This window comes from Lithobates pipiens, unplaced genomic scaffold (assembly GCF_037356315.1).
Source record: "Lithobates pipiens isolate NorthernLeopardFrog02 unplaced genomic scaffold, aLitPip1_a1.2 Scaffold_19, whole genome shotgun sequence".
Lineage (NCBI taxonomy): Eukaryota > Metazoa > Chordata > Amphibia > Anura > Ranidae > Lithobates > Lithobates pipiens.
In genome coordinates, this window is record NW_027507764.1 from 446516380 (window position 1) to 446804737 (window position 288358).

The 288358-nt window shown below is 43.0% G+C and overlaps 1 protein-coding gene across 1 annotated transcript; it reads right to left on the bottom strand.

The window, feature by feature from the left end:
- Positions 1–39217: 39217 nt before the first annotated feature.
- Positions 39218–172995, bottom strand: OPRK1 (opioid receptor kappa 1). The gene is made up of 4 exons (XM_077492692.1): positions 172701–172995; positions 87886–88205; positions 61239–61591; positions 39218–41099 (listed from the first exon to the last, which is right to left on the bottom strand). Exons 2-4 carry the CDS (start codon positions 88188–88190, stop codon positions 40576–40578), a joined length of 1182 nt encoding a protein of 393 aa, XP_077348818.1. The 5' UTR covers positions 88191–88205; positions 172701–172995; the 3' UTR covers positions 39218–40575.
- Positions 172996–288358: the final 115363 nt, after the last annotated feature.

Genomic DNA, 288358 nt, shown 5'->3' on the forward strand with positions numbered 1-288358 from the left:
CACTATAAATCACTAGTGGACTTCTATTCTCTTCCTTGTCAATTGTCAATACCATTTTACTGCTTCAAGTTCTGCTCGTTGAGCTGAAAAATGTCCTGGCAACATGTATTGTATCTCAAAATTACTCTCTGGATACCAAATTGAATACCCACTGTAATAATTAGCTGACATATAGTATCTTGAACCATCAACAAATACAGGTTCATTAATTTTCTCTGCCTCTCTACAGAAGAGAGGAGAGTGGGTCTCATGGACTTCACACAAACATTCATGTTCTATCCCATTGTATTCCATCAACTGAAGAAGGATATACTTGCATTGTGTTCAACCTGTATTTGCTTAGGTGACAGAGCCAACCGCCATTGATAAAATCTTTGATTAGAGACTCCAGGAACATTTTTCTCAAAAAGGAACTTCAGGGTACTATGTGGGGGTCTGTAAAATGAATTTGTTAAAACCTACAATATGCTCTGTTGCTTTTACCACAAAATATACACCCACTAATTGCCGGACACATTTGTCAAACCCCTTTTCCACAGGAGTAATCAGACAAGAAAAATACCCAATAATTCTCCAATCTTATCCCTGTTTCTGAAGAAAAACAGCTGAGATGGTCATTTCTGAAGCATGCCCTTGCAAGGAAAATTGTGCTTGTTTATCCACAGTAGCTAGTGCAGGGGCTGACTGCAAATAATTTTTCAACATTCCAAAAGCTTTTTGCTGGACTTCTGTCCAAGGACCAAATTCATTCTCCTCTTTATGTTTTAAGAACTCATATAGCAGTTTTGCCTTCTCTGCTAATGACACGATAAAATCTCTGGAGAAATGTACCAAATCCAGAAACTTTCTCAGTGCTTTGAATGTTGTTGGTACAGGTAGAGAAGCAATAGCCTCAATACGTTTCTGTAAAGGCTGCCTCTTCCCTGAACCAATCAAAACTCCTAGAAATTTTTCTTCACTTTTCCTGAGCTGGACTTTGCGTTTATTCAGCTTGAGACCTTCTTCTTGCAGAAGTGTCAAAAGTTTTGCCAGAAGAGTCAAGTGCTCCTCCTGATTTTTACTTGAAAGAAGAATGTCATCTACATACTGAATTAAGTAATCTGGTCTAGAGAATTTTGATAAAACATTTGCCAACGCCTGATGAAATATAGGCAGCGAACTATGAAAGCCTTGTGGAAGACGATTAAAAACATTTTGCATAAATTTATGGATGAAGCTGAGTTTATATTGACCGCTTTTGGCCAGAGTAATGCTAAAAATCTGTTTGAAATGTCTAGTACAGAAAACACTTTTGCGTTAGCGTTTAATTGTGACATGATTTCTGGTGTTTCCACTACAATAGGAGAACAACATGGTATGCATTTGTTCAGCATTCTTAAGTCAATTAAGAGGCTGTATGCACTAGGGTCATTTCATTTAGCCACTACCCATAATAGATTATTTGTCACAGAATTAGCTTTCCCGATGATTCCCTGTTCCAAAAATTCTTGAATAATTATTGAAACTGGTTCATCAGACTGATGGTAATTTGTGTGACTTGACAAAAGGGTGATTTTTACCTTGAATGTTAACCTTAATACCTTTAAATAAACCAACCTCGTTCTTTTTCTGACTCCAAAGTTTTTTGTGTGACTGTACCACTTGTTTTAGCTTCAAATTATCTCCTGTATCAGGTCATTTGTAATCAGTGTCAACTGCTTCTGTCAAACAAATGCTTCTGAATTCTGAATAATCTGCTGGGTCAATTACCACAGGCTTATGATTAGCTAAACATTTCAAAATCACTCATTTGCCTAAATCAATTGTTCACCCTCTTTGAGACAAAATATCTGAACAGATTATATTTTCTGTGCCCTGGCAAAACCACATGTCTGTTTCAGTTTGCAAACAACCTGGGATTTCAAAAGAAACATTTTTACCCATTTTAGCCTGAGAATCAGCTGTTCCATTAAACCCAACAATTGTACAAATTGCTGTATCTGATAAAACAGGCCATTTCAAACCAGTGACACTGATCTGGGCTCATGTAGCCAATAACATTCTCACCTTTTGACCATTAATTTTCGCTTTTTAAAATATCCACTCTTGTCTAGAAATATGGAAGCTACATAATCTAGATTGTGAGATACTAATTATTTTTCTTCTATTTGTGATGGGGAAGCCAATCATGGCTGCCTCCCTTTGATTTCACTGGTTGAATGTACATTCATATTCATACCAATTTCTCTTAGCTCTTAGGATTGTCTTAGGACTGTAAGGAGAAAAAGTCTTGACTTCTTCTGCTAAAGGTGGGGCAGAAGGTTGAATGGATATCAGTCCATTTTCTTTCCCAATGTTTTTCAACTTAATTTCTCTTAAATATTTCCTACACTGTGATTTATAATGACCTACTCATTGGCAATAGAAACAAGTAAGTGGCTTTTTATGATCGAACTGTCTTACCCTGTCATTCCTAAAGGGGGCAACATCACCTGCTTTAAACCTAGTCTGGGTGTCTCTTTTAAAATTGCTATTCTGAATGACAGATATCTTGGCTTTTAAATTACTTTGTTTTAATTGTCTTCTTACAATATCTATAACTGAAGCTGCCTCATCTAAATCTTCTTTTTGACTAGCCAACACCATTGACGCAGGATCAAACAATGTAAATTTTTGAACATATGCCCTTATTAAAGCCAAATTCTTGTCTTCCAACGCATATACCATCTTGAAGGCCTTAGCAAATTTCTCTCTAAAATGAAAAGGGTCATCGTGTATTGTTACGGAGTCCAATATTTTAGCCGTCAATATTTCCTCCCTGTAATAACTAGTGCAATCTCTCAGATGCGTCACTTTCATCTTCAATTCCAGTTGAATTGTGAATTGATTAAACGCTGTGCCATAAAATTAGGGACCCATAAACAGAAAATGATATTCCTTTGATCATCACTCAAGTTGAAACGATCACAAAAACTTTCAATGATATCCCCATTGTGAAACGAATTTGCTCTTAAATCTTAGTGCAGGATATCTTTCAAAATTGTCATCAACTGATCATGTATTTGCAACTTAACCACTTAAGGACTAGCCTTGTTTTGAGATTTTGGTGTTTACAAATTTAAAACAATTTTTTTTGCTAGAAAATTACTTAGAACCCCCAAATATTATATATTTTTTTGTATAACACCCTAGAGACACCCTAGAGAATAAAATGGCGGTCATTGCAATACTTTTTTTCACACCGTATTTGCACAGCAGTTTTACAAGCACACTTTTTTTGGAAAAAAATCACTTTTTTGAATAAAAAAATAAGACAACAGTAAATTGATACACAACATGTCACGCTTCAAAATTGCGCCAGCTCGTGGAATGGCGTCAAACTTTTAACCTTAAAAATCTCCATAGGCAACGTTTAAAAAATTCTACAGGTTGCATGTTTTCAGTTACAGAGGACATCTAGTGCTATAATTATTGCTCTCACTCTAACAATTGCGACGATACCTCACATGTGTGGTTGGACCACCGTTTTCATATCCGGGCACTACTCATGTATGCATTTGCTTCTGCGAGCGAGCTCGTCGGGACAGGGCACTTTAAAAAAAAATATTTTTTTCTTATTTATTTTACTTGATTTTATTTTTCACAGTTAAAAAAAAAATTTGAGTCACTTTTTTCCTATTACAAGGAATTTAAACATCCCTTGTAATAGAAAAAAGCATGACAGGTCCTCTTAAATATGGGGTCAAAAATTCCTCTGATCTCCTGTTTGGACTAATGCAATAAAAAATAAATAAAATTTTGTCATTTGAAAAAATTACATTGAAAAAATGGCCCTTTAAGACGTATGGGTGGAAGTGACGTTATGACGTCACTTCCGCCCTGCTCTGGTATGGAGATGGGTGAGGGCCATTTTCCCCTCACTCATCTCCATACCGGCCATGGAAAGGTCCCGATCACCTCCTCTGCTGCTGATGGCTCCAGGGGCGTGGGAGAGCGGCGGGAGGGCAGCCCCAATAACGACGATCTCACTGTGAATCCACCACAGACACAAACACGACCGGCTCCTGAAGAGATGAATACCTCAGTTGTGGCAGCAGATGCTGCCGTTACCCAGATTTCCATCTTAAAAGTGCCGACGTATATGTACAGGAGGCGGTCGGTAAGTTTAAGCTTAGCAGCTCTATCTAATAACTTTTGCTTGTGTACTTCTGCTTCTGTCGCATCTTCTAATTCCAAAGGAGAATTTGGTATATAAGAGGTCTTAGCCATTTCTCACTGGGTTTTGATATTCCTCGTCGTAACCACCAAGATATGTTTGCTTTTTGAAATTGTAACATCCTTTTTCATTTTACTCTCCAAATGCTCAATATAGTTACAAAAAAAGTTACAGTTTAAACAACTATGTTCAATAGATAAATTCTTATGCGTTTGTGTCATTTCTGAAACATTTTCACCTCCTGATTTGAGGAGCTGGATATCGGCAGACTTTGATCTCAAGGCGAATTACCCCTGCAGGGGTGCATTCTTCTGGTGAGTGGGGTACCTTGTGGGGGAACACAGAAGTCACGTTGAAGATTGCACAAGAAGCACTAAAGTCACTTTTGAACTTTTTTTTGCACTATTGAAGATTTTTTTGGATAATTGGACACTATTTTTGCATTTTTATTTTTATTTGTATTTTTATTTTTATTTTTATTTTTGTTTTATTTTTGTTTGCTTTTTATATATTTTTTATTTTTATCTTTTATTTATAGTTTTTCATTATGGATTGTTTATTTAATTTGTTGGCTAATTGATTTTTTGGCTTTTTCACCCGCACTTTTTGATGCACTTTTTATATATATATAATATATTTTTTATATATATGTTTATACTAGCATGTTGCACTTATAGCTTGTATATTTAAGATTTGAACTATAATTTCACAAGCACATTTATATACGCCTCTTACTGGGAATTTGCCTATTTAAATATATCTTGGCGATAATGCGATTTTAGGCAATATTGCACTTAGCAACAGATACACATATACAATTTTTGTCTTTTGTTTGTTGTTGTTTGGTTTTTGGTTCTCTCCTTTCTCCTTCATTTATTGGATCTACCTGTCAATCTCAGGAATTAATTTCCAGTAGGAATATTGCTGCTTTTTGGGACATTTGAGTAGCTTGTAACTTGGAAAATCGCATAATAGCAGCATTTTTTTGGCATATACCCCTTTTTTATTATATATATATTTTTTAGGATGAACACATGATCTATTCGGGATTATATATTTTATATATACCGACCTTACTCTGTAGGGTGTGGCTGATACACATTAGACCATCTTTATGATTGTAATAGATTCTAGTAGGAACTGTTTCTGTTGCCATTTTTCTTGATCCTAATAGCTACAATTAGGACCTTATAGGATTTGAGGAATCCCGGTAGAAGGATTTTTCTTCACTCTATTTGTAAGGAGTTTTATTTGTAGGTAGCGCCAATTACCCCGGTTACCATATTGTTTTATTTTTTGGAGGAAACCCCAATTGGAGTTTCTCTCCTTGTGGGTGGCAGCAACCTAGTGATACAATTAGTATTTGTCTGTAGCCATTGTTATCACTATCCTTTTTGATTTCCAACCCCCACCGTTGTTTAGCGCGGTTTTCTTCATTTTTATATTTATCACCTCTTGATTTGTTCACTACACAATTCATATGTTTTTCTGACACATCATAAACCATTGAATTAAATACTGTAACTAGCTTCATTACATTACGTTATTTTTTTTGTTTTAGCTAATGGAAATCTAGCCTTATCAATTTCAACATTTGCCTATAAACATTGTTCATACATTAATTTCCACAAAATAGTGGCAGACACATGATTTCACTAAACCTTTAAATTCCAATTTGCTTTCAGACATTCAACACAATCCATGATTTCTACTCGCCGAATATAGGACTTTTTCTTTTATGCACTGATCTCAAATGACCATCTTTCAAGACTTCTGATTTCCACACAAAATTTTCATTCTTTGTTTTAAAAATATAAGTTCAAGACATGTGCTTAAGATGGCTGAAATTTCCTTTGTCCTGAGAGTAGCTGTCTGTCTGCAGATTTCTGTATATATGCTAGAATTGAAGAGAAGAAGAAGAAGAAGAGAGCCTTCCAGCATTCAGCTCTTGACTTAAAGGGGTTGTAAAGGTAAATGTTTTTTCACCTTAATGCATTCTATGCATTAAGGTGAAAAAACATCTGACAGTGCCGACGCCCCCAGCCCCCCCCCCCCGTTTTACTTACCTGACCTCTCAAAAGTCCCGCGATCGTCCCCCAATGTCCTCTTTGCCACTCAGCCTGGTCGCTGATTGGCTGGAGTGGATGGATTGAAAGCAGCGCAGCCATTGGCTCGCGCTGCTTTCAATCACATCCAATGACGCGACGCGCCGGGGGCGGGGCCATGTGATACAGCGAGCGGCTATAGCTGCCGACTGTATCACGGGAGCGCGCCCGCAGGTGCTTCTCACCATGCAAGGGAGCTCGCATGAACGTGAGAAGTACTTGCGGGAGGAAGCAGAGACAGCAGCCGAGGGACCCCAGAAGAGCAGGTTAGGGGCCACTCTGTGCAAAACGAGCTGCACAGTGGAGGTAAGTATAACATGTTTGTTATTTTTAAAAAATAAAAAAAATACCTTTACAATCCCTTTAAATAACCCTGATCTCTTTGTTAAATGTTGTGGCAAACTAACCACTCCCATGTTACTCCCATTATCACCTCCCATCCACTCCCCACAAGGGTGGGGGCAAGGAGTAAGAATTCCATTTGACCAGCATGTCTAATTAACATCAGACACAGGAAGTGGGGGATGATAATCGGCCTGCCACAGAATGAATATACACATAGTTTCTTAAACAGAATATCAGTAACATATGAATTTCTTTTAAGAAAATGTAACCAGAGATATCAATCAAAATGTCTAGACAGCTTCTTGAGATTGAGAACTCAGTTCAGATGTCAACATCTGTAAGTCGCTAGCTCAAAAGACCTTCCATCAACACATAATTACAGGGGATTTCATAACCTCAGCTATATACTTATAGGACAGAATTAAAATTTAGATATTAAGAATATAACAGTAAGTTCACCATTGTTTAGGATTACATAGTTACATATAGGGATGAGCTTCGTGTTCGAGTCGAACGTACGTTCGACTCGAACATTGGCTGTTCGTCCGTTCGGCGAAGTCCGAACATTTTGGTCCGTTCGCGCCAAATTCGTGTGGCGCTCACGGCCCACAATGCACTGCGATGGCGCAGTGCATTGCTGGCTCATGATTGGCCAAGCATGCACTGTGACCCCGCATGCTTGGCCAATCGCAGCGCAAGCAGCGAGGAGAGCCATGATTGTCACCGTTTGAGGAGGCCACAAGGATGGTGAACAGTGACAGTGCATGCATCAGTGACACTGTACCTCTTGTCCACCTCTTGGAGCATACGCTGCATGGAATAATGGACAGGGCACTTGAGGCAAAACAGAGGCAGGAAGAGGAGGACTTCCTTGCCTCTCAAGGCCCCCTTTATCCAGACAGTGTTCCTGCTGTGCCACCCATCACACAGGAAGAGGATGAGGCGGAGGAAGAGGAGGAGGAGGATGATTGTGTCAGCATAGAGGTGGAGGCTGGCACTCAGCATCAGCAGCAGCAGCCTTGTAGGGATGATTTACAGTCCCAAGAAACTTGTACGTGGCTGGGAGGAGGTAGCTGCGGGTCATGTTGTCCTTAGTGACCCAGAGGACTCCGGACCGAATGCCTCAGCTAACCTACGCTGCATGGCCTCCCTGATCCTGCAAAGCCTGTGGAAGGATCCTCGTATTCTTCGGATCAAGGAGAGGGACCATTACTGGCTGGCCACTCTCCTTGATCCAGGGTACAAGGGTAAGGTTGCTGACCTTATCTTGCCATCGCAGAGGGAGCAGAGGATGAGACATCTCCGGGAGGCCTTGCAGAAAGGTCTGTGCAACGCGTTCCCAGAGACTGGGAGGTTACAAACTCCTGGTCCTGGACAACGTGTTGCTGAGGCATCGGTCAGAAGGAGCGGTGGAGAAGGTGGCCATCTGACTGATGCTTTCAGACAATTTTTTAGTCCGCAGCCCCAAGGTATGATCGGTTCCAGCACCCATCGCCAGCGTCTGATTTACATGGTGCAGGAATACCTAGGGGCAAGGTCAGACTTGGACACCTTTCCCACCGAAAATCCTCTGGCTTACTGGGTCTTGAGGATGGATCACTGGCCAGAGCTTGCACAGTATGCAATTGAGCTACTGGCCTGTCCTGCATCCAGCGTTCTTTCGGAACGCACCTTCAGTGCTGCTGGTGGCTTTGTTACCGATCACAGGGTGCGCCTGTCCACCGAGTCAGTTGATCGACTGACCTTCATCAAGATGAATCAGTCTTGGATCGCCCACAGCTACCAAGCACCTGAAGCTGATGTAACAGAATAATTTTTTTTGAAATATCACATCCCTTCAAGACTGCCTATGCTGATGTTGAGTGACTGTCCTGTTATGTTGATTGTCTATCCTCTTCCTCCTCCGCTGATATGTTGGAAGAACATTTCTGGTTCTGGTTGATGACATCAGCCCAATTTTTCTGCCCCTGTTTAACAGGGGCGTTTAAGTACAATTTTTGATGCAATGCTTTGCAGCAGGGCTAATTCCTGCAATCAAACAAGAGTATATGGGAGAGGTTGCAGTGTGGTGGCACCAGCACCAGTGCCTAAGGCCCAATTTTTCTGCCCCTGTTTAACAGGGGCGTTTAATTACAATTTTTGATGCAATGCTTTGCAGCAGGGCTAATTCCTGCAATAAAACTAGAGTATATGGCAGAGGTTGCAGTGTGGTGGCACCAGCACCAGTGCCTAAGGCCCAATTTTCCTGCCCCTGTTTAACAGGGGCGTTTAATTACAATTTTTGATGCAATTCTTTGCAGCAGGGCTAATTCCTGCAATAAAACTAGAGTATATGGAAGAGGTTGCAGTGTGGTGGCACCAGCAGCAGTGCCTAAGGCCAAATTTTTCTGCCCCTGTTTAACAGGGGCGTTTAATTACAATTTTTGATGCAATGCTTTGCAGCAGGGCTAATTCCTGCAATAAAACTAGAGTATATGGAAGAGGTTGCAGTGTGGTGGCACCAGCAGCAGTGCCTAAGGCCAAATTTTTCTGCCCCTGTGTAACAGGGGCGTTTAATTACAATGTTTGATGCAATGCTTTGCAGCAGGGCTAATTCCTGCAATAAAACTAGAGTATATGGCAGAGGTTGCAGTGTGGTGGCACCAGCACCAGTGCCTAAGGCCCAATTTTTCTGCCCCTGTTTAACAGGGGCGTTTAATTACAATTTTTGATGCAATGCTTTGCAGCAGGGCTAATTCCTGCAATAAAACTAGAGTATATGGCAGAGGTTGCAGTGTGGTGGCACCAGCACCAGTGCCTAAGGCCCTATTTTTCTGCCCCTGTTTAACAGGGGCGTTTAAGTACAATTTTTGATGCAATGCTTTGCAGCAGGGCCAATTCCTGCATTAAAACTAGAGTATATGGAAGAGGTTGCAGTGTGGTGGCACCAGCAGCAGTGCCTAAGGCCAAATTTTTCTGCCCCTGTTTAACAGGGACATGTAATTACAATTCTTGATATAATATTTCACAGGAGGGCCCCTTCCTGTGCCCACCCAGAGTAACGGTGAGGACTTATAGTGTTGTGGCACCAGCACCACAACCACCAAAGGTCAATTTTTCTACCACTGTTCAACAATGGCATGTAATTACAATTCTTGATATAATCGTTCACAGCAGGGCGCTCCAGCGCCCACCAAGAGTCACTTTGAGGGCTTACAATGTTGTGGCAAAACCAACACCTTGTTCCGCCATTTCTGCAGAGCATATAGGGCAGGCCCCTACTTTCAAACATCCAACTTACAAACATCTCCTACTTGCAAACGGAAGGAGACAACAGCAAGTGAGATGAAAAAAGATGGACGACAAAACAAATTATACAGGGGTGATAACCCTTCCCTATGTTTTCCAAAAAGCTTAAAAATAGTTTTTTGGACTGGAGCTACACTTTAAAAATGTACCAGTTGAAAATTACAAACAGATTCAACTTAAAACAACAAACCTACACAGTCCCTGTCTTGTTTGCACCGCCTGTATACTGCTCTTCTGAGTATATAGGGCCTGGGGGCCACACGCATTTCCTTTTTTTAATATGGGTACAAGGTTTCCCTTAATATGCGTACAAGACCCAAATAGGCTGGTAATGGGCAGGGAGGGCTACCCATGCCATTTTTCTCAATGATTTTCAACCATATTGCAGGAACCAGATATAACATTAAAACCGCAAGCAGTTTTAAATGGTGTTATTTCCGTTTAATGTCATTTTGTGCAGGGACTGTTCTAAACACGGGAAACACGTGGCACTTCACAGGCATACTAGAGACACCCCCCAGGCACCATATTTAAAGGAATATTTCATTTTTTTTTTCACTTTAATCGTCATTAAAATCAGTGCTCCCACCAAAACGGCCATTTTTAAAAACATTTTAGGCATTGACCCATGTCCCCTGGGGCAGGAGCCAGGTCCCCAAACCCTTTTCAGGACAGTATCTTGCATATTAGCCGTTAAAATTAGCACTTTTCATTTCCAACGTTCGAGTCCCATAGACTTCAATGGGGTTCTAACGTTCGTACGAATTTGGGGTCCGTTCGAAAGTTCTGGTGCGAACCGAACCGAGGGGTGTTCGGCTCATCCCTAGTTACATAGTAGGTGAGGTTGAAAAAAGACACAAGTCCATCAAGTCCAACCTATGTGTGTGATTATATGACAGTATTACATGGTATATGCCGGTATGCCTGTGTGTTGCGGTCGTTCAGGTGCTTATCTAATAGTTTCTTGAAACTATTAATGCCCCCCCGAGACCATCGCCTATGGAAGGGAATTCCACATCCTTGCCTCTCTTACAGTAAAGAATCAGGGATATACAATTAGCGGACCTCCCGCTGTTGCAGAACTACAATTTCCATGAGGCATAGCAAGACTCTGACAGCCACAAGCATGACACCCAGAGGCAGAGGCATGGTGGGACTTGTAGTTTTGAAACAGCTGGAGGTCCGCCAATTGCATATCCTTGCTCTAGTTTAAGGTTAAACCTCTCTTCTTCTAATTTTAAGGAGTGGCCACGAATCTTGTTAAGTTTTATCCCTATTGTGGGGTCACCAGTATGGTATTTGTATATTGAAATCATATCCCCTCTCAAGTGTCTCTTCTCCAGAGAGAAGACGTTCAGTGCTCGCAACCTTCCCTCCATTCTCCAGACCATTTATTAGCTTTGTTGCCCTTCTTTGTACTCGCTCCATTTCCAGTACATCCTTCCTGAGGACTTGTTTCCCAGAACTGGATAGCATACTCTAGGAGCCAGAGTCTTGTAGAGCGGGAGAATTATCGTTTTATCTGTGGAGTTGATCGCCTTTTTAATACATGCCAATATTCTGTTTACTTTGTTAGCAGCAGCTTGGCATTGCATGCCATTGCTGAGCCTATCATCTAGTAGAACCCACAGGTCTTTTTCCATCCTAGATTCCCCCAGAGGTTCCCCCCCAGTGTATAGATTGCATTCATATTTTTGCCACCCAAATGCATTATTTTTCTACATTGAACCTTATTAGCCATGTAGTTGCCCACCCCATTAATTTGTTCAGATCTTTTTGCAAGGTTTCCACATCCTGCAGAAAAGTTATTGCCCTGCTTAGCTTAGTATTGTCCGCAAATACAGAGATTGAACTGTTTACCCCATCCTCCAGGTCGTTTATGAACAAATTAAATACGATTGGTCCCAGCACAGAATCATGTGTGACCCCACTACCAACCCCTGACCATTCCGAGTACTCCCCATTTATCACCACACCACATCCTCTGAGCTTGCCCTTGTAGGCAGTTTTCAATCCATGTACATTTATGGGGAACTGTCAAATGCTTTTGCAAAATCCAGATATACCACGTCTGTGGGCCTTCCTTTATCTAGATGGCAACTCACCTCCCCATAGAAGGTTAACCACTTCAGGACCGCCGTATTGCCAATGTACGTCAACACAATGGCACAGGCAGGCACAATCACGTAGATGTACGTGCCTGCCTTCCAGCGGGTGGGGGGTCCGATCGGACCCCCTCCCGCTGGTTACGGCGGTCCGGTTCGCTCCAGGAGCGCTCCGTGATGAGGGGATGGCCGTTGGTTTTCGGCCACCCCCTCTGGATCGCTCCTGGCCAATGAGAAGCTTCCTCCCACTGTGTATTGTTTACACAGGAAGGAGGAAGTGATGTCATTCTCCTCGGGGCGGTCTTTTTGACCGGACTACGAGGAGAAGACTAATAGTAAGTGTGCACCAACACTACACTGACATGTAGGTACACACAGGCACACAAACCCCCCCGATCCCCCCCCCCGATCGCCCCCGATCCCCCCCGCCCCCCCTCCCCCCCCAGTCACAGTGTCACTGATTGCATTGATCATTTCTTTACTGATCAATGCATTCAGTGTCAGTTGTGACAGTAAAAACTGTCAGGACAGTTAGTGTTAGGTCCAGGGTAGCCCCCTATCACCCCCCAATAAAGATTTAACCCCCTGATTGCCCCTAGAGTTAACCCTTTCACCCCCTTTTGCCAGTGTCACTAAGCGATCATTTTTCTGATCGCTGCATGTGTCGCTAGGTAGCTAGTTATTTTTTTAGGTTCACCGCCAGGTTTTTATATCGCTAGGTACCCCGATATACTACCCAATAATGGTTTTAACCCCCTGATTGCCGCTAGTTAACCCTTTCACCCCCTTTTGCCAGTGTCACTAAGCGATCGTTTTTCTGATTGCTGCATTAGTGTCGCTACAGTCGCTAGGTAGCTAGTTATTTTTTTAGGTTCACCGCCAGGTTTTTATAGCGCTAGGTACCCCGATATACTACCCAATAATGGTTTTAACCCCCTGATTTCCGCTAGTTAACCCTTTCACCCCCTTTTGCCAGTGTCACTAAGCGATCATTTTTCTGATCGCTGCATGTGTCGCTAGGTAGCTAGTTATTTTTTTAGGTTCACCGCCAGGTTTTTATATCGCTAGGTACCCCGATATACTACCCAATAATGGTTTTAACCCCCTGATTGCCGCTAGTTAACCCTTTCACCCCCTTTTGCCAGTGTCACTAAGCGATCGTTTTTCTGATCGCTGCATTAGTGTCGCTACAGTCGCTAGGTAGCTAGTTATTTTTTTAGGTTCACCGCCAGGTTTTTATAGCGCTAGGTACCCCGATATACTACCCAATAATGGTTTTAACCCCCTGATTTCCGCTAGTTAACCCTTTCACCCCCTTTTGCCAGTGTCACTAAGCGATAATTTTTCTGAACGCTGCATCAGTGTCGCTAGTGTCGCTAGGTAGCTAGTTATTTTTTTAGGTTCACCGCCAGGTTTTTATAGCGCTAGGTACCCCGATATACTACCCAATAATGGTTTTAACCCCCTGATTGCTGCTAGTTAACCCTTTCACCCCCTTTCACCAGCGATCACAGTATAAGTGTCACTGGTGACGCTGGTTAGCCAGTTAGTTATTTAGGTTCCCCGTCAGGTTTTTATATAGCGCCAGGGACCCCCATATACTACCTAATAAAAATTTGAACCCCCTGATTGCCCCTAGTTAACTCTTTCACCACTGATCACCGTATAAGTGTTACGGGTGACTCTGGTTAGTTTGTTTTTTATAGCATCAGGGCACCCACCATTTATTACCCAATAAAGGTTTAACCCCCTGATCACCCGGCGGGTGATATCAATTAGGTTTTAGGGTCAGGGTCTGCGTCGCCCCAGGCAGCGCTAGGTTAGTGCCAGTACAGCTAACACCCACACGCAAAGCATACACCTCCCGTAGTGGTATAGAATCTGAACAGATCAATATCTGATCTGATCAGATCTATACTAGCGTCCCCAGCAGTTTAGGGTTCCAAAAAAACGCATTGTTAGCGGGATCAGCCCAAATACCTGCTAGCACCTGCGTTTTGCCCCTCTGCCCAGCCCACCCAAGTGCAGTATCGATCGATCACTGTCACTTACAAAACACTAAACACATAACTGCAGCGATCGCAGAGTCAGGCCTGATCCCTGCCATCGCTAACAGGTTTTTTGGTAGCATTTTATATTCAAATCCGGAAGGCAGTGCTTGGTTTTCGGGGTCCCGTACGTGGCTAGGCTCCCAAAAAGTCCCCCACATGTGGTATCCCCGTACTCGGGAGAAGCAGCAGAATTTATTTTGGGGTGTAATTTGACTTCTGCCCATAGCATGTGTGAGCAATATATCATTTAGTGACAACTTTGTGCAAAAAAAAAAAAAGTTTGTAATATTCCCGCAACTTTTGGCAAAATATAAAATATTCCATGGACTCAACATGCCTCTCAGTAAATAGCTTGGGGTGTCTACTTTCCAAAATGGGGTCATTTGGGGGGGTTTTGTGCTATTTTGGCATTTTATGGCCTTCGAAACTGTGATAGGTAGTGAGGAGTTAAATCAAAAATTTGCACCCTTAGAAATCCTGAAGGTGGTGATTGGTTTTCGGGGTGCCGTGCGCGACTAGACTCCCAAAAAGTCCCACACATGTGGTATCCCCGTACTCAGGAGAAGCAGCAGAATGTATTTTGGGGTGTCATTTCACATATGCCCATAGCATGTGTGAGCAATATATCATTTAGTGACAACTTGGTGCAAAAAAAAAAAAGTTTGTAATATTCCCGCAACTTGTGGCAAAATATAAAATATTCCATGGACTCAACATGCCTCTCAGTAAATAGCTTGGGGTGTCTACTTTCCAAAATGGGGTCATTTTGGGGGGTTTTGTGCTATTTTGGCATTTTATGGCCTTCGAAACTGTGATAGGTAGTGAGGAGTTAAATCAAAAATTTGCACCCTTAGAAATCCTGAAGGTGGTGATTGGTTTTCGGGGTGCCGTGCGCGACTAGACTCCCAAAAAGTCCCACACATGTGGTATCCCCATACTCGGGAGAAGTAGCGGAATATATTTTGGTGTGCAATTCCACATATAACCATGGCATGTGTGAGCAATATATCATTTAGTGACAACTTTTTGTAAAAAAATTTTTATTTTTTTTTTGTCATTATTCAATCCCTTAGGACAAAAAAAATTTATATTCAATGGGCTCAACATACCCATCAGCAATTTCCTTGGGGTGTCTACTTTCCAAAATGGGGTCATTTGGGGGGGATTTGTACTGCCCTGCCATTTTAGCACCTCAAGAAATGAGATCGGCAGTCATAAATTAAAAGCTGTGTAAATTCCAGAAAATGTACTCTAGTTTGTAGACGCTATAACTTTTGCGCAAACCAAAAAATATACGCTTATTGACATTTTTTTTACTAAAGACATGTGGCTGAATAAATTTTGCCCTCAATGTATGACTAAAATTTAGTTTATTCGATTTTTCTTATAACAAAAAGAAGAAAATATCTTTTTTTTTCAAAATTTTCGCTCTTTTTCCATTTATATCGCAAAAAAAAAAAATCGCAGAGGCAATCAAATACCATCAAAAGAAAGCTCTATTTGTGGGAAGAAAAGGATGCAAATTTCGTTTGTGTGCAATATTGCATGACCGCGCAATTACCAGTTAAAGCAGCGCAGTGCGAAATTGCAAAAAGACCTCTGGTCCTTAAGGTGTTTATTGGTCCGGAGCTGAAGTGGTTAATAGATTGGTTTGGCAAGAACAGTTCTTCATGAATCCATGCTGATTACCAGGGATGAGCCAAACACCCCCCCCAGTTTGGTTCGCACCAGAACCTGCGAACAGACCAAAAATTCGAACGAACTTTAGAACCCCTTTAAAGTCTATGGGACTCGAACGTTAGAGTGCTAATTTTAAAGGCTAATATGCAAGTTATTGTCCTAAAAAGGGTTTGGGGCTCCTGCCACAGGGGACATGTATCAATGCAAAAAAAGCTGCAGTTTTTTCTGGAGCACTGATTTTAATGACGCTTAAAGTGAAAAAAAAGTGAAATATTCCCTTAAATATCATGCCTGGGGAGTGTCTATAGTTTGCCTGTGAAGTGGGACACGTTTCCCGTGTTTAGAACAATCCCTCCACAGAATGAAATTTCTAATGGAAAAGAAGTCATTTAAAACTGCTTGCGGTTTTAATGTAATGTCTGGTTCCAGCAATACGGATGAAAATCATTGAGAAAAATGGCATGGGTAGCCCCCCTGCACATTAACAGCCCCTTTGGGTCTTGTATGGATATTAACCGGTTCCCGACCAGCGCACGCCAATGTATGTCGGCTGAATGGCACGGGCAGGCATATTGGTGTACAGGTAGTCCAATCTTTAATGCCGCCCTGCCATCGCGAGCACGCCACCGACGTGCCGGTCGGGACCCCCGTGAGTCCAGTCGCGGGTCCCGCAGACTCGATCGCCGTGGGCATACCCGCGATCGTCTCACAGGGTGGCTGAATGGAGAAATGCCGTTGTAAACAGCATTTCTCCATTCTGCCTAGCAACTAGTGACACTGATCTCTGCTGCATAAGATTGGAGCAGAGATCAGTGTTCATTAATGAAAGCCCAGCCCCCCACAGTTAGTAACACACCCCTAGGAACACTTAACCCCTACACTGCCACCCACTGGTTAACCCCTTCACTGCTAGTGCCATTTACACAGGAATCACTGCATTTATATAGCAGTGATTGCTGTATAAATGACAATGGTCCCAAAAATGTGTCAAAAATGTCCGATGTGTCCATCATAATGTTGCAGTCACAATAAAAATTGCTGATCGCCGCCATTACTAGTAAAAAAAAAATGATTAATAAAAATGCCATAAAACTATCCCTATTTTGTAAACGCTATAACTTTTGCGCAAACCAATCAATAATCGCTTATTGTGATTTTTTTATCAAAAATATGTAGAAGAATACGTATCGGCCTAAACTGAGGGAAAAAAATGTTTTTTTATATATTTTTGGGGGATATTATAATATTATATTATAACAAAAAGTTAAAAAAAAAATTTTTTTCAAAATTGTCGCTCTATTTTTGTTTATAGCACAAAAAATAAAAACCGCAGGGGTGATCAAATACCACCAAAAGAAAGCTCTATTTGTGGGAAAAAAAGGATGTAAATTTTGTTTGGGAGCCACGTCGCATGACCGTGCAATTGTCAGTTAAAGCGACGCAGTGCCGAATCGCAAAAAGTGGTCTGGTCCATTTTGCTGGTCAAAGACCAGACCACTTTTTGCGATTCGGCACTGTCCCTGTCTTGTTTGCACCGCCTATATACTGCTGTTCTGAGTATAAAGGGCCTTTTCTTTTTCTAATTTGGGTACAGGGTTCCGCTTAACCACTTAAGTACCCAAATTAGAAAAAGAAAAGGCCCTATATACTCAGAACAGCAGTATACAGGCGGTGCAAACAAGACAGGGACTGTGTAGGTTTGTTTTGTTAAAGTGGAGGGCCACCCTGAAAAAAAAAATACATAACATTTTTTTAAAAAATCAGGCAAAAATGTTTTTGTTTTTTTTTAAACTTACCAGAAATGCTTGGTGCTAGGCACATCATCCTAATCTGCCTCTTCCTCCTCCACGGAGATCTTCTGGTCTTATCTTCTCCGTGCGGCGTCTTTTGGGTAATTCACAAAGCGCTGCGCGACTCACGCATGCACAAGGCTCCACTGCCTGTTTCCCTTAGCCAAAATGGCGGTGCCGGGACCCGAGACCGAGGGACGGGTCAGCCTCGGGCGGCCGTCATCGCGGGCGTCCTGGACAGGTAAGTGTGCTTATTAAAAGTCAGCAGCTACATTGTTTGCAGCTGCTGACTTTTAAATATATATTTTTTTTAATCGGCCCTCCTCTTTAAGTAGAATCTGTTTGTAATTTTGAACTGGTACATTTTTAAAGTGTAGCTCCAGTCCAAAAATCTATTTTTAAGCTTTTTGGAAAACATGGGGAGGGGTTATCACCCCTGTATAATTTTTTTGGCCGTCCGTCTTTTTTCATCTCACTTCCTGTTGTCTCCTTCCGTTTGAAAGTAGGAAACATTTATAAGTTGGATGTCCGTCTTTTTTCATCGGACTTCCTGTTGTCTCCTTCCGTTTGGAAGTAGCAGACATTTGTAAGTTGGATGTTTGAAAGTAGGGGCCTGCCCTAAATGCTCTGCAGAAATTTGGGCCTAAGGTGTTGGTGTTGCCACAACACTGTAAGCCGTTACAGTTACTCTTGGTGGGCGCTGGAATGTCCTGCTGTAAACTATTATATCAAGAATTGTAATTACATGCCATTGTTGAGCAGTGGTAGAAAAATTGGGCCTTTGGTGGTGGTGGTGGTGGTGCTGGTGCCACAACACTGTAAGTTCTCACAGTTACTCTCGGGCGCTGGAATGGGCCCTGCTGTGAAATATTAGATCAAGAATTGTAATTACATGTACCTGTTAAAAAGGGGCTGAAAAATTGGGCCTTAGGCACTGGTGCCACAACACTGCAACACTTCCCAGAAACTCTAGTTGGAGAGCAGGAAGGAGCCCTGCTGCAAAGTATTGCATCAAAAAATTTAATTACAAGCCCCTGTTAAACAGGGGCTGAAAAATTGGGCCTTAGGCACTGGCGCTGGTGCCACAACACTGAAACCCCTCACAGATACTCTAGTTTGAGTGCAGGAATAAGCCCTGCTGCAAAGTATTGCATCAAAAATTGTAATTACATGCCCCTGTTAAACAGGGGCTGAAAAATGTTCTTCTAAGCTATCAGCAGGATCATTGAGGAAGAAGAGGATAGCCAGTCAGCATAACAGGATAGTCACTTAGCATCAGCATAGGCAGTCTTGAAGGGATGTGACATTTCAAAAAAAAAAAATTAATCGGTTACATCAGCTTCAGGTGCTTGGTAGCTGGTGGTGATCCAAGACTGATTCATTTTTATGAAAGTCAGTAGATCAACCAAGTCAGTGGACAGGTGCACCCTGTGATCGGTTGCAAATCCTCCAGCAGTACTTATTGTGCGCTCCGAAAGAACGCTGGATGCAGGACAGGCCAGTAGCTCAATTGCATACTGTACAAGCTCTGGCCAGTGATCCATCCTCAAGACCCAGTAACCCAGAGGATTTTCGGTGGGAAAGATGTCCAAGTATGACCTTGCCCCTAGGTATTCCTGCACCATGTAAATCAGATGCTGATGATGGTTGCTGGAACCGATCATACCTCGGGGCTGCAGACTAAAAAATTGTCTGGACGCATTGGTCAGGTGGCCACCTTCTCTACCGCTCCTTCTGTGACTAACTGAAGTCTCAGCAACACGTTGTCCAGGACCAGGTATTTGTAACCTCCCAGTCTCTGGGAAAGCATTGCACAGACCATTCTGCAAGGCCTCCCGGAGATGTCTCATCCTCTGCTCCCTCTGTGACGGCAAGATAAGGTCTGCAACCTTACCCTTGTATCGTGGATCAAGGAGAGTTGTCAGCCAGTAATGATCCCTCTCCTTGATCCGCTGAATACGAGGATCCTTCTGCAGGCTTTGCAGGATCAGGGAAGCCACGCAGCTTAGGTTAGCTGGGGCATTCGGTCCGGAGTCCTCTGGGTCACTAAGGACGACATGATGCACAGCCACCTCCTCTCAGTCTCCTACGAGTCCATGGGTTTCTTCGGACTGTAAATCATCCCTAAAAGACTGCTGCTGATGCTGAGTGCCAGGCTACAGCTCCATGCTGACAGAATCCTCCTCCTTCTCCTCATCCTCTTCCTGTGTGATTGGTGGGACAGCAGGAACAGTGTCTGGATAAAGGGGGCTTTGAGAGGCAAGGAAGTCCTTCTCTCTGCCTCAAATGCCCTGTCCATTATTCCACGCAGCGTGTGCTCCAACAGGTGGACAAGAGGTACACTGTCACTGATGCATGCACTGTCACCATCCTCGTGGCCTCCTCAAATGGTGACAGGACAGTGCATGCATCCCTGATCATGTCCCACTGGCGTGGGGAAAAAACCGAGCTCCCCCAACACGGTCCTGGTGCCGTAGTCACACAGGTACTCATTGATGGCCCTCTGCTGTGTGTGCAGCCACTGCAGCATGGCCAAAGTTGTGTTCCACCTGGTGGGCATGTCACATATAAGGCGGTTCTTGGGTAGGTTCAATTCCTTTTGGAGCTCAGCCAGCTGAGCACTGGCATTATATGGCCAGCGGAAATGAACGCAGACTTTCCTGGCACGAGAGCCAGACAGGGCACATGGGTCAGTTGTCCCTGTCGGAGAGCGGAGAGGAGGTTGGTGCCATTGTCGCAAACCACCATTCCTGGCTTAAGCTGGCATGGCGTCAACCACTTCTCAGCCTGCCCCTGCAGAGCTGACAGTGTGGCTCCTGGTTGGTGCCATTGTCACAAACCACCATTCCTGGCTTAAGCTGGCATGGCGTCAACCACTTCCAACCCTTGCGTAGCCCCTTAAACGCCTATGGAGCACCGCTGGTTCCGAGGACAAAGCACAGGAAGAGGCTATGGAGGAATAAGAAGAAGTGGAGGGGGTGAAGGAGAAAGGTGTGTCACAACCAGTAGTAGAATTTTGGAGGCGTGGTGGCGGAACAACCTCCAACACTACTGCACCTTGTCCTGCATCCTTCCCAGCTGCCAGAAGAGTCACCCAATGCGCTGTGAAAGATAGGTAACGTCCCTGTCCATGCCTGCTGGACCATGATTCAGCGGTAATATGCACCTTACCGCTGACTGATCTGTCCAGCGAGGCATGGACATTGTCATCCACAAGCTGGTACAGAGCCGAAATCGCCTTCCGTGAGAAAAAGTGGCGTTTGGGAACTTGCCACTGAGGAACTGCACAACTGCCGAGTCTACCAACTGAAAAGGCAGCAGTTGAAGTGCTAGCAATTTATCCAACCTAGCATTCAACCGCTGGGCATGTGGATGGCTGGGTGTGAACTTCTTTTGGCAATCCAGCAGCTGGGGCAGGGAAATTTGCCTGCTACAATCGGACGTTGGTGTACTGCTAGCAGAGTGCCTGCAAGTAATTGGCTGTGACACACCTAATTCTACACCTTCATTCCTCTCAGTGCAGGTTTCAGAGAGAACTGAAGGTATGGTGGGGTTTGAGATCCCAGCTGATGAGGAGCAAGGTGAGATCTGCTTTGTTCTTTGGTGTGGGTCTTTAAGGCACGCTTGCCAACTAACTAAATGGCAGGTCAACATATGTCGCTTGAGACATATGTTACAAATAGCAGCGGTGCGATCTGATGCACTCGTCCCAGAAAAGGCCAACACCAATGAACTTTTGGAATAACATACAGAGGCACTGCCCTGCACAGGCGGAGCTCTGCGGTGTGATTCAGTCGGTGTGCTGCCCTTAAGCTGGCCCCTGGAGGGCATCCTGCCTCGTTGGAGATGTGCCTCATGTGATCTCATCATCCCTTCCCTCCTCATCACTGGAGCAAACCTGGCAGTATGCTGCAGCTGGTGGAACATGACTGCCAGATTTCTGTCCTTCTTGGGCTTCCCCTCTCTCTGGGCTCGCGCTACTGCCTTCCTCTAGCTGGGTATCATCATCAGAGCCTTCAAAACGCTGGGCATCCTCCTGGAGCATGTACCCAACACCGTGCTCAAACAGTTCGGGGGTCTCCTCAGGAGGACATGGAGGGTCTAGGGATGGAGTGACTGATGCCATTGAGATGAGGGAAGAGGCTGCGTTGGCAGCTGCTTTGCCAGTACCATGAGCCTGGGTGAGAGAGGATGAGGAGGATGAGGAGGGCTTGGTCATCCACTTTATCAAGTCTTCGGCATGTTGCATCTCAACACATCCAGCTGCTGAAAATAAGGACAAGCGTGTCCTATGGCCACGTGCTGATGACGATGCACCGCGTCCACGACCAGCACTGTTGCCTCTAGACACAGAGCCTGCTTGCCCTCTTTTATTGGCTCCTGACTATCTGCCTCTCCTTGTTGGCCTTCCAGACATACTAATGGCCTGCAGGGAGATGAGAACACCAGCAATTGGGATAGCTTTAGGTGCATACTGAGCAGATGACACAGTATACCGTCTGTAATTGCTGCAGCTGCCAGCCTGTGGTATAGGATCTGAAGAACATAAGCAATTGGGGTAGCTTCAGGTGTACACTGTGTAGTGGGCACAATACACCGACTGTAACTGCTACAGCTGCCTGTGGTAAAGGACTAGTACACCACTAGAAATTGGGATAGCTTCAGGTGTACACTGTGCAGGTGGCACAATACACCGACTGCAACTGCTGCAGCTGCCTGTGGTATAGGACCAGAACAACACCAGCAATTGGGATAGCTTCAAGTAAACACTGTATAGGGAGCACAATACACCGACTGTAACTGCTACAGCTGTCCGGGGGTATAGGACTAGAACAACACCAGCAATTGGGGTAGCTTCAGGTGTACACTGTGCAGGGGGCACAATACACCGACTGTAACTGCTGCAGCTGCCTGTGGTATAGGACCAGAACAACACCAGCAATCGGGGCAGCTTCAGGTGTACACTGTGCAGGGGGCACAATACACTGAATGTAATTGCACTATGTTCAAATGAAGACACTGTCTCTGCATCTGCATCTGTCTCTGTGAGGCGCCGCAACCCACTATGCAAGGCCGCAGCGCAGGTTGCCTTATATAGTGTGGGGCGTGTACTAAACCCACTGAGCTATAATTGGACACAGGCATCCTGTCTGTGGCCAATTATGGCTCTCCTTGCTGCCGGCTCTGTGATTGGCCAAGCACGCGGGTCATAGTGCATGCTTGGCCAATCATCAGCAAGCAATGCACTGCGATGCCACAGTGCATTGTGGGCCATGAGCGCCACACCAGAAATTGGGGTAACTTCAGGTTTACACTCTGCAGGGGGCACAATACACTGACTGTAATTGCACTAGGTTCAAATAAAGACACTGTCTCTGCGTCTGTCTCTATGAGCTGCCGCAACACGCTACACTAGGCTTCCACGCAGGCGGCCTTATATAGTGTGGGGGCGTGTACTAAACCCCCTGAGCTGTAATTGGCCACAGGCATCCTGCCTGTGGCCAATTATGGCTCTACTCACTGCCGGCACTGCGATTGGCCAAGCATGCGGGTCATAGTGCATGCTTGGCTAATCATCAGCCATGCAAAGCCTCAGTGCATTGAGGGCCGTGAGCGCCACACGAATATAGTGCGAACGGCCCATAAAGTTCTGGCTTCACCAAACAGTCGAACACCCAGCTCATCCCTACTGATTACTACTAATGATACCATTTTCATTACTAAAATCTGGCATATAGTCCCTTATCATCCCCTCCAAGAGTTTACACACTATTGATATTAGGCTAACTGGTCTGTAATTCCCAGGGATGTATATTGGGCCCTTTTTAAATATTGGTGCTACATTGGCTTTTCTACTATCAGCTGGTACCATTCCAGTCAATAGACTGTCAGAAAAAATTAGGAACAATGGTCTAGCGGTTACTTGACTGAGTTCCCTAAGTACCCTCGGGTGCAAGGCATCCAGTCCCTGTGATTTATTAATGTTACATTTCTCAAGTCTAATTTTAATTCTGTCCTCTATTAACCATGGAGGTGCTTCCTATGATGTGTCATGAGGATAAACACTGTAGTTTTGGTTACTGAAGCCCCCCGATTCCCTTGTGAAGACTGAGAAGAAGAATACATTCAATACCTTCGCCATCTCCCCATCCTTTGTAACCAGATGTTCTTCCTCATTCTTTATGTGGCCAATATGGTTTGTCCCTCCTTTTTTACTGTTTACATACGTAAAGAATTTCTTGGGTTTTTTTTGCTCTCCTCCGCTATGTGCCTTTCATGTTCTATCTATCTAGTCGTCCTTTTTGCACCCTTACATTTCTTGTTGCATTCTTTATAAAGATTGAATGCTGATGATGATCCTTCAACCTTGTATTTTTTTTGAAGGCCTTCTACTTTGCTTTTATATGCATTTTTACATTGGAGTTAAGCCATCCAGGACTTTTGTTTGCTCTTTTAAATTTATTACCCAATGGGATGCATTGGCTAATGCCCTTATTTAATATGCTCTTAAAGCAAACCCATCTCTCCCCCTGTGTTCTTTGTTCCTAAGATTTGTCTGTAGTTTGGGGAAGTTGGCTCTTTTGTAATTCAGTGTCTTTGTATTCCCCTCATGTTGCCTATTTGTGTGATTTATACTGAAGCCAATTGATCTGTGATAGCTGTTACCTAAATTGCCCCCTTTTTCCACATCAGGTCTGTATTGTTGGTAATCAGTAGATCCAGGAATGCTTTATTTCTAGTTGGTGCGTCTACCACCTGACTCATAAAATTGTCCTGCAAGACATTTAGGAACTGGCAAGCCTTAGATGAATGCCCCTTTCCCTCCACCCAGTCTATGTCTGGATAGTTAAAATTCCCCATTATGATAACACCTCCACCTCCATGGGAGACTCCCACTAAGTGATGCTTCTTCTTGGTGACAGCTCTTACATAGCTGAGGGTGGGGCCACTTGGTGACGTAAACGGGTGACTCCGCCTTCCTCTGACAACACGAGGCATCATAGGAGGTCACCTGTTTATATCACATGGGGACAAGGTGCTTTGGGGGCTACTCTAAAGCACCCACCCCATGTTGAGGGCATGTGGCCTGGTACGGTTCAGGAGGGGGAAGCTCTCTTGCCCCCCTCTTTTCCTGCGGCCTGCCAGGTTACGTGCTTGGATAAGAGTGGTATGGATTTTGGGAGGAACCCTACACCATATTTTTAAACCTTTTGGTGCAGGATTCCCCTCAAAATCCATACCAGATCCTTTGTCTGGTATGCTTTTTGGGGGTGAACCCCTAAGCCATTTTTTTAAATTTGGTGCAGGGTTCAACTTAATTTCCATATCAGACCTGAAGGGCCTGGTATGGATTTTGGGTGGACCCCATACATTTTTTTTTTTATATTTTGGTTCAGGGTTCCCCTTAATATTCATACCAGACCCAAAGGGCTTGGTAATGGGACCCATGCCCTTTTTTTCAATGAGTCTTCTCGATATTTCCAAGAACCGACAATTCATTACGGCCATGATCAATTTAGAGCAGCACATTACAGCACCGGTTTAAATGTTTTTTTTTTTCCTTTAGAAGTGTCATTTTGCTGTGGTACTGTTCTAAACATGAGAAAACTGTGCCACTTTACAGGCATCCTATAGAAACCCCCCAGGCACAATATTTAAAGGAATATTTCATTTGTATTGTTTCACTTTAAGCATTATTACAATTGCTGCTTCTTTTTATGACAATAACTTGCATATAAGCCTTTAAAACAAGCACTTTTGATTTTTCATGTTTGTGTCTTTAACGGTGTTCGTTTGTTAGTCCAAATTTTTTGCTTGTTCAGATGTTCTGGTGCGAACCAAACCGGGGGTGTTTGGCTCATCCCTAGTTCCCACTCAGGTGCAGATTAGCATAAGAAAGGGCACAGCATGTGCCCAATGCAACAACCTGTACCTGGAAGGAGTTGGCACCACCAAAACTAAACGCGTTTTTTTTTTACTAAAACTAGTAAGTGCAAAATTAGTCACACTTCTGCAGCGAAACAAAATATTATAAATAAACCGATCATAGGTCCATTGGTCCTGACTTCTTTGTCAGAGTACAGAATAAATTGACCTAAGGCCTTTATTATGAGGTATGCTGTATATATATATATATATATATATATATATATATATATATATATATATATATATATATATATATATATATACACTAGACTGCCTGCACTGTATAAAAATTTAGTACACCCCTAACATTTTTGTAAATGTTTTATTATATATTTTCATGTGACAACACTTTGCTACAATAAAAAGTAATGAGTGTACAGCTTGTATAACAGTGTCAATTTGCTGTCCCCTCAAAATAGCTCAACACACAAACATTGTTTAACCACTTGCTTACTGGGCACTTAAACCCCCCTCATGCCCAGACCAATTTTCAGCTTTCAGCGCTGATGCACTTTGAATGACAATTGCGCGGGCATACAACACTGTACCCAAATGAAATTTTTATCATTTTTTCCCCACAAATAGAGCTTTCTTTTGGTGGTATTTAATCACAGCTGGGAGTTTTATTTTTTGCTAAACAAACAAAAAAAGATGCAAAAAAAATAAAAATAAATCCTTAATAGTTTGTTATAAAATTTTGCAAACAGGTCATTTTTCTCCTTCATTGAAGTGCGCTGATGAGGCGGCACTGATAGGCTGCACTGGTGGGCACTGATAGGCTGCACTGGTGGGCACTGATAGGCTGCACTGGTGGGCACTGATAGGCTGCACTGGTGGGCACTGATAGGCATAGTTAAGGCGGCACTAATAGGCACAGATAAGGCGGCACCGATGGGCACAGATAAGGCGGCACTGATGGGCAAAGACGGGCACAGATAAGATGGCACGGATGGGTGGCACAGATGGGTGGCACGGATGGGTGGCACTAAGGGGCACTGATAGGTACCACTGATAGATGGGACTGCTGGGCACTGATAGGTGGCTCTGATAGGTGGCACTGCTGGGCACTGATGGGCGGCACTGCTGGGCACTGATGGGTGGCACTGCTGGGCACGGATATTTGGCACTAGGGTGCAGCACCTTTGTTTAGTCAGACTGTGGGCACTGCTGGGTGGCACTGTGGGCACTGCTGGGTGGTACCGCTGGGTGGCACTGTGGGCACTGCTGGGTGGCACTATGGGCACTACTGGGTGGCACTGACAGGGGGGACACATTGTTTATTTAGGCAGGCAAAGCAGGGGGCAGGTGGGCACTGGCAGGGGGCAGGTGGGCACTGGCAGGGCTGGCCGTGATCGGGACTGATGTCCCGATCATGGCCGCCGGTGATCGGCTTTTTTTTTTTCTCCTCGCGCTGTCAGTGCGAGGAGGAATAATAGCCAATTACCGGCTCCGTTATATCACATGATCAGCTGTCATTGGCTGACAGCTGATCACGTGATAAGGGGTCGGGATCGACCCCTTGCATGGATCGATGATCAGGCGAGTCTCGTAGACCATCCGATCACAGAGCGCGCTGCGCGCGCCCCTCAGGGGGCACGCAGGGCGCTCATGCACGGGACTACGTCTATTGACGTCATCCCGGAGAAGGAGATCCGCGCTGTAGCCGTCATTTGGCTATAGCGCGGATCTCAAGTGGTTAAACTGCTGGCAACAAAATGCCCAAATTGAGCCAATATTTTGTGTGGCCACCATTATTTTCCAACACTGCCTTAAATAAGCCTTTTGGGCATGAAGTTCACCAGGGCTTCACACGTTGCTACTGGAGCCCTCTTCCACTCCTATAGGACAACATCACAGAGCTGGTTGATGTTAGAGACCTTGCACTCCTCCACCTTCTGTTTGAGGATGCGCCACAGATGCTCAATAGGGTTTAGGTCTGGAGACATGCTTGGCCAGTCCATCACCTTTACCCTCAGCTTCTTTAGCAAGGCAGTGGCTGCCTTTAGGTGTGTTCAGGGTCATTATCATGTTGGAATACTGCCCTACGGCCCATTCTCCCAATGAACTGTAACTCTCCAGTGCTGGCAGCAATCATGAAGCCCAAAACTATGACACTCCCACCACCATGCTTGACTGTAGGCAAGATGCACTTGTCTTTGTACTCCCCACCTGGTTGCCGCCACACACACTTGACACCATCTGAACCAAATAGGTTTATCTTGGTCTCATCAGACCACAGGACGTGGTTCCAGTAATCCATGTCCTTAGTCTGCTTGTCTTCAGCAAACATTTTGAAGGCTTTCTTGTGCATCATCTTTAGAAGTGGTTTCCTTCTGGGTCAACAGCCATACAGACCAATTTGATGCAGTGTGCGGGGTATGGTCTGAGCACTGACAGGCTAACCCCTCTTCAACCTCTGCAGCGATGCTGGCAGCACTCATACGTCTATTTCCCAAAGACAACGTCTGGATATGACACTGAACATGTGCACTCAACTCCTTTGATCAACCATGGAGAGGCCTGTTCTGAGTGGAACCTGTCCTGTTAAACCGATGTATTAACTTACCCACCATTCTGCAGCTCAGTTTCAGGGTCTTGGCAATCTTCTTATAGCCTGGGCCATCTTTATATAGATCAACAATTCTTTTTTTCATATCCTCAGAGAGTTCTTTGCCATGATGTGCCATGTTGAACTTCTAGTAACAAGTATGCAAGAGTGAGAGCGATAACAACAAGTTTACACACTTGCTCCCTCATTCACACCTGATACCTTGTAACACTGATGAGCCACATGACACCAGGGAGGGAAAATGGCTAATTGTCCCAATTTGGACATTTTCACCAATTTGGTGTTCTCACTTTTGTTGCCAGCGGTTTAGACATTAATGTATGTGTGTTGTGTTATTTTGAGGGAAAAGCAAATTTACACTGTTATACAAGCTGTAAACTCACTACTTTACATTGTAGCAGTGTCATTTCTTCAGTGTTGTCACAAAGATAGAATAAATTATTTACAAAAATGTGAGGGATGTACACACTTTTGTGAGATACCGTATATATATATATATATATATATATATATATATATATATATATATATTGTGGTAGTGTGGTACCCCACCAGTGTATGTACCCAGAATTTTCAACCGGATGGGTTGAGGGGCTCCAGGGAGCTTGCAACCTTAGGAGAAAACTGACTTTTCAGTTTCCTCATTACTTACTAAAATCTGTTTTAGGATCTGGAGCCCGGGGATTTTGTAGCAATCCGGGTGGGATGAAATCCCCAGTCCTGTGTCCAGATTTTGGGACTCACAAGCACACTGACTGGTCAGATGTGTGTTGGACTGTTTATAGACACCTGACCATGGTTCTGGTCTCCACCCTCCCAAGGAGTCCAGGCAAGCAAGGGAGAAGTGTGTATGTCCGCACAGTTCTGTTTGTCAGAGCAGACAGAGGGTCTAAGCCTGTGGGCTGGAACAGCAAGGGAGCTGGGAAAGAGTGCTGAGGTACAGTAATTCCGTTATAAAGTCAAGAGGGCTGAAGTAAAGCCTGAGCAGCAGAGCTGACCATAAAGCCAGGTGGCTTGTTATTTTTTGTTTATTACTGCTGTGAAATTAAAACCCCTGCATGGGAATTCTCTATGGACATTTTCTTTCTTTAATAAAAGTGGGTCAAAAAGCCCTGAAATTGAATTTTTCTTGTGGATTGGTCTCGCTAGTGGGTTATATATATATATATATATATATATATATATATATATATATATATATATATATATACTAAATGTATAGCTATATATACATACTAAACTGCCTGCATGCCACTAACTAACCTGCCTAATCTAGCTCAAGTTCTCCTCATTATCTCCACATTATCACACTATACACGGCCGTCGTGTAAGCAGCCTTATATAGTGTGGGGTGTAGACCCCCCTGAGCCATGATTGGCCAAAGGCACCCTGCCTTTGGCCAATTATGGCTCTTATAGCAGATCACGCTGTGATTGGCCAAATCACGCAGGTCAGATGCATCCTTTGGCCAATCAGCAGCCGTCAATGCACTGCGATCTCGCAGTGCATTATGGGGCACTCTGCATCACTCGAATTTGCCACGAACATCACATATGTTCTGTTTGTTTGCGAACAAACACCCGATGTTGGAGACAAACTTATGTTCAATTTAAACATTGTGACCATCCCTAGCTATGATCAAGGCTCTTGCAGAAAAGGGGTTAGGATCTTTCTTTTATTGCCACTATTTTGTAGCCAATACATTTGCAATAACGGATTACAGAGTTGCCGGCTCCATATTTTTGTTTAATCTGTTTGAGGTGCGGGAGGACACATTGAGCCTATGCACCGGTCCGAGGATCTTACATCAAGTCTAAAGAATTCCCCATAGTGAGCGCTGCACCTGTACTTTCATTCATCAGACCTCATTATTGTCACAAATTATTAAAAAGTATGTCTTACAAAAAGAAAAACTCATGACATCTATGCATTACAAGCACACCTTCTCATGTTCCAAAACCCCAAAAATGCAGCAAATACAGAGATATACCTGTTGATACACCTGAAAGCCAAAAAATTCCTAACCTCACACAGTGGCAAAATGGAGTTCAGACCGCCAAACTTGGGGGTAGTAACAGTGTGGCTTTCTTTTGCAACTCCAGGTGGCAGCTGATGTCTATGATGTCTACTACCATCTATAACTGCAATGTACAATATTTTTTGCTACTCTTTCTCAAATAATGCACTCCAACTTCTATTTCACGTTAAAACATGTATAATTTATCCTTCTTAAGCTGGTTATACATGATACAATTTTCTTGTTCAATTTACTTTAGATTTACCTTTAACCATAGTGCAAGGGCCTGTCTGATTGCATACAAAGTGTAAAGTGTTTAGGTTTGACCTCATATTATATGGTTTTGGTAAAGCTAAAGGAAAATTGTACAAGAAAATTGTATAATGTGTAGCCAGCTTTAGACTGTGGCCTAATTAAGCTGCCTATATACTGATACTGTCCAACCACTGAACAAAATAATACACTTTCTTTGAAAGATAAAACCAGATTTACCTATTTCTATTTGCTGCCTCAGTTCTCTTATATAGTCATGCTAGCCAATTTCTACCAAATACCTGGAGTCTCTATTTCAAATTTGGGGGGGGGGGGGGGGTGGGATGGAGTGTGGCAAATGTGGTATTGTGTTTTTTTTTTTATGTTCTCTGTCTTGTCGGTTTATTAAGACAATAAAGTGTGGTACTGCAAAAAAAAGCTTAGAAATGATACTACTAAACTGTTGTGGCAATGGGCAATTTGTACATAGCTGAGGGCTTTAGCTTTTTAACAGCAATCTTTACAACAAGTTTTAGATCTTTTGGAGGTGCTATGTTAACCATGCAATTCAGGCTTATTACCACTGGATAAAACAAAACAAAACAAAAAAACAGATCCTGCAGTCAAAGCTTCCTAAATTCCTTTTTTAAGGTTGTATTGATATCGATTAGGTGCTGCTGATGTTTATAAGCTCAGATAGAAGTAAAAGTTTAAAAATGAACAGTTAAAGCGTAACTCCACTTTTGTTGAGGAAAACACATTGCCCCTGTACATTGCAAGGATTATAACAACCTTTGTTGCAGATTCCTACCTTTTGTTATTCTGAAGAAATCCATGTGTGTTTGTCTGTGCCTTTGGGCTGAGTGGGTCTAATGGAAGTGGTTTCATAATTATGAGTCAGCTGTAGCAGCTGCAGGGCACTAATGAGGAATGCTGCTGGGAATGCATCCCTTTAGACATGCCTGAAATCTGACTTGTAGCTTAGGCAGACTTCTGGGAAAATTGGTGAGTCAATCACACAAGCAGGAAATTATGTTTCTGGGGAGTGGTCAGTACACATTCTGTATACAGAACAACTCCATGTAGCCATATTGCTTTGCATTTATAGAAAATTACAGTGGCTGCAGATTGTAAAGGAAAGGTAATCTTTAATAGCATTCAATTACAATATGACTTGTATCACAATTGTACACACTATATTATTTTTTCTTTATTTGCTATTTTTTTCCCCACGAAAGTGGAGTTAACCTTTAAAAAATCAATTACACATGCAAAATACATTATATCAGAATACAGGGTAGCTATAACTCTTTCATAGTACTTCATAGAGCTTAAAGGCATCTCCCAAGCATGTATTTGAAAGGTTGGTTGGTAATGGGTAACATAATGAATCAGATTGGGTACTGCTGTTGTTTATAAGCCCAGATAGAAGTAAAAGTTTCAAAAGTAAAAGTTTAAAAACCAATTAGACATACAAAATACGTAACACCAGAATACGGTGTAGCTGATGACATCTGTGAAGATTTTATTGTTCCGTAATACTTCATAGAACATAGAGCTGAATCTCCCAAGCATGAAATTGAAAGGATGAGTTGGTAATGGGATAGAAAGAATGGATTTTTTCCCATTTCACATAAAAAATTCAAGGCTACTAGGCAAGGGATTTTCAGGAAAGGGCATGTAGAGCTGGGCTGTACCATGAGGGACATTTAACAAAGCTAAACTCTTTTTCTTGATCATACATCACGGGACACAGGAGCTTCATTACATAGTGGGTTATATAGGCACCTCTGGTGATTGGACACTGGTTGACCCAATTAAAGAGAATTCCTCCCCTATATAACCCCTCCCATTTGGGAGGCACCTCAGTTTTTTCGCCAGTGTCTGGTCGATGGTCACGTAAAACTTAGCTCTATGCGGGTCCCGGCGAGGGCCGAAGGGCTACATCAAACCGGATCCATACCTCGGGCCGATATTTGACTCCCAAGATGGTATGGTACCCGGGCTTCGTCTGCCGAAGAAACGAGGTTCTGCCTGTAAGTCCTCTCCATTGGAAGACTGGGCTCTGGGACAACCAGACTTGGGGTACTGTTGACTCAGGGCGCCCGTAAGTTTCTGGCAGAGCTTTTTACATGGCCCAGGTAGGAGGATCTTTTCGTAAGAACCCCAGATACGCCTGAAGGTTGGCTAACAATACCCGCCGTGATGGGTGAAGGCTGGAATTGGTCTGAGATCAGCAATTCCTGCGGCGGGGACAGGTAAGGGAAGTCATCCTATATATTTTTAATATATGAATGGATTTCTTCATTGTGAGTAGTTGTATGTCTTACCTGGTTTCCACCACTAGATGGAGTAAGAGCAGCCTGATGCATACTTACATGCCTTTCAATACAAACACGCTCAGTGAATGCCTGGTTCTCCAGCTACTCACGTCTCCCTTACAGTTCCTGCCACAAGTTAAGATAAAAAAGGGGTCCCATGCAAGTCCAGGGGTCCCACGTTGCTCCCTTTTGGGTTCTCCTTCCCCCCGGATCCCGCGGTCCCCGTGCACGCGCGCGGGCGCGTGTACGCGCGCCGGGCGCGCTCCCGGCTTAATGGAGGAGGGGGGGGTGTGGTTGCCAGCTGTGCACGATTAGTGTGCTCAATGCTATAGTGCAGGCGCCAAACGGCCGTTTTAAAAAGCCCAGAGCGTCAGGGGACTGTAACTGGAGACACAGGAGCTGTGGGCTGTAAGCATCCGTGGGAATTGGATCCAGGCAAACCTTAAGACACCTACTCAGCATCAGGTTGTGCGGTTAAGCATATATTGATTTATTGTGAGACTTAAAGCACAAACAGGTGATTGCATTTGTACTAGTACCTCTGCTTTGTAGCTCAGTACTATGTCTCCTCGTAAGAGGGTTTCAGGGGCAGTTAATAAAAGCACTGGAAAGCCAGGGGTTCCAAAAGTGCATGCAAATTACCATCCCCCTCTGCAAGAGTGGAGCCTGCATCTCAAGACGAGTCAGTGCCCCTTTCAGGCTTTGCAGCCTCTCCTAATGTCGCAGCCCCGGTCTATGTCACTGAGGACTCCCTTAGGGCTACATTGGAGGGTTTTGAAGGGAGGATAATGAATTTTATTTCTGCCTCCCTAAAAGATAGCAAGAAAAGGGGTAGATCCCCTCCCTCTGCTGAAATCCCTCTCTCGGACAGTTGTTCTGAAAGTGAGGAGAGATCCCTATCTTTGGATAGGGATCATGAGCAGTCGGATGAGTCAGAGGAAGAGGAGTCAGTCCCCTCCTCCCAGGCACTCAGAAAGCAGGTGCAGTATTATACTGAATTTGTGCGTACCACATTCAGAATGCCGGCTGCTGAAGTCGCTACATCCTCTGTCTCTTCCCTGGGAGTCAGGAAAGCCCCACAGACTGCTTGTTCCTTCCCAATTCATCCTTTAATGGGTGACTTGATGTATGAGGACTGGGGACATCCCGATAAACTGTTTACTCCTCCCAAGAGGTTTTCCATGCATTATCCTATGGAGGAAAGTTTCACCAAGAAATGGGGGGCCCCATCTGTCGATGCGGCTATCTCTTGTGTGAATAAAAACCTAACTTGTCCTTTGGACAATGCGCAGGTATTTAAGGATCCAGCTGACAAAAGGCTGAAAACCTTGTTAAAAGCCTCCTTTTCCATGGCCGGCGCTGTGGTGCAACCTACAGTCGCAGCCGTGGGGTTGTGTCAGTTCCTTAAGGAACAGGTTAAACAAATGTTTGAACTCCTCCCCAGTGAGGAAGTAGAGAAATATGCAGAGATGCCTCACATCTTATGTTTCATAATTGATTCGATTTTGGATTCTGTCCAACAAGCATCACGTTTATCCCTCATGTTGGTACACATGCGTAGGGCTCTATGGCTAAAAAATTGGGCTGCTGAAATGTCATGCAAGAAGCATTTGGCTGGGTTCCCGTTTAAAGGAGAACGTTTGTTTGGAGAGGAATTAGATAAATTCGTCCAAAAGATTTCGGGAGGTAAATCTACACTCCTTCCAGTCAAAAAGAGTAAACGTCCTTCATTCAGGCGTACTCTCTCTCCCGAGGCATCAAGCTCTAAACAGTGGCGACGGCCTTCCCAGCCCTCCTCGGCTAGAAAGCCTCAGGACCGAGCCCAGGGACAGAAAAAGACTTGGGGGCGGAAGGCTGCCAAGCAGACCTCCAAAACCTCCTTGTGAAGGGGCGCCCCCGCTCGGCCGAGTGGGGGGAAGGCTCCTGCAGAGGAGATTCAGGACAAATGGGTGATCTCTTTGGTATCTCTGGGCTACAGGCTAGAGTTTCAGGAGATTCCACCTTCTCGTTTTCTAAGGTCAAGGATCCCCAAAGATCCGATAAAGCAGAAACCGCTATTTCTGGCCTTAGATCAGTTACTATCCCAGGGTGTGATAGTAGAAGTGAGCCCGAAAGATCAGGGTTCAGGTTTTTATTCGAATCTCTTCACCGTTCCAAAACCAAACGGAAGTGTCAGACCTATCTTGGATCTGAGAGACTTAAACCGGTTTCTACACATCCAGACCTTCCGGATGCAGTCAATACGCACTGTGGTCTCCTCCCTGCAGGGAGGAGAATTCCTGGCATCAATAGATATCAAAGATGCATATCTCCATGTGCCAATATTTCCCGCGCACCAGAAGTTTCTAAGGTTCGCGGTAGAGCAGCGCCATTTTCAATTTGTGGCCCTGCCGTTCGGCCTAGCCACGGCCCCCCGAGTCTTCACGAAGATTCTAGACCCTCTCTTAGCAATCTTAAGAGTTCAGGGCATAGCCGTCATGGCTTACCTAGACGACTTGCTTCTCGTAGAGAGAACTACAACGTGCCTAAGTCGCAGCGTCACCAAAACGCTAGAACATCTGGGCCGCCTAGGTTGGATTATAAACCTAGAAAAGTCGTCTTTGCAACCGACCACCAGGTTGGATTACCTGGGTCTGATTATCGACACCGCTCAGGGCAGGGTGTTCCTTCCAGGGCCAAAGGCCTTGGCCATTGGAGATCTAGTGCGCCTGATTCTGGGCAGAAGATCTTCCTCTATTCGCCTATGTATGAGGCTGTTGGGAAAGATGGTCGCCTCATTCGAGGCCGTCCCATTCGCCCAGTTCCACTCAAGGCCCCTGCAAAAATGCATCCTTGCGATTTGGAACAGGAAGCCCCAATCCCTGGATCTTCCTATGCGTTTATCCCCCGGGACACGCAAAAGTCTTGTCTGGTGGTTACAGACCAAAAATTTGCTGAAAGGCAAAACTTTTCTTCCCCTCTCATGGAAGATTGTCACAACGGATGCCAGCCTGACAGGCAGGGGAGCCGTGTTGCAGGGAACATGCTCGCAGGGAAAATGGTCTGCGACCGAAAGTCTGCTGCCCATAAATATCTTGGAGATTCGGGCAGTTTACATGGCACTCAGAGAGTGGTCTCACAGACTGCGAGGTTTCCCAGTTCGGATTCAGTCCGACAATGCCACCGCAGTGGCTTATATCAATCACCAGGGCGGTACCAGAAGTCTGGTGGCCCAAAAGGAGGTGAATCGCATACTTGTCTGGGCAGAAGAGCATGTTCCGTGCCTCTCTGCAGTCTTCATCCCAGGAGTGGAGAATTGGCAGGCGGATTATCTCAGCCGCCAGCAGTTGTGCCCAGGAGAATGGGCTCTGCACCCCAATGTGTTTCAAGACATATGTTACAAGTGGGGCACTCCAGACGTGGATCTGTTTGCGTCCAGATTCAACAGGAAACTGGACAACTTTGTATCAAGGACAAGAGATGCACTTGCTCAGGGGTCAGATGCTCTGACGGTTCCCTGGGATCAGTACAATCTGATCTATGCCTTCCCCCCGAGCCCGCTGCTATCGCGGTTCCTGGGAAGGGTCAAGAGGGAGGCGAAGTCGGTCCTTCTAGTGGCCTCAGCTTGGCCCAGGCAACCATGGTTCGCAGAAATCATGAAGTTGGCAGTGGGCAGGCCATGGACCCTCCCTCTGCGGCCAGATCTGCTCTCACAGGGTCCAATTTACCATCCTGCTTTACGCAGTCTGAATTTGACGGTCTGGCTGCTGAGACCCACATTTTGAGAGGCCGTGGTCTTTCGGGGCCAGTCCTTTCCACTCTGGTCAATGCCAGAAAGCCAGCCTCCAGGCGTATCTATTACAAGATCTGGAGGACATATGTTTCCTGGTGTGAACCCAGGAGATGGCATCCTAGAAGGTATGTCATTAGCAGAATCTTGGCCTTTCTCCAATCAGGCCTTGAAATGAATTTGGCCATAAGCACCATCAAGGTGCAGATTTCGGCCCTATCGGTCTTTTTTCAAAGACCGCTTGCATCACATTCCCTAGTACGGGCTTTTATCCAGGGGGCTATGCGGATAAAACCGCCAGTCAAACCTCCGGTATGCCCTTGGGATCTGAATTTGGTTCTCTCGACCTTAGAAGCCCAACCATTTGAACCTCTGCATCTGGCTTCTTTAGCTCTCTTGACAAAGAAGCTGGTTTTCCTAGTAGCCATATCCACGGCTAGAAGGGTATCAGAATTGGCAGCTCTTTCCTGTAAAGAGCCCTATTTAATTATCCATAAGGACCGAGTGGTTATGCGTCCCAACAGGTCCTTTCTACCTAAGGTGGTTTCAGGTTTCCACCTGAATCAGGATATAATCCTACCATCCTTTTTTCCAAATCCTCAGTCCACAGAGGAAGAATCCTTACACACTTTAGATGTGGTTAGAGCAATCAGTCTTTATCTTCAAGCTACTGCTCAGATAAGAAAAACTGACTGTTTATTTATTCTGCCAGAAGGCCCTGGAAGGGGGTCAGGCAGCGTCAAAGTCCACTCTCTCAAGGTGGATCAGACAGGTTATTTCTCAGGCCTATGACTTAAAGGGGAAGATTCCTCCTTTTCAGGTGAAAGCGCACTCTACTAGGGCTGTAAGTGCTTCTTGGGCAGTGCATCACCAGGCCTCCCTGGCTCAGATCTGTAAGGCTGCGACTTGGTCATCAGTCCACACATTCACCAGATTCTATCAGGTGGATATCAGAGGACAAGAGGATATCGCCTTCGGGCGCAGTGTACTGCAGGCTGCAGTTTAGGTCCTCAGGTCCCTGGCGGTCTAGATTTATGATCTGTGTCTCCCTCCCCTCAACCTGAGCATTGCTATGGGACATCCCACTATGTAATGAAGCTCCTGTGTCCCGTGATGTATGATCAAGAAAATGGGATTTTTATATACAGCTTACCTGTAAAATCCTTTTCTTGAGAGTACATCACGGGACACAGGGCTCCCGCCCCTCTTGGGTTTTACGTGGTTTCTTATTGCTTTGCTACAAAACTGAGGTGCCTCCCAAATGGGAGGGGTTATATAGGGGAGGAATTCTCTTTAATTGGGTCAACCAGTGTCCAATCACCAGAGGTGCCTATATAACCCACTATGTAATGAAGCTCCTGTGTCCCGCGATGTACTCTCAAGAAAAGGATTTTACAGGTAAGCTGTATATAAAAATCCAATTTTTAAATGTCTGGAGAATGGACAAGCTCCTTCCCAGCCAGTACTCACAGCAGCAAGCACAGAACTACGCTTCCTAGCAGCCTAAGTGTCTCATATACATACCATGGGTGACAGTAATAGTGACTCCGAATGTTGTCAACTGATTGGTTGATTTAGAAATTCAAAAAACATGCATTTTTATAAAGCAGTGAATCTGACATTCATCACATATTAACTGCAAGTGAAACTTCCGATTGCACATATTTTAAATGACAATGATGGATTCACCACCAGAGTATGAGGAAGTAACATTCACTGCTTTGTAAACAACCCCAAAATGGGCATATTTATAAAGAAGTAATTGTGACATTCACAAACATACAGTGTACTGTAGGTGAATCAATTACTGAACATTAAAATGCATGCGCCAGGAAGAATGTTTGGTGTATGTCATATTTACTGCTTTTTAAATGTACCATTTTTTATTTGGTATTTGTTTTGTTTATTGTGTTCAAAACTAAAAATTTAACTTTTCCATTTTTTTTTACTTTTAGGCCGCGTACACACGGGCGGACTGTTCGCCCAACTTTGTCCGCTGAACAGTGTTTGGGCGGACAGTCCGCTCGTGTGTGGGCTTTCAGCGGACAGTTTCAGCGGACAGTTTGACGGACAAGGTTTTTCGGAATTTCCGAAAAACTGTCCACTGAAACCTTGTTTCAGCGAACAGTCCGCTCGTGTGTAGGCTTGTTCGTCAAACAAAGTTGCGCGCATGCTCAGAAAGGATTTTCACGCCGAAAGCTATAATGCAGTGTATAGGACGTCGTATTTTTCGTCCCGTCGTACGTGCCGTTCACGTCATCGCGCACGGTTTCAGCAAACTGTTCGTCCGTCGTGTGTGGCCATGTCCGTCCATGCTAAGTTTGAGCGGACTGTTTGCCGAAACTGTTTGACGGACAAAGTTGGGCGAACAGTCCCCGCGTGTGTACGCGGCCTTAGCCAAGAGATGATGCAGTCAAGTCTCTTCTCAACCCATTTGCTTTGCTGGTTACGACTTTGATCTTAAAAAGCTATCATTTGATCTGTTATGTAGAACACAGATAAATGACATGAGAAAGAGACAATCCTCACTCCATCACTTTGATCTTTGACTCAATACAAGTTTTTATTTAATCACAGATAGTCTGGTATTGAGCAGCACTTGCTGTATCATGGAAGAACTATGTATTGAGTGTAATTTGTTAAAAAGAATTTATAAAAGGGTATAAACATATTAATATAAAGAACCATTTTAGAAACATAAAAAGAAGTAGAATTGACAGGAACATTTTGGTTTCCCTTTAAAAAGTAGATACATTTTGCTAAAATAATTTTATGATGTTCTTATAGTTATCACACTTATTTTTATATTATTATAAATATATATTCATATTTTCACGCTATATAAACATTTTATTTTGATATAGACTTTATTTATTTATATTTGAACATATCAAACATTGGACAAGATTAAGTATAACTGAGCTGCACACCAAAGCACTATGAACTGCATACAGCATACAAATTACGAGTGAAAACAAAAATATCATCTGATAACACTTCAATACCACGTGTTAATTCATAGCATTTACAATAGTTATAAAAACTACATAAGTTTACTTTTATATTGGTTTAACAGCGTAATTTTATCTTATTTATGTTCAATATTTATACTGTGATTATACTGTATGAATATATTTCATCTGTATTTTACATATATGTACCAATCTCTTATATTACATTAAGCTTTATCATGACCCTATTTGCACCACTGGACCTTAAAGGTCGATGAACTTTGGTACCTTGAAATGACTAGCTGAAAGAACTGAAACCAGCAGCACCCTGTAAAAGTTTATGGTGGACAGTGTAGTAAAGCTTCATTCTTGCAGAACTATGACTACCACTTCTATCCAAATCTTCCAGCTATGTAAGATAGATTACCCCTCTTTCGTGCTTTGGTTATTCACACTGACCCCTACATAGCACTGATGTAAAGTTGACAAGATAAACCACAATGCACAGCATGACACTTTCAGATGTTTTGGATAGCGGGATCCATGCCGCATGCTGTAGGTCCTCCCATTGACCCCTACTGACTGTGCCCTGTAGTGACATAGACGTTAGCAGGAAGAACCACAACATGCATACGTGGACATGCTGGCCAACACAACCAAAAGTGATACTTGCAGCAGTAGCTGTAGCTCTGCAACAAAGCATATAGACTGGTCTCACCATCCCCTGGAAAAGGTAGGTATTTAGTTCTCTCTTTAATGCATGCTGCTGGTCTGGTGCTTTTTAGCTAATACCAAAGTTACTTTAGGGCCCAGTTCTCCCAAAATATGCAGCACTTTCACAATCAAAAATGCTAGCTCTACTTTGCTAGCCCTGCTACAGCACAAAACATTGAAAGATTTGTAAATAACTTTATGTGAATTTTTTTGCCTATGTTTTTTTGCTGATGAAATAATAAAGTTTGATGTACCCACTCTGTGGGTGATGATGACTTCTCTTAACACGTGCGCCTAGTCCAAGTTCAATTGACCTTTGGTGCACTGAAGTATCCATGACTATGCATCCATTAAATGTCTAAAAGCAGTTCAAAAAAATTGTTGCCTATAAATATTACTACAGTTGGTTAAACGGCAGATGTTATCTGTGTTAGTCCTAGTTCATGAGTTGTACCACTTCCTTGTGGTGTATAGGAAGTCATTTCCACTGCTAGTCATACTGGCTTGCTAGTCCGGTCACCTTCCCTTGTGTAAGCTGGATCGTGTACTGTGTTCCCAACTTTGCTGTTTCCTTGGCGATCCAACCGAAGTTTTGATGGAAAGCAGAAGTCTTTAAAACACCTTTTAAAATTTTCATCCAAGAATGCATACAAGATTGGATTTAAACTGCTGTTAGTATAACCCAATGCAATGCAAAAATAATAGATTGAGCTTACTGCTATACCCTGTGGGACATCCACAAGGGTTTCAACAAGCACAAAAATATGAATGGGGGTCCAGCATATAATAAACACTGCAACAACAACCAGCACCAATCTTGTTATGCGTCGGAGATTTCTGTCTTTTTCACGAGATCCAGATAAGAGACGCACACTTTTCAGCCGCAGGATCATTAAAGTGTAGCAAATCGTTATAATAAATACAGGAATAACGAATGCAAAGACGAAAACACAAATTTTCATTACTGTGTCCCAATACCAGTAGGGAGATGGAAATTGAAGGGCACATTCTGTGACACCTAAAGCAATAAAAAAGGAAAATGCATTATTTTTCAAAACAAAGAAAGTGTAGTTTATTAATTGATTAACATTGATGAGTTTGATTTTATGATCAGCCTTTGGGAAGAGGATGAACTCAAGCTAGCACTGGCCAATATTTCCAGAAGGTATAAACTTTTCCAAATCAATTTTTTTTCTTACGTTTGTATTATTTATAGTACACACTTGTCTGTTTTTCTTCCAGTTGTCTTCCCGTGTAAACTTTATAAATGTCCACAAATATATGTTTGCAACATTTTTTTTCTACAACGAAAACTTGTCTTGTGTAATAGGTACATGCTATTGTATTCATATAATATATCCTTGAAGCAAAATCCTTTAACCAATTAACAGCACACATTATTTTATGTGCTGCAACACACAGGCTTCCTGCAATAGAATACTGTGAACATCCACCCCACCGGTGGGCAGCAAATCTGAACTCTGTCTTCCAGTGCTTCAGCCTTCCAGAACTGTCGAATGCTTGTGACTCCTTCATCAAATCCATATTACTAATCACAGAGATCAACACAATAGTACACAGCAAATGGCATGAATCAAAGCTATTCATTGTGTACAATTGTCATGTAACCTGTTGTGATTGGACACAGCGATCACAGGGTATTGGCAGTGGACCAGTACAGTGATCTGTCATCCCCTGTGTCTGGTGGACACAACAGGTGACAGGATGTGCTGGAGCACAGTGCAATTCTGGGAGTACGTCATATGACATCTACCCAGGATAATAGGGCTCCCACCTGGCTGTTATTTTACAATAACCCAGAGTGGTAATCAATTAAGTCTCATTACATCACTATAAAGTAAGGAACACAATACAAATTATGATGTGATTCATTGCTTTATTACTGGATTTTTACTAGTGTTGCTGCCAGTGTAATAGCATGCAAAGCTTAAAATGGCCATAAAAATATAATTCTGCAAAAGAAAGGTAAGTGTTAATAATAATGTACAATGTCTCTAATAATACAAATAATTCATCAATCAACCTTTTGTGGACACCAGGGGGCTAACTGCATTGTTTGGCTTAGCAGCCTCTTAAATACTTGCCATCAGCATTTAGTTTGGATAGCAGCTGTTGTGTACCATGCCAACGCTTTTGAATCTATAACGAGCTGTAACAATGATTTAGACATTTCCCTTCTAAAATACAAGTGACCCAGATGGCGCACAAATGATGATTAGGAATTCTTTCTTTCTTCTTATATTGTAAAGCTTTTCACTCCATTTCAGTTACTTTTATCCTTCAATGCTATTTGGGACTAGGTGGTACTGTACTGCCTTCCAAGTCTAAGCATCGGAGGTGTGATCTCTGTAACTTACAAAGTTGCAGGGGGATAACATACAATCACAGAAGTGTTGGTAGACAGTTGTCTTGATGAGAATGACAACAATTCCATAAATATATCCCATAGTTTGTAGACACTATAACATAAGCATAGTACACAAAATAGTCTGTCTTTTTTTTTGTTTATAGTGCAAAAAAAATTAAAAACAGAGTGGTGATCAAATACCACCAAAGGAATGCTCTATTTGTGGGGAAAAAAATACAAAAATTTTATTTGGGTAGTGTGTTGCATGACCACGCAATTTTCAATTAGAGGTCAAGTGGTTAATGTATATACAAAAAACACTCTAATCCAAAACATGGAAATGTAGAAGAGTCTTGGTAGAAAAAGACCAAGGTTAATTGACTTAGGGGGCAGAACATCAATCTATCTACTGAAAGTGCCTCAGCAGTTAACAATGGCATTCCCATTAAATTGTTTTTTGGGTGGTGCCTAACTCTTGAGGGGGAGTTTATCTCTGAAAATAAGCCTCTAAAAGAGCATGCCAAAGGACTCCTCAGGGGCACAGAAGAGGGTTTTCAGGTTATTACAGTCATTTTATGTATTTATTCTCTTTTGCTTAATTTTTGCCTAAACACCATCAATAACATGGTTATCTGTTGCAGAAACATCTATACTTACATTTGTGATAACAGTTTTATCATTGATTTAAATGCATTAAATGGATGTGTGATTGTGAAAGGCAATCAATAACCTGCGCATTCCAGTGAAAAGCCCATACATCCTGTGACAGATCACACAACAGATACAGTCTATTGAATTTAGAAGACATTTTCTACTTGAGTATAATAGAATAGTTGTCGTACAATAGAGTGATTATGCATACTATATTCACCTTGGTCACTGCCACGACCAAGGACATATTTATAGTTAGACTATTTAATGAGTTTTCAAGGTTTGATCTTATGTTGGAAATAAAATAGCATAATTCCTGCAATGGTAAGAAAGAGCTATTCAGTGTGAAGGACAGCAATCAGTTGAAAATGCTGGCTTGTAGCAAAATCCTCTAAGTAACCTGTTTACTTATAGAACAAGCTGAAAAATGTCATCTTGAGGAGCATGAATTAAATTTGAGAAATTATCAGAAAGTTAATCAGTTCATATTTATAGGAATTGCTGTGCAGCAATATTCTTGAAACACTAAGCTTTCTTTTTAATAACTAATGGGCCTATTCAATAAATTCTCAGAAATCCAGTACACAACTCTGTGAGCCACTGTTAAATCCCGAATACAGTAAAAGCAATGAGTTGACTTTATCTGCCTATATTCAGTACATATTACTGTAATAGAATGAAGACTGCATTACTTTGCCACAAATAGGCAAAGTGACAGAGTCTCAGTAAACTTCCCATTAACACTTATTGAATATCCCTGCACACACAAGATTTTTGAAAGCTCACCCCCATCCATTTATACTTACCTCCTCTATGGTCCATTAGAGCACTCCATTCTGTGTCAAGATTTCATGCCCTCTCTTAAGCAGTAGCAAATGGTATTTCATAAGGTCTCCTACAAAGCAACAGAACAGAAGGGAAGTTTGGAGAGGGCGAGTCTAAAAGTTGTTTGTGGTGGGGGCTTCAAAAATGCTGGCCCTTTTTTTGGATGGTTAATCTGGCCCTGCCTTTGAGTCTTGCTACTGCATAGAAGATTCAGTTTGAGCCTGGCTCTCAAAACATGTTAATGGTCTGATAAGGCTATTAAGGAACTTTACATGACATATTAAAGGGACAGTGGTGATGTTTTTATTAACAATTCACATACTCCAAGTGGAGAACAGGAGAAACATCAGAGGTACCAAGTGTAGTTTAAAGCTCCCCTATTGCTTACCTGAGTCCCATCTCAATCCAGCAATGTGCAAGAGAGCAGAAGCTCTCCCCGGTCTCTTCCTCCTCATTGGCTGAGACAGCACTACTGTCAATTACATCCAGTGAGCCAATGAGGAGGGAGTGGGTGCACGGCTGAGCCGTGCTCTATGTGTGAATGGACACACAGAGCAATGGCTCAGGAGCGAGGGCCAAAAGCTTCGGCAGGGGGAAGGGGCCAGAAGCTCTGGCAGGGGTCCCAAGAAGAGAACGATCAGAGCTGCTCTGTGTAAAGCAATTGCACAAAGCAGGTAAGTATGGCATGTTTGTTATTAAAAAAAAAATATTCCTTTAATATCACTTTAAGTCTGAATGCATGATTGACATTTTATTACTTTTTAATCTAGGTATTGTTTAAAGGGTCTTTTATTTGTTTAGGTCCGATGTTTAAGGCTATTGGTATGCTAGTATTTCTATTAAAACTAGCTAAAATGCCTTTGTTAATAAGTAACCATATGTTACCAATAAATCCTATTTCTAAGGGACATCACTGCCTTAAAACAAATATATAATATGGCTTGAGTAGGTTTGGATAAGCCAATTTAAAGTTTAAAATCATTGTAGCTGCATTAGTGCATACGCAACAATAAAGTTGAGTATATTCAATTATACTTTTTTTTTTTATTTGTACATTGTGTCATTAGTTCATTTTTCAGGATAATCTTTCAGTGGTCTACCCTCTACCTCTAGGTCCAAGCACTACTAATACACAGAGGTTTAGCAAAATGAACAGACATTTTTGCTCAATCTCTGTGTATCAGTAGTGTTTGGACCTCTAAGGAGGGGGACGACTCCTAAAGTTTGTCCTGAAAAAAATACTGTTATGCCTTGTACACACGGTCGGAATTTCCGACGGAAAATGTGCTATCGGATCATGGTGTCAGAAAATCTGATCGTATGGGGGCTCCATCTGACTTTTTCCGTCTGCATTTTTGAAGCACAAAGTTTGAGAGCTGGATCTTAAATTTTCCGACAAGATGGTCCGATCACATCAATTCTGATTGTGTGTAGCCTAGTCCGACACACAAAGTATCACGCATGCTCAGAATAAATTATGAGACGGAAGCGCTTGGTCAGGTAAAACTAGCGTTCGTAATGGATATAGCACATTCATCACGCTGCAATGTTAAAAATTGTTTAATGCAGCACATTCTCTTTTTCTTTATAATGCTAGAAGAATGAAGATGGTTTGCTGCTCATATCCACGCAGACTTCTCCAAAACGTATTTCTTTATTCTTTTTCCTGTTTTCATGAATAGAAGATTTTTATTCGTCATCTCCCGAATCATTTTCGATTTTTAACTTTAACTTTTTTTTATTTTTTGGTTGCTTTTTTAATCAAGATCTTCTTTTTTGTAAAATTTTGGTCATCTTCGTAATTTTTTTTGTGTGTTTTGTGTGTACCATTATTATCTTTTTATTTTATTGCTTTATTTTTTAATCTCGAGGAGGTTGGTTGGTGTTGGCGCCCCTTGTTAATTTGACTTTGTACCTGCCTACTCACAAATAAACTGTAATCTTTGAAGTAAAACACATAGGAAAGTATTTCTTTAACCAAAAAAACCTTTATTAGGTGTCATAATCAAATAAACAGGAAGGCAGTGCTGCAGAAACTGGTCAATTTGGCAAATTATTTAAATGCAAAATTGGTGGCCTGAGGAGTCCATATCTAAGGGAGAACAGTCTGGTCCAGAAGTCTCAAGAGATCAGGAAGAGCAAATGACATCTATGTCCCCAGGCTGTGGTCATACAAGAGCCTGCATCTTCTGTCAGACCAGACTGAACCCAGGTCATCAGTCTCTGGTCTTCCTTAGACACTTCCCTCCAGGCTTCCTTCCAGGCTGTGGCTCTGCTGTAGTAGTTGTGGCAGGAGGTGGAGGTGGAGGAAGGTGATGGTAGACCTCCCGGCTGCCACTTGCCACAGCCTCCTTCCGTCTGAGGTCTTCCTGTGTATGTAAATGGGACATAGTTTTAGTTTTTTGTTCATCAATCACATAATTGTCAGCTCATGACTGTTTCAAATTGAATGATAACAAATTACAGAACAGACTATCATTCTGACCCCAGCATTTTTAATTCTTGTCCCAATAATTTTTGGTCACTACTGTCTATTGATATGTAAAACACTTTGTTAAATCAGAACTTATCGATCAATAATAACATCTAGTTAGTATCATTAAATGCACGACAAGAAATATGTTGAACAATGCTATACCTGACTCAAGCTGGGCTTCTCCACATGTTGCTGCCTGGAGGGCCTAGGTTGGACATCGGAAGCCTCAGCTGGGGGGAAAGGAAGTCTTGAAGGAAGACTGTAGAGTGCTGGCCTGGGTTCCCTCTGGTGTGCCAGAAAATGCAGCCTGTCATAGTACAACATCCTGGGGACATAAATGTCATCTGCATCTCCTGATCTCAGGGAATCCTTGACCTTCATGCGCACCCTCAGATATGTGCTCCTCAGGCCACCAATTTTGGCCTTCACATAGGTGATGTCTGCCGTGGGGACCATCGTCTTCACCAAAAGCAAGCAGTTTCTCCAGCGCTGCCTTCCTCTTTCTTAGGTCCTTAAAAAATGGGTGGTTCACCTGCCACAGGCAGGGCAGCTCCCTGAGCATATCAATGAATATGGCAAGAAAATGTGAGTTCTTGAAGGGATCCATATTCTCTGCAAGACAAACTCTAATGTCAGGCTAAACTCTTCTAATCTTGTCCTAATATAAGCCTCAATCTAGAAGCAGTATAGGCCAGAGATGTACCAAGTTAAAATTGTACCTTCATTCGAACATGGCGGCGATACAGCTGCTAATTATTCCAGTAACGAGGAGGACGAGGAAAGCCTGGAGCTAGAAACATCCTGACACCGGAGGAGAGTTAAGGCCTCAAATATGTCTTTTGTAGAGATGTTGGAGATGATGGACATATTGAAGAGGAACGACTATGATGGGAAGTATGGACCTTACCCAAACCCAAATGTCAGAAAGGCCAAGATCATGACTAAAGTTGTGAAGAGTCTGCAGAAGAATTTTGGGGTACGACGATCCAAGGATCAACTGAGGAAACGCTGGTCAGAGGGAGCGCGATCAGTACAGAAGGATCAAGCGAGTTCTTCAAAAAAATTAAGTAGTTATCGTGTGTTCATATTATTATTATTGTTTGCACACTGCTCCATGTGCTTTTCTTTAGTGTTATACAGTTTAAAATGGCCACTTTCATGTTCATGGGTTAAACAATCGTTCGTAGTAAACATCATTCATTCACCCACTTCAAAGAAGATGTTTTGGAAAGTTGCAGTTAACTACATTTGTTCATGCCTACTTCTAGTCAAAGGAAGTTTGTTGTCTAGAGGGGTTTGTAACTAGAATGAAATGCAAACTTTATTCAGTGTAAAGGAGAGGACACTCAGTAGCTGTTTACACATCTGGACTCAGGAGCACTAGTGTGGGACAGCAGAACACCCTTTTTATTAGGATGTCCCACACACGTGCTCCAGTGGATACTATAAGGGTGTCTCCATCTGTCAAACATTCACAAAACGGGTAAGTATCCCAGCTTTAGAAAGTCTCAAAAATAATGTTTTCAGCTTTGAACAAAAGACAATTATACGACACTTCCAAGCAATGTTTCATATTCCTATTTCTGCCCTCAAATATCAGTGTGCTAAGTATTCCTTTTTTACATTCTCATAGGGGAGAGAAGGCTCGGGATGTCTGAGGACACCAGGGACTCCACACCTCACAAAGAAGGGGAAATCCAAAAACCAGAAGCAGAGGATGTGGAGGAAGGAGAGGTTGTTGAAATTGGCAAAATTGGCACCACAAAAGGTGAGTTTCTGAGACCACAGCTTCAGGTAAAAATTTATTCATTTTTATAATACATGGTGTGTTTTTTGGTTTATTTTTAGGTGATGTGGATGTTGTGGAAGAAGAATCGCATTTTACCAGTGAAAGTGCCCAGATCCTCATCGGGGAGATAATGGGGTGCAATCGCGATTTAGAAAATCTCAAGAAAAACATCAATGATGTTCAACAAAAAAAGAAGAACATCATTGATGTTTTAGGGAGAATCTGAAACATCCAAAACTAGCTAGCATCAATTTTATATTTGAAAAAAACTGTTTTATATTTTAACAAAAGCCAAATTTGGAAGATGCACACAGTGCGTCAACATGTGCTATCTCCCATCATGGGGCATCAATGTACGTGTTTTGTGGGTGAAACCCATTCCTCGCTATTAAAGTGGCTGAGATGAAGGGGTTGCACCCCCAAAACACGTACATTGATCCCCCATGATGGGAGATAGCACATGTTGACATTAGGCATGGGATCAGAAGGAAAATGCCCAGTTTTAATCAAAATTTGTGTGCGTCTTCCAAATTTGGCTTTTGCAGGGATGACACCCCATGTGATGAAGGCAATATCAACACAGTTTGGACATACTCATGATATTGTCTTCACTTTTCAAAGTTGAACTTTTTAAGTTCCTCAGTTCTGTATGTTATGCTTTGATACATGCCTGTTTCCTCAAAAACGGCAAGTTATATTAATGTTACCCAAAATAATGTTATATACACCAAATATGTTTGTTGTAAAACCCTTTTATAAACGCACATGTGAATGTGCTTTGAGAAAAAAGTTTAATTATCAACAATGTGTGGCTTCCTTTTTCAATGCGCAAAAGCAGTATTTGTAGTAAAGTTGTTGTTTTCTGTGCCAATGGGTGTTATTTACTAAAGGCAAATCCACTTTGCCCTCCAAGTGCAGTTTCAGGTGCACTTTTGCTGTGCACTTGTAGTGCATAGTGGATTTGCCTTTAGTAAATAACACCCACAGTGCTTTTGAGTTTGCCCCAATCACTACATTTTCATGACTCCACATATTTCTGCCATGGTGCTGAAAATGAGGAATATTTTTGTCAGTAATGCACTACATACATTAACAACCAAAACAAGGTGTGTGTAGCAGACCCACAACATAATAATATTATCTGAAGAAGAGACTGTCACCTCATCTTGCCCAGACATTTCTTTTGCACTGTTGAAGAAAAAGGCCCAAAAAATAAACAAAAAAAAAAAAAGCTAGGAGACACCTAAAACAAACCCAAGCAGAAAATGAAAACAAATATTTCAGTTTGAAAGAGAAATTTATAAAAAAAATGCCTCTCAGACATTGTCTGGCATATCAATGGCCCCCCTACCCACAAAGTACTCCATGTATTGGTTTCTGACCTCGGGGGGTGCTTTGGGGGGGCAAGCCAGGACGGCCAGCTTCAAGTGCCGTCAGGTTGGCAAGTTCAGGAAAGTCTGCCTCAGGCCCAACTGAGGCCACATATCTTGGAGAAAACTATTTTTTTTAAATTGTGCAGAATGCAGCAGGAAAGCACTATATGGTTCAGTTTATATTCTGCCATGTGGATGGGTGTAAAAATAGGCGGAACCGGCTGGCCATTATCCCAAAAGTGTTCTCCACCACTCTTCTGGCTCTGGCCAGCAGGTAATTAAAAACCCTCTGGTCCGGGGTGAGGGTCCTTATCGGGAATGCCTGCATAAGATGGTCCCCCAGCGCAAACGCTTCATCCGCATCCTTCCACATTCTCCTCTGGAGGAGGCAAGCCCAAACTGCCACTCTAGAGATGGAAGTCTGCACGATCACTCCACCATCAGACGTCGGGCCATTTTTCCCCACAGGTAGCTGACACCACCGCCAACATCACAATACTATTATACCCCTTGTAATTATAATAGTAGGACCCCGAGTTGGGGAGTGGGACGATGCGGACGTGTTTCCCATCAATTGCACCTCCACAATTGGGTAAGTCCCAACGGGTGGCAAAGTGGGAGGCCACAGTCTGCCTTTCTTGTGGCGTTGAAGGAAACTGGAGTCAAACAAGAAAAGAAAATAGTCATTTTGCACATCAACATTGCAAGCAGATTAGACACAAACATTTTTGGCCAAGATCAGTATAAGATTTTTGGAAATTAGTATTTAAAGCCAAAAGTATAAGGTCCCCTTATCAGATTCCTCACCCCATCTGATGGCCCTCTCCACTTCATTGAGAGCTGAATGCATAAATAACGTGTGATACTTTGGCCAGCCCCTCCTTACTTACACTATTGGCAGCCCACTGGACAGGTAAGAAGTGTCATAACTCAAAAAAAAAAAACAATGAACAAATGGAAGCACATTTTTACATTCTGCTATTACCTATAAAGATAATAATAGGATAACAAAAACTTTAAACAGTAGCATTTGAAAGTATTAAGGCAGGCTCTTGCACTACATGCTTTGGTGAATTCATCCATAAATCTGACCACAAAAGAGGTAGGTATAGTGTGTATGGGTTTGGCAAAGTCAGCAGATAGAGAATTGGTATCAGATGACTTAGCAGTTGGGGGAGGGGGGTTTCTAATGAGTTTGGCCCACCAAAAAAAAGCCTCTGGCTCTCTGCATGAATTTAAGGACACACATAACATTTGTACACATTTTAGGGGGTGTTTAGGGGAAAACACTATTATGGAGCTGACAAAATACATTGCTAACTGACTAGGCTAGAGGTGTTTATGGGCCCAGAAGAGCATGTTGGGGAGGTTAGTGAAGGCAAATATGCATGAAGGACAAAAAAGGAAGTTTAAAAGCTTTCAGCATGCATGAGGACAAAGGGGCACAGCATATTACAGCATATTGCAATCATGCTAATTAGGGAATGATGAAAGAAATACAATACATTAGCAAACATTAAATACATAGAATGTGATGTTAAAGGAGAAATCTTACCTTAATATAGTCCTTCTGCAGGACCTGAATGATGGCAGAACAGGTCTCTGGAATAATGATCCCCAGAGCCTGGGAGGAGATGCCTGTCGAGAACTTGAGGTCCTGAAGACTTCTCCCTGTCGCCAGGTACCGCAACGTGGCAATTAGCCTCTGCTCCGGAGTGATGGCTTGCTGCAGGTAACCTGCCTGCTGATATAAGGGGTCAGCAAAGCCAACAGATGGTGAAAAACGGGATCTGTTATCCTGAGATAATTCCTGAAATCATCAGGATTATTCTCTCGGATCTCACGAAGCAAAGGCATTTGCGAGAATTGGTCACGCTGGAGCAACCAATTCTTGGTCCATGAACTCCTCCTCGCCCTGTTCTTGGACTGGGCTTGTGTCAAAGCTAAAAGCCCAACACCAAGCCCCTGCACAGCACAAACTCTACGACAAGTACGTAAATGCAACATGGCTTCAAAACAGTCGGCTGGTCAGAACAGACTAACAGAAAGCACCGATAAACAGCAAGGCCTGAAAGAACGAACTGAAAACCAGAAACTAGCAGACAATAAGCACTGAAAATCAAAGAGCACTATATAAATATAGGCCGCAATGACAAACAAATGACTACATGCACTGATAAGCAGATACGCACCGACAAGCACAAACTGTAGAGCAGTAACGATCTGAAGCACAAGTCTGAAAAGCGCAAATCGTCTCTAACCAAACTTCTACTAACATGCGATAAACCCAAGATCAGTAGAAGGAGCCCAAAGGGTGCCACACGTGGCGCTGAACTTCCCTTTTATAGTCCCATCGTACGCAGTTTATGTCACCACATTCTTGACGATCGGAAATTCCGACAACTTTGTCCGACCATATGTATGCAACACAAGTTTCGAACAAAATCCGTCGGAAAAAATCTGACGGATTTTGTGGCCGGAATGTCTGACCGTGTGTACAAGGCATTACTGCTAATTTAAAACGTTTAATCGACAGTACTCGACTGTGGAGATATACAGGCAAACAAAAAAATACACAACTCAAATAAAAATAAATATACTGCTTTACCTGCCAACAGACTTGTAATATATTGGCAGCCATTTCTTTAATACACTCACCTCTGATTTATTAGTCAGTGCTTAGTGGAAGGGTGAAATGCTACTATGTCATCTTCTAACTGTGTTCTGTGCAAGAGCAACATAAATATATTTCAACATTTCCCAGACCACAATTCTGCTTACTAAAAGAGTATGTGAACCTAAAATCAAAATTGCATAGGTTGTTGTTCAGGCACTTTTACATTGTAATAGCCTATTTTTTGATGATTCATTCTGTGATTCCATCTTTCTATTCTTGAGTGACAACTCTTATCTATTGACTTACAATACAGCAGGGACATTGTCACCCTTCTGTGTACACCTCTGCTGTGAGACTACAGACAGTTGTAAGGTTCTGCATTATTGCATGGATTGCCCTCTAACAGATAATGTAATTTCCCCTGTGAATGATGTCCATGACAACAGAAATAATTCCTGTGCAATTATTCAGCATAGTGTGTCTATGCACTTCACACTGCTGTATATTAAGAGGAGGGAGCACAGATGTAAGCCAACCCTTGCTTTCACCTGCAGTAGTAGAAAACTGCACATAGATATTGGGGTCTTAAAGAGTAAAAGCAAGCAGCTGCATTACTGGAAGTGCCAAAACTGTACATTCTTGGAACCTTTTGCCATGGCCTAGACATAGAAATGCATCAAAAATGGTATTCAATATATATTTTTTTAAATATCTAACAACTGCTTGCTATTTCCCTATACCTGAACTTCATCTTTACAATTTTATAAATCGTTCATCTACATCTAGTTTAAACCCCTTTAATAATGTTCCCCAACATGATACCGTCTGATGGAAGTATGGTAATAGGAATCCTCCCTCTACTTGGCAGCTTACATTATGTTCAGCTGCTGGCTCTCAATCTCAGAAAAGAGAGTAAATGAACCAACACAAGAAACAAAATAAGCAGAGAAAAAACATACACAGCATACAATATACAATGAGACCCTGTGGATAATAAAATCGGGCACATGAACAATGGGATAAGTTAACTAAACTGTGATTAGAGGGCAGGGAGGAATAAAAGTCCATAAGCTCATTGATTGGTAAAAGATAAAATAAAGGTGGCGGCCATCCTCAGGGAAAAGCCAGAATCTGTGGATCAAATGTAGAAAGAAAACAGGAAGCGCCGACTGAAGTGTAGTATTTAGGTGTACAATTTATTCACAAGATTAAGAACACTCACAGAAGCATGGTGTATAATATGCTCATCTGGTGCTTGGGGGAGCCTATCCCATTCATCTTACGGACATTGAGCTGCTAGCAGGGAACACAGGTATAGATGTTGTTTGGTGTGGTTGGAATGGCATCCCAGGAACCAGCAAGAACCAGGTAGAATCAGTAAGAACCAGCGTGGACTGCAGGAGTGGATATAACATCTTAGAAAGGCCTTCAGAAGGAGCTGAAGCTCTGAGTGCATAGCCTGTGTATTCTAACCAGCCCATCTCTTCCAGTCCTTTCTGTCCATCAACTCCCTTCCTGTGACATCATATCCACTCTTGCAGTCCACGCTGGTTCTGCCTGGTTCTTGAGATACCATTCCAACCACACCAAACAACATCTACACCCATGGACCCCGCAAGCAGTGCGATGTCCATGAGATGAATGGGATATGCTCCCCCAAGCACCAGCTGAGCATATTATATACCTTGCTTCTCTGAGTGTTTCTAATCTTGTGAATTAATTGTACATCTTAATACTACGATTAGGTTGGCGCTTCCTGTTTTCTTTCTACATTTGGCTCTCAATCTCAGCCTGCAGCTCGGCTGGCTGGGTTTGGCAGGTCAGGTCCCAACTGAATATCAGAGATGAATCATAGTGATTCCCAGAGCCTGGAGGCTTCATTGAAAAAAACAGGTCCTAAAGTAGTTCTTCACCCTGTTAAAATAAATAAAATGTCCGCAGCTACAAATAATAAAAGAACATTTACCTGTTCAGGGATCCAGCATTATCCGCACCCAGACTGCAAGCCATGTGGCATTTTATAAATGGCTCTCCAGACTTCTGGGAACTATGACATGTCCCAGAAGGCAGGGACGTGCAGTCAGGGGAGGCACATGAGGCAGAGCCATGAACATAAAAGAAAAAAACAAAAAAAAAAAGGTTCAAGCTTCGACGGTCGTAGTTCGTTCACCTGGCCAAAGTCCTACCCCACCACTGGGGGTAGATACCGGACTCCTTACGCAGCCTGTCAGAAGCTACATACAGCATGGCCAGTTTAAATACAAGCTGGCACACTCTGTTTTCAGCAGACTGAGAGGATGAGCTCACAGTGCCTCTGACTTCTTGTCAGAGCCACTGAACAAAATTGACAGCTTGGATCATTGGACCAATGGTAAAGTACCATTGTTTCAAGTTGTCCAATAAAATGCTTCAGTAGAGGTTCTCCTCTCACTGCAGCATCATAGAAGGGGCATGTGTCTTAAAGACAAATGCTCCCTTCCAGCCCAGCCCTCTTAACTAGAAGGAAAAAACATATACGATTTACCCATAATCCCATGTTTTTCTCACACAGTTAAGAGGGAGAATGAGAATCTGCTGCTGGTAAAGGTACTGTTTTACCACTTGATGACCAGCCACCATCGTGATATGGCGGCAGGTCGGCTCTCCTGCGCAAATCGCTGTAGCTGTACGGTGGCGCAGGAGCATGCCCGTGGGTCAGGCTGACTCAGTGTTACCGTCAACCCATGATATACAGAGACAGAATGGGGATCTGCATATGTAAACAAGGCGGATCCCCATTCTGACATGAGACATGACAGAGATCTACTGTTCCCATTGATAACGAACAGTGATCTCTGTCATGTCCCTGCTAGCCCATCCCCCTTACAGTTAGAACACATTTAACCCCTTGATTGCCCCTACTATTAACCCCTTCCCTGCCAGTGTCCTTTTTTACAGATAGCCACCATTATCAGTAAAAACAATAAAAAAAAAAATAAAAGTCCCTAAATCTATCCCATAGTTTGCAGACGCGAAAAGTTTAGTGCAAACCAATCAATATACGCCTATTGAGATTTTTTTAACCAAAAATATGTAGACGAATATATATCAGCCTAAACAGCCTAAACGTTTTGGATATGTATTTTAGCAAAAAGTAAAAAAAAAAAAAAAAAAAAAAACTTCAGAGGTGATCCAATACCACCAAAAGAAACTCTATTTGTGGGTAAAAAAAGACGTCAATTTTGTTTGGGTACAGCGTCGCATGACTGCGCAATTGTCAGTTAAAGCGACGCAGAACCGTATCGCAAAAAATGGTCTGGTCATTAAGGGGGCAAATCCTTTTGGGACTGAAGTGCTGAAGTGGTTAATCAAGCTAAATCATATATTATGCTATATGTTATAACATAATTTATTATTTATCTATTTACTGTGAAATTACTGGTTTGTAGTTATAACTTTAAATTTCAGTAATTCTTTGTACAGTTTTTGGAAATATAGTATATCATATATAACAATTATTTGTATATTACTTACTTATGGTAATTAACTACTTGCTACCCAGGCCAATTCTGGCACTTCCAATCTACATGCAAAAATCATAATTTTTTTGCTAGAAAATACTCACAGCCCCCTAACATGATATATATTGTTTTAGCAGACATCCTAGGGAATAAAATGGTGATCATTGCAACTTTTTATGTCACACAGTATTTGCGCAGACATTTTTCAAACGCTTTTTTTTCCAACTGTTTCATGAAAAAATAAAAATAAAAAAAATAAGGTTAGCCCTATTTTTTTGTATAATGTGAAAGATGATGTCACACCGAGTAAATAAATACCTAACATGTCACACATTAAAATTGCGCACACTTGTGGATTGGTGCCAAACTTCACTACTTAAAAATCTCCATAGATTTTTACAGGTTACATGTTTAGAGTTACAGAGGAGGTCTAGTGCTAGAATTATTGCTCTTGCTCTAACGTTTGTGGTGTATGTAACCCGTGTGTATCTAGCTCTGATACTAGCCAGTGCCTCACCAGCCACTGATCTCACCGCACGTCCCTGCCAGGAGGTTGCGGGCAGAGGATGCAGAGGGCGGGGGGACTTATGGTGGAATTGCCTAGGAAATCTGACTGTAAGTGGGAACATGTACTCGTCAAAACCATTTACCTGCTCACCCCCCAAAAAAAGTTCCAAAAGATGAAGGGGAGAGAGGGAGAAACTTCACCTTTAAGGTGAAGATTCACTTTAAGCATAGAGATGAACACTGTCAGAGGGACCTGCAGTGCCATTGATTTAATAATATAATTGTCATATACAATCATAGTATTAAAAATAATAATACTTTAACAAAAATATATATTTTCAATTTTTTTCACATTCAATCTAAAAAAAACTTAAATGAAAATTGACTTTCCCCTTTCATTTAGCATTTACAATTTAGATTTAACAGTTTATGGATTTTTAAAAAAGATCACTGTACAAAAGGTAACATGCAGAGCACTAACATTTTTAATGACCATAAATTATCACATATTGATTAACTGCAACTAAATAAAAGAACATAAAAAAGCTAATTACAGAAAAAAGCTAAAAAAAGCTAAATCAATGCTGATATGTGGAAAAATACTAAATGGTATCCCATATGCATATGGGAAATTTCAATAACGTGCAAAACAAGAATTGCTGTGGAAAACGATGAAGTGAATTATTCAATTGATTTATAGGCCATTATAATTAATTCATTCACAGGAGATACTCACCCTTGATTACACTTTGGCTATTGCATTTTCTTTACAAATAATATATATATATATATATATATATATATATATATATATATATATATAATACATACAGTGGGGGTTATTTACGGAAGGCAAATCCACAGCAGTCACTCTAAATCTAAGGGGTAGATCTGAAATGAGTGGAAGCTCTGGTGATTTTATCATCCAATCATGTACAAGCTAAAAGGCTGTTTCTTATTTTCCTTGCATGTCCCCCTCGGATCTACAGCGACTTTACTTCCAAGTGCATTTTCAGTGCACTTTCAAGTGCACTTGCAGTGCAAAGTGGATTTTCCTTTAATAAATAACCCCCAGTATATCTCCTTTTGTGGACTAAAATATGGTTTTGTAAGGAAGTACTGCTGTAACAACAAATAATTATTGTACAGCTGTTTTATTATTCTGCTCAAACACTAAGCAATTGATATACTTACACATGCTGCATACCTGCACCCATTTGTGGTTTAAATGACTGAAGATAAAGGACTCTTTCACTGTAAATGTGATTTTACACAGAGAGTGTAGTTAGAGATGTACAAGCATAATCCAATTACCCACAGGCATCTCTTCTGACACGTCACTTTGACAAAATGGGTCCCAAGGACTGTTCATATTTAGCTTATAGAATAGTGTGGAGGATACTGTGAAGCATAATAAAAACATTTCTTGTGCCTGTTAAGTATGAGCATGAGTGCATCATAGACAAAGGGCAGTCAACCAGTCTAGCTAAAAAATGCTTAGATACAGAGATTATCATTCAATGTCTATCAACATTTGGATGCGACTGTATCACATAAACAAAATATATATATTTTAAAAAAAGCTTGCAAAAGAAGACAGTTTATACTTAATTGCTGTGGTTCCATCTACCAGTCCCTACATCACTATGGGACACATTAGGGATGGTGAATAGAACCACAGTGCATGGCAAGAAAACCAAGGACACCTGACCAAAAGTGTCTTGGATGTGAAGATTCTGCTGGCAAAAAATAAATGTTCTTCTTTTTCACAGTAGCTTTTATTTTATTTATTTTTTACATCAAATGAGAGTATTTAATTTATGTAATATTATAACGTATCACATTATAATGAATAAGAAAGGAATGTTGAATCTGATCAACAAACGTAATGTCCAAAGCATTTACCACTGATCTACACTTTGATAAGAAGCAGCAAACATGCATACAATTGTCAATGACAACACACCTAAGAAAAAGAGGCTTAGATTTAGAGCAATACAAAAAATATGAAAACCAGCAACCAAAGGGATTATGTGAACAAGGAGTCAACTGCATAAAATAAAAATGACAAGCACTGAGTAGATAGGCTGGACCATCTCAGTGACATTCAACTCTAATAAATACACTGGACCATATATATATATATATATATATATATATATATATATATATATATATAAAACACTTTGTTTACAGGAAATTATGTTTACAAGCATGCAAGTATAGAGAATATAGCTTTATTCATTTCGGTTTTCTTTAGGTACGTGTATTTTCTCCTGCAATATGATGGGTAATTAATTGTAGTGTATATGTATGTGTTTGCTCTGCTACACAAATTAGATTTGATGCAGAGTTTATTGTGCATAAATAAAATCCTGTAATTAGAGTGAAACACAATAATGATATGCAGTTATGAACAGATCTTTCATGTCTCTGCATATATGCAGTTATTTTCATGAATAGGACGTACAAAGTAGAAGGTATTTTATTAATAAACATCATTCCGAGAAGGAAAATTGTAACAGAGGTAAACACTGTACTTGGTTCTTTCAGTGATTAAGGTATTTCTGTATTTCTAAGTCTGCCATTGAAAGCAGATCTATGAGTAGAAATTTAAGCATTTTACCATAACGCCAACCCACTTAGCAGAATTACAGCAAGAAAAAAAAGTCATTGCACAGCACTTATAAATAATAAAAAACATCTTCCCTGGTGCCCACTCACTTGATGATATCTACTATGTCTTTCAGGTACATCATAGATTAGGCATGTCATCAGGGAAAGTCTACAACAGGAATGCAGACAGCCCTACAAAGCAAGCTGGAATTTTAGCCTTTTCCTACTATCCTATAAAAAAAAAATCGTTATTTCTGTTTGTTTTGCCCCTGGAAAGCTCACCTCAATTCCTGTCTGGCAAGTAGGACAGAAAGTGAGGGGAATTAATAGAGCCCCAGATAGCAGTAAAATACGGAAGATGTTGTAATATTTTCCTACTCCATTCAAAACATTAAAGAAATACAGCCAAAGCTCATTTGGCTGTACTTCTGTGGTATACAGGAGTGCAGTCCCTTCTGCACTTCTTTGACCTGTTTTCAGCTGACAGCGGGCTGGAGCCTGCTGTCAGCTAACATCACAGAGCCAGTACAGGCTGGGGAAAGATCGTGACCATATGGTCGGGATCCACCCATGAGCCTGGATGGTACCCAGCTCGGCCTTTTAGCAAGCTGAGCCTGCAGCTCCCGCCTCCGCCATAGCCCATGGCTTCAGTGAGCATTGGGGTGGGGGGCAAAGCAGACAGTGGTGACTAACAGTCATCAGCCCTCTGCTCACAGGAGAACTGAGCGATCAGTGGTCTTTTTTTTTTTAAACCACATCATTTTTTATCACGTTTTTTCATTATAAAACAGCGATTCTTGATTGCTCAGTTCTCGGTCTTAGAGCCGCCAGGGGACAGATGCAGCATTGGAATCATGATGCATCCACCTAGGTATGTATGATTTATGAGAAGAAAAAAAACATACTTCTCTTTTAAAACAAAATGTTGGCTGGGCATTCACTGTGTTTTGTTCATGCAGAGCTAAACAGTAGGTTTACATTAATGCTGACCCCTGCAGCTATTAACACTTGCCTTCCCTTCATTCCCTATGGAAGCATAGGTACATACATGAAACTTCCACACACTTCTCTTCATGGTGAGCTTTCTGGTTTTATGTATTCGGCATCTCAGGAATCCAGAGCTGCCGCACAAAGGTCAGGAGAGACTCCTTGTGTAGACTCCAAGTCGTGACTTTTTACACAGGGTATTATTTTCTCCACTCCTGGTGGCCAGGAGGCAAGGTAAGTATGAGGCACGGGGGAACCAAAACAAAAATTTTGCTTTGCCTGCATGGGCAAACCATAAGTTCATTTTATTATGGTTGTAAGTAGTTGTTTGGTAAATCTGAAAGTGCATTTTCAGCTCAAAGTTATAAAACTTGTAATAAAATGCAATCAACTGGAGGCTCAATATTTACCTTTAAATATCTTCAAGTTCCCTGGGAGTCTTAAAGCCTAAAGGTTTCTATGTAATTAAGCTCATCACGTTACAAGAGGTAGGACCAAACTGGTACAGATATAGGTTTATATCACCCTTCAAAAGTTACCATCATAAAGAAAGAGCTAACTTCACACCATAAATCCACCATAACTTCCTCTCTTAGCCCTTGTACACACGGTCGGACATTCCGACGGAAAATGTCCGAATGGACCGTGTTGTCAGATAATCCGACTGTGTGTGGGCTCCATCGGACTGTTTCCATCAGAATATCCGACGGACAAAGTTTTAGAGCTGGGCTATAAAACTTTCCGACAACATGATCCGATCGGACTTTGTCCAATTGTGTGTAGAGAATTCTGATTGAACAAAGTGCCACGCAGGCTCAGATCAAATTCCTAGACCAAAGCTATTGGCTACTAGCCTGAACGTAGTCCCGTCGTAACGAAATAACGTCATCACGTTACATACAATCGGATTTTCCGACAACTTTGTCCGACCGTGTGTATGCAACACAAGTTTCGGACAAAATCCGTCGGACAAAATCCGTCGGACAAAATCCGACGGATTTTGTTGTTGGAATGTTCGACCATGTGTACAGGGGCTTAGACTTTGTAGTTTTGTCTGGAAATCTACAGATTTTATTCATGGAAATATTGTGATATACATAACACAGGAATTGTTATGTGAGAGAAAAACATCAGAAACTAGATTTTATTAGCCTAAATCTAACAAGTTACAAATATCAAAGAGACTGATGGCAAAGGACAATTCTTTTTCCTGCATTGCACATTTAAGAATCTTCTCAGATACTAGAATTTATGTGCAAATGAATTCAGTCTGCCATGGGTCATGGAGTAAGTGTAAATAATGAAAAATATGATAATCCATCCTTATCACTGCTCTAAGAGCAACTCATTTATTGTAGACGAGAAATATGTTATCATTTACATCCAGATTGTGTGTCTTCACAAAGAGACTTGTAGGAATATTCAATGTAAATGGAAAATATACTCACCATCACTTATTTTAGTGCCTCCAAGTACAATGGCTGATAACCCAACAGAGGAGGAGAGCATCCAAATACACACATTGATGAATTTAGCTTTCAGTGGTGTTCGGAAATCCAGGGCTTTTACTGGGTGGCACACGGCAATATATCGGTCAACACTCATCATGGTAAGGGTGAATATACTGGTAAACATATTATAGTAGTCAATGGACATGACTATTTTACAGAGAATGTCCCCAAAAGGCCAAGAACTCATTAAAAATTCTGTGCTCTGAAAAGGCATGGTAGTGGTCACTAGAGCATCAGCCAAAGCTAAGTTAAATATATAAATGTTGGTTGCAGTCTTCATTTTTGTGTATCTGTTAAAGACAAAGGGTAAAGGTGAAAATCACAAAGTAATTAAATAATTAATACATTTTTAAAACGGGAGTGATATAGAATGTATAAGTGTTATAAAAGCCAAAGACCCTGACTCTGTTATATAGAAATTGCAGCAGTTTCAATCATGTCCCATGCTTGAATGGGGCCCAGAGGACACAAATGGCAACTTTAATTTTTTTACATTAAATTGATTGTAAAGTCTTCTTTTTAAAAAAAAGCAAATATGTTATGCTTACCTTCTCTGTGCATGGGTTTTGCACAGAACAACCCTGATCCTCCTTTTCTCGGGTCCCTCTTCGCTGCTCCAGGCCACTTCCTTCTGTAAAGTGCCTCCACAGCAAGAAGCTTGCTATGGGGGCACCCGGACTGAGCTGCAGCTCTGTGTGTCCATTCACCCTCTCTCTCCTGATTGGCTAACTGATTTTGATTGACAGCCATGGGAGCCAATGGTGCCACTTCTGTGACTCAGCCAATCAGGAGGGAGAGTCCTGGATGGACTAGCGGACGTCGCTGGACAGAAATGGGGCTCAGGTAAGTATTAGAGGGGGGGTTGGGGATGCTGCTACACACAGAATAATACAGTATTCAAACAGTAGTAAAGATGCTTTAAACAACAAAGTGACACATTTGGTTTTAGCAGTTTGCACTTCTGCCACGCAATACTGGGGTTATTTATTTTAAATTCCAGTTAGAACCCTACTTGCATGGAATTTCCATATTCTCCTTGTGCTTGCATGGGTTTCCTCCCATGTTCCAAATACATGCTGGTAGTTTAACTGGCTTTTGTCTAAATTGGTCCCAGTATGTATATGCATGTGAAGTATGGACCATAGATTGTAAGTTCTTTAAGGGCACGGACTAATGTAAATGTACAATATGTATATGCACTTTGTAAATTGTTGGCAATATATAAATAACTCTAATAAATACATATGTTTCCATTTCATGACACAAATCTAGTAAAAGAGGACCTCTGGTTTACACCATGCTTATTGCCTTCTGATATAAGCCCAACAGATTTTTCTTAGTATGGCTTTATATGATGACTTGATTCAACACAATAATATAAGCTTGAATACAGTTTACAGTGTGCCTGGTTTCTTTATTTTTCCTTTCTGTCTCAACTGTTAGCTCTATATTAAATTGATATATTGAACTTGCCTTTTTAAAGTTGTGCTGTTGATACTCTACCATTTATTAATTTGATGTTTCAATGTATTTTGCCACTTGAAGTAATCTTTTATGTATATTTTTTTCCAAGAAAATTGGAGTAGACAGCTAATGCCCTATACTTGTAATATGGCGTTGTTACTTTACAGGCTGCTTATATTTATGTATCTTTTATGTTATCTGTCTGAAAGATCTGTCAGCACTTTAGGAAATTGCCTGCGATTTCCATTTTGGCTACAAGCAGTATGCTGGCCAGCTGGTGACTTTGTTTAAGCTCAGATTTCATTGCCTTATGGAGTCGTAAAAAGAATCATTACTTTTGGATGAAATAGATAAAACACTCAATATTGACAGTGCTCAGACATTCTAATTGGAAAGACTAACTGGTACAAAATGAAGCTGTTGTCCATTGTTATCATTTTCATTCTTAAAGAGCAGTTCCACCCAAAAGTGGAACCTCCACTTTTTTGCTTCCTCCCTCTCTCTTTTGCCACATTTGGCACCTTTCAGGGGGAGGGGGGAATGGGGACCTTTTTTTACAGGTCCCCATCCCCACTTCCGGGACAATGTGCCACAGCGCAATCCCACCAATGTTCAACCCCCCCTCCTCCTTCATCCGCCGCCAGGTCAGTTAGAAAATGAAGCGCACATGTGCAGTATGGAGTCGGCTGTGAAGCCAAAAGGCTTCACTGTCGGTTTTCCTTACCTGAGATGGCGATGGCAGCACCCAACAGCCGATCTGAAAATCAGCTGGGGTGCCGACATTGCAGGCTCCCTGCACAGGTAAGTGTCAATATATTAAAAGTCACTAGCTACAGTATTTACATTTTTTTCCCTAGGCCGAACTCCTCTTTAAATTGTACACAAAGCTAAAACATTTTTAGTTTAGACAAATTAGGAAAGGGCTAAAGCCCTGTCAGGTTACCTTTTACTGCTCATGTCTGGAGAGATTTCCCTTCACTTCCTGTTCTAGAGGAGCAATAGGAAATAAAGGACATTTCCCCAAAGTGAATGAGGTTCCTAATTTAGATTGTTGTCAAAGGGATAGATATCTCCATTTAAGAATTGCTTTCCCCAACTTTTGCTCTTATTATGACTATAACATTTTTGATTTATTCTAATTTTCTATCTCAAATAGTGAGAGTGAATCTCCCAGCACACAAATGCTTAACAACTTGCCGCCAAATCACGTACATGTACATGATTGATTTTAAGTGGTTATACTGGGGTTATGGCTGCAGTTGAATGCTTCTTTCATCTAAAAGCGAGCTTAGCAGCTGATTTGTCCCCATCCCACTGCCCAGATGTGCTTCTCCAGGCTTTCCTGTGCGTTCAGGAACCCGGTATCTGATTCGGCAGTGCCATCATGTTATCATAGAGCTGGTTAAGGACCAGAAGGACCTCGGCCATCTCTATGGTCAAGGAGACCAGAAAACAATGTCATTACGTCACTTCTGGTTAGAGCTGATGTAATCACTGCCATTTTATTTTTGGAAAAACATGAGATCAATGTTTTTCTTTTTTTATCTTATGCAGGGTAGAGGACAGAACTGGGGTCTTATCCCCAGATGTCTTAAAAAGAGGACCTGTTTTGCCTTATTTCTATCAAAGGAATGTTTACATTTCTTGTGATAGGAATAAAAGTGATAAGAAAGATTAAATGTATAGTGTAAAAAAAAAAGGTAATTACCTTTTTTTTAAAGCCCCCTCATCCCTCCATGCACGCAAGCAGAAGCAAAAGCATACGTAGACCATGCAAGCGTATATAAATGGTGTGCGTACCAATCATGTGAGGTATCACCATGAACATTATAGCGAAAGCAATAATTCTAGTGCTAGATCTCCTCTATAACTCTAAACTGGTAACCTGTAAAAATTTTTAAAATGTTGCCTGTGGAGATTTTTGAATATTGTAGTTTGTTGCCAATTCACGAGCGTGAGCAATTTTAGTATCTCTACTCAGTGTAATATCAGCTTTTATACTTTACAAAAAATGGGTTATGTATTGTGTTTTTTTGTATTAAAATTCAATAAAGTATATTTTAGCCAAAATTAAATCGCATTTGAAAAACCACTGCACAAATACCGTGTGACATAAAAAATTGCAGAGGCTAAAAAAAACATGTATAATGATTTGGGGTTCTAAGTATTTTTCCACCAAAAAAATGCTGAATTTCACTTGTTAACAAGTGTCAGAATAGGCCTGGTCTTCAAGTAGTTAAACTTCACACATTTTCTATCCTTTCCCTATTCTATTTAAAGCAAAAAAAAAGTTTTTCCTTTGGATATAGAATACTTACATTTTAGAGTGCTCTGGATGAGAGAGGGTGGCAGATAAAGAGGTACAGTTTATGTGGAAGGACATACATCCTCATTATTTACTGCTCACAATGATCAGCTTTTATTTATTTATGAAAAACCTTTATCCCAAAAGGGACAAAACTGTTGCTATAGCTGCTTATAAAGTGTAATCTAGGATTTAGCTTCAGTTTGTTTCGTGTATCTAGATAATATAGTCTAATGCTCACCTCCCCTAAGACTGACAATGCTGCTGTCCAAAGGTGTCTCGGTTGCTCCTTCTTCCAGAGTGTAGGCATTTTAATAAGGGAAGGGTGTTACTGACCAAATCACCAGGTGAAAAAAAGTGATGAAAAGGCCCAAAAATTAAAATGAATGCAGCCACCAGATCTAATGATTGGTAAGCTGCAATATTTTACATTTTTTCGTTTTTTGGGTTTAATGCCACCTTAATCAGGAAGGGACTTCCTGAAAATTACATTGATGATAATCAGCCTTTACAAGAGTGTAGTTAATACTGGTATATAATTATTGTTAAAAAGAAATAGTGATCATAATCATTTGTGAGCTGATATTCTATATCTTTTATTGCACTATATGTTCACAGTCTTCATTTTGCTTCTTTCAGGCAGCAGATTGCAGAGCTGCAGGAATTCAGTGCTACCCAGTAAGAGAAAGTTGCATAGTTTGCCGCAGAGTGGATGCTTTGTTGCTGAGTACACAACTGAATTCTGACGTGGGATCTCAGATACCACTTGGAACCCAGCAGTGTAAAAGAGTCAATTCCACCAAGAGCGCCTCTAAACAGGTTAAAGCTAAGCTTGTCAAAGTAGAGATTCCTAATGATCTTGCAGCTTTCCTATAATTATGTATCCAAACTGTTTAGAGACTTACGGAAAGGAGGAAGAAGAGACTAGGAATGTTTGGAAGTAATGGTGGCATGTGTTTTTCTGCTAGTCATTTGTTCAGAAGGGTCCAAACATTTATCCAAATTCTAATATTCCAAACCTATGCAGGTTGATGCATTTAAGAGATCCATTTCTACTCAGGAGAAAGAAAGAAGACATTTGGAGAATTTTTGTCTATATTGTGGGGACTCTGGTCATTATGCAGTTAATTGTCCCAACAAAGTTAGAAGAACAATTGTTGTAACTGATGTTATAGTGCCTGAACAAAAAAAGCAATTATCTAGTCTATTTCCCCATTGATCCAATAAGGAAATTAGGCAAATTCTTTAGGGTCTCAATTTGTCATCCCTATTAAACTTATCACCAAGGACCATGAAATTCCTTGCTGTGCTATGATAGACTCCGTGACTGGAGGAAACTTTATGGACATAGAATTATTTGTCCAAAGCAATCAATCTGCCCCTATTGATATGGAGACATATAAGGTTCCTCTGGTACTCCGATTTGAGGCTGACCATCATGAGACTCATTAGCTGATTAAGTCACCAAAATGTCCTGTCATCCTGGGCATTCCTTGATTTTTTTACCCTTAATCCCTCCATCAACTAGGGAGCAGGGGCCATACATTTTTCATCCCTCCATTGTGAGGAACATTGTAGAGAACCTTGTTGAACAAATTCTATACCTATTAAGGTGTCACAAGTAATTGTGATAATAACCCAGTCATATGACAACCCGCTTCCACAATAACATGTGATGTCTATGATTAAAAGAATGAAGATCGATTACCTTCTCATCGCCCGTATGATTGTTCCATTGAACTGCTTCCAGGTTGTCTTTTCAGTCTATTAAAACCTGAATTAAAGGTGCTCAGAGAATGGCTTGATGAGAATTTAGAGAAGGGTTTTATCAGACTTGATGTCTTCTGCAGGAGCAGCACTGTTCTTTGTTGTATAACCTTGTCCGCATTTGCAACAAATGAAAAACTGCCTTTAGAAACAGATATGAGCATTTTGAGCCCATGGTTATGTATTTTGGCCTTTGTAATGCTCCTGCAAATTTGCAACATTTCATCAATTATGTTTTTTGTGATTTGCTGGACCATGTTGTACCAGTTTGTGGTTGCATATCTGGATAGTATTCTCATTGTTTCTGATAACCTGTAGGATCATTGCAAGCATCCTTGCATTGTCTTTGAAAGCTTAAGGAAAAGCTGACTTTAAATCAAGCTGGATAAATTGGATAATGGGATATATTATTTCTCCAGAAGGAGTGAGCATGGATCCCAAGAAGATTAAAGCAGTAGTGGATTGGCCTGCCCCAGAAACAGTTTGTTGGATTTGCCAACTTCTCTAAGGTGATTGCATTGATTGAACAGCAGACAAAGAAAGGTAAAGACTGACTTTAGTAAGCTAAAGACTCTTTTCACTTCTTCACCAATTTTTGTACATCCTGATCCCAAGCTACCTTTTATGAATGAAATGGATGCTTCAGACTCTGCCATGGGAGCTTTCCTTTCTCAGTGAAGAAGAGATAAGACGTAGCTTCATCCTTGTGCTTAATTTTCATGCACGGTCTTCAGCCAAAAGGAACTATGCTATTGGGAATAAAGAGTTGCTGACAATTAAGTAAGCCTTTTCCAAATGAAGGTATCTACTAGGGGCTTATCATCCTGTAACTGTTTTCACTGATCATGAAAATTTGGAATTCCTTTGCTGTGCCAAGAGATTGTCTTCTAGACAAGCACATTTGTCCCTATTCTTTTGCAGGTTTATTATCTTGTATCAGCCTGGGTCAATAAATGCCTTATTGATAATGTTGTCTGAGCCTCTCCAGGAAGGCAACTCCAAATGTACAAGACCGCTTCAAAAGAACTTCCAAGAGTCCAAATGTTCCAAGACATTTTGCTCAGCATTAGGTGTTACAATTAATCTGTCCTTTGCTTTTCATCCCCAGTCTAATGGTCAGACCAAGAGGACCAATCACTCTGGATCAGTACCTTTGATGTTTTGTCAGTTATCTTTAGGAAGACAGTATATACTATCTTCCCATGGCAGAATTTGCTTATAACAATTCTAAACATAACTCCACTGCCCAATGTCCTTTTCCTTAACCACTACAATACAGGGCACTTTCACCCCCTTCCTTCCCAGCCCAATTTTCAGCTTTCAGCGCTCTAGCGCTTTCAGTGACAATTGCGCGGTCATGCTACACTGTACCCAAATGAAATTGTTATCATTTTGTTCGCACAAATAGAGCTTTATTTTGGTGTTATTTATTCACGACTCCGTTTTTTTTTTTTTTTGCGATATAAGCGCAAAAAAAGCGGAAATTTGGAAAAAAAACAATATTTTCTTTTTTCTATTTGAAAAGAAATCCAATAAAATCAAATTTTGTCATAAATTTAAGCCAAAATGTATTCTGCTACATGTTTTTGGTAAAAAAAATTCCGTTAAGTGTATAATAATTGGTTTGTGTGATCACGGACATATGTACGCAAATGATCATGTACATATGTGTGCAGGTGATCACGTACATATGTGTGCAGATAATCATTGGGACATGTGATTTTAGTGGGACATATGTGGGGGACATGTTTTTATTATTAGGGACATGTGTTTTTATTATTTGGGGACATGTATGTTTTGGGGACATGTGTGTTTTGGGGACATGTGTGGGGACTGTGTTTGTACTGTGTGGTGTATTGTGTGTTTACACTACACTGATGATCAGTGAGTAAAAAGCTGTAAAAAGCAGCCCATACTCACTGATCATCAGCCGGCTGCAGCGTTCTGCTCTCCTCTCCTCAGCGGTGACTTCCGTGTGAGGAGAGGAGAGCCGATTGCCTAGCAACCGGCTGTTTGTTTACATCACATGACGGCCGTGATTGGACACGGCCGTCATGTGATCAGGAGGGCCAATCACAGAGCCCTCCTGCCGATCTGAGATGTGCCGTGTCCGGGTGACACGAGCACATCGGGATCGCGCCGCTGCGCGGGCACGCGCGCGCGATCCCGCTACTCCTGAATGACGTTCAGGAACGTCCTATCAGGAGTAGACGGCTCCCACCCGGCCGTATATATGCATTGGCCGGGTGGGAAGTGGTTAAATACTGGGTATGATCCAGTTGGTCTTCCTTATCTGCCTGGAGAGAAATTGATCACGACTTTGAAGGAGTCTCAGAAATGTTGCAAACAAAGCTGATGACAGACATCACAGATCACGTTCTACCTTTCATGTGGGTGACAAAGTTTGGTTATCAATGAAAAATTTGAAGATACATATTCCATGTGAAAAGCTGGCCCAAAGGTTTGTGGGACCTTTACTGATTTCAGCTCAAATTAACCCAGTCACTTTTTGCTTAAAATGTTTTGTACAGTATGAATAGTCACCCCATGTCACCCCATGTTTCATGTATCCTTGCTCAAACCATTTCATGAAAACTCCCCCACCTATTGAGGTGCAAGGTGAAGAATAATTTGTGGTTGAAAAAATTCTCCCATGAACTTCCTATATAAGTCATGCCTTTGCATTTCCTGTTTTTCCTGTTTGTCAAATTATTATTCTCTCTCCTGCTGATATCTTTCTCCTTTGTGTACCTGCAGCTGTCCTTGTTACTGACCTGTTCCTCAATTATGCTTTCTCTTAATTCCAGTCTGCAACCATTTGTTACTCATCTTTGGTTTGTTAACTGACTAGACTTCTGCTTGATCCCTACCTGCTATATCTGATACTTGACCCTAGCTTGTCACCTCCTGGTAAGGCAATCCTAAGGACACAACAAAACTGATCTCTAGCATCAAGATCTCTGGTGAATACCAGTTAGGACTTAGATTCCACACCTCAGATGAGCATGCATCATCTGCCAGGGTGCCCTGCTTGTGTACTTATCCAGTTAGGCATTGGAAGCCTCTCTACTGCTATCACTACTGGTCTCCGTGCCTGACCCCTGACCGTGACAAAATTCATCTTTGTACTGAGCCATCTAATAAGGGATATATCACAGCTCTGACTTTTGTATATTTAGACTTAGGTTCTAAATTGCACCTTGATCTGTCTAGCTATGTAACCAACTTATTTTTTAAGGGTGTGTATCGCTACCCCCATAGAAGATGCTGAATAGAATGGGTTTTTCTGTTCTTTGCCTCAATCTTCTTAAAAATTCCATCCCCTCTGACACACCAAGTTGAGTATGCATACAATATCAAAGCAATCAGTGAAAGTAATACCTAGTTCCCAATAGTAGTGCTACATCAATGAAAACAGGCACCAAAACAAGTAAGAAAAGGCAAATGTATTTGTCATCCAGTATGGTTCTGCCGCTGGCAGACGAATATCCATATGGAGGTGTACATTTTCATTAATACCTGGCATGATGTAGTGGCGGCTGGTGCTCAATGATTTGAAGGGGCGGCAAACAAATCTGACCCCCCCGTGCAGGAGATGGATGGCGGCAATCAGTGCTCCTCTCATGGGAGACAGACGGTGGCGATTAGTGCCCCCCCATGGGAGATAGACAGCGGCGATCAATGGCCTTACCTCAGGAAGCCGATGCTGCTCCTTGCTCCAGCTTGCCGAAGGAAGAACAGGAAGTCCTAAGACTCCCTGGCCAATCGGGTCTCAGAACCCACTTCCTGATTATCTGGGAGGAGAAGCAGGAAGAACTGAGCAAATTATAATTCGCTATTGTCAGACAACCAGGTGGGCTCAGGCTGTAGTTCTCTGCTCCCCAAGTCCACCATTTTTTAAAGCCAATTAGAGCCTCAGGCTCTAATCATGTGCTTAAGAAAAAGAAAACCCCATTGAAATCCATGCATCCCGCACCCTGCATGTAGATTGGGGGCCGAGCGCATGGATTAGGGGCGTTGCCCCTGCACCCCTAATGAACAGGCCACCACTTCCCAAAGAGCACCATCCCTAAAGATATAGTCTATTCAGCTGTCTATCATCTGTCAACCTGGACACCAGGAACAGAGAGAGACATGGATAATGGAACTTTAAATGGGCCTTCCAGGAAATATCACAAACTGAGTTAAAACAAAAACACTTTATTACACGTTTTAAAAACATTGTAAAAAGTAAAGAACATACAATAATGCCAATTTTGCAGCAAGAAAGTAACATGTATGACATTAAAGTTTGAGGGTGTTATAGCTTCACATCTTATAGTCATACATAAGCACCATAAATATACGCGTTTCAATAGAGAAATAACTTCATTGGGATATAATTAGTCATTTGTTTATGTATAGCTATTAAAGGTCATTGTATCTTGATGAATCTATTTCTCTGCTGAAATGCGTAGATACATGATGCTTATTTATAACTATAATGGCCCATACACACGATCAGAAATTCTGCCAGCAAAAGTCAATGTGAGGTTTTGGTCAGAAATTCTGACCATGTGTATGCTCCATCAGACTTTTGCTGGCAGAATTCTAGCCAGCAAAAGATTGAGAGCATGTTCTCTATTTTTCAGTCGGAAAAGCTCCGATTGGAAATTCCAATCATCTGTACCAATTCCGACGCGCAAAATTCCTACACATGCTCGGAAACAATTTGACGCATGCTCGAAAGCATTGAACTTAATTTTCTCGGCTCGTCGTAGCCTTGTACATCACCGCGTTCTTGATGGTCAAGAGTTCAGAGAACTTTTGTGTGACCGTGTGTATGCAAGGCAAGCTTGATCAGAGTTCTTTCGGAAAAACCAACCAAGTTTTTTCTGACGGAATTTCTGATCGGGTGTATGGGACATCAGATGTGAAACTATAACACCTTTCAGCTTTAATGTGATGTGTTACTTTCTTGGAGGAAAATTGTCATTAATCTATTGCCATTCATGTATTTTCTTTACTTTTTACAATGTTTTAAAACATGTAATAACATGTTTTTTCTTTGAGGCTGTGGTTCTTCCTGGAAAGCAAGCTTTAAGTCCCATTATCGATGTCTCTCTCTGCTCCTGGTGTCCAGGTTATCAGAAGACAGTTTAATAAAAATCATCTCTCCACTTCTCTTATTGCACAAAGTCTATAGGCACTGTATTGTAAGGAGCCTATTCATCCCATTATATGGCTGCTGTCTCATACCACAATTCCCAGGATCCTCAGTCTTTGGGCTGACTTGGCATTAGGTCTACCCCTAATGGCTGGAGGAGAATGATGCAGTGTAACATTAGTATCTCAGAAGAGAGAGAAGAATAAAAGGCTACAGTATGTCTCCTTCTCCATATTGCTGTAAGGTGAAAAAGAGTCATAAAAGGAAAACTTGCTCCAACTACTTACTTGATAAAATGCTCATTTATGTGTCTTAAAAAGATAAAGATAGTTGGAGCTGTATTAATCATAATAAATTAAGCAGATATACACAAACCACTATACACTGAGTTTAAAACAACTTTTTAACTACTAAAGATAGTGTGCAGCCTTAGTCTCAGTTCACATCTGTGCAGCTGTATGCTGCTTGTAGGGCAACCCATTCATTTCAATTGACTACCCTACACAAGAGAAATGCAGAAAAAGAAGTCCCGGCTCTTTTTAAAATTGCGCTGCACCCAACCACACGGTGGTGTTACACCATGTGGTTTGGCACAAGTGAAAACACAAATTTTTTGATGTATGGAGCGCTATTAAGAATTAATGGCACCTCTGTGCATCTGCTAAAGAGCAAGACATTTCTCTGGGTGTGAACATTTGTGATCTTACACTTGTTCCTGACACACAGTAATGTGAACCTAGCCTTAATCTAGATTTAGTGATATTTAGTGGCAAATATTTACATAACAAAACTTTTATAAACGTATAACAACTAATATGTGCACCATCTATAATTACCAAACTTGCAGTAGTCCAATAAGTATGGCAGTAATAGTGCAGCAGGGGTTCAGGGTGACTGTAAGGGCCAGAGATGTAACAGAAGGGAAGATTATCCAATAAAGGGTCAGGTAACAGATTGTATAAGTACAACACACCAAAGCATTTAGTCAGGGCCATCTTTAGCGCAGGGCAAACGGGGCACCTGCCCTGGGCCCAATGTTTGTAGGGGGGCCCGCACTGCTACCCGCGAATTGGGGCCCCAATGAAGGTTTTGCAGAGTGCACAGAAGACACGGGACAGGAGGCTGTATTCCCGTGCTAGCCAGCTGAGAGGGGGTGGGGCTGGGAGCTCCACTGACACTCTGACCCCGCCCCCGTACAGCCTGTATGCTCAGAACAGAGCGGCTGTAGTGAGAGCCAGTGATCGGAGTGGGAGCGTCAGTGGAGCTCCCGGCCCCGCCCCCGGACCTCTGTATCCACTGATGCTCCCACTCTGTTTACTGGCTCTCACTACAGCCGCTCTGTTCCGAGCATACAGGCTGCACGGGGGCGGGGTCAGAGCGTCAGTGGAGTGCCCGGCCCCCTCTCAGCTGGCTAGCGCGGGAATACAGCCTCCCGTGTCCTCTGTGCACTCTGCAAAACCTTCATTTGGGGCCCCAATTCACGGGTAACGGGGCCCCCCTACAAAGCATCGGTAGAGCTCCCGGCTGTTGTAGTGAGATCAGAGAATGGAAGCCCCGCCCACATACCTCTAAATGTATGTAGTGTGTTTGGCTGCTCAGGTATGTCCTTGCACCCATAAAATGCCTGACTGCTTAAACCCTGAGCTGTGTTATTCAACTGTCAAGCTGTGCATTGCTAAAAGTTCTCTGATCATCACCTGTAGCATGTACGCAGTCTCTGATTGTCTCCTGCAGTATGTCCGCAGTCTTTGATTGTGTCCTGCAGTATGTCCGCAGTCTTTGATTGTCTCCTGCAGTGTGTCCGCAGTCTCTGATTGTCTCCTGCAGTATGTCCGCAGTCTCTGATTGTCTCCTGCAGTATGTCCGCAGTCTCTGATTGTCTCCTGCAGTATGTATGCAGTCTCTGATTGTGTCCTGCAGTATGTCCGCAGTCTCTGATTGTCTCCTGCAGTATGTCCGCAGTCTCTGATTGTCTCCTGCAGTATGTCCGCAGTCTTTGATTGTCTCCTGCAGTATGTCCGCAGTCTCTGATTGTTTCCTGCAGTATGTCCACAGTCTCTGATTGTCTCCTGCAGTATGTCCACAGTCTCTGATTGTCTCCTGCAGTATGTCCGCAGTCTCTGATTGTCTCCTGCAGTATGTCCGCAGTCTCTGATTGTCTCCTGCAGTATGTCCGCAGTCTCTGATCGTCTCCTGCAGTATGTTCGCAGTCTCTGATTGTCTCCTGTAGTGTGTCCCCAGTCTCTGTCTCCTGCAGTAAGTCGACAGTCTCTGATTGTCTCCTGTAGTATGTCTGCACTCTCTGACACTCTCCTGTAGTATGTGTATTAATGTGCCCCTTTACTTGCTCAATTATTTAGGATTCCTACACTGCTCAGTGAGAGGTAATGATGTGTATTAGCCTGTAGCAACCAAACAGCAAACAGTAGTGATCTGCTTTAATCTCTAGCAGCCAATCAGTAAGTGGTAATGATGTGCATTAACCTTTAGCAACCAATCGGCAAGCAGAAATTATGTGTTGTAACCTCTAGCAACCACCCAGCGAGCAGTAAGGATAGGCTGTAACCTCTGGCAAACAATTGCAATCACTGCGTGATCTGCTGCAGTAAACTGATTTTGAGTCTACCTGCTATTTTTTGTATGTCTCAGAATGGAGGGGTGGGGGCAAGAAAATGTTTGCCCAGGGCCCAATCAAAATTAAAGACGGCCCTGCATTTAGTGTGATTTGAGCCCTTCCACTAAATTTTTGTGGATGTACTTCCTATCTACAAGTACAGTATAGATCAGGCTGCAGCTCACTTAGCAAGTGAATATTTTCTAGTAAAATGGCTGTGGCTACATATATTAGAAGAAACAATAATTCACATGAGGTTTGAGTTTTTGTCAAATAGATCCATAATATATATTCACCTAATAGGCCCTCCTGGTACTTAAATGCCAAAAATCAATACTTAATAAGGAAAACTACATTTGACATTAACACCATGAATTAATTTAGGTAATTGCAAGTACACTCGGCTTTACATTAGTCTTTTTATTGTATAATCTATATGATCTCAGATTCTAGCCAGCAAATACTATTATATCAGCTTCCTTAGAACACACAGATTAATCTAAACTCTTATTAAATTAACATATTCCACAGCTACTGTCACATTATAACAATTATTTTGCAGAAAGAAGAAAGTAAAGAATTTGTAAAATAAAAATATAAGTGCTTATTGTTGATTGGACAGCCTAGTGACACTACCATTAAAATTGCATTTAAAATGTACATTAATGGAACTGGAACAAACCTTTGTGACTCAAGCATGCATATGCAAAAAACATTACAAAAACTGAAAAAAAGATAAAAACATATACAGATCTTTGGAGTTTAGCACAAATTAATGGCTTAATTGAGACAATGTGGGGAAAGCTGGTGGGTTCAGAATGTATCTCTCTGGAACACTCACATAAACCTATGGCAGAATGTCTAGATTGCTTAAGCAACATATTGCAGTTGGGAAGGGCAGACAAGTAGGTCAATTATAAACTGAGAAGAGCAGTTAACATGGATGTGGCAGTTAAAGTTTCCTGAGCACTAGTTGACTGCAAAGTGTTGGACTGCATCAGTGTTCTGCTGGGGGCCAAAACATTTTAGGGTCTTGGCTTTCCAACTGAAAGAATTATAACCTAAATCATTGTGGACTAAATGTTCAACAAAACTTGATATATCCTCAGAATCCCATTTTCATATCATGCAATAAGTAATCTATAGAACACTTATATATAAAGAGTCTCTTCTGGAGTGGGTTATTCGATACATGAATGCTCCCATGTATAAGTTTGAAGAGCTTGGACTGAAATGAGTTCCCATTACTGTGCCTATCATTTGTAGGTAGAAATGTTGGTATTTGCATTTCTTATGATTATAAAGTGCTTTAGTTAAGTCCCAACAAGTTGTTTGTATTTTCTGACCTGATGAAATGTTGATTGTTTAGAGAAAAGTGGTGTGTAGGAGCCTAGTTTGTCATGGTATAGAAAATTCTTATCTATGAGAATACTCCTTCCTTTTTCAATGTATGTATTTTGATTTTGTAATACTAAACCTCTTTTCGACTGTTTTTTCTGCCCCCTTTGTCTGCATTTTTATTATCATATTTCTATTTTTTTTAATGTCTGTAAGGCCTCTTTTTCTTCTCTGTTGAGGTTGGGATTTTTTTCTCTGAGTTTGTGGATAGTTTATTGAGATCTGGTGTTACAAGATTTTGAATAGTAGAGACAAAATGATCTTTGCATTGGATCAAAATGTATCTAGATTTTGGTTTGCAATCAATAATAATGCACTACAATCTACCATAAACCAACAGCCCCTAATAGCTTCTTGATTTGGGAGAGCCATCATTTCATCTCTCTCAAGAGAGGGATCCCTGTGGCCATTTTCCTGAAGCCAAAATGAAATTATTCTATTTTGACTGAGAGCAAATACTTTTTTAGGAGATTTATGGGAAGAGGCTATCAGTGGAGAGATTTGAAAAGCTCTTTGATAAAGTCAATATAATATTGAGGGACTCATTGTTAAGTCTTAAAAGGACTAAAGAGGAGTAGTTGGGAGGCATGCAGATAATAGGCATTTATTCGGGGCAATCTTTAAAAAATGTTAACATTATCAAGAAATATTGGCAGGTAATACTAGATGATAAGTACTTTTCTAGTATTCTGCCCAAAATTCTGGTGATTACTTATGAGAGGGGTAAACATTTGCATGACCTTCTGTTTCACATCCATTTGGAGAAAGTTTCATCAGCATCTTTAAATTCTACTTGGTTGCATGGTTGCCACAATGACCCCAAGAATGTTTCTGATGTGGACATTGTAAAGCCTGTCCATATATATTACCAGCTAAAGATTTTACCAATCCCAAAAATGGGGAGACAGTGAAAATGAAAGCCTTCCACAACTGCAGTTCAGAAGGGCTCATTATGGTGCCCCTTATTATACGTAGGAAAAAACTATTTAATTAAGAAGGCAGGTATTAGAACATGTTAACAATATCATCTCTAAAAGAGATAGACCCTTTGCTAGACATCTGCTTAAAGCAGGAGGAAAAACCAGATTGTATAAACACTTGGGCAGTGTAGAAGGTCCAACTGGATCCTAGAAAGGTAGATATTTGTTAAAAAACTCTGGAAAATTTAAGCCAGATGGATCTTTAAACTGGGCTCACTATCATCTCATGGTTTAAACAAAGGATTCACATACTTACCCTTCATACAAAGCTGATTTAGTTTATCAGTTGAGTATTAGTATATCCTATGAAATTCCGTGCTTGCTGAAGAATATGACTTGTTGCCTCTGTGTATGATGTCCAAAGCTAGCTATAATGTATTTAAAGGTTATATTCCCTTTTTGGTCAGTAGATGGCAGTAAATATGAGTGGGATATAGTATTAACTTATGGAAAGAATAGACTGCATAACATACTGAGAGAGCACATTGAGCCTGGATGAAATATGGCAGCAAAACAGATAAAGATACTTCCTCTGAAAGGAATAGAATAGAGTGATATTGCACAATTGCTCAAGTGTGGCACATGCACTGTGGCGCAATACCATTATGGCGCTGCGCATGTAGCGATATCATGGTGAAAAACTGGAAGGGGAAAGTGCAAGGCTCCACTTTGAGCACATGCGTTACAAATACAGGGGTTTTCTTTAAGAATACATTATCAATAAAAATGATGTTTTAGCCAAGTAGCATTGATGGCTTGGGTGTAGGACATCTTGTCTTGTTTTTTTATTTAGGATAGGTTTGCATATGAACTTTGTATTGCCTATAAAATGTTCAAAATTATTAAGTTTAGCAGTAGTGTAAAAATGAAGGCCTTTTTCCTGTATCAAAAAAATGTTTTATCTGAAGTGAACATATGAATGGAAAGATTGAAAATCTTGATTGTTTCTTGCATGTTTTGTTACTTCCGTTTTGTTATCTTCAACCTGTTATCTTCAGACCCATTACTGAAAAGTTCTGCACCTTTCAAAGTCAGTTCAGGCTCTCAGGTCCTTATATGTTTACTCTATGCCACATTCCTCTCCTTTTCACATCTCTCTTCCATCTCTCTTCCCTCTGATTTCATGTATGTTTCCTGACAACCACTGCTACTCGTAGATACCATAGCTCGAACTGTGTCTGTATCATCTTTTACAGTCCTATACTGTACACACCAAAGCCCCATCATTGTCTTTATCAGGGCTTTTTTTCAGTGGGAACATGGGGGAACGCAGTTTAGGCACCTCCAGCAATGAATGTATGTAATGACAAGGAGTACTGTGGTGTTCTGCAGGGTCTATTGATGCTGGCTGCTTGGGAATCTAGTATTGCTGTCAGGGATCTATTGTGTGGAGGTTTATTGTTGCTGGGGAGGTCTATTGTTGCTGGTGGGGGGTTCTTATATTGCTGGGAGGTAATTATTGCTGGTAGGGCTCTACTGTTGAGGAAGAGGTCTATTGTTTTTGGCTCTTTGAGTCTATTGATGCTGCTTGCTGGGAGATCTGTTGTTGCTGCTGGGGTGGTATTTTGTTGCAGGGGGGTCAGTTGTTGCTGGGAGGGGAGTCTGTTGTCGTGTGGGGAATATTTTGTTGCAGGGGTGGTGTATTTTGTTCATGAGGGGGTCTACTATTGCTGGGGTGGGCCCTATTGTTGTTCACTGCAGGGGATCTATTTTATTGTCTTTCGTATTATCATTAAAAAATTCTGTGCAAATCACTTAATAGTAAAAAAATATACTTAGTTCTGTAGTCTCTAAAAGGGCAGGGTAAAAAATACGTGTAGCGTTCAGACACGTAAACCTCATAAATAGAAACATGAAATCAATCAACAAGTGTAAAATTAAATACAATTGTGAAGATTGGTAAAACAACTATAGTGATCAAGGATTATACACAAAAATGTGAAATAACCCCAAAAAATTGAAAAACACTAATTGCGCTAGTTGGATCCAATGGAATATGGGTTCTAGTCCATATGTGAAATGGATAAGAGAGTTCTTTAAGGCCTCACTTCCACAAAGGACTTGGAATGTGGTCCAGATTGGACAATAGGTATACCAACCTTTGACAAAGATGGACACACAATAAGGTACTCTTGCCAGTTGAGGTGGACACACGTACCATATGGTGGTGGGTCAAATGGGCTTAAAATCCTCCTGGTGGTATAATTTTGGGTGTGCGATGGTGAGCAACTCCAAGTCACAGAACTGTCAAACAGCAGCCGGAGGTGTCTCAGGTACGTCCACGTATGGATGGAAGCCAGAGGTCAAAGATGGCGGAATACGAAGTAAAATGGGAAACGAAAAAGCTCCACATGGTGCAGGTCAACCAGTAACGATTTATTGGGCTTAAAACACCTTACAATAATTTGCAGGATAAGCAATAAATTGGATCAAAAGTACGATAAAATTGAAATAAAAGCAACGTGGGAATTATTTGCGACTCCCACATTGCACAGAGCTAGGCTAGTCTCGTACACCATGGGCAAGCACTTTTATAGGGAATGGTGGAATTGAAAATTGTGTGTTAAAAAGAGCAACATCCTCAAAGAGGCGGAAAAATAAATAGTTGGACTAATGTAAAAATGACAGAATCCATATCAAATACCTATATCCAAAACAAAAAACTCCATTATAAATACACAAATAAATAAATAATGCAAATTCATTCAAATCCATGATATAGTGCACATTTATTTATACTTAGTCAGATGAATACAGGTGTAGGAATACATAAGCAAAAAGGGATGCAGGATTGATAAATGTATCAATCCATGTCTCACCTCTACATGCCCAAAGTAGCTGCAGGGGGGAGAGGGGTCTTGGGCATTCAGAGGTGTCCAAAAACCACACACTAGGATAACCGAACCGGAAGCTTCAGAATTGCCAGGAACGGGGGAAAAACCCCAACAGACGCCTGCAGGATCATCCCCGCTGTAGTGCGCCAATCAGTGAACTCCCAATGTCAGACAGGTACCTTACCAGACCTCAGGGAACCAGCTCATTGCCAGGGGGAATCCACTTCCTGGAAACTCAGAAAGATGCCTGATGACAAGTGACATCACTTCCGGGGCGGAACTACAGCTCTGCCACTCCCAGCTAGGGATGAGCCGATTTTCGAGACAAACGTGTTTGCCCGTTTGAACATTATGGGGCATTTGCAGGAAATTTGAGCATCGGCGGAACGCCCCATAATAATGAATGGCAAGACTGTCAATGCACTGCGAGATTACAGTGCATTGACGGCTGCTGATTGGCCAAAGCATGCACTTGACCTGCATGCGTTGACCAATCACAGTGTGTTCTGCTGTGAGAACCATGATTGACCAAATGCAATCATGGCTCAGGGGTCTGAGTCCATGCCCCACATTATGAAAGGCTGCTTACACGGCAGTCGTACATAGTTTTATGAATGAGAGCAGCAAAATGACCTTTCAAAACGAAAAATTTGAATTTAAAACTGCTTAAAAATGCTTGTGGCTGTAATGTATTGCTGGATCCTGGCAATATACATAAAAATCATTTTTTTTTAAATGGCATGAGTCCCCCCAAGTCCATTACCAGGCCCTTTGGGTCCCCCCAAAATACTGTGTCCCCATGTTGATGGGGACAAGGGCCTCTTCCCCACAACCCTTGGAGGGTGGTTGTGGGGGTCTGCGGGTGGGGGGCTTATCAGATTCTGGAAGCCCCCTTTAACAAGGAGGCCCCCAGATCTCACCCCCCATGTAAATGGGTGTTGGTTACATTGTACTCCTACACATTCACCCAAAAAAGTGTCAAAATGATAAAAATGACAGGAGACAGTTTGGGACAAGTCCTTTGTTAAAAAGAAAAAAGTGTCCTGCGATGTAACTCCATCTTCGATGACAGCACCGACAACCACAGAAAAAATAACCCAGAAAAACTGTGCCATCAACATGGGGACAAGATGTTTTGGGGGGATCCCAAAACACCCTCCCCATGTTGAGGGCATGTGACCTGTTCAGGAGAGGTGCCTCTCTCTCGCTGGATTTGCGGGGACCCCAGGCAATGTTTTTAAAAAATGTTTTTAACCACTTGCCGCCCGCCCTATAGCAAATAGACGGCGGCAAAGTGGTTTCATAATCCTGACCGGACGTCATATGACGTGATCAGGATTATGAGCCGCTGTGCGCCCCCGGGGGCGCGCATCGCGGCGATCATTGTTGCGGGGTGTCAGTCTGACACCCGGCAACTACGATCTCGGTAAAGAGTCTCCGACGGAGACTCTTTACCACGTGATCAGCCGTGTCCAATCACGGCTGATCACAGTGTAAATAGGAAAAGCCGGTGATCGGCTTTTCCTCACTCGCGTCTGTCAGACGCGAGTAGAGGAGAGCCGATCGGCTGCTCCTCTGACAGGGGGGGTCTGTGCTGATCGATTATCAGCACAGCCCCCCCGAGGATGCCCACACTGGACCACCAGGGACACCACCAGACCACCAGGGATGCCAAGGACAAGGTATGCCACCCTAGACCACCAGGGATTGCAGTCAGTGCCACAATGGATGCCAATCAGTGCCCATAATGGATGCCAATCAGTGCCCACAATGGGCATCACTGATTGGCATGCATTATTGATTGGCACTGATGGCATCCATTAGTACAATATATTATAATACAATGCCGCCTATCAGTTCCCATCTGTGCCGCCTATCAGTGCCTACCCATGCCCACCTGTGCCGCCTACCCATGCCCACCTGTGCCACCTACCCATGCCCACCTGTGCCACCTACCCATGCCCACCTGTGCCGCCTAACCCATGCCCACCTGTGCCACCTATCCATGCCCATCCATGCCAATCCGTGTCAATTTGTGCCACCTATCAGTGCCCATCCGTGTCGCCCATCCGTGTCGCCCATCAGTGCCACCCATCAGTGCCGCCTATCAGTGCCACATATCGGTGTCCATCAATGCCACCTCATCAGTGCCACTTCATTGGTGCCACCTCATCGGTGCCCATCAGTGCCGCCTTATCATTGCCCATCAGTGTAACTTCATTGGTGCCACCTCATCGGTGCCCATCAGTGCCGCCTTATCATTGCCCATCAGTGTAACCCCATCAGTGCCCATCAGTGAAGGAGAAAACTTACTTATTTGCAAAGTTTTGAAACTGAAACAAAAAAAAACATTTTTTTTTTCAAAATTTTCGGTATTTTTTTATTTGTTTAGCAAAAAATTAAAACCGCAGAGGTGATCAAATACCACCAAAAGAAAGCTCTATTTGTGGGAAAAAATGATAAAAATTTCATTTGGGTACAGTGTAGCATGACAGCGCAATTGTCATTCAAAGTGCGATAGCGCTGAAAGCTCAAAATTGGTCTGGGCAGGAAGGTGTTTAAGTGCCCGGTATTGAAGTGGTTAATATTCAGAACAGACCCCAAGGGCCTAGTAATGGACTGGGGGGAACCCACACCATTTTTTTAATGATTTTTTTCAATATTGCTGGGATCCAACAATTCATTACAGCCACGAGCAGTTTTAACCACTTCCAGACCACCGCATGCTGATATACGTCCTAAATTTAAAGAGGAATATCGTTGTTATGGCAACAGCTAGCTGCCATAACCCCAGTATGCTCTTCTTCGGATTCACCACAAAATCACTTTTATCGGCGGAGGGATAGGGCCCCCCTTTCGCCACGCTTTGTGGCCTCCGTCGCTTACCGGAGCCACTGGCAGCAGCAGAGGCGATCGGATGCTGTCCCTTGTATGACATTGAAATGAGTGAGGTGAAGATAGCCCCCACCCGTCTCCATATCATTGCAGGGCAGAAGTATCCTCAAAACATCACTTCCGCCCATAGCTCTTAAAGGGCCATTTAATTTTAAATGACACTTCTTTTTATTGAATTTTAGTGTAAATATGAGATCTGAGGTCAATTTTACCCCTCATTTCATATTTAAGAGGTCCTGCCATGCTTTTTCTCTATTACAAGGGATGTTTACATTCCTTGTAATAGGAATAAAATGACACAATTTTTTTTTAAAGAAAAGTGTAAAAATAAAAGGTAAAATAAATTAATAAAAAAAAAATATATATTTTTTAAAGCACTCCGTCCCACCGAGCTTGTGTGCAGAAGCGAATGTATATGTATATGTGAGTATTCAAACCACACATGTGAGGTATCGTCGCAATTGGTAGAGCGAGAGCAATAATTCTATCCCTAGACCTCCTCTGTAAATCAAAATATACAACCTGTAGAATTTTTTAAACGTTACCTATGGAGATTTTTAAGGGTGAAAGTTTGTCGACATTTCACGAGCGGGGGCACAATTTTGAAGTGTGACATGTTGGGTATCAATTTACTCATCTTTCACAATCTAAAAAAAAAATTGGGCTAACTTTACTGTTGTCTTATTTTTTAATTAAAAAAATGTGCTTGTAAGACCGCTGCACAAATACGATGTGACAGAAAGTATTGCAACAACTGCCATTTTATTCTCTAGGGTGTTAGAATAAAATGTATAATGTTTGGGTGTTCTAAGTAATTTTCTAGCAAAAAAAAAACTGTTTTTAACTTGAAAACGATATATCTCAAAAAAAAGGCTTGGATTTTAAGTGGTTAAATTAATTTTTTTCCCTTAGAAATATCATGTTGCTGTGATACTGTTCTAAACACAGGAAAGATGCGTTGCTTTACAAGCATACTAAGGACACCCCACAGGCACAATAAGTAAAGGAATATTGCATTTGTATTGATTCACTTTAAGCATTATTAAAATCACTGCTCTTGAAAAAAACTACTGTTTTAAAAAAAGAATTTGCATTGATACATGTCCCCCATAAAACACTTTTTTATGACAATAACATACATATAAGCCTTTAATATGAGCACTTTGAGCACTTTTGATTTTTTATCTTCGTGTCCCATAGACTTTAATGGTGTTCGCACAATTTGTTTGCCTGTTCGCAAGTTCTGGCGCAAACCGGACCAGGGGGGGGGGGGGTGTTCAGCTCATCACCACTCTCAACCACTGAACGTACTCATAGTTCTGTAATTTGCCTATTCCCTATGTAACTCGTTATGTTATGTGGGTCTTAACATTCAATTCATTTGTAACATTTAATTTCATTTTCCACAGCCCAAATCCAGCCTTAGTTTAGGCTCTTTAGTATATTTAGTACTTTCCTTATCACAAATCATTGTTCAAGGTCAGTTTACCCCTCTTTTTGCTTACAGCTTTTATAAGTACAGTATATTTCATCTTATTGGGCTCTTTTTATTTTTATTTTTTTAATTGAATCCATACAATCTATATAATGTATAGGAACTGTATAGGTTCATAATGGACTATTTAACTCTTTAGTGGATGTTTTTAGAATATAACTGAATTGCTAGATGATAAAACATATTCCATTAGTTATAAAGCATAGGATACTATTTGTAAATTTTGACACCATGACCAATTTTTCTTCTATGACTAGATTTTATAGCGTAGCAATTAATTCTATCGCTACTACTACATCTACTGCTACTTTTCTTTTTAGTCCAAATAATTCATTTTATGTATGAGGAATATTAGATTAAGAGATTTTGATTTATGTTTTATTATAATGTTATGGTTCTTTGCATGTTCTATGTGATTGATATGTATCTTAGATGTCATTTTATATTGTATCCTTATTGTTCCTTACATGTTAACCCTGAAGAAAGTGGAATCCATTCTTCTGAAATGCAATGGCAGTAGCTGATGCTCTTGTTCAAAATATGTTTTTAAAGAACTTCCAATTGAAACCACAGTTTCTTAAGATGTGCTCCTTACTACCTATCCGGGTTTTGAGCTGTAATTGTAGACACAGAAGACGTCCTTATTTTTCTCTATACCGGATAGCATAGACCTGGTAGCTCTATAGATAGATGGGTTCACTGAGAGAAATATAAAAACAAAATCATTTAAGAATTGTATGAAAGTGCACTTGCACATATTTACTGTCCTCTTGTTTATCAAGTCTTTTCTTTCTGCTTCTCCATTTCTCTATTAATGTATTATAGCAATTGGGCATCTGGCAATAAGAAGTAATTTAAGGATGTTCTTAACACATGTTGTTTATCATTTGCTAATGTTCATGCCTGTAATTTAAGAAAATCAAGCCAGCAGTGCTGGAACCATTTTAAATTGCATATAATGGTATAATAGCTTTGTTGGTATGGCAATACATTTACAGCTATTATGTGTGCGCTATTTATTTTGAAAGAATTGAATTCTAGTTACGCTGCCTATGATATTAGTGTGTACAGTGTCTGTCCATTTTGGTAAAGCTAATAATAGAATAATAGCTTGTTAGATGGCCTGTTGCTAATTGCGGAGTTTTCACTTTCCTAAGCCAGATAGTTGTGGGTTTTTTTGTTTTTGTTTTTTGTTTGTTTGTTCTTTACTTCAGAGATGTTTTTATGTTGGAGCAATTTGAAAATGCTTACTTAATACATAGTTACTCAAGAAGTCAGCCAAAGGGAACCAATGTTGTATAAAGTGTAATTACACCCAAAAGATTAATTTGAGTTTCATTTATTGTAGTCAAGTCAGAACATTGATAGTTTAGTTCTGATTGGCTGTTTTAGGTTACCGATCAGGCATACTCCTACTTATTCTATAGGGTGGTGTAAAGTGCAATCATAATAATATAAGACAAAAAGAAATAATCGTTTTCAACTATAGTAGTATCAGATATATTTTTTTGCCATGGGTGATGCACGTTGCAAAAGTAAAATTCTCGGCTAACCTTGTAAGAATCCCAAAATCATTTGCAAGGTTTGTCACTTTCCCCTAACTTTATACAAAATGACAGAATATGTACAGGCTCATACAATTTTAAAAACAAATTTTAGCAAGTTATCTGTTAAAATTATAGTTTAGCTTTAGCAACATTAGTACCACCCAATTGAAGAAAAAAAGGGCTTTGCTATGACTCCATCAATGCGTTACTGCCAATATTAACATTAAAATTGGGATTACACTTTGGCACCATGATTTACACCATGATAGGGAAAAATGGTGATGTACCTCCTGCTGCAACCAGTGTACCACCCCTTGTATGACAGGACATTCTGCAAGACATGGGGTTGTAAGACAGTTTGAAAAATGAAATCCCAGAATGAAGGCAGCAAAATATAAAGGCACTTTATGATTACTGAGTGCACAGGTTCATATTTATACACACACTGACATGATGTAACAGGAAAATAAATGTAATAAAAGTGTTTAGTAAAATGTCTAGACTGCATAGAGACAACATCAAACTGCATATCTTTTTCTGTGAATTTAGTTTAGCTTTCAAAACTTACATTTATTAAAGACAGTGAACTTGTTAAAATGATATGATGATGAATACTTTGTCACCAAATGTATATTTTTTATTTTTATTTTTTTACATAATATAGCTCACAGGGAAGAACATTTTAATTTACCAAACTGCTCTGTATTGTCAGCATTTATTTGTCTCAATTTGTTCATATTAGCTGCTTCCCTGGAAACACTTTTGAATCTTTTTAATTGCTTCTAGTCAATAATATACTTTTATTTATAGTGCATCATAATTTATTCATACCATGAACAGAATGGATACTAAAGATTGATTAGAACTAGAGAAGTGATTATTTTGCTTAGCCATGAAACATTCATTGACTAGTTAGTAAGAAAAGTCTCAGAGGACTTCTGAGACCATGTGTGAGATAAGATTGTAATTAAATAGGACTGAATAAACCAAGATTGATTTTTAAGGTGTGAAGTGAGGAACATTATATTTACTACAAACAAACACAAGCTTTTAGACACATATAGCTTCTATTCTCATGTTTTATAAACAGATGCTGACAAACGAATCAAACTTATTTGTGTGAACTATTCAACCTTGGTTGTTCTAATTTACCTAATTATATGTTACTGTCTCATGCCAGAACAGTTCAGGCAATTTGGTTTTTCTAATGCCCTTCACTTTCGCTGGATCACCAGGATGATGTCTTAAATGTTATCTCATCCTCCACTATGTTTTCTTACTATTTCCTGCAATCACACAGGCAGATTGTGTCACAAGACATGTCACTCCTATAAAGCGGAGCAAAGCAGTCATAATTTTCTCTGGTCCTTGACACCTCCTCCTAGTTAGTACTGATCAGTTCCACCATCAGTCACATGGTCACAGTGTGTAGGGTTTTTTGCAACTCAGTGTCATAAACTCATGATCATCAGTCACAGTCACAGATCATCTGTTTGACATTTGCCAGTGTTCACTAAGCAATATTAACTGCCAATGCTGAACACTGAATTATGTGAAAATCTTAAAATTTTGTTAAAACAAAGTATTTTTTTACAAACATTTTGCACAAATGCAAGGTAATCACTGTAGACAAGTAGACTCAATTTGAAATACATGAAGAATCTTTTGGATTTGTATGTCTTTTTTTTCATATAAATTGGTAAGTAAAAAATGTAGCCAGTGCTGACCATTTTGTACTTAACTAATGAATTTATAGGGCTCAAGAATAGCAATTTCCATAGCAAGCAGGTACATTTCCCATACCCCTCTCTCCATTTCCTTCCCCCTTTTAAGAAAAAAAGAATGGTGTTCCTTTATTTTAGGCTCCTATTTTGCAGCATCAGTGTGATGCCAATCTCATGTCTTTTTAAATTCTGTTTCAAGAAAAATTGTCATGAAATATGGTAATGTTAGTTATTTGTGGATCAAATTGTTTTAGCAATTCACACGTATGCACTACAAGTGCATATTTAGCTATTTGGCATACATTTCACAAGCAATAGCAGGCTAACAGTGAAATAAAATGCAAATATGGTATACAGTACAATACACTACAAACATATTTCTCTAACAATATAATTTGTGCAAAATTAAACTTACCGTATAATTACAAACATTACCAGTGCATTGCCCACCAAGCCAACAACAAAAACCATGGAGTAAACGGCTGTAATGATGACAGAGATTGTGGGAGAAATGGTGGTGTGGTTGCCTTCATGTGTCGGTGATACTGGATAGTCACTGACATTTTCATAGTCAGCCCAGCCTAGCATTAAACTGGAGTTGGCATAACAGCTTGAAGTGCACACAGGCATACAATTGGGAGAGCATGTTGAACCCATTGGATGTCTCTTAGGGTCTATTTCCGCCTCTCGAAATATCTGCACCGGAGATTCCATGAGCATTGAACAATTCAAGATCTGGAAAACAGAGTGCACGGTTATATAAAAGCAAACACTCCTTGTAGCTCTCTTTCAGAATTGTAAGAGTTACACTGTTTAAAGGCAGAATGTAGAACAAAAAAATAGGGAAACAAAAGAAAGAGATCAGAGAAGGAAAGAAAGCAATCAGGCTCTGCTTCTCCTGCTGCCCTCCCCCATTGTAGTCTCCACTAGACTGACTTACCCAGACCCAGTGGACAGTGGAATTGGTTTCCTTCCATCCCCACTGAGCACCATTCAAGTCTTTCCTACCCCTCCTCCTCTATCACTCTCTCTATCACTCTCCTCTTTTGAGACCCACTGCAACTTCTCCAATTTCTCTAAGGATTGCAGAGATTTATCAGTCTCCTAGACTAGATCACACTTTTTTGATCATTTATTTGCCAAGTTACCTTACTTTCTCTCCTCTAAAATACCCGCTATCCTTCTTGATGAATTTAACTTCTCTGCCCAGCTACATTCAAATTTCTCAACTTAACTTTATCTTTTGACCTAACACAATAAATATACACTTCCACTCATTCCCTTGGTACCTTGGACCATGGACCTTATACGCTCCCATCTATGCACTCCTGGCAACCTCATTAACACCCCCTTTCCTCTCTCTAATCACAACCTCATCAAATTCACAGTGTCCTTATCTTCAACCACCTATCCTTCCAAGCATCAAATGATTACTTGTAGAAACCTTCACCACTTTAACCCTTCATTTCTCTATTCTGCTACTGACCACTGCTATGACAAAATCTCACCTCTGTTCTGTCCTAACTTGGCCATTTCTGTTTACAACAAATCACAATCCTCACTCGACGTGCTTGCTCCTATAACTATATGCAGGATCAGGCCCTGATCTTTACAACCTTGGTACACTGATAACACCAGATATCTCAAGAAATATTGCCATATCCTTGAGCGACTGTAGTATAATTCTAAATCCCTGCAGTACTTCACCCTATACAAATCTTCCCTCATAAAATACAATCCCTGCCTACATGCTGCCAAACAAACCTACTTTATCACTCCTAACAATACCTTGTCATCCAGTCCTCATTGGCTCTTCTCTACCTCCCTAGCTTTATCTCTCCTTTGTCCCCCACCACCTCCACCCACTAATTCACTCACTGCCCAAGAGATTGCCAGTCACTTCAAAAACAAGATTGTTTCATTTTGTGAAGACATCTCCACTGTAAGGATGAGCAGAACATCCCCTGTTCGGCTCGCAGCAGTACAGCTGAACAGGGGAAATGTTCTAACCCAAACAGCAAGCCCCAAAGAAAAAAACGCCCCCCCACCCCAAAGCACCCACCCCCCATGTTGAGGCAATGTGGCCTGGTTCAGTGAGGGGCTCTCACTCATTCCTCCCCTTTTCTGGCCAGCCAGGCTGTATGCCTGGAAAAGGGTCTGGTATCGATTTTAGGGGGGGCCCCACTCCAATTTTTTTTACATTTTGGAGTGGGGTTTCCCTCCTAATCCATACCCCACACCATTTTTTTCTTTATTTTTTAACTGCCGTTTTTTAAATTGGACAGCTGATGACTCATCAGTTGTTAAGGACACTGTGGCCGGCTTCCCAGCCCGCTCCTTAACAACCAGCTTACACTGCACCCTAATTGGGCAAATCTTTGCCCAATCAGGGCACAGAATACACTGTGCAGAGTTCAGTGCATTGCAGTGTGTTTCTCAGGGCGAACACCCTGGCAAACACCCTGCAAATTCGGGTGTTTGGTCAATGGCCAAAGATATGATAATGTTTGGCCCGAACTGATGCTTCGGCTGAACCGTTCGCCCATCCCTACTACACTGTACATGTATTTTCCCCATTTAACATACCCTACCTAACAGCACATTCAATACTTTCTTTTTTTTGATCTGGCTACTACTGAAAAGGGTTACCAAACTTTACTCAGATACCCACCTAACCAATCGTCCCCTGGATCATGTTCCCTCCCAACTACTATGGTCACCTTTTTTTGAATCTATCCTATGTGCTCTCATTCATATCCTCAATCTGTCCCTCTCTACTCGCACCTTCCTTCTAAAGCATGGATGAATCACCCCCATACCTAAAAAACCCTCACTAGACCCCACCAACATGAAAAACTTAAGACCTAACTCCTTGCTACCGTTCACCTCTAGACCTTTAAAACACTTAGTCTACAATCATCTGATCAACTACCTCACTGAAAACAACCTTCTTGACCCCTTACAGGAGTTTTGCTGTAACTCGCAGCACTCCACAGGAAATGTCCTACTAAAACCTACTAAGGATTTACTAACTGCTAAAACCAATGGGCAGTACTTCATGCTCTTAATACAAGATTTTTCTGTGGCCTTTGATACTGATGAACTTCCACTATACTCCCTTGGCCTCCAAGATTCTGTTATTTCCTGGTTCTTCACCTCCACAGCATTCCTTTAGTATTACTCACAACTCTGTCTCTTTCTTCCCACTTCCTCTTTATGCACATGTCCTCCAAGGCTCTGTTCCTAAAACCCTTTTTCTTCTCCTGCTACACCTCCTCTCTTGGTCACTTGATAACTTCACACAGCTGCCAATACCATCTCTACGCTAGTAACACTCAAATCTATCTCTCTACTCCTCATCCCGCTCCTTCAGCCTCCTTTCCCATTACTAAATTATTAACTGACATGACAACATGAATGTTAAATGTCTTGCTGGCTCATGCCCTCCTTCTTGACTTTTTCATAAAGACCAATAATACAGTACCTCCCCTCACGCAGTGGTACTAGATGCAATCCGAAACTCTGACCTGTCCTTTCAGCCCCAAATCGAATCTCTGTAACAAGCTTGTAGACTTGACCTCCGTAACATCTCTAAAATTCAGCTCTTTTTACCTAATGAAACCACCAAAATATTCATTCCCTTGTTAACTCTCGCCTTGAATATTGCAACTCCCTTCTCATAGGCCTATCTCTATATAGACTATCCCCTCTTTGGCCTACCATGAATTCTGCTGCCAGACTCATATGCCTTATCGATCGCTTAAATTCAAAATACTAACAACATAAAAAGCTATTCACAACCATTCATTACCAATCTTATCTCCAAATATCATCCAAACCGTATTCGCTGCTGATCCCAAGACCTCCTGCTAAGTAGCTCTCTTGTCTCCTCCCTCCATGTTCATCTCCAGAACCTCCCCAATCCCCTGGAGTTCTCTACTTCAATCTGTCTGGCTATCTCCTATTCTGGCAACCTTTTGGTGATCCCTGAAAACTCATCTCTTTAGGAAAGTCTATGCTGCCTTCAACTAACAATTGAATGTTTAACACCTCCACCAGCTTATCCCCCATAGTTATTACTTTTTGCCCCACTTGTCCCACCCTATTAGATTGTAAACTCTTATGCAATTACAATTTGATCACGTGTGGGCTCCGTAGTTTATTAGGCAGCTCCAGGGGTCTTCTTCTGACTTCGGGGTTCTTCTCGCCGGGCTCCTCCACTATCTTCTGCTCTTTTGCTGCTCTTTTGCTAGCGGAGGAGCCCGGCTTTTTCTTTCGTCTACTACTTTAAAAACCTGTGTTGTGTGTTTTTATTTACACCTTTTTCCCCCCAGGTGAATGGGTAGGGGTACATTGTACCCCATACTCATTCAGATAGGGTGGGGGGCCAGAATATGGGGGCCTCCTTATTAAAGGGGACTCCCGGATTCCTATAAGCCCCCACCTTCAGATCCCGAGAACCAATGGCCAGGGTTGTCGGGAAGAGGCCCTTGTCCTCATCAACATGGGAACAAGGTGCTTTGGTGGGGGGCCCGCAGGGTGCCTCCCTTCCCCAAAGCACCCACTCCCATGTTGAGGGCACGCGGCCTGGTACGGCTTAGGAAGGGGGGCGCTCGCTCGCCCCCACCCCCTTTCCTGACTGGCCGGGCTGCATGCTCGGATAAGGGTCTGGTATGGACTTTGGGGGGGGACTCCACACCGCTTTTTCAGCGTAGGGGTTCCCTTTAAAATCCATACCAGGCGACAGGGCTAGCAAGATGTCAATCTCGCAGATGAAGGAGGCGACATTAACTTCCTTCGCTAGTCCCGTCGTACCTGAAGTCACATTCAAAATGAACGCACTTTACTCCATGTGTGGGCAAGTCCGTTCATTTGTAAAGTCTGGCGGACCTCCGCTGGAAAGTCCGGCGGATTGTCCACCGAATAGTCTGATTGTGTGTATGCGGCATTCTGAGCAAGGCCCTCTTAACCCTCTTGTATTTTATAGTATTGTAACTGTACTGTCTCCCTTTATATGGTAAAGCACTGCACGAACTGTTTATACTATATAAATCCTTGTTAATAATAATAAAAATGTTACAGAAATTTTACAATGCAAGTCCAGCACAAATAGTTATGTACTGCTACATATGTGTATATGTGTAATATGAAAACACAACCACCAGTGATAAAATAAGCAGGTACAAATACTGTCAAACTAAACCCCCAAAAAAAGATTTCTAGATCAAAATTATAAATTAGAAACGTTGGTCCAGAGGTTTACCTCGCTGTTCTGTGGATACTAAAATAAGTCATGTCAATGCACTGCTGAAGTCTTCCCTAATATAATTAAACCAAGAATTTAAGAAAATATTTGAACCTGCATATATGCCTTTAGACAACAGCAATCCTTGCATGTGTTCTACCGAATCTTGAAAAACCTCAGTGCTGTACACTTAAGGACATTGCAGGATACATTATCTCAAAAAAATGAGTACACCCTCACATTTTTGTAAATATTTTATTATATCTTTTTATGTGACAACACTGAAGAAATTACACTTTGCTACAATGTAAAGTAGTGAGTGTACAGCTTGTATAACAATGTACATTTTCTTTCCCCTCAAAATAACTCAACACACAGCCATTAATGTCTAAACTGCTGGCAACAAAAGTGAGTTCACCCCTAAGTGAAAATGTCCAAATTGGGGCCTGAAGTATCAGTATTTTGTGTCACCATCATTATTTTCCAACACTGCCTTAACCCTCTTGGGCATGGACTTCCTCAGAGATTCACAGGTTGCCACTGGAGTTCCCTTCCAATCCTCCATGATGACATCACTGAGCTGGTGAGTGTTGGAGACCTTGCACTCCACCACATTCCATTGGAGGATGCCCCACAGAAGCTCAATAGGGTTTAGGTCTGGAGACATGCTTGGCCAGTCCATCACCTTTACCCTCAGCTTCTTTAGCAAGGCAGTGGTGGTCTTGGAGGTGTGTTTGGGGTCATTATCATGTTGGAATACTGCCCTGTGGCCCAGTCTCTGAACGGAGGGGATCATGCTCTGCTTCAGTATGTCACAGTACATGTTGACATTCATGGTTTCTTCAATGAACTGTAGCTTCACAGTGATGGCAGCACTCATGCAACCCCAGACCATGACACTCCCACCACCATGCTTGACTGTAGACATACCTGTCTTTGTACTCCTAACGATTGACACCATCTGAATTAAATAAGTTTATCTTGGTCTCATCATTTGATGCACTGTGTGGCGTATGGTCTGAGCCTGAGCACTGACAGGCTGACCCTCCACCTCTTCAACCTCTGCAGCAATGCTGGCAGCACTCATATGTCTATTTCCCAAGGATATGGATATGATGCTGGGCACATGTACTCAACTTCTTTGGTTGACCAAGGCGAAGCCTGTTCTGAGTGGAATCTGTCCTGTTAAACTGCTGTAGGGTCTTGGCCATCATGCTGCAGCTCAGTTTCAGGGTCTTGGCAATCTTCTTATAGCCTGTGCCCTCTTTATGTAGAGCAACAATTCTTATTTTCAGATCCTCAGAGAGTTCTTTGCTATGAGGTACCATGTTGAACTTTCAGTGACCAGTATGAGTATAAAGGGGTGAAAGCGATAACACCAAATTTAACACACCTGCTCCCCATTCACACCTGAGACCTTATAACACTAATGAGTTGCATGACCCACGGGGAGGGAAAATGGCCAATTGGGCCCAATTTGGACATTTTCACCTAGGGGCATACTCACTTTTGTTGCCAGCAGTTTAGACATTAATGGCTGCGTGTTGAGTTATTTCAAGGGGACAGCAAGCGTACACCGTTATACAAGCTGTACACTCCCTACTTAATAAAATATTTACAAAAATGTGAGGGGTGTTCTCAATTTTGTGAGATACTGTATGTATGTAAAATTACCATAGGTTCTGTGCAGACTAATAACAAAAGCAGTGGGCCAATTGTAAGAGCCAAATATTTTTGGAAAAGCATATCTACAAGTAAGCTCTATTGCTATGGTTGCTAGAAAGAAAAAATATAATTTCCAAATCAGTAAAAGGCATTGCCTACGGTATTATTTAATTTTGATGTCATTGCAAAGGTATTTTTTAATACTTTTTAATAACACAACTAGTTTAAAACCTGAGTAAGAGATTGTTTTTAGTTTTGAATAGAGTGGGAAGAATTAGAACCCCTGTCAGGTTTTTTACAGGAAGGAGTATATTCAAAAAGTCAGCACTGAAATGTATAAGGCAGCTAGCAGTGGGTAAATATATGAAAACTCCAGAATAGAACAATAAAATAAAGAGCTACGTGCTGATGTCATCCTATATTGCATAATCTTGAAGGAGGAAGTTATCTACACAAGTGGAAAAATTTAGTTTTGGAGGACTTTTACTTGATTCACATTTCATTTATACACATTCATATATCTATGGTGGAAGTCATTAACACAAGTGAACACATCAATTGAGAGGACTAAATAATCACATATACATCGTTATGTTTGTATTGTTTGCGTACGATATATCACGGGTGTTATCACTTCCGTTTTTTTTGTTTTTTTGGCACTGCACTTTATTTTATTGTTTAAGGTTTTTTACAGGCCTGTTAGAGAGATTTTTCCTCACCAATTTCGCCATATATGAATTGAGGGTAAATCTCCAAGAGCAGCACAGTCTGAAGTACCGTATTTTTCCCTCCATAAGACGCACTTCCCCCCCCCCCCCCAAAAATGTGAGGAAATGTTTGTGTGTCTTATGGAGCAAATATTGACCAGGCCCCCCCCCATGTTACAATACCGGGCTGGTAGAGAGGAGGACAAACATCCCAAGTCTCCCGCGAGTGCTGGGCGATCTCCTAGCTGGGCCTGTCACTCAGCCACAGACAGAGCAGCCCAAGCAGCCGAAAAGGAGTACTGCTGCCACGGCCACTCGGCTTCTCTGTCTTCTATCTGAGTGACAGGCAGATGTAATGATGTCCTCACTAGGGAATGGTAGTCTGTGTGAGGCGGAGGACTGTAACAAAGTCCCACCTCCTAGATAGAAGGAACACTGATCCAAGGATACATTAATAAGTGTGATGTGTATCATAGGAGGAGGGACTTTTCATGGGACTGGTAAGGCTCCATTTCCTAGGCACTGATAAGACTGCATTTCATTGGCACAGGTCAGGCTGCATTTTATGTGACTGGTAAGGCTGCACTTCATAGGCACTGGTAAGGCTGCATTTCATAGGCACTGGTAAGGCTGAATTTCATGGTCACTGGTAAGGCTACATTTAATCGGCATAGGTAAGGCTGCCTTTCATGGCACTGGTAAGGCTGCATTTAATGGGCACTGGAAAGGCTGCATTTAATTGCTACAGATCAGGCTGCATTTCATGGGCACTGGTAAGGCTGTATTTAATTGGCACATGTCAGGCTGCATTTCATGGGCACTGGTAAGGCTGCCTTTAATTGGCACTGATAAAGCTGCATTTAATGGGCACTGGTAAGGCTGCCTTTAATTGGCACTGATAAAGCTGCATTTAATGGGCACTGGTAAGGCTGCATTTAATTGACACAGGGAAGGCTGCATTTCATGGGCACTGGTAAGGCTGCATTTAATTGGCACTGGTAAGGCTGCATTGAATGGGCACTAGTAAGGCTGCATCTAATTGACACTGGTCAGGCTACATTTCATTGGCGCTGGTAAGGCTGCATTTCATTGACACTGGTAAGGCTGCATTTCATGTGCACTGGTAAATATTTTAGTACACAATTTGGGTCAGAATATTTTTTTTTCTAGTTTACTGTCTCTAAAACCTAGGTGTGTCTTATGGTCAGGTGCATCTTATTGAGCAAAAAATACATTATTTCTTTAACCACTTCAGCCCCGGACCATTTTGCTGGCTTAAGACCAGACCCCTTTTTGCGTTTCAGCACTGTGTTGCTTTAACTGACAATTGTGCGGTCGTGCGTCGTGGCTCCCAAACAAAATTGACGTCCTTTTTTCCCCACATATAGAGCTTTCTTTTGGTGGTATTTGATCACCCCTGTGGTTTTTATTTTTTGCGCTATAAACAAAAATAGAGCGACAATTTTGAAAAAAACGCATTATTTTTTACTTTTGTTATAATAAATATCACCCAAAAATATATTTTAAAAAATGTTTCCCTCAGTTTAGGCCGATACGTATTCTTCTACATATTTTTGGTAAAAAAAAAACGCAATAAGCGATTATTGATTGGTTTGTGCAAAAGTTATAGCGTTTACAAAATAGGGAATCGTTTTATGGCATTTTTATTAATATTTTTTTTTTACTAGTAATGGCTGCAATCACATGGAGCAGAGATCAGCGTCACTTGTTGCTAGGCAGAACTGGGAGATGCTGTTTGCAATGGCATCTCGTAGTTCAGCCGCCCCGTGAGACGATCGTGGATATGCCCGTGGTGATCAAGTCCATGAGACCTGTGACCGGACTCACGGGGTCCCGACCGGCACGGTACAGGTACGCCCATTTGCCTGCCCGTGCCATTCTGCCGACGTACATCGGCGTGCGCCGGTCGGGAAGTGGTTAGTAGAGTAGAATAGCAGTAAAAACCTAAAGTAGATAAAATCAGCAGTGCAACAATGTTTTGGAATAACAATTTACTTAATCCCATATCAGCAAAGGAGTATTTCTCAAGGATGTATTTGTCAAGATTAATTATGTGGATATACTGTACATACACTGCTCAAAAAAAATTAACAGAACACTTTTTAATCAGCGTATAGCATCAAGTCAAGTAAACTCCTGGGATATTGATCTGGTCAGTTAGTAGCAGAGGGGGTTATTAATCAGTTTCAGCTGCTTTGGTGTTAATGAAGTTAACAACAGGTGTGCTAGATGGGAAACAATGAGACAACCTCCAAAACAGGAATGGTTTTACAGGTAGAGTCCAATGACATTTTTTTCCCTACTCACCTTTTCTGAATGTTTTTCACTAGTTTTGCATTTGGCTAGGGTCAGTGTTATTACTGGTAGGATGAGGCGATACCTGGACCCATCAGCAGACTGGTATCTGCTCCTTTGTGCAAGGAGGAACAGGATGAGCACTGTCAGAGCCCTAGCCATTGATGTGAATGTCTCTGCCCAAACAATCATAAACACACTTCATGAGGGTGACCTGAGGGCCCCACATTCTCTAGTGGGCCCTGTGCTCAGTGCCCAGCACTGTGTAGCTCAATTGACATTTGCCAGTGTATACCAGATATGGCAGGCCCACCACTGGTGCCCCGTGCTTTTCACAAATGAGAACAGGTTCACCCAGATCACATGTCACAGACATGAAAGGGTCTGGAGAAGCCGTGGAGAATGCTATTCTTCCTGTAACATCGTTCAGCATGACCGGTATGATGGTGGGTCAGTGATGGTCTGGGGAGGCATATCCATGGAGGTACGTACAGACCTCTACAGGCTAGACAATGGCAATCTGTTTAGGAGTTCAGTGATGCCCTGGTCCAGATTTGGGAGGAAATACCCAAGGACACCATCTGTCGTCTCATTAGGAGTATTCCCCGACATTGTTAGACATGCATACAAGCATGTGGGGCCCATACAAGCTACTGAGTCCCATTTTTAAGTTGCTGCAATGAAATTTCAGCAAAATGGACTAGCCTGCTGTATCATTTTTTCACTTTGATTTTCAGGATGTCTTTAAAGTCAGCACTCTGTAGGCTGATCATTTTCATTTCCATCAAATAATGTGGCATCCTTTCGTACCTAACACATTGTCCAGTCCATATCAGTATAGATATCCAGTATGATATTCTTCCTCGTTGAGATTTGATGTGCTTTCAAAGTGTTCCTTTAGTTTTTTTGAGCAGTGTGTGTGTATATATATATATATATATATATATATATATATATATACACAGTGGATAAAGAAAAGAATAACCCCCTTTAAAATAATCACATTTTGTTTCTTTGAAACCTGAAATGAACACAGACACAGTCTTTGTTTTAACCAGCTGCATTTACTCAGTGCAACTTAAAACATTCAAGTGAAAAATATAACAGCATGTCAGAAAACCAAATCAAAAACAGAATCACGGAGTTGGAAAAAGGATCACCCCCTTTTGTCTGTATTTGGTTGAACCACCTTTTGCTTTCATTAAAGCCGTTGGTCTGTTGGGATATGTCTCTACTAACTTTGAACATCTAGACCAGTGATGGCAAACCTCGACACTCCAGATGTTATGGAACTACATTTCCCATGATTCTCAACTACACTTCAGAGTGCATGAGCATCATGGGAAATGTAGTTCCAAAACATCTGGGGTGCCAAGGTTGCCCATCGCTGATCTAGACTACGCAATATTTGCCCAGGCTACACAGCAACAAAGTCCACTGTATATATACGCACACACAATATACAACATACTGGATATACAACACACTGGTCACCAGAATCAAAGACAAGAGTGTTGTTAGCCAACCTTTCTGGTCCCAATATACAAACCGGAGTCATCGTAACACGCAATTTTTATACACAAATGATCATGTATAACCCAAATGCAAACAATAAACCTCATCCTTTTGGACAATGAAGATTACATGTAGCACCATCCTAAGTTGTTATTAGGTTCCTAGGTCAATTTACCTTCTGGCTCCATCAGGGGACCTGTAGTCATTTGGTCTGGTCTGTTCAGGGCTTCACAGGCTGAGAGTTTGATTGCTCACACTTGTCTCTAGAAGAAGTTTCTGGAATGTAGGTAGGGAGCATTCAATTGGCCAGCCTGAATATTGAGCAGGATATAGAAAATCTCGGGGGGGGGGGGGCAGTTGGTCCCCGGAATGTTGCTAAATAGTCTGGAACCCTGAGGAGCTTGTATTTTTCCCTGCTGAGAGAATGGATCTGTGAGCTGAGAGGAGAGGGGTTGCTTGCCCCCTGGAGGCCATTGTACTGGATGTTGGACTACTCTGCCAGATGCTGCACATATGGACTGATCTTGTTCCAGGATCCTGTGAATAGAGCCTCTTTACTTGTGCTCAAACCTATTTTATGGTCCCCAGCTGTGAACCTGTAGACTTTTCTGGACTACCTTTACTTGTGCTCAAACCTACTTCATGGTCGTCAGCTGTAAACCTATAGACTTTCCCAGTCTATATGTTATTTGTGCTGCTGTTACTGTGTGAGATGTGTCCTCTGCTAATATTACCTGATCTTTTGGAGTATCTGATACTACCCTAATCCCCCTCCTGTTACTAGTTATACAAGACATTACCTAGACTCTTCAATGAGCCACACTGTATGGGTTGTTACTGTGTGCCTGGCTGCCTCTGCGCTGTTTTGGGAAAGAACCTGTTAAAACAATAGCCCCTTAGGAGTAGTACTACATTCAAATATTTAAGATCAACAGATATGAATGCAATCTTCCACTTCTCCAGTGCACATCCTAAACACCTACATGAGAACGTATCTATCTCCTATACTTATCTTTAACCTTAGGATTTGTTCCAAGCCTGATGAAAGGGATGTACAAATTGCTATGGCCAGGAAGAAATTTTTAGAGTGGACCTATACCCACTCATATTTTGGACAATGCATTTATGAAAGCATATGAACAATGTAATAACTCCAATCTAGACAAGGGCACAATGTCCCGCTTGTCTAAATCTATAGTTTATTGTCAGTTATTTTTTTTACAATTCTTTCTTTTTTGGGGGGAAGGAGGGGGGAGTGGATGGTGTCAGTGTTTTTTTTAATACTTTTTTTTACAATTTTAACTTTTAAATATTTATTACAATTTGTTTTTTATTATTATTATTATTTTTCTTCAGCCCTGTTGGGGGTGGCTTTGGTTAGAAATCAGCTGCACTGAAGATGAATGGAGAGGAGACAGAGGCTCCTGTTCATTTATAAACAGAAGCATCGTAAACACAATTTATGATGCTGAGTTATGAATGGACAGAGTCAATGATCACTGATTCTGTGCGTTCAGAAAAGGAAGGTGCTAGTAAATGGCAGATTTACCGTCTCCTTCCTCTGGTCTCCATTCTGACCAGAGGAGGACATGGGGGGACTGGAGGAGCACAGAGGACACAGAGCGGGACTGGAGGAAAACCGTAGGAGCCCAGAGAGGGGAACCTGAGGAGCACAGAGGAGAGGCACAGAGGAGGAAACAGGGGACAGTCAGGGGTGATCGGTTCGGTGGTGGGGGAGTTAGAAGCACCGATATCCCTGTATAGATTTCAATAAAGCAGCTAAAGGCCGCAGGGGGAGAAGGAGAAGGGGGGGCGTGTAACTCCTCCCACTGCTGCACCGATCACCCCTAACTGCCCAGGTATCGGATTAAGCATCAGAGCATTTGCACAAGTACAAGTACTCATGCAAATGCTTGGTATTGGCACCGATGTGATACTAGTTTTGGTATTGGTGCAACCCTCATCTATATTCAGGACAAAAAAAATTCAATACAGACTATTACAATTGCAACAAATCCACTTTTCACTACAAGTGCAAACTACTGCAAGGTACACTTTGACCCTTCAGGTCTGGTATGGATATTAAGGGGAACCCTGCGCCAAAAAAAATGGCGTGGGTGTCCCCCTCAAAATCCATACCAGGCCCTTCAGGTCTGGCCTGGATTTTAAGGGGAACCCCGTGCCAAAAAAAAAGGCATGGGGTCCCCCTCAAAATCCATACCAGACCCTTATCCGAGCATGCAACCTGGCAGGCCACAGGAAAAGAGGGGGGTGAGAGGGGCCCTCCCTCCTGAACCATACCAGGCCACATGCCCTCAACATTGGGAGGGTGCTTTGGGGTACCCCCCAAAGTACAGTGTCCCCATGTTGATGAGGAAAGGGGCCTCATCCCCACAACCCTGGCCGGTGGTTGTGGGGGTCTGTGGGTGGGGGGCTTATCGGAATCTGGAAGCCCCCTTTAACAAGGTGACCCCCAGATCCCGGCCTCCCCCCCCGTGGGAAATGGTAAGGGGGTACCATTTCACCAAAAAAGTGACAAAAGTGTTAAAAAGGACAAGAGACAGTTTTTGACAATTCCTTTATTAAAGTCTTCTTCCTTCATCTTCTTTCTTCTGGTCTTCTTCCTTCTTCTTTCCTTCATCCTTCAGTTTCTTCCTCCATCTTCTTCTTTCTCCATCTTCTTCTTTCTCCATCTTCTTCTTCCCTCTGCTTCTTGCTCCGGTGTTCTCGTCCGGCATCTTCCTCCACGGCGTCTTTTCTTCCTTGCTTTGTTCTCGGGCCGCTCCACGCAATGGGAGGCTCCAGATGTGTGATGCTTCTCTTCTTCTAACACTCATATAACGGAACCCTGCGTCAGGCTGGGTCACCATTATATACGAAATCTAAATGTATAAAGTGGTGTTGCTCTCCTTAATTAACTATGTCAATCAATATGTGAAGTACACAGTGTACAAAAATTTTAAAGTGAATATTCCTACAAACGCTTAACTATAAACACATAATTTAACATCCAAAAAGTGCATTAAGTAAAGTGCATTTAGGTGCCAAGATAGGTATATAATATATCTCAATCTAAAGTGCACAGATTGCAGTGATAGCAGGATCTACAGCGTGACTAAACGCTTGATAATATAATGTCCAAAGGTGCAGCAGGGAAAGAAATAAAGCAATAGAAATATATAAGAAATCTAAAAAAATTATATAAAGTATATTCCACAGTCCGTATTAAATCATGCACTGAAAAAAATCCACTCTGTGTGCAAATATCTGATAATCCCGTGAGTGAATCGTTATTCCATAGGTGATAACGTGCAAGGTGTCCACACACTGGTAGCAATGGCTACCTTACCTTACTGCTGTAAGGTAACAGCATATATCCTTTTAAGCAGGTGGTAGATGTAACCAGCAATGGGTGCCCCCCTCTCTAGGTCCTCAGTCACAGGTAGCATATACATCCATAGGAGAAGAGAAAACGCTAATAGTGAAGTATGTAATGTAATCCGAACTCACATGAAGTCACATGTCCAAGTGACGATACGCGTAGGATTGGACTAGGAGGATACCGGAAGTGACGGTCGTAGTACACACTACCTGCTCATTCGTTTGATGCTGTCGCTTCGTGTAAAGTTTTTTCTGCATTCATGGTTTATGCTAAAATGTGAGTACCCTGGACTATGTCCTTTTAAAATAAAGTTCGGATTACATTACATACTTCACTATTAGCGTTTTCTCTTCTCCTATGGATGTATATACTACCTGTGACTGAGGACCTAGAGAGGGGGGCACCCATTGCTGGTTACATCTACCACCTGCTTAAAAGGATATATGCTGTTACCTTACAGCAGTAAGGTAAGGTAGCCATTGCTACCAGTGTGTGGACACCTTGCACGTTATCACCTATGGAATAACGATTCACTCACGGGATTATCAGATATTTGCACACAGAGTGGATTTTTTTCAGTGCATGATTTAATACGGACTGTGGAATATACTTTATATAATTTTTTTAAATTTTTTTAGATTTCTTATATATTTCTATTGCTTTATTTTTTTCCCTGCTGCACCTTTGGACATTATATTATCAAGCGTTTAGTCACGCTGTAGATCCTGCTATCACTGCAATCTGTGCACTTTAGATTGAGATATATTATATACCTATCTTGGCACCTAAATGCACTTTACTTAATGCACTTTTTGGATGTTAAATTATGTGTTTATAGTTAAGCGTTTGTAGGAATATTCACTTTTAAATTTTTGTACACTGTGTACTTCACATATTGATTGACATAGTTAATTAAGGAGCGCAACACCACTTTATACATTTAGATTTCACTCACTCAGGGGAGGGTTTGAACCCCTGTCGGTGCTTTGCTGCAACCATAATCCTTTTTGTTTTTTTATTAATTTTGTGTACTTTCCTTTTTCTATAATTACTGTGGCGCGAGGGTAATCTTCTTACACCATTATATACGAACTGTCAGAAGTAGATAAGCGTCACACAGCGGGAGCCTCCCATCGTGCGGAGCGGCCCTAGAATGAATAAGAGACGCTGTGGAGGAAGATGCCAGACAAAAACAGCGGAACAAGAAGCAGCAGAAGATGGAGGAAGAAACCGAAGGATGAAGGAAAGAAGAAGGAAGAAGACCAGAAGAAAGAAGATGAAGGAAGAAGACTTTAATAAAGGAATTGTCAAAAACTGTCTCTTGTCATTTTTAACACTTTTGTCACTTTTTTGGTGAAATGGTAGGGGTACTTTTGTACCCCCTTACCATTTCACACAGGGGGGGCAGGGTCTGGGGGTCCCCTTGTTAAAGGTGGCTTCCAGATTCCGATAAGCCCCCCGCCCGCAGACCCCAACAACCACCGGCCAGGGTTGTGGGGATGAGGCCCTTGTCCTCATCAACATGGGGACAAGGTACTTTGGGTGGTACCCCAAAGCACGCTCCCAATGTTGAGGGCATATGGCCTGGTACGATTCAGGGGGGGCGCTCTCTCATCCCCCCCTCTTTTCCTGTGGCCTGCCAGGTTGCATGCTCGAATAAGGGTCTAGTATGGATTTTGAAGGGGATCCCCACGCAAAAAATTTTTGGTGCAGGGTTCCCCTTAATATCCATACCAGACCAGAAGGGCCTGGTATGGAATTTTGGGGGACCCCCGCGCATTTTTTTTTCTTCATTTTTTTTTCTTCATTTTTTTTTCTTCATTTTTTTTTTTCTTAATGCTAACATGACCTGTGTGCAAATAGCCTTAAAAAAAACATACAAGGGAACCAGCGCAAAAAAAAAGTTGAGAGGTGCGCCTGTTCAACTTATGCAAATGAATCTACAGGGCTTGACAATTACTAAGATTTTGCCGGCGCAGTGAACCAAAGCACTTGAACGTGCGCAAATGCCGCTTGCGCATGCGCAGTGCAAAATATTGACCTCGCGCAGTTCCAAGTGTATTTGCAGGCACAGCAAGCTTGCTCAGAGACAGTTATTTTTCCATTCTATTTTGGCCATATTTGTCACTTGGACAGTTATAACTATACTTCCTCACATCACCCACATCACCCCCATGATATTGGCACTTCCACCTTCTTTTAATTCTGAGTTGAAGAATGCAGGCGCCACGTCTATAACGGCGCACAGATCGCCGCCTCCCATGCGACAGCATGCTAATAATAAATGGCAGATTGCGCTGTGTTACAGGCGCAAATGCTTTTTGAATACGAAAATGCCCGTTGCGCATCGGCGTGCACCGCAACTCATGGCACCCTTTTTAAATCAGCCTCATAGTCAAATATAATAATAATAGAGTCATATATTCCAAACAACATACAGCTGTTTATGGCTATTTGCCCACCATCAGTGAGTCCAGTGGAATTTATTAAAGTTTAAAGCTCCAATGAGAAAATATACCAGAAGAAAATAGGTGGGTGAATTTAAAGGAATCAAGATGCCATCCACTAAACTACTTGGAAGAAAAGACACCTTCTGTGTTTACGAAGGCTCTGCTGGGGTATTACGGTAGTAAAGTAGTAAAGTGTGTGGGAAGGAATAGCATTTAATTTCCCTCAAGCCTTATTCACGCAGATGAGCTGGTCACTAGCCACAACTCTGCACGAGCCTTCAGATCAGTTTTAGAGTCAGCTAAAATATGACAAAACTACTTTATGTTTGACTATTTAATTGTGCCAAATATTTATACATAATAGTGTATTAGACACAAGAAAATATACTATTGCACATGTTAACAAAACATGGAGATTCATGTTAAACGTATTACTTGGCTTTCTTGTTGAAACCCACATTTTCTATTGTCTAGAAAAATATAGTGTTTTCATTGTAGCCAAAATTAATCTTTTTATTGGTCTTTGTACTAAGGAAAAGCTTAGGACAGCTACTGTACAGTGCAGGGCAGACCAGTAAATTGATCTTGTGTTTTCAAAGTATATTTTAAGTCAACTTCAAAACTCTAAATATGACCCTACATAGAAGTTGTGCTATGCTTTGTCTATTATCACATTACTATTTGATAGATCACTGAAAAAGCCCCCATTGAAGAGAACAGTCCCAGATAGGAAATAATCCCAGACTCAAGTGTTTCTAAAGTTCCTGTTAACCCTAACTATCCCCTAAACTCAACTTTGCCTTTGATCTAAAGGGATGACAATAGTTATCCCTTTATTTGCAAACTAACCTGGCTCTGTGTTTGGACAAGTATAAAAAAAATCCCTGCTGTTGAAGATCTAAACTGGAGAATACTAAGGTAAATCCTCTGGTCAAAATATTTTCTTTGGATTTAAAAATTGGTCAATATCTTAAAAAGGAAGTAAACACCACCTTTTTTTTTGTCACCTGCAAAGTTAAGGCATAATGTGCTAGTGTGCATCGCATACTAGCACGTTATGTTAAACGAAAGCCTTATACACACGATCAGACGGGTAATGTGTGATGACAGGCTGTTGGTGGAAAATACGACCGTTTGCATGCTCCAACAGACAATTGTTGTCGGATTTTCCGCGGACAAATGTTGGATGTCAGGTTTTAACATTTTCAGCGGACAAATGTCTGTTGTTGGATTTTCTGAGCGGAAGCAAGGGCAAGCCAGAAACGGTCGGTATTGTAAGCTAGCATCCATAATGGTAATGGAGAATTGACATTCGTGATGTGGCAAATTAAGAAATTTCGAAATGCTGCACACATTCTCTTCTTCTTTAAAGAGGAAGTAAACCCTGATGGGTTTACTTCCTCTTTAATTTCCTGCAAAGGTAAAGCATAATGGACTACTATGCATTGCATAGTAGTCCATTATGTGTCACTTACCTGACACAGGAGCCAGCGAAGTCACCGCTGTCCCCTGTAGTTCCGAGCGTCCATCTTCTTGGTGGATCTCCGTGGGTCTTGCTGCTCCGGCGCTGTGATTCGCCAGAGCAGTGATGATGTCACTCCCGCGCATGCGCACGGGCGCCAACACTCGCGGCATATAACCGCGATCTGCGGCTTACCCAGTGTGCCTGCTCGCCGCTGTCTACGGCGCATCAGTGGCTGTCTTCAGGTAAATATCTCCTAAACCGTATAGGTTTAGGAGATATTTCTTGGACCTACAGGTAAGCCTTAATCTAGGCTTACCTGTAGGTCAAAGGGGTTTGTAAGGGTTTACAACCACTTTAATGGGATAATAATGAAGCTGCTTTGCTGGTGATACTGATGGAGTTATTACAAACAAATTGTTAAAGGCTTTTTTTCTAGTGATATCAAGAATAATATTATTATGCTTTTTTCTTTTTTTTTTTGGGCAAGTTACCACAACACCATCATCCCGTAGTTTTTAAAATCAAAGATACAACTATGCTGGTGTTCCTTGTCAATTTTACATTGTATTTTTTTTAAATGTAACTGCCTACTCCTAAACTGTCATTTGAAGTAAAACACATAGACAATTATTATTCCCCACATTTTTTTATTGTGCATTAAAAAAAAATAGACATGCTAACGACCAGTAGAAGCCAAAAAGCGCATTCTATGCATCCAAAAATATTATTATTATTCAGGATTTATATTATTCAGGATTTATATAGCGCCAGCAATTTACGTAGTGCTTTATAATATAAAAGGAGACAATACAGTTACAATACAATAAAATACAAGAGGATTAAGAGGGCCTTGCTCAGAAGAGCTTACAATCTAATAGGGTGGGGCAGGTGGTACAAAAGGTTATAACTGTCGGGAATGAGCTGATGGAAGTGGTAGGAGATTAGTTTGAGATGTGATAGGCTTCCCTGAATAGATGAGTTTTCAGGGATCGCTTGAAGGTAGCAAGAGTAGAGGATAGCCGGATCAGTGGAGGTAGCGAGTTCCAGAGGATTGGAGAGGCTCTGCAGAAATCCTGGAGACGAGTGTGGGAGGAGGAGACGAGAGAGCTTGAGAGTAGGAGGTCTTGAGAAGAACGGAGGGGAAGATTTGGGTGATATAGAAAATATACCAAATTAAATCATTATTATTCAACCAAAAAAAAAAAAAAAAGCCTCATACATATGTCCTGCTTCTTAATGAAGGGGGTCAACAATGCCAAGAGTTGGTAAAAGCAGGGGTCCACCATCCAGAGATAATTCTGAAAAACATCTGTATTATTCTACTGGAGCACCCGCAGCAAAGGCATATGACATAATTGGCCACGATTAATAAAGCAACACATTTTTGGTCTAAGAACTCCTCCTCCTCCTGTTCTTGGATGGGACTTGGGTCAAAGCAATAACTCCAAGGCCAATAACAAATAACACATTATCGCCTCTGATTCCGCAACATGTCTGGTTGACGAACGGCCGTTCAGAAACAAACTAAAAAGCACTAAATGAAAAGCACAAACTGTAAAGCACTAAATCACCTGCAAGCAATGCCCTCGTCATCCCTGCTGGAGCCTGCATCCATCTTCTTCCATCTTCCTTCTGGGTCTGCGGACTCCGGCTGTGTGACTGGCCAGAGCCGCATGAAGTCAATGCTGCACATGCATGCGGGAGCTGCCGGTCACAGCATGGGGCCCTGACGAAACGCATGCATCGATGATGTCATTGGGGTGTATACAGTAAATATCTCCTAAACTGTGAAAATTTAGGAGATATTTACAGTACGTATAGGTAAGCCTTATTATAGGCTTACCTATACGTATAAACATTTGAGGAAAGTTTACTTCTTCTTTAAATAAAGTGTATGGCTAGTAAAAAAGCATTCAGTATATTTTTGCAATACATGTGTATATACCCATATTTTTTCTTAAAAACACTGAAGGCACAGAAGAATTTTCTGTTAGAAACTCATTACATTTCTGGCAAAACCAACAGGTAGTCGTCTCCTGTGGTACTTGTAGTATTTTTGAGTGTAAAATGGAGTGTAAAATAGGAGAGATATTTAATACAAATAGTGTATATATCATACAAATAAAACAGGATTAGTGTACACTGTTTAAATACTACAAGAATGAAAGGGCCCTCAAGGTAATGATCATCACAAAATTATAATGATCAAAAGACTTCAAAAGAAAACAAACTTAGTTGAATTATTGATATTTGTCAAGTAAGGCCTCTTTCACATGGCTGATCCGTTCAGGTCCGCCTGTAAGTTTTTCAGGTGGTCCTTAACGGATGCTCCATAGAGGTCTATGGAGCGTCGGATGTCAGCGGTGACATGTCCGCTGACATCCAACCCGCTCCGATCTGAAAAAGTGTGACGGAGGAAAAATCATCCAATCTCCCATAGAGGAGAGCGGCGCTGTGACAGGTTCATCCCTGCGCAGTGTGCAGAGATGGACCTGTCCTCTTCCTGGTCAGCGGAGATCGCTTCGGCGATCCCTGCTGAGTAAGCGGATATCTACTGGGCGGATCAGCACTGTTGTGAAAGAGGCCTAAAGGGGAAAATTTGTAGAGTGGGAGCCTTCGGTAAATGCATAATTGGAACTGAGAATAAAAAACCTGTCTCGGCTCAACCAGCCCAAAAGCATAAAAATACAAATAGCCCACCGAATGTTTTAAAGATAGCAAACAATTTATTGGATAAACCACAAATGCATGTTTAAAACAATAATGAACAGACACAAACAAACACTAATAACAACAAGCCAAGTCCACCTCTTGCAGACCCATGAATAGGACCAAGATAACAGTGGCATGTGGCAATTGTGCAATAATAAATCTAGTGTTGAGGGTTATACCCTTCAGTCCACAAAACCTTTTAAGAATGAATAGCTTGTGCACTTATGGAGGCCAAGATATATAAACTGTCAATGCTCATGGAGTAAAATGTGGATCTCCCCAATGTCAGTCTGCTGCATAGTTGGATCCAATAGTGATAAGGGTTACTGGCCACATATACACAAATTGTGCTGACAATGTCCTGATGGTGTTTGGACAACCTAAGAAAGGGAAAACTTTTCCAATGGTCTAGAGGAGGTATGTCAAATGGAATGGTTGTGTACACATAACATACAGCCACAAAAGACACCCAGTAGCATATCCACTCCTGTATGGCCTCCCTCGCATTGTAGCATATGGGTGCAAAAAAGGAAACTGATTGTCCTGATCCCATAGGGACCATTTATAATCCAAAGGTTGTATATAAAATATTGCGTAGTTCCCAATTTCTTGGGGTGTAAGGTATACTTATCAGATACAGAAATGTGGCCAACTCCTTAACTCCTTGATGGTGCAGCAATCAGTATTCCATTGCAGCGTGCATTCAAAAGAACTAACAAGAGGGTGCCATCACAAGGTCAATAGGGTCATGAGAATAAGACTGTGGAAAGGCCTGACCGGTTTCACAGGTCACCGCTGTCTGCATCAGAGGCTCAATCAAGTGCATTGGAAAAAATGTCCCCTTCTTGGGTTCTCCAAACACCATCAGGACATTTAGTAAGAAGAGCTGTCAAAACTGTAATCCTTGAAATGTTGTTTATTGGTACATCAGAATGACAGTAAAACAATAACGCTGATGCATTTCGGCAATAGCCTTAGTCGTAGCTAGTTTGAAACAGATATGGCAGGATATATATATATATATATATATATATATATATATATATATATATATATATATATATATATATATATATATATATATAGGCTCCACCTTTGCACAATTAGCATGTCAGGTTAGTGCCACAGAACATTAGCAAATTTAATTGATACCACCAATGATTCAAGTGGATGGTGACTTCACCTGTTATTGCCGAAGAGAAAAAGGGGGAAGAGGGGAGGAAGATATAAAAATGTTATTTCCTCCCCCCGAACGCAGCCACTGTTCCCATCAATTTCCACCACTGTGCCCATCAATTGCCACCACTGTGCCATCAAACGCAGCCACTGTGCCATCAAACGCAGCCACTGTGCCCATCAAATGCTGCCAGCCACTGTGTTATCAAATGATGCCACTGTGCCATCAAATGCTGCCACTGTGCCCCATCAAATACAGCTACTGTGGCCCATCTTATGCAGCCACTGTGCCCATCTTATGCAGCCACTGTGCCCATCTTATGCAGCCACTGTGCCCACCATATGCAGCCACTGTGCCCACCATATGCAGCCACTGTGCCCATCAAATGCAGCCACTGTGCCCATCAAATGCAGCCTCACTGTGCCCATCAAATGCAGCCTCACTGTGCCCATCAAATTCAGCCTCACTGTGCCCCATCAAATATAGCCTTACAGTGCCCATAAAATTCAGCCTCACTGTACCCCATCAAATGCAGCCTCACTGTGCCCCATCAAATGCTCCCACTGTGTCCCATCAGGTGCAGCCACTGTGCCATATCAAATGCTGCCAGTGTGCCCCCCCGCCTGCCGTCTGTACTTACCCTGTCTCGGTGGTGGTGGGACAGCTCCTCAATGTCTTCTCCCATCCTCTGTTATGATTGGATGCCTGATAGGTGTCCAAACACAGCGCCTGTTGTTTCAGCCAATCAGGTGACGGGTAACAGATCCGAGCACCTTATTGGCAGAGAGGCGGTTTAGTGTTAGAAAAGAGAATATTCATTTGCTTTTCTAACACAGCGGAGTGACCTGCGAGTGCCCATCATTGCACTTGCAGGTCACCTTTTTTGATGCCTATTAGAGCCTCTAATCAGGTGCTTCAAAAAAAAAAAACTGTAATTCAGGCACCTGAAAAGGGGGTGACAGCGACGGCCATGGATAGATTCATGCAATGCATGCATCTATCTATTGGTGGCTGGTGAGAGGGGGTGGCGACCGTGTGCCCTTATGGACGCACCACCACTGCATTAGGCCATATTCACATTTGAGGTTTCCTGAATGTGTGACAAAGTGCACAAGTAATGAGCAATTTGCGGTGCATTTTGGAAATGCACTGCACGTGCGCATAGAACTTGTGATGCCATTAATTGTTAATGGCACCCCAAATGCAATGAGCAGGCATGAATTTTGTCATGTGGCTAAGCTGCATGCCTTAAAAGTTTCTAAAATCTCTATGATGTGTTTGTCACACATATGACAGCCCATTCAAGTGAATGTGTTACCCTATGTGCGAAAAACAAGGAAAAAAAAAGAAATTGTGAGCAGGAACATTTGTTAGTTGTTTGCTTGTGAAGTATAAAGGGACCTTAGGGATGGTATATAGAAATGGCTGGGCAGAAATGCCTGGCAGCTGGAGAGAGAGAGAGATGTGTCCATTGGCTTCTTGCTCAGCACTGCAGTGACAGCTATCACCCTCTCTCCAAAATCCTAAAGTTTTGTGACTTCATTCCAGCAGCAAACCCCCCCCCCCCCCTACCTCCAGCAGGAGTGCTGCTCCATCCAAACCCTGTAGTTCAGTGAACACGGAGCAGTGAGAGCATGTTCTGGAGGGAGGGGGATCAGAGGTCAGGACTCAGGGAGGAGGTGAAGCAAGCTTCCTGCTCATGCTGACCAGAGATAACACTGAAGAGGAGGAGTTTCAGGACCCGGCAAATAAACAGGCAGACTAATGCCACGTACACACGATCGGAATTCCGGACAGAAAAAGACAGATGAGATCTTTTGATCAGAAAATGCGACCATGTGTAGGCTCCATCGGAAATTTAGCTGTCCGAATTTCCGCCAGCAAAAAATTGATGGCATGTTCTCAATTTTCCCAACGGAAAAACTTTCTATGTTGTATGTGTTGTACGTCACCGCATTCTTGATGGTTGGAATTTGTTGTGACCGTGTGTGTGCAAGACAGCTTGAGCGAAATCCCGTCGGAATTCCGCCGGGAAAACCGCCAGAGCTTTTTCCGACCAAAATTTTGATCGTGTGTACGTGGCATGAGACTGAAGCTGTCTTCTGCTCCAGATCAAGACACTTTGCCAATTGCCAGTATGTAGAACTGATCCCTCTGCAGAGCTGCTGGAGGGAGAAAGTTGGCAGCACTGCAAGGAGATCCACAAGTGTCAGAAGGCAGTTCACTTACCTGGCTGTGGTGGAGGAGTCAGATCCTCATTCTTCCTCTACTCTGTGTCTCTCAGCTTGGGCCATGCGTTCCACTGAGCAGCTGATGTCAATTCTGATTTATCACTGCACAGGGTAACCAAAAGTGACATCTTAATTCGGGGGAACAAAGCACCCCGCCAGGCGGGAGTAGTCCAGCGCAATGTATTTTTCCCCATGGCACTTCACAAGCCTGCAAATGAAGCATCTCATCTGCAATCTCAGCTAATAAAGGACATTTTTTTCTATTTTATTTTTTTAAGGGACCTTTTTAAAAAGAAAATGGGTTGGAGACCTTGGGGGGAGGTTTCATCTTTGGATTAGTAGGTAAGGTGAAGCTGCTTGAGCCCATCTTTCGGGGTCAGTATAGGTACTTGTTGGTTCTGGTAGGTCACCAGTAATTTGGTTGGAAAGCCCCATCTGTAGGTTGAATTGCTGCAACTGGAGCAAAGGCCTTACGCTCCTGTGAGGTGGCCGCTGAGATGTAATTATACAGTGATATTTTGGTGAAGGGCTCCGGAAGGAAATGCATGTTTCTCGCTACACGCATAATAATTTCTTTGGTGTGAAAAAAAATGCACTTGAGCCAAAATTTTCCTAGGAAGATGCAGTGGCTTGTGGATTCTGTGACCTTGGTCTATAAGCATATCATTAGCAGTAATAGAAGGGATCCATTTGCGGAAGATTTGATGTAAATAAGAGACAATTTCAGAGGGGGGAAGGGATTCAGGTAATTTTAATGTTGTTCTTGGGCACATCGTGTGGATGGTTGTGGCTTGCTCATCCTGGATATCCACTATGCCATTATGGGCTTTAGTCGTAGTGTAAAGGTGCTGTTTAATGTGATCTGTGCGTTCCTCCAGGTTAGCAATCTGGGCATTTAAATGACTAATGGAAACTGTCAGATCACATTGAAAATCAGCTTGCAGAGAGAGTAGCATGGCTTGGATAGCATGCTCTGAGGCTGGATTATCAGTGGAGGGATAAGCAGCAAGAGCATGAGAAGATTGGGCTGCGGCGCCAGGTCTCCACTTTCATGATCCGTGCCATCTTTGTCTGCAGCGTGTATGGGCAGCATGTAGAAATCCAACCAGTGGGTTCCCTTGGTGTGGGATTTCCTGTGGGACATAATCCAGAGGGTGCCCTGGGATATGTGCTCCCATTTGGAGGTCTGTTACCGGAGAGGCTGGATGGTGAGGTGGAAGAGCAGAGCCTCTGAGTCAAGCGGCCATCTTCATTCATGGACAGGCCACGCCCCTCCTTTTCTTCTAATTTTAGTGAATGGCCACATGTCTTATTAAATTCCCTTTCACAGAAAAGTTTTATCCCTATTGTGGGGTCACCAGTACGGTATTCGTACATTGAAATCATATCCCCTCTCAAGCATCTCTTCTCCAGAGAGAACAAGTTGAGTGCTCGTAACCTTTCCTCAAAACTGATGTCCTCCAGTCCCTTTATTAATTCTGTTGCCTTTCTTCTCTGGACTCTCTCCAGTTCCAACACATCCTTCCTGAGGACTAGTGTCCAGAATTTGACAGCATACTCAAGGTGAGGCCAGACCGGAGTCTTGTAGAGTGGGAGAACTATTTTTTTATATCTGTAGTTAATCCGCTTTTTAATGCATGCCAATATTCTGTTTGCTTTGCTTGCAGCAGCTTGGCATTGCATGCAATTGCTGAGCCTGTCATCTACAAAGACCCCCATGTCTTTTTCCATCCTAGATTCCCCCAGAGGTTCTCCCCCCAGTGAGTAAATTGCATTCATATTTTTGCCACCCACATGCATTATTTTACATTTTTCTACATTAAACCTAATTTTCCATGTAGTTGCCTACCCCATTAATTTGTTCAGATCTTCTTGCAAGATTTCCACATCCTGCAGAGAAGTTAATGCCCTGCTTAGCTTAGTATCCACAAATGCAGAGATTGAGCTGTTTATTCCATCCTTCAGGTCGTTTATTAACAAATTAAATAAGATTGGTCCCAGGACCAAACCCTGGGGGACCCCACTTTCCACCCTGGACCATTCTGAGTACTCGCCATTTTTCACTACCCTCTGAACTCGCCCTTGTAGCCAGTTTTCAATCCATGTACTCACCCTATGGTCCATGCTAACAGACCTTACTTTGTACAGTAAACGTTTATGGGGAACTGTATCAAATGCTGGTGCAAACTCTATATATAATATGTCTACGGGCCTTCCTTTATCTAGATGGCAGCTCATCTCCTTATAGAAGGTTAATAGATTTGTTTGGCAAAAATGAGTCTTCATGAATCCATGCTGATTACTGCTAATGATACCATTGGCATTACTAAAATCTTGTATATAGTCCCTTATTATCCCCTCCAAGAGCTTGCATACAATTGATATTAAGCTAATTGGTCTGTAATTTCCAGGGATGCATCTTGGGCCTTTTTTAAAGTGGAAGTAAACTCGCCTATCGTTTTCAGCCAAGGAAGCTGCCATCTTTGCCTCTGTTTAATCCTCAACTGCTATGGTGCTGCACATGTGATTCGTTATGACACCAGCCGTTGGATGGTTTGATAGTTTGGCTGAGAGCACAGCCAATGTGCAGTTAGCATTCCCGGCATGCCCTTTTTTTTTTAACTGTTTAAATCCATGGGTTTACTTCCACTTTAAATATAGGTGCTACATTGGCTTTTCTCCAATCAGCTGGTACCATTCCAGTCAGTAGAATGTTCGTAAAAATAAGGAACAATGGTCTGGCAATTACTTGACTAATTTCCTTAACCGCTTCAGCCCCAGAAGATTTGGCTGCTCAATGACCAGGCCATTTTTTGTGATTCGGCACTGCGTCGCTTTAACTGACAATTGCACGGTCATGCACGCTGTACCCTAACATCCTTTTTTTCACCTAAATAGAGCTTTTTTTTGTGGTATTCGATCACCTTTTGTTATCTTTTTTTGCGCTATAAACAAAAAAAAGAGCAACCATTTTGAAAAAAACACAATATTTTGTATTTTTGCTAAAATAAAAAGCACATTTTTCCTCAGTTTAGGCCGATATGTATTCTTCTACATATTTTTGGTAATAAAAATTGCAATAAGCGCATATTGATTGGTTTGCACAAAAGTTATAGCGTCTACAAAATAGGGTTTAGATTTATGGCATTTTTATTATAATTTTTTTTTTTACTAGTAATGGCAGCGATCTGTAATTTATATCAGGACTGCAACATTATGGCGGACACATCGGACACTTTTGACACATTTTTAAAACCATTGACAATTATACAGAGATCAGTGCTATAAAAATGCACTGGCAGGGAAGGAGTTGACACTAGGGGGTGATCAAGGGGTTAACAGTGTTCCCTGACTGTGTGTTCTACCTGTGGGGGGAGGGGGGTGACTATAGGAGGTGACAGATCGTGGTTCCTAGCTATTATGACCTCACAATCTGCCTCTCCTCTCCACACAAAACAGGGACTTGTGTGTTTACACACACATGCCCATGTTCTGCCTCTCGTGTCTGCAACTGCCGGCCATGAGCATCTGCACCCCAACAATGCATAGGGAGCGTGTTGCTGCTATCCCACTTAAAGGAGCCAATGTACAGCTACAATGGTTCTTGGAATCATGCCCACCTGCCGCAGTATGATGACAGCGGCTGGTCAGGCAAGTGGTTAAGGACCCTCGGGTGCAAGTCATCTGGTCCCAGTGACTTATTAGATTTTTTTACGTTTTTCAAGTCTATTTTTAATTCTGTCCTCTTTTAGCCATGAGGGTGCTTCCTGTGACGAGTCATGAAAATAAACATTGCAGTTTTGAAGCCCCCCGATTCCCTTGTTAAGACTGAGGAGAAGAAGAAATTCAATGCCTTTGCTATCTCTCCATCCTTAGTAACCAGATTCCCTTCATCATTCTTTATGGGACCAATATGTTCTGACCTCCCTTTCTTACTATTTATGTACTTTTTTTACTCTCCTCCACTATGTGCCTTTCATGTTTTATTTTAGCCACCCTGATTACACCCTTACATTTCTTGTTGCATTCTTTGTAAAGTTGGAATGCTGATGGTGATCCCTCAGCCTTGTTTTTTTTAAGGCCATCTCCTTTGCTTTTTGATGGATACCTATATATAGAAGATATATACACCTCTTTATATTTACTTTGTAGCGATGCACTTTACATACCATGCAAAGACTCATAACACCATAAAGACTTGCTAAGTCATACCAAAAGTGCAGCATTTAGAGTTTTTGGAAATGCACCACTTTAAAATGCATAGAAATGAGACTTAACATTCACGTAACCACTTCAGTCCCGGAAGGATTTACCCCCTTCCTGACCAAAGCATTTTTTGCACTTCAGCACTGCGCTTTAGCTGACAATTGCCCGGTCATCTGATGTTGTACCCAAACAAAATTGACATCCTTTTTTTCCCACAAATAGAGCTTTCTTTTGGTGGTATTTGATCACCCCTGTGTTTTTTATTTTTTGCGCTATAAACAAAATAAGAGCGACAGCAACATTTGTTACTTTTTGCTATAATACAAAAAATATTTAAAAAAATGATTTCTTCCACAGTTTAGGCTGATACGTATTCTTCCACATATTTTTGGTGATACAATACAATGTCGTACGCACAGGTGCACACCTGTGCACACGGCTATGGGCCTTACCTGATTGGCCTGACAGGCCTATAAAAGGCATCAATGTGCTCTGTGACTTTGGTTTGTCTCCTCAGCTCACCTGTGTTCCTCTGTTTCCTGTTCCTGTTTACCACTTCCTGTTGTGACCCGGATTGCTTGAAGACTACTCTGATTCTCTCCTGATCTGACCCCTGGCTTGTTTAATGGATTTCCTGCTCTTAGCCTTGCTGACTCCCGGACTGATACCTGTATTTGACCCTCGGCCTGCCTCTGGAATATCCTCTGCTTCCTGCACTTAGCCTTGCTGGCTCACGGACTGATACCTGTGTTTGACCCTCGGCCTGCCTCTGGAATATCCTCTGTTTTCTGCACTTAGCCTTGCTGGCTCACGGACTGTTACCTGTGTTTGACCCTCAGCCTGCCTCTGGTATATCCTCTGTCTCACGGACTGATACCTGTGTTTGACCCTCGGCCTTCACTCCAGGTGTTAGAACCCCTGCTGGGCATTCCCTTCTAACCAGTTCCAAGACCATCTGCACGGGCATCTCTTCCTTCAGAAGACCTCCTGCATACAAGTCACCTGCTGGCAACCCATGCCTCTCCGTGCCCTGTACCCACTGTTCCATCCTCAGGGGTACTGTGCACCCAGCTGCAAGGGAAGCCACTCTCAGCACTTCGGCTCTGGTGAGTACCTGACAAAACTTTTGGGCTTCAGCACACTTGCCCACACACTGATATTAGAGAGCCACTCACCTGGCCACAGATCAATTGTCCAGCTATCTCTGCCTCATCAGATGTGGCCTCTCAAAGCTTCTCAGGGTATGAAGCTTAAGAATTTATACTCCTTTGGCAGGTCAGATAACCCAGGGAGTTGTGGTGTGTGGGAAATGGCCTTAAAGTTACCTGTGCCTGCATCTGAGCATGGTGAATAAATGGCTACAGACTTCATAGTAAAACCTTTGTGTGGGAAAACAAACCCTACTAGCCCTTCACCATACTCTACTTCATCCTTTTTCTAGGTTTTCATCAATGTAAGAGCGTAGAGCTTCCAATTCGGTTTCCGATAATGGGAAGATCCTCCCAAATGGTATTTCGGAACCGGGTAGCAGATCAATCGGGCAGTCATAGGGCCGATGGGGCGGCAGAGTATCAGCTTTTTTATTGTCAAAAATTTCAAAAAAAGTCATGATAAGCTGAAGGGACATGCGGGAGATTATCAGGACTAATCTGTATTGTCAAGCAAGAGGTGGACTTGTGGGAGGTTGGCAGGAGACAGTGCTTTGAACAGTAGGGAGAAGGAAAGGATACTTCCTTCTTGTTTCAGTTAATCAGTGGGTCGTGGGCTTGTAACCAAGGAAACCCGAGGATGATCGGAAACATCAGAGAATGGATAATGTTGAAGTGAAGAAATTCGCAATGGCCAGAATCAGTGGATGTAAAGATTGGTTCAGTTTCTTGGGTCACGGGACCAGAGCAGGGTAGGGAGCCGTCAGCCAGGTGGATTTGAAGATGTTGTTTCTTAGTGCAGAGAGGGATGTGCAGTTTCCGAGCTAAAGTTAAGTCCATGAAACAACTGCAGGCTCCAGAGTCAATGATGGCTCCCAGCCGAACCTCCTCTTCCACCACCTGTAATGAAATCGGGAGGACAAGGTGAGATTGGGTGAAACCCGAAATTTGAGAATTCACCGCAGCATGAGGTCAGCACTTACTGGGCCTTAGAGGACAGCTGCGCAGGAAATGACCCGATTCACCACAGTACAGACAAAGGTTGGCTTGATGCCGACGGAGTCTTTCATCAGGGGTGAGCGGAGCCCGGACTAGGCCCAGCTGCATGGGTTCACTGTCAGCAGAGGAGGAAGGGACTGGAGCAGGTATAGGCAAGGGGGGTACCCGGGGTAGCATCCATGTGGGTTTAGATGATTGAAAACGCTCAGAGCGACGCTCCCGTAGACGTCGGTCAAGCTTGGTAGCCAACTGGACCAGGTCTTCTAAAAATGCAGGGGTATCTACCCGGGCCAGTTCATCTTTTAGGGTCTCAGAGAGACCCAGGCGAAATTGGTATTTAAGGGCAGCCTCGTTCCAGTCAGTGTCCCCAGACCATTTGCGAAACTCTATAATATAGTCCTCTACTGGTCTTTTTCCCTAGGTTAGGGAGTGCAGGATGGCTTCGGCCATAGCGGTGCATTGAGGGTCATCGTACAGTTGTGACATGGCTACAAAAAAGGTCTCTACGGAATCGAGAAGGGTGCTTTTCTGTTCCAGGAGGTTATAGGCCCAGGACTGGAGTTCATCGGAAAGGAGGGAGATGATGAACCCCACCTTCACTGATTCAGAGTGGAAAGTCCTGGGCTGCAGGGCCAGGTACAGGAGGCATGCGTTTTTGAATGCCCTAAACTTCTTTCGGTTGCCCGAAAAACGCTCAGGAGTAGGGACCCTGGGTTCCGGAAGGGTCATGACTACTGCAGGTGTAGCACCGCCTTGAGTCTACGAAGCGGAAGAGCTGCTGACTGTAGAAGGTGAAGGATCCGATGGATTGAGAGAGATCGCCAGGTGCTGTAGACGGCCTTCAATCTGAAAGTAGCCATCCTGGAGTCGCTGCACTGCCTGAGTGAGGGCTGCAACCTGCTGGCAGAGAGCCTCAAGAGGTGAGCCAGCTCTGTAGGCTTCTGACATGGCTGGTTTGTACTGTCAGGTACTCACTAGAGCTGAAGTGCTGAGAGCGGCTTCCCTTGCAGCTGGGTGCACAGTACCCCTGAGGATGGAACAGTGGGTACAAGGCACAGAGAGGCACGGGTTGCCAGCAGGTGACTTGTATGCAGGAGGTCTTCTGAAGGAAGAGATGCCCGTGCAGATGGTCTTAGAACTGGTTAGAAGGGAATGCCCGGCAGGGGTTCTAACACCTGGAGTGAAGGCCGAGGGTCAAACACAGGTATCAGTCCGTGAGACAGAGAATATACCAGAGGCAGGCCGAAGGTCAAACACAGGTAACAGTCTGGGAGCCAGCAAGGCTAAGTGCAGGAAGCAAAGGATATTCCAGAGGCAGGCCGAGGGTCAAACACAGGTATCAGTCTGGGAGTCAGCAAGGCTAAGAGCAGGAAGTCCGTTAAACAAGCCAGGGGTCAGATCAGGAGAGAATCAGAGTAGTCTTCAAGCAATCCGGTCACAACAGGAAGTGGTAAACAGGAACAGGAAACAGAGGAACACAGGTGAGCTGAGGAGACAAACCAGCAAAGACACAGAGCACATTGATACCTTTTATAGGCCTGTCAGGCCAATCAGGTAAGGCCCATAGCCCTGTGCACAGGTGTGCACCTGCGCGTACGACATTGTATTGTATCACGCCTATGCGTGCGTCGTTGTGCCACTCTTCCCCGCAGGCGCGCGGGGATGTGCCAACGTTGAAGTCTGGTGATTCTCTGACAAGTTTGCAGTTTCTCCATGAGTTCTATGTGGGAATAGTCCTGAAACCAGAATACTCCAGTTTCATTAGGTTGGCTCTTAGTCCTTGAATCATTTAAGCTTTTGCCATTGTTGCCAAAGATACCATGGAATTCACTGTGAGGGACATTATCTTTGAGTATAATGGCGAGTAGCTGTGTTCTGAGCTGTTTTACTGGACCAGTGATTCTCTGCTTGACTCTCTGAGGCTCATAGTAATTTATCTATGGAGTCACATTACCCTAATTGATTCACATAGACATTGATTTGAAGAATCCAAGTGTGTGCAGCTTTCATTAATCTGCAATGTACGCAATATATTAAATAGTGCTGTGATGTATTAGAAAAAATAAATAATTAATGAACTGATATAATGCCAAAAATCATATATAAAAAAACAAAAACAAATCAACTGTGCAAGTACACAATTATTATGACATAAAAGTCCTTCAATTATCAATGTGTGTGTCCCTTATCATTTTCTTCCATTTGTTTCATAAATACTGTACTCTTTCTGCAAAGGTTTTGTGAATCACTGTACCTTGTATTCTGCAAAACCCATCACCAGCATTCCAATTCTCTCACCTTGTGGTGTTTACCCAATAAAAATCAGTTTACACGCGCTTTTCCTTTAAACAGGGTATGTTATACCAGAAGCATTGTTCCCCTCTGCTGTACTCAAATGCCATTCAATCCACCTCTATTCACAGGAATCCTTCAGTGGTTGTATATAGGAACCTCAAAATATATCCTTCCTTTTGCATATATTTTTTCAATGCCCTTGGAAATACTAAGGCTACATAATTGTATTCTTACTCATGCTGTATATTGGTAAGTAACTTATTTAGTATAAGAGTTCATCAAATATTCTGTCTATATAAAAAAAATAGGCAAATAAAAATGGAAGAAATAATAATAATAAAAATTCCTGTGAGTTAAGAGATGTTTTTTTTTTCTCAGTAGGCAATTCCCTTTCTCATTCAGCAATATAACTGCTGTAAAAATCGTATCCTTTTGGCATTTTCACTTCCAAGGTAACAGTTAAGTGATTTTTGGTTCCATTGACTTTATCATCTAAAAGCTCCTCTTCATTTTCCAAGCTTTTTTTTTATATAATCTTCTCTGGAAAGTGTGTGTTATGATCCTAGGCTTTCCATGAATACATGTTACATTTATGCTATATTTTTGTATCTGCACCAACATTATATGTAGTCTTCCATTGTATTATCGGTGAGTCGTGACTAAATGGCACGCAGGGCTTTATGGTCAGATGTTAGCTTCACACCGGCTCCATAAATGTACAAGTGGAATTTCTTTGTTGCAAACACAAATAATACCTGTCAAGGTGTGCACAAAGGTGTACATAATTATGTTTTGCATGTAATAATACACATTGAATGCACTATATACCAGTTTTCCTTGTGACGATAAGGATGAGACCATCTTTATATCCTTGTATTTCCAGCTAACCACATTAAGCAGATGCTTCTATCGGACATTATGGTTCAGACCATTCCAAACTGCTCCCCATTCTCAAAGAATATCTTTTAGCATTCTTAGTGGTGCAGACAGAACAAGTTAATGGAGAATATTTTGAGCTTAGTACTATGCTTAAAAGCATATCCAAATCCAAAAAGTTCACCATTTCTTATACTGTATGTGCTGGCTGCATTTGTTCTCACTTTTTAAGAAAATATTTGTTGATGTTGCCAGAAATGCAGTGTCTTTGTCATTTCCTGTGACCTTAAAAGAAAGCACACAGAACCTTACATTAATTCTATAAACTACTAGTCTTGTCAATGCACAATGTATTGAAGATGAACAAAGGCAAACATGTTTTGAAGTCCCTCCTGGGTAACAACCATGTGTGCCACCATATACAAAGTACATTGACATGAAGTGACAGGAAGTGTGTTATGTACAGGATTATACAGTGCCTTGAAAAAGTATTCATACCCCCTGAAATTTTCCACATTTTGTCATGTTACAACTAAAAACATACTGTAATTTTATTGGGATTATATGTGATAGACCAACACAAAGTGGCACATAATTGGTAAGTGTAAGGAAAATTATGATAAATGGTTTTGCAAATAAATATATGAAAAGTGTGGCATGCGTTTGTATTCAGCCCTCCTGAGTCAATACTTTGCAGAACCACCTTTCTCTGCAATTATACAGTAGCTGCAAGTCTTTTTTGGGTAAGTCTCTATCAGCTTTGCACATCTAGAGAATTTGATTTTTGCCCATTCTTCTTTGCAAAATAGCTCAGGCTCTGTCAGATTGGATGGAGAACATCTGTGAACATCAATTTTCAAGTCCTGCCATAGATTCTCAATTAGATTTAGGTCTGGACTTTCACTGGGCCGTTCTAACACATGAATATGTTTTGATTGAAACCATTCCATTATAGCTCTGGCTGTATGTTTAGGGTCCTTATCCTGCTGGAAGATGAACCTCTGCACCAGTCTCAAGTCTTTTGCAGACTCTTCACAGGTTTTCTTCTAAGATTGCTCTGTATTTGGCTCCATCCATCTTCCCATCAACTCAATATTAAATTTTAGTTCATTCTAATTTTTCCACATTAGCGCTGCACTTTCATTTTATTTCATGGTGTGTTCCTTGGCCTTCATGATGCTTTTTGTTCACTAAGATGCTCTAACAAACCTCTGAGGGTTTCACAGAACAGCTGTATTTATACTGAGATTAAATTACACACAGGTGGACTCTATTTACTAATTAGGTGACTTCTGAAGGCAGTTGTTTCCAATAGATTTTAGTTAGAGGTAAAGGGGGCTGAATACAAATGCATGCCCACTTTTCAGATATTTATTTGTAAACATTTTGAAACCATTTATCATTTTCCCTCTACTTCACAATTATGTGCCACATTGTGTTGGTCTATCACATAAAACCCCCATAAAATACATTTACGTTTTGGTTGAAACATGACAAAATGTGGAAAATGTTAAGGGGTATGAATACTTTTTTCAAGGCACTGTAGGTGAAAATAAAAGGAAAAAAAATCATGTAAAGTTATAAAAAACAAATTCATCCACAACACCTTAACATTGGTATGCTGTAATATTTGACATTTTTGCTTTTGGGTTTGAATATGCATTTATAAATGCATTAGACCATTTTTTGTCATCTGGTGTGGACATTACATTTTTAACTTTTATTTCATTATGTTTTAAATCCCCTAAAGTTATCACGTCTCACGAATTTCACCTCTTTCAATGATTATTGGATTTTATATTTGCTTACCAATATGCATGTTTTTTCTTGCCTTGTATAATATGTTATAAAACTCTGTTTTTTTGAAGCCATTAGGATCATGAATTTATTTTGTGGGTGACTACAGTGTCTATCTCCGAATTCCTTTGGATTTGTTGATGAAACATAACACTACCAGACTTGCTCCAAAGGAATCATACATACTCTGTATCCTCCTCACATTGTTTTAAATTATATCTAAATCCAGTCACTAAAAATGTCATACCAGTTCTAAAATGTGCATATAACTTGTCTTCAATTCTTATAATTATGCAGCTTTCATTAAAATAAAACTGATGATACTGCCATGAAGGTGTTCCTGTTATAGGATAACAACTCCTAACTGTGCTCATATGAATTTGTCCCGTGAAATTGGACCTTGTGGAGACTACAGGTTGTTGTACTGTCATACAGTACATTGAATAGGAATGATCTACTATTGCCACCATCAATAAGCTCACCCTGTGTAGAGATTTGTTTCAGATAAGAATGGTTTGGGTTCATCAATACCATGAGTTCATGGTGCATACTGCAGGTTCAAGATTCATAGTCTCTGGTAATTTATGTGCAGGTTCATAGGGGAGATTTTTTTTAAATCATATTGCACTGCACGCCCCTTGAACTATGGTCAGCAGGCTTAGAAGGGCCAATAATCCCCCTTTCCCACTGATGGAGTCCGTCAGTGGATCTGTCAGCTCAGCAGGGGATCTCTGCAAGAAACAATGCAGTGTACGTGTGTCAGAAAAAGAATCCTTAAAAGATACTTGATCTAGAAAGTGAGCTACAAATGTTAACCTGACACAAAAAAACAAAAGAAAGATAGTCTCCCACATGTAAGTGGGGGCAAGTATGTATGCAAAGGAATTGTGGCCACAATATCTGCTGCTTGAATGTGGGAATGACTCAAACTTCTACAGAGATAAGCAGAAATAAAACAAGACTAATCAATGTAATTTGCAAACTTTCCACAATGAGGTGTAAATACACTCCAAACACCTGAGGGATTAAGAATGATCTGGTCAATGGCTGATCTAGGAAGACATCTACTTTTGAAAGGGTATCATTAACTTCCCTGGCACAAAATGCCCTATGCATGTTAATGGTTATGAGGCATGCGTGAGTTGTAAGCCTATTGGCTTGTAATAAACCATCACAGCTAAAATGCAAGGCTTGTGACATTTTTTGCAAAAGCTCAAGGGTGTGCAGATCTGCCCTAGAAACAAAGCAGTCTTTTTTTATAAGTGTTAATCCACTTTGACATGGATGCACAAATCCGAGTCACTGCCACAAGGAATATTCAAACATTATTCTGCTGAGAGTCATCCAACTTTCATTTTAGCTTTTTTTCCACATTCCAATGCGAGAAAGCCTATTACTATGTTAATGTTGGAAATGCTCCGCCTATTTTCCATGGTGTCACGCGTGTATTTATATCTCTGTTCATTTGACTGTCATTGTTAAATCAGACAGCTCAAACCTTAGAAAAGAATCCAGGTGAAATCAGTGATACAGTGTGCAAAGACTACTTATCAATAAATTCCCTTGGAAAGGGACAGCATTCCTTCACAATATTGAAGGAACCCAATTATTCCACAGGCAGATTCAATTTTTTATAAAGATGATTCTACAAACAATGTCTTCCAAGAAAGGTCTTGGAAGACACAACTCTGAAAGACCCAATGCCCAAAACAGCTGGCTGATGCCCTCAACAACTTCTTGTCATATGGAAGATGTTGAAAAATAGGCTGTTCAGGAGACGGATCAGAATCATAGATAATAACTGGAGCCTCAGGCATATTAGGGGTGGAAGCACAGCAGTGGGTGCTCCAGAGGAGTGCAGGTATGTTTTTACATTAAATTGCAGGGACCAATAAAAAAATGTCATATGGATATTAAATATCTAGAGGAAGTATGTGAAGGATCAGACTCACAATGTGTAGATGTACAAGATTTTAGAGAGGATGACTGTAATAGGGGTCCCAAGATATTGTCTGCAGGTGTTGACCTCTTGCAAGAGAACCAGAAAAATGAATGCTATAAGCAATAGAGGAGCAAAGGCTTTGCAGTTGAACCGTCCTTTTTACATCTATGTAGAGACATGCAATACCATGAAATGGATACAAATTGGGCCCAGAAGGAGGCAAAACCTTGAGTACTCACAGGCCCCAGCAGCTAGTCATGATGAGGGTTACAGGTGACTGGAGATGACTGAATCACTATAGGTAGGTAGAAAACCAGATGATTCAGAAAACGATGATTAAATGGAAGCCATAATCAGATAATGCTTCTTGCAGTCTGAGAAAGACAAGAGACGAAATACATTTCCACATTAGTTGTCCTCAAAGAAGAAGGCTCAGTTTGTAGCCCAGAATATGAGACGGAAAGGGGCTCCAGGAGTATGATAATCTTGGTGGGGGATGCTCCTTGACTGCCTAGGGCACGGTTATTTTATATAAACCGTAGCCTTTACATTTGTATACAAGGCGGGTATCATCACAAACTGTAAAAAGATTTAGTATTTCAAACTGACCCATGTCTATCAACCATGCTATTTATACAGTATCTGTGTAAATATCTTAAATACTGTTATGTTCTGGAAAAATTTGCTTGTGTAAACTCCAAATATGAACCCGTATTTGTTCCCATTTGTTCACCCTTTCAATAGATATATTGTCTTATTACCCAGTTTTGTTTTATGGGTATTTTGTAAAGCACCACGCTATGGATTCCAGGTATATTTTGCCTTCCATTTCACCACTCTATGTTTACTACATTTTCTCTGACTGTAAAACATAAATTCTCTAGGAAAAAGATTATTAGTATTAAAGGAGCTGAAGAATGCAGGTTGTTCTTTCCATACACTGAGTCGCATTTTTAAGGTCTTCAACACATCGACTCCTTGCTCTAATTCTGTAATTGAGGGTGAATTTATATAGGAGATAGGAATTCTCTAATAACACTAATATCTTACTCTCAACTGGAAACATCTTCCCAGGAAATTTAGAGACCTTCTAAAACCCAAAAAATCTATCACTTCCACGATGATGAAATTCAAATGATGTGAAAAATAATAAATTTGTGACAGCCTCAAGCTGCCATGCTTATTTACCATTGCAACATGTCACAAATATGAATTTTAGTGCATAATCCTATATATATAGCACAGCGCTATTAAACACTCCAGAAAACCATATACATATAAGATACAAAGTAACATTAAATTCACAATATGCAAAGAATGGTGTGTACTTCCACCAATTACCCAAGTATGATCCTCAAAAACGAAAAAATAAAGTTCACAACAAAGTGTGTTGATATTGAACTACATATATACTGTGCATCTGGAAAGTATTCACAACGCTTCACTTTTTCCACATTTTGTTATGTTACAGCCTTATTCCAAAATTGATTAAATTCATTATTTTCCTCAAAATTCTACAAACAATACCCCATAATGACAATGTGAAAGAAGTTTGTTTTGAAATATTTGCAAATGTATTAAAAATAAAAAACAAAAAAAATCATATGTCCATAACCTTTCACAGCCTTTGCCATGACACCCAAAATTGAGCTCATGTGCTTCCTGTTTCCACTGATCATCTTTGAGATGTTTCTACAACATGATTGGAGTCCACCTATGGTAAATTCAGTTGATTGGTCATGATTTTGAAAGGCACACACTTGTCTATATAAGGTCCCACAGTTAACAGTGCATGTCAGAGCACAAACCAAGCCATGAAGTCCAAGGAATTGTCTGTAGACCTCCGAGACACAGGAGGAAGGGTGCACAAAAATTTCTGCAGCATTGAAGGTCCCAATGAGCACAGTGGCCTCCATCATCCATAAATATAAGAAGTTTAGAACCACCGGGACTCTTCCTAGAGCGGGCCACCTGGCCAAACTGAGCGATCAGGGGAGAGGAACAAGAGGAGAACCTTCCAGAAGACAAAATATGCAGCACTCCACCATTCAGGCCTGTATGGTAGAGTGGCTAGATGGAAGCTACTCCTCAGTAAAAGGCACGTGACAGCCCACCTGGAGTTTGCCAAAAGGCACCTGAAGGACTCTCAGACCATGAGAAACAAAATTCTCTGATCTGATGAAACAAAGATTTGGCCTGAATGGCAAGCACCATGTTTGTTGGAAACCAGGCACCGCTCATCACTTGGCCAATACCATCCTTACAATGAAGCATGGTGGGGGCCGCATCATATTGTGGGGATATTTTTCAGCAGGAGGAACTGGGAGACATCAGAGACATCCTTGATGAAAACCTGTTCCAGAATGCTCATGACCTCGGACTGGGGCAAATGTTTATCTTCCAACAGGACAACGATCCTAAGCACATGATAACAAAGCCAAGCCAAGATAACAAAGGAGTGGCTATGGGACAACTATGTGAATGTCCTTGAGTGGCCCAGCCAGAGCCCAGACTTAAACCCGATTGAACTTCTCTGGAGAGATCTGAAAATGGCTGTGCATCGACACTCCTCATCCATCCTGATGGAGCTTGAGAGGTCCTGCAAAGAAGAGTGGGAGAAACTGCCCACAAATAGGTGTGCCAAACTTGTAGCATTATACTCAAAAAGACTTGAAGCTGTAATTGGTGCCAAAGGTGCTTAAACAAAGTACTGAGCAAAGGCTGTGAATACTTATGTATAGTACATGTGATTTTTTTTGTTTTCTATGTTTAATAAATTTGCAAAGATTTCAAACAAACTTCATTCCCATTGTCATTATGAGGTATTGTTTGTAGAATTTTAAGGAAAATAATGAATTTAACTGATTTTGGATTAAAGCTGTAACTGAACAAAATGTGGAAAAATTTAAGCGGCTGATGCAAAATATATAGAGAGTGTCCAAAATAGCTCTCTTAGAAAAATGTTATGTCATAGTGAACCTGAATCATACTTCATAAGTGTCCAAATAAATTACCTGCCGGGAGTGCCTGGGCACATCCTAATTAACCCATGCTGTCTCCCGACATCTGCTGTGAAATGTTGCATTTAAGGAGTGTGTAGCCCATACTGCCTGTGAACAGTATCACACACAACAGATCATGAGGCTTGCCAGAGCCGCTCAGTGTGTGAAACTGTCCTGGAATGGAACTGCTTGCAGGGAGATAAACCAGCTGTCAAAACTCGGCGGAGGTCCATTCCCAGACAGTTTCACACACTGAGCGGCTCTTACAAGTCTTACATTCTGCTGAATGTGATACTCCTCCTCTCCTCTGTCAGTGTCCATGAGTTATGCCAATCAGGGCCACCTTTCAGTCCTCATCAGTGCCCATCAATGCTGCCTATCAGTGCCAATGAGTGCTGCCAGTCAGTGCCGTATATCAGTGCCAATCAGTGCTGCCAACTAGTGCCCACCAATGATGATAATCAGTGCTGCCAATCAGTGCAGCCTATTAGTGCCAATCAGTGATGTCTATTAGTTCCACCTATCAGTGCCAATCAGTGCCCATCAGTGCAGCCTATAAGTGCCCATCAGGGCCTAACAGTGCGGCCCATCGGTGCTGCCAGTCAGTGCTACCAATCAGTGCCCATCAGTGATGCCTATCAGTAGTGATGGACGAACTTCCGACGGGACGTTTCATGAATGCGATCCACGGTTGGCGGTGGACCCCATTCACTTTAATGGCAGACGGACCCTAAAAACATCCAGGTCATATTTTCAGCCACAAAATACTTACTAGCTGTGCACACATAGTCCCACAACATGGACACTGACATACCAGAAGTATTAAGTGAATCTGGGATCGACAACGACAAGCCTTCTTTTTTTATCTGTGAAATTTTGTCAATTCAGGAGCGCATGAAGGCCATGGAGGAGAGGCAAGGTCAGGCCAGGCTATGAAGGGGGTGCAGGAGATGATCAGTGCCACAGTCAGGGCAGCGTAGTCCTGTGCCAGTGTCCCAGTGTGCCAACCTGTGCTTGAGCCCCTGACCCCTCCCTCTTCCCAGCCCTTACCCCCACCTATGCAGGGCTACACTGTGGTGGTCTGGAGGTGCCAGTCCAGGGCTGATCCTCAGCCATGGTGCTGGCAGTGCCTGCTGATTGGCTTCTCCGCTGCTATCTCCCTCACTGACAGCAGCACTGAGATAGAATACTGACACCAGCACCGCGATAGAGACTGAGCACTGATACCAGCACCGAGATAGAGAGCACTGACACCAGCACCGCAATAGAGAGCACTGACACCAGCACCGTGATAGAGAGCACTGACACCACACCATCACCGTAATAAAAAGCACTGACACCTGCACCGAAATAGAGAGCACTGACACCACACCAGCACTGTGATAGAGAGCACTGACACCACACCAGCACTGTGATAGAGAGCACTGACACCACACCAGCACCGTGATAGAGAGCACTGACACCAGCACCTTGATAGAGAGCACTGACACCACACCAGCACCAAGATAGAGAGCACTGACACCAGCACCGTGATAGAGAGCACTGACCCCAGCACCATGATAGAGAGCACTGACCCCAGCACCGTGATAGAGAGCACTGACACCACACCAGCACCATGATAGAGAGCACTGACACCAGCACCAAGAAAGAGAGCACTGACACCACACCAGCACCGTGATAGAGAGCACTGACACCAGCACCGAGATAGAGAGCACTGACACCACACCAGCACCGTGATAGAGAGCACTGACACCAGCGCCGAGATAGAGAGCACTGACACCACACCAGCACCGTGATAGAGAGCACTGACACCACACCAGCACCATGATAGAGAGCACCGACACCAGCACTGAGATAGAGAGCACTGACACCACACCAGCACCATGATAGAGAGCACTGACACCACACCAGCACCGTGATAGTGAGCACTGACACCCCACCAGCACTGTGATAGAGAGCACTGACCCCACACCAGCACAGTGATAGAGAGCACTGACACCAGCACCAAGATAGAGAGCACTGACACCACACCAGCACCGTGATAGAGAGCATTGACACCACACCAGCACCGTGATAGAGAGCACTGACACCACACCAGCACCGTGATAGAGAGCACTGATACCAGCACCATGACAGAGAGCACTGACACCAGCACCGAGATAAAGAGCACTGTCACCACACCAGCACCGTGATAGAGACCACTGACACCAGCACCGAGATAGAGAGCACTGATACCACACCAGCACCGTGATAGAGAGCACTGACACCAGCAACTCGCTTTGGGGACCCAAAAATATGACCCCGCTCAACCTCTTCAAACAGGAGGGTACGGGCATATAGTACGGTGTGCTTTTTTGTACAAGTGAGCCAAACGTAGAAAAAAGGTGCTAGATTATATAAATCGGTTATAGAGTTATGCATATACATGGTCTACTGGTCACATGTGTTGAATTCCTCCGAGATCCATGTGTCAGGAACTTACCAGCAATAGACAGGCACAGCTGCGTTCACACAGGCGTCGACGCGTGTTCCCTGCGCGTTCGCGTACGCGTTCGCGTGCGCGTTCGTTTACACGCTAATATGTATCGTCGTGTGTGCCGTTCGTGCGCGCGCTCGTTCGCGTGGTCGTGAGTGGCGTTCGTGCGCTACTTCCCGCCACTGAACGTTTAAAGGTTCCTCAAGCGCGCTGGTGCGGCGCTGTTTCGTCTCAGCTCCTGAGTGCCTGAATACCTGATTCTGAACCTGATTACCTGCTACCGTTACCGACCCGGCCTGTTTGACTTCTCTGCCTTCTCCGAACCCGACCCGGCTTGCCTGACCTCGCTACCTCTCCTGCCTACGATTCCGTTGCCGACTTCTGCCAGTTTTACCGACACTTCTTGCCTCCTGTTGCCACCTGCCTACTTACCTTGACCCGGACCGTCTGACTCTGCTCCAGCCTTCTGCCTGTTCAGTGATCGGCTCCCGAAGCTACTGTCTGCATTTCTCAGCCTTCCAGCAAACCTCCAGTCGCTCAGCCTTTCCAGAGGATCCTCTGCTCTACCATCAGCTCCAGCGGTCCTATCCAGCAGGCACTCCTACCCACTGTGCTCTCGAGACCGCTGTCTCCATTCCAGCGGCTCCTGAACCAGCGTTGTAAGAGAGGTCTCCTCCTACAAGTCGGGCTTCCACACCTGGACCCTAACAGTATGAAACAGCCATGACTGAGCCCGCAGGAGAGACCTCTCCCATGAAGGAGATCTGCACGCATCTGTCGGCCCTTACCCAAGCTGTAAAATCACTGCAGGATGGCTACACCAGACTTGAAGGACAGGTCCAGAACCTTACTGATACCGGTCACGCGGCTCCTGCTCCTTCCTCCCCACCAGTACAGCCTGCCGCCTCACCATCTGTTGTCATGCTTCCACCTGAACCAAGGGTACCCATCCCAGAGAGGTTCTCTGGGGATCGAATCAAATTTCGGGCCTTTCGGAACGCTTGTCAACTGTATTTCGCCCTACAACCACGGACTTTTTCCCTAGAAATTACTAAAGTAGGGTTTGTAATCTCCCTCCTGCAAGGAGAACCCCAGACCTGGGCCCACCGCTTACTTGAAGGAGATTCAGTCTCGACCTTCTCTCTGCAGTCCTTTTTCGAGGCCATGGCCCAGCTTTACGAGGATCCCCAAAGGACTGCCACGGCTGAGTCTGCCCTGTTTGCGCTCCAGCAAGGCCGCAGACCGGCCGAGGATTACGTTATGGACTTTCGACGCTGGAGCGCAGACACGGAATGGAATGATGCAGCTTTGAGACATCAATTTTGCATGGGGTTATCCGAGGGGCTTAAAGACGAACTTGCTCGAGTTGGCATACCAGAAACTCTGGAGGCCCTGATCTCCTTGGCAATCCAGATTGACCGTCGCCTCCGGGAGCGAAGATCAGAGCGCTCCGCTCAGCAAGGCCACCCAGTTTGGATGACAGCAAAGGCCCCAATGCCTGCTTCCCGTTATGTGCCTCCGACCAGCTCCATTCCGCCTTGTACGACTCCTGACACCTCTGAGCCCATGCAATTGGGACTAATGCGCCCTGCTTTACTCCCGGAGGAACGCGCACGTCGTCGGCAGCTGAACCTCTGCCTCTACTGTGGTGGTTCGGGCCACTATGTCTTCAACTGCCCTGTCAAGACAAGTAAGTGTCTATCTCCTGCTTCTGCCAGTCTCTCTGCATTGTCTGCCAACTCAACCCACCTTGCTGTTCCTCTTCTACTACAGCTCCAAGGAAGGACGGTGACAGTCAACGCTATCATTGACTCCGGGGCGTGCAGCTGCTTTATTGATTCCACCTTTGCTGGCCAGCAGGGCATCCTGTTACGAGGCAAGGCTCATGAACTCTCAGTTTTCCTGGCCGATGGGTCCAGCATCAGTTCTGGGAAGGTAATCCAAGAGACTCTTCCCCTGCCTGTCACCATCTCCTCTCTGCACAAGGAATTCCTGACCCTTGATGTGATCTCTTCTCCAATGTTCCCGATCATTCTGGGCATACCTTGGCTCCAAGCCCATAACCCCTACATCAATTGGGTCACTAGAGAAGTCACGTTTCCTTCTTCCTATTGTCTTAAGCACTGTCTAACAGACTCCACCAAACCTTCTGCCACCCTTTTATGTGTAGACTCTGACCAAGATCTACTTCGGACTGTACCCAAGCATTACCACGACTTTATTGATGTTTTCAGTAAGAAGGGAGCAGACACTCTACCTCCTCACCGCCCCTATGATTGTCCGATTGAACTACTCCCTGGGGCCGAGATCCCTTTCGGACGCATTTTCCCTCTATCAGAAAAGGAGCAGGGGGCACTTAAGACCTACTTGGACGAGAACCTAGAGAAGGGGTTCATTCGCCCTTCAACTTCCCCAGCAGGAGCTGGAATCTTTTTCGTCACCAAGAAGGATCAGACCCTCCGACCATGTGTGGACTATAGGGAGTTAAACAAAATTACGGTTAAGAACCGCTACCCCTTACCCTTGATACCCGAACTCTTTCAGAGACTGAGGTCCGCTATCGTATTCACCAAGCTTGATCTAAGAGGAGCCTATAACCTAGTTCGCATTCAGGCCGGGCACGAATGGAAGACAGCCTTCCGGACCCGGTTTGGGCATTATGAATACCTAGTAATGCCCTTCGGGCTCTGCAATGCCCCGGCCACATTCCAACACCTAATCAATGACGTATTCAGGGATTTCCTTGATGTATTTGTGATTGTCTACCTGGACGACATCTTAATATTTTCCAGCTCCCTCGATCAGCATCGGGAACATGTCCGCAAGGTCCTAAACCGTCTTCGCCAACATCGACTCTACGCAAAGGCTGAGAAATGCGAATTCGAGTTACAGAGCATCCGATTCCTGGGACTAGTGATCTCCCCAACGGGCATCAAGATGGATCCCCAGAAAGTATCTGCTGTGCTAGACTGGCCAGCGCCTCCGGATAAGAAGGGCGTACAACTCTTCATCGGCTTCGCGAATTTCTATAGAAAATTCATAAGAGGCTTTTCAGCTATAATTGCGCCCATCACGCAACTGACCAAACAGAACTCTCGCTTCTGCTGGACTCAGGAGGCCCAGAGTGCCTTTGAAGAACTTAAAGGACTTTTCACGTCTGCCCCAATTCTCAGTCACCCGGACCCGTCTCTACCCTTCATCCTTGAAGTAGACGCTTCTGAAGTGGCTATAGGAGCGGTCGTTTCCCAACGTCGAGGCAACAAGGACCTAATGCACCCTGTGGGGTTCTTCTCCAGGAAACTCTCTTCCGCAGAGAGAAATTACGACGTGGGCGACCGAGAATTGCTTGCTATTAAAGCTGCCTTGGAGGAATGGAGATATCTGTTGGAGGGCGCTGCTCACCCGGTACTAATATATACAGATCACAAGAACTTAGAGTACCTAAGGTCTGCCAAGCGACTAAGACCCGACAAGCCCGCTGGGCCTTGTTCTTCTCACGTTTCTCCTTTCATATCACGTACCGGCCCGGATCGAAGAACGTGAAACCAGATGCGCTGTCACGAATGTATGACAACCCCAAAGACTCATCTGTCCCTGATACAATCCTGCCTGCCGGAAATTTTTTACTTTTACAGTCAGACCTACTTTCCCTGATCAAGGAAGCATCCTCTGACTCCTCAAAACCCCCCGGAATCACCCTAGTGTCCAGAGACGGCCTGTTCTGGAGGGGAAGTCAAGTTTTCGTCCCCAAAGATGTCCGAGTCAAAGTGTTGTCCCTTCTTCATGACCACCCGCTGGCAGGCCACTTTGGGGTCCGTAAGACCCTTGAGCTCGTACGACGCACGTTCTGGTGGCCCAATCTGAAGGACTTTTGCGAAAAGTACGTCAGCTCCTGTCCCGTTTGCATTCAGAACAAGACACCAAGGAATCAGGCTTGGGGACTGCTAAAACCCTTACCCGTGCCCGACAGACCCTGGAAAATGATTAGCATGGACTTCATTGTCGAGCTCCCATGTTCTGAGGGGTGCTCGACTATCTTTGTGGTGGTAGACCGGCTATCCAAAATGGCCCATTTCTTACCCCTAAAAGGGACCCCATCTGCCGTGGAGACTGCCCACGTATTCATTAAGGAGATTGTGAGGCTACACGGAGTTCCTGCAAATATAGTCTCCGACAGAGGAGTGCAGTTCACCTCACGTTTCTGGAGGGCCCTGTGTGAAATCCTGAAAATTGAGCTGGCCCTGTCCTCGGCCTATCATCCCCAAACTAATGGGCAGACAGAAAGGACCAACCAGACTCTTGAGCAGTATATTAGGTGCTTCACATCATTCGTGCAGAATGATTGGGTGCCCCTGCTGCCGTTGGCAGAATTTGCCTATAACAATGCTTGTCATTCGGCCACCGGTCAATCCCCTTTTTTCGCCAATTATGGCTTTCATTTAACCTTTTTGCCTGATTTTCTTTCAGAAACCTCAGTTCCAGCGGTCCAGGAGACAGTGGACTTCCTCAGCCACAATAACCGGGTGTTGCAGGAGGCAGTGGCCAAGGCCCAGGCAGACGGTAAGAGAGCCTTTGACCGGAAAAGAAGAGGGGAACTGACCCTACAACCGGGCGACCAGGTATGGCTTTCTACCAGTAACATTAAAATGGCTTGTCCTTCCAGGAAGCTTGCACCTAAGTTTATGGGACCTTTCCCGGTTAAGAGGAAAATTAATGAAGTCTCCTATGAGTTAACCCTGCCCGAGTCACTTAAAATTCACCCTGTGTTTCACGTGTCACTGCTGAAGCCTGCCGTCCCTGATCCTTTTCCTGATAGAGGAACTAGACCTCCAGAGCCCATCCTAGTGGATGGAAATGAGGAATATGAGGTGGAGGCCATCCTCGACTGCAGAAGAAGACAGGGACGCATTCAGTTTTTGATCAAATGGAAGGGGTTTGGGCCGGAGAACAATTCCTGGGAGCCGGATAGCAATATCCATGCCAAGCGATTAATTCGTGCATACCTGTCTGCCCATCCAGAAAAGAGGAACCTGTTGGGCATCCGGAGGCTGCCCCTTGGGAGGGGGCAATGTCAGGAACTTACCAGCAATAGACAGGCACAGCTGCGTTCACACAGGCGTCGACGCGTGTTCCCTGCGCGTTCGCGTACGCGTTCGCGTGCTGGTTCGCGTGCGCGTTCGTTTACACGGTAATATGTATCGTCGTGTGTGCCGTTCGTGCGCGCGCTCGTTCGCGTGGTCGTGAGTGGCGTTCGTGCGCTACTTCCCGCCACTGAACGTTTAAAGGTTCCTCAAGCGCGCTGGTGCGGCGCTGTTTCGTCTCAGCTCCTGAGTGCCTGAATACCTGATTCTGAACCTGATTACCTGCTACCGTTACCGACTCGGCCTGTTTGACTTCTCTGCCTTCTCCGAACCCGACCCGGCTTGCCTGACCTCGCTACCTCTCCTGCCTACGATTCCGTTGCCGACCTCTGCCAGTTTTACCGACACTTCTTGCCTCCTGTTGCCACCTGCCTACTTACCTTGACCCGGACCGTCTGACTCTGCTCCAGCCTTCTGCCTGTTCAGTGATCGGCTCCCGAAGCTACTGTCTGCATTTCTCAGCCTTCCAGCAAACCTCCAGTCGCTCAGCCTTTCCAGAGGATCCTCTGCTCTACCATCAGCTCCAGCGGTCCTATCCAGCAGGCACTCCTACCCACTGTGCTCTCGAGACCGCTGTCTCCATTCCAGCGGCTCCTGAACCAGCGTTGTAAGAGAGGTCTCCTCCTACAAGTCGGGCTTCCACACCTGGACCCTAACACCATGCCTCATTAATTTTTATAAATGTGAGGTAGTCAACACTGTGATAAGCTAGGCGAGTGCGCCTATTGGTCATGATCCCCCCTGCTGCGCTGAACGTCCTTTCGGACAGGACACTGGACGAGGGGCAAGCCAACAGTTCCATTGCAAATTGGGCAAGCTCTGGCCAGAGGTTAAGCCTGCCCACCCAGTAATCTAGGAGTTCATCACTTCTCAGAGCGTCCACATCAGCTGTTAACCCAATGTAGTCGGACACCTGCCGGTCTAGGCGTTCCCTGATGCTGCATCCGGATGACACCTGTCGATGGGTCGGCTGAAAGAATGATCTCATATCAGAAGTCACCAACACATCTTCAAACTGCCCTCTTCTTGCAGGCGCTGTTGGATTGATACCCGCAACTCTTTCTCTGGGAGTGGGAATTCCTCTGTCAGCGCACACAAAAGTAGAATGCAGCATTTCTCTAAGCAAGACCAGGAAGTGCTCCATTCTGGCAGCCCTCTGTGATGATGGTAACATTTATGCCATTTTGTGTCTATACCGGGGGTCTAAGTAGGTTGCCACCCACTACTGGTCCTTGACCTTTATGCTTTTTATACGGGGGTCCCTGTTAAAACACTGGAGCATGAAGGCCCCCATTTGCACTAAACTGGAAGCGGTGTGGTGGCCTTGCTCCTGCTCATCATCCAGGATAATGTCGTCCTCCTCGTTCTCCTCTACCCATCCACGGACAACAACAGGGATCCCAGACAGGTTTAAAGCATGCTCTTTTTGCTCCTCTTCATCCGCCCTGGAACAATCCTGCTCTGACTCCTCTTCAGACTCCTGTTGTTGACTTGTCTCAGATAGCATAGCCCCCCCTGGGAATTCATCCAGCATTGCGACTTCCTCATCTTCCTGCTCCACCACGGCTTAATCAATGACATAACGTAATGCACGCTCCATAAAGAAGGCATAAGGTACGATGTCCAGTTTGGTGATCTCATCAAATGGCCGCAGAAGTCTGCATGCGTCGCGCATGAGCAGCCACTGGCGTGGTGAACAAAATCTAAGCTCCCCAGAACCTGTTCTGCCACAGACTTCGTACAGGTAGTCGTTAACTGCATGTTTCTGCTGGAGCAGCCTATCAAGCATATAGAAGGTTGAGTTCCATCGCGTCGGCCAATCACAAATAAGATGTCTGACTGGCAGATTGTGCCGCCTCTGAATGTCAGCAAGGCGAACCATGGACGTGTAAGATCTTCTGAAATGGGCCGAGATTTATCCTTGCCTGCCGCAAGATGTCCTGGACCCCAGGGTATTTGACAACGAATCGCTGCACGGCCAAGTTTAAGACGTGTGCCATGCATGGCACGTGTGTAATTTTGCCCTGTTTCAATGCTCTAAGCAGATTGGCACCGTTGTCACACACCACTTTACCAACTGTCAAATTGAGCGGTGTTAGCCACTGATCTGCCTGTGAATGCAAAGCTGAAAGGAGTGCAGGGCCAGTGTGGCTCTTGGCTTCCAGGCACAACAGACGCAGCACAGCATGGCAACGTCTCACCTGGAATGTCGAATAGGTTCTGGGGATCTTGGGTGGTGCAGCAGAAGAGACGCTAGCAGCGGAAAAGGAGGAGTCAGCCAAGGAGGAGAGGGAGGATGGAGTAGGAGGAGGAGAAGAAGAGGCAGGCCTGCATGCAATCCGTGGCGGTAAAACCAAATCTACGTGGGTGCCACGGGTTACATGCTTGATGGCAGTCAGAAGGTTCACCCAGTGGGCAGTAAAAGTTATATACCTTCCCTGCCCATGTTTGCTAGACCACATGTCTGTGGTCAGATGTATCTTGGCACCGACACTGTGTGCCAGAGATGCATTCACTTGCCACTGAACATGGCCATATAGCTCTGGGATGCCCTTCTGTGAGAAATACTTCCTTCCTGGGACTTTCCATTGTGGTGTTCCAATGGCCACAAATTTTCGAAAGGCCTCCGAATCCACCAGGTTATATGGCAGTAGTTGGCGGGCTAACAGTTCTGACAAGTCAGCGGTCAACCGTTAGGCAAGAGGGTTATCCGGCGTCATCATTTTTTTACGCTCGAACATTTGGCCCACGGAAGCCTGCCTTTTTCCAGAAATACGTGAGGACGGCATGATGGAAGGTGGAGTGGAGTACAATTCTGAGGAGAGAGGAGAAGGAAAAGTAGAAGATGAGGCTGGACGGTGAGAGCCTAGAGTGGGGCTTTGTGGGTTCCGTTGCTCCCACTGGGCTCGGTGATGGCAGTGCCTCATGTGCCTTCTTAAGGCGGTCGTCCCTAGGTGAGTGTTGGGCTTACAGCAACTTATGCGTTGACTGCAAAGGTTGCAGATGGCAACACTATTGTCAGCAGCGGATACGTTAAAAAAATCCCACACTGCGGAACCATGTGCCGGCATCCTGGGAGCGCCAGATGTGACTGTACATGGTTGATGCCTCGCTCCTGATACATTAGCAGTCTGGTTTGTCCCTCCTGTGTAATCTAAGTTCCGCCTGCTTCTCCTCCCTATCTGCTGGCCCATATCTCCCTCTGAACTCCCCTCCTCTTCCTCTCTTGTGGGCACCCACATGACATCACTAGACACATCTTCATCGACATCACCTTCCCCACCGCTATAATTAGAGATCTCGGAGTAGGCAGCAGCCCCGGGGACCAACCTCCTCCTTGGGCTGATCTGGGTACTGTCGTCAGACTGCTGAGTGGCAGTTGTTGCTACCTCCTCTTCCTGATCCAATGCCAAGAGTGACTGCGCATCGGCAATGTCTTGTGATGGATCGGAAAATAATTCCTGTGACTCAAGCCGAGGGTATATGGTGGTGGTGGTGTTGGTGGTAGTGTCTTTGGTTGTGCACACAGCAGAGAGTAAAGAGGGTGCAGATTGAGAGGATGAGGAGGGTGCAGAAGAGTAAGGCTGAGTGAGCCACTCAACCAAGTCCTTTGACGTAATCGAACGCACCTTCTGCAATTTCCCACTTTGGCTCAAGCCTGTTGCTCCTGCCCTACCCCTACCACCCCTATGGAAGGGCCTGCCTCTTCCTCTGCCTGTCATTTTTTAAATGACCCTGTGACAAAAGTCTCTAGAGAAGTGCAGTATATGTGGAAGAAGGTATTTAACACCCCGCTTCAATCTGTCGTTTTGGGGGGCCATTGGTCTATCACACCAGTTATAATACTTTTTTCTAATTGCGTTTGTCACTCTTTGTAGTATTGCTGCAGAACCGCTAAACAGTCACAATGCTGCACAGTGGAAATGCACTATACTATGCTTTCTATATTTGAAAGTATTTTATACGTGTATTGCACCCCTATATACTGCACACCAAATAGTACACCTATACCAGTCCTTAAAAGGACCTTTGTGGACCTAATAGTAGCTAGCTAGTAGCTAGTGAATTGCAGACTGTCCATGCTCCAAACACCAAACTGTCCCTCCCTACACTGAGAAACGACAGCTGCAGAATCGGTCAGCAGCACTGACACCAGTGCACTATAATATGCTTTCTATATTTGAAAGAAAGTATATTATAAGTGTATTCCAACCCTATATACTGTACATTTATTATTGGCCTTGGATTTATTGTTTTGACATAGTTGTATCTTTAATGTTATAGACTAGGGGATAATGGTGTTGTGGTAACTTGCGCAAATAATAAAAAAAAAACAACATAATAATATTATTCTTGATATCACTAGAAAAAAAAAGCCTCTGAAAATTTGTTTGCAATAACTCCATCACCAGCAAAGCAGCTTCATTAATATCCCATTAAAGAAGAAAAGTGTGCTGCATTTGGAGATTTCATAATTTGCCACATAACGAATGTTAATTCTCTATGACGAATGCTAGATTACAAGACCTTCTGCTTCTGAGCATGCGTGTTTGTACTTTGGACTTTTGTCCAACGAACGTGTGCACAAATGATCGAATAATCCGACACACATTTGTTGGCGGAAAATTTGAAGACATGCTAGCCTCCCTGGCGGTATGATTATTTCAGATTTTAGGTACAATTTTAGGTGCAATTATTTTGCATGGAAATTTGGCGTTTTATATTGTAGGCCTGTAATTCTTACAAAATAATTCACTTAAATCTGTCCAAACAAGAGTCTAATAGACATCCCGGGTATGATAAAATTTGAAATATGAAATCATAAATTATAATATATATATATTATAAAATAAATTACTATAAATAATTATAACAACTAATTCTGCGAGTGATTCTACTCGGGACTCGGGAATATCACCAGGGAGGCTAGCCAACATTTATTGGAGGAAATTCCGACACTAAATGTCCAAAGGAGCATACACACGGTTAGATTTTCTGCCAACAGCCTGACATCCAACATTTCCCGTCAGAAAATCTGATCGCGTGTAAATGGCTTAAGGGTTTCCTTCACTGGAACTATGGGGCCAAGCCCAACCTCTGAAAAACAGCCATACACTATAATCCCCCCTCCACCAAATGATTTGGACCAGTGCACAAAGTAAGGTCCATAAAGACATGGATGAGCGAGTTTGGGGTGGAGGAACTTGACTGACCTGCACAGAATCCTGACCTCAACTCCATATAACACATATTGGGATAAATTAGAGTGGAGACTGAGAGCCAGGCCTTCTCGTCCAACATCAGTGCCTGACCTCATAAATGTGCTTCTGGAAGAATGGTCAAACCTTCCCATAGACACACTCCTAAACCTTGCCATGTTGGCGGCCTTACCCCCCCCCCCCCCCTCTGCAAAGCAGTCTTAAGATGATCTTTGCACACTTTAGCAGGTCGGCAGCAGGACACCCACCCCCCGCGTATCATCATCTTTCTTCCACATGTTTGCCCTCGGCCACCCCCGCCCCCCTGCTTAACAACTTTTGAGAGGCCTGCCGACGGGAACCAACCACCCCCCCGGTTATCAAAATGCTGTTACATGTTCGAGGCCGGCAACACCCCCCCCATTCTCAACAACTTAGCAACTTAAGTCTCATTGTAGGTGGTCAGCGGCAGACCCGGCCCCAAGCTCCCCCCCCCCCCCGCTTAACAACAGGTTTTAACATTTAAAAGGGGCCAAGGTGTTTATGCAATTCTTTATCAGTGGCAGTGGCTAATGTTTAAAAAAATATATATATTTAAACATGTCCCTTGAAAAAAAAAAAATTCCTTACGTGCAATAAATTTTAGCTGGTCGGCGGCAGCACCCCTACAGAAAGCTGCAAACCCACACCCCCCTATCAACTTTATTAAACTTTCGGTTTTGCAGTTATGTGCAAATTACAGGTTGCAGAATGCAGTTATGTGCGATTTACAGGGTGCAGAATACAGTTATGTGCAAGTTACTGATTGCAGATATATGTGATTTACAGTTTGCAGAATGCAGATATGTGCGTTTTACAGGTTGCAGAATACAGATGTGTGCGATTTACAGGTTGCAGAATGTAGATATGTGTGATTTACAGGTTGCAGAATGCAGATATGTATGATTTACAGGTTGCAGAATGCAGATATGTATGATTTACAGGTTGCAGAATGCAGATATGTGCGATTTACAGGTTGGAGAATGCAATTATGTGCGATTTACAGGTTGGAGAATGCAATTATGTGCGATTTACAGGTTGGAGAATGCAATTATGTGCAATATACAGGTTGCAGAAAAGGTGCCTGATGTGGTTATACACAAGATAGGCATGATTAACCTGCTTTTAAAGAGCCCTGTGTGTAATGTGCTGCCTGGTAGACATGTGCGATTCGTTTCGTATGAATCTCAAATTCGTACGAATTTCCCAAAATTCGTACGTTCGAAAGGATCCGAAATACGAATTGCCATGCTTCCGAATTCTGTACGCAATACGAACTTTTGTTTAGGGATTTCGGATCAGTTGTAGTCGCATCGATGACTCAGTCATTATGCTTATTATGAGGGGCTCCCGCCATCCCTGTGCTATGCTGACTTCCTCCTGGGGCTGTACCTCTGCTGTGTTCATTATGAGGGGCTCCCACCATCCCTGTGCTATGCTGACTTCCTCCTGAGGCTGCTTATTATGAGGGGCTCCCACCATCCCTGTGCTATGCTGACTTCCTCCTGGGGCTGCTTATTATGAGGGGCTCCCACCATCCCTGTGCTATGCTGACTTCCTCCTGGGGCTGCTTATTATGAGGGGCTCCCACCATCCCTGTGCTGTGCTGACTTCCTCCTGGGGCTGCTTGTTATGAGGGGCTCCCACCATCCCTGTGCTGTGCTGACTTCCTCCTGGGGCTGCTTGTTATGAGGGGCTCCCACCATCCCTGTGCTGTGCTGACTTCCTCCTGGGGCTGTACCTCTGCTGTGCATATTATGAGGGGCTCCCACCATCCCTGTGCTATGCTGATTTCCTCCTGGGGCTGCTTATCATGAGGGGCTCCCACCATCCCTGTGCTGTGCTGACTTCCTCCTGGGGCTGTACCTCTGCTGTGCATATTATGAGGGGCTCCCACCATCCCTGTGCTATGCTGACTTCCTCCTGGGGCTGCTTATTATGAGGGGCTCCCCCCATCCCTGTGCTGTGCTGACTTCCTCCTGGGGCTGTACCTCTGCTGTGCATATTATGAGGGGCTCCCACTATCCCTGTGTTATGCTGACCTCCTCCTGAGGCTGCTTACTATGAGGGGCTCCCACCATCCCTGTGCTATGCTGACTTCCTCCTGGGGCTGCTTACTATGAGGGACTCCCACCATCCCTGTGCTATGCTGACTTCCTCCTGGGTCTGTACCTCTGCTGTGCTCATTATGAGGGGTTTCCACCATTCCTGTGCTATGCTGACTTTCTCCTGGGGCTGTACCTCTGCTGTGCATATTATGAGGGGCTCCCACCATCCCTGTGCTGTGCTGACTTCCTCCTGCAGCTTTACCTCTGCTGTGCTCATTATGAGGGGTTTCCACCATTCCTGTGCTGTACTGACATACTGAGCACAGCAGGGGTACAGCCCCAGGAGGAAGTCAGCACAGCACAGGGATGGTGGGAGCCCCTCATAATAAGCAGCCCCAGGAGGAAGTCAGCATAGCACAGAGATGGTGGGAGCCCCTCATAATGAGCACTGCAGAGGTATAGCCCCAGGAGGAAGTCAGCATAGCACAGGGATGGTGGGAGCCCCTCATAATGAGCACAGCAGAGGTATAGCCCCAGGAGGAAGTCAGCATAGCACAGGGATGGTGGGAGCCCCTCATAATAAGCAGCCCCAGGAGGAAGTCAGCATAGCACAGGGATGGTGGGGGCCCCTCATAATAAGCAGCCCCAGGAGGAAGTCAGCACAGCACAGGGATGGTGGGAGCCCCTCATAATATGCACAGCAGAGGTACAGCCCCAGGAGGAAGTCAGCACAGCACAGGGATGGTGGGAGCCCCTCATAATAAGCAGCCCCAGGAGGAAGTCAGCACAGCACAAGGATGGTGGGAGCCCCTCATAATATGCACAGCAGAGGTACAGCCCCAGGAGGAAGTCAGCATAGCACAGGGATGGTGGGAGCCCCTCATAATAAGCAGCCCCAGGAGGAAGTCAGCATAGCACAGGGATGGTGGGAGCCCCTCATAATAAGCAGCCCCAGGAGGAAGTCAGCATAGCACAGGGATGGTGGGAGCCCCTCATAATAAGCAGCCCCAGGAGGAAGTCAGCATAGCACAGGGATGGTGGGAGCACCTCATAATAAGCAGCCCCAGTAGGAAGTCAGCATAGCACAGGGATGGTGGGAGCCCTCATAATAAGCAGCCCCAGGAGGAAGTCAGCATAGCAGAGGGATGGTGGGAGCCCCTCATAATAAGCAGCCCCAGGAGGAGCAGGCGAAAACTGGACCAGCGGTGCATGGCAGACAATCCGCTTCTCTCTTTCTCATCTAATGAAAATTCGTATTTCGGATAGGAAATTCTTCAACGGAATTTCGTATTTCGGATAAAAACCAAACTTCCATCAGCATTGACTGTCATATTGAGGTATATTTTTGCCTTTAAATTCATCGTAACGAACGTTCATACAAATTAACGAACCTAACGACAATTCGTATTTCGTATGAAATTAAACGGAATTTCTGACACTAAATACAAAGTACAAATTAATTTTAATACGAACCGTAACGGAACAGAACTAAACAAATTTATTGATGGCGCCCATGTCTACAGTCTGGTATATGATGTGCAGAGCCCTGTGTATAATGTGCAGCCTGGTATATGATGTGCAGAGCCCGGTGTATAATGTACAGTCTGGTATATGATGTGCAGAGCCCGGTGTATAATCTGCAGCCTGGTATATGATGTGCAGAGCCCTGTGTATAATGTGCAGCCTGGTATATGATGTGCAGAGCCTGGTGTATAATGTCCAGTCTGGTATATGATGTGCAAAGCCCGGTGTATAATGTACAGCCTGGTATATGATGTGCAGAGCCCTGTGTATTATTTGCAGCCTGGTATATGCTGTGCAGAGCCCGGTGTATAATGTGCAGCCTGGTATATGATGTGCAGAGCCCAGTGTATAATGTGCAGCCTGGTATATGATGTGCAGAGCCCGGTGTATAGTGTACAGCCTGATATATGATGTGCAGAGCCCGGTGTATAATGTAAAGCCTGGTATATGATGTGCAGAGCCCGGTGCATAGTGTGCAGCCTGGTATATGATGTGCAGAGCCCGGTGTATAATGTGCAGCCTGGTATATGATGTGCAGAGCCGGGTGTATAATGTGCAGCCTGGTATATGATGTGGATTCTATAAGGAGTGTGGCTTATGAGAAGTGGGAGGGGCCAAACCTGGAGGGGTGGGGTCTTTGCCCCCCTATCCCAAAACTTCACCAGCCGCCACTGCCCAGAACCCACACACATTTCAGCACTGTAGTCCATCTGTACCCCCTGGCCCAACCTTCAATGCATTTTGGCTTCTGACTTTGTCAAGAGCTCTCCAATACACAGAAGCTTATTGCACTTCCTTCTTCTTAGCTTACAAGACCTTCTCTAGGATGGCCAATATTTTCATTACACTGTGTCATATGCTATTATGAAAGGAGCCAGCTATAGATGCAATCACATGATCGGATTATGCTCGCATTTATGTGTCCTTGAACTTGGGTCACTCTAATGCCTGTACACCTTCCTGGGGACTAAATTAATCTTTGCTTCTAGATGTTGCAGCAGTATTCAACCTGTTCTCATCTATTTTCAAATACTGTGCCCACAATGAAAATTCCATTACTGATTTGTCATTAGTGTGAGAAGCCAATAATAAGCTACCATTTGTGGTAAACTTATCTCGATAGCCTCACATAAAAAAGGAAGAATATTTTCTATCAATTGACCCGCTTGGATCATCCTTACAAGTCTCCTTGTTGCCCACTGTTTGCTATAAAATTCTGCAAGTTCATTGAAGGGTGTTTGAACTGTATTCACTTAATTCATTTAAACTTCTCAGCTTAGATGCTGAGAGGGCCATCAACAGCTGCACTGGTCTTTTATGTTTGCCACCCTATATGCTTCTCTGGTGCCTTTATGAAATCTTTAAGTGGGCTATACAACAATCCAATCTCAGCTTTACATTCCCACGTTGGGGTTCCTAATTCCTTCCAGGCTACCAAAAACACCTGCCAGGGGTGCCTTTTTCTCTCCTCTGATCTTTCTACTCCCTATAGATCCTATAGCAGTTAGCATAAATAATGATCCAGCTATCCAAGCAGATTCCATAAAGTATTTTGGCGTTCATCTAACTACTGCATATCACAGTTTATATGACAGTAAGTTCCTCCCACTATTCTGTAATATCAGGCAAGACCATCCCCCCTGGGATATCTAGATAATAATTTTGCTAAAAAATAGTAGCTTTTCTCTTCATCATAAGAGGCCCCAGATCAGCTGGTGTACGCTTTAGGCTCATACCATGCAGGGTGGTCCCTCAGTCCCTATTCTCCATTAAAGAGATTGCTTCATGCCTGCTGGTCCCAAATAAAATTTTCAATCCATGAGTCCGTGATTCACCATTTCCATCCTCAAGTCAACATTCCCCCCACACTCTTACTTTGCATATTATGTTGTTTTCCAACATTTTGTGGGACTATTGTATCAGATGTTAAGAATTTCAGGAACAGCTCCTAGATCTGTACCCCGTTGTTGGTAATCCTGCATTTTCGATCAGCATACAATCTCATCTTCCCTATATGGGCCCTTTAAAGGAGCATGTTTTGTAACAGATGTCATTAATCAAAAAACAGGCCTACTATTGGATATAGACACTTAACATGGTTGTAAAAGCTTAAGGTTTTTTTGATGCATTCTCTGCATTAACCACTTCAACACCAGGCACTTAAACACCTTCCTGCCCAGACCAATTTTGAGCTTTCAGCGCTGTCGCATTTTGAATGACAATTGCGCGGTCATGCTACACTGTACCCAAATGAAATTGTTATCATTTTTTTCCCACAAATAGAGCTTTCTTTTAGTGGTATTTGATCACCTCTGCGGTTTTTATTTTTTGCTAAACAAATAAAAAAATACTGAAAATTTTGAAATAAAATATGTTTTTTTTTGTTTCAGTTTCAAAACTTTGTAAATAAGTAAGTTTTATCCTTCACTAATGGGCACTGATGGGGCTACACTGATGGGCACTGATAAGGAGGCACTGATGGGCACCAATGAGGTTGCAATGATGAGGTGGCATTTATGGGCACTGATAGGCGGCACTGATAGGCGGCACTGATGGGCACTGATAGGCGGCACTGATGGGTGGCACTGATGGGCGACAAGGATGGGCACTGATAGGTGGCACAAATTTGCACTGATAGCTGGCACGGATTGGCATGGATGGGCGGCATGGATAGGCAGTACAGATAGGCATGGATAGGCGGCACAGATGGGCATGGATAGGCGGCACAGATGGGCATGGATGGGCACTGATAGACGGCACAGGTGGGCACTGATAGGCAGCACAGGTGGGCACTGATAGGCAGCATTGTATTATATTATACTGTACTAATGGATGCCAATCAGTGCCAAACAATAATGCATGCCAATCAGTGATGCCCATTGTGGGCACTGATTGGCATCCATTATGGGCACTGATTGGCATCCATTGTGGACACTGACTGGCATCTCTGGTGGTCTAGGGAGGATTACCTTGTGCTGGGCATCCCTGGTGGTCTGGTGGCGTCCCTGGTGGTCCAGTGTGGGCATCCTTGGGGGGGCTGCGCTGATAATCGTTCAGCACAGACCCCCCCAGTCAGAGGAGCAGCCGATCGGCTCTCCTCTACTCGCGTCTGACAGACGCGAGTGAGGAAAAGCCAATCACCGGCTTTTCCTATTTACACTGTGATCAGCCGTGATTGGACACGGCTGATCACGTGGCAAAGAGTCTCCGTCGGACTGACACCCCGCAACAACGATTGCCGCAATGCATGCCCGCGGGCTCAAAATCCTGATCATGTCATATGACGTCCGGTCAGGATTTTGAAACCACTTTGCCGCCGTGTTTCTGCTATAGGGCATGCGGCAAGTGGTTAAGGTAAAAAAAACATTTCATGGTCAGCCCCCTCCCAGTACCCCCCTAAAATACTTACCTGAGCCTGATCTCAAACCAGCACAGTTCTTGAGAGCAGCAGCAGTGCTCTCTCTCTCAACTCACAGCACAGAGAGACAGCTGTCAATAGAATCTTATGAGGAGGAAGTGGGGGCGAGGTGGTGCCAAGCCACACTGTGTTTGTCACTGTTCATATTTTGATTGAAATCACAAGTGCCCCCACAGCAAGGAGTCTACTATGGGGGCATTCAGAGAAAAGGAGGAGCCTAGATCACTTATGGGGGACCCTCGATGAAGAGGTTAGGCCACTCAGTGCAAAACAGGTGCACAGACTAGGTGAGTATGACATATGTGTTATTTAAAAAAAAATTACAATCACTTTATATCCAAATGTTCCCTGACCAATAATTTACCTACCTGTAACTCTATCATTATTTGCTTTCCCTTACAACAAATTTGACCTTCCTATGGCCCACCTTCTTCAAGATATTAGGAACAACAGGGATCTAACCAAAAAAAGGATAATTTCCCTAACTAGAGTCTTGTTTGGACAGATTTAAGTGAGTTCCTAAGAATTACAGGCCTACAATATAGAACTCCAAATTTCCATGCAAAATAATTGTGCCACTTTCAGCATCAAAAATCTGAAATAATCATATAGCCAGGGAGGTTAATATACCGTCTCTTGTCCTCTCTATCTGCTTCTTAAAATGCTCCTAGGCATTCCTACAGTTATTGCGAAACAGAGTTTCATTCCCCTACTGAGGAGTGTTTGGATATCTGGTACAATGCAGCTCACACTTTCATTTGCACTTTCACTAAGGAAGCTGTGTCCCTTCTCTACAGGTGGTTTCCACCACACTGTACCTACCTCGTGATTTTTATTTCAATAACACATTAAATGGCAAAACAAATACTGTATGTTGACAGTCAGCCACTGGGCTCAAGGGTCTTTAAATAAACCAAAGGGAATTGTGCATGCATTGCAGAGATGTACTACATTTTTTTGTCTTGTCATATATATTTTTCATGCCATGAACATACTAGCCAAGTAACATGTAAGTGTAATGCCTAAAGACATGATTTACTTTTTAACAAGATCACAGTACTTCCCAGACAAAGCCTTCAACTTCTATTCTTCCAGAAAGCTGGTACCACCTTTGTTTAGGCTCACCAGTACCACCTATTCAGAGTCCCTATTCACTGGATTACATTTTCCCTTAGATGACCCAAAAATGTAAATGCTGGTGCCAGTGCAACAATTTTTATCCTTAAGACTGCACATAAATTAGCCCCCTTCTCCTGCAATTTACTTTGTGACTTTCTTCAAAATTGGAGTGTTACAGTTTGAGTAATCACTGGGGTGGGTGACACTCAGATCTTTTAATTGTTTATTTTGTGAAACATATAATGTGCTCTATTTTGTAACTTATTATTATTCAATTTAATTTTAATTTATTTGTAACGACTTGATCATTGTTACCCTGTTTCCCCAAAAATAAGACCTAGCGTGATTGTCGGTGATGGCTGCAATATAAGCCCTACCCCCCAAATAAGCCCTAGTTAAAGTCCTTGTAGGTCTTAATTGCAGGGTAGGGCTTATTTTCAGGGAAACATGGTAGGGCTTATTTGGGGGGGTAGGGCTTATATTGCAGCCATCACCAACAGTCACGTTAGGTCTTATTTTCAGGGAAACAGGGTATGTTTTTATCATGCAAGCTATAGGTCCAACACATGCTATAGGTCCACTTTAATATAGCTTGTTGTACTTCACTGCAGGCCTTACATGATCTCTGAATAGTGTCAAATAGTCAAATATGGTAAACTGACACTGACAGAATTTTAGCTAGTTAAAGTGCATTTGTATACAAAAAATCATGTATGTATAGAGGAAAGTAATACAACAAAGAATAGGATATAACAGTGGGGTTGATTTACTAAAACTGGAGAGATCAAAATCTGGTGCAGCTCTGCATAGAAACCAATCAGCTTCCATATTTTATTGTCAAAGCTTAATTGAAGAAGCTGAAGTTGGAAGCTGATTGGCTATCATGCACAGCTGTACCAGATTTTGCACTTTCCAGTTTTAGTAAATCAACCTTGATATGTCAATCGAAGTGTTTTTCTTTCACTTTGGATTAAAAAATGCTGGTAAACTATGAATATCAATAATTACAAATTGCTACAAAATATCTGGAAAAATATTTCACTGGCTTTACTGTCACTTAACAAAACTATTGTAAGGTAAGAACATTAGCCCAGATCTATAGATACAGTAATTGTGTTTATATAGAGCTATGTTGGGACAGATGAACTATGAGCAATAGAAAGGCTAAAATAATTATGTTTTCTGGTGAGATTATTGGTTCAGGCTCTCTTTAGTGCTGCAGTGGGCCACGATGGGACTTGTTAGGTTTCCTTATCCTTGTGTAACATCTGGACAGAACACTTAAAGTGTAACTCCACTTTTGTTGAGAAAAAAACATGTATGTACATTACAATGATTTTGACAAACTTTGTTGTAGATTCCTACCTTTTTTTATGCTGAAGAAATCCCTGTGTGTTTGTGTCCATGTGCATGTAGCAGCCATAACCCTTGCAGGGCAGCCTTGACTTATTGGGCTTACCAGTTACCTTCTCTTGGTCTGCTCTTCCAGGTCTAGGGGTCCCCAGGGTTGATACTCGGCGACTTGAATGCTGACATGGATAAAGTCCTTTTTAAAAGGTTTTTATTTTGCAGTAGTAACATCCAATAACACAGTCTCTCATGGGAACGGAGGGCACGGGTGAAGAACTCAGGCACCTTGAACTGCAAGTCTAGCAAATTCTCTAATTCCACCCAGAGAGTAGCCACTCGCAGCTGGGTACTTCAAGGCTGAACAGATCTCTAGCCAGAGATCATGGCAGTCAGCACGTTGACTCAAAACTTGAAACAATTCTATGAACGTGTACAAGTTGTAACTAGGGGTGAACAGGAACCTTTTTCCTCCATACCTGAAACGTTCTCTGTCTCATCAATGATACTGGAAAAACGTGGCTTCGTCAATGTCCTTCCCAACTCAGTAACCAGGCATTTCTCACGATGCCACTTGCCGGCCCTCCTCCGAAGAGTCCTTCCCCAGTCACGTCCACCAGCTGTGGCACCTCTCCAAGCCGAGAGCACACCAGGACACCTTGAATCCTCCCTCAGTTACTGCACCTCGGACCAGCAAGTTCCGAGACTCGGGAACAGCCAGATCCCTACCCCAGACCAGGCATGTCTATTAAGGGCCTCTAACAGGAACATGTTGCGGGATGTCGAACACCCCATGACCTGGACCTCTCACTTGGCTACCCCGGTCCTGGAACCAGAACAGACCACACGGGCCTCACGAACTCCTCTCCCCTAAACACGTGACCCACAAATCTTAAGTACCCCTTCCCAGACTCCCCAGCGGGGCCTGGTACTCCCACTGATTGGTTCCGAGAAGATTGATGCTCAAAACGTCCAACCAGGCCTGGTTCTGGACTGTCATGTGCACCTCACCATTCACATGACCAGGCAGAACTTCTAACACAGCCCAGCCAGACTGATGTTAAGGCCAACCTATGTAATTAACCCTCATAACCCCTACTGTTCTGAGGCAAAAACTAAATTTACATGCGTATGACATTATATCCAAAATGCCACCCGCTACATGCAGAAGAAAGTCTAATGGGAGTGGTTTCTTAATTATCAACCAGCTGCTGCACCTGCAGGGCACTAGTGAGGAAAATTGCAGGGTCTGCATCCCTTTAGATGTGATTTCCCATTAGAAGTATCTTACCAAAAATGAAATTTTTGTTGCAGGGGCTGCCTGAAATCTGACTTGCATCTTAGTGTAGATTTCTGGGAAAATCTGTGAGCCAATCACACAAGCAGGAAATGACATATCTAGGGGGCGTTCTGTACACATTCTGTGTACAGAACACCTCCAGCCATTGCCATTGCATTTCACAGAAAATTACAGAGCTGGAGATTGAAAAGGAAACGTGATTTTTAATAACATTCAATTACAATATGACTTGTGTCACAATTGTATATGCTATATGATTTGTTTTTTATTTGCTATTTTTTTCCACAAAAGTGGAGTTACCCTTTAAAAGTTGACACAGGAATATACCAGAAATATAAGAACCTGGCTGGTAGTTCAATATCTAAAAAGCTGAATTTCTTTGAAGTGGTCTAACCCTTCTATTAACCGGTTCCCGACCAGCGCACGACGATGTACGTCGACAGAATGGCACGGGCAGGCATATTGGCGTACATGTACGTCCAATCTTCAATGCCGCCCTGCCATCGGGAGCGCGCCGGCGGCGGTGCGCTCCCGCGCTGGTCGGGACCCCCGTGAGTCCGGTCGCGGGACCCGCGGACTCGATCGCCGCGGGCATCCCTGCGATCGTCTCACGGGACGGCTGAATGGAGGAAATGCTGTGTAAACAGCATTTCTCCATTCTGCCTAGCAACTAGTGACGCTGATCTCTGCTCCATGTGATTGGAGCAGAGATTAGTGTTCACTAAATGAAAGCCCAACCCCCCACAGTTAGTAACACACCCCTAGGAACACTTAACCCCTACACTGCCACCCACTGGTTAACCCCTTCACTGCCAGTGTCATTTACACAGGAATCACTGCATTTATATAGCAGTGATTACTGTATAAATGACAATGGTCCAAAAAATGTGTCAAAAATGTCCGATGGGTCCCCCACAATGTCGCAGTCACAATAAAAATCGCTGATCGCCGCCATTACTAGTAAAAAAAAAAATAATAAAAAATTATTAATAAAAATGCTATAAAACTATCCCTATTTTGTAAACGCTATAACTTTTGCGCAAACCAATCAATAATCGTTTATTGCGATTTTTTTTACCAAAAATATGTAGAAGAATACGTATCGGCCTAAACTGAGGGAAAAACATGTTTTTTTATATATTTTTGGGGGATATTTATTATAACAAAAAGTAAAAAATAATGCGTTTTTTTAAAAATTGTCGCTCTATTTTTGTTTATAGCGCAAAAAATAAAAACCGCAGGGGTGATCAAATACCACCAAAAGAAAGCTCTGTTTGTGGGAAAAAAAGGACGTCAATTTTATTTGGGAGCCACGTCGCACGACCGCGCAATTGTCAGTTAAAGCGACGCAGTGCCGAATCTCAAAAAGTGGTCTGGTCTTTGACCACCAAAATGGTCTGGTCTGTAAGTGGTTAAGTTGGATAAATTCATTTTATTCACAGACAGTTTATGTCTTTACTGTACATATTTGACGAGGGACCATTTTGCAGATCACAAATGGCAGCTCAAAAACAAAAACAAAATATAAGCAAATGGCTCATTTCACCACAGACAACAGAAGATTAAAATGTGTTCATAATAGCACCTATATCCTGTGAAAGAAATTTACAATGGAAAAAAAGCAATTGACTTAATGGAAAACCAAGTGCTTCTTGTTCAAAAAGTAATAATGTCAGAGACCTTTTGGTAAGTTAATCAGCAAGCTCTTGTGGAAAGAAAATGCAATTTACCAGATTTTTAGCTTTCTAATAAGCCCCGTCACGTGTCTTGTGTACCCCAGTTGCCACAGTCTGCTGGTCATTCTCCCATGAGCATTCTCCTGATCAGGATCACAGTAGGTGGAGCTAAGCATGGCCAACTGATGACTCACAAGTTAGGGGCTTGGTAAGCAGTGATGACTACACAAATAACCACACCCCTATGATGTCATCACATCCAGGCTAGCACCAAGGCAAACAAAATGTTAATGCTGCCATAAAAAATTTTTAAAAAGCGCGGGGTTCCCCTAAATTCAATTACCAGGCCCTTCAGGTCTTGTATGGATATTACGGGGAACCCCGCGTCAAAAAAAAATAAATTGACGCGGGGCTCCCCCTAAAAATCCATACCAGACCCTTTATCCAAGCACGCAACCTGGCAGGCCGCAGGAAAAGAGGTGGGACGAGAGAGCGCCCCCCCCCGCCTGAACCGTGCCAGGCCACATGCCCTCAACATTTGGAGGATGCTTTGGGGGTTTGTGACCCCTCAAAGCACCATGTCCCCATGTTGAGGAAACCTGCGTTACATCAGAGGGGGGCAGGGTCACTCATACGTCATTGGGGAACCCCTGGCTTCCCTCACAAGCGTCAGAGGGGGCGGGGTCAGGTGACGGATGGCCCCGCCCTCCTAATATAAGAAACGTCAGCGCTGGGATCCCCGCAGTGTCTCCTCAGTGGAGACAGAAGATGGATGCATGGATGGACTGCGCTGGACTGAAAATCACCCGTCGCTGGATCAGATCAGCCATCGCTGGACCCCGGAGAGATGGTAATCCGTCACTGTATAGCAAGAGTGGATTAGCACCGCTGGAATCTTTTTTTTATTTTTAATAAAGGAATTTTTCAAAAGTGTGTTTGTCTTATTTAACCATTTTTTACACGTTCTTTGTGAAATGGTAGGGGGTACTTTTGTACCCCCTTACCATTTCAAACAGGGGGGGCTGGTATCTGGGGGTCCACTTGTTAAAAGGGGCTTCCAGATTCTGATAAGCCCCCCGCCCGCATACCCCCACAACCACCGGCCAGGGTTGTGGGGATGAGGCCCTTGTCCCCATCAACATAGGGACATGGTGCTTTGAGGGGTCACAGACCCCCAAAGCATCCTCCCAATGTTGAGGGCATGTGGCCTGGTACATTTCAGGAGGGGGGCGCTCTCTCGCCCCGCCTCTTTTCCTGTGGCCTGCTAGGTTGCATGCTCGAATAAAGGGTCTGGTATGGATTTTTAGGGGGACCCCCACGTCAATTTTTTTTTATTTGATGCAGGGTTCCCCTTAATATCCATACCAGACCTGAAGGGTCTAGTATGGATATTTAGGGGGACCCCCACGTCAATTTTTTTTTTAATTTGACACGGGGTTCCCCTTAATATCCATACCAGACCTGAAGCGCCTGGTAATTGAATTTAGGGGAACCCTTACACTTTTTTTTTTTAATCAATGAATGAATTGTCAGCTCCCAATACAGAGAACACTCATTGAGTGTTCTCTGTATTACGGGAGCCGACAATTCATATAGCCGCAAGTGATTTTAAAAGACTTTTATTCCTGCAGAAATGACACTTTGTGCAGGCACAGTTCTAAGCATGGGAAACATGCGCCCCTTCACAGGCATACTATAGACACACCCCCAGGTATGAAATTTAAAGGAATATTACATTGATCCATGTCCCCTGGGGCAGGACCCAGGTCCCCAAACACTTTTTAGGGCAGTAACTTGTATATTAGCCTTTAAAATTGGCACTTTAGATTTCTCCCATAGACTTGTATAGGGTGTTGCAGCTTTTCGAATTTGCCACGAACAGCCCAAATTGTTCACTGTTCGCAGAACAGGCGAACAGGTAATGTTCGAGACGAACATGAGTTCGACTGGAACTCAAAGCACATCCCTACACATGAACATGCTTTGATCTAAACCATTCCATTGTAGCTCTGGCTGTATGTTTAGGGTCGTTATCCTGCTGGAAGGTGAACTTCTGCCCCATTCTCAAGTCTTTGCAGACTCTAACACATTTCCTTCTAAGATTGCCCTGTATTTGGCTCCATCCATCTTCCCATCAACTCTCTATAGCTTCCCTGACCCTGCTGAAGAAAAGCATCCCCACAACATGATTCTGCCACCACCATGTTTCATGGTGGGGATGGAGTGTTCAGGGTGATGTGTAGTGTAAGTTTTCCGCCACGCATAGCGTTTTGCTTTTAGGCCAAAAAGTTCAATTTTGGTCTCATCTGACCAGTCACCAGAGCACCTTCTTCCAAATGGTTGCTGTGTCCCCCGCATGGCTTCTCCCAAACTGCAAATGGGACTTCTTATGGCTTTCTTTCAACCATGGCTTTCTTCTTGTCACTCTTCCATAAAGGCCAGATTATTTGTGGAGTGCACAACTAATAGTTGTCCTGTGAACAGATTCTCCTACCTGAGCTGTGAATCTCTGCAGCTCCTCCAGAGTTACCATGGGCTTCTTGGCTGCTTCTCTGATTAATGCTCCCCATGCCTGGTCTGTCAGTTTAGGTGGATGGCCATGTCTTGGTAGATTTGCAGTTGTGCCATACTCTTTCCATTTTCAGATGAAGGATTGAACAGTGCTCCATGAGATGGTTAAAGCTTGGGATATTTTTTTATAACCTAACCGTGCTTTAAACTTCTCCACAACTTTATCCCTGACCTGTCTGGTGTGTTCCTTGGCCTTCAGGCTGGGTTCACACTGCTGCGGCAGGGAGAACCGGATGTGATTTGCACCGCACTGCAGTGAAAATCACATCCGATCTCTGTGCGATGCGAGTTCAGCCATACAGATAGTATGGCTGAATTCACATCGCACCCGCCGCAAACTCACATGGGACCCTTTTTTTGGTCCGCAGCAGAATCGGATCGCATGGGTGTTCACACCATGCGATCCGATTCCTGTCCGAGTTTGCAGATCGCACTGCGATATGCGGACTGATCTGGGGGTGTCATTAACATTTCACTGACACTCCCAGCAGTCCGCATAGGGCAGTGTGAACTGCCGGCGGGAGGCATGCGATGCGGGAAAACGCCGCGGATTCGCTGCGTTCCCGCATCGCTCCGGTGTGAACCTAGCCTCATGGTGCTGTTTGTTCACTAAGGTTCTCAAAAAAAAACTCAGAGGGCTTCACAGATCAGTTGTATTTATACTGAGATTAAATTACACACAGGCAGACTCTATTTACTAATTAGGTGACTTCTAAAGGTAATTGATTCCACTAAATTTTAGTTAGGGGTATCAGAGTAAAAGTGGCTGAATACAAATGTGCGCTACACTTTTCCCATATTTCTATGTAAAAAGTGTTGAAAACCATTTATCATTTTCCTTCCACTCCAATGTGCCACTTTATGTTGGTCTATCACATAAAATCACAATAAAATACATTTAAGTTTTTGGTTGCAACTTTTAGGCTCCATGCACACTGAAGCTGATAAACTGCAGTTTATTGGTGTTTGGGCGTTTTTTGTAAAAGCCCATAAACTCCACTCTATGTTAGCCTATGTGTCCATGCACACATGGACGTTTTTCAGCTTTAATGAGCAGTGGAGTTTATGGGCTTTTTTCTGAACGCCAGAAATTCGCGTTCAAAGTGCCGTTTTTCAGCGGCAAAAAACGACAAACGCTCATTAACGCTCATTAACGCTCATTAACGCTCGTTCATTAGTGTTCGGCATTCTATTTTTCAATGCATTGTGGGATTTTTGGAGTGTCCTCTGTGTATTTTTATAAAAAACGCCCATTAACGCTAACGCTGTAAAACGCTCATTAACGCTCATTAACGCTAGTATAAAACGCTGTTAAAAGCAGGTTTTTCAACCAGCGTTTTCTGCCAGCAATCTGGCGTCCAGAAATAGCTTTTTTGAGCTTCAGTGTGCATGGAGCCTAAACCAGCTTTTAATGTCATCTGATTAAGGTGCTTGAACTGTAAAATTCTTTAGTTAATGCTACATTATTTGAAAAATACACTATTCGTATGCTGACATTGTGTTAACATGCAAGGGATAGAGTTTACCAACTAAAAATATTTGCTAACAGATTAAAAAAGTTCAAAGGGTTTACGCCCAACTTCTTTTTAATTTTAGATAAAGTGGGTAAAACTCTGTGAAGTTTAAAGGGGTTGTGTTTTTTTACCTTAATACACCCTATGCATTAAGGTGAAAAAACTTCTGTCACTAGAAAAAGCAAAGACACCAATAAATGCATTTTCAGGAGTTCTAATCATTCCCCACTCTTCTAAAACTGTGTTTTTGTTTTTGTCCATGTCCTTATTGAGGTATATTTATCATCGCTTCCCGTTCTGACAATAAATGAGGTGAAAACACCACAATAGGGTCACAGATGACAAAAAAGCATGACAGAGATTCTTTTTTGTTTCACAATGACAGAGATGCTAACCCTTCTTTGTTACATCGAAAACAAAATTAAAGGGGTTGTAAAGGTAAATTTTTTATTTTCTACATAGGTTCCTTTAAGCTAGGGCATTGTTGGTTCACTTATCTTTTCCTTTGATTTCCCTTCTAAATGTTTTTTTGCTTTGTCTGAATATCTCACTTCCTGTTTCTCCTCAGTAAACTTCTCACCATAATCCGAGCTGGTGGTTAGTCAGCCAGAACAGCTTACTGAACAGCTTACTGAGGAGTAACAGGAAGTGAGAAATTTAGACAAAGAAAACAAAGAAATAAAACATTTAGAAGGGAAATCGAAGGAAAAGATAAGTGAACCAACAATGCACTAGCTTATAGGAACCTATGTAGAAAATAAAAAAATTACCTTTACAACCCCTTTAAGCTTGCTCTGATTGAAAAAATGTATTGCAAGTGAGGTGGATGGAGAAATCGTCCCAGCTTTCCCATTGTATTCTGATGGAGAGGACTCTCCCCTGTCAGAAGCTGTGTGGCTGCAGCCACTGATTGAGAAATAGACATGTGCGGTTCATTTCGCTCTGAATCTAAATTCATCCAAATTTTTCATTACATCCGAATTTCCAGATTACAATAGTACCAAATAGAACAGAATAGAATAGAAAAGAAAATAATAGAGTAAAATAGAACAGGATAGAACAGAAAATAAAATAGTAGAACAGAGTAGAAAAGAATAGAGTAGAATAAAATAGAATAAATATTAAAAGAGTAGAATAGAAATTAAATGAATAGAATAGAAAAGAACAGAATAGAAAATAACAGATTAAAATAGAAAAGAATAGAATAAAATAGAATAGAAAAAAAAACAATAGAATAAAATAGAAAGAATATAACCAAAAATGTAATTTAGATTAGAATACATTTAAATTTGAATAGAATAGATAAGACTAAAATATAAAATAAAAGAATAGAATATAAAATAAAATAATAAAATAGATCTACTCTGTTCTACTATTTTATTTTCTGTTCTATCCTGTTCTATTTTACTCTATTATTTTCTTTTCTATTCTATTCTGTTCTATTTGGTACTATTGTAATCTGGAAATCCAGATGTAATAAAAGACTACATTACAATAAAAAACAAAAGAATCAAATAAAATAGAAAGAATATAACTGTCTTCTGAAATACAAATTTGAATATAATAGAAAAGAATAGAATAGAAAAACAATAGAATAGAATAGAAAGAACATAACCATCTTTGAAAAATTGAATTTTGAATATAATACATTTGAATTTGAATGCCAATTTGAATTTGAATTCCAATTTGAATTTTCCAAATTTGGTTGAATTTAATTTGACAGAATTCAGAAAATTCTAATCGAATTAGAAAACGAATAAAAGAAACAAAATGAATTTCTAAAAATGATTTAAATGAATTTAACAAATTTAACTAAACAAAATTATTTAACCATTTGACCTCTGAAAGATTTACCCTCCTTGCCATTTTTTGTGGTACGGCAATTTATGGCATTTTTTTCCCCACAAATAGAGCTTTCTTTTGGTGGTAATTGATCACCAATGTGATCCTGCACAGGTGAGTTGCCCTGTAGCAGTAAATCTGCTACGGCGTGGTCCTGAAGCGGTTAAATAATGAATTGAAACAAAACTATTTTTTTCTTTCTGCGAATTACTATTGAGAAACATTTTCCAACGTTCCTGTTCAGCAGAAGTCAATTGTTTCGATCCATACGTGGATTGAAGTTTGGCCGTTCTCTTCTGAACTGGCAAACTTTCCATCCATCTGTGGCCAGGTTTAAAGCTGAACTCTAGAATTGTAAGAATAAGTACTATTGCATTGGTCCCCTCACTTTTCAAAGCTGTAAATGCCCATTTTTTCCAATTATCTTTTTTGCTATGATGACCATACTATGATACCATTTATGGATGCTATTGATGTACAGTATCTCACAAAAGTGAGTACACTCCTCACATTTTTGTAAATATTTCATTATATCTTTTCATGTGACAACCTGGAAGAAATTACACTTTGCTACAATGTAAAGTAGTAAGTGTACAGTTTGTATAACAGTGCAAATTTGCTGTCCCTTCAAAATAACTCAACACACAGCCATTAATTTCGAAATCGCTGGCAACAAAATTGAGTACCCCCTAAGTGAAAATGTCCGAATTGGGCCCAAAGTGTTAATATTTTGTGTGGCCGCTATTATTTTCCAGCACTGCCTTAACCCGCTTGGGCATGGCGTTCACCAGAGCTTCACAGGTTGCCACTGAAGTCCTCTTCCACTCTTCCATGACGACATCACAGAGCTGGTGGATGTTAGAGACCTTGCGCTCCTCCACCTTCCGTTTGAGGAGGTTTAGGTCTGGAGACATGCTTGGCTAGTCCATCACCTTTACCCTCAGCTTTTTTAACAAAGCAGTGGTCATCTTGGAGGTGTGTTTGGGGTCGTTATCATGTTGGAATATTGCCCTTTGGCCCAGTCTCCGAAAGGGAGGGGATCATGTTCTACTTCAGTATGTCACAGTACATGTTGGCATTCATGGTTCCCTCAATGAACTGTAGCTCCCCAGTGCCAGCAGCACTCATGCAGCTCCAGACCATGACACTCCCACCACCATGCTTGACTGTAGGCAAGACACACTTGTCTTTGTACTCCTCACCTGGTTGCCGCCACACATGCTTGACACCATCTGAACCAAATAAGTTTATCTTGGTCTCATCAGACCACAGGACATGGTTCCACTAATTCATGTCCCTAGCCTGCTTGTCTTCAGCAATCTGTTTGTGGGATTTATTGTGCATCATCTTTAGAAGAGGCTTCCTTCTGGGACAACAGCCATGCAGACCAATTTGATGCAGTGTGCGGCGTATGGTCTGAGCACTGACAGGCTGACCCCCCCACCCCTTCAACCTCTGCAGCATTGCTGGCAGCACTCATACATCTATTTTCCAAAGACAACCTCTGGATATGACACTGTGCATGTGCACTGAACTTCTTTGGTCGACCATGGCAAGGCCTGTTCTGAGTGCAACCTGTCCTGTTAAACCGCTGTATGGTCTTGGCCACCATGCTACAGCTCAGTTTTAGGGTCTTGGCAATTTTTTTTATAGCCTAGGCCATCTTTATGTAGAGTATGCCCACACACGTGACTTTTCCGGTGGACTAGGTCCGGCGGACTTAGTCTGTCGGATTATCCGCCGTACTTTTGAAATGACCAGACTTGCCCACACACACGGAGGAAAGTCTGTTCATTTTGAGCGCGGCTCCAGGTAGCCGGGACTAGCGAAGGAAGTGTCGCCGGCCCCATCACCTGGTATGGAGTTAAAGGGGAAGCCCTGCGCTGAAAAAACGGTGTGGGGGTCCCCCTCCTAGGTCCATATCAGACCCTTATCTGAGCACGCAACCCGGACGGTCAGAAAAGGGGTTCCCAATGAGTGAGCGCCCCCCCTCCTCCTGAGCCGTACCAGGCCGCGTGCCCTCAACATGGGGGGTGCTTTGGGGAAGGGGGGCCGCACGGCCCCCCCACCTCAAAGCACCTTGTCCCCATGTTGATGAGGACAAGAGCCTCTTCCCGACAACCCTGGCCGTTGGTTGTCGGGGTCTGAGGCCGGGGGGCTTATCGGAATCCATGAGCCCCCTTTAATAAGGGGGCCCACGGATCCGAGTCCCCCACCCTATGTGAATGAGTATCCTCTGGGACTGTGACATCATAATGGGCGGGAAAATCATCCGGCGATGTCCCTATATAAGTCTCTGTCATTGTGGCCAGAGACAGTGACGAGGCAACAGCTCAAGAAGAGAAGAAGAGAAGAAGAAAAAAACAGAAGGTGGCGGCGACAGAAGACCAGGCCACCGCTTGTAAAAGAGCTAGAAGAAGGCGCGGAGGCCCGGCAAGAAGAACCAAAGAGAGGGACAAGACCCCCGAAGTGGGGGACAAGACCCCCGAAGTCGGAAGAAGAGGGCAGCGGCGAAGAAGAAAGCTGGGCTCCTCCTCTAGTAAAAGAGCTAGCAAAAGAGCAGAACATAGCGGAGGAGTCCGGCGAGAAGACCCCCGAAGACAGAAGAAGACCCCCGGAGCTGTGCAATAAACTATTTTAACCCTTGTGTGTTGTGTTTTTTTTACATTTTTTTCACAGGTGAATGAGTAGGGGTATATTGTACCCCTACTCATTCACATAGGATGGGGGGCCGGGATCCAGGGGGGGTTAAGGATTCCAATAAGCCCCCGCCCACAGACCCCGACAACCAATGGCCAGGGTTGTGGGGAAGAGGCCCATGTCCTCATCAACATGGGGACAAGGTACTTTCGCTCCCCCTTCCCCAAAGCACCCCCCCATGTTGAGGGCACGCGGCCTGGTACGGCTCAGGAGGGGGGGCGCTCGCTCGTCCCCACCCCCTTTCCTGACGGGCCAGGTTGCATGCTCGGATAAGGGTCTGATATGGACCTGGGGGGACCCCCACGCCATTTTTTCGGCATAGGGCTTCCCCTTTAACTCCATACCAGGTGACGGGGCCAGAGACGCTTCCCTCGCTAGTCCCGGCTACCTGGAGCCGCGCCCAAAATGAACGGACTTTTCTCCGTGCAGGAAAAGTCCTTTAATTTCAAAAGTACGGCGGACTAGCACACACACGGCCGTATTGTCCGCCAGACTGCGAGTCTGGTGGACATATTTTTGTACAAAACTACTTTCTTAGTCCGCCGGACTTTTGGGTAAAAAAAATCCGCCGGAGCCCACACACGGAGCGATTGTCCACCGGATTTTTTGATTGTATGTACGCGGCATGAGAGAGATAACGCTAAATTTAACACATCTGCTCCCCATTCACACCTGAGACCTTGAAACACTAACGAGTCACATGACACCAGGGAGGGAAAATGGCTAATAGGGCCCAATTTGGACATTTTCACTTAGGGGTGTACTCACTTTTGTTGCCAGCAGTTTAGATATTAATGGCTGTGTGTTGAGTTATTTTGAGGGGACAGCAAATTTACACAGTTATACAAGCTGTACACTCACTACTTTACATTGTTGCAAAGTGTCATTTCTTCAGTGTTGTCACATGAAAAATATTTACAAAAATGTGAGGGGTGTACTCACTTTTGTGAAATACTGTATGAGCAAGCAGAAATGTGTTGATTGTAGGGCACCATGCATCACCACAGCAAACATGCAAAATACAAAGTACACCCCCAAGCCTCCCAATCAGTCTTCACAGTTTTAAGCACACATTTTAACAATGAGCTATATAAAGCCTTAGAACAGAGGAAGTGCAAGTGCAGAAAGTGTTTCTTCTATTTGATAACTGACTATATTTCTAAATGATTCCTGTAGTAAACAATTCTACTTTATCTTTCTCCAGATTTTAATATGAATGAGACACATTTAGCATTATTTACTAAAGTAATGTGCGAAGTGTGACAACCTGGCTAATCAATGTTTAGTTTATGGGGGTAAAATCAGTGAACAATTAATTTTTCTTGGTTGCTTGGGAAAAAAAGGAAAATGGGCAAGTGAATAATATGATATGTTGCCATATAACTTAACCCACTTGATATAAATGACTGCTGTAGGCCATCACTAGCGTGTGATTGACCCCTGAGGTAGAAAAATGTAAAAGAAAACACCAGAAAAGACCAAATATGCTCAAGTAAAATGGTAGGATTTTGTTTTTGCCTACAGATTATTAACAGAGACAATGTTATACAGCAAAACATCATACTGTCTGGAACAATGTGCTTGAAAAGCTAAAGTGTTGTTATGGACAGGTTATTGAACTCTCTTAGGTCTGTGCAAAAGCTCCAGACTAATTAAGCATAATTACACTGCGTGTGATACATCTTTATGATCCCGCATTTAAGCATTTTAATATAAAAGAATACTCTGGTGAATATTAAGGTAAGTACTGGTTAGGTCAGTTAGGGAGATAGAAAAGGGAGGTCAATAATTAAGTTAAATGGAATCTGTTTAAACATAAACATGGGAACTGCCATTGCTTACTTATTTTTAAAGGGGCAGCAGGGACAAAGCTCTTAGTTCTGCACTCCTGGGACGCAGATTCAGTTGACAGCAGGCTAAAGTCTGCTTTTGGCTGTTGTCACTCAGCAGGTCCAGGATCTGGATGGATCCTGACTTCAATGTAGGGACCCACCTAAATACCTAGGATCAGCATGACTCCCTCCCCCCTTCACAGCTCAGCACTCCAGTGATCACCAGAGGGACAGAGCAAAGAGAGCCGGTGACTGATTACTGTCACCGGCTCTCTGCTCAGAGAAGACAGAGAACTGAGTGATCAGCAGTCTTTGGTCTTAGAGCTGGTGTCCACTTAGGTGAGTATGTATGTTTATTTTAATCTCACAGTTCTCTTTTAACCTCCCTGGAGGTATGATTAGTTCTGGTTTTAGGTGTTGAAAGCGGTACAATTATTTTGCATGGAAATTTGGCGTTTTATATTGTAGGCCTGTAATTCTTAGGAATAACTCTCTTAAATCTGTTCAAACCTGAGTCTAGCAGTCATCCCGGGTATGATAAAGTTTATAATATAATACATAATAATAAAAATTATTCAATAATGTAATCAAATCCAAAAACACTGAAATTTGCTCATTTGCAGAATTGTCGCTGTCATTAGATTTAGTGTTTGATGACGAATTTCCCCACAAATCGTGCAAGTGATTATAATTTATTATCGCTGTTTTCTAGTTGGTCTAAAATCACTTTTGACATAAAGGGACACTTTTTGGTTGCTATGGACAATCTCCAAATTCCAGGCAGAAAAAACTGTATTTATAATATAAAAGTGCATGCAGGGCACTGCACAGACCACTAGGGACAAAGGGTGTGTGTCATTTTTTTATACAGTACTGTAATCTGTAAGATTACATTACTGTGTGTGTTTTGTGTGTTTTTACTTTTTTGAATTTGGCGCCGATCTCCGCTCTCGTGCGCCGTAACGTCACAGGGAACGGAGCTCGGTGGCATTCAGGCACTGTGTGAATCGAGCGGAGGACAGTTTGATCACACAGCGTGGAGGACATCGCTGGATCCAGGGGACAAGGTAAGTAACTTCTCCCTGTGTCCTCCCTGTATCCAGCAATGCGATCCTGAGTCTGACTCGGGGTTACCGCTTATGGTGCTTAAATCCCAACCCGAGCCAGACTCGGGATTACCGCTAGGGAGGTTAAAGTAAAGGCTTCAGTTGCTGACCCTGATGTTGCTACCTAGTGCAATGCTAATTAAAATTTACCTGTTGTATTAAATAATTCCTTACATGCCACAATATACAAGAAAAAGGGTATTTTTTAACATTAAAAACAGTTCTTTAGCTCCAGTTAAGTTATTGTGCCTAGACTGAGAAGTGCGATCTGGAATAATGATGTCAGGCAGAAAAATGTCCTCAGTTTCTGTTTCCCCAGTGATTACGCTATCTGTAACATTTTATCTTTGTGGCAGCTCACAAAGCAGAAGACAGCCACAGGGGCTGATCTGTGTTGGACATGTGCACACAGTCCAGAACATAATAAAAGCTATTACACAGGCGCCAATGTTTACAAGATTACATTATCTAGGAAAATTACTTTAGTCCAGTAAGTAGATGCTAATCCTGGATTAACAAAGTAGGTGCCAACCTTCTAGGTAGGAAGAGAGATGATTGTCTTGAGGAGTACTGTGATCTCTATAATATGTAGTAAATACAGGCATACCGCACTTTTAAGTACACAATGGGGTTTATTTACTAAAGCTGGAAAGTGCAAAATCAGGTTCACTTCTGCATAGAAACCAATGAGCTTCTAACCTCAGCTTGTTCAAATAAGCTTTGGTAATAAAACCTGGAAGCTCATTGGTTTCTATGCAGAAGTGAGCCTGATTTTGCACTTTCAAGCTTTAGTAAATAAACCCCATTGTGTACTTACAAGTGGGGTATGCCTGTAACTGTTATGGCTGCATGTACTCATTACCGAGCCACCCCCATCAAATCATTCCCTGCATCTATTACCTTTTGTACCACTATCACCTCCCTTTAGAATGTAAGCTCTATGAGCAGGGCCCTCCTGTCCCTTCTGTATTGTACTGTAATTGTGCTTTCCCCCTTTATATTGTAAAGTGATACGTAAACTGTTGGCGCTGTATACATTTGTGCTGTCCCCCTCTACATTGTAAAGTGCTGCATATACTGTTGGCACTTTTATTTATATTTAATTAATTAAAGTGGAGTTACGTCTGAAAAAAAAAATTAAAGTCAGCAGCTACAAATACTGCATCAGGACACTTACCTGACCAGGGCGCCCGCGATGTCCTCACCCGAAGCTGACCCATCCCTCGACTCTGGGTGGAGGCGCCAGCATCTTCAGTAAGGGAATCAGAAAGTGAACGCTTGCTCCCTACTGTGCATGCGTGAGTCCCTGCTGTCTTCTGGGACCTGTCTGTCTCCCAGAAGACAGCGGGGGGGGGGGGAATGGAGGGGCCGGACATGGCGTAGATCACCGCAGTATCCACCAGAAGTTGGAGCAAATACCTGGATTAGACACTGGAGGGGGGAGGAACCGGATCAGCAGAAGTTACATTTCTGGGTGGAAATCTGTTTTAACCCCCCTGACGGTATTCCCGAGTCTGGCTCGGGGGTGGAATTTTTATACCAAAAGCGGTATCCCCGAGCCAGACTCGGGATTGCATCGCTGGATCCAGGAAGAGGCTTACTTACCTTCTCCCTCGGATCCAGCGTTGTCTCCCCGCTGTACGAGCGAGCCATGTCTCGCTCGATCTATCACAGAGCCGATCTCCGTTCCCTGCGAGCGTTGCAACGCACGGGGATGGAGATCGGCGCCAAATTCAAAAAGTGAAACACACAGTATACATACAGTATAATGTAATCTTACAGATTACATTGCTGTATGTAAATATTTCACCTCCCCTTTGTCCCTAGTGGTCTGCCCAGTGTCCTGCATGCAGTTTTATATAATAAAAACTGTTCTTTCTGCCTGGAAACTGGAGATTGTCCATAGCAACCAAAACTGTCACTTTACATCAAAAATGGTTTTAGACCAGCTAGAAAACAGCGATAATAAATTGGAATCACTCGCAGAATTGAGCGATAGCGATTTGTGGGGAGATCCATCATCAAATACTGAAAAGTAATGACAGTGACAATTCTGCAACTGAGCAAATTTCAGTGTTTTTGATTTGCTTACATTATTGAATAATTTTTATTATATTATTATTTGGTATAATTATTTATAGTTATTTATTATATTATAATTTATGATTTCATTTTTCAAACTTTATCATACCCTGGATGTCTGCGAGACTCTGGTTTGGACAGATTTAAGAGAGTTATTCCTAAGAATTACAGGACTACAATATAAAACGCCAAATTTTCAAGCAAAATAATGGTGCCGCTTTTAGCACCTAAAATCCGAAATAATCGTACCGCCAGGGAGGTTAAGCTGGCCATACAAGTATCCATTTTTTTAGTTCAGTCTTTGGGCTAAACAGCAAGGATGGACAAAAGTTCCCCATGTGGGCTCTTGTATTCTGAGAGACAGCTCATCTGATTGGAGGCAGGCATTGTTTGGCTAGCAATTTTTCACCCATCTCTTTGGAGAAAAGTTGATTGAAAAATTTACTTTTTTGCAATCCAGATGTTGCCAACAGGGCCACCGATAGAGCGAATTTTGGCCAGTTCATCAGGAATCATCCAAAATATGTGTGCAGTAACAGCTTTAGAGAAGATTAATTTAGCATAAAAAATATATCTAATGTAGGTTTAATTGAATGTTGTATATGTATTATTTGTAGAGCTTATAGAAATTAAGAAAATGTTCTATCCTATAATCAAACATGTAATGTTAGAAACCTAATTCAAGAGTGTACTAAACCCACCCTTTCCTGATCTGCACACTCCTTCCATGTAAAATGGGTATATTTTTACACAATACTGCTGATAAATTGCAGTTCCCAGCTGGCTTAGTTCTGTTTGTGAGCAAACCTGTCCATGGAAATCCTGGGTGATATCATTGATCAATATGTTCATGACCATATTTGATCAATGACATCATCCAGGATTGTTGCCAGCCAGTTTGCTTTGAAACATGTAAAAAAAAACTGGTGGGGAACTTTCATTTGTAATGGGATTGCCTTGGTCTTACATTGTCAACCCTTGTTCTGGCATGCAGCCTAGGTTGCTAGGAAAAGGGGAGCAGTGAGTGTGCACCCTCCTCCTGAACCATACCACCCCACATGCCTTTAACATTTGGAGTACACCTTACAATGAGGAACACAAAACCTAAGCTTCTTGCATGCACCTTTTAGTTGATTTACTAAAACTGAGGAGTGCAAAATCTGGTGCAGCTGTGCATGGTAGCCAACCAGCTTCTAACTCCAGCTCTACCAATTAACATTTGTCAAAAATTGGTTTCTGTTTAGAGTTGCACCAGATTTTACACTCTCCATTTTTAGTAAATCAGCCCGCTTGTCCCCTAGGTAATGTGGAAGAGGGCCTTATCCCCGTATCCGAAGACCCAAGAGAATGGGGGGGTCTACCAATGTATCTGAATCTGGAAGCCCCTTTAGAATAAAGGACCCCCCCCAGATATCCACCCACCTACAATAAAAGTAAGGGGTACACAGTAACCCTTGTTGCTTATTCACAACAAACTTGAAAAAAGTAAATAAAAAGAGAAGAGTCCCATAATATAAATTGAACAATTGCATCATCCAGGGATCCAGTGTCAATCACAGTGAGTGATGCCTGGAGACCCACTGCCAGGATGATGCCGGCTTGCCACTACTTCCCTTGCAAATGGCAGGTCTTCAGTGCTGTTGGAATATAAACAACAGTAGCAGAAGCCTGGGTGGTGTCATTTACCAAAAATAGTCATGACTATATTTTGTCAATGCAATCATCCAGGATCTTCTGTCACTTGCTTTGTTTACAAACAGAATTAAGCTGACAGGGAATTGTCATTTAGCAGTGGTATTTTTTAATGCCACTTTTAAAAGAGTACATCAGACCGGTGCACAACTTCATGTGCAAGTTTAAGGCACCCCAAGCAAAATTTGTGCATTTTAATGTTTCCCTCTAAAGAGGTATTAAACCCAAAACCTAAAGGTGCATTTGCATGTATGCCAAGGGGACAAAAGCAGTTTTCATGTTTCTATTACTTTTATTTTATTTATTTTTGATCCCCTGATGTCCCCTCTGCCCTCCGAAGCAATTAACCAAGTAAAGATTGTGATTGGTTAGCTGCTTCCTTGACTGGAAAGAACAGCTCTGAAACAGGAAATGATTGCATCATTGTCGCTTCTGGGTTCATTCATCACAGAGGAGTTGGGGGAAAAGATGTTCCTCCATCTCATCTGTGGGCAGCCGTCACAACCATTTACTGCAATTCAGGGCTTTCCAAAAGAATGTAAGAGCCCAGGATCCACTGTGGGCAGCAACAGGAGGGGAGCCTTTGCAACACCGCAAAAGTGATCACTTTTATGAGACAGCCAATTGCTGGCAGGATCATGAAGCTGCTGACATGATCCTGGTATAACTACTTGCTTACAGGACATTTTAATACATACAATGGTCAGCAAGTAATGAAAATACCTTCTCACACTCTGCAGGACTTAACCTACTTCCCCCCTTCACCCCCCCCCCCCCATTCTTCTCCTCTTTAGTCTATTTCTTTTTCTCTCTCTTTGTTGCAGACATTGGGCTTGTGGCAGCCCTCTGTCTCCCGCTTTTTGCCGAGGCCTTGACTCTAGGGACCCTTCCTTTCTTTGCTGACATGAAGCTAACACGGCTAGGTATAAAACCCATTTTGCTCTTTTCACTAAATAACCACCCCCATTATTTTGTGGAACTGAATGCATTTTATCCCTTGATGCAAACATGTGCACCTGCAACGCGGACTCCCCTTGTAGGCCCTTGGGCCTGGGAGGAATATGTGGACCTTCATTTTTTTTTCCCCTAGGTCGCTCAGTGGACATTTTTTGCCTATAAAAGTTATTTGTTAGGCCGCGTACACACGGGCAGACTGTCTGACAGACTTGGTCCGCTGAAACGTGTTTCAGCGGACAATCCGCTCGTGTGTGGGCTTCAGCGGACTTTTTCAGCGGACAGTCTGGCGGACCAAGTCTTTCGGAATTTCCGTAATATTGTCCGTCCAAACTTGGTTTCAGCGGACAGTCTGCTCGTGAGTAGGCTAGTTCGACGGACTAAGTATGGCGCATGCTCAGAAAGGATTTACACGGCGAAAGGTTGCATTGCAGTGTATTGGACGTCGTTTTTCGAGTCCCGTCGTACGTGCTGTACACGTCATTGCGCAAGTTTTCAGCGGACTGTCTGTTCATCGTGTGTGGTCAAGTCCGTTCATTCAAAAGTTGAACGGACTGTCTGTCGGATTGTCTGACGAACTTAGTTGGCCAGACAATCCGCCCGTGTGTACGCGGCCTTATTGTTCTGTCAGCCCAAGCCTTTTCATTATGTTTGATATGCTATACCGCTGTGTGGGTGAATGGTTGCCATGCTCATTACAATAAAAATTATTGTACCAGAAAAGACCCTCTCCACACGGAATGGTATTTTGTTTTCCATTGGTTCATGCCCCATGGCATGATGTGAAGCTACAAATGTCCTTTTAAAGCAACAGCAAGCAAAATGGCCTTGAAAAAGTCCAGAAAGCAACAACAAGATGTAAATCTTTCTTCTTATTTACAAGACCTATATGGGGTTTGGCACAATGTTCAGTTTTACCAGATTCTTTTTCTGGATTCACCATAGCTTCGCTATAGCTCTTGAGCACCAAACTTTGCCCAGCTGGCTCATCACTGATGTTACACAGTAATCACGTATCTAATGGCAAACATCCAAGTAAATCATTTGAAATAACTTTTTTAATAAATCCATTTGGCCATAATTATTATCACCAACATCATTATTGTCATCATTATCATATACTATATGAGAGGCATTGTGGCAGTAGATGCCATTAGGATTATTTTGTTAAATTCTCCTTAACCTGATTCAGTCTCATCTAGGTTTTCCTTTCTGCTCTGCATCCTGTTATCATCAAGAACCACATTTTCAGCACATATTTATGCAGACATAAATTGAGAACATATAATGCATTTATTAATAATAGGTCAACCATTTCTGTACCTTGTTCTACCCAGTATTCTGTTAACCACATTTTGATGTATGAGTATTTTGATGTATGTATGGTCCTGGTTAGAACTATTCTGATGAGGTATTGAAATAAAGTAGATGCATTCACAGTGTGTGATAAATGGGATATACGATCGTTGCAGTGCACAATAAAAGTCTGTGTGTAGCCATAAAACAACATTTGTCATCAATATCTGGGTTTGAGAAAGAAACACAGTTTTCTACAGAGTTCAAAATACAGTGGATTGATTGAACAAATGGTCACGATTGCATTAAGTATGATTAGTGATTACTAAATAACCTAGTACCTATGGAAACTAAGAGCCTGTCATGAAAAAGGAGCACACACTGTCATGTAAATGTGTGCCTAATTGATGCTGATTACCATCACCATGGATATCTAGCAGTTCTGTTCCAAATAACACAAGAGGTTACAAGTGCCTTTGACATGGAGATCAAGCACTTCATTTTGAGCAACAGCCAGCACTGTCTCATTCATCCAGGAAAGGGTCAATGATACGTGACAACAAGTGTTGTATGTGCCTTCAGCTGTACGAGCCTATACCATGAACATATTTAATGCACATTATGTCCAAAGTCCATTAAACATATGGATAATTTGGGTGAACTACTTCGGATATGAAAACAATCTGAATACACTGAACCCTTATGTATTACTTTTTTTTTTTGGACTAACGAATAGAAGAACAGATACATGTAATACAACTGATTACTAATTACACACTAAGTATTTACATAATAAATAAAATCACACTATGATGAAAATGAATGAAATTTGTGGATACGGTACCCTTATGTTGCCATATGAAATCTTCTTTTATACACATAATTTCACATATATGTATCACTTTCATTTGCTTGCATTAAAAAAAGTTATTTCAATGGCAGTTCTAAGTAAAAGCTATGGAATTGGCATTAAAAAAGTTACTTAAACATTACATATGTTCTTTGATTTAAGAAAGGTAACTCATAATATTAATTAACAAAAACTAGCTTACTTACCACCTACCCTATACAGGTGCTAACATTGTAAAGAAGCATAGCTCTGGCATCTCTCAATAAACCATTCTGCAATAGCAAATTCTTAGTTTAAATCTCAGTATATGTTGTAATTGTAAGCTGAATCTCTGCAGCTGAGAAATAAGTCTAGGAAGTGATAGAGGAGAGTTACCTGTTCCAGACACCTTGGATGATGTGCAGCTGGACCCTATCTGAGATGTCCTTGTCACTGATCCTCTTCCTGCCCCCTGTAGAGATTTTTATTCAGTTGAACTCCGCAGCTGTATGTCACTTTCTTATGTGGATCCTCGTTGTTCCAATTTTACATGCATTTTTAGATGTGAAACGAAGACTTAATTTTTTTTTTTCATTTGCTACTTCCCTATTCTCTTCTTTCGCTCACCATCAGCTTCTCGCTTTTCTTTTTCCCTTCGCTAACCTCATAACACTTCTTTTCTGTGCTTGTGGCTCCCAGCCCCTCCCCTCCACTTGCTCTCCCTCTCTCTCTCCCCCTCTTTCCAGGTCCCTGCATTAAGCAGCACTCTGGTCTGGCTCAGCCTCTGAAGCCTGGATGCATGTGAAGCTATAGCACTATGACATCTGCCTGCCAAGTGTAGGAAAAGCCAACAGGCAGATCTGTGCATGGAATCCACCCGGGAGCAAATCTCTCATGTTAATATGTTTCTCTTATATGTAACAGTTATAAGTGGTAATATATATAAGTATAAGTTGTAGGATTTATAAGAAGAGACATACCAGTGGTGTGTATGAAATCAACCTGCATCTTTAAAATGTTCTATCAAAGGGATAAAACAGCTAATAGTGCGTTTGCATTAATATAAAAAATATAGTATATTGTATTATCAATAAAATATATTAAAAAAATGCACATAGTACATACCGTTTATAGATATAACATTCATCAACACAAACATGTATGTATATACACGCACGCACACATATGCACTCATATATTGTAACCTGCTATACGTGCTCTTGCTCAGTCTTGACTATATTATAAAATAAAATACATATTGTATAAAAGAGGCCCTTGGACTAGGTATATTGTTACCTGTTGCTATAGCAGCATGGTGAATTACTGTAAAAAATCAACAGTATTTCTCCTTCAACAGACAATGTGGCTAACTGAATGGCAATATAGAGTTGTCAGAACATGGAGAAACCAGAATGCTAAACATGTATCAGTTTAGAGAGGTTAAGATGAAGGAAACTACAAAAAAAATATATATATATATATATATATATATATATATATATATATATATATATATATTATTGAACATCAAATGAAACCTCATTTGAGTGTTGGAATAAGTTAAATTATACCTAAATTTATGGGGGAAAAAATGTAATAAAGCGCTGCGTAAACCTTTGGCGCTATGTAAATACTGTATAATAATAATTTATTATAGCTTACCAGTTTTTAAATGTGGTGGTTGCATTCATTTTAGTTACTTTTTTGAGGGGAGGGAAATACATTTAGGATTTAGTCAAAACATGTGTTTCAGTCTGCATTGGGCAGCATTGTTTAACATAGGTCCAATGCAATAACAATTAAAACTACATTTTTTTCAATGTGCTAAGTTCACATCCACATAGGTACACACTGGGCCCCAATAGATAATGCTACATTTAAACTCTGCACATTACATGTCGCTATGTGCTGCAACACAAGTACAAAATAAAATATCTTGGCTAGTGCTGTGAAAAAAAGAAGAATAATACAAAGCAATGCAGTGCATAAAAGAAAGCATGTGTAGCGGTGACACTTGACAAAGTGTCCGCTATGTGCAAATGTTGTTTTTTCCTCAGAACAGTAAAGGGGTTCTGAGGGTTGATTGTGCAAGTTTAACTTTGGCCTTAGTTTGGCTGGGCTGTGTTAGGGTTCTGCCTGGTTAGGTGTACAGTTAAGTGCACATGACAGGACCAGAACCAGGCCTGGTTGTACGCTTTGGGTATCAGCGTTCCTCTGAGCCAATCAGTGGGTGAGTCTGGCCCCGCTGAGGAGTCTGGGGAAGGGTACTTAAGAGGCTGACGTCACGTGTTTGGGGTGGTTCATTAGGCCGAGCTGCCTGTTCCTGAAGCTGGACCGGGGTAGCCCCGCAAGGGGTCCCGGTCACGGGAGCGTGTGCCGCCCGCAACATGGTCATTTGGACTAGCCCCATTAGACCCGCATGGTCAGGGGTAAGGAAGCATCTGTTCCAGAGTCTCTGAACCGGCTGGTCCGAGGCGCAGTAACTGAGGGAGGATTCAAAGCGTCCGGGTGTGCTCTCAACTTGGAGGGGCATCACAGCCCGTGTAAGCGATCGGGGGAGGACACTTCGGAAGAGGGCCAACAAGCTGGCATCCCAAGAAGTGCCTGGTTGCTGGGTTGTCAAGGATATTAACAAATCCACGCTTTTCCAGTACTGCTAAGGAGACAGAGAATGTTCCAGGTACTGAGGAAAGGTTCCTGTTCACTTTCGGTTGCAAATTTGTTTGAGGTTAGAGACTTTGCAAGTTCTGGATTAAAGTGCTGACTGCCATAATCTCTGGCTAGAGATTTGTTCAGCTTTGAAACGCCCAGCTGCGAGTGGCTACTCTCTGGGTTGTATTAGAGACTTTCTACTGATTAGCAGTTCAAGGTGCCTGAGTTTCTTCACCCTTGCCCTCTGTTCCCATACGAGACTGTGTTTGTTGGATGTTACCCCTGCAAATAAAAACCTTTCTAAGGGACTTTTATGGTGTCAGCATCCAAAGTCATTGGGTACTAACCCTGGGAATCCCTAGACCAGGAAGAACAAGCCAAGCGGAGGTAACCGGTAAGCCCAAAAGTCAAGTCTGCCCCATTGAGGGTTATGGCCGCTACACATGTCAATGCAAATGAGTAAATAAACCATGTGATGAAGCGCTAGCTTGAACCTGTGATAACCCACCTTTAAGTACAAAATGTGGTTTATTTACTAAAGCTGGAACGTGCAAAATCAGGCTCACTTTTGCATAGAAACCAATGAGCTTCCAGGTTTTATTATAAAAGCTTAATTGAACAATCTGGGGTTAGAAGCTCATTGGTTTCTATGCAGAAGTGAGCTTGATTTTGCAATTTCCAGCTTTAGTAAATAAACTCCATTGTGTACTTAAAAGTGGGGTATGCCTGTATGTATACTAGTATAATTCCAATGCAATCATAGAAGGAATTGGTTTAACTTTTTATTATTGCATTGTTAATTGTACTAGTACATATACTAGTTATCACAATTTTTGGGATAGCACCAAAAAGATGGCAGCAGCTTAATAATAGCACTATTAAGTATTTAAATCTAGGGGGCGCCATTTTTTACATACTACAATGCAAATGTGTGTTTAATGTACATCAGAGCATGCTAAATGCAATGCCTGTGTTATTTCTCCAGTTTTATTGCAAGTACAAAAAAAACATGTTATTCTTACCAGAAGTCATATGTCCTTGTTACATTCTGCGAACTGAACTAAAAATTCCAAACTATATTTTTGACAGCGATAAGACGGCTGCGTCCACAAATGTTTGGGTTACTTATATGTACGTTTGCAATGTAACTTGAATGCTCAACCGTAAGAACATAGACCTTTAGCTCTTACCTGGTCACAGTCAGATCCCTTTAGGGGTGACTAGGTATTGAAACACCTATTATATATATTACTAACACACACAAAAATAATAAATGCAAACACCCTAGTTCCTCCATACAGAGACACATAACAAATCCTGTATCCCAACCCAACACGACATCTACGCTTGAACATAATAGGATATCTTATCAAATTTGATCTCCAACTTTTGTGTTAACCTTCCATAGCAAACATACGAGTACCTGTAGACCTAAACTTTCAAAGATATGGGTATTCTATGTATTTTATGTATTTACTTGTTTTGATTACTGATTATTTGAATGCACCCAATGCTTATGATTTTTGTAAACCTGTTTAATGTTAATAAAATTCCAAACTAAAATTAACTTTAGCAGCTATCTTTTGTGAACTACAAACTCTACTTCTTGTAATGGAAATGAGTAGAAGGGGTGTTTATAGTCCAAATCAGGAATGTGGCATAGGGTGACAGTGCTGCACCGTCATTGAGCCTAGTATAGTGAGTAAGCACTGTCACCCTAGGATAGATAGGAGGTGTGTTACTAGCAGGATCCCCATGTTAAAATATTACAATAAAGGAAGAAAAGCCTGAAAATAAACAAAACTAATACAGACAGCACATCAAAGGTTTGGTATATATATATTTTTTCTTATATATATTTTTTTTCTTTTTAGGTACACTTTAAAGACTCCATATTCATGATAATGATGCGTTGAACTTCTTTCTTCCATCTGTCAAGTGTCCGAGGCTTAGCACAATAATGTCATTACAAGGCACCCTCAGCTCTGTCACTCATCCAAAGATTGGTGGCAAAATAGCTAAACTCACAATATGAACAATAACAGCAGATAACCTTTGAACGAATAAACGGTGTTGTAGTTTATCAACTGATTCCCCGTAGTGCCCTAAAGATAAAAAAGATGAGTTTACACTCTGTGAATGGGTCATTTGATATGACATAAAGACTATCTGGTATTTAGAACATCATTGCCTGGTGAATTGTTTCATAATGCTTTTCTTTTTTCTATGTAAGATATGTCTGTTCAAGTAAACCTAATGATGTGCAGTCCATTCTTCTTGTTCCTTTCCTTTAAGTTAAAATTTAGGGTTTTTGATATATGCTACCTACTATAATGTATCGGACACAATCCACTAAAATGTGCTGGGCTGTTTTTAACCAAGGAAAGAGATCAACTTCCTTTTATTCAGTCCAGATGTGTAATATATATATATATATATATATATATATATATATATATATATATATATATATATATATATATATATATATATATATTTAGGTACAGAGAGAGAGAGCGCGAGGGGACCGCTATTATTGAACTGTAAGTAATAGCTCCATGACAATAATTATAGTATGGTTCCCATAATGTTTTACATGTTTCACGTACATGCGTGTTATATTGAAACTGTTGATAATGTAATGTGTGCTTTAATGGTGTCTTTAAGAGTGTAAATGCAAGCTGAGGGTTCTATAAATCTTGGCTGTCGGGTTGCCATGGTGAGAGGTGCATGACCTCCCCAGTACTTTTTTAGCTAGAATGATTCCTCAATTAACAATAGCTAAATGATTCTCCCCTTCCATCACTTTCCAGTGTCACCATGGTACTGGAGCCCAAAAAGCCTCAAACTGTTGTATGGACAATGTCCCAAAACCTTAGCTCTAAATTCTTATAGATATAAAACACAAATTGCTCACAATGATATCAAATTTCTAAGAATATCTGAATTACCAACATGTTGCAATGATATTATTCATCAACACTAATCCTTTGTGAGCCAGAGGCAGCAGTCAGGCAGGCTGACTTCACTGTTTGTCTGGACTTAAAGTGTATGTTACCCCCAAAATTTCATATTCCTGATACATGTCTGTTGTACCATGTATTTGTATAAAAAAAAGTATCCGCATACATATATTCTCTGCTCTAGGTAAGTGGCAGTAGTAGACTGCTGCTTCGATATAGACCGAGGTGATAGCCCAGTTCTTCATTGTATCAATCCAAACTTGCAGTCACCCATGGAGTGCAGCCTCCCTAGATTGCAAGTTTGGATTTAAAAAGTATCCTGTTTTATTTGCATTGCTTCCGTTGTGTGAAATACCTGGTGATCCTGCCAGTCCTCCCGGTTTTTTAATTTCAGACTGACCATGCTAAGCTTAGAAGCAAATCAATCCCACTGAGGTCAGTTTTCTGTCTGTGCTGGGAGAACAGCCTGTCTCTCCTTTAATGATCAGACTTGTGCTGACACAACCTCCTCCCCGCACAGCTCTTCACTGAGTAGATCAGTGTACTGCTTTTACTCTGCCTCCTGCTAACTAACACGCCCCACTGCAGTCTCCACTTCCACCTCTACAAGCCCATGACCTCTAAACAGAGGTCATTTGATCACTTTTAAAACAAAAGAATATACACAAATTATTTTACCTTGTATCTCTATTTTAAACTGAATATGTTATTTTACAAGGTAAGGGTTTGCACACATTTAGTACAGATACTCTTTAAATTCAGGGTCTCGATCCCCAGTATGTCCTCCAATTTTCTCATTTAACTTTCCATGATCCATGGAGATACTTGATGCAGGAAAGCTGGGTGAGCCATGGAGATACTTGATGTTAGAAAGCTGAGTGCCATACAGCTTTCCCACATCAAGTTTCCATGGGAATAAATGAAAAATCTACTGCACATGCCTGCCCTTGCTAGGAGACTTTCCCAATGGAGGTTTTACAACACCCCCACAGTGAATGCCATGATGTATTCTGAAAGGGTAAGTGTTGGAGGGAAGTCAACCCTGCACAGAAAGGATAATCTTACTTAAGTGCAGTTATCCTTTTTAACCTCCCTGGCGGTATGATTAGTTCTGGTTTTAGGTGCTGAAAGCGGTACAATTATTTTGCATGGAAATTTGGCATTTTATATTGTAGTCCTGTAATTCTTAGGAATAACTCTCTTAAATCTGTTCAAACCACAGTATAGCAGACATCCCGGGTATGATAAAGTTTATAATATAATAAATAATAATAAAAATTATTCAATAATGTAATCAAATCCAAAAACACAGAAATTTGCTCATTTGCAGAATTGTCACTGTCATTAGATTTAGTGTTTGATGATGAATTTCCCCACAAATCGCTATCGCTCAATTCTGCAAGTGATTATAATTTATTATCGCTGTTTTCTAGTTGGTCTAAAATCACTTTTGACATAAAGGGACACTTTTTGGTTGCTATGGACAATCTCCAAATTCCAGGCAGAAAAAACTGTATTTATAAAAGTGCATGCAGGGCACTGCACAGACCACTAGGGACAAAGGGGGTATGTAATGTTTTTATACAGTACTGTAATCTGTAAGATTACAGTACTGTGTGTGTTTCGTGTGTTTCTACTTTTTTGAATTTGGCGCCGATCTCCGCTCCCGTGCGCTGTAACGTCGCAGGGAACGGAGCTCGGCGGCATTCGGGCACTGTGTGAATTGAGCGAAAGACAGCTCGATCACACAGTGGGGAGGACATCGCTGGATCCAGGGGACAAGATAAGTAACTTCTCCCTGTGTCCAGCGATGTGATCCCGAGTCAGGCTCGGGGTTACCGCTTATGGTGCTGAAATCCCAGCCCGAGCCAGACTCGGGATTACCGCTAGGGAGGTTAATATATTATACAAAGAATTACCATCATGCATGGCTATCAATATGGTTAAATGTATTATTTACGATCCACACCTGTGAAACATGTAGTACATATAATAATTGTGAAAATCAAGTTATCTTTATCAGTTTAGATCTGCCAGCACAATTACACTGTGCCTGAAGTTTGATAATTAGTGCACGAACATTTAACTTAGGATTTATATGAAATATCAGGGGCGCAGGCAAGACATGGCTGCTTAGTGCTCCCCATTTACTGGGACCCAACAGCCTCATATCGCCGAGTCACAACCGCTCGCCATTTCCATGAGGTAATATCTTTATTGCTGAGACCCCCTGTACACAATTTTATTGATATGTTTACACACACACTTCCCTCTTCTGCCTCTCATGCTCGCAATCGCTCATGGCCGGTGGGCATCATGCCCATCAGCAATAAGTATCGGCACCCCCGCTGTGCTGGCGCCTGCTCTCCCGGTCCCGTGAGCTGACGTATAGCTATGACGGTTTGCGGGATCGTGCCAACCTGCAGCAATAAAATGACGGCGGCTGGTTGGCAAGGGGTTAATGATACTCCCCTAAACCATAGATATATTATAAAGCCACACAGGTGCAACATTTTGCAGGCTGGGGTAAGGAGATCCGCTCTCTTAATCAACTGATAAGTGTACGTGTGGGAGAGGTAGATCTGTTAGCGGTGTGTAGCACACTACCCCCTTAGGAGCTGCCGATTTTGTTTATTTTACCTTATGCCAGCCTGTTTCATTTCCAATCCTCCCATGTGATTCCATAAAAGTAGCACTTCACACTCTGAACTTTTTTAATGGCTTTATTTGGGACACATTTGTAGGGCAATAGAATGAAGCATATTAGATGCCCCATTGAATCCCATATTTGAAATAGAAAAGGGAAATATCAAATTGTAACCGTAGCTTTGTAGATTAACTTCCCCTGTTAGCGATCCTTCCCTGATTTCTGAAGTACACTCTCACTATGGGCAGCTGAGCATCACTCATAATGCCGTGAAAGTTGAAACTCAAGTCCTAGGTCTCACCACCTATTTCCGTGACTTGCAGTGTCCAACCTCCTCCACTAACCCCGAGAAGTGTTTCCTAGTGTGGTCTTTGAATACACAGCAAGAAATTTCTAAATAGCTCCTCTGGGTGTCAGGAATCCGTCCGTTCTGTGCGATCGGGTCTCTGTACGTGCACGCACGTTCGTGCCGCCGGTCGTCGTGGGCACGCGCGTCTCCAGACGCGCGCGGGTGCACGCTGTTCGTATCTGCGCGCGGCACACGCACGCACGGGTGCGCGTTAGCGCGATTGGCGCCAGTGGCCCTTTTTAAAGGCACAGTTGCGGATGTTCTGTGCTGTTCGTCTGCAGCTAGTACCTGAAGCTATCTGTTATTCTGCCTGAACCCTACCTGATACCTGACCCGGCTCCGTTTGACTCTGCTGACCTCTCCTGCTCCGACCCCGGCTTGTTTGACCCTTCTTGGACTGATACCTGTTGCCGAACCCCTGCTTGTTATCTGATTCTTCTGCTGGCTCCTGCTTGCTCCTGTGTATGCTGCACCCTCGTCCAGAGATCCATCCGGACCTGCCTCTGCCTCCCAGATCCGTGCACCACCCGTCCTGGTACCACGGCCTGTTGCCAATCTCCACCGGCAGCCTTCTTGCTACAGAGAGCTCCTGCACCTGAAGATCTCCATCTTACTAGCACCTGCTGCTGCATCTGGCCGGACGCTCCTACCCCGCTGTGCTCCTGTCCCTCTGTTCCCACTCCAGAGAGACTTGAACCAGAGTCGTAAGAGAGGTCTCCTTGCACCAAGTCAGACTCACCATCTGAAATCCTAACACTGGGTTTGCACTCCCTTTGCACTCTCCCAACAGTCCATGTTCTGCTCACAGAAAGCTTTTCCCAGTATTCTTCTTCTGCTTAGTTGCTACTTCCTCCTGCGTTACATGATGACTCCTGCTCCAGGGAACCCGACCTTGGCCTCCCTAGAGTAACCTTCGGCTATCCAGCTCCAGGATCTCTGACCTCCTTGGCTTTCCATCCTCCTCCCTGGAGGCGCTGGGGTCTCTGAACCAACGGGCCTCCAGTCCCGAACCTCTGGACCTTGAGCCCTTTCCTGGAAAAATCCCCCACGGGGACATCTGACCCCACTTTTTTATGAGAGACCGCCTTCCAGACCACAAAAATTAACTATTGGTTACTTCTCTCACATGGGGTTTCCTGCCACTCAGGTCTCAGCCCATACTCTCTTGCCAGCAGAGTCCACTCCCAAGAAGAGGTGGGATCAGTCCAAGTGTAGGCGGCCACACCATCTTCTACTCTATCACTCCCAACCTCAAATCCACAACCAGGCCCAGTAAAAAAAACACATAGTCCTGGTTAAATTGACCTAGTTCTACCGCCTACACTATCAAAAACACCACTAAGCATCTACCAAAATGGTAGGGGCGCTACAGGTGAAAAGGGTATTTCTATGGTCCTTTTTTCATTTGTTGAATAAACATGGCTGGTTGGTTAAGGAATTATTTAGGGTAAAGAGTTTTACTTCTTTTACACATATTTGGGGTACCTATTGGTATATTGAAGTGGCAATGTTAGAGGGATTACTGTCTGAAATTATTTCAACAGGGAAGAGCTGTTTATACTGAACAACGTTTTTTTACCACTTTTGACTTAGTAGTTAGCATCTCTGCCTTGCAGCACTGGGATCATTGGTTCAAATTCCAGCCAGGATACCATCTGCATTGAATTTGCATTGAATTTGCATGTTCTTCCTCTGGGTTTCCCCCCACATTCCAAAACAATACTGGTAGGGTTATTGGTTCCTGGCCTTAGCATGTATGCATGCCAGATAGATATTAGAGAAGCATTTTTTATATGTATTACTAAAAGTTAAAGCACAACATTAGGTGCCTATATGCTAATTTTTGTTTTTTTATATAACAGGTCCACTTGCTAGAGATTACTTTGCTAAAAAATGTTATTGGAACAAGGCCATGGAATTTGTTGTTGTACTGTCTGTAGGGAACAGTTTGTTTCCTAATATTTATTGTATATGCAGGCATTTCGGAGTATGGGTCATGGTCAAGCCGATAGGGTGTTCCTAAATAACAGAAATTGATGTCTCTTATGATCATTATATGTGTTAATTGTGCAAAAATTAACCACTTCAGCCCCGGAAGAATTTACCCCCTTCCTGACCAGAGCACTGTGCCACTTTAACTGACGTTGCACCCAAACAAAATTAACATAATTTTTTAACCACAAATAGAGCTTTCTTTTGGTGGTATTTGATCACCTCTGCAGTTTAAATTGTTTGCACTATAAATAATTTGTTTTTACTTTTTGCTATACTAAATATTCCCCAAAAATATATAAAAAAAACTAATTTCTTTCTCAGTTTCGGCTGATATGTATTCTACTACATATGTTTGGTAAAAAAAAAATCGCAATAAGTGTATATTGATTGGTTTGCACAAAAGTTATGGCGTCTACAAAATAGGTGATAGATTTATGGCATTTTTATTATTATTTTTTTTTATTAGTAATGGTGGCGATCTGCGATTTTTATTATGACTGCGACATTGCAGCGGACACATCAACACTTTTTACACTGTTTTGGGACCATTGTCATTTATACAGCGATCAGTGCTATAAAAATGCACTGATTACTGTGTAAATGACACTGGCAGGGAAGAAGTTAAACACTAGGGGGTGATCAAGGGGTTAAGTGGGCACTAGGGAGTGATTCTAACTGTGGGGGGGTGAGCTCACTACAACATGACAGCGATTACTGCTCCCGATCACTGGGAGCAGTAGATCCCTGTCATGTTGGTAGGCAGAATAAGGAAATGCCTTGTTTACATAGGCATTTCCCCATTCTGACGCCCAGTGACGTGGGCCCCCAGCAGTCATCAAGTCCGCGGGACTTGGGGGCATGCTCACAGAGTACGCGTCGGGAGCATGCATGCCCCAACGGCGGCTCGTGTGCACCCACTCAGTCGCGTATTAAAGGGGACGTACAGGTACACCCATCTGCCCAGCCGTGTCATTGTGCTGACGTACATCGTTGTAAGCTGGTCAGCAAGTGGTTAAGGAGAATGTGTTAAAATGAAAACTGATTGTATTTTGGGAGGTCATTTGTAGCAGCTGTCCAGGATTGAAGATTAAATGCCTGTATTTCTGTGAAGACACTAGATCTTGGCACACTTCCATGTGTTTCATTCTGTCTACTTTATGATCTTTACTTTTACTTTGTACATTTACCATTCTAAATAACCTTTTAAAACCATTCACTGTTAGCAAAGATTGTTGTTTTCCATATCAATAGGGACCTTAGACTAAATTCCTTGAGGGCAGAGACTGATGTGAATGTACAGTTTGTAAAGGGCTGTGTAAGTTGTCTGAGCTATATAAATTTCTCTAATAAACACATACTTGCCGATGTGCCATGCAATAGGTTCTAAGGAGATGGACTCTATAAATATCTAATGAGATCATTTCCAAAATGCAGAGAGCAATGGTATTGGGACATAAGTAATATTTGGGAGTCTAAGGCTGCGTACACACGCGGGGACTGTTCGCTCAACTTTGTCCGCTGAACAGTGTTTCGGCGGACAGTCCGCTCGTGTGTGGGCTTCAGCGGACAGTTTCAGCGGACAGTCTGACGAACAAAGTTTTTCGGAAATTCCGAAAAACTGTCCGCTGAAACTTGGTTTGAGCGGACAGTCCGCCCGTGTGTAGGCTTGTTCGTCAAACTAAGTCTCGCGCATGCTCAGAAAGAATTTACACGCCGAAGGTTGCATTGCAGTGTATAGGACGTCGTTTTCTAGTCCCGTCGTACGTGCCGTTCACGTCATCGCGCACGGTTTCAGCGGACTGTTCGTTCGTCGTGTGTGGGCAAGTCCGTCCATGCTAATTTTGAGCGGACTGTCCGCTGAAACTGTTTGACGAACAAAGTTGAGCGAACAGTCCCCGCGTGTGTACGCGGCCTTAATGGTCAGAGGGAGTCTCAAAATAAAGCCTAAGTGGCTCAAATCCAAAGTTAGAGAAGGGCATTTAAGAATATAAAAATGAGGAAACTCTATCAGCATTTTCAAGTTACAAAGAATATAGCATATTATGTAAAAAGGAAATCAAGGCTGGGAAGATTCAAAATGAATGACAGGTTGCAAAAGAGAGTATGACAAACCCTAAAATACTCTTCAAATATGTACTGTAAAAGGTTATGTCTGAGCATGTAGGCCATTTGCAAAATGATTTATAGTTGGTGGCTGGGTACAAAAAAAGACAAATGTATTACATTTATCAGCTCTGTCTAGGAAAGTGGGGATGGGGGAGGGGGGTGGGCTCAAGTCCACAATTGGGAAAATTACATGTGTCCGCAAAGAGTTGAGCTCTTTTATTTCAAAGTAATTGTTTCTAATTTGAGACTCTTTAATGACTGGCATAGTAGCACTGAATTGGCATGGTGCCTATATTTAAAATGGAGATCAAAGTCTTTACAGAGTAATTACAGGCCAGTTGGTTTAACTTCTATAGCTGGGAAGATACTAGCGACCACACAAAAGATTTATTTTTAGAAACCAATATTTTGGGCAATAGATGGATTTATTAACCACTTAAACTTAAATGGTGGAAGGATTTGCCCCCTTAATAACCAGGCCATTTTTTTGCGATACGGTATTGCATTACTTTAACTGATGATTACACGTTCGTACAACGTTGTACCCAAACAAAATTGACGTCCTTTTTTCCCACAGGTAGAGCTTTTTTTTGGTGTTATTTGATCACCTATACAGTTTTTATTGTTTGAGCTATAAACAAAAAAAGACTGACAATTTTGAAAAAAAAAAACATTTTTTTTTTTTACTTTCTGCTAAATTAAAAAAAAAACGAATTTCTTCATCAATTTAGGCCAATATGTATTCTGTGACATACTAATTTTTGGTTAATAAAAATCCCAATAAGCGTCTATTGATTGTTTTGTGCAAAAGTTTTTAGCGTCGACAAACTATGGGATAGATTTAGGGATTCTTTTTTTTTATTATTGTTTTTACTGGTAATAGCGGAAGTCAGTGATTTTTAGCAGGACTGCGACATTGCTGCCCCTAAGTGACACTTTTTGGGGACCAGAGACACCAATATAGTGATCAGTTCTAAAAAAAATGCACTGATTACCGTATAAATGACAATGGAAGGGAAGGGTTAACACTAGGGATCCCCATTCTGCCTCTCTGTAGAGCATGCAGTGGGCGTCCACAGTATCTTATGTTCGAAACAATGTACAGGTACATAGTTTCACGCAAATAGAGCCACCCTGCCACAGTATATAAGTGGTTAAAGACCAAAGTTGTCCAACAAATCCGATTTCTTTTTCTTTTTTTTTTAAAGAAAAAAAGGCTACATTTAAGCCCCGAACAAAGAGTACAAAGGTGAATAAACATCTGATTTCTTTTTATGAGTCAGTAAGAAAAATCTAGGACAAAGGAGTTCTGTGATGGACTTGGATTTTGCAGAACTGTTGGACACAGTTCCCCACACAGGGCTAATGTGCAAGTTAAAGGTCTAGGGGCTTAGAAAATTCAGATTTTTGTTGGGCCGAAAACTGGCTAAAAGACTATGCAGAGATAATGAATCATACTCTGAATGGTCTAAGGTTATCACGTATCCAAGGTTCAGTGTTGGGATCCTTACTTTTTTAAGATATTTATAAATTTATAAATTATATAGCTTGGTATTAAAAGTAAAATTTTTGTGTTTGCAGATGACACCAAGCCATGTAGTGGAATAACATCCTTACAGGATGTCTCCAACTTACAACCCAACCTAAATGCAGTATTTAATTGGGCAATTATGTGGAAAATGACGTATAATGTTGATAATAGTAAGGTTATGCACTTGGGGGCTAAGAACATGCATACATCATACAGCCTAGGAGGAGAATACAGGAGGTCCCCGGGTTACAAACAAGATAGGGTCTGTAAGTTTGTTCTTAAGTTAAATCTGTTTGTAAGTCGGAACAGGTATATTTTTTAAGTGTAGCTCCAGCCAAAAAAATCTATTTTTAAGCTTTTTGGATAACATAGGGAATGATTATCACCCCTGTAACATTTGTTTAGCTGTCTGTGCCCCTGTACAGAATAGATTCCACTTCCTGTCCCAATGATAATTGGATTTTGAAAATGTTGGGCTGTTAGGGAAACAAGGTTTGGTGATAAAGCATCAGTGGAGACACATTTTTTCCATATAAACTCTTACAGGAGAGAATTTCCCTTCCTAGAGGTAGATTTCCGCGTACTTCCTGTAATCTCCGTTTGTAAGTAGGAGTCGTTTGTAAGTCAGATGTTTGTAAGTAGGGGACCCCCTGTAATTGGAAAATCATTAGTAGAGAAGGACTTGGCTGTTCTGGTTGATCATATACCTAAAGCGGTATTAAATCCAAGAAGAATGTGTTAAATTGCAGCACACCCTACACATACAACAATACTTCAAACTCACAGATACTTCCAAGGAAATCACATGGGAAGCCCACAAACCTGCGTTACATCAAAGGGGGCGGGGTCACCCACACGTCACTGGGGAACCCCTGGCTTCCCTCTCCAGCGTCAGAGGGGCGGGGTCAGGTGACGGGTGGCCCCGCTCTCCTAATATAAGAAACGTCAGCGCTGGGCTCTCTGCAGTGTCTCCAGAGTGGAGACAGAAGAAGGATGTATGGACAGCGCTGGACTGAGAGATCCCCCGTCGCTGGATATGATCATCCATCGCTGGACCCTGGAGATCCGTCGCTGGATAGCAAGAGTGGATTAGCACCGCTGGAATCTTTTTTTTATTTTTTTTATTTTTAATAAAGGAATTTTTCAAAAGTGTGTTTGTCTTATTTAACCATTTTGACACTTTCTTTGTGAAATGGTAGGGGTACTTTTGTACCCCCTTACCATTTCAAACAGGGGGGGGCCGGGATCTGGGGGTCCCCTTGTTAAAGGGGGCTTCCAGATTCTGATAAGCCCCCCGCCCGCAGACCCTCACAACCAACGGCCAGGGTTGTTAGGATGAGGCCCTTGTCCTCATCAACATGGGGACAAGGTGCTTTGAGGGGTCACAGACCCCCAAAGCATCCTCCCAATGTTGAGGGTATGTGGCCTGGTACGGTTCAGGAGGGAGGGGGGGCCGCTCTCTCGTCCCCCCCTCTTTTCCTGCGGCCTGCCAGGTTGTGTGCTCAGATAAAGGGTCTGATATGGATTTTTAGGGGGACCCCCACGTCAATTTTTTTTAAATTTGATGCGGGGTTCCTCTTAATATCCATATCAGACCTGAAGGGTCTGGTTATGGATATTTAGGGGGACCCCCACGTCAATTTTTTTTAAAAATTTGACACAGGGTTCCCCTTAATATCCATGTCAGACCTGAAGGGCCTGGTAATTGAATTTAGGGGAACCCCCACGCTTTTTTTTTTTTTTTTTTTATCAATGAATGAATGAATTGTCGGCTAATGCAGAGAACACTCATTGAGTGTTCTCTGTATTACGGGACCCGACAATAGCCGCAAGTGATTTTAAAAGACTTTTTTTCCTGCAAAAATGACACTTTGTGCAGGGACAGTTCTAAGCACCAGAAACATGCGCCCCTTCACAGGCATACTATAGATACCCCCCAGCTACGAAATTTAAAGGAATATTACACTTTTATTGTTTCACTTTAATCATTATTAAAATCACTGCTCCTGAAAAAACGGCCGTCTTTAAAACTTTTTTTTGCATTGATCCATGTCCCCTGGGGCAGGACCCGGGTCCCCAAACACTTTTTAGGACAGTAACTTGCATATTACCCTTTAAAATTAGCACTTTAGATTGTGAACGTTCGAGTCCCATAGACTTTAATAGGGTTCTAAAGTTCACACGAAGTTTAGGTCTGTTCGCAGGTTCTGGTGCGAACCGAACAGGGGGGTGTTCGGCTCATCCCTATTGGTCATCCCCATAAAATGCCGAACCTTATACTTATGTTATACTCTAATCTCACAGCGAGAATTTGAGTGAATGGCCACCTATCGAATGCCTTCTCGATATCGCCAAGGCTGCCCTCTCTCTCCCCTAATCTTTGTTCTCACCCTTGAACCACTACTCCGATGCCTCAGGCAAACCCTGATATCAGAGCAATTAAAATAACTCAACACACCTATAAGCCAGCTGCATTTGCGGGTGATATTCTTCTTTTTCTCACAGACCTGCATATAACAATCCCGAACTTGCTCAAAGACTTTAACACTTTCAAATCTTTAACGACCCTACAAATCAACTTTTCCAAGTCAAACGCCCTAAACATTAGACACATGTCGGCAATGTTAATCTAATTTTCTGTTTAAATGGAATAAACACATGATCAAATACCTGGGTATCCAAATACCCTCTTCCTTTGCAGACCTGTACTCTAAAAATTATCTACCACCACTGAAAAACATAACATGCGATTTGAAGTCATGGTCCTCTGGTCTCTTATCTCGGTATGGTAGGGTGGCAATTATTAAAATTAACATTTTACCTAGAATATTAAACTTACTACAAACTGTCCCGATAAAACTTCCTCCTACCTTCTCCTCAACGTACCAGAAGGTCTGTGCAGACATATGGGCCACCCCATGTCCAAGACTAAGCTATATTGAAGAAATGGATTTTGGACAGCTGCTCTCCGATAAAAGCCTTTATTGCAATGAATAGTCAACATTCATGTGACAACAGAAGCAGGAGAAACAGTTGACGCATTTCACAACATCATTGTTGCTTAGTCATAGCTAAATGACCACATATTGTTTGACAAATATATACCAGATTCAAACATTTTCCATGATGCATTCAATGAATTTAAACTGGCCAAAAAAGGGGGGAGGAGGAAGAGATACATACATGCATACATGCAAAGCCCCTGAAAAAACATGGAAAAAATGGAAAACATGGAAATAGACCACAAAATGAGATAGTTAACATAAAAAACAAAAATAAAAAAAACAAAGGGATTGCCATATATACATGTACATATCAAAGATACGCATATATAAGAAAATCCAACATCTCAAAATAGTCAAAAAAGTAAAAACATGATAATAAAGACATAGTAAACCACCATGTATAATAAGGGGGAAACACATGCAATCGTAACAATAAAAACTAGATACGTTTATAAGGAAAAAGTACATGTGAAAATTGTTGCTAAACAACCTTTTATAGTAAAACCGTGTTTATAGATAATGTCTAAAAATCTACCAAAACATGTTGGAACGTACCATACTTCTATGTAGGAACTTCAGTTCAAGGGGTACCACTAAAGAATAAGGGCACAAATACATTGTGTTTGTAATTGTGCCCTTATTCTTTAGTGGCACCCCGTGAACTGAAGTTCCTACATAAAAAAACAGTATGTTCCAACATGTTTTGGTATATTTTTAGACATTATTTATAAACACAGTTTTAGTACTAAAGGTTGCTTCGCAACAATTTGCACATATACTTTTGTTTATAAATGTATCTAGTTTTTATTGTTATGATTTCAAGTTTTCATGTGTTTCCCGTGTATTTTACATGGTCATGGCTTACTATGTTTTTATTATCATGTTTTTACTTTTTTTTACTATTTTGAGATATTGAATTTTCTTATATATGCGTATCTTTGATATGTACATGTATATATATATATACATCCTTTTTTCTTTTTTTTTGTTTATGTTAACGATCTCTTTTTGTGATCTATTTCCACGTTTTCCATTTTTTACATGTCTTCTCATAAAAAATATGTGGTAATTTAGCTATGACTAAGCAACAATGATGCTGTGAAACATGTTAGCTGTTTGTCTCGCTTCTGTTGTCACATAAACGTTGACTATTCATTACAATTAAGGCTTTTATCGGTGTGCCACTGTCCAGAATCCATTTCTTCAATATTGCTCATGTTGAGCATGCACATGGCTTCCACTTTGAGGGGGTGATTTCTTCAGTACACCACCTGGAGTGCTTCACCCTTTTGAAAGACTAAGCTATCCCAGACTTATCCCCTGTACACACAGTCGGACATTCTGACAGGGCAAAATCTGTCAGATTCTTTACGACGGATTTTGGCCCAAACTTGGCCCAAATTTGCCAACAATCTGATCGTTCAGAACAGGGTGACGTAACACACATACAATGGGACTATAAAGAGGCCAGTAGCCAATAGCTTTTGTCTCGTAATTTATTCTGAGCATGCGTGGCACTTTGTCCGTCGGAATTGTCTGCACACGATCGGAATTTAAATGATCGGATTTTGTTGTCGGAAAATTTTAGATCCAGCTCTCAAACTTTGTGTGTCGGAAATTCCGACGGAAAAAGTCTGATGGAGCCCACACACAATCGCAACAACACGATCCAATCGCACCTTTGCCGTTGGAAAGTCCGACCGTGTGTACAGGGCATAACAGTTCCTAAACTTAAAAGAGACATAGACCTCCTAGACCTCCAGAAATATCATAAAGCCTGCCATTTCATTTGGCCACGATCATTGATTGGAACATCCACTCTAAGTTAAAAGCGTGGGTTCAGCTAGAACATGCTATGTCCTCTTAACCACTATTCCGAATCCCTTGGATCACCCCAAGACATACCCCTCTGACCTGCAAGAACCACCCGCTAATACATCCAACACTGGCCTCTTTTTATGAAACACAAAATATCATCGATTTTAGGCCCTATGACCCCACTTCGACACTATCCAGATTTCGCACCAGGAGTTTCCACCTCCTTTCTCTCAGACTCTTGGCCACACACCACCATCTGAGCAGAGCAATTCTATCAGAAAAATCACCTCCTCCCACAATCTCAGCTGGCCTCCCAGATTATGAAACCACACATTCCCATTTTGGGCATATATAAAGATTTGACACCTGACTGGTCCCGACAGACTACCCCTTTTGAGTTGTTATGCCTGAAAATGGAACCCTAAACTCACCTAATCTCTTACACATATGCTTTATCATTTACCGATCATGACCCCAAATCTAACTTGGCCAGCCGCAAATGGGAACAAGAATGGGAGACTATTTAGTCAGTACAGTATCTCACAAAAGTGAGTACACCCCTCACATTTTTGTAAATATTTTATTATATCTTTTCATGTGACAACACTGAAGAAATGACACTTTGCTACAATGTAAATTAGTGAGTGTACAGCTTGTATAACAGTGTAAATCTGCTGTCCCCTCAAAATAACTCAACACAGAGGCATTAATGTCTAAACCACTGTCAACAAAAGTGAGTACACCCCCTAAGTGAAAATGTCCAAATTGGACTCAATTAGCCATTTTCCCTCCCTGGTATCATGTGTTATCGCTCTCACTCTCTCATGCTGGTCACTGGAAGTTCAACATTGCACCTCATGGCTACATAAAGATGGCCTAGGCTATAAGAAGATTTCCAAGACCATGAAACTGAGCTTAAGCACTGTGGCCAAAACCATACAGTGGTTTACCAGGACAGGTTCCACTCAGAACAGGCCTCGCCATGGTCAACCAAAGAAGTTGAGTGCACATGCTCAGTGTCATATCCAGAGGTAAATAGACGTATGAGTGCTGTGGTTGAAGGGGTGGGAAGTCAGCCTTTCAGTGTTCAGACCATAAGCCACACACTGCAACAAATTGGTCTGCATGGCTGTCATCCTCGAAGGAAGCATCTTTGAAAGATGATGCACAGGAAAGCCCGTAAACAAATTGCTGAAGACCAGCAGACTTCAAGGACATGAATTACTGGGGCCATGTCCAGTGGTCTGATGAGACCAAGATAAACTTATTTGGTTTAGATGGTGTCAAGCATGTGTGGTGGCAACCAGGTGAGGAGTACAAAGACAAGTGCGTCTTGCCTACAGCCAAGCATGGTGGTGGGAATGTCCTGGTCTGGGGCTGCATGAGTCCTGCTGGCACTGGGCAGCTACATTTCATTGAGGGACCCATGAATGCCAACATGTACTGTGACATACTGAAGCAGAGCATGATCCCCTAGTTTCGGAGACTGGGCCTCAAGGCAGTATTCCAACATGATAATAACCCCAAACACACCTCCACGACAATCACTGCCTTGCTAAAGAAGCTGAGGGTAAAGGTGATGGACTGGCCAAGCATTTCTCCAGACCTAAACCCTATTGAGCATCTGTGGAGCATCCTCAAATGGAAAGTGGAGGAGTGCAAGGTCTCTAACATCCACCAGCTCCATGATGTTGTCATGGAGGAGTGGAAGAGGACTCCAGTGGCAACCTGTGAAGCTCTGATGAACTCCATGCCAGGGAGGGTTAAGGCAGTGCTGGAAAATAATGGTGGCCACACAATATATTGACACTTGGGGCCCAATTTGGACATTTTCACTTAGGGATGTACTCACTTGTGTTGGCAGCGGTTTAGACATTAATGGCTGTGTATTGAATTATTTTGAGGGGACAGCAAATTTACACTGTTATACAAGCTGTACACGCACTACTTTACATTGTAGCAAAGTGTCATTTCCTCAGTGTTGTCACATGAAAAGATATAATAAAATATTTATAAAAATGTGAGGGGTGTATTCACTTTTGTGAGATATGTACTGTATCTATGCTGGAGATAGCTCATTCATGTAGAGGCTAAGGCCGCGTACACACGGGCGGATTGTCTGCCCAACTTAGTCCGCTGAACCGTGTTTCAGCGGACAATCTGCTTGTGTGTGGGCTTCAGCGGACTTTTTCAGCGGACAATCTGACGGACTTAGTCTTTCGGAATTTCCGTAATTTTGTCCGTCCAAACTTGGTTTCAGCGGACAGTCCGCTCGTGTGTAGGCAAGTTGGACGGACTAAGTATGGCGCATGCTCAGAAAGGATTTACACGGCCGAAGGTTGCATTGCAGTGTATTGGACGTCGTTTTTCCAGTCCCGTCGTACGTGCTGTACACGTCATCGCGCAAGTTTTCAGCAGACTGTCTGTTCATCGTGTGTGGTCAAGTCCGTTCATTCAAAATTTGGACGGACTGTCTGTCGGATTGTCTGACGAACTTAGTTGGGCAGACAATCCGCCCGTGTGTACGCGGCCTAAGGCGAACATTCCAAGGACACCATGGCTGTATCTTGCTGATGATGTCACAGAGCCACTGGAAGGTCTGATGGTGAGAGTGTCTGCCTTTTATGTGGATATAAATTGCTTGTGATCCCTGTAGTTCGACATCATTCCTGTCTGGTATGAGGCATTCATATTTGAAGCACTATCAGCACTGAAGCACTTTAGTCATTTATTTGATCACTGAGCACCTTAGAGGCATTTTGAATGTTTGAATATGGACTTTATTTGTGTTTAATATGAATTTTAAATTTATTTATTTGTTTGTTGTTTAATGGAATATTTTTTTCATATTTTTTTTTTGGTTATTTTGATTATGAGTATTGGTTTGCATATTTTTTGACAAGTTTATGATTTCTAATTGATTATTCACTTTCATTAATTATTTGTATCAATTGAAACATTTTGATATATGATGTATTTGTTTATGTGATACTTTAAGAATATGTATCAACATGCAAGCCCAATCTGCATCTTCTATAGTGAGCTGAATAATTTGTTGTACAGGCACAGACTCGACAGGGACATAGGGTGAAATTCAAGAAAAAACGTTTGTTGCCCATAATGAAGACACTGTTTGCAACAGGAAGAAAAGCAATTTAAACTCCACATGGATGTGTTTACAAATGCAAAAAATATAAACACCTATTTTATTAAACGACAAGAGAGAGGCAATTATATAGCTTTTTATAGTAATCCCTAAAAGAGAGGGCTATAGAGAAAGGGTTATAGGTGGGGGTCAGGAGTAGTCTAGAATAGCCTAGCCTTCTAAGGCTTTTAGTTGGTCATGTAGAGAAGTTGGTGGTGGGGCACTTTGGGAGAGGCAAACAGCCAAGCTTCTGCTTTAGGCAATGTGCACTGGAGAATATGCTTACGAAATATGAAAGGTAGCATCATGTGTAAGATAAGTACAAGTGGAAATATACTAACCTCCAAAAAAAATAACTTTCAAGGAAGACGTATTTGTAAATAAAATCATAACTTTGGCCTTATGAGAGGGATCAAAGTATGTGAATAAGTTAGGAAAATATTTGGATGGAAACTTAAGAAAACCTCCTTTGCGAAAGTGGGTTTCTTACACAAAAGATAATATTTGAAGCTATTGTGAAAGTAAGATTACATAGCACCAGTATAGGTCATATTGACTAAGGAGAATTACAGGGTTAAAGTGGTTCTAAAGCCTGCAGGTTTTTACCCTAATACATTCTCTGCATTAAAGTAAAAAACCTTCAGAATGCCGCAGTCCCCCCTAAATACTTACTTGATTTACCTAAGCCCGAACTTAACCGAGCAATGTGCACAGGAGCAGTGGCTCTTTACCTCTGTATTGGCTTAGACACAGCAGCAGAAACCATTGTCTCAGACACAGCAGCAGGAGCCATTGGTTCCCGCTGCTGTCAATCACAGCCAATATTTAAAATCACTTTAATAACACGAAATAGGGAATATCAAATAAGTAGAACAATTAAGTGAACAATTTCCCAACTGAAAATACAAGATAAGGGTCAGAGGGCATGTGTGAGTCCACACAATTGAAGAAGGTAGTTTTTGTAACCTGGGATAAATACTAATCTCCCTGTGGACCAGCCTATGATGTGAATAAGGGGACATGGAGACAGCGACTCCATGGTAGGAGCTGTTATCTGCTTCCTGTAAACTCAGCTAACAGCAAAACCCAGATAAGTCAAATTCAATTGAGCTCCATGGGAATGCAACGGTATCCAAAATAAGATCAGGACACACAGGCAGAGTTCCTGCCTGATGTAATGACATGGGGAAAAGTAATGATCTTACCAAAGCCAGGCAGTTTGGAGGATGAGAAGGAGAGGATCTGTTAGTTGTTGTTGGACATCTGTTCTTGGATTTAGTGGGAGTCCAAATTTTGGGTGCGGTCTAGGAAAAGGAATCATAAAGGCCTCCTCAGGAAGGGGTGGCAGGCTAAAATTCTTGAGAAAAGCTGCTCCTTCTTGAAGTTTTCTGATCCTGTGCTGTGAGCCATCCTTAGTAACAATCAGTCTGAAGGAAAAGACACCATCGATTTTGCACCTGGTGTTTTTGTGGATGGGAGGTAATCGGGCATAGGGATCATATTTTAGCAAGTGTAATGGCAGAGAGGTCACTGAATATTTAGATTTTTTTCAACTCTGGATTTTTTCAACTCTGTAATAAATCGTGGATTTATTTAGGGTATTCAAGAAGAGTGTTTCCTTGCTATCGTAATAATGGAAGTGAACAATTATGTACCAAGGGCATGTGCCTGCAGGGGGTTTTGGGACCAATGACCTGTGGGCGTGACACAGGCACCAATCTATATGTGGTATGGATGGAACCTGAGTTGTGAATGGGCCCAGCAGGTATAATTGCAGATCAGAGTCCCCAACTGTTTTTGGGACCTCTCTAGATGCAAATTCTGATGCCTCTCCCTTTTTTCTAAGTCCTCCTGCTGTAATTGCAATTGGGAAACATTATGTTCTAAACAATGTTTTTTCTTTCCTCTAAGACATGCACATACTGGATTAGATTATCAATTTTTTTCTCAAGGTGATCTGTTCATTCTTCCAGTAGTGCAATCCTGTGCTATTTTTCTCTCCTCAGTGTAGATGTTGCAGATTATGTTCTGTAGCAAAGCTTGTAGCCTGTCAATCAGTATATAAATGGGTAAAGGAAGCCCAGGTGGTGAAATTTGTAGGGTCTGCACATGTATCATAATGGCTATGTCCTCACCCAGATCGATGTGAGATTCAGAGAGCTCAGTAGCTGCATTCTGTGTAGGGAGAACAGGAGTGAATGGCCAAAATAGAAATCGATCCATCATGGGATCCTTTACAGGCTGTTGGTCCCTCCAATGCCTACCAATTTTACCCATATGCCCTGCTGGGGATGTGTAGGAGACACCAGACTGTGTCCTCCCATTTAAGTGTCAGCCAATGATCATTGAGCGGGAGGCAGGAAGAAAGAAGATTCACAGTGGGTGCATGTGGCCCTGTATTTTTTGGTTGATATCACTGAATGTGTGTCTTTCAACTTGCCTATGTACATCCCATCCTGTAGGTATTAATTAGAAGATTCTTAATTTTTGCCTGGCTCTAATTGGGAGCTGACATAATTTTCACACATTTTATATCTAAGGAAAAAATGGGATCAATGTCTTGAAAATCAATAAACAACAAAAAAAGGGGGGATACCGCATGTTATCTATAGAAATGCATTGTAAAAGGAATATGGACGTTCTCTGTACCCCACTAACACAGTACACCATGATATAAAACCAGATTCCAATTTTATTACAATATACAATTTAAAAATGTAAACCAAATATAAAAAAACTAAATAAATGGTGCAGTTTCATTTAACAGACGTTCAATTATCTCAAAATCACAAATGCCAGTGTGATGGTACATAGTGAAACATCATCTCTCTCATCTCCCTAGTTCACACCCTGTACCATTAATTAAAAGTATACCCTTTGCACGATACATATGTTTATGCAGGAATTGTACTAGAGAAGAGGATTTCAGGTCTCAGGCAGCTTTACTGAGGCAGTGTCTCCAAGCACAGGGATATACTAAGAGCCGTTTGAGAAAAGAGTATAACAAGGCACTAGGCCAGGGGTGTCCAAACTTTTTTCAAAGAGGGCCAGATTTGATGAAGTGGACATGCACGAGGGCCGACCATTGAACCATTAAAATTCTGGCTGCGTGTTCATTCAAGCACTAATACACTGCCCAGCAAGAATTCTCTTGCCTCTGTTCTTTAGGGGTACCATTAATTCTTAATGGTACCCCACACATTGGAAAATGTGGGGTGTTTTTGGTGTAGTTCAATAAAAAAAAAAAAAGATTGGGGACTTCTTTCCCTGCATTTTTGTGGGTAGGGAAGCCCATCCCTACATGCAGCCACACAGATGTGAACCAAGGGCTTGTTCACATGTCAGGTTGGAGGGGCAGTAAAACTACATGGTTAAGCTGTTTTTACCATCCCCAACTTCTTCCCCTTTAGCTGCAGAGGGAACAGCTGGGTGTACACATGATATGGCTGCAGCTGGAGGTATACCCAGGGTGAATGGGCCTGCACTGCAACTACCCCGCAACTGTGTGCATTGCACAGTTGCGGTATAGTGATGCTGCATTTACGGGCTTAAAACAGGTGGTGAGGAGGCAACATAATGCCTCTTTACCGCCTTTCAAATGCCTCTGAAAAGCGATCTGTGCATGCTATCACACACAAGCCCTACAAAAGCAGTTCTGATAGTACAGGAATGGGGGGGGGGGGGGGGGTCTGGATTAAAAGTAACATACACACAGACACATGCAGACAAATGCACGCACACACATACAGACACAGACACACACACATACAGACATACAGACACACATACATACACACATACAGACACACAGACATACATGAATAAAGCACTTTTAAAACGAATGTAGTTTCTAGCACAGTACAGTACCTTTCCAGCTTCCTCATTCAGCCAGGTACTGCACTGTAGGGGGAAGCAGAGAGCACAACACACTTCCCTGCATTTTACTTTCACTTTTGGGGCTGAGGAGCTTCTCACAGTGCCGATGTACAGCTCGGCAGGGGATCAGCTCATCTGACAGCCCTGATAGCCAGGCGGGCCGTTCAAAACTGGACCGCGGGCCGCGATTGGCCCACGGGCCGGACTTTGGACATGCCTGCACTAGGCCATTCTAAAGCCGCGTACACACGGTTGGAGAATCCGTCGGAATGCGTCTTATCGGACCGTGTCCTCAGATAATCCGACTGTGTGGTATGCATCGGACTGATTCCGTCCGAATCTCCGTCCGACCCAATTTTCCAACATGTTGGAAATATTTCCCGACCAACTGGGCCGGTCGGACGTAATCCGATCATGTGTAGAGAATTTTGATCGGACCAAGTGCCACGCATGCTCAGATCGAATTCCTACATCAAAGCTATTGGCTACTAGCCTGAATCTAGTCCCATCATAACGAAATTACGTCATCACGTTCTGAAAGATCGGATTTTTCGACAACTTAGTCCGACCGTGTGTATGCAACAGTTTCGGACACAATCCGTCAGACTAAATCTGACGGACAAAATCCGACGCATTTGGTTGGCAGAATCTCCGACCGTGTGTACAGGGGCTAAGATGTCACTAGATTATGAGACCACATCAAAAAATGGCAAGATACAGTCAAGATCATCACAAAGTTTTTCATACAGGATACTATTCTTTGCTCAATTATAGGGAAACATTGACATGTATTAACAGACGATCATACTCTCAGTAAATACATCAAGCCCACACCGAAGATGGTGCTTTGTGGTGCTTCATCCATATGTGACAGGGTCACGTCAAGTCATTATGTACCAGGTCGGGAGACATCTCTGGGACCCAAGGGCACCTTTTGGTTTGGGGATTGCACCGGTGCCCTTGGATTTTGGGAGAGCAGCAACTATAAGCTACCAAACAGGGAACCTTTCATGTCTAAATATCATGCTGACTGCACCATACAGGGAATCGTTTAGTTGATGACCTGCGAATATAATGCTTTTTATGTGGGTAAAACTATTCATCAGCTAAGACAATGTATTCATGATCACCTGTGTGAAATGGTTATTTTTTTATTTGTACATACAGTATGTACAGTATGTAAAAGTATATTTTGGACACTTTTATAATCATGCAGTTTGTGACAGTCATGTCTTCTTCGGGCACTCTGGATTGGGAATACCACATTTTGTTGTAATGCCACTGCTACAGCTGGAACTGCCATTTTTTTTGTGCAAATAAATATTATTAGTTATATACTATTAGTATTATAGTCAACAAGTCCCTCTTTTTTCATTGATTCTAGTGGGATATCAAGAAGGCTAGTTGCAAATCAATAATATAAATGGTCAGGTAGATTGATTTAGGTTAAGGATTGCTACAGATGAAAAAAAAAAATAAGCTTGATTTTTAATTTAACTTTCCCTGATATTCAGACAGGCAGAGTTCAAATTTAAACTGTAGCAGGGAATACCATCTATGACTGTTAGGCAATAGCTAAACTAGATAGAGCAGCTAATATGTGAGTCAATGAATATTAAGGAAAGTTCAATTAAAAATCAAGGCATTTTTTTTTAATCTGTAGCAATCTTTAACCTAAATCAATGCGCCTGACGATTTATATTATTGATCTGCAACTAGACTTCTTGATATCCCACTAGATGGAACAAGAGGGACTTGTTGACTATAATACTAATAGTATATAACTAATAATATTTATTCCCACAAAAAGTGGTAGTTCCCGCTGTAGCAGTGGCATTACAAGAAAATGGCAGCAATTTGGCCACTTCTAGTGATGCCATGGCTCAGTGTGGAATGTGCAGTTAAGGTGGAGCCCCTCAGCTTCTCCAACTCTCTCTCTACCTAGAGCAGTGTTTCTCAACTCCTGTTCTCAGAACCCACTAACAGGTCAGATTTTAAGTCTTACCTTAGAGAGATGCAGACATAAATATTGCAATTAGTGGGCAGCAAATGATATTACCTGTGGTGTATTTCAGTTATCTTGTAAACCTGTCCTGTTAGTGGAACTGACCTAGAGAGACTGATCAATACCTTTTTTGTGCCATGCCTATTGGGGGTTTTGCAGAGCAAATCTCCTTCAAGTCTCATGTGAGTGCATCATGTTACAAATTTTAGCAAATAAAGATGATTTTACAAAAAATCTGATCAGGTTGCAAAGCAGGTGAATTTAGAAACTTAAGGCTAACATTCCCCCTGGGGAAAGGAAAAGTCTTAGTAGACTTTTAGTCAGTTCTTTGGGTGACCAAGTGCATATAGCACTTGATCTCCTTAAAGCGATTCTGCACCTTTAAAAGAAATATTAAAAGCCAGCAGCTACAAATATTGCAGCTGCTGACTTTTAATAAATTCACACTTACCTGTCCCAGGGTCCAGCAATGTCGGCGGCAGATGACGAGCTATCACTCGTCTCTCTGCTGCCCCCGCCGCCATCCTCTGTCAGGGAATCGGGAAGTCAAGTGTTGCGGCTTCTCTGCCCTGTTCCCTACTGCACATGCGCGAGTCATGCTGCTCGTCTCTGCTGATCCCCGCTGTGTCCTGGGATCTGTGTGTTTCCCAGAACACAACGGGAGGGCGGGGCATGTGCGGCGGTCTGTCCCGGAAGTGGGTGAAGATACGTGGATTATCCAGGTAACTGCACCCCCCTCCCCCCTGAAAGGTGCCGATTGTGGTACCGGAGGGGGGAGGGATCACATGAGCGGAACTTCCACTTTAGGGTGGAGAACCACTTTAATAAACATTCAGCCATTACTGAGAAACATGGTCGGACAGTTTGCCCCCTCTGTCCAACCACACTGCTAAAAAGGAGATACTAAAAAGGAAATGGATTTGCGTGTGACACCTCTGATCTTTGGTAGCAGGGGCCACTCTGGAGACCAGTATTATCATTCAAAACAGATCACACGGTCTTTGGCACTGCGTTTTTATCTGCATCTGTCAGGGCAGCGCTTATTGTTTATACCTAATAGTAAGAGAACAGTCAGATTATAGGGGGGGTGGGCGTTCTGTGTTGGCTGTTCCCCTTCCAACAGGAATGCCCATATTTTTAGCTTAAAATTCTTTTTTTGGTAAATTAATATGCTTATTTTTTAAAGTTTATTGTATGGTTTTACAATTATTTGGCTTTTGAGTGACCATTTTATGCTTTGTTTTTAATAGCACTCCATCTTGGAGTGCAATGCAAAAGTGTGCCTATATGCTGGAGCACGATGATATCATGGCGCAATGTTACTCTGATGCATCTTCATGTCACTGTGTACATTGTGCACTGTTCCACACTTATGCCACGTACACACGATCAGAATTCTTGTCAGAAAAAGCTCTGATGGTTTTCCCGATGGAATTCCGTTCAAGCTGTCTTGCCTTCACACAGTCACACCAAATTCCGATCCCTTAGAATGCAGTGATGTACAACACGTACGACGGGACTAGAAAAAGGAAGTTCAAAAACCAGTAAGCAATAGCTTCTGTCTCGTAGTTGAAACTGAGCATGCGTGGTTTTTGGCGTGTCGGAATTGGACACACACAATCGGAATTACCGATAGAAAGTTTTTCTGTTGGGAAAATTAAGAACATGCTATCAATTTTTGGCTGGTGGAAATTCGGACAGCTAAATTCCGATGGAGTATACACACGGTCGCATTTTCCGATGAAAAGCTCTCATCTGTCTTTTTCTAACCGGAATTCCGATTGTGTGTACACAGCATAAGGCACCATTTTGGAAGGATTTTAGGGCCACTCATTTTAAGCCCACAGACTTTTTAGAAATGTTTTTATCCTAGAATACAGTGGATTCTTTACTTCAGCTAGATATAAGGATTTATATTACTGAAAAACGTGTTGCGCTATCCATATAACGTGCATAAATTCATAACAATTATTTAAGTAAAAAATTCATATATATCAAAAACTGTACAGGCATGCCCCACTTTTAAGTACACAATGGGGTTTATTTACTAAAGCTGGATAGTGCAAAATCAGACTCATTTCTACATAGAAACCAATCAGCTTCCAGGTTTTATTATCAAAGCTTAATTGAACAAGCCAAGGTTAGAAGCTCATTGGTTTCTATGCAGAAGTGAGCCTGATTTTAAACTTTCCAGTTTTAGTAAATTAACCCCATTGTGTACTTAAAAGTGGGGTATGCCTGTAAATAAGAATGTGTAAAAAAAATATTCATAAATAATCCAGTAAAGTCCATCAGAAAAAAAGAAGAAAGAAGAAAGAAAAGAAGTGCAAAAATGTAATTAATACTTGTGTATCAACAAAAATCCATATTATAGTGTGGATGTCAAATCTTCACACCCAAAATGCATGTCTGGCTGCACTTTTTACCTAGTATCCCCATGGGATGGATGTATATCAGTAGGCAATATTCTAGGATGGGCTACAGTGGGCTCAGCAAAAGGGAGAGACAAAAGAGGAACTCATAGTGTAGTAATTAAAATCCAAGCTTTTTAATGAAGGTTAAAACTACTTACTGAGCTATTAAACGTGCTACCACCACCAGTTGTAAAATAGGTTTTGCACACCTTGAATCCAGAACTCGCAATATGAAATAGGGAAAACGTGCTTGATTAAGGGAAAATAAGGGAACCACCAGTATAGCCTGTGTATTGATCCCTCAGTGCCATCCAGTATTCACGGGTATGATGAAAGTGCAGCACATATAAAACATAGGAGCCATTTTGCTCCCATTCATGATTATCCATAAAAATGTCTCATTTGCTAGTTAAATCAGAATGCACATGCACAGACTCTGAAACAGCTTATTTTAAATCTGCTGAACTTGTCCATGATGTGATAACATCAGGGCCAGCCTGGAATCTGTAGAACAAGAGCAACTTGTTTAAGGTTTGCCTTCCCTGCCCCGTCAAGAAGCCAGCCCAAAGCAACTTCACTTCTGCAGTGCTTCTCATATGTAACCTGGCTTGGTATCATGGGGAAGGCTGTGGTTGGGGTCTTTGTGGAGTTGGAACAGAGCACTGCTTGCCTAGAGCATTTGGGGCCAGAGTGTACAACCTTATCTGCTGCCTCAAACAGTGACTCTTCTGGAAGACATGACAGAAAGCTCAGTGTTGCCTGGGTACAATAAACATTTAAGCCAGAGACAACAATTAGGGGGCTTTGGGGGCACACTGCAGATAAGGTGTTTACATGTGAATTTTCTTATAAAAATCTTATATAATGAGTTTGATGTACAAATACTTTGAGGGTCTAATTCGACGTAGCATGTAACATGCAGGAACACACATACCATGCATTACTGTATTAAGGTCCTATTCAATGTAATGGCACCCCAACACACTAAGGCAACACACCTGATTTGCAATTCACAAAAATAATGTAAATAGGCTCTGAGCCATTTTAAAGAGCCAGCCATAACTTGCTGAGCGGGTCAACAAGCAAGCCCAATGATTGCAAATCAGTTGTCAGCTGTGGAGGATACCATTTGGATCTGTAATCTATAATGTTGTAATCTATCTTTGAAAAATACTGTTATATTATGTGATATGTGATGTAAATATATGTGGTTAAAATCCTTTGACACTGGAACAATAAATATTGACTTTTTAACCTTTTTTTCTAATTAGAAGTTGCCTTAAAAGTCCTAATAAGAGTAATTTTGGCTTTCTAGATTTTGATAAAAGGATGGTGGCAACCAAAACCATAGTCACCCAAATGTATTAAACCTTTATGTTTATTTATCTACAGACAGGTATTTATTTGGTACACAACCATTTCCAACAGTAATGCCATGTACACACGACCAGACTTTTCGTCAGAAAAGGTCAGATGGAATCATTCCGTTGGATATTATGATCGTGTGTAGGCTTCATCAAACTTTTTTTTCTTCAAAAATTCAGACAGACCTAGAAATATAACATGTTTCAAATCTGTCTGACGGAATCAATTACTATCGGGAAAACCATTCGTCTGTATGCTGGTCTGACAGACCAAAAACTATGCATGCTCCGAAGCAAGTATGAGACGTAAGCTACTGGCTACTGGCTATTGAACTTCCTTTTTCTAGTCCCGTCGTACATGCTGTTCGTCACCGCAATGGTTGGACTTTGGAGTGATCGTGTGTGGGCAAGTCTGTTTCAGCAAAACTCAGTCGGAACTCCGTTGGGACGACCGTCGGACCTTTTCTGCCAGAAAGTCCGGTCATGTGTACACGGCATTACACACAATGCTGCCAAACAAAGGTCACTCAAAAATTGAGTTCCTGTTTCATGTGTCAAAAATAAGGGTCTGGTATATATTTTTTTAGGGGAACCCTAGGCCATTGTTTTATGTGTTGGGTCTCCCTTTAACATCTATAAAAAAAAAAACCTCATCTAGAATAAGCATCTGGTATCGATAAAGGGAATCCTAGCTGCTTTGTTTTGTACAAAATAAACAGCATTTTTTATGAATGTAAATTTTGCTGCCGCAGGTTGTTACATAATACAGATGTGCCACAGTATTGTCAAGAGCTTCACCCAAGAATGTTATTTAAAGAAATGTTGCGTGTTTATTGTCTCACTTTAAGCATTATCAAAAATCTCTGCTCCCAACCAAACACCGTTTGAAAAAAACATTTACTGCTCTGGTACACAATAACCAGGGCAGTGTACACCCCCTGTGCATTTTGCTTGACAATCCTTTCCCTAAAAAATGGCCATTACTGTTTTTTAAAGATCAGCTCACATTGATTTCAATAAGGTTTGGATGTAGCACCCAAACTTCAGCAATGTTAGCAGAACCCGCCTTAAACCAAACATTTGGCTCATCCCTAATAGTAAAACCTAAAAATTTCAGGGAGGGAGTGGTGCACTCCACCTATACATATTTTACTGCTGTTGCCATGAAATTGTTATGTACTGTATTTTTATTGTTGATATATGATGTCTGCTGACATCTAGTGCTCAGCCCCATCCCACTGATAATAGTATTCTTATTTATCGTAATAAAAATGTGTTTTTCCCAACTCATATTTTAACTGGTAAGACTAAAGTTTGCTATTATAAATACGCAGAAAAAAATTAGTTCTACAGGTCTGCCCTCCCAGGCTATGTTATTTACCTTGATATCTTTTTTTTTTTTTTTTTTTTTATTCATTAAAGACTATAATATCCCCCAAATTGTCAGTGTTCTGAGTTTGCATTATAACTTGTGAAAAGCATAATTTACCCCCCCCCCCCCCCCCCCATTCAGCTGAACAAATAATCACATTGCAATTCTGCAATAATTTTTCAGATACCTGTGTCAACCTCCATGCACTGTGGTCCCCTATGCCTTTGTCTTCTATTTTTGAACCATTGAATAGTACAGAGTATACCAGAGAGGTTAAGAATAGTCTCTTCTTTTTCAGGGAACTGTTATTGGTGATGTTAAAGAGCAGTATTGCTTTAAACCAGGGCTTTTGACACCCTAGGCGAAAACCTAATGTTGCCGCCCCCATTGGCTCCACCCCTGACTATACGGTGGAGATGGTGGGGGGTGGAAATTTTTGTGGCGCCTTCCAATGACCCCCCCCCCCCTGCCTTGTAGTGGAGGTGTGCTGTCTAGTGAAGGTGTGCTTTTGGTGAGGTGTGCTGTCTAGTGAAGGTGTGCTGTTGTGGAGGTGTGCTGTCTAGTGAAGGTGTGCTGTTGTGGAGGTGTGCTGTCTAGTGAAGGTGTGCTGTATGGTGTAGTGGATGTGTGCTGTGCTGTGTAATGGAGGTGTGCTGTGTGGTGTAGTGGACGTGTGCTGTGAGGTGTGTTGTGTGGTGTAATGGAGGTGTGCTGTGTGGTGTAGGGGAGGTGTGCTTTGAGGTGTGCTGTGTGGTGTAGTGGAGGTGTGTCATCTAGTGGAGGTGTGCTGCATGGTGTAGTGGAGGTATGCTGTGCGGTGTAGTGGAGGTGTGCTGTCTAGTGGAGGTGTGCTGTGCAGTGTAGTGGAAGCATGCTGTGCGGTGTAGTGGAGGTGTGCTGTGCGGTGTCGTGGAGGTGTGCTGTGCAGTGTAGTGGAGGTGTTCCGTGCAGTGTAGTGGAGGTGTTCCGTGCAGTGTAGTGGAGGTGTGCTGTGTGGTGTAATGGAGGCATGCTGTGCTGTCTAGTGAAGGTGTGCTGTGTGGTGTAGTGGAGGTGTGCTGTGTGGTAAAGGTGTGCGGGGTACAGGGATTATGATACCCAGGATGGCATAGCTGTATGACAGATGGGGGTGGGGGCTGGTGTGTGGAAGTCCTGCAGATCTGATCTCATCATTCATAGAACACACGGTAAGTGTTCATGCCTCCACCAACTTTACTCTCCTGTCCCTGTGCGTGTTGAAACTTACACAGCACAGACTTACTTGGTCAGGACTGCTTTACGATCGCCGCTTGCTCCTCCAGCCCTCCAATGATAGAAGAGATTGTGACATCCCCCAGCCCCCCCCCCCTCATGTTCACTGCAAAGCCGCCATGTATCTCTTAGCTGTACTGTCCGGCGGCGCTGCCTGTGTCTCCGGCAAGATCCTATGTAATGTCATCTGGGGTGAGCGGAAACCCCGGAAAATATGCTACTGCGGCCAGCTTGTCACTTCCTTCTCCCGCCGGCTTATTCATTGTGTTGGATGCTTCCCCAACTTATTCCTCCCAGGGGCTATGGCTGTGCCCTAGGTTGCAGTGCGCCCTAGGCGGCTGCCTAGTCCACCTAGTGGTAGCGGTAGGCAACCTTTTAAGCACGGTGCCAAAAACATTTTCAAAGAAATTAAGCGTGCCGTTTTTTTAACAAAAAAATTTCAACTTCACACTCTCAATCATGAAAATGACTTTTATAAAGTAAATGCTATAAACTACTTGAGTAGTAGTGAGAAATTAACATCCTGCACTCAGGCCTCAGATCAGCCCCAATTCATGCAACTCCACACTTCAGATCACTTTCCCCTGCTCATCTGCCCCACCACTGTAACCCTCTGCACATCTGTCCCACCATTGTAACCCCCTGCTCATCTGCCCTGCCAATGTACCTCCTTTCTCATTTGCCCCATCACTGTAACCCCCTGTACATCTGCCCCGCCACTGTAACCCCCTGCATATCTTCCCCGCCACTCTAACCCCCTGCAGATCTGTTCCACCTCTGTAGCCCCTGCTCCTTTGTCCCACCACTGTAGCCCCTGCACATTTTCCCCACCACTGTACCACCCTGCCCCTCTGTTCCACCACTGTAACCCCTTGCTCATCTGCCCCACCATTGTAACCCCTTTCTCATTTGCCCCACCACTGTAACCCCCTGCACATCTGCCCCGCCATTGTAACCCCTTTCTAATCGGCCCCACCACTGTAACCCCCTGCACATCTGTCCCACCTCTGTAGCCCCCTGCTCATCTGTCCCACCATTGTAACCCCCTGCATATCTGCCCCATCACTGTACTACCCTGCTCATTTGCTCACCCTCTATACCCCTGCTCATCTGTCCCACCTCTGTACCACCCTGCTCTTCTGTCCCACCACTGTAACCCCCTGCTCATCTGCCCCACCAATGTATCCTCTTTCTCATCTAACTCACCACTGTATCCCCCTGCACATCTGCCCCATCACTGTAACCCCCTGCACATCTGCCCCACCACTGTACTGCCCTGTACATCTGACCCACCACTGTACCCCCTGTTCATCTGTCCCACCACTGTAACCCCTTCTCATCTGCCCCACCAATGTCCCCCCTTTCTCATCTTCCCCACCACTGTACTCCTATGTTCTCCTGTCTCACTGCTAAACCATTTTCTCATCTGTCCTAACACTGAACTTATCTGCCCCACCACTGTAACCGCCTTTCTCATTTGCCCCACCACTGTACCTCTTGCTCACCCGCCCCACCAATGTAACCCCCTGCTCATGTGTTCTACCAATTTTTTTTTTTTTTCAAACGTTTTTATTGGTGGTAAAAGAAACATAAGTAGATCAACAGACACAAGTACATGACAGCATCAATGGAAAGCATAATAGATATACACATCATACAAATGTTGCTGGCACAGCAGCGGACCAGGCCCAACAAGGAGCTTTTTTTTTAAAAAGGTGATTAAAGTATACAGCCTGGACCGTATGCACCAAAAGATGCTTATCAGGTGCAAAGATGTACATAATAGAAAGTTAGTAAAACAAGGGAAAATAAAAGAAACACAAATAGAAAGTTAACCTTGCAATAATTATTACTATTGACTTCACAGACAGATAGCTAATACTCTACAGTACTGTTTCCAAGCTGGTGCTAGTCACAGGCCCGGAACCAAGATATAGGAGAATAAGCCATCAAAAAGATAGAACTATAAGAATTCAATGGGACCGCCTGGACACCAGTGTATCACCTACTGAGGGATATATGGGGAGGGACCCCCCATAGGACCGGAGCACACCGGCCACTCGGACCATTTGGCAGTATGGATATGCATGGTGTCCATAATGGTGTGGTGTACCCGTTCCATTAGACGGATAGCGTCCATCCTACCAAGAACCCCCGGCCAGGAGGTGACTTGCGAGCGCCAATGTAGCGCTATCGTCCAGTGGACAGCACAGAACAATGTATTGATCAACCTTTGGGTGGGACGGGAAACCCCTGCTATAGGAGCGAACAGCAAACAGTGTGCAGGTGACAAGTCAACCACGGATCCAACAATCGAGGACACCGTGGTGCGTACCCGATCCCAAACCCCCTGGAGCTGGGGACAGCTCCAGAAGGTATGGATCAGAGAGCCCGTTTCCGGGCATCCCCTAAAACAGTGGTCAGGAACCGTGGGGTAAAACCTGTGAATCCTATCCGGGGTGAGGTACCACCGAGTGTGAAGCTTCACAACAGTGTCCTTCACCGCCATAGATCTGGAACATTTATGCATATTCACAAGCATCGCACTCCATTCCTCAGGCGAGAACTCTGTGTCCAGATCAGCTTCCCAGAGGCACATCGCCCTAGTTTTCTCTGGCATCTGAGATTCCAGAAGGTGTTTGTACACCGTAGAAATAATACCCCTGTCCCTGGAGTGACTATAGCATAAGGATTCAATTGGGAATTAGAGATGTCGCCTAAAGAACTATAATGTGTTTGAAAAAAGTGTCTAATCTGGAGATATTTGTAAAATTCGGCTCTGGGTACCTCATGTTGTGATTGGAGTTGTGAAAAGGAGGTGAAGATCCCTCGTCTACCAGAAAGGGCCCGCAGAGTGACCGAAGACCTCTGGATCCACCATCTGAAGGCAGCAGGAGACCCAAATGCCAGGGGGAATCTCCTATCGCCCAAAAATGATGCCAAAGTAGGCCTGTTAGGTCGCAGTCGAAATTTAGTCCTATACAGTGACCAGAGGTATAAGGAGCTACTCACTATGCTATTAAGAGGGGCTAAGTCTCTGGGGCGGAGATTCTCCTGCCACAGGATTCCCGGGAGGAAATAAGGCCGCAAAGACTGAGTTTCAAATTGCAACCATGGTATACCAACCGCTGGAGCATGCCATTGAGCCGTCTGGGCCAACCTGGCCGCTAAATAATATAGCCATACATCCGGGAGTCCCAAGCCGCCCTGTAAAAGGGAACGATGCGTTAGATGTCTCCCCAGCCTGGGCCTCTTTCCCAGCCAGAGAAAAGTGTTAATATCGCGTTGTAGAGAGGTGAGGGTTTGGCGTGACACATAAATAGGGAGAGCTCTGAAGTAATATAATAGTTTCGGCAAAATAGACATTTTAACCGCTACAACCCTCCCTATCAAGGGGATGCGAAAAGTCGACCACAACCGTAGCCACCTCCGAACCATTATAAAGGCCGGAGGATAGTTGGCGCTATAGATTTCTGGTAAGGAAGGAGCTAAATGAACCCCTAGGTATAAAATTGTGTTTTTAGAGAGAGAGAGACCAAAATATGAGCGCATATTAGAAACTTCTGCAGGGGTAAAGTTGATAGGAAGGGCAGCACACTTAGCTATATTCACCCCCAAGCCCGAAAGCTTGTGAAAGGTGCCCAAGAGCTCCAGAAGATTGGGAAGAGCTATCAAAGGATTGGGTAAAAACAAAAGGACATCGTCCGCGTAAAGGCTAAGCTTGTACTCCCCTTCCTCTTTCAAGTACCCCCCTATGTTCGGATTAGTAACAATGGCCCTGGCGAGGGGCTCCAGAGCCAAGGCAAATATTAGTGGGGATAGGGGACAGCCCTGGCGGGTGCCCCGACTTATAGGAAAAAATTCAGAGGAACTACCGGGGAGTTTGATCCTAGTATGGGGTCTATGATACAGTGCTTTAAAACCATTAATAAATTCGCCCCCAAAACCAAACCTGGCCAAAACCCGGTCTAGATAGGGCCAGAGGACACTGTCGAATGCTTTTTGGATATCCAACCCTAAAATCAAGACTTTACGGGAGAAAAGGTTCGCATCTTGAATGATATTTGTTGCCAAACGAATGTTATCAGTGATCTGCCTATTGGGGATGAAACCAGTCTGCTCCGGGCCCACAAGGGCACATACAATAGGGGCCAATCTATTTGCCAATATCTTTCCTAGGATTTTAATATCATTATTCAACACCGAGATGGGCCTAAAATTCTGGGGTAGGGAGTGGTCTTTATGGGGTTTGGGGATCAGGGTCATATTAGCATGCAACATCTCGTCAGGGAGAGCCTGTCCTTGTAGCGTCTGATTAATGAGTCTGGACAATTTAGGGGCCAGGATCTGTGAAAATTTCTTGTAATACGTGGAGGTGTAGCCATCCGGGCCGGGGGCTGTAGAGGTTTTGAGTGTCTTAATAGTGTCCAACACCTCCTGTTCGGTGCAGGGGGCATTAAGTGTGGCCCGCTGTGCATCGGAGAGGGATGGAAGGGGGAGCGAGTTCAGCCACTCATCTACATTGTCTGGCAGTGGTTGCGAGGGGGAGGATAAAAGATTTCGGTAAAAGGATGTGAAAATTTTGAGTACTTCGTTAGGGTGTGAGACCAGAGTGCCCTTGTCATTTTTCAATTTATAAACATGAGTAGGTTGTAAAGATTGGTGTAATTTACGCGAGAACATCCTGGAAGCCGTGTTACTGTGTAGCAGAAATCTAGCTTTTGACCACCGAAGTGATTTCTCGGTACGTTCCGAGAGGATAGTGTCTAGTTCGGTACGCTTTTGATTAATCAATAGAAGGACATCTGGGGAATGTGCCTGTACGTGGGACTGGTAGAGGGCTCGCAGTTCCCGTGTGAGGGCCTGAATTTTAGCATTACATTGTTTCTTCCTAGTGACTGCTATTTCAATTAAACGACCACGGAGAACCGCTTTATGAGCGGTCCAAAGAACCTGGGGTGAGATGTCCGGGGTGTCATTAATCGCGAAGTAGTCTGCTAGGTGGCTCTCAATCTGAGTATAGGTATTGGGGTCTGAGAGTAGGGAATCATTCAGTCGCCAGGAGGCAAGAGAGGGGGAGAGGCCCACGTGGGAGGTATGAAAGGCCACAATCTGATGGTCAAACCATGGGCACGGGTGGATAGTAGTGTGTGAGGAATTGGCCAAAAGAACCGGGGAAGCAAAAATATAATCAAGCCTAGCGTAGCTATCATGAGGGTGAGAGTAGTGTGTATATTCTCGAACTCCAATATTAAGGGCCCTCCAGGTGTCGATAAGCTGTAAACCATCAAATGCTTTAGAGAGAAATTTAGGGAAAACCCTAGCGCTATGCGATGTACGGCTCCTATCCTCCGCGGGATTAGCTACTAAGTTGAAATCTCCACCCACTATCAGGTGGGGGGAGATGTATCTGTCGAGAGTACGCAGGAAAAGGTGATAGAAGGCACTCTGTGCGTTATTAGGGGCGTACAGATTAGCAATCGTTACTTCCTTACCCTGCAATTTACCCTGAACAATTAAAAATCTGCTATCCTGATCTTTAAACACATGTGAGGGTTCAAATGGAACAGAATTACGAATATAAATTGCCACTCCTCTGGTCCTGGAATCAAACGTAGTAGCGTAATGTAATTTATATGACTTATCAAAGAATGTGGGGCAGGCCCCCGAGGAGAAGTGCGTCTCCTGTAGTAAGATGATATCCACCCCAATACGTTTATAGTATCGGAAGGCTTTCCTCCGTTTGTGAGGGGAGTTAAAACCTCTCACATTATGTGAGATAACATGGAGACCCATATCAGCCAGTGTTCAACCGCAAAGGTGCGGGTGGTCCGCAGGGAGAATTGGGATTAAAATGGCTGAGTCCAGAACCAGAGGGGCCCGTATTAGCCAATATCAGGCCAAGTCTAGTACCTATGGGGCCGTCAGGAGGTCCGGTATGAAACGGAGATCCATCAGCCCCGAGCTTATAGGCAAAGAAAATACATTCCGCTGTGAAGTCAGCAAAGCAAATAAACAAAAGCATAAAAAGAAAACTTAACACTCTATGGGGTCTGGTTGGAAAGTCCAGCCAGATCAAGAACATTGTGTAATTACCAGGCCTTGCGGCCCAACTGCCACCTGCTACACACATATCTCACAGTGGGAGAAAATCGTTAGTCTTCTGGGAGACTACAATGAGATGAGCGTGTCCAAATAGCCCGATACTCAGGTCTCTGGGACTAAGGATACGTAAGGAATGGTGTGCAGGTATGGAAGGGGGGAAGCGCAGCTACGAATGTCAGAGAGGGTGAGACACAGGGGAAGTAACGAAAAAACAAAGTAAATGTCTGCAGCCACCCGGGACCTGGAGAAAACAGATGATATAGTAGCCGAGCACTTGTTGAGTGTTAGAAAATGGGGGCACTGGAAGATCCAAGGACAGACGAAGGGAGGATTTCTTAATAGGTTACGGTTCGGAGAATCAGACCTCAAACGTCCGGTAGTGGCTGGAGCCTGCGAGACCTTCTGTCTCTTTGAGGCGATGGTGTAGCCCAGATAGGGGATGGTCGTGGGGTCGGTGGGTGACGGGGTGAATGTTGTCGTTCCAGGAGACCCAGCTTCACCAAAATATCTTTGCCTTCGGATATCGTAGAGGCTATGTAAGTAGAACCGTTATGAGGCACGATCAGTTTGAATGGGAAACCCCAGCGGTACCGTATGTGGGCAGACTGCAAGGAGGAGGTAATCTCCTTCATTTTCCTTCGCTTCTCTAGCGTTGCCGGTGAAATATCTGGGTAGATCTGGACAGAAGCTCCGTCCAGTTGGATCCGAGGCATGTTTCGTGAGGCACGAAGGATTTCCTCCTTTATAAGGTAGTCCTTGAGACACAATACGATATCTCTGGGCGGCTTTTCGGGAGGAGGTTTGGGTCTCAGAGCACGATGTAAACGATCGCATGTAAAGGCTTCGGTAGGTTGGTTCGGAAGCAGAAGTTGAAACAGACGGACGATCGTGGCTGGGAGGTCTGTCACCGACTCGGGGATACCTCGCACACGAACGTTATTCCTCCTGTTGCGGTTGTCGAGGTCCTCCAAGTGGTTTTGAAGTTGAACGACCGTGTCACCGAGCAGCTCATGATCCCTTCGTAAGTCCGAATAGGCAAGGTGCAGTTCGTCGTGCTTAACTTCCAGGAGGTCTGTCCTATTGCCCAGGGCCGCCATTTCCTGAGAAATCAAGCTCGTGGATTTATGCAGCTCCGCTTGGAATTTCTTCGCCAGCTTATCATACATAGAGGACAAGCTGTCCTCCAAATCCGCTTTAGTAAGAGTGTCGCCCATACCTTGGAGCGGGCCCGCCGGGCGCGCGGCTGCATCGGCCTTGGGGGAATGGGCGCCATCTTGGGACATGTTTGGTCCGTCCGAGGTCCGCAGAAGGTAGGCCGTAAGAGAGCGTTGAGCGGTCTTCCGCTTGCTTTTCTTAGATGTCGGCATGCACAAGTGGTCCCGCAGGCGATTAATGTTATTTGTGGACCAAAAGTCGGGCCAAATCGTCCTGGGGAGTGATATATCTTCTCCGCAGCCCCGGGAGCTCAGAGACCTAGCTGCTGTCTCGTTCCTCGCCGCGCATGCGCCCCCGTGTTCTACCAATTTACCTAATTTCTGCACCCATCTGTGCATCTGCCTCACCTCTTTACCCACCTGATCCTCTGCCCCACTGCTGTAACCCCCTGCTCATCTGTCCCACCAATGTACCTCCTTTCTCCTCTGCTCAACCACTGTAACCCCTGCTCACCTGTCCCATCAATGCACATCCTTTCACATCTGCCCCACCGCTGTACCCCCTTCTCAACTGCCCCAACACTGAACCCCCCACTCATCTGTCTCATCACTTAAACCCTCTGCTCATTTGCCCCATTACTGTACCCCCCTGCTTTTCTGTCCCACCACCAAACTCCCTTCTTATCCCTCCCACCACTGTACCCCCTTGCTCTTCTGTCCCACCACTATGCCCCATCAATGTACCTGTCAAGAAGATCCTGCCAATAACAGACAAATTAGAGCTATTGGTGCACAATTGTGGGCGTCTATCTGTTAGCATCTTATCCGTTATTTAAACCTGTCTGACATAGGTTACGTTGCTGTTTGCTCTGCAGCTCTGTGTATGTGTTCCCTGAAAATCCAATATCTGCTCCTGTTTGGCCCGGCTTGTTTTGAGACTGTTCCTGTTATCGGCCTGCATCTGACCTTTGGCTTGTTTGACAATTCTTCTGCCTGCTCCTCTTGTACCTCTGTTTGCCAGCCTGATTATTGAACCCAGCCTGCCTGACATTCCAAGACTCTCCTCCAGTCTGCTCTACTTACCTACTGAAGCCATCCAGCTCCAGTCCCGATTTGCCTAACCTGTCTGCTGATCCATATGGTCTGCTGGACTTGTCAGCTGAGCCATCCAGTCTGCTCACCTGTCTGCTGATCCATCCAGTCTGCTGGGCTTGTCTGCTGAGCTATCCCTGTCTGCTGATCCATCGAGTCTGCTGGTCATGTCTGCTGAGCTGTACAGTCTGTAGTGCCTGTCTTCTGTACCATCCTGTCTGCTGTGACGGCCATCTGATCCATCTGTTGTTGATCCTGCCAGGCACACGTACCATTCCTCACTCCTGCACCCCTGTCTTCTCTATAAGGGCCCTCGAGTCAGAGGCGTAAGAGAGGCCATCCTCTGCAATTTGGGCTCACCCTTAGGTACGTAACAGTACCCCTTTTCTCATCTTCCCCGCCACTGTAGCTCCCTGCACAGCTGCTCCACCGCTGTATCCCCATGCTCTTTTGTCTCACTACTGAATCACCTTCTCATCTGTCCTAACACTGAACCCATCTGCTCGTCTGCCCCACCGCTGTAACATGCTTTCTCATTTGCCCCACCAATGTATACCTCCTGCACATCTCTCTCACCTCTCTATCCACCTGCCTTTCTCTCCCACCACTGAACTCCCTTCTCATCTGCCCCAACACTGAACCCCCCTAGCTCATCTGTCCCACCACTGTAACCCCCTGCTCGTCTGTCCCACTGCTGAACCCCCTTCTCATCTCTTCCATCACTGTATCTCCCTGCACATCTACTTCACCGCTGTACCCTCCTGCTCATCTGCTCCCCTGCGGTACCCTCTTCTCATCTATGATATGCGTGATATGAAGAGTGGTGAAAGGAAGCAGAGATGAGACAAACCTACCTGTTCCAGCACACTCATCCCCACTGATTCACCTCTCTCATCCAGCCTATGTGCTTGTATGGGATGTATGTGATGTCACATACAAGCATCTGCAATGGATGCGCAATGATGAGCTCAGGTCAGGGGCATTTTCTGAAAGCAGTGGGCCTGTGTGCAGGATCATAAGTTGGGCTGAGAAATAGTGTGGAGCTTTGTGCCGCAGCAAAAGTTGGGTGTGATTTTCATTGCGCTGAATACTGGCTGTGGCATAAAGGGACACAGAGCCCTGGGGTCTAGTAGTAAGTAACACAAAGGTTCAGGAATAATTTCAACAAAGTTCCCAGAAGCTCAACAGGTATTCCACAAACTGTCACCTGATTGTAGTTTTCTCAATCACAGTGAAATCCCTTCTTTCCGAGATTGGTAGTGGCAACCAAGCGAGTCATCTACCTCCAGATGGTGAGCGGGACTAGCAGGTCTGTGATTGGCTTTAGCAGTGGCCAATGACAATTTTCCTCCTCCTGGAAACAGAGACTGCCCTCCATCAGAACTGCACCCAATCTCTTCCCCATCACAAAAGCTGACGATCGCAACTACAGCAAAGTTAGAGAACCAAACAATGTTTCCTATTTTTTACAATGTGTGAGGGCACAGTGCCTCCCCCTCAGTGCAGGTGCGGCATGGGAAATTCTGAAATTGGAATGCATTCATGTCTCACTGACACTTGCCTGCACTGCTCTGCTCATGGGGATGGAGTCGAGTGCCGGAAAAAGAGGCTTCATGTGCTGCTTGTGGCATCAGTGATGGAGGTTGCCTACCCCTGCTTTAAACAATAAATCTTGTAAATCACGAAGTAACTGTATTGCAAAAGAGTTAAATCTGCAGATATGTTCACGCATTTCTCACTTGAGCTTAACTAGCACAATGATGCTGAGGTTATATGCTCAGAAGAGAAGTGACATTCTGGTGAATACCATGACAAACTCAAGCTACAATTCCATGAATCCTATTAGAAACGATAATTATTACATGAAAACTATTGCCTGAGTGCACACCATGCATTGATATAATTTGAGGGCATAAGAAAAAAATATTTGTTAAAAGATAATCATGAGTCTACAGTGCCTTCATTTTCACCTCCCACAAACAAGGTCAGATAACACTAAAAAGTAATTCCCTTTATACTGTGTTCTGTATTCATAAATTCACGCCGAAATGCTTGTTTTCAGGGACAGGGTGTTTGTGCTGGGATGAATTAGTTATTTAACAACTTTATGCATCCCATAAGCCCTTCACGTGTATCTTACTTTTAAAGCTAGTTATAAATTGAGGTGGCTATCATTTTTGTTTTGCTTGCTGGAATAGGCATGAGTTTCTAGTGTGTCCCTGACCCTTTAAGAAGGCATGGGCCACCTATAGTCATACTTGCCCTCAATTTATCCATTGCTATATACTGTATGATTCAGTATGGAGACTCAATAATTAAAGTTAGGACTGCATTTTACAGGGGGGCCTTGACAGGGCACTGCGACTTTCGCATATATTTGCAAAGGTTGTGCAACTAAAACCTCTACTTTTAATGCAAATTGTTAAGATGTGTTATGTGTTTTTTTGTTAGCTAGCTAATGGGTGTGCTGGGAAAACAGAAGAACAAAAATCCTCCCAAGGAAAGTACTGGACCATTCCAGACCTCTACTACCTCTCTCAGTGTGCCTGGAACTGCTCTACTCCAGTTATATCCCCTCTGGAACTTACAAGCAGTTTTTTCTGCAACTGGATCCACATTGTGATCCACCTTTTTTTACCTGTTCATTGTTTTTTTTTCAAGTTTTGCAGTTTGAACTATATTTCTTTTGTTCATGTTTCTATTCCTTATTGTAGCACATGACCCATTCAGAAATCTGAACCAGCATAACCCAGAATCTGTTGAATTTTCTAGATATATGCATATCCACACAGCCAGCCTCTTGTAACTTCTCAGTTAATTACTTGTGCCTGATAGAACAATGGGATTTAAAATAGCTTCTTTGGATGTCGATGGCCTAAACCATCCAGCTAAACTAACCTCCTTATGGAGAGAAGTCCATACCATACATGGTTACATTCTATGTATACAGGAGACTCATTTTCAAAGCATGACCTACCCCAAATGTACTCATAAAAACATATTTTTTATCTTCACCACGAATGCTCCTGTTAACCACTTGCTTACAAGCCACTTTCACCCCCTTCCTGCCCATGCCAATTTTGAGCTTTTAGAGCTGTTGAATTTTGAATGACAATTGCCCGGTCATGCTACACTGCAATCATGTGAATTTTTTATCATTTTCTTCACACAAATAGAGATTTCTTTTGATGGTATTTAATTTTCAAAAAAAAGACTGAAAATTTAGAAATAAAAAAACGTTTTTCTTAGTTTCTGTCAGCAAATTTATGATGATGAGGCAGCACTGGTAGGCACGGATTAAGTGGCAAATACGCAGCACGCATGGACTTTGATGGGCGGCACTTATAGTCAGCACTGACTGTCATCACTAATGGGCACTGATTGCTGGCACTGGTGGTGTGTTATTTTAATCAGGGCACTGATCATCAGTGCCTTGATGTCCCCTGGGAGGAGACGCCACTGATCAGGTATCCTCACCACACATTCTGTCAGTGTGAGTTGATGAGAGCTGATTATCAGCATCTCTGTGTTTACATATACATAGTTACATAGTTAGTAAGGTTGAATAAAGACACCAGTCCATCCCAGTTCAACCTGAGTGCATGTCTACAATTGCCCCTATCCCTGTACATTGCACACTCACATCAGTCCCTACCCTCAAGGAGCCCACAATCCAAGGTCCCCATTCTATTACTAGGGCCAATTTTGGACAGAAGCCAATTAACCTACCTGCAAGTCTTTGGAGTGTGGGAGGAAACTGGAGTATCCAGAGGAAACCCACGCAGGCACAGGGAGAACATGCAAACTCCAAGCAGGTAGTGTCGTGGTTGGGATTTGAACCAGCAACCCTTTTTGCTGCTAGGTGAGAGTGCTAACCACTACACCACTGTGCCCACTGTGTATGATCAGCTGTGATTGGACATAGCTGATCATATGGTTAAAGAGCCACGGCATGGCCACGATTGCCACAATCCCCATGCTGCGCACCCCCGCAGGTGCGAAAGAGCAGCCATTCTGGGGCGACATTATTTGGCGGTGGGTAGCAAGCAGTTAAAAACAGGGGAGTCCTGATTACTGTTAAGAACTCAATCTCTTTCAACTTATTGACTCTATTCTTGATCCAGATGTGCAATTTATTGTCCTTCTAAGTATGTGAGATCAACTCAAAACCTTTCAGCTTGGTAAATATGTATGCCCTTAATGCTTACCAGATAATTTTTTTAAGCAAACAATTTCACAAATTTACCTTGGTTAAAAAATGGTCCCTTTTAATATGTGGGGACTTTAATTTTCCTACTGGCTGCTCACGGCTCCCTCACTGCAGTCCCCTTTAAACTAAGAAGACAACTATGATGTATGGAGATGCCAGCATGTCAATGAAATGGACTTTACATTTTTCACATGAAGACATAATTCTTATTCGAGAATTAATTAATATAAATGGCTGTCACAGCATGTCTTCTCCACCACTATGCATGACATCACATGGTCCGACTATGTTGCCGTCTCTGTATAAATAATGGAAAATTAAACCCACACACTTGCCTACCTGTGGCACTGTAATTCTTACCTTATCAAACTGTCAGAAATCATGAAATCAGACCGAGACAGAAGGACAGTTAAATAACACTTGTAAAGTAAAGAGAAAAAACGTAGTCAAAACATAGCCAAAGTTTAGTAACCAAAACGGATAGCCAAGCTGAAGTCAGGGATCAAAGTAGTGGAAGAGCAAGCAGGATCTGAGCCAGAAGGGATGTCAGCAAAGTCAGTCTTTAACCACTTCCCGACCAGCGCACGACGATGTACGTCGACAGAATGGCACGGGCAGGCATATTGGCATACAGGTACGTCCAATATTCGATGCCGCCCTGCCATCAGGAGCGCGCCGCCGGCGACGCGCTCCCACGCGGGTCGGGACCCCCGTGAGTCCGGTCGCGGGACCCGCGGACTCGATCGCCGCGGGCATCCCCGCGATCGTCTCACGGAGCGGTCGAATGGAGGAAATGCTGTGTAAACAACATTTTTCCATTCTGCCTAGCAACTAGTGACGCTGATCTCTGCTCCATGTGATTGGAGCAGAGATCAGTGTACACTAAATGAAAGCCCAACCCCCCCCCCACAGTTAGTAACACACCCCTAGGAACACTTAACCCCTACACTGCCACCCACTGGTTAACCCTTTCACTGCCAGTGTCATTTACACAGGAATCACTGCATTTATATAGCAGTGATTACTGTATAAATGACAATGGTCCCAAAAATGTGTCAAAAATGTCCGATGGGTCCCCCACAATGTCGCAGTCACAATAAAAATCGCAGATCGCTGTCATTACTAGTAAAAAAAAAAAAAAAAATATTATTAATAAAAATGCTATAAAACTATCCCTATTTTGTAAACGCTATAACTTTTGCGCAAACCAATCAATAATCGCTTATTGCGATTTTTTTACCAAAAATATGTAGAAGAATACGTATCAGCCTAAACTGAGGGAAAAAAATGTTTTTTTTAATATTTTTGGGGGATATTTATTATAACAAAAAGTAAAAAATAATGCATTTTTTTCAAAATTGTCGCTCTATTTTTGTTTATAGCGCAAAAAATAAAAACCGCAGGGGTGATTAAATACCACCAAAAGAAAGCTCTATTTGTGGGAAAAAAAGGACGTCAATTTTGTTTGGGAGCCATGTCGCACGACCGCGCAATTGTCAGTTAAAGCGACGCAGTGCCGAATCGCAAAAAGTGGTCTGGTCTTTGACCAGCAAATTGGTCCGGTCTGAAAGTGGTTAAACAGGCATGCAGGAGATAGTTTCTTTTGATGTTACCAAGCTGAAGGCAGAGCAACTCTGGACTGGATGGCTTAAGTAGGCAGGATTGACGAGCAGGATCATCAACAGCTGGGTAACTGTGGAGAGAGATGGGAGCTGGCAATTAGCTGACATCTGAGCGGCCAGCTCAGAGAAGGAAGGGCTGAGCCCAGCCCTGACACAAACTTCCCCATAACACTACCTATCTCTCAATACATCTGTGAGAATATGTTAAAAACAACTCTGCCTCGTTAACAGATCCCTTCATATTATGGAATTCCCACAATGAGAGGCATCAAACTAAAATTGAGCCAAAAGAGCCAAATGATTAAAAAAATCTAACAATTAATAACCTTCTCCTAGAAATTCACACACTGGAGACCAAAAATAAAGTCTCTACAGATATTGCAAACTCAATTTCTCTGTTCAAACTCAAACATGAACTGCAAAGATTGCTGTGTGAACAACATGATAAACATTCCCTATTGTTAAAACTTAAATTTTTGGCCCACAGAGTCAAAAACCAGAGAACTATTTCTACAATCCCCCATCTTGTACACCCTGTTGATAAATACCAAATCAGAAACCCACAGAATATTGCAAACTCCCAAGTAATACGGCTCTTTGAATAATTTACAAGATTATCCTCAGACCACAACAAAATCCACAAGGGAAATGGTGAAATGGGGAGGAGCACCAGGGGTTTATGACACCCAAAAAAAGGAAGTAGTTGAGTATACACACAAAGTAAGTAAACAAATGTTTATTAAGAAAGCTAAAATATCCACTCAACATATAAGTAGGGGAAATGACCAAACATTAAAATATACGTAAAAAGAAACATATACAGAATAATACAATACATCCAAGTGGATATAATGGATAGTGCATTTCCACTTTGATGTTTTTTTTTCAAATTCTGTACAAGTTTGTTTTTATACTTACAGTACATTATGTGTATACTCAACTACTTACTTTTTGGATGTCATAAAGCCCGGGTGCTTCTCACCATTACCCTCATGAATTTTGCTGTATACTATTTGTGGCTGATACCCACCATTGGCAAATCTTTGGCTGTATGTGGGATATTCATATATGATCCTCACACTCCCCCGCCATTAGATTCAACTATAGCCGCTCTTTTGGCTAGAAATCTATTAAAACTGACCGACCTTCAACTCCAACACATTTATACACACTAAGACTGTTACAGACTCCCTCCTGAATGGTAAATTCCCTATCCCAGAAGAGTTCTCTAGACAATACTATAAACTGTTTAAAAACACCTTTGGCCCTTATCTCAATGATTTTACACTAAAGCCGCATCAGCAGCTGCCTTCTCATGGGAAAAGCATATATTATAATAATCCTTAAGCTGTGCAAGGACCAGACAGTGCCACAAAATTGTCAACCAATATCGTAATTTAGCATAGAAGTCAAGATATACACAAAATCTATAGCAACGTGTTTACTGAAAATCCTCCCCACACGAATTAAAGCAGACCGAATGGGATTTACAGAGGACAGACAAGCCTCAGATGCCACAAATATACTCCCAAACAGTTCATTTTGCAGAATCGAATAGATTGCCCTCTCTGATTCTCTTGCTAGACTCAGAGAAAGCATACGACCGAAAACATTAGGAATATATGGCACTATGCCACAGGTTCAGATTTACTAGACATGTTCTTTCCGCTGTTCTAGCCTTGTATTCTTGTTCATTGACCCAAGTTTACACTTCTAATATGCTGTCTAAATCCTTCAACATCACCAACGGTACCCACCAGGGATGCCCATTAACACCCTCAACATTTAATTTGCTCATCAAACCCCATTAACAAACCCATTTGCTATCAACCCAAGATCTCAGGTGTTACCTGAGAACAGAGGTCACACAAGATCAACCTCTTTGCAGACAATGTAATTCTATTATTAACAAAACCACACATCTCCTTACCGATAGCACACCAAATCCTGACGCTCTTTAGCACCTTATACTACTATAAAGTAAAATTCTCCAAGTCATTAATATTGGATTTAGGAGTTGACCTGTCCTTTTTACAACAATCCCTCTTCTACATGTAAAATTACATAGGAATATCACATTTTGGTATCACTTTGACACCTAAAACAGCATCCATAGCCGAGACAAACTATAAGCCACAAATAGAAAAGCTATCCACAGTACTCAAAAACCTGGCGAAATGTAAACTATGCTGGATTGGCAGATTGGTGTCTTTCAAAATGCTTATCCTGCCCCAGATCTTATATCTGTTTAGAACCCTACCTATTGCTCTACCCTCTAAATATTTCAGATTCCTAAATGCTCTATTTAAAAATTTCCTATGAAAACATAAAAGAGTCCAAGGAGCCAATGTATGACTGATAAAACATAGAAAATATGGAGGAATGGGATGCATTACTATGCTAGATTATTTTCAGTTCATTAAGACCAACTCAACCATTGGTTCAACCCAACCTCTGATGTTCTTTGGGTGGAAATTTAACAGTCATTAACTCCTAGAAAGAACTTACAAACCTGTCTGCTGGCTGATCTGTGGCAACCTCTCAATTTGAAATCTTTATCGTTGCGGATCCATGCATCCCTTATTCCCTGGAGAACTCTCCACTCTACCTCTACAGATTACACACTTACCAGAACAATCCCAATACCTCTTAGATCCTAGTGATCTTTATATCCCATCTGTCCACTACTTCCTGGCATCGCAGCGGTAGCAAAAATTGCAAATTTGTATACGGGTAGTATTTTCAATCCTATATTTGCTGTACAAACTGGGGATGGTTGGGTATGTTAATGCACACACTGTGGAACTGTAAACATCTCAATAGTTTCTGGGGGAACATTAAAAAAAAAAGGCAAAAATTACAGGCATTCTAATGTCCCCCGCTCCCTCTCTAGCAATTCTAAAAAAAGAAAAATAAATTAATGTCTGGTGCTCATCACACAGGGAAAATAAAAATACAAATCTTAAACAAATTGAAATAAAATAGCCAGAGCAAAAAATTGCTCCTGAGAGTTGCTATGTAGCGGCTTGCAGGAAACAGAGTGTCTGTTCATATATACATAGCAAATGAAAACAAAGAGACAAAATATAATTGATAGCTATATGACAGCTTGTAGAAGTATTAATCTGGAGGCTGTGAGAAACTTCTAATAAGTGATACGCTGACTACAGAGTGAGCTAGGCTGCCTCCTCTGTCAGACTGGGAACCCCAAAGCTGTGAACAGAAAAGAAAAGAGAGAGGGATGCCAAGCTGCTCATATTGAAGCAAGCAAGTTTATTGTAGAGCTCAAAAAACAGGTCTGAAGAAGGAGGCAGGTTCTAGCCTCCAAAAATGCATTTCCTGACAACCCTGGCAACTACACATCATCCGGCTGTGTCTTCTGTGTCCCACAGTGGCAGTTCTTTCCCTGTCTATAGTACATGGCTGAAGAAGTCCTGGTATAGCAGCCATGGAATGAGCTGCGCTCTGATCTTCCATCTCTACAGATGTGCAGACTGCACACTGCTTTAAGACATACACTTTTATCTACTTTTGTTTGTGAGTGCAACTGTTATCTTTTTTAATCTCTGCAATAGTCTAGCAATTCTAAACCTGGAGATTGGCAAATATCCCACCTGTATGTGTACAGTTGTTACCCTTGTACTTTTAGCATCCAGAATCACAATTACCAGACACTGGAAAAGGAATTTTTCAAAAGTGTGTTTGTCTTATTTAACAATTTTTACACTTTCTTTGTGAAACGGTAGGGGTACTTTTGTACCTCTTTACCATTTCAAATGGGGTGGGTGGGATCTGGGGGTCCCCTTGTTAAAGGGGGCTTCCAGATTCTAATAAGCCCCCCACCTGCAGACCCCCACAACCACCTGCCAGGGTTGTGGGGATGAGGCCCTTGTCCCCCCCAAAGCATCCTCCCAATGTTGAGGGCATGTGGCCTGGTATGGTTCAGGGGGGGGCGCTCTCTCGTCCCCCCCTCTTTTCCTGCGGCCTGCCAGGTTGCGTGCTCAGATAAAGGGTCTGGTATGGATTTTTAGGGGGACCCCCACGTCAATTTTTTTTTTTTATGTTTTAAAAATTAATATTCATACCAGACCTGAAGGGCCTGGTAATTGAATGTAGGGGAACCCCCTCGCTTTTTTTATTTTATTTTATTTTTTTTATCAATGAATGAATTGCCGGCTAATACAGAGAACACTCATTGAGTGTTCTCTGTATTACGGGAGCTGACAATGGAAAGTGATTTTAAAAGACTTTTTTTCCTTGCAAAATGACACTTTGTTCAGGGACAGTTCTAAGCACGGGAAACATGTGCCCCCTCACAGGCATACTATAGACACCCCCCAGGTACGAAATTTAAAGGAATATTACACTTTTATTGTTTCACTTTAATCATTATTAAAATCACTGCTCCTGAAAACGGTAGTTTTTAAAACTTTTTTTTGCATTGATCCATGTCCCCTGGGGCAGGACCCGGGTCCCCAAACAATTTTTAGGACAGTAACTTGCATATTAGCCTTTAAAATTAGCACTTTAGATTTCTCCCATAGACTTGTACAGGGTGTTCTGGCTTTTCGAATTTGCCGCGAACAGCCTAAATTGTTCCCTGTTCGCTGAACAGGCAATGTTCGAGTCGAACATGAGTTCGACTCAAACTCAAAGCTCATCCCTAGTCACCAACCACCCCCCTAGTGATTGGACAGTAATGTACAATAAGCAAACATATTTCACACTCCAATCATTCTTTTGAGCATGTTCACATGTTGACTGACAGCACTGGAAAAATGGAAAAATCTCAGCTCTGATTGGCTTAAAGGCTACTGTTGACCTTGCCTGTTCCAGTGGAAGTCTTGCCATGAGATTACAGGAAGCTAATATCATGACAAATTTGGTTAGTCAGTTTAGTTGTAATGTAAAAATACATTTTAAATCAAACTCATAAAAGCAAAACAAATCAAATCAAATGAAATGATGTAGTTAGCAGAAAAATGTGAAAAGTGTAAGTATCTAAATCATTTCTGATTTTCACCTTGTGTGGTAGGCTGGGAAATGGAATGTCAGCAATCCTAACCAATCTGGCTCTGCTGCGATGCACATGTGGTGACAGGGAAAATGCTGGTGGCTGGAAGAAAAGATATAACTTCACCAGCCTGCTGCTTCATCATGCTCACAGATTGGAGGTGAGGAAATGTCCAATTTCCGTTGCTTAACTGCAGTAGAAACAAGTCAGGTCACCAAACTGGCTCTGCTGTTTTTTAGGTTTGTGTAAATCTTAGGGCTATGTGGACAAAATTAAAATTGCTTTGGCAGTCAAAACAGCTTTCATATATGATTTCAACAGTCCAATAAGATGCTCATCTGGAGTTCTATTTTAATGATGTTTATTGATTATATACCTGGAAATAATTATTATTTTTCTATGTGCCTGGAGCTTAGCTTTAATTATTATAGCTGTTTCACTGAAGCTTTAATCGTTGCTTTGAATGATTGGTGCTACTGCAATACAATACAACAATCTCAATAATAAATGTTACAAGTGCATCTCTCATTTACTGTACTAGCTAGATAAGACAGGTCTCGGGTTCTTTCATATAGGAAACTGAAATATATTGTGTCTATTTATCAAATAATTTATTTGTGTGAGATACATGGAAGCGCAGCCTTTTGTAAACTCCATAATTTCTGCAGAATGAGATTTCAATTGTTCATATAGTGGGTACACAGCACACAAAGGTTTAAAACATACTAGAAAGTGCATGGCATCTTTTGGAGCACCAGTAGAACCGTCTTTCTTTCTCTCTCTTCACACCTGTAACAATAGCATGTAAATGTATGCAACAGACATTAGTTTGAAATAATTTATTCTTACTACATTGGTTTTAAAGGAATTTTGAATGCAAAAAGTGTTCTTTGACTGTAACCTATGATCTTATTAGTCAAATTATACTAATGTAGCCCTTTAAGGGACAGGCACTTACAACTACATCTCAGCTTGCTCCCATCATGTTTCCAGCCATTGAAAGGATTGTGCATCCAGGAGCAGATGGCAGAAGAGAGGAGGACTTCTAATGGTCTGTACAGCTCAAACTATATCCCCACTCACCAGAGATTCATAGGCACTGTCAGGAAAGGAACATTTGTGTACACAGACAAATTAGCTTGAGGAATCTTGCCTGAGGCCGAATAGCGGGTGCGCGAACACATGCACGGGCACGCATTTGCGCCAGAAGGGCTATTTAAACTGCACTAGTGCAGTGTGTCAGTGCCATTTGGTCTATTACGTTCCCTCTGTTCCTGTTACCCATTCCTGTTGATCTTCTGTTGCCGACTTGATCCTTCCTCTGCTTGAACGCCACCTGAACCAACCCCTGGCTTGTCCCTGGATTATGCTAACTTTGTTGTGAACAAGCATGAGTTATCCATGTAAAACTGGTGTACCAAGGTTCCTGTAACGTCCTGTCTACACCCTTTGGCACTTTGACAATAAATTAACTATTCTACAGAAGTTCTTCCTTTAATGGTGTGCGGCCAATTTTCTTTTCTTCAATTACTATTGAAGGTGGTGAGCTGGGGCAACAGTCCACAGTCTAAGCAGTGTTACACTCTTTCTGGACTTTGGATAATGCTTCTGCCTGTTCCGTCTGCTCATTAGCTCTGCTGTTTCTGACTCTGGCCTGTCTCCTGATCACTCTCTAGCCTGCTGTCTTAACCTGATCTGCCCGCTAGCTGATGACCTGGACTGCCTGACTCTGCCATGTGCCTATCTTGCAGCCACACCAGCCTATTTGGATCCTTCACTGACTTCTGCTCCTCTGTTAGCGTGTCCGGTCCTGTTATCCCTGCATTCCAGATGCACATCAGCACTTGCTGATGAGAGACTTTACAGGCACTTGTGCCACCCTGAGCTTCAGTGTCCCCTGTCACCCTAACAGGGACTCCAGAACCAGGCCTGAAAGAGATGCATTCATCAATGTTTCAGGCTCCACCACCAGTTTTGTTAAAGGCATAGTGTAGAGGGGGGAAGTGTCCTCAGCATAGGAGGAGCAGTAGTAATTTTTCTGAAGAAAAGAAGCAAGACAGAAACTTGGTGCCTTCTGAGCTTGAGGCCCCAGTGGCAGAGGGCAGAATTAAGAGTGCCTGCAACATGGGTGCCATGAGGCTCCTGCTGAGAGCTGAACCTTGTCCTGGGAGTCAGGGCCGTCTTTAAGGCAGGGCAAAACGGGCAGCTGCCCTGGGCCCTGTCATGGTCCTGGGGCCCAAAGCAGCTGCCTCATACTTGCCAACTATCCTGGTTTAAATTCTCTTGTCTCTTTTTAGTCATGTGCTGTGTCCCGATATCTCAGTGTAAAGTTCTGGTACTAATGATGCCCAGCTCTGCCCTATTGTTGTGTACAGAAGACTCACCTGCAGACCTGTGTTTACATGTAAATAACCGGCATTCATATGTAAATAGAGATGGCCAACAGCATTGATATGTATATCATGCCCCCCTGAGGGCATGTCCACAGTAATCTCTAGCAACCAATCAACAGGCAGAAATTATGTGGTGTAACATCTATCAACTAATCAGTGAGCTTTAATGTGTGCTGTAGCTTCTAGCAACCAGTCAGTGAGCGGTAATGATACACTGTAACCTCTAGCAACCAGTCAGTGAGCGGTAATGATACACTGTAACCTCTAGCAACCAGTCAGTGAGCGGTAATTATATACTGTAAAGTAAACGGATTTTGAGTCTAGCTGTTATTTATTGTATGTCTCAGAGCAGGTGGAGAGCAAAACTGCATGGGGGGCCCCCAAGAAAAGTTTTTGCCCAGGGTCCAATCAATATTAAAGACGGCCCTACTGGGAGTTCAGATAGAGATCATGTGGTGAGCTGTGCTTCTGAGCTGAGACCCAGAGAGCCACAAGTGGGTAAAGGAAAAGTGTACTGCAGAGAGCTGAGCAGAGTGCTGTGTTCACCAAGCAGACGAGTGCTGAAGACAGAGCTACAAAGAGAGGAAACCTGCCTATTTAACTGCTGTGCCAACCCGTGGAGAGAGAGAAGCTAGTGCTGGCTTAGGAGGGGAGACAGTGTATGTGGTGTGGCCTTTTGCCTGGCCTCTGAACAATTGATCAGAACCTACAATTGTGGAGAGAGGCCTTTTGGTTACCAACTTTTATTTTATTTTATTGCTGTCCTTGCTGCTTCATGGAGAGACTACTTAGAACTCCTTTCTTTAAAGCATGCATATTACCCAAGAAAAAAAAACACTTCAAGAAGAATCCATGGACCCCAATGCAAGCAGCACTGATCTGTTAACTCTCCACTGTCTAGTGATATAGTCAGGCCTTTTGAGCCTTAGATAGCCAATATAGTTTACCCTTTGTTGAGTTATAATTCTATTTTTTTCTATTCTATTTGGTTCTTAGTTTATTATTGAGCTTGAACAGTTATTGATATACTGTTTACTAAACGTTTCCCAGCTGGGCTTTTGCTTGTTTATAATATTTGCTTTATGCTACAGGTTTGTCAGTTAGTTTGGGTGTGGCTCAGGGCAGGTCACCACTAACAGAAACTACAATCTAACAATCTAACAGAAACTACTATCTCTTCCGAATCCCCATATCTTCCCCATACTCAACGTACTTGTTTGATGCATAGTTCTGCCTTGGTGTGTTGCTTGTTCTCCCAACTGGGGTTCAAAAACAACTATTTGATTGATTTTACTTCGTTTGTTCAGTAAGTACATTTATACTATATGGTAATGTAATATGGCCATTGTGTTCTATAACTTACTAATACTTTTGCTTTTGACCTTTTCCTATATGTCATTTTTTCCAAACATACAGTGGTGTGAAAAAGTGTTTGCCCCCTTCCTCATTTCCTGTTCCTTTGCATGTTTGTCACACTTAAGTGTTTCGGAACATCAAACCAATTTAAACAATAGTCAAGGACAACACAAGTAAACACAAAATGCAATTTGTAAATGAAGGTGTTTATCATTAAAGGTGAAAAAAATCCAAACCATCATGGCCCTGTGTGAAAAAGTGATTGCCCCCTAAACCTAATAACTGGTTGGGCCACCCTTAGCAGCAACAACTGCAACCAAGCGTTTGCGATAACGTGCAATGAGGCTTTTACAGCGTCCTGGAGGAATTTTGGCCCACTCATCTTTGCAGAATTGTCCTAATTCAGTTACATTAGAGGGTTTTCGAGCATGAACGGCCTTTTTAAGGTCATACCACAACATCTCAATAGGATTCAGGTCAGGACTTTGGCTAGGCCACTCCAAAGTCTTCATTTTGTTTTTCTTCAGCCATTCGGTGGTGGACTTGCTGGTGTGTTTAGGATCATTGTCCTGCTGCAGAACCCAAGTTCGTTTCAGCTTGAGTACACGAACAGATGGTCGGACATTCTCCTTCAGGATCTCTTGGTAGACAGCAGAATTCATAGTTCCTTTTATCACTGCAAGTCTTCCAGGTCCTGAAGCAGCAAAACAGCCCCAGACCATCACACTACCACCACCATATTTTACTGTTGGTATAATGTTCTTTTTATGAAATGCAGTGTTCCTTCTACGCCAGATATACTTGGACACACACCTTCCAAAGAGTTCCACATTTGTCTCATCGGTCCACAGAATGTTGTCCCAAAAGTCTTGGGGATCATCAAGATGTGTTGTGGAGAAATTGAGACGAGCTTTGATGTTCTTTTTGCTCAGCAGTGGTTTTCTCCTTGGAACTCTGCCATGCAGACCATTTTTGCCCAGTCTTTTCCTGATGGTGGAGGCATGAACGCTGACCTTAACTGAGGCAAGTGAGGCCTGCAGTTCCTTGGACGTTGTTGTGGCGTCTTTTGTGACCTCTTGGATGAGTCGTCGCTGCGCTCTTGGGGTAATTTTGGGCGGCCGGCCACTCCTGGGAAGGTTCACCACTGTTCCATGTCTTCGCCATTTGTGGATAATGGCTCTCACTGTGGTTCGCTGGATTCCCAAAGCTTTGGAAATGGCTTTATAACCCTTTCCAGACTGATAGATCTCAATTACTTTCTTTCTCAATTGTTCCTAAATTTCTTTGGGTCTCGGCATGATGTGTAGCTTTTAAGGATCTTCTGGTGGACCTTACTGTGTCAAGCAGCTCCTATTTAAGTGATGCCTTGATTGTGAACAGGTGTGGCAATAATCAGGCCTGGGTGTGGCTAGAGAAATTGAACTCAGGTGTGGACAACCACAGTTATAGTATGTTTTAACAAGGGGGGCAATCACTTTTTCACACAGGGCCATGATGGTTTGGATTTTTTTTCACCTTTAATAATAAACACCTTCATTTACAAATTGCATTTTGTGTTTACTTGTGTTGTCCTTGACTATTGTTTAAATTGGTTTGATGTTCCTGAAACACTTAAGTGTGACAAACATGCAAAGGAACAGGAAATGAGGAAGGGGGCAAACACTTTTTCACACCACTGTACCATACGCTGAGCTATTCACGCTTTAATAAATGTATTCTCTCTTTCTCATTATGTTAAGAATGCCCCCATAGTGCCACAAGACTGTTTCTTCTTGCTTATTGGCCTTGGCTACTCAGGATACAGTTTGTAATATTTAATATAATGCATGAGTATTTATTTTATCTCTTTTGCATACATTGTATTTATATTGTTATTTCCTTTCATTTTTGTTAGCCAGTCATTTTAAGCTCCAGAAGAAGCGTGATTACACGCAAAACATGTCGAGCCCATCACTACTACTGAATCATCTTTGATGTACCGCATTTCTGTCTCTATACCAGATTCCTGGATCATGGATCATGTTCATTAGATGTTTTTCTAATAACCAATTGTACCATGGTTATGCTATAGTAGCGGTAACATCTGTAGATGAGTGTAATGGTTTTCTGTGGTTTTTTAATGTTATGTCAATTATTTTTGTTATATGTTTTAATAAAAAAAAAATGTATCTAAAAATTATTTTGTTATTGTGCCTATAAAGTCCATAGCCCCCCCCCCCCCCCCCTTTTTTTCTATTTAAATTCAATATCTCAGAAAAGTCTCTGAAGAAGGATGGACTCAACGGACCCTGGAAAGAATCCATGTCCTGTGTCGGGCTTTTGAACTTTGAGTCAACTCAAGTGAGAGATAGAGGTCTGCCTACTCTTAATAAGAAAGACTTGAGAAAATATCAAACTGAACATTCCCTTTGTTGTTTTACTTTGAACGCCCTAGACAGTCATCAAGAGTGGGATCGGCTGCAGCTTCATGATGGGTTTAACTACTGTGCTTGGAGCCTGATGTGAGGTGATAAGGAAATATCCTTGTGGTTACCAACCACTTAACTTGCTATGCCCAGGCTTTCCTCATGAAAGATCAAAAAGTCACAACTGTGGCCAAAGTTCTGGTAGAGAAGTTTTTCATCCATTACACACTGCCTCTAAATATACATTCAGATCAGGGCAGAAACTTTGGAAGCAGACTTATTAAGAAATTGCTAAATATACTGGGGATTCAGAAGTCACATATAACCCCCTACCATACACAAACAGATCCACAGCCCGAGAGGCTTAATTGCACCCTCCTTAACATGCTTTGGATTTTCACATCAGAAATATACACTATTCCTATACTAGGGTTCAATTTTGAGTTGGCCCACCCTTTGCAGATATACAGTTTCAACTCTTCTAGGAAGGCTAACCACAAGGTTTAGGAGTGTGTCTATGGGAATGTTTGACCATTCTTCCAAAAGCGCATTTGTGAGATCAGGCAGTGTTGTTGAATGAGAAGACCTGCATCGCAGTCTCTACTCTAATTGATCCCAAAGGTGTTCTCTCGGGTTGAAGTTAGGACTCTGTGCAGGCCAGTCAGTTTCCTCAACCCGATAGAACACCTTTGGGATGAATTAGAGCAGAGACTGCCAGAGGGGTCAGACAGTGCTCAATACACTCCACAAAATGTCCAAATTCTCTCAAGCACCTAGCTGAACAACCATACCGCTATGTTCTCACAGATCAATGAGCAATTGGACTTGATATAAGAATGGTATCATAAAGGAAGAGAGAAACATTTGCCATAGTATAAAGCAGTAGACCCTTTTTTAAACAAAGTTGTCCATTTATAAGTTATTTCCAACACATAGCATGTACATAAGAAAAATGGCACCTCAAAATACATTCTACTACTCCTCCTGAGTATGGCGATACAACATGTGTGAGACTTTTACACAGCCTGCCCCAATACAGAGGCCCAACATCCAAGGAGCATTATCAAGGGTTCTGGGGACATAAATTATGCATCTAATCTAACTCCTCCTTTAGAGCACACCGGGCATTTCTTCTAAAGTCTGTGGCCTGTTTCACGGGGGTTTTCTCAGAAAAGTGGTGTTCGTGGAGTCTGCTAACTGAATCAGAGCGAATATTTTCTGGTGGGCCTTCAGGGCATAAAAGGGCGGAGATAACTTGTTCTTGGTAATGCATACAAAGTTTGTATAGTTTAACCCCATATGGGGCCCTTTTGCTGGGGATAAACTGTTTGATGTCCATCCTGCCTGTGAATTTTACAAGGGACTCATCCACGGAGATATTCTGGTTGGAGGTATATAACTGGTGGAATTTTTCAGAGAAATAATTTAGGAGTGGCCGAATATTAAATAATTTGTCAAAAGCTGGGTCATTTCAGGGAGGGCACTGGGTGTTGTCATTATAGTGGAGGAACCGCATAATCATAAGGTATCTTTATCTTGGCATAATGGATAAGAAGATTAGCATGTGGTGGATGGGGATGGTAGACCAATAGGAGTATAATAATTTTTTTTGTGAGTCCCTACATTTTTTTAAAAATTCCTCTACGGTAAGTTCTCTCCACTCAAAGGGATGGGCGCAACTAGAACCAGGGTTGCTTACTATGTACTTCTGTGCATAGAGGTTTCACTGGGCCATTATGGATGATAGTAAGTCTTCAGTGAAAATCAAATTAAAAAAAAGCAAGCATGGCAAAATAATCTATGCTCACCTGGACACCTGACTGGGCGGTGAAAGGGAGGATGTTTGCTGCTCTGGAATTAGGGGGAAGCCACAGGGGGGTTTGAAGGGCCTAGGGAAGGCTGGCATGGGCCCTATCCCTTTGGGGCTGAGATGACACCCTACTGGTGCTTGACCTTTGTTGCAGTGAAACTGCGTTCGAGGTGGATGGCACTGTGCTCAAGGTGGACGGAATTGCGCTGCTGGTAGTAGGCTGCTGCTCCACACCATAACACCTTCTTTTCATGGGCACACATTACTCTTCCTCCGATTCTGTAGCAGAGCCACTGCTTGTAATGGGTTTGTATGCTGAATCAGAATTGGATTGAAACTCAGAGAGCTCCCCACTTCTCTCATCGCTCAGGCTAAGATTCTGGTAGGCCTCTTCACTGTTAAAATATTTTTTGCCATACTGGAGACTGTTGCAATACGTAAACTAGGACAGGTGTGGCTGCACTGCTGGGTTCTGGTGAGGGTGTACTGCTGTGTGCTAATGAGGGTGCACTGCTGGGTGCTGATGAGGGTGCACTGCTGGATGCTAATGAGGGTGCACTGCTGGGTGCTGGTGAGGGTGCACTGCTGGGTGCTGATGAGGCTGCACTGCTGGGTGCTGAAAAGGCTGCACTGCTGGTGAGGGTGCACTGATGGGTGCTAATGAGGATGCATGAATGTGCACTAATGCACTGCTGCTGCACTGATTAGCTGGCACTGATGATGATGCACTGATAGGGTGGCACTGATGAACACTCACTTATGGGCACTGATGTGCACTATTGGGCACTGTAGTGGCACTAATGAGCACTGTAGTTGCACTGATGATATGGTAGTGGCACAGATGAGCACTGTAGTGGCACTGATGGGCACAGGTGGCACCCATTGGAACTGTAGTGGCACTGATTTACTGTAGTGGCACCGATGGCACAGGTGAGCACTGTGGTGGCACTGATGGGCACAGGTGGCACCGATGGCACTGATGGGCACAGGTGGCACCGGTGTGGTAGTGATGTGGCACAGATGAGCATTGTATTGGCACTGGTGTGGCTCTGTGGCACTGACGTGGCTCTGTAGAGGCACTATCACTAATGTAGCATAGGTGGCACAGAGGTGGCACTGATGTTGCACAGATGGGACAGAGGTGGCACAGATGGCATGGTGGAGCACTGATGTAGCACTGTTGGGCACTGCTGGGCACAATAATATGGCAAGAAACTCACAGTTTTTCACTTGATCGCTCTCCTCTCCACTCACGCTGTATCTGTTTGTGGAGAGGAGAGCGTTGAACCCCTAGATGACCCGGCAGTGTTTACATTGTGATCGTTCTGTCATTGGACAGAGCAATCACATGGTAAAGGACCACTGTCACTGCCCCTTTACTGTGTTCCATGTTGCACCTGGTCCCGTGAACCTGGCTAGCATGGATAGTCCCGCATGTGCACCCCAGGGGGCATGCGGTAGCACAATCCTGGGAGGACATCAATGTACGTCCTTGCAGAGTTATCGAGCCACACTGTAGCCGTCATTTGACTATAGTGCAGTTGGTAACTGGTTAATAAGGTATATGCAGTTACAATGGATGGGTGATAAACAGGTACTTTCTCACTACATGTACAATCCGTTTGACATAAACCAAGATGGCATGTGTTTCGGCTCTGCCCAATGCATTTCATCATACTTGACGACATAATTGCGATAATTAGATAGGTAAGGGAGAATGTCATCCGCATAAGCAGAGACTTTAAATTGAGGGTCCTAACTGAAGTCCAGAAAGTTTGAGATTATGCCTGATCTTATCGAGAAGGGATTCTACCAAGAGGGCAAAGAGGAGCAGTGAAAGGGGGCATCCCTGCCTGGTTCCATTTGAAATGATGAAAGCTTCAGATTAAATTCTGTTAACTTTGACTTGAGCAGTTGGCAAAGAATAGTTGGCCTTTATCCAAGTCAGTATTTTTTCAACTAGGTCAAAATACTCAAGCACAGCAAATATATAGTTCCAACTCACCCTTTCAAATGCCTTCTCAGTGTCAGTCACCAGAAGAAGGCATTGCATGTTCTGTGATATAATATATAAGACCCCCGATCTCTTCTCTACCCCAGAAAGCATTAGATCAAAAACAAAAACAAAATCTCATGCTTTTCAGAAAAAAAATGGCAGTGTTTACATCTGCCAGTGCTGGAAGAAACTTTGTGACCATCCGGGCCACAGCCAGCTCTATGATAACCTGGAGGCTCTGTCATCTCCTCCCACTGCCAGTAAAAGCCATCCAGTGGTTAATTGGCCACTAGGATGGCTTTTACATTACAGGGAATCGCTGGCTTAAAAAAAAAAGATAATGGATAAGATGCCATAAGATAGCCACTAAAAGTCAAGGATGTCATATGACGTCCTACAGGTAAGAAGTGGTTAATTACTCTTTCTGTAAAGAAATCCTTCCACATCTAAAATCATGTTCTTTATCATTTGCAACTGATTTGACCTATGTAGTTTAAGACAAAAATGATATATGTCAATTATTTGTACTGGGCATGTTAATGAAGTCACTTTTTTCAGAGATATTTCCTTTAAATATAAAAATATAAAATTCCTTTTTTTTTCCCTTTATTTTTTTAATGATTTTTCCAAAAGTCCATACACCCATTTGAGAAGCACCTCGAGCCATATACATAGTGTTATATACATCATCATTACATTGTTCTGCATCCTACGTACTTATTTCCTTAAAGAAGGGACAACAGAAAAACAACAGAAATAAAAGAAAAAGAAACCAAAAAGTGGGCACCAAAAAAAAACGTTAAAAGGTTCACTCAACTACTACCAGTGCCTTGACTCCCTCTCCTCTGTACTTCTCTAGCCTTTAATTTTAACCCCACTAACCTTTTTATGATCCATCCCTCCCCCCCCCCCCCCAGAATCTCCCTTGTAACAAAGTGCCCAGCATCACAACGATACACCATATCTATTTACTATTACTATTTATTACCAGTGTATTATATATTCTTATTCCTAACTTATTTCTCTCTCATTTACCACTTCTGGTCCCCCTCTCCGCTCCCCCCTATTTTTCCCTGATCGTATCCACCTAGTCTTTAGGTATGGTCTCCCCCCAGTATCCCCTTTAAGGAGGACATCCCATTTTATCTAACCAGGGCTTCCAGATTTTTAAGAATTTATCCAGGTTCCTCCGTCTAATAAATGTCACCTTTTCCCTCCATACTGCAGCGTCCATCACTTTATTCCATTCTTCTAAAGTCGGAGGTCTCGCTGATAGCAAATTTTGGGCTATTATCTTTCGTGCTTGGAATGGGCCTCTAATTGCTGTGGTTTTACTATTTACTAATACACTGTTGTCCTCTATCTTCCCCAACAAACATATAGTACCATTCGGGGGCCAATTTGAGACCAAAGGTACGATTAATGTCCTCAAGTATCTCTGTCCAATACCAAAATAATTTTGTGGACATCTCCACATCATGTGGATCAAGTCACCTAGTCAAATATAAAATTCCTAGTTTATCTAATCTATCACTGCATTTGCTTATTCCTTTTATTTATTTAGATCACCTAACCCTCTGTATAAATCCTATATCCTTTTTACAATATCCTTTACAATGGTCAAAACGTGACCCCCTATATTCTAGATGTAGCCTTGGATATTTATGTAGAAAATATTATATAATAGCAGGTGTTTTTACCACCCTTGTAAAACACCCTAAGGTTTGGGTGTGTATTAAAAGGGAGAAATACCCCTGTTTTCTTTTTATTAAAAATAGTTGTTCCAGGTCCATGACTTAGAAAGTGTTGAAGCCACAAACAGCCGGGTATCTTTTCAGATGGAGGCCAATAAAAAGTCAGATCCTCTTTTTCTCTTATCACTGATCTGTGAATGAATAAACTAAAGGTGTCATCTACCACTGCAGCAGATGGACATGTAGTTTTCAAAGGAGTACGAGTGTGGTAATCTGCACACTTGTAGTCAATTGACATTTCCTCCAACCTGCTAAATAAAAGCCTGCACAAAGATACGAATGGTAAACTGAAGGAAGGGTCTGCAGGAGCCTGACATTGCACCCACAATCCATTGATTGTGGGTACAATGCTTTGCAGACTTCTGAGTGAAAGGAAATAATAAATGCAAATTTTTTTCCTGCAAAATATGTGCATGTATTTTTTTTTTTTAAAGGTGAATTTAGCTTCTAACTCTCTCTTACAGGTTCCTTTTTATTTTTAGACAGCTCATAGTCACAAGGTTTATAAATGTTATGTTGTTCTGCTGGAGCCTGCAAAGACATTAATGGCTTTATTCAATAAAGTATTCTACTTCTTACCAGTAGCAAGCAAGCATGATTTAATCTGTATCTGTTAAAGTGAGACCAGTACAAGTTAAAACTTCCATAAAGCTGTATATGCTCCTCTTATGCCCCGTACACAAGGTCGGATGTTCGATGGGAGCTTTTTGTCGGAAATTCCGACCACGTGTGGGCTCCATCGGAATTTCCGTCACACAAAATTTGAGATCTGGTTCTGTGTACACAATTCCGACGCACAAAGTTCCACACATGCTCGAAATCAAGCAGAAGAGCTGTACTGGCTATTGAACTTCATTTTTCTCGGCTTGTTGTATGTGTTGTACGTCACCGCGTTCTTGACGTTCGCAATTTCTGACCAACTTTGCGTGACCCTGTGTATGCAAGACAAGTTTAGGCCAACATCCGTCGGAAAAAATCCATGGATTTTGTTGTCAGAATATCCGATCAATGTCTGATCGTGTGTACAGGGCATAACTCTTACATGGCAACTCTCTGGGTTGGAAAGTGGACACTCAGACACTTATGGCTCTGATTGTAGAGAAGTAAGGGGAGTATCACATGTTTCCTTATACTGTAGTTACTAAATATTTGTCAGTGTTCTAGCAGTGTATTAGGGTATCAGGATTAACATGTTGCTTTGGTAGTATTGTCACAGTACAGATATATTTAAAAAATAACTTTAGACAATATGCAAAGCCAATTAACAACCTACGAATGCAAGTAATCTCAAGTGCCAACATTTTTCTGCCACATTCAACTGCCTTTTCTCTATTTCCTTTAACCACTTGCCTAGCAGGCACTTACACCCCCTTCCTGCCCAAGCCATTTTTCAGCTTTCAGCGCTGTCACACTTTGAATGACAATTGCGTGGTCGTGCTACACTGTACCCAAACACATTTTTTATAATTTTCTTCACACAAATAGAGCTTTCTTTTGGCTGGTATTTAATCACTGCTGTTTTTTTTTTTACAAAAAAAAAGATAAAAAAAATTGGAAAAAAAAGTTTTTTACTTTCTTTCTGTCAGTAAATTTTGTATATAAGTAAGTTTTCGCCTTTACTGATTTGCGCTGATGAGGCGGCACTGATGGGCACTTATAGGCTAAACTGGTGGGCACTGATGAGGCGGCACTTATGGGAACTGATTAGGTGGCACTGATGAGGAGGCACTAATATGCCGCACTTATGGGCACTGATAGGTGGCACTGATATGTGGAACTAATGAGCACTGATAAGCGGCACTGATGGGCACTGTTAGGTGGCACTGATGGGCACTAATAGGCAGCACTGGTGGACACTGATAGGTAGCACGGATAGGTGGTACTGATGGGCATTGATGGGTGTCACTGATTAGTGACACCGATGGCCATTACTGATGGGCATTGATACACAGCAGTGATGGGCATTGATGGGCAGCACTAATAGGTGGCACTGATTGCCAGCACTGACTGGCATCGCTAATGGGCACTGATTGGTGGCACTTGCAGGCAGTGGTGGGCACTGATTGTTTCCACTGGTTGCTCATCAAATGCCAGCTATGGTGGCCACTGATTGGTGACACTGTGTTGCACCATTGTAATCAGGGCACTAACGATCAGTGCCCTTATTACAATCCTACATGTCCCCCTGTGAGGAGATTCTGCTGATCGACTCTCCTCGCCTCACACTCTTTCAGTGTGAGGCGAGGAGAGCCGATTACTGGCACTTCCTTGTTTACATGTGACCGGCTGTGATTGGACACAGCCAATCAGATGGTTAAAGAGCCACGGACCAGCTCTTACAGAGATAGGGGTCATGTCAATCGCCACACTGTGTGCCTTCAGGCATGCAAGAGCAGCCATTCTGGGATGCCATCATGTCCCAGAAAAAGAGCCACACCTCCCTGCCATCATTTGATGGTGGGCCGGCGGCAAGCAGTTAATCAGGTAGTATTGTGCAATTGTCCTGACAGCTACAGAAAAAAGCTCTCACGCTAAATGTCACCCATACAGTGCCTTTTAACAGTTTTCCAATGTTAACATATAACTGGGACTTTTGGCAGCAGCCTTCTATTTGTATTCCTGTTCAGACTAGCTAATGTTTTGCAAAGGTAAATTCATAAATAGATGTTAGAAAGATAGGTAAGTTAGGGGTTATCCACAACCTAACCTATATGTTAGATAAGTTAGTACACACACTGAAGTCCCATATAATAGAGTCCCAAATGGTAATGATTATAATGTAGAATAGAAACAAAAAAATCTAAATTCTGGGGTAATTGACTATTTTAATTAGAAAGTAATAAAATCATATTGCAGTGACTAAGATTACATTTTTGGAGCATGATTATATACAATTGAAAGAAACAAACAATTACTATATGTGCTTAATAGTTAGCAAAATGTGCACATTACTCATAAGTCTCAATTTATATCAATGTACAAAGACTCCACTGCCCACATAAAATTGTTTACTTATGTTGATTTCTAGTTCTACAAAAATATCATTTCTTCTAATGGTTGTCATAAGAACAAGATTATTCAGTAAAAATGGAAACTGATTTCAGTAATACTTGGTAATAAACATCTACTGAATCATTTGTTCTTTTTACCTAGCTAAACCAGTAAGTTTGAAAAAATGCAGTTTGTAATTTTTTGCTTGTTCTCTATGTTTAAAAAGACATTTACACAATAACAGCTATATAAAAAGGTTAGATCTTTTAAGATTGCATTGAGTAACACGCTTGAAAAATGTTGCTGGCTTTTATTAACTGAGTTTTATGGGCTCAAATTTTGAGTTTATGAAAAAGAAACTTCATTTGGAGGTTGAAGAGTTTGTCTGCTTTGCCTTTGCAGTTTCTCTGTTAAGCGGAGCATAAGATAAATTCCATACACAATTATATTACATAAACTATAATCAGTTCACAAATAAACATGTCCAGTGTAGGTACTTAACCACTAGGCGTCCACGCTATAGCCAAAAGATGGTTGCAGCACAGACGCCAATTGCCGGGAGGACGTCCCTGGACGTCTTCCTGTTTACTTCCACGATGCGCGCTCCCGCGAGTTCGCATCAGGGAAATTCTGTGCTGGCCGTGTCCCTTGGATACAGCCAATCATAGATCGCTGTAAATGGTAAATCACAGCAGCCGTTTACAGCACGATTGGTGTGTCCAATGAGAGATGATCTCATATGTAAACATATGAGATCATCTCTCATCGCCGGCTCTCCCTCCTCAAACAGTGATAGCGTGTGAGGAGGGAGAGATGAACGCTGCAGCGTGAGTAAAAAAAAAAAAAGGAAAATGAAGTGTCACATGTCCCCACTGTCAGTGCCAGTGCCACCTGTCCCCAGTGCCATCAGTCTCCAGTGTCACCTGTCGTCAGTGCCACCTGTTGTCAGTGCCATCTGTCCCCAGCGCCACGTATAAGTGCCATCTGTCATCAGTGCCACATCAGTGTCACTTGTCATCAGTGCCACATATTAGTGTCATCTGTCATCAGTGTCACGTATCAGTGCCATCTGTCAGTGCCACCTGTCAGTGTCACGTGCCATCTGTTATCAGTGTAGTGTGTCATCAATGCCACGTATCAGTGCCATCTGTCATCAGTGTCAGGTGTCATCAGTGCCATGTATTGGTACCATCTGTCATCAGTGCCATGTATTAGTACAGAGGCTTCGGGCAGCTGCATTGCTGGACCATGGGACAGAAGAGTGTGTGTTTAATAAAAGTCAGTAGTTACTCTTTTTGTTGCTGCTGACTGTTAATAAACACAGAAACGGTTAGAACTCTTCTTTACCACTTTCAGACCGGACCATTTTGCTGGTCAATGACCAGAGGTCTTTTTACAATTTGGCACTGCGCTGCTTTAACTGGTAATTGCGCGGTCATGCAATGTTGTACCCAAACAAAATTTGCGTCCTTTTTTTCCCACAAATAGAGCTTTCTTTTAAAGGTATTTGACTGACTCTGCGATTTTTATTTTTTGCGATATAAACGTAAAAAGACCGCAAATTTTGAAAAAAAATTATATTTTCTACTTTTTGTTATGAGAAAAATCCAATAAACTCAATTTTAGTCATACATTTAGGCCAAAATGTATTCAGCCACATGTCTTTGGTAAAAAAAAAGTCAATAACTGTATATTTATTGGTTTGCGCAAAAGTTGTCACATCTACAAACTAAGGTACGTTTTCTGGAATTTACGCAGCTTTTAGTTTATGACTGCCTATCTCATTTCTTGAGGTGCTAAAATGGCAGGGCAGTACAAAACCCCCCCAAATGACCCCATTTTGGAAAGTAGACCCCCTAAGGAAATTGATAAGAGGCATGTTAAGCCCATTGAATATTTAATTTTTTTGCCTCAAGCGATTGAATAATGACAAAAAAAATATATATTTTTTTTTTACACAAAGTTGTCACTAAATGATATATTGCTCACACATGCTATGGGCATATGTGAAATGACACCCCAAAATAAATTCTGCTGCTTCTCCTGAGTACGGGGATACCACATATGTGGGACTTTTTGTGAGCCTAGCCGCGTACAGGGCCCCGAAAACCAAGCACCGCCTTCAGGCTTTCTAAGGGCGTAAATTTTTGATTTCACTTCTCACTACCTATTACAGTTTTGAAGGCCATAAAATGCCAAGATGGCACAAAACCCCCACAAATGACCCCATTTTAGAAAGTAGACACCCCAAGCTATTTGCTGAGAGGTATGTTGAGTCCATGGAATATTTTATATTTTGCCACAAGTTGCGGGAAAATTACAAACTTTTTTTTTTTTTTCACAAAGTTGTCACTAAATGATATATTGCTCACGCATGCCATGGGCATATGTGAAATGACACCCCAAAATAAATTCTGCTGCTTCTCCTGAGTACGGGGATACCACATATGTGGGACTTTTTGGGAGCCTAGCCGCGTACGGGGCCCCGAAAACCAAGCACCGCCTTCAGGCTTTCTAAGGGCGTTACAGTTTTGAAGGCCATAAAATGCCAAGATGGCACAAACCCCCCCAAATGACCCCATTTTGGAAAGTAGACACCCCTAAATTTAGGGGTACACTAGTGAGACTAGGTAATAAATGGCGGGTGCCCTGAAACTATAAAAAAATAACTAACCAACCAGCGTCACCTGTAACAGTTATATGGTGATCACTGGTGAAAGGGTTAACTAGGGGGCAATCAGGGGGTTTTATGCGGTAGTATATGGGGGTCCCTGGCGCTATAAAAAGCTGCGGCGAACCTAAATACCTACTTGCCTAACTAGCGTCACCTGTGACACTAATACAGCCATCAGAAAAACGACCGCTTATTAGGCTAGGTTCACACTGGAGCGATGCGGGAACGCCACGAATCCGCGGCGGGTTCCCGCATCACATGCCTCCCGGCGGCAGTTCACACTGCCCTATGCGAACTGCTGGGAGTGTCAGTGAAATGTTAATGACACCCCCAGATCAGTTTGCATATTGCAGTGCGATCTGCAAACTCGGATCGCATGGTGTGAACACCCATGCGATCCGATTCTGCTGCGGACCAAAAAAAGGGTCCCGTGCGAGTTTGCGGCGGGTGCGGCGGGTGCGACGCAAATTCAGCCATACTATCTGTATGGCTGAACTCGAATCGCACAGAGATCGGATGTGATTTGCACTGCAGTGCGGTGCGAATCACATCCGTTCTCATAAACCGCTGCAATGTGAACCCAGCCTTAGTGACACTGGCGACGGGGGGTGATCACGGGGTTAAACCTTTATTGGGGGGGTTAGGGGGGTACCTTAGAACTAAAGGGGGCTAACCCTAACTGCCCTAACAGTTATTACAGTCACAAATGACACCCGCCGGGTGATCAGGGGGTTAAACCTTTATTAGGTAATAAATGGCGGGTGCCCTGAAACTATAAAAAAATAACTAACCAACCAGCGTCACCTGTAACAGTTATATGGTGATCACTGGTGAAAGGGTTAACTAGGGGGCAATCAGGGGGCTTTATGCGGTAGTATATGGGGGTCCCTGGCGCTATAAAAAGCTGCGACGAACCTAAATACCTACCTGCCTAACTAGCGTCACCTGTGACACTAATACAGCGATCAGAAAAACGATCGCTTATTAGGCTGGGTTCACACTGGAGCGATGCGGGAACGCCACGAATCCGCGGCGGGTTCCCGCATCGCATGCCTCCCGGCGGCAGTTCACACTGCCCTATGCGAACTGCTGGGAGTGGCAGTGAAATGTTAATGACACCCCCAGATCAGTTCGCATATCGCAGTGCGATCTGCAAACTCGGATCGCATGGTGTGAACACCCATGCGATCCGATTCTGCTGCGGACCAAAAAAAGGGTCCCGTGCGAATTTGCGGCGGGTGCGGCGCGAATTCAGCCATACTATCTGTATGGCTGAACTCGAATCGCACAGAGATCGGATGTGATTTGCACTGCAGTGCGGTGCGAATCACATCTGTTCTCATAAACCGCTGCAATGTGAACCCAGCCTTAGTGACACTGGCGACGGGGGGTGATCACGGGGTTAAACCTTTATTGGGGGGGTTAGGGGGTACATTAGAGCTAAAGGGGGCTAACCCTAACTGCCCTAACAGTTATTACAGTCACAAATGACACCAATGCAAAAAAAAAATGCAATTGGTGTCACTGTGACTGGGGGGGCAGGGGTAATTGGGGGGGTGATCGGGGGGTGAAGGGGGGGTGTGAGTGTGCCTGGCATGTTCTACTGTGTAGTGTCGTGTTGGTGCAACTCACCGATCCTCTCTCCTTGGTGCCGGAACGAAAAATACCGACATGGAGGAGAGATTACATCACTTCCTCTGCCTGTGTTTACATTACAGGAGAGGAAGTGATGTCACGGAGCATTTCCATTCGTCGGGAGCGATCGCGAGGGGGTGGCCATGAATGAATGGCCGCCCCCTCATCCCGGATCGCTCCCGAACGAATACCGACCGCCGCAGGCACCGGGGGGGCCCGATCGGGCCCCCCACCCGCGGGAAGGCAGGGACGTATATATACGCCCATATGCCTGCCCGTGCCATTCTGTTGACGTATATCGTCGTGCGGCGGTCGGCAAGTGGTTAATAACCTGCCTTCCAGCTGAGATTTGAATTGATTTATACTCATTTTGATATCTTTTAAAGATCCTTTTTCCTATGTAGTCTTAGTTTCCATGTTTTGTAGACTAAGATAAAAGTCTAGAAAACCTCAAGCTAATTAAAGTGGATGTAAACCCTCACATATACCCAGTGAAATGAACAGCCTCAGATGATACACCGAGGTGAAACACATCTCTCTATACAGTATAAATTGTACATGTACTTTATATTTGCTGTCTTCAACTTTATATATTCTTTACAAAGTGCTCATCGTGCTAGAGATTTTCTCTTCCTGTTCAGTACTGGGAGTGGATTTTTGGCATACAGCCAAGACAGCTGATTGGAGGAAAGGCACACACCCCCACTCCCCATAGGAACAGACTTGCAGAGGTGTGCTGTGCCAAGTCAAGTTCTCTGCTAATCTATTTATACCAACCTCCCTTGACACAAATTTCAGTCTTGTTTTATCTTAGTTGACAGAGAACTTGTCAGAAGTTAGCATGCTGATAACAGCGACGAAACAGCAGAGGCACACTGGACTTGGCTTTGGAGAGAGATAAGAAAACACTAAAGACATATATGCTTAGGTCGAATTTCATGAATCAGGTTTACATCCAAACTTTATTTAAACCCAACAACAACAAAGCTACATTATCTCACAAAAGTGAGTAAACCTCTCACATTTTTATAAATATGTTATTATTATTATTATTATTATATAGGTTTTATATAGCACCAACAGTTTGCGCAGCACTTTACAACATTAGGGCAGACATTACAGCTACATTAAAATTTGGTACAAGAGGAATCAGAGGGCCCTGCTTGTTAGAGCTTACAATCTAAAAAGGAAGGTAATAGCTGTGGGGAGATGAGCTGATGGAGGAAGTAAAACAGTGTAAGTTAGAAGCAGGATAGGCTTCTTTGAAGGGAAGGGTTTTCAGGGATCGCCTAAAGATGGATTATATCTTTTAATGTGACAACACTTAAGAAATGACACTTTGGGGATCATTTACTATAGCACTGCACGCTAATTACCGCTAACTAGTGCTAATTAATGCTAAAACAGAATTCACTATAGCGCTGGTGTAAAAATACTCTCAAAAACTAATTTACTATAGCTCCCTGAGAAAAAAAAACAGTGCCCAAACCATTACTTTCGTTAGGACCACGACTATTGCACATGGAAATAATGTTTAGAGCATAATATAGTTGCCTAGATGGTACTGAAATATGTGGCATATTTTTTAAAGATAACCTGCTTTCAAACTGTGTGAAAAAGTGATTTCTAAACTGAAATATCTTTAAAAGAGAAAAGATAAATTCCACGTCTATTTACAACTAGGTGCCAACACAACTGAGCATGCTCAGACCTGCAAACTACTCTCATTTTAACTCCCATGGATTTTTTACCATAAAGTTATAGTAAATACCAAAATGAGTGTTGGGTTATAGAGCATTTTTTGGGAGTGAAAAGTAGCCCAATGTAAGCTTCAGCCAATGATTCTAATGGTACAATTGTAACTTCCCCAAATAAATCTTTTTCATGTTGAGATAAAATGTATATTTCTCTCAAAGAAATTGTCTTTGCAACAATGTTGCTTCTTTTTAATCTATTTTGTTTTTAAGAATGGTAGAATGTGTAATGTTTTCATGTTTTGGTCAAATATATTTTCACTTTTGCTTGTTGCTTTCACAAAAATCTTTCCCAAAACTGACGCAGGCGCCTTTATAAACCAAAAACAATACTATTGCTGAAAATGAGTCTCAATTTTGTTTGTTTTTTATTATTTCCAAATCATCATAATTTGAGCCTAAAAAATGTGATATGTGTACCAACATCAGAAATAAAAATGGCATTCACAAAATTCTGAGGGTAACATCCCTATTCTACATTCACACACCAAGAACCACCAAATATCACAGAATAAATCAAGAAGAATAATGCCTGACTAATGTAATTCCACCACCTATATGTCCAAAGAAATGCAGTATTAATGTGTATTTATGTGTAGGAGGGTTCCACATGTGGCAGCACAGTGGCTTAAAGGTTAGCATTTCCATCTACCAACACTGAGTTTCTGTGTTTGCATCCCAAAATGCCATATCATGTAGAGAAGTTCTGTTCTTCCTATGTTGTTAAACATAACTCCTGACTCAGGGACTTGTCTAAATGAAATATTTATGTGTAGGAGGGTTCCACAACCATTGCAAATTGTGTCATATGTTTTCCATGGGCAAGGACTATAACCAGCCTTAACATTTCCCCGCCACCACTAATAGCAGCCTCCTAGCAAGCCAAAACCCACAAAATGACAGCTGTTAATCTCTCAGCATACTGACAGTAATTAGCCATATCCAGCCTTAAAAACAGATGGCATATGCCAGAAACAGGATGTTCACTGGCTCTCTGGACTTCCACCGTACATCTGCATTGAATAACTTCATGCGCTCCTGGGACTTAGAACAGTTTAATAGCACAGAGATGCAGCCAAAAACATGGAACAGCATGGTGGCTCACAGCCTAGAGCTTCAGCTTTGCAGCGATGCATTTCTTGGTTTAATTCCCAATCCTGGTAGCTGGCTAGAGGTTTATATGTTGTGGTGTTAAACTTTCTTTTTCACCAGTGCCAACATTTTTAAAAGGTTTCACTTAATGGAACCCCAACAAATCATATTATAAATCAAGCAAGTGTGGGTTTGCACCAAATTTAGAACTGGAGTGTTTTGGCCCAGATATGGATGTATACGTCTGGTGTTATGCAGCACGCATATTTTAATGTTGTATGTTTATGATGAATGACAAATGCGCTTTGTCACCAATTTGTGTGAAGCACCCCTCACAAAGTTTTCATTTTCCCTTTTACCCTGCCCAGATATCAATGCTGAGGCATGTTTTCATTTGCATTGTACTCAGCAGCATAATTAGCCAATGCACATCAGTTTAAGAGAAAGAGAGGGTGACTGGCAGAGACAGTGCTTATTATGTGCCACATCCAATGTTCAAAGTGAAATGAACAGGTTTTTCCCCTAAATGGACTTTATAGGCAACATGTATAAAACAATAACAAACTAGTATGAAAATAGAAAAATATTTATTCAAAAATTTGACATGATAAAAAAAAAATATAGAAATGAAACAATGATTGGCTGAACATAGTCAACTAATATAACCATATAAACCACATATGATGGAGCCTCCTTACACCCAACGCGTTTCGATATTCCTTCTTCAAGAGTGCCGAGAATGGAGGAATTCATCTAAAGTATAAAGTATGTAATCAATGAACTTTGAATATAAAACATTTATCCAAGTATACAATTTTTTATATTGGATTTTCATAATATTTACATACATAATAGTAAGAGGTGAACAAGGTTTTCAATGTTTCATTCATTAACAGTAAAAATTGCAGACAAAACAGCGTGTGACAGGTATGCCGGTGGAACTTCTAGCTCAAGGTAGGCAAGGCAACAAAAAAGAATCTAATAGAGAAACTGCAAATTGGTGTCTTCAAAGGGGTAAGCTAGTTATCCCCCATACCCTGAGCACCAGGCCTGTCCCATGAACATACCGAAGCCTGGCGAGGAGATCCCTATAAAAATATGGGCACATCAGTTTGATTTATTCCATCATTTTAACTCTTCAAATGCATGCAATGGCATGTAATTATTGAATAATATTATGGTGTGGAATTCAGAAAATCGGGCTATTCTAAAATCAAGTAAAAAAAGGCATAGCCCCCCCCCCCAGTACATACCAGGCCCTTTGGGTCTGGTATGGACTTTAAGGGGAACCCCACGCCAAAATTAAAAAAATACATTTTGAAATGGGGTCCCCCCAAAATTCATACCAGACCCTTATTTGAGCATGCAGCTTGGAGGTCAGGAAAAGGGGGGATGAGCATGCGCTCCCCCCTCCTGAACAATATCAGGCCACATGCCCTCATCATGGGGAAGGTGTTTTGGAGTCAAGAGCCTCGTCCCAATGGCCCTAGGTTGTGGTTGTCGGGGTCTGCGGGTAGGGGTCTTATCGGAACCTGGAAGTCCCCTTTAACAAGGGGGCCCCCAGATCCCAGCCCCCCTATGTGAATACGATGTACCTGATGCCAATTCCCCGCCCGCAGACCCCAACAGCCACAGTCTAGGGCATGTGGCCTGGTATGGTTCAGGAGGGGGGCACTCATCCCTCCCCCTTCCTGTCCTCCAGGCTGCATGCTCTGATAAGGGTCTGGCATGGATTTTCGGGAGGGCCCACACCATTTTTTTTTCATTTTGCGTGGAGTTCCCCTTAAAGTCCATACTGGAGCCAAAGGGCCTGGTATGTACTGGGGGGACCCTACTCCGTTTTTTGTCTGTGATTTTTCATCTATATTGCCGGTAACCGGCAATACATTACAGCAAGCAATTTTAAATGACATTTTTTCCTTTAGAAATGTAATTTTCCTGCAGCACTGTTCCACACATTGGCTAGATGCGCCACTTTACATGCAGACTAAGGGACCCCCCCCCCCCCCGGCAGGATATTTAAAGGAATTTTTATTATTTATTGATTCACTTTAAGCATTAATAAAATCACTGCTCCTGAAAAACTGTCTTTTTGTTTAATTTTTATTGATGCATGTCCCCCAGGGCAGTACTCAGACTCCCATACCCCTTTTATGGCCAATTGTTTGCATATAAGCCTTCAAAATGGGCACTTTTGATTTTTGTGTTCGGCTCCCATAGACTTCAATGGGGTTTGAAATTGAGATTTGCAGATCCCCGGACTAGCAGATTAGCGCCAAATCCGAATTTACAAAGACATGCTTGCCGCTAATAGCGTGCTCCGAGAATCATGTGTTCGCCAACTTCAACTCTTAATTGGCTTAATTGGGCGCTATTTTTATGCACAGTGCGATCACATATTTGCGCTATAGTAAATGACCCCCTTTGATACAATGTAAATTAGTGAGTGTACAGCTTGTATAACAGTGTACATTTGCTGTCCCCTCAAAATAACTCAACACACAGCCATTAATGTCTAAACTGCTGGCAACAAATGTGAGCACACCCCTAAGTGAAAATGTCCAAACTGGGCCCAAAGTGTCAATATTTTGTGTGGCCACCATTATTTTCCAGCACTGCTTTATCCCTCTTGGGCATGGAGTTCACCAGAGCTTCACAGGTTGCCACTGGAGTCCTCTTACACTCCTGCATGATGACATCACAGAGCTGGCGGATGTCACAGATGTTGCGCTCCTCTACCTTCCATTTTAAGAATGCTCAATAGGGTTTAGGTCCCGAGACATGCTTGGCCAGTCCTTCCCCTTTACCCTTAGCTTCTTTAGCAAGGCAGTGGTTGTCTTGGAGGTGTGTTTGGGGTCCTTATGTTGGAATTCTGCCCTGCGGCCCAGTCTCTGAAGGGAGGGGATCATGCTCTTCTTCAGTATGTCACAGTACATGTTGGCATTTGTGGTTCCCTCAATGAACTGTAGCTCCCCAGCACTCATGTAGCCCCAGACTATGACACTCCCACCACCGTGCTTGACTGTAGGCAAGACACACTTGTTTTTGTACTCCTCACCTGGTTACCTCCGCACACGCTTGACACCATCTGAACTAAATAAGTTTATCTTGGTCTCATCAGACCACAGGACATAATTCCAGTAATCCATGTCATCAGCTTGCTTGTCTTCCGCAAACTGTTTGCAGGCTTTTTTGTGCATCATCTTTAGAAGAGACTTCTTTCTGGGACGACAGCCATGCAGAACAATTGAATGCAGTGTGCGGCATATGGTCTGAGCACTGACAAGGTGACCTCTTCAACCTCTGCAGCAATGCTGGCAGCATTCATGTGTCGATTTCCCAAAGACAGCCTCTGAATATGACACCGAGCATATGCACCCAACTTCTTTGGTCAACTATGGCAAGGCCTGTTCTGAGTGGAACCTGTCCTGTTAAACCGCTGTATGGTCTTGGCCACCTTGCTGCAGCTCATTTTCAGGGTCTTGGCAATCTTCTTATAGCCTAGGCCATCTTTATGTAGAGCAACAATAATTTTTTTCACATCCGCAGAGAGTTCTTTGCCATGAGGTGCCATGTTAATCTTTCAGTGACCAGTATGAGAGAGTGAGAGTGATATAACCAAATTTAACACACCTGCTCCCTTTTCACACCTGAGACCTTGTAACACTAATGAGTCACATGACATCGAGGAGGAAAAATGGCTAATTGGGCCCAATTTGGACATTTTCACTTAGGGATTTAGTTTTGTTGCCAGCAGTTTAGACATTAATGGATGTATGTTGAGTTATTTTGAGGGGACAGAAAATTTATATAAGCTGTACACTCACTACTTTACATTGTAGCAAAGTGTAATTTCTTCAGTGTTGTCACAGACATGAGGCCCCATTAGCCCATAATAGGAAAAATCATTAAAGCAATAAAAATTAACTAAATAAATTGCATATAATAAGAGCCTTAAATCCTTTAAACTATGAATTCATACTTTCTATCATTTTTCTCCTGATCGCAGCCCCATAATCTCTGTGTAAATCTCTCCCTGGAGCAGTTGAGTGGATTGTACAGCTTACAGACTGGCCGGCAATCGACACCAGAGCTGCTGTTAGAAATCATGGGGCCCTGTACAGCCTTTCTGATGGCCCCCCCCCCCCCACCAGTCCTGCCTACATCCCACCCCCAACCTGATCTTTTAGCGTTAGTTCACACTATATTATCGCTCTCTGATGAGCAATCTGCATCTAGATTGCTCTTCAAAGAGCATTGGGCAGGTAGTAATAAGGCATTGGGGTTGATTTACTAAAACTAGAGAGTGCAAAATCCGGTGCAGCTCTGCATAGAAACCAATCAGCTTCCCGGTTTCATTGTCAAAGCTTAATTGAACTAGCTGATTGGCTACCATGCACAGCTGCACCAGATTTTTTACCTTCCAGTTTTAGATCCAAATCCAGTTTTAGTTCACAGATCTGCTCAGCGGGGGGAATCCATGAGTGGATTCCCTTTTGAACTGGAGCTGAATGGGACAGATGTCATTATCTGTACAGCAGACAGGAGTTGGCTTTGGACCTGCAGTGAACCGGCTCTATGTGTGGTCAGATGTAAATGAGCTTGTGTCCACTTACATCAGGCTACCTCTGATCCCTCACATTTACAGTAGGTCTAGAAACAAATTAAGGATTCAGCCCTTTTTCATTTTTCTTTCTGGAGTCAAACAGACTTGAATGTAGGCGGGTGTAAGGGACACTAGTCTGTTTACATCTGGCCACCCGTAAATGCTCTCTAAATGCTGGTGTGGTCTCAGTTCTCTCTATCACAGTGTTGGTGTGGTGTCAGTGCTCTCTATCTCAGTGCTGGTGTCAGTGCTCTCTATCACAGTGCTGGTGTCAGTGCTCTCTGTCACGGTGCTGGTGTGGTGTCAGGGCTCTCTATCTTGGTGCTGGTGTCAGTGCTCTCTATCTTGGTGCTGGTGTCAGTGCTCTCTATCACGGTGCTGGTGTCAGTGCTCAGTCTTTATTAGGGTGCTGGTTTCAGACAGTGAGAGAGATAGCAGCGGAAAGCCAATCAGCAGGCAGTGCCAGCACCATGGCTTAGGATCAGCACTGGACTGGCACCTCCGGACCACTGCCGTGGAGACCTGCATAGGTGGGGTAAGGGCCGGGCAGAGGGAGGGGCTCAAGCACAGGTTGGCACACTGGGACACTGGCACAGGACTGTGCTGCCCTGACTGTGGCACTGATCATCTCCTGCACCCCGTCATAGCCTGCCCTGACCTTGCCTCTCCTCCATGGCCTTCATGCACTCCTGAATTGTCAAAATTTCACAGATAAAAAAAGAATGCTTGTCGTTGTCGATCCCAGATTCACTTGATACTTTTGTTATGTCAGTGTCCATGTCGTGGAACTATGTGTGCACAGCTAGTAAGTATTTTGTGGCTGAAAATATGACCTGTAGGTTTTTAAGGTTCCCCTGCCATTAAAGTCAATGGGGTCCAGTTCGCGAAGTTTTGGCCGCGTTTGCGGTTCGCGAAACGTCCCGCCGGAAGTTCATCCATCACTGTTTATTTCTGTCTTCTGGGTCAGAGTGGTAGTATGTAGTGGTTTCGGGTGGCCTGGCTCTGTATTATGACTTGTTTGATGTTTTGGGATGAAATCTGAAACTGTGGGTATAGTTGCATTAGTCAGTGTGTCTAGGAAATTAACATGCGTGCTTGAATCGACTATATTTAGTTGTATTGATGGTCAAAACGTATAAGTAAACTGTGCAGCCAAATCAATCAATTAAAACGTGTCACACACACAAAAAAGACCTTTAATTTTGCAGCATAATACAGCAGTAATATTGTATACCTCATTCATTGCAAAAAAATGCAACCAAGGAACTCACATGGAGTTTGCAAAACAGAACAAAAATTACAAAAAGAAGGAATTTACACAAACACATTCTTAAAGAACACAAGAAATATGATTACTTCTCATCTGAAGGCAACCACTCTGCTATTTTTGAACTGATCATGTTGCTGGCCTTGAACTTTGACTGTTTTTAGCTTTGATGCACCTTTGCCCTTGCTCTCTGCCAGTAACTTTCTTGGCACCATTTATGCCCATTTAGCTGTAACCTCTGCTTGTAAAACACTGGACTGAACCACAACTCCTGTCTTATCCCTACTGAGCTACTGCAACATTTTCCAGGTTCTATAATCTGCACATAAGCATTTGAGGACACCTAATTACGAGACCATGCCTATAACATAGTGTAACAATATTCTCCTGCGCATTGGTGTGATGGTTGCCTTTCTGTCCTTTAGGACTGGGGTTGTCCTCAGAACACTGTGTACAATAGATAAAAACAGAGGGCACACTGGCCTAGTGTATTAGCCAACAGAGATTTATTGAAGATAGATAAAATAAAATATAACTACTCACAAGTATAGATAGTAAACTCGCTCATCAAGTCCCTGCAAGTGGCTACAATCTCCCAGCATTTCAAAGGTAATGTTAAGATCTCTTTACTGAAAAGAAAACATATTGCAGCAATGGTTAGAGTGTGTTTTGATGTTCTATATGATGAGAACTTAGATAACACACTACTCACAATTATTATATGTCATATATTTGGCATTCTGTCAGACAAACTTATACTTCTATAAATAATACACCCTCATCACACACTATTGTCAATGTGTCTACCTTTTAAATCAATTAAAGTGTTACTAAAGCCAAATTTAAAAAAATAACAAAATAATAATCTTCTGGGGTCCACCACCAGCGCTCCAGGCCCTTCCTCTTCGGCGCTTTCCATGGGGGCACCCGTGCTTGCTTGCTCCTGAGTCCCGCTGCTGCGTCCATTGACACAGACAGCGGAACTTGACCCTGCTCCCCGCTCCCATGTCACAGTTTTTGATTGACCAGCAGCGAGAGCCAATGGCTCCACCTGCTATCAATCTGTCCAATGAGGAGGGTCACAGTGGCGGGAGCTGCTCCCCTCGTGTACATCAATGGATAAGATTGGGCTCAGGTAAGAAAAAGGGGGAGTTGGGGGGGAGCTGCAGCACAGAAGGTTTTTCACCTTAACCTCCGTGTCGTTATGATTATTTCAGATTTTAGGTGCTGAAAGCGGTACCATTATTTTGCATGGAAATTTGGTGTTTTATATTGTAGGCCTGTAATTCTTAGAAATAATTCACTTAAATCCATCCAAACAAGAGTCTAATAGACATCCCGGGTATGATAAAATGTGAAATACAAAATCATAAATTATAATTATAATATTATATATATATATATATATATATATATATATATATATATATATATATATATATATATATATATATATATATATATATATATATATATATATATATATATATATATATAATATAATAAATAACTATACAAAATTATAACAAATAATAATATAATAATAATAAAAATTATTCAATAATGTAATCAAATCAAAAACACTGAAATGTGCTGAGTTGCAGAATTGGCGCTGTCATTATTTTTAGTGTTTGATGACGAATTTCCCCACAAATTACTATCGCTCAATTCTGCAAGTGATTCTAATTTATTATCACTGTTTTCTAGCTGGTCTAAAAGCACTTTTGATGTAAACGGACATTTTTTGGTTGCTATGGACAATCTCCAGTTTCCAGGCATAAAGAATAGTATTTATAATATAAAACTGCATGCAGGACACTGGACAGATCACTAGGGACAAAAGGGATGTGTAATTATTTGATACACGACTGTAATCTGTTAGATTACAGTATACTGTATCTATACTGTGTTTTTTACTTTTTGAATTTGGCGCTGAATTCCGTCCCCTATGAGTCGCAACGCTCGCAGGGAACGGAGATCGGCACTGTGACAGATTGAGCGAGACATGGCGGCTCACTGATCACAGCGGGGATACATTGTTGGATCCAGGGGACAAGGTAAGTATACCCCCTACATGGATCCAGCGATGCGATCCTGAGTCTGGCTTGGAAATACCGCTTAAGTTACTGAAATCTCACCCCAAGCCAGACTTGGAAATACCACCAGGGAGTTTAATGCATTAAGGTGAAAAGCCTCAAGGCTTTAGAACCACTTCCCCACTACAACAATTTGTTTATTATGTTTTCCAAACATGTGAAAATCAACTTGTTTTTTTTTAGCTATAAAATGACTTAAAACTGCCAGAACATTAGATCATTTCTGAGTGCAGATGCCCTGTAGAATAAAAAAAGATGGAATTTTTAATTTTTGTATGATGCAATATATTTGTGCAACTGTTTATAAAAAAAATATTTTTTCCAGGGAATAATTAAACTGAAAGGAAATTGAGTGCATAAACACAAGTTAATCCTATTTTATTTTTACAAACAGAGTAAAAACATATCAAATATGTCAAATATCAAAACTGTGCATACCTGTGAAAGGGTGAAAAATGTATTAATAGGTAACACTTTGGCTGTTAGGGAATGTAATTAATACGAATTTATCTGAAGTTACGAATTATCCAAAATAACAAATGCTGCATCTAAACTAAAGGAACGTAACAAATTAATAATAAATAATAATGATGATAATATTAATAATATATTTTCATTATTATTATTATTAATTCATTATGTTTCATTTGTTTAAAGATGAAGCATTCGTTATTTTGGATAATTTGTAACTTCCGGTAAATTTGTATTCGTTACATTCACTAACAGACAAATTTGAAAGGAAATTCCAATTCCTATAATTTAATAGTTAGTAATAGTTATTATTATCAAGAAGTTATTATTTTAGATTTTTTGGGTTTTCAAATTTTCGTTCTTATTTTCGGATTTTTGTTCTTTTGAATTTTAAGATTTTCATCCTTATTTTTGAATTTTCGAATTTCGAATTTTTTAATTTTCAAGCTTTCCAATTCTGAATTTTTGAATTACGAATTTCGAATTTATGAATTTTTGTCTTTGGAAAAATTTGTTTAATGGGTTTTTCCTAATTCAAATATTTCCAAATTAACAAATGTGTCGAATTTTGTAGAAAAACAAATTTGTAACGAAGCAAATTGCACATGTCTAATCAGAGGGACTATGTAGAGTATACCGCCTACTCTCTGTACTCCAGCCACACTTCTTCCAGTCCCTTAACCACTTGAGACCCGCGCTATAGCCGAATGACGGCTACAGCGCGGACCTCCTTTGCCGGGACTACGTCTATTGACGTCGTCCCGTGCACAAGCGGCATGCGCGCCCCCTGAGGGGCGCACGCGGCGCGCTCTGTGATCGGCGAGTCTATGAGACTCGCCTGATCACCGATCCGAGCAAGGGGTCGATCCCGAACCTTTATCACGTGATCAGCTGTCAGCCAATGACAGCTGATCATGTGATACAACGGAGCCGGTAATCGGCTATTATTCCTCCTTGCGCTGACAGCACGAGGAGAAAAAAAAGAGCCGATCACCGGCGGCCGTGATCGGGACGTCAGTCCCGATCACGGCCAGCCCTACCAGTGCCCACCTGCCCCCTGCCAGTGCCAACTCATTAAAAAATAAGTGCCCCCCCTCAGTGCCACCCAGCAGTGCCCATAGTGCCACCCAGCAGTGCCCACAGTGCCACCCAGCAGTGCCACCCAGCAGTGCCCACAGTGCCACCCAGCAGTGCCCACAATCTGCCTCAACAAAGGTGCTGCACCCCAGTGCCACATATCCGTGCCCATCAGTGTCATCTACCAGTGCCCATCAGTGCCCATCAGTGCCGCCCATCAGTGCCCAGCAGTGCCACCTATCAGAGCCACCTATCAGTGCCACCTATCAGTGCCCATCAGTCCCATCTATCAGTGGTACCTATCAGTGCCCCTTAGTGCCACCCATCCGTGCCACCCATCCGTGCCACCCATCCGTGCCATCTTATCTGTGCCCATCTTTGCCCATCAGTGCCGCCTTATCTGTGCCCATCGGTGCCGCCTTATCTGTGCCTATTAGTGCCGCCTTAACTATGCCTATCAGTGCCCACCAGTGCAGCCTATCAGTGCCCACCAATGCAGCCTATCAGTGCCCACCAATGCAGCCTACCAGTGCCCACCAGTGCAGCCTATCAGTGCCGCCTCATCAGTGCACTTCAATGAAGGAGAAAAATGACCTGTTTGCAAAATTTTATAACAAACTATTAAACGTGATTTTTTTTTTTGCATCTTTTTTTGTTTGTTTAGCAAAAAATAAAACTCCCAGCTGTAATTAAATACCACCAAAAGGAAGCTCTATTTGTGGGAAAAAAATGATAAAAATTTCATTTGGGTACAGTGTTGTATGCCCGCGCAATTGTCATTCAAAGTGCATCAGCGCTGAAAGCTGAAAATTGGTCTGGGCAGGAGGGGGGTTTAACTGCCCAGTAAGCAAGTGGTTAATCTTCACACAAACTTGCCTGGGGATAGCATTGAAGTTGCCTATGCTCTTAGTAAATGCACATTGATCATTAGGTTAATATTGCTGCATTTACTACATTTATAAATAGTGAACTACCACTTTAACATAAAATAAACTAAAAAACAAACAACTCTTCTCATTATACTACCTCATACATCATACTGTCTGATACAATCCCCTGTTCAAAATAAATGAATAATTAAAAGTAATTTTAAGAGTACTAGACTAACATCTTTAATAAAAATAAATCTTTACAATGTGAATTTATTTTGTCAATCAACTTTTATAATATTACACCACTTAAGTCTGATATATTTCGTGCGAAATCAATAAAGGAAATGGTATTAAACATCAAAAGAATAAAAGAAAGGATAAAAACTGATCAGCCTTTCAAAGTAAAAAGACTGCAGAACACTTGTTTGAAAAAATAGTACAAAGTGCCATTGAGGTTCCTGCATGGTCTTCTGGAGCCTTTTGCTTTGTGTTGTATTTGCTTTTATTTTAGCACTGAAGAATACTTCAGATTATACATAGAAATTGTTAGTACTTGTATAATAAGAACAGCGCAGACAGTCCAAAATATAATGTTCCTTTCGGGTACATAGGAACTCATGCTGTTATATATTCTGCATCGAGTAGACTGTTTTATAATAATTATAGAAATTGTAATTTCATCAAATTATATGAACACCTTTTTTCAATATTATGAATATTTTTTGGCTCAGCTTTTAGCTTTTCAATTATAGTGATAGAAAGTTACACACATGGATAATCTGACTTGGATGAATGTAGAATGCAGAAAAACATTTTCTAATATTTATTGTAAGAGAACACATGAAAATATTAAAAGGAAGAAAGAAAAAGCTAGGCATGCTTAGTGAAATGTTGTGCTAGGCAGTAGATTTCAAAAGGGAGAGTGGGAGTTATAGAATATTTCAGAGAAAATTATGTAACAGAGGGGCTATGGCACATGCCAATGGGGTCACGGAAAAACAAATACTGTCTATTTGATGGCATAAAATGCACTAACTACTGTCCCATGTCCGTAAGCTGAAGCTATACACAAACAACATTGGAATTTGGGCATTTGCCCAGTTTTTTCTTTGGCAGCAAATATTCTTTATATATAAATTATTTAATCTAGCTTTATATTGATATGGAACAATATGCACTTCTGCGACTTGCTGGATATAGATATTTGGATTGCTAGATAGTGGATCCATTTGTGGTTAATGTTGCTGATTTTACATTGCAAGAACTACTCTTGGAACTATAGAGCAATACAGACGCACAAACAACTTTTAATTAAGACAATTTTGGGTAAATAGTGCAATTTTTGAATTTTTTCAGAGCTTTGAGAGAAAAAAAAAGTTTGCATAATATTTCTCACAAAATATTTGACAGAATGAGGATTCGGTAGACTGTTGTGAATTTGTTAATAAGAATGTGCAACAGCTTGAACATAGTAAACAGATGTAATCTTCATTTATCACTTATTGCAAAGCTGCCTGATATTAAAAAATTGCACCTGTTCACCAAGCCAAGATCCTATTATTTAACTAATAGATTATGTAAAAGTAAAATTGTGTATACAAGTGTGCATTGTAAACAGCAATATTCAAATTATTATAAACGACTATTCTAATTACAAGCCAATTGTGGAAGTTGCAATTATTTTTGACAAGGTGGCCAAAGGAGAAAAACAAGGTCTAAAGGGGGGCCATGGGTTAACAAAAAGAGGTTGAGAAATACTGTACTAGAAAGCTGAGATTTTAAATGCCAAAGATTCCATACAATTTTGTACTTGCATGTCCTTGCATGTTGTATGTCATGTTTCCTGCTGAAAATATTTAAAGCAAGCTTGTAAAATCACATTAAACAAACTAAAGTGCCTCTACCACTCCCTGAATCTTCAAGCAGCTTCTGATTTTTTTTTTCATGGATAATTTGACCCATGAAAGGCACCTGAATGGTGCCTGACTTGCAATGTCAAGTGCAATGGTGTCAAGTGCAATGTCCAACCCCGCTTTCTGAAACATGAAAGTTTTGATAGGACTTCTTGGGGCTTTTAGGGTATTTTAGTGTTTTTTTAAATCAAGAAACGTTTATGAACGAAAGAAAAGTTTATTGAGATGTCAGCCTCAGTTACAAACATTCAATATAAATAAAGTACATTGACTCATACCCAGATAGGCAGAACAACTGACACTTAATCTTACAGATACTATGAAGTGTACCCACCATCCATTGTTCTTCCACTTATACAAACCCTTATATTCCCAATCATAAACAGCATAATACAGAAGACACCCTCCAACCTATCACAAGAGCACTCTTTCCATAAGTAAATCAGTTGGAGCTAGACTCTGTGTATTTAACCAGCTTCCCCATACCTTCCCCAATGTAAAGGGACTACCTCTGTGCTGGTATATACATTTGTCAAATCTTAACATAGTGCCCACCTGTGCTGGCCACATTTTAGCTGTAGGGGAATCTGGAGAGATCCATTGCATAAGTATCAGCCTACGGGCCTGAAATAGTGTCCTCGCTGCTGCCTCCTTCAAGTATTTATCTGGAATAACACTGTAAGGCATGCCCAAAACACATTGTTTAGGTTCTATTGGAATTGAGACCTGCAGGGCAGTATTAATCACTGCCACTTTCGACTCCCAAAAACGATGGAGCTTTGGACATCTCCACATGAGGTGGATTAAATCATCCACATCCCTCTCACATCTACGACAAAGTAAAGTTGGACGTAGTCCCATGCGATGGAGCTTAAGCGTGTGGTGTAAAGCTGGGACATTCAGTGTGATACATTCAATGAGCTTATCCAAACATTTTAAAGGGCCTTATCCCACAGTTCTCCCGGTATCTCTCCGATGTCCGTTACCCATTTATCACAGGCTGAGCTAGGATATTTGTCCAGGTACATTCCCATTATTGGAGGAGTACCTGGAAATAAAGCCTTTGGTGGAGGAGTACTTCTGCAAAAGGGCGAACACCGGCGTGGGTGAACGTTCAAGATTATCCATAGCCCTCTTGGCTTTAATAGCATGTTTCAGCTGCATATAATAAAATCGCATATTCTGCGGAAATTTTAAATCTAGACTGTATTTGAGCAAATGAGATCAATACACCATTGTCAAAAATGTGTTTTAGATGTGTTATACCCACCGAGCGCCATCTATTAGCATGTTGTAACTTTAGAAGTTCAGGATATGTGCGGTTGTCCCAAATTGGGCTATAACTGGTACAACTTTGCACCCCTTTAAATGTTTAGTTTTATCTCATACTTTTTAAATTAACCTGTAAGTTGGGAACTGTTAGGTTTGGAAAATAATTGTGCCTCCAATCCCTCCGCCAATGAGGGAGCCCTACTAAATTGCAGCATTATGGCTAGCGTAGAGTTACCCGGCATCTACGATAGCCCCCCTGCCATTTGTTGGAGCTGGGCAGCCAAATTGTATACCCATGGGTTTGGAAGTGCCAATCCCCCTACATCTTTGGGTTTTTGCAACTGCTCCAGTTTAATCCTGGCTACCCCCCCCCCCCCCTTTCCAGAGCAGAGACCAAAAAATAGAGTTGACTAGGGATGGGCGAACGGTTCGCCCGGCGGTCGGTTTGCGGCGAATTTCGGCTGTTCGCGATTCGCGCGATCGGCGGACTATTGCCGCTGTTCGCCCGGTGAACTTACGTGTTTACTGTGTAAAAGAACTTTGACCTATGATGACACATCCATCATGGGGTACAGGACAGCCAATTGAGACATTACAGCACATGGACAATTGGACATTCCCCCTAACTTATAAATAGACCCGATCTGGCGGCCATTTTACATTCTTTCTTCTGTCACTATAGGGAGAGGTTGCTGTGTGGAGCAGGGAGAGACTGCAGTGACCCAAATCGCTAGCTATTAGGACCACAAAAGTCCTTTTAAGGACTGGTATGGTATAGGTGTAGTTCAGGAAATAGGTTTGAGGCACTGCTATTCAAGTCATTGTTGCAGAAGATTGTCTTTTGTCAGTGCAGACTGCAGAGAGGGACAGACAGGACGCTGTGTGTAGCAGAGAGGGACAGTCAGTTTAATCGTTAGCTGTTACTATTAGGTCCACAAAAGTCCTTTTCAGGACTGGTATGGTGTAGTAGTACAGGATATAGTTTTGAGTGCAGTGCTATTCAAGTTATTGTTGCAGCAGCCTGTGTTTTGTCAGTGTAAATAGGGACAGACAGGACGCTGTGTGTAGCAGTGAGGGACAGTCAGTTTAATCATTAGCTGTTACTATTAGGTCCACAAAGGTCCTTTTCAGGACTGGTAAGGTAATAGGGTTGTACACGTATAATATTCTTTCTTCCAAATATAGAAAGAATATTATACTTGACTGCTGCCCTTCTGCTGCAGTAGTCCTTTATCAGTATAGGGACTGAGGTACAGTCTGCTAATCACAACATACTAGTTCCACAAAGGTCCTTCTAAGGACTGGTAAGGTATAGCATACTACAGTATATAGGGTTGAGTGAGGTACAGTCTGCTAATCACAACCTACTAGTTCCACAAAGGTCCTTCTAAGGACTGGTAAGGTATAGCGTACTACAGTATATAGGGTTGAGTGAGGTACAGTCTGCTAATCACAATCTACTAGTTCCACAAAGGTCCTTATAAGGACTGGTAAGGTATAGCGTACTACAGTATATAGGGTTGAGTGAGGTACAGTCTGCTAATCCTTAAGGACTGGTATAGGTCCACAATATATAGGGTTGAGGTGCACTACTGCTGACTGCTGCCCTATTCTGCAGCAGTCCTTTATCAGTATAGGGACTGAGGTACAGTCTGCTAATCACAACCTACTAGTTCCACAAAGGTCTTTCTAAGGACTGGTAAGGTATAGCGTACTACAGTATATAGGGTTGAGTGAGGTTCAGTCTGCTAATCACAACCTACTAGTTCCACAAAGGTCCTTAAGGACTGGTATAGGTGTACTATTTGGTGTGCAGTATATAGTTGTGTAATACACGTATAAAATACTTGCACATATAGAAAGCATAGTATAGTGCGTTTCCACTGTGCAGCATTGTGACTGCTGAGCGGTTCTACAGCGATACTACAAAGAGTGACAAACGCAATCCAAAAAAAAGTATTGTAACTGGTGTGATAGACCAGTGGCCCCCAAAAACAACAGATTGAAGCGGGGTGTTATATACCTTCTTCCACATACATACTGAACTTCTGTAGAGAGTTTTGTCACAGGGTCATTTAAAAAATGACAGGCAGCGGAAGAGGCAGGCCCTTCCGCAGGGATGGTAGGGGTAGGGCAGGAGCAAGAGGCTTGAGCCAAAGTGGGAAATTGCAGAAGGTGCGTGCGATTACATCTAAGGAAGCACCAGAATTGGTTGAGTGGCTCACTCAGCCTTACTCTTCTGCACCCTCCTCATCCTCTTGATCTGCACCCTCTTCTTCACTCTCTGCTATGTGCACCCCCAAAGACACTACCACCAACAACACCACCACTACCACCACATACCTTCTGCTTGAGTCACAGGAATTATTTTCCGATCCATATCAAGACATTTCTGATGCACAGCCACTCTTGGCATTGGATCAGGAAGAGGAGGTAGCAAGAACCGCCACTCAGCAGTCTGACGACAGTACCCAGATCAGCCCAAGGAGGAGGTTGGTCCCCGGTGTTGCTGCCTACTCCGAGATCTCTAATTATAGCGGTGGGGAAGGTGACGATGATGATGTGTCTAGTGATGTCACGTGGGTGCCCACAAGAGAGGAAGAGGAGGGGAGTTCAGAGGGAGATATGGACCATCAGATAGGGAGGAGAAGCAGGAATAACTTACATTGCACAGGAGGGACAAAGCAGACTGCTAATGTATCAGGAGCGAGTCATCGACCATGTACGGTCACATCTGGTGCTCCCAGGACACAGGCACATGGCTCCGCAGTGTGGGCTTTTTTTAACGTGTCCGCTGCTGACGATAGTGTTGCCATCTGCAATCTTTGCAGTCAACGCATTCGTCGCGGTAAGCCCAACACTCACCTAGGGACGACCGCCTTAAGAAGGCACATGAGCTGCCATCACCAAGCCCACTGGGAGCAACGGAACACACAAAGCCACACTCCAGGCTCTCACCGTCCAGCCTCTTCTTCTACTTCTCCTTCTCCTCTCTCCTCACTAGGGATGAGCTTCGTGTTCGAGTCGAACGCATGTTCGACTCGAACATCGGTCGTTCGTGCGTTCGCCGAATTCCGAACGTTTGGGCCGTTCGCGGCAAAATTCGTGTGGCCCACAATGCACTGCGATGGCGCAATGCATTGCTGTCTCACGATTGGCCAAGCATGCACTGTGACCCCGCATGCTTGGCCAATCGCAGCGCCAGTAGCGGGAAGAGCAATGGTTGGCCACAGGCATCCTGCCTGTGGCCAATCATAGCTCAGACTGTGTAGTGCACGCCCCACACTATATAAAGCTGCCTTTCAGGCGGCCTCGTGTAGTGTTTGTTAGCATCTGAAGCAGTGGGTGTTCTGTGTACCTTCAACACAGTTACACACCAATCGTTTTTGGCTGATTTACTATTTTGCTCTTGTGTAGTGGTTACTGTCTGTGCCCTGACCGCAGTATACACCACTATATTCACCTCACCTATATAGCTAGTGATCTAGCTTTAATAATAGAGCTTGCAGTCAGTAGTGTTAGTGCGTGCTGTCTGCGTGCTCTGTACCCAGTACATACCACTATATACACCTACATAGCTGTTCTCTATTTGAGCCCGATTGTCATTTGCTGGAGTTATTGGAAGTTGTGTGTGCCTCCAGCACAGCACAGTATACATCTGTATATACCCCTTTAACTCTGCTGTTTTCTTGTTATTGTCTGCGTGCCCTGACCGCAGTATACACCGTGATATTCACCTCACCTATATAGCTAGTGGTCCATCTTTAACAATAGAGCTTGCAGTCAGCAGTGTCACTCAGGAGATAGTGCGTGCTGTGTGCCTGCTCTGTACCCAGTACATACCGCTATTATCCACCTACATAGCTGTTCTCTATTTGGGCCCGATTGACATCTGCTGGAGTTATTGGAAGTTGTGTGTGCTTCCAGCACAGCACAGTATACATCTGTATATACCCCTTTAACTCTGCTGTTTTCTGGTTATTGTCTGCGTGCCCTGACCGCAGTATACACCGTGATATTCACCTCACCTATATAGCTAGTGGTCCATCTTTAACAATAGAGCTTGCAGTCAGCAGTGTCACTCAGGAGATAGTGCGTGCTGTGTGCCTGCTTTGTACCCAGTACATACCGCTATTATCCACCTACATAGCTGTTCTCTATTTGGGCCCGATTGACATCTGCTGGAGTTATTAGAAGTTGTGTGTGCTTCCAGCACAGCACAGTATACATCTGTATATACCCCTTTAACTCTGCTGTTTTCTGGTTATTGTCTGCGTGCCCTGACCGCAGTATACACCGTGATATTCACCTCACCTATATAGCTAGTGGTCCATCTTTAACAATAGAGCTTGCAGTCAGCAGTGTCACTCAGGAGATAGTGCGTGCTGTGTGCCTGCTCTGTACCCAGTACATACCGCTATTATCCACCTACATAGCTGTTCTCTATTTGGGCCCGATTGACATCTGCTGGAGTTATTGGAAGTTGTGTGTGCTTCCAGCACAGCACAGTATACATCTGTATATACCCCTTTAACTCTGCTGTTCTATAAAAAAGGCATCTGCAGGAGTTAGTGGGTGTTGTGTGCCTCCAGCACAATATAAACTACCCAACTACTGTTTTACCCAACTCCCTTCAGGCCATTACCATGTCTGGAAGGCCAGCAAGGAGAGGCAGACAGGCGCGAGCCGATAAAAGAGGGCAAGCAGGCTCTGTGTCTAGAGACAACAGTGCTGGTCGGGGACGCGGTGCATTGTCATCAGCACGTGGCCATGGGACATGCTTGTCCTTCTTTTCTGCAGCTGGACATGTTGAACCGCAACATGCCAACGACTTGGTAGAGTGGATGACCAAGCCCTCTTCATCCTCCTCATCCTCTCTCACCCAGTCTCAGGGTAGTAGAAAAGCAGCTGCCAACACATCGTCGTCCCTCCTCTCAATGTCATCATCAGTGACTCCTTCCCTAGACCCACCACGTCCTCCTGAGGAGTCTCCTGAACTCTTTGAGCACAGTGTTGGGTACATGCTCCAGGAGGATGCCCAGTGTTTGGTGGGCTCTGATGATGACACTCAGCTAGAGGAAGGCAGTAGCGTGAGCACAGAGAGAGGGGATGCTCAAGAAGGACAGCAATCTGGCAGTCATGTTCCACAAGCTGCAGCATACTGCCAGGTTTGCTACAGCGATGAAGAGGGAGGGGATGATGAGGGCACTGACTCTACGTGGGTGCCTGGAAGGAGGGAGGAGGAGGAGGAGGAGGAGGAGGCACATGTCCAACGAGGCAGGATGCCCTCCGGGGGCCAGCTTAGGGGCAGCACACCGACTGAATCACACCGCAGAGCTCCGCCTGCGCAGAGCGCTTCCTCTGCGCAGAGCGCTTCCTCTGCGCGTTATTCTAAAATTTCTTTGGTGTGGGCCTTTTTTGAGACGAGTGCATCAGATCGCACCGCTGCTATTTGCAACATATGTCTCAAGCGTATCTCACGTGGCCAAAACATCAGCCGCTTGGGCACCACATGCTTGACCAGACATATGTTGACCTGCCATGCAGCTCGTTGGCAAGCATACCTCAAAGACCCACACCAAAGAACAAAGCGGACCTCTCCTTGCTCCTCATCAGCTGGCATCTCCAACCCCACTAGACCTTCAGTCCTCTCTGAAACCTGCTCTGAGAGGAATGAAGGTGTAGAATTAGGTGTGTCACAGCCAAGTGCTTCCGGGAACTCTGCTAGTGGTACATCCACATCCGATTATAGCAGACAAATGTCCCTGCCCCAGCTGCTGGACCGGCGGAAGAAATTTACTCCCAGCCATCCACATGCCCAGCGGTTGAATGCTAGCTTGGCTAAATTGCTAGCACTTCAACTGCTGCCTTTTCAGTTGGTAGACTCGGCCCCCTTCCGTGAGTTTGTACAATGTGCGGTTCCTCAGTGGCAGGTCCCCAAACGCCACTTTTTCTCACGGAAGGCAATTCCGGCTCTCTACCGGCATGTGGAAGGCAATGTCCTTGCCTCGCTGGACAGGGCGGTCAGCGGTAAGGTGCATATTACCGCTGACTCATGGTCCAGCAGGCATGGACAGGGACGTTACCTGTCTTTCACGGCCCATTGGGTCACTCTTCTGGCTGCTGGGAAGGATGCAGGACAAGGTGCAGTAGTATTGGAGGTTGTTCCGCCACCACGCCTCCAAAATGCTACTATTGGTTGTGACACACCTCTCTCCTCCACCCCCTCCTCTTCTTCTTCCTCCATGGCCTCTTCCAGTGCTCTGTCCTCAGAACCAGCGGTGCTCCGTAGGCGTTGCAGGGGCTACGCAAGTACGCAGGCAAAACGATGCCATGCCGTGCTTGCGCTGGTTTGTTTGGGGGACAGGAGCCACACTGGGGCGGATGTTTTGTCAGCTCTGCAGGGGCAGGCCGAGAGGTGGTTGACGCCACGCCAGCTTAAGCCAGGAATGGTGGTTTGTGACAATGGCACCAACCTCCTCTCCGCCCTCCGACAGGGACAACTGACCCATGTGCCCTGTGTAGCTCACGTCCTTAACCTGGTGGTGCAGCGGTTCTTGGGCAGGTACCCCGGCTTACAGGATGTCCTGAAACAGGCCAGGAGAGTCTGTGTGCATTTCCGCCGATCATTTAATGCCTGTGCTCGGCTGGCTGAGCTCCAAAAGGAGTTGAACCTGCCCAAGAACCGCCTTATATGTGACATGCCCACCAGATGGAACTCAACATTGGCCATGCTGCAGCGGCTGCACACGCAGCAGAGGGCCATCAATGAGTACCTGTGCGACTACGGCACCAGGACAGAGTCAGGAGAGCTTGGTTTTTTCTCACCACGCCAGTGGGGCATGATCAGGGATGCATGCACTGTCCTGTCACCGTTTGAGGAGGCCACAAGGATGGTGAGCAGTGACAGTGCATGCATCAGTGACACTATACCTCTTGTCCACCTCTTGGAGCATACGCTGCGTGGAATAATGGACAGGGCACTTGAGGCAGAACAGAGGCAGGAAGAGGAGGACTTCCTTGCCTCTCAAGGCCCCCTTTATCCAGACAGTGTTCCTGCTGTGCCACCCATCACACAGGAAGAGGGTGAGGAGGAGGAAGAGGAGGAGGAGGATGATTGTGTCAGCATGGAGGTGGAGGCTGGCACTCAGCATCAGCAGCAGCAGTCTTATAGGGATGATTTACAGTCCCAAGAAACACGTGGACTTGTACGTGGCTGGGAGGAGGTAGCTGCGGATCATGTTGTCCTTAGTGACCCAGAGGACTCCGGACCGAATGCCTCAGCTAACCTACGCTGCATGGCCTCCCTGATCCTGCAAAGCCTGCGGAAGGATCCTCGTATTCTTCGGATCAAGGAGAGGGACCATTACTGGCTGGCCACTCTCCTTGATCCACGGTACAAGGGTAAGGTTGCCGACCTTATCTTGCCATCGCAGAGGGAGCAGAGGATGAGACATCTCCGGGAGGCCTTGCAGAAAGCTCTGTGCAACGCGTTCCCAGAGACTGGGAGGTCACAAACTCCTGGTCCTGGACAACGTGTTGCTGAGGCATCAGTCAGAAGGAGCGGTGGAGAAGGTGGCCGTCTGACTGATGCTTTCAGACAATTTTTTAGTCCGCAGCCCCAAGGTATGATTGGTTCCAGCACCCATCGCCAGCGTCTAATTTACATGGTGCAGGAATACCTAGGGGCAAGGTCAGACTTGGACACCTTTCCCACTGAAAATCCTCTGGCTTACTGGGTCTTGAGGATGGATCACTGGCCAGAGCTTGCACAGTATGCAATTGAGCTACTGGCCTGTCCTGCATCCAGCGTTCTTTCGGAACGCACCTTCAGTGCTGCTGGTGGCTTCGTTACCGATCACAGGGTGCGCCTGTCCACCGAATCAGTTGATCGACTGACCTTCATCAAGATGAATCAGTCTTGGATCACCCACAGCTACCAAGCACCTGAAGCTGATGTAACCGAATAATTTTTTTTGAAATACCACATCCCTTCAAGACTGCCTATGCTGATGCTGAGTGACTGTCCTGTTATGTTGATTGTCTATCCTCTTCCTCCTCCGCTGATATGTTGGAAGAACATTTTTGGTTCTGGGTGATGCCAGCAGCCCAATTTTTCTGCCCCTGTTTAACAGGGGCGTTTAAGTACAATTTTTGATGCAATGCTTTGCAGCAGGGCTAATTCCTGCAAAAAAACTAGAGTATATGGCAGAGGTTGCAGTGTGATGGCACCAGTGCCTAAGGCCCAATTTTTCTGCCCCTGTTTAACAGGGGCGTTTAAGTAAAATTTTTGATGCAATGCTTTGCAGCAGGGCTAATTCCTGCAAAAAAACGAGAGTGTATGGCAGAGGTTGCAGTGTGATGGCACCAGTGCCTAAGGCCCAATTTTTCTGCCCCTGTTTAACAGGGGCGTTTAAGTACAATTTTTGATGCAATGCTTTGCAGCAGGGCTAATTCCTGCAATAAAACTAGAGTATATGGCAGAGGTTGCAGTGTGATGGCACCAGTGCCTAAGGCCCAATTTTTCTGCCCCTGTTTAACAGGGGCGTTTAAGTAAAATTTTTGATGCAATGCTTTGCAGCAGGGCTAATTCCTGCAAAAAAACTAGAGTATATGGCAGAGGTTGCAGTGTGATGGCACCAGTGCCTAAGGCCCAATTTTTCTGCCCCTGTTTAACAGGGGTGTTTAAGTACAATTTTTGATGCAATACTTTGCAGCAGGGCTAATTCCTGCAATAAAACTAGAGTGTATGGCAGAGGTTGCAGTGTGATGGCACCAGTGCCTAAGGCCCAATTTTTCTGCCCCTGTTTAACAGGGGCGTTTAAGTAAAATTTTTGATGCAATGCTTTGCAGCAGGGCTAATTCCTGCAAAAAAACTAGAGTGTATGGCAGAGGTTGCAGTGTGATGGCACCAGTGCCTAAGGCCCAATTTTTCTGCCCCTGTTTAACAGGGGCGTTTAAGTAAAATTTTTGATGCAATGCTTTGCAGCAGGGCTAATTCCTGCAAAAAAACTAGAGTGTATGGCAGAGGTTGCAGTGTGATGGCACCAGTGCCTAAGGCCCAATTTTTCTGCCCCTGTTTAACAGGGGCGTTTAAGTAAAATTTTTGATGCAATGCTTTGCAGCAGGGCTAATTCCTGCAAAAAAACTAGAGTGTATGGCAGAGGTTGCAGTGTGATGGCACCAGTGCCTAAGGCCCAATTTTTCTGCCCCTGTTTAACAGGGGCGTTTAAGTAAAATTTTTGATGCAATGCTTTGCAGCAGGGCTAATTCCTGCAAAAAAACTAGAGTGTATGGCAGAGGTTGCAGTGTGATGGCACCAGTGCCTAAGGCCCAATTTTTCTGCCCCTGTTTAACAGGGGCGTTTAAGTAAAATTTTTGATGCAATGCTTTGCAGCAGGGCTAATTCCTGCAAAAAAACTAGAGTGTATGGCAGAGGTTGCAGTGTGATGGCACCAGTGCCTAAGGCCCATTTTTTCTGCCCCTGTTTAACAGGGACATGTAATTACAATTCTTGATATAATATTTCACAGGAGGGCCCCTTCCTGTGCCCACCCAGAGTAACTGTGAGGACTTATAGTGTTGTGGCACCAGCACCACAACCACCAAAGGTCAATTTTTCTACCACTGTTCAACAATGGCATGTAATTACAATTCTTGATATAATCGTTCACAGCAGGGCGCTCCAGCGGCCACCAAGAGTCACTTTGAGGGCTTACAATGTTGTTGCAAAACCAACACCTTGTTCCGCCATTTCTGCAGAGCATATAGGGCAGGCCCCTACTTTCAAACATCCAATTTACAAACATCTCCTACTTGCAAACGGAAGGAGACAACAGCAAGTGAGATGAAAAAAGATGGACGACAAAACAAATTATACAGGGGTGATAACCCTTCCCTATGTTTTCCAAAAAGCTTAAAGATATTTTTTTTGACTGGAGCTACACTTTAAAAATGTACCGGTTGAAAATGACAAACAGATTCAACTTAACACAACAAACCTACACAGTCCCTGTCTTGTTTGCACCGCCTGTATACTGCTGTTCTGAGTATATAGGGCCTGGGGGCCACACGCATTTCCTTTTTTTTAATATGGGTACAGGGTTCCCCTTAATGTGCGTACAAGACCCAAATAGGCTGGTAATGGGCAGGGAGGGCTACCCATGCCATTTTTCTGAATGATTTTCAACCATATTGCAGGAACCAGATATAACATTAAAACCGCAAGCAGTTTTAAATGGTGTTATTTCCGTTTAATGTCATTTTGTGCAGGGACTGTTCTAAACACGGGAAACACGTGGCACTTCACAGGCATACTATAGACACCCCCCAGGCACCATATTTAAAGGAATATTTCACTTTTTTTTTTCACTTTAATCGTCATTAAAATCAGTGCTCCCGCCAAAACGGTAGTTTTTAAAACTTTTTTTTGCAGTGACCCATGTCCCCTGAGGCAGGAGGCAGATCGCCAAACCCTTTTTAGCATACTATCTTGCATATTAGCCGTTAAAATGAGCACTTTCCAATTCGAACGTTCGAGTCCCATAGACTTCAATGGGGTTCTAACGTTCGTACCGAACGCGGGGGTCGTTCGCAAGTTCTGGTGCGAACCGAACCGGGGGGTGTTCGGCTCATCCCTACTCCTCACAATTGTCCTTCACTCCTCCTTCCATCACGCCAAGCTCACGTTTTTCTGCAAAAAGGCAGGCTTCCGTGGGCCTAATGTTCGAGCGTAAAAAAATGATGACGCCGGATAACCCTCTTGCCCAACGGTTGACGGTTGGCTTGTCAGAACTGATAGCCCGCCAACTACTGCCATATAAACTGGTGGACTCGGAGGCCTTTCGAAAATTTGTGGCCGTTGGAACACCACAATGGAAGGTCCCAGGAAGGAAGTATTTCTCACAGAAGGGCATCCCAGAGCTATATGGCCATGTTCTGCGACAAGTGAATGTATCTCAGGCACACAGTGTCGGTGCCAAGATACATCTGACCACAGACACGTGGTCTAGCAAACACGGGCAGGGAAGGTATATCACTTTTACTGCCCACTGGGTGAACCTTCTGACGGCCGTCAAGCATGTAACCCGTGGCACCCGTGTAGATTTGGTTTTACCGCCACGGATTGCATGCAGGCCTGGCTCTTCTTCTCCTCCTCCTCCTACTCCTTCCTCCTCCCTCTCCTCCTCGACTGACTCCTCCTTTTCTGCTGCTAGCGTCTCTTCCGCTGCGCCTCCCAAGCTCCCCAGAACCTATTCGACATGCCAGGTGAGACGTTGCCATGCCGTGCTGTGTCTGTTGTGCCTGGAAGCCAAGAGCCACACTGGCCCGGCACTCCTTTCAGCTTTGCGTTCACAGGCAGATCAGTGGCTAACACCGCTCAATTTGACAGTTGGTAAAGTGGTGAGTGACAACGGTGCCAATCTGCTTAGCGCATTGAAACAGGGCAACATTACACACGTGCCATGCATGGTACACGTCTTAAACTTGGTCGTGCAGCGATTCGTTGTCAAATCCCCTGGGGTCAAGGACATCTTGCGGCAGGCAAGGAAAATCTCGGCCCATTTCAGAAGATCTTACACGGCCATGGCTCGCCTTGCTGACATTCAGTGGCGACACAATCTGCCGGTCAGACGTCTTATTTGCGATTGCCTGACGCGATGGAACTTAACCTTCTATATGCTTGATAGGCTGCTCCAGCAGAAACGTGCAGTTAACGTCTACCTGTATGAACTCTGCGGCAGAACAGGTTCTGGGGAGCTGGGGGTTTTTTCACCGCGCCAGTGGCTGCTCATGCGCGACGCATGCAGACTTCTGCGGCCATTTGAGGAGATCATCAAACTGGTCAGTCACAGCCATGGCGCCATCAGTGACATGGTACCTTATGCCTTCTTTATGGAGCGTGAATTGCCTCGTGTCATTGATCAAGCTGTGGAGGAGCAGGAGCGGGAAGATGAGGAAGTCGCAATGCTGGATGAATTCCCAGGGGGGCTACTCTATTTGAGACAAGTCAACAACAGGAGTCTGAAGAGGAGTCAGAGGAGGATGGTGCCAGAGCGGATGAGGAGGAGCAAAAAGAGCATGCTTTAAACCATTCTGGGATCCCTGTTGTGTGTGGATGTTGAGAGAAGAATGAAGAGGATGACATTATCCTGGATGATGAGCAGGAGCCAGGCCACCACACCGCTTCCAGTTTAGTGCAAATGGGGGCCTTTATGCTCCAGTGTTTTAACAGGGACCCCCGTATAAAAAGCATAAGGGTCAAGGACCAGTACTGGGTGGCAACGTACTTAGACCCCCGGTACAAACACAAAATGGCGGAAATGTTACTGCCGTCACAGAGGGCTGTCAGAATGGAGCACTTCCAGGCCTTGCTTCAAGAAATGCTGCATTCTGCTTTTGCGTGCGCTGGCAGAGGAGCAATTCCCACTCCCAGAGAAGGAGTTGCGGGTACCAATCCAACAGCGCCTGCAAGAAGAGGCCAGCTTGAAGATGTGTTGGTGACTTCTGATATGATGTCATTCTTTCAGCTGACCCATCGACAGGTGTCATCCGGATCCAGCATCAGGGAACGCCTAGACCATCAGGTGTCTGACTACATCGGGTTAACGGCCGATGTGGACGCTCTGAGGAGTGATGAACCCCTGGACTACTGGGTGGGCAGGCTTGACCTCTGGCCAGAGCTTGCCCAATTTGCAATCGAACTGTTGGCTTGCCCCTCGACCAGTGTCCTGTCCGAAAGGACATTCAGCGCAGCAGGGGGGATCGTGACCGATAAGCATACTCGCCTAGCTCACAACAGTGTTAACTACCTCACATTTCTAAAAATGAATGAGGCATGGATCTCGGAGGAATTCAACACATGTGACCAGTAGACCATGTATATGTCTATAAACGATTTTTTTAATCGAGCACACAGACCTTCTTTCTTCATTTGGCTCACTTCCTTGTACAAAAAAAGCACACCGTACTATATGCCCGTACCCTCCTGTTTGAAGAGGTTGAGCGGTGTCATATTTTTGGGGCCCAGCAGCAAGTTGCTGGTATCAGTGCTGCTGTTAGTGCTCGCTATCTCGGTGCTGTTGCTGACTTCCTCCTGGGGCTGTACCTCTGCTGTGCATATTATGAGGGGCTCCCACCATCCCTGTGCTATGCTGACATCCTCCTGGGCTGCTTATTATGAGGGGCTCCCACCATCCCTGTGCTGTGCTGACTTCCTCCTGGGGCTGCTTATTATGAGGGGCTCCCACCATCCCTGTGCTGTGCTGACTTCCTCCTGGGGCTGTACCTCTGCTGTGCATATTATGAGGGGCTCCCACCATCCCTGTGCTATGCTCATTATGAGGGGCTCCCACCATCCCTGTGCTATGCTGACTTCCTCCTGGGGCTGCTTATGGTGCAGGTGTCAGTGCTGTATATCACGGTGCTGGTGTCAGTGCTTTATGTCACGCTGCTGATGGCAGTGCTCTCTATCACGGTGCTGGTGTCAGATCACTCTATCACGTTGCAGGTGTCAGTGCTGTATATCACGGTGCTGGTGGCAGTGCTTTATGTCATGCTGCTGATGTCAGTGCTGTATATCACGGTGCTGTTGTCAGATCACTCTATCACAGTGCAGGTGTCAGTGCTGTATATCACGGTGCTGGTGTCAGTGCTTTATGTCACGCTGCTGATGTCAGTGCTCTCTATCACGGTGCTGGTGTCAGATCACTCTATCACGGTGCAGGTGTCAGTGCTGTATATCACGGTGCTGGTGGCAGTGCTTTATGTCATGCTGCTGATGTCAGTGCTCTCTATCACGGTGCTGGTGTCAGATCACTCTATCACGTGCAGGTGTCAGTGCTCTATATCACGGTGCTGGTGTCAGTGCTTTATGTCACGCTGCTGATGTCAGTGCTCTCTATCACGGTGCTGGTGTCAGATCACCCTATCACGGTGCAGGTGTCAGTGCTGTATATCACGGTGCTGGTGTCAATGCTTTATGTCACGCTGCTGATGTCAGTGCTCTCTATCACGGTGCTGGTGTCAGATCACTCTATCACGGTGCAGGTGTCAGTGCTGTATATCACTGTGCTGGAGTCAGTGCTTTATGTCACGCTGCTGATGTCAGTGCTCTCTATCACGGTGCTGGTGTCAGATCACTCTATCACGGTGCAGGTGTCAGGGCTGTATATCACAGTGCTGGTGTCAGTGCTTTATGTCATGCTGCTGATGTCAGTGCTCTCTATCACGGTGCTGGTGTCAGATCACTCTATCATGGTGCAGGTGTCAGTGCTGTATATCACGGTGCTGGTGTCAGTGCTTTATGTCACGCTGCTGATGTCAGTGCTCTCTATCACGGTGCTGGTGTCAGATCACTCTATCACAGTGCAGGTGTCAGTGCTGTATATCACGGTGCTGGTGTCAGTGCTTTATGTCACACTGCTGATGTCAGTGCTCTCTATCACGGTGCTGGTGTCAGATCACTCTATCACGGTGCAGGTGCCAGTGCTCTATATCACGGTGCTGGTGTCAGTGCTTTATGTCACGCTGCTGATGTCAATGCTCTCTATCACGGTGCTGGTGTCAGATCACTCTATCACGGTGCAGGTGTCAGTGCTGTATATCACGGTGCTGGTGTCAATGCTTTATGTCACACTGCTGAGGTCAGTGCTCTCTATCACGGTGCTGGTGTCAGATCACTCTATCACGGTGCAGGTGTCAGTGCTGTATATCACGGTGCTGGTGTCAGTGCTTTATGTCACGCTGCTGATGTCAGTGCTCTCTATCACGGTGCTGGTGTCAGATCACTCTATCACGGTGCAGGTGCCAGTGCTCTATATCACGGTGCTGGTGTCAGTGCTTTATGTCACGCTGCTGATGTCAGTGCTCTCTATCACGGTGCTGGTGTCAGATCACTCTATCACGGTGCAGGTGCCAGTGCTCTATATCACGGTGCTGGTGTCAGTGCTTTATGTCACGCTGCTGATGTCAGTGCTCTCCATCACGGTGCTGGTGTCAGATCACTCTATCACAGTGCAGGTGTCAGTGCTCTATATCACGGTGCTTGTGTCAGTGCTTTATGCCACGCTGCTGATGTCAGTGCTCTCTATCACGGTGCTGGTGTCAGATCACTCTATCATGGTGCAGGTGTCAGTGCTGTATATCACGGTGCTGGTGTCAGTGCTTTATATCACGCTGCTGATGTCAGTGCTCTCTATCACGGTGCTGGTGTCAGACCACTCTATCACAGAACAGGTGTCAGTGCTCTATATCACGGTTCTGGTGATCATCTCCTGCACCCTCTTCTTTGCCTACCCTAACCTTCCCTCTCCTCCGTTACCTTCATGCGCTCCTGAGTCCTGAATTGTCAGAATTTCACATATAAAAAAAGAATGCTTGTAGTTGTCGATCCCAGATTCACCTCATACATGTGTTATGTCATTAGCCATGTGGTGGGACTATGTGTGCACAGCTAGTAATTATTTTGTGGCTGCAAATTTGACATGTAGGTTTGTAAAGTTCACCTCCCATTGAAGTCAATGGGGCCCGGCGCGAACGTTACGGTTCGCGAACTATCGGCCGCGTTCCCGTTTCGCGAAACGTCCCGTCGGAAGTTCGTCCATCACTAGAGTTGACTACCCAAAATACTTTCAGGGAAACTACTACCGGGGAATTATGGAGATGGTATAATAATTGTGGCATCAATACCATTTTGCGACAGAGAGATACAGTTTGTTCCATATTTTAACCTTATCTGTAAACATTAACAGTAACAGTTGGATATTGAGATAGCAGAAGTCCAGTGATTGGGGAGATATTACTACTCCTAGGTATTTGAATGATGTAACTATGGGAACTGGACAGTAAGTGTCTAATTGTGAGTGTAGTCCTTGATCCAGGGGCAGAACCAAAATCCATTATAACAGACACCACTGTTCGTAAGGATATATTCGTGTCCCCAAACAAGAGAAGCATATTGTCTGCATAAAGCAGAATCTTCTCTTGTATGGTGCCATATCTGAACCCCACTATACTTTCATGGGCCATAATACGTGCTGCCAGTGGCTCTATTACCAGAGCAAATAGCAGCGGTGAGAGGGGGCATCCCTGCCTGGTGCCCCTCCCTAAATGAAAGCTATCAGAAAATCCAAAAAGTAACCTGAATCCCAAACTTAAAAGGTTACTAAACCCAGGACCCTGTATTCATTATTTCTGGTCTCCCACAGTACACAGAACATGGAAATGCAATAATTTTAGTAAATATAAACTGCTAAATACCTTTTCTCATCAGCAGTACATAGCAGTCGTGTGAATTCTATCAGTGCCTGGTTAAAGCTTGTAGGAGGAGTTTAAATACTGCATTGGCTGTCCTATGAGGATGCAGGACCCTTGACCCTCTGCCTGGACAGTGTTGATTGGCCCTGTGATGATCACATACACTCTCCCAAGAAAAAAAAACTGTCCAACAATACACACCAAACTGAGCATGTGCAGACTGACTCCACTAACTCTGTCTTATCCGGAGATGTTTTGGGTACAATGCTTCAATGGGAGGATCTGCACATACAGGATCAAACAGCCTTTTTACACAATGCAGAGGATTAACCCCTTACGTTCCACAGTGAGTATAACAAGCATGCTTTACTGCATATACTGACTGATTTTACTGTTTTGGGTGTAGTAACACTTTAAATAAAATAACAAGGATAGAAGAAATGATTCACATGTATCAGTGGACTGATTGATGTCAGATACCCAGGGCTGTGGTGTAGATGGAAGAGCTTGCATCCACCCACAGGCAATAAGCTTTGAGGCAGCAAATAAGGTTTTGCGTAGGAATGTGGTCATTTTTTTGTCACTATTGGGTTAGGTAATAGACTCAATAAATGAGTATTAGGGTGTAGTGAGAGGGAAAAGCCCATCTGGTCATGAAGAAACTGCATAACCTGTACCCAAAATCCCTGTATTTTGGGGCAATGCCATATAAGATGACTAAACATACCGGGGCAATCAGGCATCTTGGGCACAGTGGGCTATACGAGGGACAGAACTGTGTCAGTTGGGCAGACGTTAAATACACCCTATGCAGAATATAGAGCTGTATAAGGCTATCAGAAATTTTGGGACACACCTTTTTACGATTTTCGAAGATCTCACTCCATTCCTCATCATCTGATTCCCCTGTATCAGGTTCCCACTGAGTTTTAAAAGAGTAAGCCAGCTTGAAGGCGGAGAGAGTGAGTAGAAGATTAAAATAGAAGGGGAAATCAATGTTTGGGGTCATCGTCATGTAAGACCTCCAAAGTGTCTATAAATGTAGGAAACACAGCAGCAAATTAGGACCGAAGCACATGTCGTACCTGAAGATATCAGAACAGCATGCTATTGGGGAGAAATAATTCTGTCTGTAGGTCATAAAACAACCTAATCTCACGCTTAGCAATGACATGTGAAACATAATAAATACCTTTAGTTCACCATAACCTAGGATCAGGTACCATTAACATTTCTGACAGCCGTTTATTATGCCACAGCAGGGTAAATTTATAAATCCAGGGGGAGAGCATTTTGTACATGGCTAAACCCCAAATTTGTTTACACTGATAAACTGGTATAGGGTGGTTCTATTGTGGAACCACTAAGGGGTCAATTCACTAACGTTTACCGCATGCGATAACATAGTCAAGTGACTCATTTGCATAAATTATTGCAAATGGTAAATTAAGTCTAATTTATAAAAAAAAAACAAGTATGCAGTATGTACTACAAAATAAAAAATGTGCTGGTAAATATTGTTTAAAAAGTTCTTAAGTCCAATTCACAACAGACCAGAGTAAAAAACATGCAATATTTACCATCAGGGATTTGCTGGCGATATCACATGCCATATTTGTCAAAAAACAGTGTTGGGATCAGGAGTTTTCTGACAAATAGCTGGTTGCTAAGAAGTGGGTCAGGAAGCCGACCTCTGGGTTCCCCGCTGACAGCTGAATGTAAAAAAAAAATGGCAACAGCGTGGTTCCCTCCAGTCCATACCAGGCCCTTCAAAAAAAAAAAAACTGTGTGGGGTCCCCCCAATATCCATACCCTTATCTGAGCATGCAGCCGGCAGGCAGAAAAGGGGGAATGAGCAAACGCCTCCCCCCTGAACCATACCAGGCCACATTCCCTCAACATGAGGGGGTGGGTGCTTTGGGGAAGGGGAGGCTCTGCCACCCACCCCAAAGCATCTTGTTCTCATGTTGATGGGGACAAGGGCCTCATTGCCACAACCATGGCTGCATTAAATAATGCAGTAATTACCGCTTAATCAAATTCCGCAGGGCTAAAAATTTCAAGTGCTGAGCTACTATCCAGGTCTAAGGAGTTGCTCACCACCAGTTGCTCCACCCAACCCCTACCCTGCCCGCCTCTAACTCCATCCCTAAACATGCCCCTGAAATGACACTGTTAAATGTTTTACTGCACAAATGTGAAAAAGCCTGTACATCAACGTCCTTAGTCCCTCCTTCATATCATAGACCCCCTTTAACACCACAGACCCCCTTTTACATCAGTGCCCTCAGTCCCAATTCACAGCACATTCTCCTTTTTACATTACAGACTGCCCCATTACATACCCCCAATCACAGACCAATCCATCACAGCCTGTCCCATCACAGACCCCCCTTTTACAGACCATCCCATCACAGATCCACCATCACAGACTCCCCTCATCACAGACCATCCCATCACATATCTCTCCATTACAGATCCCCCTATCATAGCCCCTCTCCATTACAGATTCCCCCATCACAGATCTCCCCATCAAAGACCCCTGTCCATCACACATTCCCCCATCACAGATCCTCCTTATTACAGACCCCTCTCTATCACAGATTCCCCCATCACAGGCTCCCTTCATCACAGACCCCTCTCCATCCTAGACCCCCCTCATCACAGATCCTCCCATCACAGACTCCCCTCATCACAGACCACCCCATCGCAGATCCCCCCATCACAGATCCCTCATCACAGACTCCCCTCATCCCAGATCATCACAGATCCCTCCATCACAGATTCCCTTAATCACAGATCCCATCCCAGACCCCCCTCATCACAGATCCCCCACCTCAGACCCTCGTAATTACAGATCCCCTATCCCAGGCTCCCATTAGACATGTGCATTCGTTTTCGTCCGAATGCATTTTCGTCCGAATTTCAGCTATTGTCGTTTTCATTTTGACAAACGATAACGAAAGCACAGAATCCGAAAAACGAAAGATCCGACATAAATAAATGCTTTATTTTTGTTTTTGTTGTTACAACCGTTCGATATAGAATAGGAGACCGTGACTCTGACAATAACAATCTGTGTCTATAGAACCTGTGGTCGAATGTGCCTAACCTTACCTCTATTAGTCCAAGATTATATAAAGAAAATATTCGACAGAGAAAAAAGATTTGACAGAGAGAAAAGATTCTGCAAGTTACTGTCTTAAAAAGTGTTTGGGGACCCGGGTCCTGCCCCAGGGGACATGTATCAATGCAAAAAAAAGTTTTAAAAACGTCATTTTTTCGGGAGCAGTGATTTTAATAATGATTAAAGTGAAGCAATAAAAGTGTAATATTCCTTTAAATTTCGTATGGGGGGCGGGGGGGTGTCTATAGTATGCCTGTGAAGGGGCGCATGTTTCTGGTGCTTAGAACTGTCCCTGCACAAAGTGTCATTTATGCAGGAAAAAAAGTCCTTTAAAATCACTCGCAGCTATTATGAATTGTCGGCTCCGTAATACAGAGAACACTTATTGAAAGTCATTGATAAAAAAATAAAAAATAAAATAAAAAAAAAGAAGCAAATTCAATTACCAGGCCCTTCAGGTCTGGTATGGATATTAAGGGGAACCCTGCGTCAAATAAAAAATAATTTGACGTGGGGTTCCCCCTAAATATCCATACCAGACCCTTCAGGTCTGGTATGGATATTAAGGGGAACCCCGCGTCAAATAAAAAAAAATTGACGTGGGGTCCCCCTAAAAATCCATACCAGACCCTTTATCCGAGCACGCAACCTGGCAGGCCGCAGGAAAAGAGGGGGGACGAGAGAGGGGCCCCCCTCCCTCCTGAACTGTACCAGGCCACATGCCTTCAACATTGGGAGGATGCTTTGGGGGTCTGTGACCCCTCAAAGCACCTTGTCTCCATGTTGATGTGGAGAAGGGCCTCATCCCCACAACCCTGGCCGGTGGTTGTGGGGGTCTTATCAGAATCTGGAAGCCCCCTTTAACAAGGGGACCCACAGATCCTGCCCCCCCTGTTTGAAATGGTAAGGGGGTACAAAAGTACCCCTACCATTTCACAAAGAAAGTGTAAAAAATAGTTAAATAAGACAAACACACTTTTGAAAAATTCCTTTATTAAAAATAAAAAAAATAACAAAAAGATTCCAGCGGTGGTAATCCACTCTTGCTATCCAGCGACGGACGATCATCTCTCCGGGGTCCAGCGATGGCTGATCGGAATCAGCGCAGCGAATCCATCCATCTTCTGTCTCCACGGAGGAGACACTGCGGGGATTCTGGCGGCCTGACGTTTGTTATATGTGGAGGGCGGGGCCACCCGTCACCAGACCCCACCCCCCTCTGACGCAAGGGGAAACCCGGGCTTTCCCGTGACGTATGGTTGACCCCGCCCCCCCTCTGATGTAACACAGGCAGGTTTCCGTTACAGGTTTCCGCTCCGAAACGAAATATTTTACTCTGCACATGTCTAGCTCCCATCATCACAGATTCCTCCCCATCAAAGCCTCCTCTCATCACAGACTATGCCATCACAGATCCCCAATTCCCCTCCATCACAGCCTCCCCTCATCACAGATCCCCATCACAGATCCCCTCATCACAGATCCCCATCACAGACCTCTCTTCATCACTGATCCCCCATCACAGATCCCCCCTCATCACAGATCCCCCCTCATTACAGATCCCCCCATCACAGTCCTCGCTTGATATTACAGAATGGCCCTTCCATAAGATAGCTGCACTCCCCACTTTCCTCCCCTACCTTATTCACACAAGACGGGGAGCATGGCAGGTCTGGTAGGTCTAGTCAAATGCCGGGACTTTTCATGTGAAAGGCAGGTGATTGATTGCTGCGACCGCCCACTGTCTAGTAACCCATCACCCGCTTCTTAACTTGAAAAATCCTGTTCTTTGTCCAAAAACAACCATTCTTCCTGTCCTGTATAAATAAGGTAGGGGAAGGGAGGGAGGAGTGCAGCAATCTTTACGGAAGGGACAGACCTGCCGCGCCTGCTAAACCAGGTGGAGGAAAGCTGTATCTCTGATCTGGTGCCAGCAGTGAGCACCTCTTATGTGGCTCCATGCTTCAGAACCTGTCAGAACCAGGGGCTTTGGTCCTTGCAAATTTGCAAATCACTGTCTCTATCTCATCAAATTGAGGGATGCCTCCAACAGGGCCACCTGCACCTTCGACAGGGAAGGGAATGTAAGTCTGCACAAAATCTCATGCATAGTTTGCACCAGGGATACAGCCCTAGAGAAGTACACACCCCTATGAAACTTGACAAACACTCTGGTGTTTAGCCTGGGGTCTGTGATACAACAAACTTCCAATGCTCTTAAAGGGATAACAGTATCTGCCACTGTGCAGCAATATGAAGATCCACGGCTTGCTATGTTCCTAGTGCATTATCCTTTATGCCTCCCACATGTAGAAGAATACTCCCATAGTGTATTATTATTTTTGAAAACATTTTATTGTGCCAAACAGTGGAGATATACTCACATTTACATTGTTTTAAAAGCTAATAACAGAACAGGAAGCCGGGATATTCCACAATTCATGGCTTTGACCGGAAGTGACGCAAAGATGTTCAGAAACTCCGCCCTATGCATTTTGTCATCATGACGTCATCTGGAGCGGCCATCTTGCTACACTTGCTGGTGCTACTGTGATAGTGCAATACCCCTGGGTGAGGGTGAGGATTTCCGGTGAATGCATTTCCTATAGGGGCACTGTAAGGAGCACCAGCGCAAAAGATTGGTGAACACCTGCCAGTTTTTGGATTATTTTAATTTATTGAAGGACTATATATATATATATATATATATATATATATATATATATATTCAAGGACTGCATCATTTGGCTAAATGTAAGGATTGAAGTCACATATGAATGAATAGCACTTGCCACTTTGAATTCCTATTTTATTTATTTATTTATTACAGTCATGAAGGAAAAGAGAACGCTGGGACTTTGTAAGGTCAATTGCCTCCATCCCTATCTGTTACACGAAGGTAATCATGAGTAGACATAGAAAACCAATTCAATTCTTTAAGCAGATATACATACAGTAATTACAAACTGACACAGAGTAATACAAATTGCATAATACAAGTAATGATTTGGTCAGGTAAAACATATAATTAGGCATACAAACATGGCATATAACAGCTCTATGCATTTTGCGGCTTCATCCACTCTTCAGGAGCATGCACGTGTATAAATAAATAATGAATATTTATATATTTATCTATCTATATGGTCTGACCCTGTCAAGGAAAAGAGATTAAAACGGGATAAATAGGAGGTAAAATTACCTAGGAAAACTACAGTATTCATTTATCCATATGCATGTTCCTGAAGAGTGGATGAATCCACGAAATGCATAGAGCTTTTATATGCCGCGTTTATATGCCTAATTACTGTATATTATTTACCTGACCAAATCAATTTGTAATTACAGTATGCATATCTACTAAATGAATTGCTTTGGTTGTCTATGTCTACTCATGATTACCCACATGTAAAATATCACTGATTTCCAATAAATTTAAATTTTCTACACCTGCGTGCTTCATCTAAATTCTCAACCCTCATCCTTCTGTTTATTTATTACAGTCACTTTATTGTATATTATAGTCACATTTTTATGTGAGCAGAGCTAGCACATGCAGCACAGTGCACACACACATTATAAAACACGTGAACTGTGCCACACCTACACCCTACACACACCAACTATATATTGTACTCCACCTAGGTGGTTGTATCTGTAGGGGCAGCAGTTCCTAAATCATTCAGCCATTTGCGCGGGACCAGCCATATTCCTTTCCTCATAGGCTAGCAATTTGCCAGAGCATTTTCCATGCTCAGAAATGCTTTGCTTACTAAAAAACTATTTTTGTTTAGGATGCATATGCGTCAAATGGTCCACTACTCTAGTCTAGCGTTAATAAAGACCCTGTGTTTAGAGTAAGGTCATTAACAAATTTCTCCTCCAAGGAAGTCAATTGAGCAGTCATGTGATGGAATAAAGGAGATCCATTCTGTCAAAAGAAGTCATGCATGCTTCTTAACCACTACAATACAGGGCACTTTCGCCCCCTTCCTTCCCAGCCCAATTTTCAGCTTTCATTGCTCTCGCACTTTCAATGACAATTGCGCGGTCATGCTACACTGTTTGTTTACATCACATGTTTACATCACATGACGGCCGTGATTGGACACGGCCATCATGTGATCAGGAGGGCCAATCACAGAGCCCTCCTGCCTATCCGAGATGTGCCGTGTCTGGGTGACACGAGCACATCGGGATCGTGCCGCTGCGCGGGCACACACGCGCGCGATCCCTCTCCTTCCGAAGGACGTTCCTGAACGTCCAGTCAGAAGGAGGCGGCTCCCACCCGGCCGTATATGTACGTTGGCCAGGTGGGAAGTGGTTAAAGGCCTCCCAAATGACTCTATATTACCAAAAGTATTGGGGCGCCTGCATTTACAGGCACATGAAAATGGCATTCCAGCCTTAGTCCATAGGTTCAATATTGAGTTGGCTCACCCTTTGCAACTATAACAGTTTCAACTCTTCTGGGAAGGCTGTCCACAAGGTTTAGGAGTGTATGGGAATTTTTGACTATTATTCCAAAACTGCATTTGTGAGGTCAGGCACTGATGTGGAAAAGGAAGCCTGGCTCACAGTCTCCACTCTATATCATCCCAAAGGTGTTCTGTCGGGTTGAGGTCAGGACTCTGTGCAGGCCAGTAAAGTTCCTCCACCCCAAACTCGCTCACCCATGTCTTTATGGACCTTGCTTTGTACACTGGTCCAAATAGTAAATTACGAGAACTGCGCTGACCTTGGTAAAAATATGCTAGATAGAGGGATAGCCTCACTAATTGTGGCGCCACTCCCCTCCACCAACCATAACTGAATAAAGGTGAATAAAAGTTCATCCAAAAAATTCTTCTATTGCTGTGAGCCGTGTAGAATCCACCACCACCTATATGAGAATTATATGAGAATTAGTTTCTCACCAGAATGTATAAAATACTGACCTGTAGATTCAAAACCTCAGAGAACAATCCATAGTTCAGTTCAAGACCGATCATTATTATAGTTCCAAATAATTATTTTATTCCTTGAAAGTCTGTAATTCTGAAGGAAGCTTAAAAGTTAATTTCACCCAAAAAAAATAATGCACATGTTCTTAAAGGTAAACAAATGTGCATTTTAAATAGAAGTATGAGTTTGTTTGTATTTTATTCTATTTTTTATTCATACTTACCTAGCTGGATGCAGTACCGTTACAATGCTGTATCTGTCCACCTCCAGCTCTAACACCGAGAACCAAATGTTCAAACACAGCTGATCGCTCAGTTCTCAGAGCTCCCTGCTCTTCTCTGCCCCCCCCCCCCCCGCCGCGTGCGCGCGCGCTCACGCGCTCACTGGAGTGCTGGGCTGTAGAGGGGGTGGCCTGCTCATATGGCCCCAATCCTTCTCTAGCCTGAACTGGCTCCGTGATGTCAGCCAACAGCGGCCTTCAGCCCGGTGTCTGCTAAAACTTGTCAAAGGAGTGCAGTTCATTTTGTTTGTATGGATGTGACCTTTTTTTCAGCAGACAGCAGGCTGAATGTCACAGGGCCGGGTCAGATAAACTTGGGCTGTACTTGTCCTTTAGACTGAAAAGTATTTTACCTGCAATCAGTTGATTGGGAGTGCGATGTTAGGCTCATGCAGACATTTAGTACAGCTCTCTGCCCAAATTCTCTGTACGGACTTTCAGTTACTGAGCTTCAGAAAATGTCAATGGATCATGAGTGCACTAATCAGCCCTCTTGTAGTCCATTGCGAGCTATAGGTTGGTCTGCTACTGTGGTACAGATCTCTGGGGATAACAGATGTGGCTGTGCAGGTGGAGCCCCCTACAGCCACACTGATTTCAAATGTGACAGCATGACAGCATGCAAGAAGAACCCCCACAAGCTGTCATGGGGGGTGTAAGCTCTGGAGGGGGTTGGCGTGCTTAGAAACATGTTACTTGTTACAGGATGTAATGTGTAACATGTTGCTAAAGGTGGAGATTGCCTTTAACCAAATATACAATTGCATATCTGTTCTAATGTTGTGTGTGGGAGTTTTTTGCTTATATTATATTATTGCAGCTTTGCTTGTCTAGCACATTACTCACTATAGAAATACGTTTGTTATACGGTTCAGGGCCATATAGTAGTTGTTCTCAACCAAACTGACACACATTATAAACCATTTTCTGGCATATCATAGTAATACGTCCTTTTGATAATATTTGAAGAATGCACTTCCTTAATGGAAAAATGCATATTAAGAGTTAGGAACTATGCACTACATATTTTATTGAATGCACACTGAGAGTTATTATTGTATAATGTTGTATTATTGTATTGCATTTGCCGTAAACTACAGTGCTTTTGATATGACTTTTTTTACGTGCTTACTATTTCAGATTTTTGTAATTGCATTAAAGCAGATCTGAGCTCAAAAAGTGAAGGTTTCAATGTTATAGGGAACATTTAGTAATGTTATGTGTGCCTAAGAATATGCTGAAAATGGTGAGGTTGATTTACAAAACAAGTTGAGAATCTTCATACAACAAATTGTGTGAATATTTACCTCACTTACCCAGTAATGTGCAGATTAATTAAGTAGACAGAAATAGTCTTTTCACATGATTGGAAAATTTATGTGAATATGCACACAATTTATATATTATTTTATCAAAATTAAATAAAATGTTATTTTAAAAAAGTATATTCACACAGCTTCTTTAGTAATCATTATTGAGGATTAGAGGCAATCAAATGGAGAACGCAAAGTGGGAACATAGTTGTAACTAACAAACAATAACATCCAAATGTGCAAAACCCATGTGCTCGGTGTGCTAGGTACATATTTCTGAAAAACTACACCAAGAATAATGTATCTTGCCCTACAATCACACTATAATTGTTTTAACTTGCCACAAGCACATGAACTATATCATTTTCATTTGATATAATCCAAATTTTGGCTCAGAAAATGGTCTCTCTTGCTTGTAATGAAATGTAGCACACTCTTCCCAATGAGGGAACAGGAGTGTACAGTAACTGACAGCAAGTTCCCACCAGAAACAAGTAACTAAAGTTCACCTCTTTCCATTTTCTGTGCAACAAGTGTTATAAACAATGAGGTTGATTTACTTGAACTGGAGAATGCAAAATTGGGTGCAGATCTGCATAAAAAACAGCTTCCTGTTTTTTTTTTGTGTTTTTTTGTCAAAGCTTAATGGAGCAAGCTGAAGTTAGAAGATGATTGTCTAATAGACATGTGCAGAGTGAAATATTTTGTTTCGGAATTTCGTTTTCGTCTGAAAAATAAATGTATTTACTCCCGAAATTCGTTTTTATTTATTTCGTTTTTCGTTCAAAAATTGCATTCGTCTGAAAATCCACATGAATTACGGTCGAATCTGTCTTTGAAAGCTTATGGTGTCTGTCGAATGTATAAAGAAGATTCGACGGAGCTGCTAAACTCTATATAGCCTATAGGCGGAGCATTTGACTCCGGAAATGTACGATTGCAGCGTCGCACAGTTTCGATGTTCCGTCGAATATTATTATAAAAGTGTGTGTTTTTCGTTGCTTTGTCG

Bases quoted from the DNA above. Each gene is read 5' to 3' on its own strand.
- OPRK1 (XM_077492692.1), bottom strand. From the start codon at position 88,190: ATGCTCATGGAATCTCCGGTGCAGATATTTCGAGAGGCGGAAATAGAC. The intron at 61,592-87,885 runs GTAAGTTTAATT...TGTCTTTAACAG, and splicing joins GTAATGTTTGTAATTATACG to ATACACAAAAATGAAGACTG. The intron at 41,100-61,238 runs GTGAGTATATTT...TTATTGCTTTAG, and splicing joins AGGCACTAAAATAAGTGATG to GTGTCACAGAATGTGCCCTT.